Genomic DNA, 227,506 nt, shown 5'->3' on the forward strand with positions numbered 1-227,506 from the left:
ACCAAAGATTAGTATCTATTACAGGACAAGGTCGGACTCCTTTGCCTGCAGTGAAGACATAGTGCAGCCACATGATCCAGACTCTAGTGTCCCGGGATTCTGCTGTCTAAACTATGCAGGAACATACTTCTCATTTTTGTGAAGAGTAGTAGTTTCAGACAACATCTGACAAGAACTGCAAAGACAGGAGGGGGAAGAAGCTTTCCAAGAAGGAAAAGAAAGAGACAGCTAGAAGTTTAGCCACTGCTGCCCATGGTTGGGTAGATTTGATAACTGTCTGTGCACCCTGAGAAGATATAATGAGCCTTTAGCCTCGTTACCAATAGGCAAAAGACCTTTAAACAACTTGCAGTTATTTGTTCCACCTCTCCAATATTACTAAATCACTTTACGGTACTGCTCAACTGAAACACTGTAGAAACTAAGCAACAGCTAGAACTGGCAGAGTAGCCCATCATTTAACATAACAAGAAAGCTGATCTCTCTATGTGCTAGCTAACAGCAGTTCTCAAAAAGCCACTCCAGCAGTCAGTCAGCAGGACAGATGGACCCCTGCCCAGACCCCGACACTTCTGATCATCAGCAGGGACATGGCAAAGAAGCTCTGTTCTTTTAAGGCCTTACAAAGTATGAAAAATCTTTTATAGGCCAGTTGTTCTGTCTTTATGAAAACCTTGAAACAAGGCAGCCCTGCAGTGATGCCTTAATATAGGCCAGAAACTATATCCAGGATTTCTGTAAGTCATAAACTAAAGTTCCAACACAAATTTTAAAATGTGCAGGTTGTTTTATGGCCAACAATATTGGTGACTGCAAAGGTTATACTAACAGTAAACAAATCTCCAGCTTTAGGTCTTTGAGTTCTCATTCCTTGCGTAAAGTAATTCAGCCTCCACCAAGGCTAGGCACAAAACCAGGATGATGAAACAAGAAAGGACAAAAGTACCATCCTTGTCTGAGAACACACTATTTGTCTCTGTAAAAATTTGTACTAAGCTCTGGGAAAAAGGTATCTGCCGGACATAGAAAGCATGTTTCACGGATGTTAAAATTTGCTGCAGAGAGAAAACAGAGCCCTGTGATTCCATGAAAAAAACATCACCAATTCATAATTACACTCAGCATGCAGGGAAAGGAGATTGTCTCCAGGCTTAGTCAAGGGATTCATTAAACCCACTATAAAAATGTAATCTTAAGAAGTATTCTGGTGGTCTGTCAGCTTTTCTTGGGATTTCCCTGGAAAACATCTTTGTAATATTTATTATATAGATTTTCATTTACACTAGAAACATAGGGAAAAGGCTTTCTAATCTGGTGATAAATCAGTGCTCAGCACTGGGTTGCACGCTCCTAGACAGAAAAAAATAGAGATAGTCATAAGAAATTGTTTCTGAACTTCCTTGAAGCTTATAAAAGTGCTATTACAATCTGAAGGAAGCTTGAAAAGATTCATTGCTCATTGTTGTAGACTTGCCATGGTGAATGAGAGAAGGTCCATTAAAGTTCTCCTGCTGCTGCCACCACTTCAGGAAGCTTTGGGAGGATAAATACTGTTTCTACTTAAAGCCAACAGGTGTGGAAAGAATGATTTGTATTTTCAGAAATAATTTACAATCTTATTTAATACTTAACTTAAAGGCACATTGCCTGCTCTTGTAAGGCAAACCCATAACAGAAAATACAATATATTCCTTCACAGTTATTCAAAGCACTGGCTGCTGCTGCTAAGAATGACTGTGCTCTGAATGACAGACAGGACTGGTCAGCTTTAATTTTTCTCTCACAGACCTTGCCAGCTGCATTTAGCCTTTCAAGGCAGAGAAGTTAAAGAATGAGCACCTTCTGAGAGTGTCTTTCCAACATCCCTTGAAAAAAGGCTCTCAAACAGCAGGAGATGGAGCCGCACAGCAGCTCCTCAGAAACCTTCAGCAATGCTTCCCAAAAATGAATTTCAAATGAACTTGTTAGAAAAGCCACTGCAGTGCAGGAACATTGGTTCCTCTTCTTGTTCAGTATAATCCAGTAAGTAATTTTACTGCTTTGACCTGCAATAAGTGGTAGATAATAGAAGAGCACTTCCCTTTTTTCATTATATTAACAGGCAACAATTTATTTAGCTTCTAGATAGCTTTTATTTAGCTTCTAGATAGCTTGCATGTGCATGTACATATCAAGGAGCATGAAGTTAAAATACCAAACGGACAACAAAAGGAAGATAGAAAAACCGTAAATTCCTTTATAGTTCATCTCATGCAATCTCTTAGAAAATATTTACATGCCTGTTAATAAAAAAGCAGCCTACTTGAAAGCTGAACTCAAGGACCTAGAATTGAAATATTAAGAGGCCAAATCAAGGATGATGTAAACTGTGGCGGAAGAAACAAGGGTTAAACATTTGTTCACTTCCCAGGTGGTTTAGCTTCCCTTCTGATGATCATCACTGCTCCCACAGTGGAGTTAACCTGTGAACGTGACTCACCCCCTGTAGGGCAAAATCCAGTGCGTTGGCTAATGCAGATAAATACATTTAAATGTCAGCTTCTTGCATATATATGGCTTTATTCATATTTCAGAATAAAAATTATTTCTATGAAATTAGCTGATCTCCATTTTTAACTAATTAAAACTAAAATAGGATGCTTCTATTCCAAAATGAAAGCCAACATGCAGACAAACAGTCTGGATCAGAATTGGTGTCATCATTTTAGTCTGAGCTTGCACTGGGCTTGCTCTCAATGTAATACTGAAAGATCAGTAAAACAGGACGTCAGCTGCATGATGAGGAAGAAGATGAAATGTTAAAACAAAGAGATATTAGAAGGGTAAAAAATGCAGGAATGACAGTTTTTTGGTTTTTTATTCTTTACATTTTGCTGCTTTTTTGGCAGCATCAAATTACAGCATTACATGCATTCGGAGGGTAAAGCACACTTCTGAGTTTGTCAGTACACTCTAAAGCACAGCAACATACAGGGTTAGGTCTTGATCTTGGCTATACGGGAACAAACATATTTTGACTAATCCCACTGAATTCAGTTGCTCTCTCCCATGAGAAAAAGTATTAATTATTTATATTATAAAACCATCTAGGTACGTCATTCCCAATTTCAGCTCTGCAGTGCTAGGCATTACTCAGAGACAGAAACAGCTCCATCTCACAGGAGCTCATAATCTAAATTGACAAGACAGACAAAATGAGGGAGAAAGGAAATACTACCATCTCTGCTTAATAGATGGTGAATTGAGAGATTAAGCGCTGCCCAAAGTGACAAAAGAAGTCTATGCAAGAGGCAAGAACTGAACTCCCATTTTCTCAGTTCTGGCTTGATACCTGAACAATGAGATTGTCATTTCTTAAATAGAGATTATCTGGTTTTGCCTTAATATCTTCTCTGGTTAGCTCATTTGAGTATGCACCCTGCATTAACATCAGTGCATACACTGCTCTCAAATAACAATTTAAAGTGCTTAAACTATGTAGGAGTCTAATGATTCATCTGTAGGGAAAGTGAATCTAAACAGCAAGCAATGATGGGAGTGAATGATACACTAGTTATTCTGTATTAACTTCCTCTGTGAGCGCTTCCAGTACACACTAATTCTGAAACTGTATACTTCTCTTGAAAAGGCTTTAGCATATAGAGTGTCAATACAAGGAGCTGGTGAGGAACAGCTAGTATACTGCAAAGTCTGCTTACTGCATACTAAAATATTGGTTATGTGGACACGCATTTTGTCTCACTTTCAAGGGGTTCTTAGGAGCCTTAATCCTATTAAATAAATATGCAAATATTTTGTGAAAATTAGACTTAAACTCCTATGTCATTTAGGAGGCTTTGAAAATTTTACTCTCAGTATAGAAAAGTTAATAATTTGAAATACAGCTTCTAACTCAGTGGATGTTCTGGATTTACAGTCATTTGAGAACAGAATGTGAACCCTTGGCTGAACAGAGAAATAGTAGCTGAAGCCAGGTGACCTATCTCTGACACAGACACTTCTAGACATTTCAGAATAAAGTTAAAAAAACCCTTTGTAATAGATAAGCTAGGTACAGGGTAAATTGTCTGGTGAATGCAATCCATTAGCAACTGGATATGTCCCAAAAGATGTGGGTTTGTATATTTTCTGCAGTTTTATTCTTTCAAATATAACTATGGAAGTTTTTGTTATCTATGTAAGGGTATAGTTTTATTTGGAACAATACTGAATATTCAGCCTACTTGTATCTTTTGTGACAATGTGGTCCACTGATTAAAATATGGTATATATCTCATGTGTTTCACATCTTTGCCCTTCCATATTCTCTGAGTGCTCGATTGTTTTTATGTTATGAGAAAAAACAAAAAAGTGCACTCCTCCACTGGTTATTTTATATAGCTTTATAATTCATCTATATATCTCTTCCTGGCTAAATGACTAGTCAGTACTGAAAGAGCAAGAATGTTGAAAGTCAGACCTAAGGAGAAATATTCATCAAAGAAATGGATTTAGTATATTTTGATATGTACTAAAATGCACCCTACAAAACAGTGGATGGGAGGAAGGCTTTCAGAACCAATGTAGTGATGCTGGTCACTAGGCATGAGAGAGAAATCTGTTTTCCACAAAAAAAAAAAATTAAAAAGACAAACAGTAAAGCTGAAGCTCAAGAACAAACAGAAAATTGCTCTTGCCTTAAGGTATTTTTCAGTTTTGTGCTTGTAAAGACAAGACGGGTCAACATCATTGACTGCATATGGCTAGGAAGGGTTTTGGAATGTGACATTTCTCCCTTCTGAGAGGGTAAATGATTCAAAGTGACAAAGTGGACGTAATCTGCTCTGCAACGAATGTGACTACACAAAAAGATTTTTCTCGGCAGCTGGGAAGACACAATCAAGCTTGTATTTTCTCATGTGCTTGCAGAACTGTGGTTACTGATATGTAAGACAATGGCAGCACTGAAGGGGGCTTCAGTAGTGCAGATACCCACACCAGTAAATGACAACAAACCCCTCACGACGCTACCTTTAGACAACAAAGCTCTCTAGAAATTTGCTAAAGAATCTGCTTGCTACATTTTGTATTAGTATTTCATTTTTTTAGTAGTTCATTTGCCTTAATTTCCATTTGTTCAGTAGTTCATTTGTAATAGGCATGTATTTGCTAAATATTGAGAGCCAGGTCTGAAAATGTGTTGAATGCATTTTAGAAAGAAACATGGGTTTTAAATTCTTATTTCAAAATGAGTGAACATATGTATTTCTAAAGCTGCTATTAAATTCACAACTTGTACCTCCGATAACTCTGAACTGTCCATAACTGAAAGAAATAGTAATTATTTGAAATGATTAGAAATAACCACAGTCAAACTTCACATTCCTGATTTGTACTGCAGACTTTTGCTAACTGTGGTAGCCTGATTATCCTCTGTCTTGTAATTTATATTGCTTTTTACACCAAGCAAAATACAGTATTAAAGGAATTGTATTACAGATAGAGTGGAAATTCTAGTTTGGTTGGTACTATATATTCTTGTGGACAAGTGAGAGCTATTCTGTAAGACTCAATCTTGGCTTTATTACTTAGGACAACATTTCCATAAATCTCAGCATAGTTTGTAGGAGCTTTCTTTCCAAACAATGTTTCATTACAAAGACCAGTGGCTGAAAAACTGCTTAACAAGACTTTAACTATTGTAAGAGCTGCACAGTCAGATCTGACCAGATCTAGGAGGTGACCAGTGATACACTTCAGGGGGAAAAAAAGGAGCAATATCTATTCAAGCTTTGGACAAAGTAAGGGGGTTTCACTTTTTTTAACCCCTTCTCTCTATTTCCATAACAGATGAATATATGGGATCCCATTACTATAAAAAAAAAACCATAAGCACTTAGTTTCCCCCAGAGCCTCACTGGGAGTTTGACTACTCACAAACATACAGAATCAGGCCATAGAAGTATATTTTCTCTTGCATGAGAAGTTGACCAGCAATTTAAAGATTTTTTTTTTAAAAAAAAAACCCTGCTTTAACTGTGTAAGCCCTTAAAAATATTCCTAAGAATGAGATTAATTCAACTGCAGCAATCATCTGCAGCAAACAGCTCCAGTCTTAGGTTAATTAACTCAGATACATTGTTAGAATTCTGTTATAGCCTGTTCACAAGCTTTCTCAGGGAAAAAAAGGCTCGCTGTAAAAATTAGAATGCTGTATTGCAGAGCAGAATTTCCCCTCTTTCCCACTCCTACAACTCTATTACTGTACATAATAAAAATAAATCAGAACAATGTTTTTATGAGTAATGAATGATCAAAAAACTCACCAGAGCAGAAATATGGATTGAGATGATTGAAGCAAAGTTCAGTGCTGCACAGATGGGAGTCTTACACTTGTTCCTTCCTAAATAAAAACATCTTGTTTTATTTCGACCTTTCAATCTCCTGTCCTATTTAAAGCAATCCAAGCTTTCTCTAACATCTAACATTTTTGATCAGTTAAACTTATTGCTGCTTTAATTTGCATTGACTTCTTGATGGGAATTGCAGAATGTTAAGGGCAAAATTTCTATGAACTTCAGTGAAGCCAAGATTTTACCCAATAGCTAGGATTTTATCCAACTTTCTGTAGCAGTCTGGCTGAGCACTGAAATATTACACTTACCCCTGAAATGCATGTTCCTCTTCCATTAAGACAATTCAGTTAAGTGGATGTGATGTCAGAGTTAAAAGGCAGGATCTCTACCTCCAAATCTTGAAGGACTTTCCACTGTGGACCTATTTCCCATGTATCTCTAGAGTCATTACCTGAAGTCCATTTGAAACAATGGAAAACCTCCTCTAACTTTAAGGGACTTCGGACCACGCCCTGTAAAAAAAGGGTGAAGGCTTCTCAGATATAAAGAAACTAGAGTAGTTCTTAGGCAGAACTGAAAAAATGTTTCTGTGGACTCTACACTTGCAGACTGTAAGTCTGCATGCTATTTCCATGTTGTTACAAAAATGTCTTTGTGGAGACAGAATGGAGAAAGAAAAAGCAACAGATCTGCTAACACCCATACTATGCATGAGCAATCATTACCCCCACAGCAGTGCTAGATCATATGAACCTCAGTAGTTTCTGTAAGAAGGTGTAGGTTGAAGAACTTTTTCTTCGCTTTCACTGGCTTTGTGCAAAAGGAAGCGTATGGCCCGAGGAAACAGATGGAAAAATATTTATGACAGCCTATGGGCGGTTAATCACTTGTAGTTGAAGCACTTTGCTATCAGCATTGACTTGTATTTGAGACCAAAACAGTCATAGCAGCAATGATTTTATTCAACATCACTGCAACTACTGTGACTATAAATAGGACAGGCAGAACCAAAGGATAACACCTGACCAACAGGGCATCTTTTTCATCACATCCACAAACAGGCAGTTACAGGCTAGCACACTGTGTACCTAACCCTTCGGCAAGCATCTCAGCTCTCATCCACACACATTTTTTCTTCCATCTCCTACCTTTTTCCTTTAAACATATTCAACAATTATGAAAAACAAGTATTATATGTATGGAAAGATTTCACAAGCTAGAAATTGCCATTCTCACTTTACAGATGGTGAAAACAAGGAAAATAAACAATCATTTAATCATGTGCTCACTGCATGCACATTCAAGAGACCAAACGGACATAATGTGCTTTCTTATGCCCTGCATGGGGTTTACCTGCATCAGCAGAGCATGTGAGAGAAGAAAGCTGCTGCTCCTCAGTAGTGACATTTACCTTTCTGTGAAAACAGATAGGAAGTGAGCAGGCAGGGGCAAGGCATACTGACAGGGCCCCTTTAGCCTGCACCAACCAAAAAAGAAAAGTTGGAGGCCAAATGGATAGTATAGGTTATTTCTTTCTTAAAACTGTGACACAGGGAAGAGACCACCTTGTGAATGAAAATCACAGCATTTTTCCTGCTCTTCACCAACGGCAAGGCAGCCCTGTCCTTCCCTTGCTTGTGTCAAAGTACGCTTAGCTAGTGCGTTTAGCCAGCAACATGACCAAGAATTAGGAGAAGAATCAATAGTTTTTATCTCCTCCTTCCTTACTCTATTCATACCGCTTCTCTTAAAATATGGCTAGCAAGTCTAAAAGAGAAAATGACAAATCTAGTCTTGAAAGCATCCACCACACATAGGTGCAGCTGTTCAGAGACCAGGCCACACAGCCACAACACAGAAGAATCCCAGGTAATTTCTCAACCTTTTACAGTAATGATACACCTTCTATTATGCAATAAAGCTACCTGACTTTAAAAAGAAAATACAGGGAGACAAACATATCATTAGAAGAAAATGACTAATTTGAATGCCGGTATGAATACGGTATTCAAATCTACCTGCCACTGTCGCTACTCTGGTGACCTCAGTGTCTCCATGCAACACAGACTTATCCTCAGCGCTGCCAGGAGAGTGGCATTGGAGACAGAGTTAATAACCTAAGTCATGAAGATTTCCTTAGTGCATCCTCCAACTTGTGGGTAACAACACAGAGCAAGGAACATGCTGAAAACAGTATCTCACTGTACTCTGTGTGGACCACAGCATTAGCAGATTCTTGAAATTTAGAGGGTCTTATTATCCATGGGTTCTGGGTTGGAGATATCTGCCTTACATTAAACACATCCTCAAATTAATGCTTTAGCCAGTCTCATAAATACTTTCTGCTCATGGAGGAGCTTCTCTAAATTCAATGAAAGGGAAACTATCCTCACGTTAAATGATTTTTCCATTGACTTAAATTGAAATTTTTCTTGAAGAGAGACAAAGTGCTATGAAGGGCAGTGGGATTACTTTTATGAATAAGGATTATAAGTAAAACTGAGAAATTTAGCTAAAAAAAATTGTCCATTCTTCTTCTTAGTAAGGACTAGTTAGGGTAAGATATTCTTGAAAATACTCTGCTCTGGTCACACGGATGGATGCACAACTCTGGTCATCCACTCCCAAGAAAGATTAATTTGACTGGAAAGGTGTCAGAGAAATCCTTTAAATAAGACATGAAGAATAGAGAGCTTTTCTATGGGAGGATGCAAGAAGAGATGGATCACTTATCCTAACAGAATGGAGGTTGAAAAGGTCTGCTCTCTGTATATGTCACGTTAAACAGTGTAAGACAAGGGGTATTTAGGATAATGTTTACTCAGGAGCAAATGGAATATATTATCCACAAATAAGTATAAACTGGAAATGAGAAAAAAATTCCCACCATCAGAGCAGTGAGATCTTAGAAACGCTAATAGCAATAGTTGGATCAAATAAGATTACTTGCTTTCTGGTGGAGTTTCACAAGTATACTGATGAGGTCACCTGAAATACAGAACTTGTTTTGAGGGACCTAGCAGGTCCATTCAAGCGTTATGTCTTTGAAGTCACCTGAAGCTACATTCAGAAGACCTACGTATGTGAGTGCCTCTTTGTGTGCCAAAGTCAAGAATTAGATGCCAATAGCAGCCACAAGAACCCACACAGCTTCTGCCCAGTCCTGCAGGAAAGCAACTGACCTGTTTGTAGCCTACTTCACATGGAAATCTCAGGAGGATTTATAAATTAGGTGTTCTCCTGCCTAGCCGTTCTGCAAGACCCCATCATACTTCTACACATTGTCTCATAAAAAACTGCCAGGACTTTTGGTGAAACTGACTTTAAATCGCACTTCTGGAATGTAGGAAACCTAAATTCATTTTTTCCCACCTCCTACGCATCCTAACAGATGTGCCTTTAACTGTTGATTAACTTTGAGAAAAATAGCCTCTCTCTCCCTCCAGCTTTCTTAGCACTCTGCTCAGTTTACTGGCTGCTGTGAATCCAACTGAAGTGTTGAGGAAATGTCTCTCCTATATAATGCATGGAAAGATTTAGTTAGTTACTCAATGTTGTTAGTTTTATGAGGTAGCAAGATGCCTGGAAGTTAGCACAGTGATGCTGATTTGCTCCTGTGAATCTAGCTCGTATGCTTCTGTAGAACAAGATACTTCAGTTAGGATGTGAAGAAGGAATTCAGTTACAGATAATTTTCAGCTTTTTATGGGTTATGCATTAATCATTAGCAGAGCTGTGTCAGAATTAGCTCTGTGACGATCCAGCAGTTTCTTAGCTCAAGCACACCCCAAGCAAATACATTTATACTATTTTCAGGGTCAATGTGATTTCAGGAGCAGCCAGCTCACTTTTGTAGTATGTGCAGTCCAAACCAATGAGCCATTTCAGACTCAAATTAGCTTCCCAAGAACCTGATTTGGCAGCTTTGCTGTGTGCTTCCAGAACAGAGAATGCTTGGTTATAAGGAGTTCATCTGGATCCCACAAGACTTACTGGCTATGTCTGTACTTCTGAATTAGAGAGTCTTAGTGCTTAGAATAACTTGACCATCTAACTGTTGTTAGAATGGCCCCAGCATACGTTTTGCCCAGGACAGCTAGCGCTCTTCCAACCAATGCTCAGGCATGGTTTGGGAGTGGGCACAGACCAGCATCAGGCAGTTTGCATGCAGCTACTGTGCTTTGCAGGCTAAGAAAATTTAACTTTGTTAGCATAGCCAGGTCATACCAGAAAGAGCCTTGGCACTGTACTGAGGCAGTAACTTCAGCTCAGTTTTGACCTTGCCAGACATAAGCTGAACTCCATTCAGCCATTACTTCTGCACCATGATCTAAAATAGGGTTCAGCACAGAGACAGTGCTGGACCTGAGACTGGATTCTCTCCTTCTGCAGTCCTGTGCCCAGACTAACAAGTCCTCAGAATTTGGTAGAGCAACGGTCTACTGGCTCTGCAATAGCCAGACCAAATCTGGCAGAGTACTAGTGACCTAGTGCCAACAAGTCAAGCTGTAACCAGGCTGTCTCCTTACAGGTGGGTCTCCCTGCACTTTGCTCCACAGCATTACTGGCAGCAACATGTCTGATTAGCTCATTCACAGTGCAAGACCCAGGTGCGGTCTGTGCATGCCCTGGTGCTACTCTTGATCTTGTAAGTGTGCCTGGTACCCAGAACAGCAGCTCTTGCATTGAAATAGCTTAGTGACTGTGGGAACCAGCCCCAGTTCACTAAGTTCAGTGCTGAAACAGATTTAACAGCAGTGCTGGACACAAGATGGCTTTGATTTGTTAAATCAAATAGATTAACTTAATATATAAATAGACTGTGTTTATGTAGATGTGTGTGTATATACATATATATGAAGATATACAACCCACATATATGAATTTAAATATGAATTAGATGATAAAACTTTTTTTAAATTATAAAAGAGAAGCATCTTTCAACACCCACCTCATATGAGAAAAAACATTTTGTACATTAGTTTCATCTGACAGCAAAAATAAAGCTGTGCATTAGAATTACAGACCAAGATCACCTGGTCCAGTGTTTCATATCCACCATTCCAGTGGATACAACATTTGTGTTACAATCTTCCTTAAGATATGTAGCTTTTCCCACCATTTTTTGTACTTAGAGGAATACTGTCCTGATAAGTACTTTATCTAAATTAAGTTCAATATATTTATACATGCCATTATATCTTACTGGTGCATAACAAATGAAGTACAAAAATACCAGATATTCACCTACAGAAATAGCATATCATTAGAAATTAGAACACTACGGTTGCAAATTTGTTATTGTTGCTATGGGTGGGGAAGAAAACAAACACTGAAACAACTTCACAGGATCCAACATCCCTGTTTGATTAGTGTCATGTGAACATTCCTGGAGAACGGTCATACATCTTATCTGAACTCCAGTCAGTGCTCATTTTCAGAATGTATTATATAGCTGTTCCTTCCTTGTAAGCTGATCTTGCCTTCTGCTTCCTCAGTACAGAACAGTCATTAAGAAAAGCAACTTTGCTCCCTGGGCTACAGATTATGAAGAATTCATTTAACCAAGCAGCATTATCCCTGAAGAAGTGTATAATTCTTTAACTCGGCCCACCTTGTCATAGTTTTTTGTTTTGTTTGGGTTTGAAAGTTACCAACTGCAATACACTGGGAAACAAGAGATAAACAAAATTAACTCAGCAGTTCTCCACATGATATTCTGCTTCTTCAGATAGCCATCCTTCTTGCTGGGTCTCTCCTTCACTTGCTCTATTTACTTCTTGGGTTCAAAGTTTTCAATGTCTTTTTTTTTTAAAAATCATGCATCACTTGGCTGACTTGTCCTTGCACCTCCAGCCTTTGTTGTTTTCAGTCTTTAACGATGATCTTTTCATTAAGAGCTCACCAAAGTGTAGATCATGCTGAATGTAAAAGAAAGACACAATATGAAAGTATCCTTTTGAGGCATGCAGAGCACTTTGATTTTTATAAACCTTTACTGTCTGTTCCTCAGGCCTGACTGTAATGGCCTGTGCTTTCCTTTGCTCTATTGGTTCGTGTTCCTTCCATCTCTCTAAAATATCTTAATTATGGTGGATTCAAGATGGGTATCAGAAAGCACTCAAGAAATAAAAAATTCATTAACGATATCTTACTGCACCTCAAGCTGTGTTTGAGCTTATTAAAGTGTGGTCTGCAATCACTTGAAAAGTGAAGAAACAAAACCACTCTGCTTTAGTGTGTTTGATCTCTAAAACTTCAACCAGCAACTCTCTGCAGGGCAGGCAGGGTTTCCAATGAAACTACACTGTTTTGTTTCCTTTGGAAAAAACTCCATGCAGTGGAAGAAACATAAAATACAAAGACCAGCTGCAATGAATCCATACATATTAAGTGCAACTCTGAAAAGTGAAGAAATCAAAGTACATTGCCACAGCCCCATTTTACTATAATTCTCTTTCTGACAATATCCAGAAAAGTACAGCAAAAGTGAATATAATTCATATTATTTTATTTAGGACCAGACAGTAGATTTTAGCTTATGGCCGCATTTTGAAATGAAGGGAGGGAGGACACAGAGGAGGCTGCACAACAACAGAGCCCCAGCTGAAATGCTAAACCACACTACATAGCTAACTTTGCCAGGGTCTGTTACCCAACACAAAAATGTGCGGTTAAAAATGCTTCTTCCCCAACAGAGCTGGCCTAGCATAACTCCCATGCTTCCCACTTTGGCCTCTTGCCTCTGCCAAGAGGGCTAGTGAGGGAAGGACATTCAGTCCAAATCCACGAAGCTACTGGATGCTACACACCTGCTCAGATTCTTGCACCCCATCCATCTCAGTGTGAGTCAGGCACCTACCACATTTTGTGTGTCTGGGCTCTTCTACTTCCGTTCTCCTCCTACATATGCAAATGCAGGCACATGCACATGCAGCCAGAAAAATTCATGCTAAACCATATTTATATGTAAACCTGAGAAACATCAACCTGCAGCAGGAACTCCTCAAGATAAGGTGCTGACTGACAACAGAATAAATAACAGACTAGTGATCAAGGGAGAAGTGACATTTATCCTCTTCCGCCAGTACACAACCGTATCTTACAAAGCAATTACAGCATGCAAGACTGGTTGGAAGAGGCGGTCTATGCAAATATGTTATGGGAAAAGGAGTAGGAGAAAGGTGTCATAAAACAACACCTTCATTTAAAGTTAAAAGTGTTAGCCTTACTTGTCAGGTAGTTTTATGGTGTAATTATAGAGGCCACTAGAAGCACAGCGATTCTGCTGAGGTCTTACCTTAAATACAATCCCCACATATTCTTGCATCTGACATTTGCAACTGTGCATTAAAAACATCTGACAGCCGAAAGGGCTGCGGGGCAGGGGAAGGAGGGGGTGTTTGCCTGGGGTACAGATCTACAAGAACCAACTTAAGAGTGGAGTTCTGGACCACACACTATAACCATGTCTACCCTGTCACAAAAAGGACACTGTAGGAATGACTACAAGCTTGGTGCACCACCCAGTGTCCCACCTACCCACCACCCTGAGCATCACCACGCAGGCAGTCTGTGGACTGCCCACGAGCGTGTGCCTGGTGAACTCACAAGCCAGGCTCCTGCAGGAGCTCAGCATGCTCTGGAGGGGATGTTCCCAGCTGCACTAGAACACCCTGTATCTCTTGTGATAGAGGAGATCTGGTTTTCAGGTGCTAGATTCAGATTGGCTTATGGAGGACTCTGGGAAATACACTGGCAAATGCCCCATAACATAGCAAATTATATGCTAGCAAGCTATGCCAGTTCACTGATCACTATTTTGATATCTCACTGTCATAACACTTGCTATGTCACCCATCCTAAGAGACTATGCAGAGGATCAAAAAAATGTGTTCCCTTGGTTTGGCCCTGGGGCCTGGCTCAGGCCTTAGATATACACTTGGCAGTATGTCCTGAGGTGTCAGTGGACTTAAGTATATGCTGTTATGAATGGGCATGCTTCCCTAAATGAAATCAGCAGCAGTTTTGTAAAGCTAAGGAAATGGGCCTATTTGTTCCAGACATTTCTAAATACAGTATCACATGTCAAATGAAAACCAGAAGCCATTTCCTTAGTAGAAAGACCAGACTTACCAGTAAAGATAGTAGAAGAAGGAAAGGAGATAGAAAGCTAGCTTACACCAGGCCTCTTTTTGACAGTAACTCAAGGTATCTGCATTCATGACTGCAGGTGGATCATATGCTAGTTCTGAACTATCTGCTGGGCAACGAAAATACCTGAAAAAGCAGGAGAAAACATCTGGAATGACTCTGTAATTAATCTATATTAAATATATGCAGATATACACCCTCCTGCTTCTCATCATCAGCTGAGCTCAGAAGAAAACCTCCTTCCATGTTATATCAGGAGTTTTCCTCTCTCTTTCAAGCCTCTATTTCTGAACATTGTTAAAATCAGGATGCTAGTCTAAGCAGACTGCTCTTATAGGCCCAAGCAATTCATGCACATGGACTTTCTCTGTTCTATTAATTCTTCAGATTGACACATTCCACCTTCCCATACAGTCCTTTCTGGCTTACTCTCTAATCACTTACATATTATGAGTAATAATATGTGGTGGTCTGTGATCACAGCATAGACTTAGGATTCCTAAGCTATAACTGCATCTATACAACGGACATCAAATATGATGAAAGCTAACATTCTCGACCAACTGATAGCTCAGTTTTTCTAACTATAAAAAGGAAATAAGTCGATAAAGTCTGGTTGACTAATGTTTTCTACACAGCACTGCTCTAAAATTTATCATCCAAATAAATTTCATTGGTTTTTGCTCTTACAAAGAAGAAATTTCTAATTATTCTCAGCAACAACTGGATGTTTGAGAAAATCTTGAAAAAAGAATTTTTTTGACAAAGGAGCTTTTATCTCAATTACTTTGCAGTAAAAAGCAAAAACAAAACAAAAAGAGTCCTGATCAGCTTTAATGAAATGCTTTAAGATCTGCATAAATCAAATGAAGTACTGTTATTTCCCTTGCTTGAAAGTAGTAATGTAACTATTAAAGATTTCTGGGATTGCTTAGATAGACAGATAAACAGATAGACAAAACTAAAATCCCCATATTCTTAAATAACCAGCAGTAAACTTTGAAACTAAGTGGTCTTCCTCCCTTTTTCCTTTCTATTATTAGTCACATTCACTTATAATCTCCCAATAACATCGCAAATTCTTTTACAGAGATCACAAGTGAAATCCTTGCTTAATTATCTTCACTGAATAAAAATATTATACAGTATTTTCCTATGACTTTGTGCAGAACTTTACATAAGGAGCCCAAAGTTATCTGTGGTTAAAACAGCAGTAATTATGGAGTAATTAGAGCAGCAGATATGGAGACTCATGAAAACAAAGACAATCCAGAGTTCCCTCCAAAGGTGATACGACTATTTAAAGCCTCACCATTTTCAGCTTGTACATAATACAATATTTATTTCTTATTTTTTATGTATAGATCAGTATTATTGTCACAATTTGTTGCTAACCCTTAGTAAAACAGTGCTAAAAACATTACAATTTTTACTGCATCAAACCAACAGGGAGAAGAACACTGATAGTTTCACTCCATTTAGCTTTCCGAGAACCATACTGTTACTCTAACTTCTAGATAATACACTGTTCCATATCACTCTTCATTACTACTGAGCTTTTGCAGAAAAATGTGTAAAAAAGCTACTACTCTTCAGTAGCTAGGTACTAGCTGAGATTACAGAATTGTATTGCATTCATTCACAGAAATATTTTTCAAGATACTGCACAAAGTAGCTCTCTGCTACCATATGTATCTTTGTAACACAAAGAAACCCTGACAGACAAAAATCATCTGCGCTTTTACAAATGTTGTGAGAATGCAAAACTAGTGAAGGATTCCAGACTGACAAAAACTAACGTCTCTTGGTTATCTTCAGAAGTGACAAAAGGACGATTCTCTACTAAAACACAGTGGAAGCTGCTTGGTCAGCAGCTGCCGCTGCCCATCCAGAGAAAATTAAAACTGCTCAACAGATCTAACTGAACATGATTCCCTCTGAAGGCCTCTCAGTGAATATGAAGAACCAGAGGAGATCTGGAGCTCAAACACCCCCACTTCTTCACTTTGTTGGGGTGAAGACAACAGTTCATCATCTGCAATCTTTACTCCAATAGAGACTTCTCTTGCAGAACAGAAATTCACTACTAGACAGGTATAGCGAGAAACGATCTATTTTATACTGCCAAATACACGTAAAATTACCAGAGAAGATAAGCAAAATTCCCTCAACCTGCCCAGTAAATATGACAACACCAATGGAAAGGCTTCCTTGCAAGGGCTGGACAAACATATCTAAGGTCTTCAGCACACTGTCTTACAACTCTCTGTCTATGAAGTATTTAGTACTTCATTGAGTTCCATTTTCATATTCCAGCCTATTTCATTTCCAGGCTTTCATTCAGTTTGATTATGCTGTAATGATTGCATCCTGAAACTCCTGGGAATATCTAATTATATTAGTAACTGAAAGCCACATTCATATATTGTGTGTTTTCTTTCCCTGCCCTAAACATCCACAAAAATATTTTTTCTCTGGAAACTTGAATCTCCGCTGCTTATAGAAATAGCTTTTAGGCAAAAGATATCCAGCCATCCTCCTACTGCTGCAGTTCATACTTGAAGCAATTTGCATGTGCACCAAGCTGGCAAATAAGGGTAACAACCAGTCAGCATACAAAGCCAGGCTTACCTCCAGAAGTGATAAAAAAGCAGAGGAACATTTAACCCCAGTGTGAGCCACTCTTGAGCGCACAAAAACATTATGCAGAAAAGGCTATGGATAGAGTACTCCGGCAACACCAGCTAAAAAGAAAGGAAGAGAAATAAGAATGTATGTCAGTAAAACACCTCTATGAATTTAGCTGCTAATCTAGTTTTTCAGAAAACAAACCATCTCTGCGAGTCTCCTATGTGTCTAGGTCTGTCCCCAGACATACCTCAATTGACAGGTACTGTGGCTAAGAGTAATGAGCACAAGGTGCAGTGCCAAGTTTGTCCAGGTTCTAATCCTGGCTCTACTCCAATGGCTTGTTGAGAGGCCTGGGACAAATCACTTACTTTCTCAGTTGGTGCTCCAGATTTCTGTCTGCAAAATGTGGATTGTATCACTGCCTCCTGCACAGAAGTGTTGTGAGACTAAAGGAGTGAAGAATGTCTATAAAAGAGTTCTTAAAGAGATAAGCTTCATCACTGATCCATTTGAAGAAGAAAGAATAAACCGAATATTGAAGCTTCACCTTCTATATTGGAGGAGTGTCCTCCAATAAATAAAGGGCTACTTCTACCATTATGGTACTTTATATACATCCTGAGGAGATCAAATTCATTAGCAAGTGTTTTAGGCTAAAACCCACTACGATGAAAAACTTACTTCCTTAGTAAATGCATGGCTCCCATCACTATGTGTTTCAGACCCAAGATGATCCTTTCTATTAAAAGAAAAAGTGAGTGGGCAGCTAGCAGAAACTGAAAATTATATTAATTCTGAGTGGTTACTTCTAAAGGCATTTTACTTTTTTCCCCATTTCTTAGCTGTCTGTCTGCTTTTTTCTGATGCCCTTTCTCAGAAATCTCTGCTATCTTCATTCAAGTCATAATAGAGATTAATTTCTAACAGCTTATATTTCTCATCAGCTAAGCAGTCCCATGCACCGTTCATCTGCATTCCTTGCTGCGTCTTGGAGCCATGTCAACTGAAGTTAAATCAAAAAAAAAAAAACATTTGAGTGGCTTCTTTTAGCTTGCAATCATTTTCATCTGTCAAATGGTTAAAATAAGCCCTATTTTTGAAAACAATGAAAAACCTACTATAATGTCTCCCATACAGCTATGCTATAATGGAGTCCAGCTTCCTGGCTTTTAGGACTCTTTCCATCTCAAATGGAACATATTTTGTCACTTTCATTTAACTTTATTACTTGAAGTAGTTAACACATTTGGATATCTCTTACTCTATATCTATGCCTTCAGCTTTAGCACCCACAAAAGCTTACCTTATATGGATGACAAATCACAGTACAATTACATAGTTTGGATTCCAGATGGCAGTTATTTATCACTGCTCAATTTTTTTTTCATTTTTAGAATGTGATTTATAGCATAACCATAACCTTTCCCAAAATAATGATTTATCTTTGTCACAAATTACAAAAAAGAAAGGTGTCACTAAGGGACGTCTACCCTCTAAACATCCTAGCACTTAAAAGGTAAAACATCCTTTATCACGTATTTAACATCTGATTCCACTTCAGTTCACAAAGTTAACAAGAACACAACCCTGGTGCCTGCTCAACAGGCTGGCTAATAGTAACAAGCAAGGAAACCCATGGTGGAAATTTATGAGGAGCTTAAAAAAAACCCAAACAAACAAAATCCTTGGGACACAGAAAAGGGAACAAAGGAAGCAGTGGATTCACAGGAACATATTCACTTTCTAGTCACAGTTTGTGGTGTAAATTAAGTCTACTTAAGCTTTTGATAGAACAGCAAATGGGCCATTTCTGTCTCTTTGCCCTTTACTTGTAGTGCTTTTTTCCCATGGACATAAACAAATACAGGATCAGTGCTGATCACAGCTTCTGAAGGGAATCTATGGAAAGGAGAAAACAAAGCCCAGCCTCCAGGCCAATTAGAGTTTATATTCAGGTGATTTAATCGCAAGACCAAATCTAAAAGTGAGTGAAAGAATTGAAAGCATAAAGCTTAGAAGGGCCCTCACAGCAAGGCTTGTGAGAAAAAGTAAACTTAACTCCAAATAATGGGAAAAATAACACTGCCTCACTTTTTGGCTGGAAGAATCATCATGCAGTTTGACACAATGTCCTCTGAAACCAATGGAAACTTTCAATCCACTTTACTGAATACTGGATTAGGCTCCTAGAGAGAAGCAAATTGGTTTAGAATCAAGCAACAGTCATTCCTTGTCATTTCTGCTGAGGTAATCATTGCTGTGATGTGGACATCTCTTCAATAGAAATTAAACTAAGATCTTTAATAGAAATTAAACTAAAGATCTTTAATTTAATTCTGGGAGACCATATGAAGCTGTCAGATGGTAAGTATCTTAGGATGTAAACAGTATATTTCTATTTTTCTACTTTGAACCCAGAGCAATTTGCTTCAAGCAAAGACCTCTGGTTTCGGACCCAATCACTAAGATAAAGTCTTGAGATGGTTCCAGAATACAGAGTTGAAGGAGAAATTGGCAAAGGGGCACAATTCTAGGAGTTGCAACTTGGTTACTTTGGGTCCCAAGCTAGCAAATGGCATTACAAATTTATCACCAGAAATTCTGCTTACTGACATTTACCTGTGAAAAACCATGAAGAGGACTGAAAAGGAAGTCACAGTTTCTAGACCAAAATGATGCTAATTAGAAATGCTTTTTGTTATAATGTACAAAAACAAGGGAAAGAAACTACTATACCTTTCTATGCTTTGCTCTGATAAGCCTATTTACTTAAATATATGTATCAGTAACTACTCAAAATCCTTATTCAGAGTCCATCATATCCATTTAAAATGTAAAATCTTGGGTAGATACCATATTTATATCATTACCATCTCACTCTAAATATTCAATATATCCTCATACAAAGTCATACACATATGCGTGTACATGTAGATACATTTCTTTCCCTCGAAATCATAAGAAAATAAGGGAGGCTTTGCTGCATGTAGATGTCTAGGCTTGGCTGAACTACAGCATGAGAAAATGAGTACTGGAGCTAAGCACTTGTCAGCAACTTCTTCATGTTTGTAGGAATACAAAGTCTTCTGTAGATCACATCTGCAGAAGGACATTTCTCAGGTAGCTTGGTCCTACGTCGCATTATTCAGTTTCCTATTTCCTCAATACATGCTGTTGTTCTTATACAAAAGATAACCTCATCTTTTTCTGCCAGTCCTTCTTCACATTCTATTTCTTATATAAGAGTATTTCCTTCCCATATGTGACTTTGCTCTTACAGAACATTATCTCACCTTTAAATGGAATCAGTCTTACAGTTTGGTTCATCAGTGAATATAGCACACAACGTATTTTCCTAGTTTTGGTTTCTGTGATGTATTATAGCAACATGAATAGTAATCTCCTTCCATCAGTGCTAATAAATTCTGCATATTTAGGAAAGCAACTTAATAAATGAATCAGACTGTTTTCCCAATCACTGTTAAGTCACTGAAGTGCCAAGACTTCATGCTTCTTTCAACTCCTTTCTTAGGAGAAATACTCTTGAATAGTACACAGTAATAATAGGAAATCTCAGTTTTTCACAGAACCTTTGTTTCTTTCCAAAAAAGATTGAGTCTACCTCAGTCTCCTTCCCTGCACCCCAGCCTCCATACTGTAACCACAAATTTTACACTTTACCCAGCAATCTCCAGCCATCAGGCACTCTACCCTTCCCAGAATTTCTGAGACAGTCTTTATTTTGCTGTTAAAAGCTAAGAAAACTTCCTTTCTTAATGCCTTCCTTCCTCTCCTGCAAATGATAGGAAAAAAATGAGAAATGGAGGTTGAATCTCCTTCACATAAGAGCTCTGTTGATTACCCAAGTGGAAACAAGTTATTTACCTTGCAAACACACAAGCTCTTATCCATCCACCTAATAGCAACAAGAAACTGAAAACACCATGTATGCATGGAATCACTCCAGGGCCCCAAATTAGGCCTGATGTAAGCGCATGCTGCTGTATCAGAGCAGTTAATGCTGCTGCACCTACTTCCACTACAGGATGTCTGCAGCTTGCCACTATGGTGCTCACTTTGCTGCTTTTTCCATAATATCACTTGCTAAAGCTGACTGGCAGAATTTGTCTTCATCTGCAATAGGAAAGCAGGGGGGAAGCAAATGAACCCAAGGTTTTCAGAACACAGAGTTAATTTAATTACACTTCAGAGTCCATCTTCATAGAGCCTGCCAGAACTAACCTGGGTTTACTGAGGAACATCAACTGCTGAACTAAAGACAGCGTGAGACCAAAAGGAGATGATTATTCAACTCTGAAATTCTGCTAATTGAACAATACAGTTCACAAAAGTAGGAAGAGTGTAGTGCAAGGGAAAATGCAGAATTACACAGAAAAATAGCAGTAGCATGTGCATTGACCCAGAACGGGCATCTATGTGGAAGGCACAAACATTGAAACAAACAAATTATGTCTCTTTGCTCTAGCTGTTACACAAACCAAAGAGGCAGGATCCACTGTGTATAACTTAAAATACACTGACCATACATTTTAGCATTTGCAACAGTTTTAAACATACTGCTTGCACTGGTTAAACACATGAAACACATTAAATTTACTGTTTAAGTACAGGAAGGCTTCCTGCTTATATTTTCCATTGCATCTTTCCAATCCACTTTAAATGATTTGAGTTATATGGCTTCCAAAATTTTCTCTGAAAGGCTGCCCTAGAGCCCAATACAACACCATTAAATGAAACACGCAAAGGTTTTTCAGTGCAAATTTCCAGGTTCAATTTCATTCAAGCCTCCTGTTAAATTCCAGGCTCATTTGCGTCTCTGGAAGCTCTGTTCTCTAGTTGCTTATAGTCACCTCCTGGAAATTCAGTTGCACGGTTAAAATTGTTATGCCACAAACCTATATCCAAGGCATTTTAGGTTATTCACACCTATGCTAACCCAAACATCAAGAAGTAACTAGCAGCTTGCTATATAGATGTGTGTGACAACCTGCAAAGAAAATGGATGGAAAAATGGATCTCTGACCATCAAAAGAACAACTTGCAGCATGAAGTCTTTCTATAGCACAGAACCTACCAAGTTCACATATATAGTTCTACATTTTATCCAGTGGAGAGCAATGCTGCAACGCATGTGAGACAGTCTCTTGGACTGAGGACTGAATGCAGAGCACATATAAAAACAAAGTCTGTATCATCTGCATTTTCATCCCTCCCCCTTTCTGGCCCGCAATGAAGAGCAGCAGCACAAAGCCAACACTTTGTAAAGGGAATTTCATTATTCTAATGCGTTATTGAAATTTGTTTAAGCAGTATCAAGTGCATATGAACATAAGTCATTCCACAGCACAGATATCTGACAGTGAAATGAGTAACACGAAGAACCTAATTATCATTCTCAATAAGTAGTCCCTGTCCATCTGTAACATGGTACCAGATCTAATACTAAAATACAGGATTTCTAGATTCTGTTTCCATCTCAGCTACTAGAAGATATCTGTGTTTAGGCCTATCCTTTTACTTCTTAATCATCTATTTTTATCTTCTGTAAGATGGGGATAATTATATCTAAAATCTATAGATTCCATTACAGCTGTTAGTGGAATAGCAGGGCAGGGATTGTCTTTTAAATCTATCTATATAATGCTTTGCACTGAGCTCGCTTATGACCACAGTATTTAAGCCTTATCATAATACAAATAACAACTATTTGACAAGAGCGACAGAGGAAGATCAGGTCATTATGGAATATTTATCAAGAATATCTACAAAGATTTCTGTTTTGAAGAGCCTATTAGAGGTTACAAAGGGGATTAAGAAAAAGCTTCTCCATTGTAAGGCCTGCAAGGCACTAGCCCAATTCAAAAACTTCCCAGTCCTTGGAAGACATGCTGTTAAGGCAGATGTGCTATGATCTTACAGGTGTACGTCCTTTGCCAGCTGTTCTTTTCTGCAGGGATCAGGAGATACCTTCACAACTCAAACAAAACCAAAAAAAAGTTAATTCAGAACCAGTAACAGAAGCTGGGTTAGTAACCCCAGAGGGCAAACGTCTAACTTCCACAACATTGATACAAAACAGGGTAACAAAAGCTTTCTTGCCCTACCTCACTACTGTGTTTGTGGCACAGCCAGACAGGGCCCCCCACAGCCAGGGTTAGTCCAAGAGCCCAGTCCGTCTTTGTCTGTTCTCCCCAAACTGGCAAGAACGACAATTAGTTTCACAGCTGTTCAATAGGAACTAGAAAACCAGCACCTCATTTCACAGACAGGTCTATGACTGCAGAAATCTCAGTGATCGTTAAAATGAAGTTCAGCCATCTGCACAGTACATGAAGGGCCCTCACGCCTTTTCCCTGGGGTCTGCCTCAGACTGACAGTTTCATAAATACTGAAAACTGTGTGTTCACTACAAGGCTGTTTCCATAGCTGGAGTGTAAAGACTGAGTCTGAGCAAGTGCAAGATGACTGTATAGCATAGACATGGTAAAGATAGTCCCTGCACTGCTATTCTAACAGATCTACTGAAAATATCAGCATTTAAATGCAAGGTAGGAAATTTACTTCCCAGCAGAAACAGTTTCCATCTATATATCAGGTATGATGAAAAATCAGTTCGTTCTATTTTTAACTACGGTACTGTTTATCTGTCTTTTAATAGAGGCTACATAGGGCCGGATGCTGACTCCACTTTAAACGCACAAAGAAAATTACGTTAAACCTAACAGTGGTGTTTGAATTAATCCCAGTATCATTTGTTTTATTAAAATGCAAATATTTATTTTACTGCTTACCAAATTAAAGCAAATACAGCCCATTTTGGCAAAATTTGACTTGCTAATCTTCAGCACAACTCTGAGGAGCAGATGCATAAATTTTGTTACGCAAAGCAGCTGAGAACTCTACTCTCAGGAGTACACCATAGGCAGCAGTTGCATCAATTTTTACTGCAACTTCAGCCCTATTATACTGTTTCTTGTGATATTCTGATATTGGAAGCACATATCTTTACGTATGCTCGAGAACAATAGTGGAGGAAGCAGAATTGTAAGGCAACAGGTTGTCTCTTACAGGGTCATACTTTGTTTGCCACTTTAATTACTGAATAAACACTTAAAAGATGGGATTAACAGTAAAATAGAGTGGTTTAGCCTGAAATAGTTTTATACGTAAATATTTTCATGAGTAATAGTATCATGAATAACCATGTATATCTCCCCTCAAAGGATACTTCAGTTTTCATCACATATTGTACTGGCAAGTCTTACTTCCTCTCTGGAGTAAAGAGGGCAGTAAGAACCAAGCTGGGACTGAATCTAAAATTTGAACTGTTCCTTCTCAGGCTTGCAATAGTTATACAACTTTTTCCCTTACAATTCACTCCTCCTTTGAACGTCCCTGCAGGAACAGCAGGACATAGCTTTTCGTTATCTTTAGTAAAGGACGCAGACATCCTTCAGTAATGATTCCTGAAAATTTCAATTATTTTATGTTCTAACCTTTGAAAAGCGCTGAATTCAGGAACTTCTAAATCTGACTAAAAATAGTGCTGGCACAATGAACACATAAACCAATGTCAGTAGTGAATTAATTGCCTACCAACGAGACTCCTCTAAGAATCCTCTAAGTTCTTAAGTCCTGCATATTCCTTCTTTCCCATATGAGGAACACTTTCTCATCTAGTCCTTTAAAGATCTGGCAATTATTAGGATACTTTAGCCAAGCTTGTGGCTTATCTGCTTAACTACATGACAAAACACAAACATATAAAAGTGACCTATTTATTTCTACAGTGGTGTCAAATACTCATTTCTATTCATGGAACAGAGAAAAACAAAAACAAAATGCAGAGGACAGTTATTTGATCTATTATTTAATAATTTTAGGAACAGGTGAAATTTTTCTAGTGCTTTAAGTTCTCGTAACTCCATATCTCTGATGTTTCCTTTAGAATAACAGTCTTCAACCAGTTCACAAAATCGCTTGGAAGAAAGCCCCACAAACATCCTTTAAGCCAACAGCAGTGTTCATTCAAATAGTGCCAGGCTTTCAAACTAAATGTTTTTAGACCAGCAAAGCAGAGTGCTGAAACTTGAGATGTTTCTGATTTTCAATGACAATAGTATGTTCAGGCATGATTAGAGAAATATATTTATTAAAGGAAACTTGACTTAGAATGTTTTATGTGCAAATACAGAATCCTATTTATTAGCACTCCATTTGAAGATATTTGAAAGGAGAAAGCAGATCCAGATGTACTATTACAAAACTGCCTGGGAAACCTTTTGGTTTTATATGATTATCTGAAAACAACCCTAATACATATCTGTACAAAGCAATTTGCCATATTTTGGGTGCATTTTCTTATTCATCAGGATACTAACAAAATGTTCACATAAACATCTCATTTGATTCAAGGAGAAACCAGAAATTTGCTTCACATAAATCGGGAGCTTAGAAGAATGCTGAGAACACATTAGAAAATGACTGAACAGAATACAAGATAGGATAATTTACTGTTATTTACATTAGACTCTGACTTTTGCAGCCTTTATTTAGACATTTATTGCAGTTTCAGCTGGTCCTGCATTTAAATTCATTTTTATCAGAACTGGGAACTTCCCTTTGATTTACATTGCCAATACTGTTTTAGTGCCCAGGAATGTAGTAAATGCCCTCTTTAGGTCCCTTCAAATCCTATTTTCTATTATTCTGTGATTATATAGTACAAACAAGTAGATGTCAAACAAAACAGCCCAGCAAAACAGAGAAATGAAAGGCCAAATAATAAGAAATATGCTTAATTAACTATGGGGTCTGAGCATGCAGCTCATACTCGCACATCAGGTCTTTAATTTGAAATCATGAAGAAAATCAGATAGCATGAGTACTGGACAGGGAACTATATGCAAGGAAAGGAGGAAAAGGGATTATGTAGAGTACTTTTATTGCAATAGCAGACCATTCTAGTAAACATGAACCTGGCACATTTACAATAAAAAGTCTGAAGAAGAAATGTACATTTATGGAGTTATTCATGCATAAAACAAATACTGCCAGCTCTTCAGTCCCACTTCTACTGTCAGTTCTGCAAAATAGCTACTGTCCATAGTTCCGTTCTTTCTGATGAAATTGTATTTTTTGGGTACTCAAGAGATTGACTAAATAGGACACCTCCCCATTTTATTCCCAATCCACATTTCATAGACAGTAAATATAACAAATAGGCAGAAAAGACTTGAGAGGGAAGGAGAGAAAGTTTTAGATGATCCATAAAGAAATAATTTCCTCTGAGAGTTCAAAAGAGAAAAGGGAGCTCATCAGTGAAGATGCTGAAGCCCTGAGTTTGGTCTACACCTGACTGCAAACTCATTGCAAGATCTGGGGAAAAGTCATTTTGTCCCTCATGTTTCTGGATGCAAACAAAATTCAGCTGTTCCTATAGATACAAAGTGTGCATCCCAAACAGTATGTAAACTCCATCCTCTTTCAGGCAAGCTACAGAAAACAATTAAACCAACACGGAGCTAATAAAAGTGCACAATACTTCAGTTAGAAATATTTTATTTGCTTTTCCTGTTTCCTCACTTCCCCTGCCAAGCTACATCCTTCTTTCCCTTGCTCATGCAATATGAGGGCAGCCCTGCTGTTTACACAAACAGCAAATTTAAAATTTATCACATTTCTCTTCTAACAAGAGGTACTCCACCAAAATTATCTAAAAATAAATCATGCGTAAGCCATGATTTCCATAAAGCAAAAATTGTGTACTAATACAACTTTAGCTAACTTAAAATTTTATTATTGCAGTATAAAAAGTTACTGGGTCTTAATATAAAAACACCTTGTCAGAACCCTTTGGAGTGCCAGAAGAAAGTTAGCATTACCATCTTTAACAGTTCAGCATGAAAGTATCTTTCAAATAATTTATAAAGAAAGTATTCATGCTTTTAACACATACCAGTTTTCTCTCGCACACACATGCACACATACAGACTCTAATGTACTTGAGAGTCCTACGTCACTTCAAACAAAAGAAAAATTAATTTAATTTTATAAAAGACATTGGATTGATAGTCCAAGTCCTAACTGATAGGATCTGTACAGCACGGCAGGCCTATGTCCACAAATTCTACTGCAGATCTAATTAATGCTTTAGAAACAGCAGCATCCTTTATTCCAATGCCTACATGCAATCTCTAGAATTTCTTCTGAGACAGCATAGGAGCTAACTACATGCGTATATGTACGGCAGAGGGGAGTCTGTAGCTCATGCTTACTGTAATCTTAACCAACATCTATCTCATCATATTGTCTATATTAGCATTTTTGTAAAACAGACATCATAAAAGTCTTCAAGCACAGAACACCAAATAATTCCACTCCCAACAGCTCTCAATCAGACTGAAGTAGTTTTCAGTCACTACTGGACTGAATTTGAACAGCTGCTTTAGAGATTAAAGACTATATGTGATTACAGACTCAGTGAACCCTCAAACCCCTCAAAACCAGCAAACACACTTTTTTAGCTTTAATTAAAACTAAGATATTACAACCATGCCTGCTAGCAAGAAAACCACGTAGCTTTCTGAAAACAAGAGTTTGATCATTGGATCAGCCCTGCGAACCTTTCTTTTTCTGCTGTGTACACATCTTGTGAGTATAAAGGTATGCTCTTCAGGGTAGGGAATATTCCTGTCTGTTTTCTTTAGCACTTGGTACATAAGGCTTGAATGTTTTCTTGAGCCTGGAAGCATTGCCATAATGAAAACACTTCTGAAGCTATGATGGAGGAGGAAAGCCAAATCTTGCTGAAAAGAATCTTCAGCTGAAGGCACAATAAGGCCTTTAAGAGATCACAGTACCCAAATAATGAAATAAGAAAAGAAGGCAAAATGCAAACAGTGGCAAAATATAAAACAAAGGAATATTCACCTAATCACAACTAAAGCAGAATTACTCCTGTATTATATTTTCTTCCAGATTTTTCTAGTATGTTGGACATTAGAAGGCTCCTCATTACTCCTTTGTGTAAACAAAGATAATAAACACCTTGACAAATAAGAACACTCTGAAACTTCCTTTTTTAATTAATTGAAGACATTTTTTAAATGTGAGGACTTTTCATATGATAACGTTCATTTGGAATGTCTTTGTAGTCCCAGTAACAGATCATATATTTAAACCTCTAAAGCAATAAGGGCTACTGAAAAACTGTTTCATATTCATATTGTTTATCAGGTCAGTTATTATAAAGTTCAGAACCTGATGCAACTAGCAATGAAACTGGTATCAGATCCAAAGGCACCCAGATTCTTAGGGATATGCACCAGGCACTTTCCTTCTCCCAGTAATGGCCAGACCCAAAGTTCCTGAAGAAAATGATGATTTTTGAAGGAGTAAAGCACAAGTGAAGTGCTACAAAGGCATGGGCTGAATTGTCTAATTAAACTTCTATTCCCCCCCACCCCCATTCTAGTCAGAGTTTGACCTTTGTTGCCTCTCCTTAGCTTCTCTGTGAATTTCTACACAAATTCAGACAAATTCAATCATAACCACCAAGAATGCACTACACTTTTCATCTAAATGGTGTCTAGATTATGAGAGTCAGTCTCACATCCAGATCTAAGCCCAGGCCTATTCCACATGGTATTAGGCCTGAATATCAACATTTAACTCACCTTTGAGCAATAAACAGATTGCTCCAAGCCATCTATATCAGTTACAGACTGGGAACACCCGCATAGCTGCTCTTTTGTTTTTGTCCATTTTAGAGACAAATGATAGGCACAAATGTCACACATGAAGTTGAACCCTTCCTAAATCCAGGGATGTCAAGAAAGCTTTTTGATCTAAAATGAACTCTGTTTTGAACCACTGAATTGCAGTGAAAAGATTAAGAAAGCATTTGAGATCGTAAAAATGACTGAAAGAATGCATAGTATTTATTTAAATCATTTTATACACAGTAATGCCTCCTTGGGTACAAACTTCCATCTTTGCACTGACTCACAGGAGACTATCATTGAATAACTGCACAGGTAACCGTAGTATGTTTTCTACACACATAATTCTATACTCATTCTTGATAATTTATCCACTTGGCCTCTTGATTAGGGCTTATACTCCCCATGACGGAGTAGGAAGAATTTCCTGCCAGTTTTCCTGCTGCCCAGACCATTAATCAAACTCAGCAATGTCATGGTATCAATGAGGTATGAAAAGGGAGACCGTTAGATACAGCAAGAAATACAACATGCATTGAGAAACCACTAACAATGATGAACTCTTTGGACTCTAATGAGAATGGACAAAGTTCATGTGCTCCATCATTGTTACGATCACTGTAAATGGAAAAAATGTCACATAGTCCCATTACTTGTTCTCTCTGTGATCTTTGTTGCAGGCACAATTTATCACAACTCTGGATACATCATCCACTTGTTCTGTGAGGCAGCACACCACTGTTACTTCCACAGTCCGAAACTACCTTTTGACGAGACAACTCTGTTCTCCTCTCAGTTAACACAAGTACCTAAACTTCAACAACAGAATGCTGACTACTGATTAGGAGGTGCTGAACATAATGCATAACACATGTCACAAACCTGACATGTATTTACCCTGGAGAGACAAATCACAGAATGACAGGACAGTTGAGGTTGGAAGCAAGCTCTGGAGACCACCTGGTCCAAAACCCCTGCACAAGCAGGCTCAGCTACAGCAAGCTGCCTAGGACCATGTCTGGTCAGGTTTGAATATGCAGATGTACAATGCAGGCATCTTTTGCTTAAGGAAACTTATCTTTACAGCTTGGCTATGCTGCAAGGTTTGCTTTTTCTGTCGAGTCTAACTAAATGAGGAATTAGAACATCTTTACTGGAGTTAAAAATAATTTATAGTACTACTAAAGGCTGCTATTGCTACTACTACCAATTCTATTTCCAGTTTTGCAGCAAACTAACTGGCCTACTGCTGAAGTCTCTGCCTATAAGATTTGTCACACCCACAAAGAAAGTAAGATCCTTGTCTTACATATGGATGGATTCACACTACTTAAAAAAACTCCAAGTGATGATATGTCCCATGTGTTAAATTTACTTGTATAACCTTAAGTGCTTTGATATATCATGCAATATGATTACAGAAGTACCCTGCTAATGACTATCTGCATGAAGAGTGGCTAGAAGAATGTCACAGATTATGAACCCCTAAATCTGTGATGAAGCAATCACTGACATACCCAGAAACACACTAAAAACCATCACATTATCTCAGGCTTGTAGATGGTCATGAGGCTGAACACTGGAGAAAGTCATCAGTGTAATAATCAGCAGATTTACAAAGAAGCAAAGAATGTGATCGGTCAATTGAAACTAGTGACTGTGACACCTGACCTGCATGATGGTAGGAGCTCTTGGTAGGTGAAGGTCTGGAACCTAACAAGGTACAAATACAAAAAAATTTCACATGGCAATTACTCTAGTGCACATTGGTCAGTCTCCTTCATCCAAAAAAACGCAGAAAAGAAGCTGACAGCAGAATAAGGAGAAACATGGAAAGACATTGCTACCTCTTCAAAAATGCTGACTTTCTATAATATTTTTCAGCATTTAAAGTAGAATAACCTCCACACTGAGAAATTAATGTTTTCATCTGCTATTAAGAAAAAAAGTTAAAAGCAGATGAAAATCTTGTTCCCTATCAACTGGTCCAGCTAGTTCAACAAACTTTCACAGAGTATTTTCTCCCAAGTATGTGTATTCAGTGCTGACAATGGGCGTGACATAGATGCAATATCAAGTATGATCATCTTCCTTTGAATTCTCCATCTGCAATTGAACCTGTACTGTTAACCCACAAACCTTCAAGTTTCTGATTACTTATGCCTCTGAATTACTGTTCTTTTCACACAGTTTTGACATTTTTTTTTTTTACAGAATATTTAAAAATGAAAATATACCAAGTTTTACTCAGACACTCAGGTGTTTGGAATTATAATTATATACTATGTTCACTAAATCTTATTTTTTATTTACCATATCTCAGTCTGAACTGAATGTCTTCCTTAATTGTCATTTAAGTTCAAATAACCAAAACCTGTAAATACAGTGAAACCTAATTATGATGTGTATTAGGGAATGTACTGTAAAATATAAAATAAATTGAAAAAATAGTTTTATTTTTGCAAGGTAGTAAAAAAACAGAACTTTATCTGGTAAACACACAATAAATTTCTACCACTGCTATCCTAGATCCAGCTTCACTGGAAACCACAGTGACAGAACTACTAGAACAGACCAAGCCTTGACAACCCCCAACTTCCTAGCTAGAGTATTAAAACATACTTTGAAAAGGACTAAGTGAAGAGAATTTTTAACACTCTAGCTCCTGATTTACCCTCCCCTGTTGCTGCTGCTAGTACCGGAGTGCTGAACTGGTTGTAACTCTGGGTATACAAAAATTGTTCTTTGGGGTAGGGGTGGTGGGTTGTTTGCTTATTTTTTGTATTTTTTAAGACAGTTCAAGTTCAGCTGGAATATCTTTGAGGTTAATGTCACCTTGCCTGTGGTTAGATTTTTTGCTGAATTTATTTTCTTCTGATCATCCCTTCAGGACTTGCAAAAAAAAAAATCAAATAAAATCAAGATAAAGCGTTGAGCTCTGGTACAGTATTTTCTTACACTTGCAGTTTTATGAATTTTATGCTTAACCTAACTAAAATGTTTCCACTACAGTAGGGAAATGAACAAGAAAAAAAAATCTGTCTTTAATCTATCTCAGTTCCCTTCCAGGCAAGCTCCAGTTCCAGTTTTGCTGTTCATAAATCACTCTTACTTGAGTTTAATGGGGTTTAAAAACAAATATTTGCTGTTATTCTGAGAAAGGTCACTTATGTTGCTCAGCAGTGTTTGGCATGAGCAAACTAAAGTCTGAAATGTTTGCTGAGAATGAAGCAAGTTCAATGAACTTTCCTCCTTAGAGTAAGGATTTGCCAGCTTAATTCAAATATCATGATGCTGTTGCTTATAGTCATAACCTAATCACAATTTAATTTAAATTTCCTTAAAGGTAAAGTAATAATATTACAGTGGTTGATTAATTATATAGACCATATTTTAATGTAGGAAATTCCTAGCTGTTTTTAGTGCTAAAATAAGTATTTCCAATAGGAATCAGCCAGGTAGGTAGATTTCTTGAAATACAACTGCAATTACAATTATAAAATAATATTGCTGTCACCATTACTAAATACATTTTAATACCCCTCTCCCAATATTTATTCATTAAAATTATAGTAGATCTATATGGCACACCTGAGCTATCCTGCTCCTCAGCAGGGCTAAGGAGCCCAGGAAGCCACCAACCAAACATCGCTGTACTGATTCCACTGACTCAAGACAGCTCGTTCGCAACTCACTCGTGTATCTCTGTGCAGCACTGTAGTGTCACACAGCCACATTTTTAGAGAAACAAAGGCAGGAGAGGAGCCTAGCGGACCAAGCAGAGGACAGGAGAACTCAGTCCTATCCCTAGCTCTTCCAGAGATTTGCCACAGAAAGACCAGTGGAGAACAGACAATTCCTCCACCTTGTCGGTGCTGTGGCTTTGTCTACGTTTCTCTTTGTTCCTGTAAATTTCTGTCTGCCGCTAGTCCGGTTACTTTTACTGGAAATAGCAGTAGCATACGCTTTTCTGGATGAGTTGCAGACAATTTAAGCATCAGCTTTTATCCTGTTCTTACGCTAGCCCACACGGCAGAGCTGCACCGCCGATGGGTAGGAAACTGATGAAAAAATTTAGCAAAAGAGACAGTGCAGATACAGATGCACAGCATTCACCAGTACTAGCATGTGTCTTGTGTGAATCACGTAACAGCTGTGTAACACACCAATGGCCACACAGTGCAATATTCATCAATTCAAACCACACATATGTGATCACAAATATATTTTATAAAGCCCCCAAACAAGCCACTGAATGAAGCGACATCTGTGTATCCTGAGGGAACCTGACATAATGCTGATTTCAGAAAATAATTCCTTCCTGTTGTTTACATCAGGATACAAGATGGCCATTCAAAGTTCATAGCTTCTTTATATACTATCGATCATTCTCCAGTGACCAGAAAATTTATCTAATTGATCTAATTCTATTTTATAGCACTATACTTGTATGCATGCCAGCACCATACATACCTGCTTCACACACTCCCTTCATTGTTGCTTTAAAGATATAGAAACATTTTCCCCAAACCAAATATCAGAAAGTGCCTGGCTGCAGAAGATCTTTCTAAAACCTTTCTACATTAGAAAATGTAGCTAAATTATGTAATATCTGGTGACATAACACATACCTAGTCAGTCTGCTAATAATCTCCTCCAACTGAAATCCATCCTTAGGAGACTCTGCCTACTGGGACTAGATTTCTATAGCATGTATGGTATTGTACACATATTAAATAATTCCCAAGAACCTCTTTTAAACCAGGCTACAATGAAACTGTACATATTTTTATAGTCTACCTATAAACCTCTTTAAAATACAGATTTACAGCAGATCTTAAACATTAAATCTTAGTGTCATAAATAGTAAGATGCTACAATTTGCAAAGTCCTTTAAAAGAATTAGCTTACCTCAAGCCATGGGAAAACATATATGTCACTATTTTATTAAAAAAAAAAAAACAAAAAAACAGACCTAAAGCCAAATAAGAAACAATGTTATGTTATAACAGACATATTTAGTGCTTGCTGAAAACATCCTAACTGCTATTTTCCTATATCTATAACAGACACTCAGTATCTTCACCCCTTTTCCAGCATTTTTCCTCAACAGTGCATCCTTTATGCTATGTAGACCATAGCTACTATTAGCAATTATCAGATTTGAAGACTACAAATTGCCGTAGTTATTCCACCTTCCTCTTCTTGTATCTCATCTCTCAATTAAAATAAATATGTCCCCAAAGAACTTTGAAGGAGAAGATGAATTAACAAACTATTTAAGTGAACCAGAAGCAACCCAATCCTTGATGTGCACAGAGTCTGTAATTAGCCAAAATGCTCCATTTTACTGCTCAGTGAGGCTGAAGCTCAATAGAAATTAAACACTGATGCTGGCAAGGCATCCCCATGGGGCTCACATATATTAATTCATTACCACCCACCAGTTGCTTCATGTCAAAGAAACTGGGACATAGCTTGAAATTGGCTGGGTGCCAATTTCACAAAACAGAAAGCTATTAATAATAAGTATTTTCTCTGCTTTTCACATCCCTTGTGTTATAAGCATGTTAAGTAAGTACTTAAATGTGGTTCTTGACAGCCACATGCTCATAACGGTGCCAAACAGATAGGTATCAAATTCTGATTCATCTGAGAATGCCACTTCATAGATGCTGATGTGGCCACAGTTACGTCTTTGGATCAACCTGCGCCAATAAACCCTTGCTCTGGCTTTCCCAAAACCTCTCAGGATAAGGCAATCAGTTACTGAAAAACATATCTGAATTTAGTTTTTAGCTTGATTAGGATGCAGTCAGCAGTCTGTACTTCACTGATGACCTTTTAAGAAAAAAGGCAGAATAACTTAGGTGGCCCCATTACTCTTCTGGTGAAGGCAATTCATAGAAACTTGAATATAGAAAGCAGAATAGTCTGGAATTATGATTATTTTGGCTTCACTGAGACAGAGTCGGGATGACAGAACACTTATGAAAACTCTGTTTCAAGCTATAGAGGAAAGGTGTAGTGTATGAATGCATCCTACAATTTATCAGCTGCTTCAAACCCCACAGAAACTGAGGCATTCAGCATCTCTCTTGGCTCAAGTCTACGTAAATTTTATCTCAACTTTTCTATTTAATCAGTTGAAAAACTCAACATGTCGTTAATAAAATGTTTCATTTATCAAACTGTAAGCCACTGTCCAGAAAACCGTATTTCTAAAGCCTGTATCACAAATGGTATCATCAGATGATAGAGCTATAAGCATCTGACGCTGCAGCTGCAAAACAATTCATCACCTCTGAAAAGCATATTCCAAAATGAAGGGGCAGATGTTTTACGTTTCAGTTCTTATCCAGAAATCCTGGCTTACATTAACCTCTTATAATGTGTCTTATTTTGTCTTTACAAAGTCACCATGATTTCCACTTCTGCAGTACAACTCAGCCTTTCGTCAGTGTGGTGAGAGAACTATGCAAAGAGAGAATGAAGGTAGACCACCACTCAATGGCTTTACTTCTCAAACTTCTCAAAACCTGAGCTAGTTTATGCTCACCTTTCGCAGGAGGAAGCAAATACGCTCAATATTTCTCAACCGCTCTTGCTGTCAAAAAAAAGTGGGAAAAAGAGGTGAGAGATTAGCTGGTGTTATAAATTAAGAACAATATATTAAAATTACAATGGGTCAAAAATTATAATTACTGGGTGCAAGGAAGCAACATGCATTATTAATTTACCCAGTAGTTTTCACTTCTTATCTACTGCTTGCAAGTCAAATAACTTACTCATTTCAATATCCTTGTAAGTTATTTTTTCATTTGCTACTGGGTATAATTATATAAAGTGGGGATTCAAGCCACAGCTAGCCTTGAGTTAGAGGCTGCAACTTCTTTTTAAGTCAGTATTTGTGACTCTGTACACTGGTGCCAACCTACATCAGAAAGACATGGTTTTGCATTTTCAGATACCCAACCTCCAACCTGGAAAACAAGTGCAAAGGTGGTATGGCTCTACCACTGACAGGGTGTCTGAGCTACATGCGACATTAGAGCTTAACCCATTAGTAAAGAATATCTGTAAAGTCCAAGAAATGTCACTTTAAGCAATGAATGCATTCATAAATACTGAAAGTCACTATAATTGAGCAGTTTGACTGCAAATAGGGCAGCAAAACCACTCTGTTTTCCAACAGTGTAACCAACAGTGAATCTTTCATAGTATCTTCAGTAATAGCAAGTGTGCAGAGTAGATCTGATTTTCTTGGTGAATTTCTCACTATAAGCCATTTAAAAGAAAACCTGTCTTTGATTTATCTTATTTCTGTGAATTTTGCTTAGAGCATCCTTAGAGTCAGACTGCTCTATTATAGTGACTTTCAGTATTTATCTACATTTACTGAGGCTTAACACAGAACAGACTGATAGACACAAGACATATCTTGCCTCTCTCTCTGATGTCTGTGATCTTAAAGAGCATCAGAAATCTTAGATTCATGGTTGTAATCATGAGACTGGATGTACGTGGCTGTGCCTGTGCACCTGCAGAAACCTTTCTTGCCTTCAGTGGGAGCTAAGTACAGATGGAAAGATAATCCTCTCAACTACCTTTAGAAGACAGATGCCTAACTGCAGCTGAGGAAAGTCTATCTTTGGGCTGTAAGTAATACAGTGTGAATCAGGAGATTTGAATTCAGTTCTCAGCATTACCATTGTTTTTGTCTTTGATTTCTCCCCAACTAAGCCTCCTCTTGCTAAAATGCTTTACCCTACCTCTGAAAAACACGGTGGAAAATACATGAGTGAATGTCAGATTTTCTCACAGCGCAATGAGGCTGTGAGAAACTACCCCACCAAATAGATGGAATGTGGGCACCAATGAGTATGCACATGGAAGAGGAAAAGACAACTGACATTTGAAAAGACACCAGAAGAAATATGTAGTATTAAGAAAAGTTCATACAAAAAAATCTTCCTATCAACATAAAGCACACCAGTATGTGTACTGTGCAGAAGGCGGCAAACTGAGATTACTGCTTGACTTATCACAAGAAATTTTGTAGACATCAGTCAAAATAATGCTACCAATCACAGAGTATTTTGCAGCTCTTTACTAGAAATTCTAGGATTAACTTGTTAATTACATCACTAACATGATTTACATACTTACAAATTTTAACTTTTTTATCCTGGAGACCAATTTGATTGCCAGTTTAATCATTTTACAAGTTTTAGGAAGAGACCAAATGACTGGAATCTGGTGCATATAAAGGCATATTTCCTGCATGCATTTCTCAAGATGGGAACAAAAAACAGATAAAGTGAATTCAAAACCACTGGTAAAAAGAACTAAAAAAATAAATAGATTACTTCCATTAATGTCCTCTATGGGCTTTCTTCTTATAATTTCCTTTTTCTGTTCTCATTTTTGGTTACATGCTAGTAAACAGTAAACAAGTCTTCTTGGAAGACTCATGTAAAAATTATGCATCAGTGGCCTATCTGGTACCATAAATCCTCTGCTGAGTTATGAAACAACATTAAACGGTGAATTGTTGTCTTCTGATTACCATTTGGTTGCAATTCAACATCTTGATACTCTGTAGAGATCAAATTTAGCACCTGTCATAAGCATTGTAATTCCAAGTGACATGATGGGGCCAAGTTCTGCTCTCAGTTATGGCAGTGAAAATGTGATGCAAGTTTAACTGTAGTTAACCAAATCACTCTAAACTACAGCTTTCATTTAAAGTAGTATTTTCATAAGCTTAAACCTGGGTTGTATTTTGGTTCATTAGGTAAAACCAGCTTTACAGTTGCAGGGTGATATTTAACCTTTGTCACAGCAGATACAACATAATGTGTTATTCACTCTTAGAAGAGCAGGAGAACTTAGAGCCCTGCCATGAGACAGGGAGGTCTAGGAATGCACCTCTTATTGAATCCCTTCAAGCCTTTGATGGGTCAATATGGATGGCATTGGCAACGGTGGTCATCTCCTGCTTAAATGGGGAGAAAGTGAATGATTTCAAAAAGGAAAAATTGGTGCCATAAAATGAAAAGATAAAAAGAAAATTTTAGCATCACATTAAAAGTCCTTCAAATTTCTGAACTTCCAAAGTGCTCTCCTGTCTCCTCCAGCAGGAAAGAGAGCTATTAGCATAAACAGTTGCCACCTAGCTGCCTCAGACAGGCCTGATAAATCAAATCTACAAACTACAATCATATCACGACAGACTCTACATTCATTTCCATGCTCACACTTTCACTGATAACTCAGTGAATCTCTCTCTCTTTAGTAGTTATTGCTTAGCAAGCTGCTGGTTGTACTCACTGCGTGGACTGGGTTGCACTGATCTATGGGGCTTTTGAAGTCTGTCCGTAACTCATCAAAGGCGATTATCTGCAAAACAATTTTTTCAAACATTGTAATTAATGCTTATTTAAACACTGGTTTTTTTTGTTTAGTTAGATTCTAGCCAGATACATTCCCTCCCTCCCTTTCCATCATTGCAGAGACCCAGAATCTAACTGTGCTTTGGGTTCTACTGCCTCTTGCAAGGTGCATCCTCTAATGCACCTTAGATATTAGAAGACACAAAATCCAGAGACTGAGCTCCCAACTTTTTCTATATCAGACTGGGGAAGCAGAGAACGAATCAGATTCTTCTAACAGAATACAGGGAACTAACTTCCCTGAACATACAGGTGCAACAACCATTCTATGAAATGTTACAGCATACCTCTTTGCCTAGGTGTTCAAAAAATAACAAACTGCATATCAATACAGACATTCTGTATATAGTTAAAATCGCATCCATTCTACAGATATGGAATGGAAGAACAGAAAGCCTGAAAATGACCTGTCCATGACTCATATAACAACCTACTGGGAGACTTGATAATAAAACCTGGAGCTACAATCCACAGATCTAACCATTACTCTGTATCCCACTCTAACACTGTAGTCATCATGCTGAAGCACATTTAAAATCAGAGAAGTGTGGCATTTCATAATAGCACACTGCAGAATTCAACTTATTCAACTATGACAAGCCACAGTGCCAGAATAAACTGCAAAGGGACTATAAAGCGTGATTATAAATTAAATATTTCTTTCTGGGGATGCTGTATCTCTACAAGTTAGGAGTTAGATCTGCAAAAGATGCTCAAACTAAGGTGAAAGACTGAATAACAGAGACTGTGACAGGGCAATAGTAAGATTGTGAAGAACTAGGTTCATATGACAACTCTTTAACACTACTTGAAAAGTTCCTCATATTCCTAAGCTGAGCCAGCTGTTAACAGGGTAAAAATCATGCAAAAAAGTCAGGCACACATGCTTTTGTTTGCAATCAGCTATCACTATCAGCACTGACAGGATCAATAGAAAGAGGGAAGGATGGCCTTGTAACACAGGTAAGAGAGCTGCCCCTGTTCACAGCTCTCACTGATTTACCTTGGGATCTTGGGCATCTCCCTTCAATTCTCTTTGCCTCATAGCATTGATACTTACAGATGTAGCTTTAAGATAGAAAATTGGTTAGGAGCTTTGAGTGACAACTCTTTTTAAAGATGTATAATGGAAACAACTTTTTTTTTCTATTGTAAACGCAGAGATGAGCTGAAATTTCTTTGAAATAACAAATCAGAGTGAATTTGCCGTGCAAATTCCTTTTGGTAGTCAGTAACAGCAACAAGCAGTTTGACATGACGATGATATGAAATGACAGCCAATATAAGAATAAGCTCACGCTGCAAAGCAAGACTGGCTTGAGACAACAACGCCGGGAAACAGTATACTGGAACCGTGAGATGGAACCTTTTCCACAAGAAGTCCAGGAAAGCCTTTAAAGATTCATTGAATGCAGAGGCAGCATGATAACCCTGAAGCATGTTCGGAAGAAGAGGAACCTAGTCACTCTGAAAGACAGAGCCATTAAAGCAGGGCTCTATCGAGCTGGTCTTAACTAATGCCGCTAAGAGAAGCCTTGGAGAAATCCTAAGTGGCAATTTGGAACAGAAATTAGTTTCAGATATACTAGATTTTGACATTTTTTGCATTTTTTTTTAACCAGCATTCCCAATTCTGTAGTCAAAAACTGCATTCTTTATTTGTTAGCATACAATTCATTTTGTTATGCTTACATAATATCTAAATTGATTGAAATTAATCTGACACTTTTAAGCACGTTGCTCTAATGGAATCAATGAATCTAAATACAATGATCTCACAGATGCACCTTTTGGGACGCCTACAAATGAAGACAGTTTTAAGGTACCAGTAAAAACACTGAGGTCTGGTATCAAGCCGACAGGACTGGAGGAAAGTTTCTTCAGCAACAGACTCAGTGTTTCTCTGGGAGGAGGCAGACAGAAATAAACCCTTCCCAATTCTTAATATTTTAAGTTATATAATAGATTTTCTTAAATTCCCAGGAATGGAAATCCAGTGATCACATGAAGATATCTGCTCTTATTTATGATAAAGCATATTTCTATTTCTCAGTACAATGAAAAGCTTAACATGTAACAACAGGCAGGCTCACAACTAGAAGGAATACAAGGAAACTCCAAAAGGTGTTTTTCTCTCTCTCTCTTTTTTTTTTTTTAATCTCGCTATTTTGGGTATACTGATTCTAAAATTTTGGATGAAAAACGATGGAAACAAAGCTCTAGCTCCCTAAGATTGGAGGTTGCTCACAATACAATATAACTGCACACTTACATAGTGTATTACTGAAAACAAGACTGCATTGTGCTGCAGAATGGTTTATATAATTCATTAGGAAATGTCTTCAATTATCATTAACGTTGTATAGCAGCTTAATGCTTTGGGGCATTGCATGGCTGGAGTTGCCATTTTCTCCCATAAAAGCCAAGTAACTGACTACTTGTCACCACTAAAGATTGCACCGTGCTTTCACAGGAGGTGCGGCGCTCTGGCCATACTCCAAAGAAACCATCTTTTGCCTGTTTACATTTCAGCTGGATGCCGTACAGCCGTCCACTTCCCATACACGGGCTGATCAGAGTTTCTGAATGCTTTGATTTGGGCATGTTCAAGGTACTTTCCACCTCACAAATGGTCACACTTAGGATCTTCATAGAGTAGTTCCTTTGGAGACAGACAGTGCAATAGACACCAGTCAGAGCACTTCAGCATATAAAATGCTATCATTTAGCCTTTGTGTACAGCATGTTTTGTAAACCATTCAATACTTTTCATCTACCTAACCTAATTCGATCTAGCGTGGCAATTAAGACTACATATATGTAGACATCAGTGACCCTATCTCATCCAAGGCCATGCAATAAAAAGACCATTCAAAAGAAAAATGACTAGCCTCTAGTCACAAAGCTAAATAGACAGCTAAAGGCACAGCATTTTGGCAATGTATGCCACTGGTCTTACATGGAGGAGAAATCTATTTGTATTAGCGAATATTAATGTCCTACACAGCTTGCTAGAAAAAGAATAAAGACCATTTGATGCTTTTTTCAGAAACCTTGATAAAATAAACAAGTTACCTATTTAGAAATCTAAATCAAATAAGAAGAGCATTGTGTTTCGCAACAAAGTTTATTGTTATTGCAAAAAAGGGGCCAGGGATTGAATGGGCAACAGAGAACCACCTATCTTTTGACTTGGAGAATATTCCCTATGATTCAATGTTGCAGAACGTTGCAGGGAGCTTGTTCTACCACTGCCCAAGCTACATCTTTTCTGTTACAGAAATAAAGTGTAATTGTGGGTGCTAGCCATCTAATAAACCTAAAGGTTTATAAAAATACTGGTTGCATGCTTTGGTGATTCATACCATCTGCAAATCTCATAACTCCACATGTAAGTCAGAAAAGAGTTTGCCCCTATTTAAACACTTATACTGAACAGATGAGACTGTGATGACATCATGTGTTTCAGGAAAGCAACAATTGCAAGGATATTTATAAAATGTGTTTTCATCACCCCCACTCTCTATGCACATCTCTCCAGACAATAACAGCTTTGAATAATGAAGCATTCATGTATGATTGAACCTGAATTTCGTTTTCTTTCTATGCTTATAGACACATCTAACTGAAAATTTCACCTCTCAATTGCAGGAATGAATCACGATCTCTCAATTTTAGAGAAGATGTATGTTTTTTTTTAATCACTGAGCCTTTACAGAAGCTCTTACAGAGTTCTTAAAGAAATATATTCTATTTGAGAATGTGAAGTTTTGGAGTAGTGGTGTGAATCCAGTGACAGTGAAGAAACTGGCTATTACTACTTATTGGTATCTCAGGAAAGTTAAGCTAAAACAGAACTTGATTACAACCACACTAAGCACAGAACAGAATAGCGACATTTAATATATGCTTCCTTAGCATGACCATGCCAATGTACTACAACCCTATCTTGAAGAAATTATCTTTATGGCTCATTTAAACAGACTTTGTCTACCCCTCATCTTGGGTGTCATCCTGAAGCTGCCTACCAAAATAAATAAATAGACAGACAGACAAACTCATTTGCCATACAGGTAACAAAGTGCAGCTCCAAGCTGGGGCACACAGGACAACATATGTCTGCTCCTACACACAGCTTCATGCACTTTCCCACCCACACAGGCAGTGCATAGGCTGTCTGCAAGTCAGCACACAGACAGAAGGTGGACAGGTAGGTGATTACTGCACTTACACTGATGTCATGCCTGCCCATCAACTGCAGTATAGACATATTTATACTGTTTTCCCTGAACTGCCAAACTGCCTGGCAAACAGTGTTGAATGTTTATCATGCATGAACTAGTTTGACACAAGCTGAGTGAGTTACTCTGTTGGATTTTGTTGACCAGAGGTGGCAACAGACAAAAGGTGTGGAAGGTGGTCAATCCAGTAGGACTGCAAAGGGACTTGAAGTAGGCAATAAGTAGCTGAGTTCACAGGACAAAGGATGGGGAGCCCATAGAGAAATGCAGAGAGGGGTGACATGGACAAAATGACAGACTAAGAGAACAATTTTTGCCACCTGATTCTCATGATGATGTGAAATTAAGCTGGACAAGAACTTTAGCTATGTGGCTAGTGAACTTTTGTTCAAGATGGTTGTTCCTCTCCCTTCTTTCTCCCGTTTTAGCTGATTTGGTTCAGCAAGGAGAGCCCTTCCCCCTCTGTAAGAGCTCCTCTGAGTCTATAGCTCAACTGTGATCTCCTAAGAGGACACTCATTCCAGCTTAAGTGGCTGTTGCTTGTAATACTCATATACTCTTGTAATACTCTATCAGTCATAAGAGGTGTTAACTGTACAATAATTTTATAAGTTCTGATGTAGCTCAGCTTTTCAGAGACTATACATGACACACCAAGTAATGCAGGTGCAAGATTTAAACTGCTTTTTAAGAACTGTCATCCCCACTAGGAACACTTTTTCTTAACTTTAGCACTCATAGTATCATGCATGGCTGACACTAGGTTTAAACCCACTTGACAATCTTCTTTTAAAGAAAACAAAGTACTGACATTAGTCTAGGAGAAAAATGTGAACAAAATCACCAGGAAAAAAGTCTGCCTGTGATACTCTGGAGGGCAATTTGGCTTACTTTGGTTCATAAGTGTAGAGAAAGGATGGAACAGTGGCTGTGCTACAACAGAAAATAAATTTTTACTTGCCAGTGCTCGAGTGTATGGTTCATTATTTGTTTTTAGTAGATGCTACTAAACATCTGATGGGCTGGGGCTTTTAAGGCCCAAAAATCAAGAGCTGGCTGCTCAGAGGAAACAATGTTCAGCTCCCATTTCATACTGTATTCTAATAATTCAGTGTCTTACTACAACTTCTTGATTGCCACTGGGCTGCACAGCACAGTTTTCACAGCCTCTGAAGGCAGAAGGGACAGAACTCAACTCCTGATGCAAAAAACAGTCTGCTGTTGTGCTATCACTTACCTGAAGCCACTCAAGAAAGGGCATCAAATAAAAATATGAAGATGCAGTGATGGGGAAATATCCAGAAGGGTGTGTATATAGATAAAAAGGGTGCACATGCACCTTTATAAACATCCTATAACATCCTATATTACTTAAATAGAAAATTAACTTCAGGGAAAGGATGAAGGCTCACAGTTAAGAATACACACAAATCTTTTAGACTTTCCTATCAGCTCCCTAGAGATGCATCTGATTCACGGACTACGTGCAACACTTTGTAATGGAGTGGTTATTAGCTAACTCACTGTATAAAACACTTGAAGCTGTGTAGACATCCAGCAAAATAGTAGTTCCCAGACTCCATTCTCAATTCACCTTCTGTCTCCAGGAGATGGGACAAAGTAGGCTGTTACTGCTCAGGTTACTTCAGGAAAAATGAAATACGCTAACAACAGAGGCTGACACTGCACCACGTCATCTCATGTGCTGACAAGAGGCTGAAAAATAACATTTGTTCCGAGTCTTGGCTTTAATTTTCGTACCCTTCAAACAAATCACCAGATCAGTACAGCTCTCTGCTTTTCACTTCTTAAAGAAGGAGTTTTTCTACTCTGACTTCATACCTGCTTAGTAAGATGAGCATTTATAGTGGCATTTACAGTAGCATTTATAGTACATACATTCATGTTCTTATCACTAACTGTCTGTACCCAGGATTGAATCCAAACTTGACAAAGTTTAGAAAGGTTTTCAGCCGTGCCTCAGAATTGCTTCCTGCTCAGGTTCACAAGTCCACTGAAAGAACACAAAACTATTCATAAAAGTTACAATCATAATTATAGTAAATTCAGTATTTCAGCAAGTTGGATACTGAGAAGTATTGGCTTTAAAATACTGGAGTTGTGCAGTACTCCAGGTTTACAAAGCTGTTCGTGCATACCCCCACTCCCAATGTCTATCTTCTTTGGGTGTAAAAAGATCTAGAACAAAGTAATGGTTCTTCACAAAACAAACTGTTTCAACTTACTGGGGACTCAAAATGGGTCATAGCACAGCTTTACTAATATGTACTCTCCCAGGGGTGGTAGTGGGGAATACTGCTACTGTATAACCCTAACTATCAATACTTTGTAAACAGTTTAGAGAAAGAAATGAAGATCGACAACCCCAAGTGCAGGACTGGAGGATTTAGGTCACCAGAAAGTAGAACTATTAAGCTGCAGTTTGACCAAGACATGGAAGTCAAAGGACATAAAACCTTTCAAGGAAAATTTTAGGTCTATTTTAGTGTGCTATTTCATACAGAAAGAATATCTACTAATGATCCTGCACACTAGCGTTTCCTTAACTAACACAAGCAATCAGATCCTCATTTTTAGTAAGGAAAACATTAGGTATATTTGCTTGAGATGTCAAAATAATATATTTTCTCTAAATCAGAAGAGCAAATATTTCTAATGTTATCTACAAACTGGAAATTCTGAAAGCATTTCCAGATTTAAGACAAAAAGCAAAATCTCTCCAACAGTATATTTTTGCTTTGGAATTTATTTTGGATTTAGAAGACAAAATAAAAATGTGTTATCAGATTATATTATATTCAATATTCTATTTATTTTAAAGAAAACCCACACTGCTTGGTAGAGATTGAAGCATGCATCTTACTTTCTAGATCGAAGTACCTCGTTTGTGCTATACTGAAAAAGTGACAGTAAATGCCATCTATTTATTGTCACTTAATTGTCATAACAAAACCCAGGAAAAAGGACTGGAGGGGACATCCTGGGCTGTCAAGTTCAGTCCCCTACTTCTGTAGATGCTGTATCACACAATCCCTGGGGTAAATATACCAGGCTCATTTCAAAAACAGGAAGGCAGCATACAGTTTGCCCTTTCACTGTTCCCTTCGGAAAGCCATTTTTGAATCTGCTGTGAAGACTGGGGACCTTCTCCTAACTTTTGAGTTTATTCAGAGATAATAAAAGCTACATATATCAATGCCAAGACTGCTTCATTACAAAAGCTACTCATTAAATGGAAAAAAAGTTTTATTTTGTGGGAATGTGCATCAAAACTGGCATGCATCCAAAACAATTTGTTTTCAATTCAGCATAATACTCCTTCCCAGCTCATGCTAATTGACACTCATACAAACCCACACATACACACAAATCTTGTGCATTAAAGCCTGCGTACAAGGATAAGAATTAATAACAAAGCCAGAAGATGCTGGCACTAAATCGCTACTTCACTTTTTTTCTTAAATGGATGGATTAACTCTTGGGTTTCTGGGGCTTTTTATCCTGACACCTGCCAATAAAAATGAAATATAATGATCCTTTTTTGAAAAAGTCAAAACCTTTTTCTCATCAAGTTTCTGTAAGAGCCTTGACACTAAATTACATACATCAAATTATCCCAACAATATTAACCCCTCACTTGATAAGAGTACGGATAAGAGGGAAGGTCCTAACTAACAAGGAAAAGGGGCGATAACTAATGTGGCAGCACAATAATGAGTGCTCCAGAAGTAAATAAGGTTGAAATAAGGTTCATATGTTGGGCTTCATATGGATATCCAGCAGTCTCAGCTCTCTGTGGGTGAGGGGACACCCCATGCTCTCGTGGCCAGCTTTAGCAGTGCCCCACTCCAAAAAGGACTTGCCTGTCTGCTGCTGAACCCTGAGAAAAGAAGTGGCTCTGGCAGGGAAACCCAGCAGGAATTTCCTCTGAAGACTGCTCAGAAGGCAGGGGAATCAACCATGTGAGTCAAGCTGTGGCCAAAGAGATAAGAAAAGCTGCTTGCACACTACCAACATGACTGCATCTTAACGCTTCAGTTTGATTAGGAACTGCTTGAGCTGAGAGGCCTGACACAGTTCTTCTCTCTATCCTTGCATCAAAGCCACTTTGCAGGAATTTACATATGGCAGGTGTAAGAATTATCTTAATAGTAAGTATAACTTTAAAATTAGTAACAGAATTAAATACATCATCTAGAAATCACAAACAACTTTGTATTTACAGATAACACCATTGTTATTTATGGGCTTCAATATCCTTTATTTGAAAGAATACACTAAAACCTGACTCTTTAGAGAGCAGTTCAGATTCAGGAGAACAGCGTCAGGAAGCATTTATTTACAGTATTTGTGCAGGTTTGTACATCAGATAAGGAACCTACTAATGGAGGTTAATAAATATTGCCTGTCTGGTTCACATCACAGAAACCTTTCAGAGTACAGCCGTCATTCCCAATGACATATACAATTGATGCGTTACCTGTGTCTTTTTGTAGCATGTGGACTACTACAAAAATATGCAAGTTCAAACATACATACCTTGAAAAAGTCCTAGATAAAAGTCAGAAAGCCAAAACAATCATTCAGTTTAAACATTACTAACGTTCTAGTTTTACACAGATATATTATGCTAATATTTGAAATATGCAACCCCAACTTGCATTTTAGTATCACAGCATCAAAGAACAAACCTTTAATCCTTGCCTATCCTTGACAACACTCCTTCCCTCACCGCTTTATCTGACTGTTTGTAAGTGCTTATCTCTAAAACCCAGCAAGTGCTCTGATATCTGTAACAGCACTTCCCCATTAGCCAGATGGGTATACCAGTCAGTGTCTCAATATTATCTCATATGACTTCGTTCCCTGCCTTTCTCCCTATGATCTCATCTACAAACCTGCCTGATATTTCAAGTTGCCATATCAAGGCACATTTGCATCTTAATTATATTCAAAGCGAGTTTTAAATCCCTCTGGAAATTGCAGTTACATGATCAATGAAGCAAGGACAGGACATAAAGCAAAATAATCTGGAGCGATCTTTGCATCATCAGGTATAATTTTAGTGGAAATCACCCCTCCTTCTGTTATTAAGAACAGCTTTTCTCTCCTCTATTAAAGAGTGACAAACAGCAGTTTCTTAGAACAATTATTCAAAATTGTATGAATTGATGGGGAGCCTGCTTCAAAAGCCAGAGAATTTCACCCATTAATTTTTACACTTATTTCTTCTTGCCAATATCCTTTTGTTAAATATCTCGTATTTTAAAAAAAGAAAGCTTCAGACTTAGTTTTCATCATATTTGCCTATGTAACTCAGTACCTTCCCAAAGCCGTGTATTCAGAATACTGGATTTGATATCTTAACGCCACAGCCAAGCAGAGTTTGGCGAGGGAAGTGAGATCAAAGATATTCCTTTCTTCACTTCCCTCTCTCCAGTGTATTTACTTTTCTGAATATTATAGTTAAATAAATGAATTCACTACACATTAATAAAATGAAACAACAATAACTAATAATGTCTTGCAGTTATAAATCTTCCTTCAAGGCCGTGAAACCCTTCACAAACACAAGGAAAGTATCATTTCCATCTTATATACAAGAGGAATAACGAAGCTCATAAGTTAAATGATTTACAGAATCAATGGCAGGAGGAAAAAAGAGTCTCCAGATTTCTGCACCATACAAAATGCTAGGGGAAACAAAGAATACTGACAGTGGACTAATAGCATATGAGAAGTGAAATTATGCATTTCTAGATGACTGTGGTACTGTTGTTTGTCTCTGTAGAGCAGAGCATTGCTTTAAGCAGTGCCTTTTTGGATTAAGACTGCAAACGGTTTTAAATCACTCAAGGGTAGAAAATTGTTCTATTTGTCAGATTTCACATTAATAATTGTATGGCATTTCCTTGCTCCACTTAACTTGAATTTCATATGCTGCCACTATTAAACGGCTCTCCACACAGAAATCCAAACATATTGCTAATGCAAACAGACAAAGCTGTTGTTGGCTCCATCCACAGATGCACAGATGTAAACCTGAGCACGTAGTTTTCATCTTTTTACTGAAATTCTGTTGTTTTTAACAGGGTATTGCATTTAGGTGAACATGATTTAAACTTTCTAGGCTCTGATTAGAAGCTTAAACTATGCTGACAGTCATGAAAATCTTGCTGTAATTTCTCAACTGTCTGTGAATAGACAGAAACTTACCTTGAAGAACACAACCACACTGTACAGAGCTTTCAGTACTTTGAACGGAAAGTTACAATCTCAGTGTGTTACTGGTTATTATTACTGCAACACTGCAGACAATTTGAAAAAGCAATCAGATTTCTAAAAGCAAAGAATTTGCTTGTTGTTACTAGTTTTGACAAAACCACTGAGACCTACAGCACTGCAAAATTCTCTTGAGAGCACAATGTTCCCATTAGGATGGTCTGACAAGCATCTATTGACAGATTTCTACAACTGTTATGAAAGGGGCTTTTTAAAATCATTTCATCCAACTGCAAAGGAAAAACAGTTTTAATGGATGACAACAGGATTCTGGACAGAGATTCCACCTTCTTACCACAGTCAGTGAAATATGTTCCTGCTATCCTGAAACTGAAAGATGTCAATCCTCTCCTGCACAAGGGAGGGGGGGAAAAAAGCCACATATTCCCCAAATACAGAGTTCAGAGATTACCTGTGCTTGTACCACAGCTTTTTATCCACTCACTGTCTTTCAGTCTAGACCGGCTGAAATCCAGCCAGGAAAAATCAGCTGTGCACAGATAAACTGCAGTTCATTAAGAGCAGGAAAACAAGCAAGCAAGCTGAAGAGAAGCGATGATGCTAATATAGCTGTACAGAGCCTGTTTCTAAATAGGCTAATAGGTTTACTTCCTGCAGCTAGAACACATTTCAAAACAGACTTCAAGTGGAGGAGGAATTTTTAAGGTAAGTCCAGACTGTCAGACACTTTTTTTCCCCCTGAAGGATTTCATCATTTTGTTGTGATAATTCTTTTTTTTTTTAAAAAAAAAACCTTTGCATTACTGCAATCAGTACAGGGAAACAGTTCAGAAAGAAGCAGTACTCTGTGAATCAAACATACCCCTGCAGAAACTCAACTTTTTTGAAGGGACACAAACAGCTATTAACTATATTATGAGAAAAAGAAAAAAAGTCTTCAATTAGCAAGTAACAAACAAAATTGATGAATACACCAAGCTTTTCTGAACAGAAAAAAGCATTGGATCTCCATGTACATTCAACTACACTCAGTGTGGCAGAATCACCTCTTCTGCCTCAGCTGACTTAAAATCATGTCTTCCATCTCTCAAGACAACCTGAATCATCAGGCTACTTGGCTTTTTTGGAACAGAGATAACACTGTACATTCCACTGCTCATATGGTGCTACACTGTATCAATAGCCATTTCATCGAAGGGATTAGGGAGGCAAGAGACCTACTCTTACTTTTCTATTTAAGAATTGTATACAATGTGAGACCACTCCACCTAGCAGGACACCTGTCCCAGGATACTCTACAGACTAGTTGTAAAGCCAAGGTCAGGGTCTGAATCAAATACAGCAGCTCTGAACTTGGCACTCCCAAGTGGTTGCACACATGCTCTTGTCCTTCTGTCAGTAAAAACTTACACAGCAGGGAATCCTATCTCAGATCCTATTAGGACTTCAGAATGTTTCCCCCTCAGTATCCCCCAATAGCCCAGAAGTCAGGGCACCTTTGTAGGCTACAAGAAATACAGACTGAATCTCTGCAGTGAAGGGAACTGAATATAGATTTCCCACACTCTAAAGTGACTCCTCAGGCTTTGGACGCAAGCATGCCACCAATATCCTGCCTTACATACGTTCTCCTCCTATGTGCAATGGAATATTTCATGGGGATTCTTCCCAAAACAAAAAGGGTTTTCCATTTAGGTAACAAAATCAAAAACTTTTAAACATTTTAGTGTCTAACCTCTTCCTTCAAGGCAGTCCTGACTATCTGTGGCAGTATGGATTCCCAGTCATGGCCACACATTTAGGAGTCTAGCAAAGGGCATCCTGTTTCATTTCATACCGACTCTTCCAGCCAGCTTTTCTCCTCCTGTCCTGGAAAGGCTACAAACGAGACCAGATCTGCAGATAAATTTAACATGCAGATGTACAAAGTTAGGCCTGGACTTCATCTCTAGTTATGATCTCCCTAATGGGCCAAAAGGAAACTATGGAAGTTTGGATTCAAGCTTTGCAGCCAAGATGTTGACAGGGTGATGATAATTTATGGCCCTAATCCATACAATGGCTAGTGCAGACCAAATCAGTCTGCAGACCTCTCAGTACACAAGCAAGGTCAGAAGAATACAAAATTCTTTTGTATACAAACCAAGAAGAGACTGGAGAACTCTGCTTTTAACAACAGAAAGAGCCTTACTTCACTCGTTTCTGTCTTTATTAAAATCCATACCAAACCAAAAGAATGCAATGAGGAATGAAACAACTAGGACGTATTGCTCGTTATCTCCATACCACAGATTTACTACCAGAGATTTTCACATCTTTTACTTGTACAGGCCAAATTTTGCACTACCCAGCTTTTTCCATACCAAACTGGGGACTGGCTAGACTTGAGCTGGTGAAAGGCCTAATACAGAAGACTGGCCAGATAGGGAAGGTAAGAGGAAGGGTGGTAGCCTGGTCACATTGGGCTGATAGCAGGTTAATTCTGGCTGGAGACCATATAATTGGTCAACTGTAGATATGAAAGGAAGCATTCTTCTGCATTCCCTGTTTTTCTCAAAATTACAAATCATTTGTAATTTATCCCTTCCTACATGCAATGTGATCCTGTTCAGTGTCCCCACTTCCCTTCTTCTTTTCATCAAACCTTCAGTACAGGAGATATGGGAGAAAAAAAAATACACAGAAACACTAAAGCCACAAAGCTCCATCTTCGTAAATTATTCTCAAAAGGAATGGAAGCACTTTTTCTATCAGTTAACAGTACAAAGGTTATAATATCAAAGCTCGAAATAAACAGGATGCTCTGCAGAATAATTTCAGGGAGAGGATAGTAAACTTATAGGAAATTCCACCAGAATAGATAAACTGGAAAAAAAATATTTGCTGAAAAGATAGAGGAGGTAAGAGAGTGAGATAAAAAGATTCTTTCAGTATCAGTAAGATAAGAGTCATCGATGAGAGACTGACCAATCAGCTAGTGCTGTCTCTAAGCAAATTTCCAATGTGACCACCATACCACAACTTTATTCCTTAGCTTTCAAAGTTTTCCACACATTGTTACAAATGAGTTATTCTGGCAGTTTGAATTTCTGTTGCATGCACTCTTTTTCCATACAATTACGTCCTCAAAAGTATCAATATACGCTGGAAAAACTGAAGCATGGGAAAAGTAGCACCGTTACCCACCCCATTCCTTATGTTGAGCTTCCTTCTTGCAGTTCCTCACAGGTTTCACATTGCTGCTCTCTCTCTTTTCCCCTCTCTCGTGTTCACCATTCCTACCAGCAGTGATTTACACATCTTCACCAAAATCCAGGAAATACATAAGTGCATCTAGGTTCTGTCATTCATAAATCTGTCCAAGCATGCCCCATGCTACCCTATACCCATACACAGAAGACTCCTTACACAGGCTCCTCCAAAGGTGTCCACTATCTGAATTCAACCATACCTTCTGGATTCAGGCAGCCTTCTCTTCCCAAGTAACTATACCCAGGACAAGAATTCTCTCTTCTCAGTCTTCCCTCATTTTAGTCCCTTACTCATACCTATACTTTCTCCCTCACATTCGCTTTCTTTCTTTCAAACCTTTCCCCCCAGAATCCTTCTTTCTTTAGTCTCCACTGCCCCTGGGCCCACACCGTTTCACCTCCCCTTGCCCACTCAACAGTGAGGTCCCTCCAGTGCTGTAACAGGGTGCCAGGAAGAAGACAGAAACACTGCTAGACCCATGCCTCCTGCCAACAGCACAGCAGGAGGCCAAGGTACCAGCAAGGGGCAGGCAAGAAAACAGGAATTGTTCTAATGCAGATGGCATCAGGCAGGGATGAGCACATACAAGATCCTCCCATGTCTTCTTCCCAAAAAAGAGGCCAGGCAGAACTTGGAGGGAATGACCAAGGGCAGGGTGAATGATGATACCAGCAACACAGCTGTATTTGCAGAGATAAGACAAGGTGAAGGAATACAGCAGCCAGGAAAAATGATAAATGTTGAGAGTGAGATGACTAAACACTGACCCAAAAGGCATCCCCTCATCTTATATGTTCACCTCTGTTCTCATGAAACTTAGTTAAATTAACTACAGGAGCATGATCAAGGGTAAGGACAAATTTCAACATAGCTCCAAAAAGACCTGCCCCTTAAGTGATCATCAAATGCATTCTATAAAGGATCTGCTGCTAGTGCTTATGTAATACAGACGGTAAGCCAGCTTTGAAGCACATGCAGTCAAACTCGTCTGAGTGGAGCCTTCATTATTCTTACTTAGGAGTACCCATTCTGTGAATGTACAAGGCAGTTTATACTTAAGTGTTGTACAATATTATTGAAAGGGAAGGAGTATTACATATTGCGATATTAACTGAACCATCTAGCCAGAACTCTTAATGGGATAAAATAATAATGCAACAGAAGACTGACTGAACAATCAAACACTTAAAACAGTGAATCACAACATGAAGATGGTTGGCATTTAAATGCATTCAAAAAAAAATAATCAAATGTCATTCTATGCAAAAAATGGTGCTGATATCAACAATGCTTGGTACTTGCATAGCATCTGTTATCAGAGAATTGCAAAGGACTCTAACCTACTAATTCTCACCATTTTACTGTAAATCTCTCAATACATTCAGTTTTTTAAGCTCCATCTCCACCAGTGAGGTGTTTAGCTTAGACTTTCAGCCATATTTAAAAAAAAGAAGGTTCTAACTCTGACAGCTAGAATATGACATAATCTCCAAAAGCATACAAATACAAAAGGACATAAAACCAACCCAAATGTATTTCTGTTTTAATTTCATCATCTATTGCACTGATGAGGAGCTCTGAGCAGTGTTTTATGAGACTACTCAAAGAATGAGCTATTTCTTTGTCTCCATTATGTTCTATTTATTCACATTATCACGGAGGTAGCTGCAAGTTCAGCACTCCTGCTGTGTCTAGCAGACCAAAGCTACTTCCATTGTAGCAATTTTTGTGATTTTTCAGTGCCTTCTAATATAGCTTTTCACAAAAATATTCCTAAAATATATCTTTGCTTTGTACAGGAATTTTTTTTCAATGGGAAGTGAAGAAAAATATACAGACATTTGTGCTGCTTCCACAAGGTGCATTGATGGTCCTTTGGGTTTTCCTGGGCACAGTGAAACACTGAGCAAGAGGGAGATACAGTGTCTCAGGAAAAAATTTCAGTAGCTAAACTGGATAGACACAGGCAGGATGCTACGAGGTATGTGAAAAAACTGGCTGTACCACCAAGGCTCAAAGGATAGCGGTTAATGGTTTTTAAGTCTGACTTCTGCCCAGTTAGGAGTGGAGTTCCTCAGGGATCAACACTGGAGCAAGCCTTGTCTGATATCTTCCTTGGTGATTTGGGAGGTGTGGCAGAATGCACCTTCAGCAAGTTTGCAAATAACCCCAAATTGAGGAGACCAGCTGATATGCTGGAGAACATGGATGCCATTCAGACTGGCCCTGACAAGCTGAAGAAATGGGTCAGTGGGAAGCCCGTGATGATCAACAGAGACAAATGCGACGTCCTGCACCTGGAACAGAATATCTTCACACCGCACCACAGGCTGGGAGCCAAGTGCTTTGGGAGCAGCCTAGCAGAAAAGGACCTGGCTGTCCTAGTGGACAGTAGTTCAACGCATGAGTTTTGCTGCAACCTTGTGGCAAAAAAAAAGTAACCACATATGGGGCTGCATTACCAATACACCCAACAGGTATGTGGCCTCTGTGCAGCACCAGTGAGGTCACCTCTGGAATCCAGTGTCCAGCTGTGGGTCCTCCAGTACAAGAGAGATACCAGCAACCTAACTCAAGTCCAGGGCAAGCTGCTAAAATGGTTGGGGGCTGGAGGACATGGCGTACAAGGAGAGGCTGAAGTAGGTTTGGCTACAAAGAGGTCTAATTGCTGCCTTCAATTTCTTGGAGGGGATTACAGAGAAGGCAGAGCAAGGCTTCTCTGAGAGGTGCACAGCAAGAGGACAACAGTCACAGGTTGTACCAGGGGAAATTCCAACCGCATATAAGAAAACAAATGTTCAGAGAGAACCCTGCTTTGAAGAAGAAATGGGACTAGACAATTTCCTAGGTCCCTGCCAACCTAAATCATTCTATGAACTTTGTATTAACTTTCTTTTAACAGGAACTGGACATTTTTGAAGGAGTAATTATTACACCCAAGGAATACAGGAGCCATCCTGTTGGTAAAACTGCATCTTGCTCTCTGCATAGCATCATGGTCAGGAAATTAAGTTTTTTTATGGGAATTTCAAACTGTAAAACATCAGAACAAGTTAATCTAGTAAATCAGACAGTACTTGAAATTCTGCCTTTACCTCATCAACTGACTCTGTCCTGTGACTTTTAGCCAATATCATTTTGCAGAGCAGAAATAATAATAATGCTTACCTGTTTCACATGGAAAAGATACTTTGTTTCCACAAGAAGTGGAAATGTTTTCAAAACCACCAACCTCAAAGAGTTAAATCCCCTCATTATCCCCCAGATTATGACTTAAGTGAGACCTAGTTTGATTGCCTGGCAAAAAGTCAACTCTAGCTGTCAGCAGCAACACTGATTACAAATGAGCTGCATGCAAGAGCCACTGAGGAAGAGAACCAGGTCAAAAAGATGTCCTAGTATCTGTAAGGAAAAGATTTTAATTCTACTGAGCTTCCTACTCTTCCTCTTTCTGAAAACTATTTTGATAAAAGGGTATTTTTGTCTTTAGGGAAAAAATAATAATAATCAAAACCAGAGGTCTGAGGGTTGAATTAAATGTTTTAAGGGTGATTTAACATTGTCTTTTGAGTGGCTGAAGAAACAAACATATAACAAGTGCTATAAACTCATGCCTGAAACTCCATCTGAGAGTTGTGCTAACAGTCCAATAAAACATGAAAGCTGTATCGCCTTGCTTATTAACAACCATCGCAGTTAAAAAAGCCTAGAAATACATGATTTACCAATTTAGAGATAAAATCTCTGTAGCAATCAGATTTTTCAGCTAATCTAAAGATAAAGGAAAATATGGTATATGTGACATTCAAATGATGTTGAAACAGTTCTCCACACATTTTTGTAGGAGACACGAGGCTGCACAGATGTACATATGCAGTGGAGTCACTGTGATTCATGAAGCATCTGGAGTTACAACCAGTGACAACTCCTCACAATTTAAAACCTTTCTCCAAATAAATCTCACCGTGACAGTTCAAGAATATACACAGACCCAATTAAATGTTTTCAGTTTTTAAGTCTGTAGTAGAGCCCAAATACTTTCAGGATTTTTTTAATTATTGTTTAAGCATGACATGGTAAATAAACTGAAATACATTTATTTACCAGTATACAAAATATATTTTGTCCCTTAGTCTATGCTGCCTGGCCTGATACGTTGTCTGTCAGCATTAATGTGGCAAACTTCTGAAAGAAGAGTTATAAAGGAACTGTCGAGCTATGTTATAGTCAGACCAATCTGGTTGTGCTCTGTCTTTAAAAAAAGTGGAAATATCAGACTCATTCTTTAAGCTGTCATGACTGTGAAACCTTCAGGGACAATGTGCTCAGCCACTGAGACAGAGAGAAAAATATCTTCAAGAAATAGGTATAACACATTCAGTAACAGTCTTTGTGCTCCTGCTCGTCAAACCTTAATCTGATCTTATCTTTAATCATATAATTACCCAATAGTCTCAGAAAACTGAATTAATAGTTCACTAAAGGACAGAATTGAACTTAAATAACTGAAAGAAAATTCAAGCTCAATCGCAAGTCTATAAGGAAATTACTTTCATTTCAAAGCAGGCTCTAATGCATTGTAAAGAGGTTAAATTGAGATGACTGGCAGCCTTTACTCAAGGGAGGCACAGGCTCAAGTAAGCTCTCAAATCTCTTCACTCAGTTTTAGATAGGACAGCCAGTTATCCTCTAAGCCAAAGCCACAGAAACAGTGAGACATTTATATACAGAGAACCCTGATACACTAGTAGATCATACATGAATTTGCTATCAAACCAAGCTGTAAATGATTCCCTCCTGTACTTTCCATTTATGTTTAAAATTAAGCCTAACTTATCAAAAATTAGGCTAGGAATTTTAGAAGGAAGCTTAAGTGCATCAGATGCTGAACGCTCACCAAATTCCATGTATATAAGTTTCAGATAACTTTTGAATTTTTTACCTAAATTACTACAAATTGAGTACTAATAAGATACATTCCACATCAGCTGGACAATACAGCGACAAATAACAAAAGTGGCATATGTCTTATATGTACACAGCACCTTCTGTTGGAAGGTAAAGGCATTTTAGAGATACATGTTAAATAAAATGACATGCAGCACTTGGAGTTCAATTCTACTATCCACTCTTAATAAATGAAAAAGCAATGCATAGAAAATTGAAGGGGCCTGCTAAACATAATACACAAAGCCAATAGCAAAAATAGCATAGAATATAGATTCCCAAGGCTTCAGCCCCTGGTGTTCTCAAAGAAAGGACACTCCTTACTTAAACTTAAAACTAAGAGGCCAATTTTAGTCTACATTACTGTATTCAATCATTGCCTCCCACTATATTTAACTTGCGAACTTGTAACTGTAAAGTCTGAGCAAAGTCATATGGAGGGAGTTAATCAGGTTTGATACTATCCTCACATTCAAAGAAAACCCAGCATAGAACATACAAAATTTTCACGCTCTGATGTTTTATTCTTCTTATGCTGCATTCCAGTACTTGTCACTGATCTGAGTGGCTGCTACTCTTGCCATGCAAGACAGCTGTTCCACATTCATTTGAATTCACAATTACAACAAAATACCCCAAATGCTTACCTGATTTGGTACAAATTCTTGTGCAAGCACTATTAAATTTTCCACTGGTATGATACTTCTAATATTTTCTGGCAATACTTTAGTACTACTGGTTATTAAGCATTAACATACATTAACAGCTGTGATGGTATAAGTTCAAAAAGAGACAATCTACTGCATAAAGTTAATTCATTTTTTAAAACAGTAGTATTCTTACTATTTATGAATTGTTGTTACTGTGGTATTATAAAACTGAACATTTGGAAAGCTCTTAAAGATTTCCTTAAAATAACAAGTCTCAAAGCAGATAAATCCATCTCAAAATTTTCAAAAAGGCATGGCCTCTCTTACATATATATCTATATTGCCCCAAACCAATGTATTTCAAGAGAATAATAAGTTTGCAGGACTTCACACAGGCAAGTCACATTTTAAGTGATTAAAAATACACCACAATTTGGTCATCTTCGGTCAACTTCAATCCAGGCATAGCTTAACTGAAATCAACTACACCAGAAACAATGTGGTATATCAAATCTTGTTGGGAGTCCAAAAAGATTTGACATTGTTTAGTTAAATGCTAACAGAAAGCTAAATCTTAGTTCAAGATAGTCTAGGGATGGAGTAAAACTGATTTCTGCCTTTAATGAGTTGTTTATAAGGAACAAGAACAGCTGAGCAACGTGAGATGAAGTCTCTGCGACATCCAGTAAAGAAGACTGCATGCTCTGTTCTTGAGTTTATGACACAATCAGATCAGGATATAAAATTGTGAAGTTAATGAACCAAATTCTGCTATTAGTGATATCATACAACCCCACCAAAATATGGTAAGCTGTGTTAGTTCAGCTGAGAGGATGCCTTTTGACAAAATACATTTAAATGATACTTCAGCTACTAAAGCAAATAGAGAACTATCATAACTACATTTCTGCAACCGCATCTTGCAATCACACTCAATACAACTGTACTAAGATATCTCTATATAATGTATGGATTTTTCACACAATATTCACTCACTGAAGTTAGCTTAACATTTTGCTGTTGGCTAACTTCATTTGAAGACAGACTCATTTAGTTGACATATACTCAGCTAACGTGGCTTCAAATGTAGTCAAATTTACCAAACTACATACTAATGAGAATACATAAACTCAGGGAAATATTTTAGTTCTCAGATGAAAAAGTGTTACTGAATTTTGAAAGCACTAATTCATGGTGATCTGTAGAGTTTACTCTGAACACCATGAGAGTTTTTTTGAAACAGCTTATGTGATTCTATAATGGGAATGTAAGGTTTTACTAAATTCCACAGCCTGGTTAGAAGAAACCAAGTAGAAAGGTCAAGGTCACCACTCTCTACTAAATTCTCCAGTACTTCTGCACAACAGTGGCACAAAAGTATCCACTAATACATAACGCTTTCAGAATTGTGTCATTCCAAATAGAAGTAACATGGTCGTTGAACAATCTAAATGCTCAAGAGATTCCTATACCTCAGAGACCAGTATTGATATTATATAAGACACTGAGAATTAGATTTTCTAGCACTTTTCTTTCACTGAATATGTATGAGTGAAATTCCAGCAATAACACATTAAGATAAATCTTGTGCATAGCTTAAATGCTTCTGTTAGTATCATCTAATTTGTTCATTTCTTCTCATGCCAGCCAACACTAGAAACCTAAATGGGCACTTCACTCAGAGGTAGGAAAAAGTGTGTTACATGTCCCAGATATTTGAAGGTGTTTCCATATTTTCTTTACGATTCCTTTAAAAATTCTATCTAGCTTCATTCTGTCTGCCCCAATAGGGTACCAAGCATAAAGATGTTTAGAGAGCCTTCAAAGACCTAGAGGAAAGGCATCAGAAGAGTACAGTTTCCCAAAACAGAAATCCTCATTTTACACTTTTTTTGTTTTGGCTTCACATTTTTATTGTGCCTATTACATCAATATTAATGAAAATCATTATTCTTATATAAGCCATCTGACATCCTGGCAGGAATAAAATGAGATTTTACTTGAGCCATTCTTAAATCACTCCAGATAACTGCCCAAATCTCAGCCAGCTTTCGTTTGTAACAACATGATGTCCAAATGCTAGGATTTATTCTTGTCCTTTAAAACAATTTACAACATTCAGGTTCAATCTCTGAACCTCATGAGTCTTTCAAAGTGATGGGATCAGATTAATCAATCAGATTCTTAGTAACCAAAATTCTTAAAAAAAATAAATAAATAAAAATAAAAGGCACTTTAACAGGAAAACATAATTTTTGAAATCCTCTACTGCCCTTCTGAAAACCTATTTAAAATACATCTACTGCCCCTTAAAAATACACTACAGTGGAAAAAAATCAGGTCACAGGGAAGGAGTAGGAGTTGTTTCCTGGGAAAATTTTTACATGAGGTGTTTTAAATAAAAGAAACTTCTATGACTAAATACATTAGCTACATGTTAGAGTACATTTTAGAACAAATAAGAAAACCAGACTATAATAGTTCTTCCAGAGGGGATAATAAAAGTTCTTGCACTTTGTATGTATAGGGTATGCTTAAAAGTTTGTTTTGGCAGGGTGTTAAATCTGTTATTCTATGATCTTCACAAACCATGTATTTTAATAGAATTATCATCTATTTATAAGAAAAGACTGTACCAATTCTTCCTCTGTTGCAGTAGAATGGTGTTTTCAGCCACTTTTGATTTCAATACCTCAACAATTTTTCAACAGATATGAGAACCATGCACTACAAACCTATGCCTACTGACAAAAGGTTTCCTTTCTCAGGTGCCTCTTATGGACCTTTAGAAATAATAGATTGCTCTCCACGGGTTTGCAGACTGAAAGTTGAGAAATGCTTCACTAAGAATAAATTTGCAGTAACTACACTGATTTACAGAAGAATAATTTGCCACATTTGCTAGAAGTAATGTATGTCTTTAGACAATAGCATCTTTAGTCCAGGAAGAATATTACTGGTGAGACATGATAACAGACTTCAAATATGTCAAAAATCATTAAAATGATGATCGTAACTAAGGAAGTAACAGTTTAATATGTAGCAAGAGATTCAGAATAGAAAACACTTCTTCACTCTAAGCCCTTTGAGGAAGTTGTAGAAACCTCACTTTTTGGAGTCCTTAAGGTTTGGGGGGCAGGAGGGAAGAGATCATGAGTTTTTCATCTTTTTTCAGAGCAAACGAGTACATTAGTTGACTGCTAGCAACCCTTTTCAGCCTTGCAGTACTATGATATTACTATAATACTTTTGTGGTTTCATTAGTAAGAAAAGTCTTGTAATTGCATCATTAACAGTTCAAAACAACTAGATTTCTCACAACACACAAATTGTGATTTAGTTCACATTCCTATTAGGCTTACGTAAAACTAAGTGAGCAGCTTTACTACTGTCTTGCTTCAATAAAAATAAATTCTGTATCTCCCTTGCTTGTTCGTCACAGGAGTGATTTTATTTTACTCCATCAGATATTTGTCCTGTTAAAGTACTCATGATACTTCCTCTCTTTTTCAAGTTATCCTGTTCCATCCTAGATGTTTACAGTATGGAGGTATTTGTGTAGAGTACATACAGCATAAGTTATTCCAAAATACGTAACCATTTAAAAGAATTTCCAATTATGCATAAGGATAACATCACCACTGCTGAAATAAACACCTTTTAAGTTACATGCTTACACCCAGTATACAGTAGGAAGGGAACAATTTCACTTTCAAGTGAAATTCATGGATACCCGACACCCGATTCATGCATTGCTAGGACGATGAAGTTTCACATTAAGCTCCGACTTTTAAAAAGTTATTAACATAGTAATTATTGAAGGGAAAAACTACACAACTGCTTTACCACATATGTGGAGGCTTTTCCATCAAGAGGCTCTGTTTTTAGGCAACAAAAATTGTTACTCTTACCTTCAAGTTCTCACAGACCAGCACTATTAATACCACAGCCGTTAAGTACCTCTATCTCAGGGAAAGCCAAGGGCGCAGAAACTTCTCCGCGTTTACAAGCCTAGAAGAGCACTCGGGGAGCAAGCACTTCCCAGAAGCATGCAAGGGCAAGAGATACATATGTATTTTTTTAAACTGTCACAGAAGTATTTTTATCGCTCTTTGTGTTTGTAAAACCTTGTTCAGAAAAAGCGATAATACAGGATAACACAGGATCACACAGGATAAAAATCTGCCCACCTCAGGCAGAGCGTGCCAAGGGCTCAACGCACGGCACGACCCCCCCCCCCTCCAGCCGCCGCCAGCAGTCGCCTCGTGGCTCCAACGGTTTCCAACGGCCGGGGCGGGGGCGGGCGGACCCGCGGCTACTCACATGCCAGATGGCGAAGAAGATGAGGGCGGCGCAGAGCACCAGCGACAGCATGTAGCAGAAGGCGGCGAAGGTAAAGGCCATGGCGAGCAGAGCCCCCCGCCCGGCGCCCCCTCCTCCGACGCCAGCAGGACGGAGGCGACCGGGCGCCCTCACAGCGCAGGGGGAAGCGGCTCCTCCGCAGCCGGGACGGAGCAGGGCGGGCGGCGCCGCACCCCTCTCGGCCGGCTCCCCCGAGCCCAGCCCGTCCCGTGCCCGCCAGCTGCGGTGCGGCGCGGCGCGGCGCGGCGAGGGGCTCGGCACGCTGCCGGCGGCGCGGCGAAGCACTGCTTCCACCTGCTGCGCGCGGAGGAGGAGCCGGAGCAGGCGGCAGCGGCGGGAGCCGGGGTCTCCCCGCCCCGCAGCGCGCTCCAGGAGCAGAGCCGGCCTCCCGCCCCGCCCCGCGCCTCGCCCGGGCGGCCCCGGCGCCCCCGAGGGGCTGGCGGCGGGGGAGGTGGCGGGAAGGTGCGTGTGGGGGTTTGCTGCTTCGCCGGTATTTTCCGTCACGACGGCGTATTTCTGACTGACATAATATCACCGCGGTGCGAATGGAGTGAGAGGAGGCTGACGCTGAGATCGATTCGGGCCAAATCCCGGAATAAAAATGATATGCCTAAATTTTAAGTGTTTTTTTTTGGTTTTTTCGTTTTTTCGTTTTTTTAGGATCAGGTCTAAATCTAGCACGAGGGGAGCAGGAGCCCTGTGGAGAGGAGTGGTAAGAAGTGCCCCGCCACAGGGTGCAGTGGGCCTCGCTGCGGAGGGGGCACCGCTGGAGGAAGGCCAGGGTGCCGCGAGGGTGTCGCTGGGCCTGCTGTGGAGCAGGCAGCCGAGGCCCGAGGGAGAAGTCGTACGCTTACCGTTAGGCCGGGTGAGGGAAACTCAGTCTAGGAGCTAATTAAGGGTCACTGAGGAGCTCAGCAATGTGGGATCATTCTATCCTTTCCTACTAGAGGAAAAGGATATCTGCTGTTAGATAAGGACAAAAACTTCCTGAGTGCCCCAATTTGGCAAAGTTCTCTTGATGACATTCAGGTATATGGTCTATCCATATATTCGACGTACATATTTAAAATAAGGAAGGAAAGGCTTCCCCCATCTCTAACAGCATCTATTGTCTCTCCAGTGGCAACTTAGCCATTTAAGCTGCAGGGGCTGTATATCAGATATGCAATCAAAAGTTCTTCAAGAGCTTGTCTGTCTCTTGGGAGTACTTCAGCTGGCACAAAATGGCAGGTCTGTAAACCAAATCTTTGAGGAGAAAATGCCGCAGAACCACCAGAAGTCTCATTTAAAAACTGAAAACCATGGATGGAAGCTATGCTTTTGAAATACCTTTTCAGAACTTAAAAGAATTACAGTTCATAGCATTTCTTCTATCCTTTTATGGCTAGAAGGGGGATTCAGTAACAAAACTATTTAGAAATTTGCCCATGGTCACCAGCAAGGAATCAGACTTCTTTATAGTATTAGCATAATTCCATCAAAGCCAAGTTTAGCACAAGCTTTCTTTTTAAATATTTACAATATATCTTTATTTAAAATCAAGGTATAATCAAGGTATATTACTTTTAAAATAATAAGCACTTTTATCTTGAGGAAAGAGTGCTGACTTGAATCAAGTGTGAGGGCCAGTAATTAATAAACTAATCAGGAATAAATTGATGGAAGTAACCTTTTATAATTGAGATGCTCCAGAATGTACCTGTGCTCTGATGATTTAATTAAGAAGGACGGGACATTGCAAATAATAATGAGCTTTGCTCTCATACAGGGATGCAGTAAATTCTTTGACCTTTTAATTCTTTTGTATCTGAAATCCATCCTGCAGAGCACACATTTGAGAAAGTAAATGGTTTATTCATAGCCACACATTTTGAAAAGAGCTGTAAATGAACTATGGACTAAGTCTTTGCATTTTTTTGGTTTTGTCACAGTTACTCTAATACCTGGATATGTATTACCTACCTTAACACTGATGGCAGAACAGCCAATGCCTCAAGGAAAACTGAAATAAAACATTTTCTTCTGGAGCATTTGTATATTTATGTGCACACACACACACATATGTATATCTATAAAAAATCTAAATATGCTGTAGGTGTCATAAAAGACAGAAGTGGAAACGACCATTAAATCTCAGTTTAGGACTGTATTCCAAGGTAAATAGTCTCCTGTTTTTCACTGTCTCTCATCTTCATTTACATTCCAGCCATGTATCTGGGGCTCTTCAATGAACACACATGCAAAACAATTGGCTTTCTCATTTTCCAAGGAGGCAGTTCCACAGCCAAACACTTCCAAGATCACACAGTCTTTCTTGATACTGATCTCAAATATATATTGCCAATCAGCTGTATTTCTAGTCATTAATCATGGTTAGTGACTGACTAATAACAAGAGTTTCTGATACACAGCAAGAGAAAAATCGATCAAGATGTGTTCAGGGCATTTTGTCCTACCACCACCTCCTTCTTGTGTTATACCATGAGGATGTCTTAAGTATCCTGAGATATTTAAGTGGTGGCAAGTGGTGCAAAGATTTAGCCTTCTGCTCAGCACATTACTGGGATTTGTCTAGACTACACAATAATCACTGAAAATGTCTTCCTTATCTCCATCTCATTACAAACTCATTACGGCTTTCTGTGGCATGGGGACCTCGCAGCAGGGAGCCTTTCCTTTGTCATTTCTGAGCCAGATTGCTGCAAATCACAGCAGCTGAGGCAAAAGGTGAAGACAATATAGATGTGCCTGACCCTTTTCTTGCTGGTTTAAGCCTCTGTGAACACAGCAGAAACATCAGTCTGTCTGTTAGCTCCCCATCCACTTCTAAGGTCTTGGTCCTAACCTTCAAATCAGCTGATGGATCTGATGCTAGCTGCATGAGAAATTACAGTCCAGCACCCAGCTGTGATCCTTCCAAATAATGCATCTCGCAGAGCCCAGAATGACCCGTCTGAGAGCTGGGGATGCAGCATTGTCAACCGAAGGGAGGTGGCATAGGCACACTGGACAAATGCAGAATATAACCACTGTTAGAAAATGCTCCAAAATTATTATTTTTACACTTTTTTTTCCAAAATAAGCAAAGTGACATCCACACATCAAAGCACATATGTGTATTTTTTTCTTTTATTGGAAATAAAAGGCCCAGAGATTCTGCAGCACTCCAGTAGGAAATGCATTCCTATCCAACTACTTTACATGAAAGATGTTCGGATACTAAACTGACAATACCATATTCAGAGAAAGGTAAAGGATACAGACCTCTTATTTCCCATATGCATTCCCATTATTTTTGTTAGTGACTCTTTGCCTTCTTCAATTTCTCTCCAGTTTCACCAATTTGAACTCTTAAGTTACTAATCCTGGGTACTGATGTTTAGCAGCTTATTTTAGTGGACACCATCTCTGATTTGGCACCTCATCTTTCATTCTGTTGTCTTCAAAATTTCACAAATGCTTGTGCTTCCTCGAGGAACTGGATATTCCCAACCCATCCCCAGAACAGATTGCTGTTCTCACCCTCCTGCACACATCAGCATCATGGGAAGACAGCAGGAAAAATTATGGAGATGAATTTCAGACAAGGCAAAAGTCTGCTAAGAAAAGGAAAGTAAATTCGTGTTCAAAGTGATCAAAATGAAAAACAAATGGTTCGTATTCTCTCCCTCTCTCATCTTTAACAAGCTGCTGTTTCTCTGAAATGCATTTGCTGGTGGGTCACACGATGTACTTCAAGCTTAACAATACTTCCTAGCACAAGCTTTTACATGAGCTGTTTTTGTGGGCTCTACCCCACAATACACACAAACAGATCATGACTTTGTAAAACCATTGGAGAAGGTTTTTTTTTTACAGAAGTCTGTAAGGGCCTTTGCTTTACTTGAGGAGAACAAATTTAGGAATGCTAGTTATCACTGAAGCATATTTTGTGCTGTGGGTTTATTGTGTGTAAGCATGCATTACCACGCATGTTTGTTGGAAAATATTATTTCAGATTCCTGAAGGAGTTAGAGAATCAGACAGACAGTTTTTTACGATGCAGACTGACAGCAATTTTATACACAGTCACCACAAGAGGATAGATCAGATGGTGGTGCTGCTTTTGTATAACCAGCACTGAGATGCTGATTTTTGAAGCTATCACTCTGTAAACATTTTCATAGGTCAGAGCACAAGCAGGGAGGATTTGGGGGGATTACTTTGGCTTTTTACCCTGTGAGGACTTCTGTGAAGGGACCAAAAAAAAATTAAACCAATAAAAATTCAGTCACTAGATAAATAATAATAAGGAATTACATCTGGCTAGCAACAGACAACTCTCAAAACCAGATGACATACAGTGTTCCTATAGACATGTTATGAAAATAGATTCAGTAGCTTTATGAGTTCAGGATGTCCTTACTTTAGCAGGTCATGTGCACTTCATTTTATATGAAATTACCTTTTTGTGCTAGGTAGTGAAAGAGTTTGAAGGTACTGAAAGAACTTTTTAATGACTGCTTTACAGAAGAGCATCAGAGGTGGGGAGGGGTTGCTAACCAGTCCTTTCAACTACCGAACAAGCACAACAACCGCAACTGTATAAACTTAAAGAGCAAGTCTGTAAGATCAGTAGTCCCTGAAGTGAAAGGTTAAAATCGCCATAAATCCACCAACGAGGTTGTATACCCCCAGCCAAGTTGGTTCACAGTTTTAAGATTAATTTATTATGGCTGTAAAATACAGTTTTAAGATTAATATATTCCTGAACACTTATTAGAGTAAAAGCCATTATATTCATTAGACTAGAAAACTGTCACATTAGATTGACTACACTTTGGTAATACAACTGACTCTCTCTTTTGTGAACTTTAAGTAATATTAAATAACTAACAATGTTTATATACAAATTGCCATCATTGGTCTTTATTGCTAATATTCCATAGAGATGTCTGGAAGCATTTGGTATCATTACGCATTATTATTTCAGATTATCTGCAAATTACAGATGAAATGACTGCATTAGTCTATGATCAGTTCATTTTGAAAAGGTTACTTTTGCAGCCATAAAGGCAAGAGACATTTTGTTAATGAAATCTTATTTTCAGACACCAGGAACACGGTAGTTCACAAACCCACTGAAAATAATCTCATCTCACTGCCAGTTGAATAAATACTCTGTTTCACCAACTGTTAGCAAAAATACTGTTCCTACCTTCTTTTGTTTGGAACCAGCTGAATAAATTCTAATTTTATTACCATAGGAGATCATCGTAGGCTCATAGGAGACTTCAGTTTGGAAAGGACCTCAGGAGGTCTCTAGCCCGACCTTCTGCAGGGCCAGCAGTGGGGTCAGACCAGATTGCCTGGGGCTTTATCCAGGCAGATCTTGAAACCTCTGGGGACAGAGACTGCACCACCTCTCCGGGCAACTCGTTCCGCTGCCTGCCTGTCGCAGGTCCGTTTCAGCGGACCAGGCGGTCCCCAGGCTATGCTGTTGCCTGGGGTTATTCCCTCTCTAGTGCAGGATTTTGCATTTGCCCTTGTTCAATTTCCTAAGGTTCCTGTCAGGCCATGATCTGCATGTGTAATTGTTGAAATGTGCTTACAAAAAGCGTACATTAATATGCAATGCAGAAATCTTCCTCTATAGCAATATGCAGCTGTTCAGAGCATGGCCCTAAGCTGCTTTTCTCCCACTATTCACTTGCCAGCCAGTACCAGAATTACACAGAATCACGCTCAAGTCCATAACGGCTACTAGCAAAATTGGGGCTTCAGATTTGCAACTTAGATCACTGTCACCTGAATTTATCGATCTCAGTAACCGCTGTGTCCCATGCTCTGGCGTTCTGACTGTTGGTGTCAGATGTAATTTGCTAGCAAACAGAAGAGTAATTGAGAGCAGGGAATTGGGGACTTTTTCCAGTCTCTGCAGGGTTAGTGGAGCGATTCTGTGAGCACAGACCTCTCTGCGCCTCTTCATTCCTAACCAATGCATTTCTGCCCTGTTTCTCCAGCCTCATCTTCCCTCTATTTTGCAGTTCCAGTATTCTTGTCCACAAGTCTGCCTCCCCTTATCTCCTCACTAGCTCGGAGTCTCAACCTAATCCATCCCCTGCCTCCCACTCCCCCACTCTCACGCCAAATTCAGCTTTTGTCTCCTGGGAGGTCACGTAGACTGCCTCTGCACCGGTGCTGAAGTATCCGATAGGATGCTGAGCGCCCTAGAAAGGCAGGGTCTCTGTTCTTGGTCCCAGGACAAAGTACCAGAGGAAACCCTAGCAAGTGAAAGTAGCAACTGCAGGGGCAGTCCTGCTCTAAAGCTTTACTGGTGAGATGGGATGGGCAAAGAATTTGTCTGCTTAATTCTAACAGATCTCTAATAAGTATGTGGGAAATTTTCAAAAGGATTAAAATTAGCCAAAGACCATAGTTATTCGTGGCAACCTCAGAAGTCATATTCATCACACAAAAGTTCCTCCTTCCAGATGTAAAGTCCTTCCAAGACTTGGAGAAGGCACAAGCCTCCTATAAAATAGTAATAAGAATTTCCAGCACTGGCAAAATAACATGTCTAATTTTTTTTCTATGAATAATTTTCTGAACAGTTCAAAAAGTTTAGTCTGGAGACGAAGCCCATCGTGAAAATGGGAGCCCACACAGGGTGACAAATGCAAGGAACAGAAAGTAGGATCTTAACATGGAATAACTGAAACAGTCCTAATTGTCTTTGCATTGCCTATTTTGCCTTTAATCAACACATGGAAATTTTACAGGTGTAATTGCTGTTAACGTTTGTTAATACTGCAAACATTAAATTGAATTTGGATTTGTGTTGGGGGAGGGAAAGTTCTAACTTTAACACTTATGAATAACTGAATGCCATCAAAGAGCGGAGAAGAGAATGACAGATTTCCTCAGTAGGTAACCTATGAGAAATCCTTCACCAGTCACCGAAGATCCTGCAATGCTAGCTATGATAACATGACATTTTGCAAGAGACAATGCATTTGTCTAAACACTGAAATAACATTCTGGGCCAAGTTCCTCTGATCGGAATAGTGTTTAACTCTCTCCCCCCACAATCTGATCTGCAAACCCTGCAGGTTGCTCCCACCCGTTGCAGATCACACCTCGTGGCTCCATCTTTCTAAAACAGAGCAGCCAGAGGGAAGCCAAATGTGATGCCCTTCAATGGTTCTCCTCCTCAGAGGCAGATTAAATTCTCTCATTTTAAAGGAAATGCTCTTCTCGTTTGTCTCTGGATACCGAGACTGGTATTGCTACAGCATGCTCATCCCTGCTGTCCAGAGAGCGACAATCTGGCGCAGTAAACCAAGGCTTCCTGTCTTTGCTGTGGTTTAAAGCAATATCAGCATACCACCAAAATGACATGTGTTTTCTAACGAAATTAATGGTCTTAGTCATTCTTAACATGCAAGCATAAATGAGTCGTTTCAATATGGCCCACATATATCACAGTGTTGACTAATGGATGCATAAACATTAAATTATGGCTGTATTTATTCAGAAGAAGTGTTTTTGCTTTTGGCACAGTTCTGTGAGGGGTGGTATGTGGAGGGATGTCTGTGATGTGGAGGGAAGGAGCAGCTGTGCCCGCGTAGAGGAGCAGGTACTGCGGTGGCAGTGCGAAGGGACCGGCTGCCATCACCTCACAGCCCTTATAACCCTGCCTCGTTGTCCTCCACCTCTGCGAATTTAGTATCCAGTTTTACTGAGCTCTGTTCAAAGAAGAAAAAATCAGGTGCCCCCAAAACAAAAGTTGTATTACTGGCATATTAATAACAACTCTCCATCAAATGCTGAATGTAATTAAAAATTGCCCAAATTGATCCCCCAAATTTTTGTAACTATGAAACATACTCTTCATGATACAGCAAAATAAATAAATAAAATTCCCATTAATAGGGATTTTTGTAATGGCAGGGGTCAGACTAAGGATCTAACACTCTGCACTACTCAGAATTTCAAGCCAGTTCAACCAAAATGCCTTATAAAAATTATACTATTATAGTACTTGACAACAAGAACTGAAGAATTGCTATTGTAAATTGGACAAATACCAGAAAAAGAGGTTGGAGGTGGAAGTGAAGTAGTGGGAACATGTTTAATAAAAAAATCTCATGAGAATGGCAGCCCTGAAAGAGCACTCCTGCTCTAAATACAGATCTTTAATACATGAATCATCTCATTTTTAAACATCACGTAAAATATTTCTAGTCTGAGGCAGAACCAGCAAGACAAGATGATTCTTTGAGGTTTACTGATCCTTTACGGAAAAGTGAGCACAAAAGGCACCAGGTTTCAGCTCTAGTCATCTATTCTGTCCAATTGGGGTTATCCTGTGTTTTTTCCTGGAGACTTTCTGCTTGTCACTCCAAACACTGAAGCAGTTGTTGACTGGAAGATCAATGAAATACAAGCCTAAGAGATTACCAGAGAAACAGAGGAGCTGAGTGTGATGTTAACTAATCATTACCTGGGATGAGAGCAATGACTCATGCCAACTTCAGAAAGTTGAGCAGTCGGTAAGAAACTGTCGTGACTCACAAGAATTGCACAAAAATATTTTCTCAATTCAGTGCATTTAGTCCTTCTGCAGGGAAATGAAGTTCTCTTCTCTTTGAAGCTGTAGCAGCTTTACACTAATATAATTGCCCTGACATCAGCTGAGTGAATTGGTTCAGGCTGATAGATGTTATCTGTATGTTTGTAGCTGGCTTGGTTACATAAACTGTTGAGCTATAAACTAACATGAAACAACACCTAAAAGGGATGAACTCTTTCTTTCCTAATAAATATTGTCAGAGTTTGGTCTGGATTGCGATTTAAGCAACTCTCCAAACCAAACTGACTCCATGCAGTTTTTCTTTGTGAACTTTTGCAGAGCTGTCTGGCTTTATAGGATGTATACACCAGAAATTATTTTTCAGTGAGAATTTGGGTGTATTCTGTTTTGGTTTTGGAAGTATTCATGTTAGTGACAATACATGATACTTTGTTACTGATGAATCTTTGGCAGTGGGAACTGACCACAAAATTTCTAATAATAATTTGCAGGACAGTGTAATTCAACCATATTATCCAGAGCTGGGGCAGATTTCTGAAGCTTTGGGTGAGAGGCACCACTGTAACCCAATGGAAGTTCGTAGTCAGTATTCCTTTCTCGTGTTCACATTTTGCAGATATTTGTTGTACTAGTTTACTGACAGAAACATTTCATAAAACAGCCAAGAGGAAACAAATATGCCAGGATATTTGAAGAAAGCAAGTCTCCAAGTCATGAGAACACGAGTGCTCGAGCAGAAACATGGTTCAATTAATTTGAGAAATATAGTGCCGGCCCTACTAATGCTTACGTGAATTTACCCACTTGACATGGCTCTGACTAGGGGAACTTGTGTTTTTGTGATGCCTCCAAGACCTGCAGCTGCTTCTTGAGGAGAGCCTCTAAGTACTACGTTAGGACTAATAATACAGAGTAGTAATATATGCACACATCAAAATTAGCCCTGGTGACATATAGTCATCTGTGCAGTTCTTTTACAGATAAATCTGAGCCATGTTGCTGAGCTATCCGTGGAGCATACTTTCTTAAACTAAGTTCTGCTAGCTCAGACATTTTGATGCAATAGCACAGGCCCATATGTGACTTGCACTGTATTGGCAGTATAATTATATTTGCTACGTTTTACTTTTTTTCTGCTCTGTTTTTAGAGTCTCTGTGTCAGTTCTCAACTGAAGGGCTTGATTCTGTAGCCGTTGAAACAATGACACCAGCAAAACTATTCGGGTCAGCAAAGCTAATGGAGTTGGCTGGCTTGGGCTTGCAATGGAAGCAAGGGTGGTATTTCAGCAACATTGGGGTTTACATAGAGGGGTCATGATCTAGCAATTGCTAAGTCACTAACATACATATATATATATATGTATATGTATGCAGCCTTCTAAGAGGTATTTTGAACATCGAAATAACTAAAAATCAGAATGCATTTGTGCTGATTTGAGCTGTGGACGAATTTGCCACTGTGACAATCTGAAAAAGAGCAGACGAAACACAGCTATCGCGTGGGGATGGTGCTGCAGGAAAAGGTAACACGCTAGAGAGTCCCCTAAGTGCTCTTCATATATTTGTTCTGGCCCAGATGGAAAAGTTAAGTTGTGATAATTAAGGTGTGAATTTCCAAGCATTGCAGCTTAGCTGCACTAATTCCCTCCGTGGCCACTTTTAGTCTTGCTAAGAGAAAGTAATCTTGCTTTGAGAGTACAGCAGGCTATTTTGCCTTTAGCGCTGAAGCGTCTCCAGCCAGAATGGGGTGTGGATTAGTGAGCTGTGAATTCTCCCATTCCAGAGTGGATTCACATTAACTTTCTTTTGTTAAAATACCCATAAATACGGGAGGTGGCTTGGGACCAGCAGAAGAATAGATGTCCAGAGAGAAAAGAAGTCTATCATAAAAGTGACAAAAGGCACTGGGAAACTGAATTACAATAAACGATGTCCGCAACCAACATTAATGAATCCATTTTTACCTCGAAGAGGAGGGACTTTATCTAGCACATCCCAAGGAAGAGGACAGAGTTATTGAAAATGAACTTAAGTAGCTGAGTAAACAACTTGAGATGCTTAAAACTACTGATCTGAGCAGCTAGAAGAGCTGAGTGGGTTGGCAAGGTGTCCGCGCCGCGTTCGGCCTGGCACGGCGGCTGGGAGAAGGTGTCCTCTGACGGCCGCTCACTGCCCCAGCTGAAATAAGGAAACTCAATTCCTATCTGAAATGTGTCGGCCTTGCAAAACTCAAAAAGGTACCGAGGCACAAAGAAATCCCCTCGCTGACCATCTCAGTGCGAGCGAGGAGGAGCAAGGGCTTCATCACTCCTTTGCTCCCACAAACGGTGCCTCCACGTCGGCGTCCAGGGGCCGCGGAGGGAAGCAGCTGCTGTTGCTGCCCATCCCGCAACTCTTCCGCAGGTTATTCCCTGTGCAGCGCTGCTCGGTCAGAGCTACAGCCGGACACGTTATGTCGTTTCCCATTTGTTGACTGTATTTACCAAATTGTCTTTGTTAGCGGGTGTGGGACTTCATTTAAACTTAATAAAAAAGTGCTCGTAAAGCCCTGACCATGTGCTTGGGGGTAGCAATGCGTTTCCGACAGATGCAAGTCGACAGCGCTCTGTAAAAGACACAGAAGGCAGAGAGCTGCTTCAAGTGCAGTGTATTTACTCGTGTGTTGAGCAACATATTCTCACTTTCAACTTCAAATGAACAAAATCAACTTGCTGACTTGTAAGCAGGAAAAGCAAAAAAAAAAAAAGTCGCCTCCGTTAGTTATAAAACTGCAGGAAACCTGGACAACCTCTTCAATTTTTTCCACTAGAGTGCCAGCGTCTTCTTTAAGAAGACAACTTTCTGCTTGAAAACTTAAGTCATAGACACATTAGCTGAACCATGCTGCAAAATAAAGATATATTCAGCTCGTTTGAATTCCTAGGCAAGGTCTGAAACCAAACCGTAGCGAGTCTCCAGATAAATTAAGAAAAATTGCCTAACGGCATTTCAGTCAAAACCACACCAACTGTTGTCATAAGAATTTTTTTTAAACACAACGGCTCTTTTGTTTGCTTATTTAGTGTCTTCTGTTCCTGAATACCAGACGCCACAGTTCTGGGGCCCCAAATCTAAGGCATTGGAATTTGCTGCCTTATTCTCTTGTGAAAGTAGTTCACAACAGGATTTCGTATCTGAACGCCTGTCAGATCCACAGGAAGTAACAGCAGATATTCATCCTTCTGTCTACACAGCTCCTTAAACGACACCTCAGCTTCAAGATTCATGTTTTCTACAGGTATTGTGAAAATGTGCTTTATCCAGGTAGCTAGTATTTTACTGTCATTCTTTGATAGCAACAAGAATGTTTATTGGATTCTACAGCACGCTGTAAGACAGTCAGTCTGAGGTACCCGGGAAATGTCTCTACAAGAGAGCCAGTCTACCTAAGGAGCCTGGGCATACATTTCCCTGTGCTTTGTTTTTAAGAAAATGCTATAATCTTAGAGCAACTACTTGTTTGAGAAATCCTGAAAGATAGATGAGGTTCCAGAAGAAGGTAAAAGTAATCATTGTCTTCAGAAAAGGGGAAAAGAATCAGCCAGGGAATGATAAACATTTGGTATGTTTAATTATTTATTCTTTAAGTTTTCTGTTCATTTAAATTAATTTCTAAGCAGGTACCTAGAAGAGAGCAAGCAACTAAATGGCAAGGATCAATAATTAATCAAGGGCAAATTATATAAAACAAAACAAATTATATTTTTCTATAAGAAAGTGACAGGCCTTGGGAGGAGGAAAGAAACCTTTAAAGCCATATATCCTAATTCTTGGCTTTTGACACTTTCACATGATACTTTCAAATGTAGGTTAAGGAAGCAGAGTCTGGATGACATTTCTACACGATTGGTACACTGTTTTGGGAAAATGCAGGGCTATAAATGATTCACTGTCCAAGTGGAAGGATTTTGTAAATGGGGTTCTGCAGGATTTGACCTCAGGTCTAGCACTATTCAAATCTTCCATTAATATTTTGGATAACACAACAGAGACTATTATTAAATAACACTCAGCAATCAGTTGCAAAGGGCTTCAACCTGACAAAAGGTAGGATGCAAATTTAGAAACATCATGGCAGGTTAAAGAATCACTCTGAAAAGTATATGCAACGCAACAAAGAAAAATGAGAGGTCGTCCATTCAGTTAGGAATAATAAAATATACAAAATTAAGAGTGGGCACAATCAGACATCAGTCTGCAGAAAAGTAGCTGCATGTTTTATCACAAACGGAACATGAGTCAATAATATCAATCTGTCATGAAAACAGAAATCATCATACTGGGATGTATAAACCTAAATGTAGTACTGAAGACATGAAGCAATGACATTTTGAGGCAATACACTTGTAAAAAATATGTGAATCAGTTGGAGAAAACCTAAAGGACATTAGAGATGTAAAATGCCTGACCCCCGAGATAAGACTGAAAGAATTGGGCTCGTTTAACGCGAAGAAAACTCTGAAGACATGTGAAAACAGTCTTCAAATATGTAAACAGGTACCGAATGTGGCAATAGAATAAACTGTCTTTTGTACACTACAGACAGAAAAAAATGCAGCAGGCTCAAATTACAAAGAGTGATTTAAATGAGAAAAAAGGAAGAATTTTCTATTGGTAAAGACAGTGAAGTAATGGAACAGATTTCCCCACAGAGGCCCTGGATTTGGAATGATTTAAGAGCAGTTTACACAAACCTATGTCAAGAAATATATGGGAATATTTGATCTTGCTTTTTGAGAGGTAATTAGCTCAGTAGCATTTGGGTGTACCTTGCAACCCTATTATCTATGATTTTAAAATATTTTAAGTCAGGGAAAGAATGTTCTAATTTGCTTCGATTCAGTTAAATGAGTAAGGGAAAAACCTGCTGGCTTATTTCACACAAACTTCACCATAACAATCTCCGGTAAAAGGAACAACAGTACCATTAATCAATGAACTAAGCAACAACCGTGTTACAGTAGGAATCGTTATTGGTTCAACAGCAGGCCAGGAGACTGCTGTGAAGCAATTTTTGAAAACCCATTAGCCTCATTATGAATGGTTATAAATATTTTTCTGTTCTCTGTGAATATAGATTTCTAATATTCAGCTAGAAAAACATTAAATACTTTTTTCCAAATGAAAGAAATAGCATTTATAATAGATAGGCATATGGACATAATATTGGAATAGATTCACATGACTGTGTAGGTTTCAAACCAGAATGTGCTTGGAAAAAAATCAAAACTCTCTCTGTCTGCAAAGGACGGCCGGGAGGAGAACATGTCAGAGCACTTCATGGGCTGTTTAAGAACTCTTCAACCTACAAAATTACATTCAGTGCTTTCTCTTTAATGCCCATATGTGACAACAGGTGTAGCAAGCAAAGACATTCAGCATCTATGTGTGACAAAGTCTGTTTAACCCCGAAAACTCCAAGTAAAGCAATTATTTTGTCCTACCCCATTTACTTTTGATTTGAGAAATAAAAGGTTACATAGAAGATGTGTTCCCACTGGCTCTGATGCACACTGCATCCAGGTCTAAGGATGGATGGTTACCTAGACCTTGGTTATAAACTAGGAACCAGAGACTCATTCCCTTACCAAACACAGCTGAAATGATCTCTTCCTTTTATTCAAGCCTCTTCAAAAGGTTTCTTGAAATTTAAGGACGTGGACCATCTTAAATCCATAAAATACTTTCTACCTACTCCCTCAACAAAGAGAAAACCTGGATATTTTTAAGCCCCAATGTTCAGACTGCTGCTTCCTACATTATATGTGGTGGGCGGGGTAGCCAAATTTTAGAGAGAAGATTAAACCTTGCTACCAGACAGAACCGTCTGGGCGAGTATGTGTGCAGCATCCTATTTAATCGGCCCCGGCAGAAGGAGAAATGTTTACTTCTCGTGCAGCTGGTGAGTGGCACGCAGGAGCAGGGGAAAGCAGTGGGCAGAGGAGAAGGGGAATAAGCAAACAGCAGGGGAAAGTACAGCCTCAACAGGCAACTTTAGAGCAGGCAGCTACACTGCATGGGAACATTTAGAAATTCTTGGGCTGCTGATCTGCTGGATCTGGCACTTTGAAGCTCACAAATTATGCTGGTTCCTTACTTAGTGAGAATATTAGCTTAATTGACTGACCTCTTTTATTTTTCTTTAGGTTTAATTATAAGTATGGGAGATTTTCGTGGCAAAGAATAACTGAGAATGGCTATAACTGTTAGTCTTTGGGACTTGCTCAATACACATGGCATGTTTTGGTAAGTCTGAAACAAAAGCCTAGATATGGCCACCCTGCTCAGTAGTGTCTGCCTCCAACTCGGCATTGCTTATTTTTCCATTTTCTGACTGCTTGATATTATGTTATAAATGGACTATAGAGAGAGAGGTGGGAGAGGTGTGGGAAACTACGGAGGATGAAATATTACTAGGATGGGTAACAACTAGGATGGGAGAGGATGAGGACAAGGACTACATTTTTAGCACTATAGGCAGCGCAAGCTACTGGCCTGCTTGGTGATAAGTGCCTAAGGAAATCCTCAGGTTTCTTAGCCCTGCCTACTTGAGGTTTTGACACATCTTCATTCATCAGTCACCTATTGTTTTAACTGGGGCAAATGCCAGCAAAGAATGACCTCGTTGTGAAAATTAGGTTTGTTATGGCCTTGTAGGACAAGGAAGTGGCTTGACCCCCAGCAGACAGACTGCAATGGATGTGTCGGGAAAAAAGAAGTATCTCAAATTATTAAAAACAGAAAGGTCCAGTTATCCACTGCCACTTAGCAAGGGGGGCAGTCAGTTGGTTTTGCAGATTTCCTGACTTTATTTGTGTGTCATGGTGCAGAAATCGGTTAAGTAGATCACAGGTGAAAAGGCCCCAGTTTCGTGAACTTCGAGCTGACAGGGTTGAAGCTCCAGGGCTGAGAGCTATGGAGGCAAAGGAAACCCTTGACACCCTCCATATCACCAAGGAACAGCCCAGGTCTGCTCTGAGGAGCCTCACGCAGTCCTCCTTGGCCAAGTGATTGTAGTTTTAGCCTGCTGATGTTTTAGCCTGCTATTGTGAGTAGGATAAATGAAGTTAAAGTTCAAGGCTGGAAACTTTCTCCAGTGAAATCAATGGGAACGCAGAGTATATTTGCACTAGGTATTTATGCAATCCTGATTATCAGTACCAGCACTCTTCCCAGTATTTAGTGTACTTCTCTTCACAGTAATGCTGTGAGGCCAGTGCTGCTACTCCACTTTACAAACTGGGAACAAAGGCGCAGAAACCCAAATTCATGTGAAGACTTGCAGGCACTTGGCTGCCAGAGTTTCTTTCACAGCGTCGTCTAGCCAGGGCAACGAGGAAATACAGGGGCTAGGACTGGGATTTAGGGCAGCTCCTACGCTGGACAGGGAAGTACCTGCACTAATCAATAAGAATTGGGTCTTTTACCAGACATAGAGACCCACCTGTCCCTTACTTAGAGGTAGTAAAGTTGCTTTGAGACTCAGGCATGTGAAAAAACATGGGATGAAAGAAGAGGGACATTTTACAGACAACCACGTGGTTTGTACACGTCTGGGGAGCAGAAGGACACAAGTTCATCTCTCTCTATGACCTGCAGAAATTCATCCCGCTCTTTTATATCCCAGGGCTGTGTCCTAACCATTATGCCATAAGCAAGGACAGGGTAAGAATACTTACCGCTTCCCTTACCAAAGCTGTGGAACTGCACGGCCAACACCACAAGTTTATTGAACCCCAAGAGAAAAAGCTGTAGTAAGACTCAGCAAACCGATCAGGCAAGTAATCCAGTGATGAGATATGCTCTTGGAGGAGAGCAGACACGATTTCTAGGTCCTGCTTTTAACATTTTAGACCTGCCAATATCATTGAATCCAAATATATTGGACTCACTGTACATGCACATGTGCCGTAGGTTCAACAGAGAATGCGACAGACTTGTTTGGCAGTTGTCAAGCTGCTGATATGCACATGTGAAGCTATTTTTGTCCAAAGTTTTGGTAATCAGACCATGAGAAATTATTCTGCTGCCCTCTGAAATAATAGTGATTACCGGTGAGAACAGCCCATTCTGGAAGGGTTGGCAGGTACATCGCTTACCATTGCATTTTAGGCAATGAGTGATTACATTTAAAGTAAATAAACAGGCCTCGAAGCAAAAACTACTTGCTTAGGCATGTACCTAAATCCAGCTGAACTCACACTTCAAATAACTAGATAATTTTATTAATCTGACCCAAAAACTACTTACCAAAAGCCACACAATAAGCAGTCACCTTAGTTATAGGCGCTCATCTTAGTCACATGACCATCTTTCCTGCCTCATTTTCTCTCTATATCAATAGCCTGATTTTCAAAGAAAGTAGCTGTAAATTCAGAAGAATGTAAATCCAAGACTGGGCTGCAGGCCAGAAAAAAAATCATGTAGTGAACAGCTCAGCAGGGTTCAAATGTGGATTTTCATCTTCCCGGTCCTTGGCTATAAGAGAAATGCTCTACTTGTAGTTCCCAACTAATAGTTTTCTCAAAGTGTCTGCCAAACTGCAATGCTTCTTGTGTTTGTATGCTGTCAAAAGAGGATCCGATCCTGACGCACTTCCGTACACAAGTAATAGGTTTTTCTTTCCGAGTATGCCCACAGAAGTCCTATGAGTGCGAACCACTCCCACGACAACAGTTTCTGATCAGATCCATGCCTTACCGAGTCTGCATTTAAACCAAATACTGAAACAACCATGATGGAATATATTTTGCCTTTCATTGTTATTGTTATTATTAATCATTGTTATTATCATTATCATTGTTATTGTTTTTATTTAAAAAATAAGTGATACCTCAGTTTTCGCTTCTGAGAAAGAACAGAGGCAGAGTTGAACTACATCACCTTTGCTAGCTGTGGAACCATTTTGCATGCCCAGAAGAGGTAAAGGTCTGCAGAAAGCCCAGTGCTGATTTTGGCATGAAATCTTTTCCTGGTGCCAGTACCAGCACACTTCACAACTGAAAGACAAAGCCTTCAGTTAATCCAATTCTGCCAATACAAATGCTTCCCCAGATTTAGCATTAGAGAGAGCATCTTCCTGAGCTGAGTTCTGGGGCTACAGCTCCAAACTAGGGAAGGGAGAAGGGGGACAATTAGCAGGAAAGGTCTGCTACCGGCCCAGATTTCTACATTTGTGGAAATTTGACCCTTGCTTATGCCACTGTAGCACCTGAGAAGCAAAGAGATATCTTTAAAAAAATCAGCGTTGGAAAGAAATTCCAGACGTTAAACTCACAGTATGCGTAATAACTTTAATTTTATGAGCACGGGCCCGAATGCTGACATTTTAACAGAATTATGCAGATTTGGTGCCCCCTGCTGTCTCTTCCTTTGCTATCAGAATGACTGATGACAAATATTTGTAAATGCTAAACCCACCAAACTGCACAAAACACCCCCAAAAGGCAAATTAGGGACCCTGCTCAGAAAGACTCACTTAAACTGGAGCGTGAGTCCATAAGCTGTTTTGGTGAAGTATCCAGGAGCTGAGAATAGGCGAGCTGTAGATTGGTAGAACAATGATCGCGAAGAGGGGAAAAGCATGACGGGTATCACCACCAAAGGAAACTGCACAGAGGCCTGAACATCAGCCAAGGAACATGGAAGTGGCCCATGGCTCTGCAGGACCCACCAAAGCGAGGTGATAAAAACTTGGGAGCTCTGCATGGTCTCTTTTTCCTCACTCAGCATGAGATCTGCTATGTTCCTGCCGCTCACCCCCAACTCGAGAATTTAAATAGAGCCCGAATACTTTAACTTTTCACTGCAGTAGCCCCCAGAGGCCCCAAGCAATATTGACTGGGGACATCTACGTTAGCTTTTCCTTTCATATGAAACTAAATTGGAGGATGTGCTCCAAGAGCCCACCTAATACACCCCACCTGCTACATGGGACAAGCCTAGAGCAGAGCCAGAGTGCAACCCCTAAAATGTGTGTAGCGTGGCTCTGGGGACCTCAGCACAGCCCGTTTCTCTCCGCAGAGCCAGTCCTGCTGGGCTTGCTCGCGCAGACATACTCGCTTACAGGGAGGTTCATGCGCTGAATCGCACCGCTGCCAAGTGCACTCATCCACCCTGACTCTCCCTATAGCCGCTCACTCCCTATAGCTGCTGACTCCGTATAGACGCTCACTCCCATGCCATCTGCTTCGTTAGCACCAGCAACCATCTGGCTGCAGAGAGGGCTTGCTTCACTTCCAGGCTCAATTAAAACCAAATCTTTGTTTTTTTCAGGGGTGGTTTTCAGCTGGATCAATTTATTGTGTGGCCACGTGACTGCTGGCTGGGAGGTACGAGCGGGGAGGACTGGCCCTCTCGGCAGCGGCGCCTGCATTGGCTGAGGCTAATCGCAAAACTTCTGCCCTAAATCAAATAAGGGCGTGAGGTGCTGACGGCTGCCCTGGCTTGTCCAAGCTGATGGAGCAAATTTCTAGCACAGCTGGGTTGAAATCCCAGAATAATCAATGGCTTGGACTTTATATCCCTAACTTCTTTATGTTCTCCACCTCTTTCTCTTCCCCGTCCCTGTGCTTCCCTGGCTGTACTACATAAGGCAAGTGAGGATGAAGCAATGCTACGTAGCAAAGCTAGGTGCTCATTTGGGCCTCTGCAGAACTACAGACAAGATTTTTTGAGGAAGAATGTCCACTTATATGGTTTTCTAGTGTCAATCAACAGAATAATTCTGGGCGTTTATTCTCAAAGATATTTCTTCCACAGGCCTTTGCTCAGCAATCACAGCAATGAATTGATCAGTTATTTACTTCTTCCCTTTGGTATCTGTGACTGAAGACGAGAAAAAACCATAAAACTTCCATTGACCAGGAGCAGTCCTACCTTGCTGACGCAATGGCATTTTGATTATTGAGACCAGTGGCTGCCTACGTTGGTAATTTCCATGCTGGAGCTATTTACAGTCCACAAGATCTTTTCTTGGTTAGTAAGGAGTTCATCATTCCAAGACTCTGTCCAAACCATGTTCTGCTTTTTCTTAGCTGAGTGTCCTGAGCTCACAAATTACAACCCTCGTGGCGAGTAATACGGTTCTTCTCAGAACTTCCTGCACCAGTGTTGTCCTGGTGCAGCCCAGTTGGCTTCCAGCTTTCAATTAACAGCCACTCTTTCTCGTGGCGTAGTGACCAAGACTCGTTCTGAACACGTGAGTTTCTTTTTGCCAATATAATTACGTTGAAAACGTTGGTGCTAAGAAGGCAGTGTACTGTACGTTGAAAGGACATGCAGCAGAGGATACCTCATAATTTCGTAGTCTACTCATGTCTGAAGACTTTTAGGGCTGACGTTGGAACTACATGTTGCTGGATGCTCTGGAAAGGCTTTCTGGTGAACGCGATGAAATTTCTGTCATTGGTAGGCTCTGAGAAGGTTTTTCAACCTCAAGAAAATGAATTTATCCAGCTCCTCTGACACTTGTTTATATACACAAGTCCCAAACAGCCATTTTCAACTTTTGAACTCCTGTGACTTAGTGAGATGGTATGATCTGTATTATATCCGCTGTAGCAGTATTTAAACAAATATTTTTTTAAAGATCTAGCTCTCATCTAGAAATTCTATTTTGTATTTCGCATGTTTTATTTTTATACCTCAACATTCAAAACACCAGAAGGCAGGAGTTTGGCCTGGCAATTATTAAATGTTGCATCCTGATACAAAATCAGCTTGCTTGCTATATCCTTTAGCCTTGTTATTTTACTTGATACACAGGCTGCAGGGGCTGGAGTCTGAAAATACTCTTCCTATCTCCCCTGACAGTTGTGTAAGTCAGTAGTCTGTCCTCCTTTCACCTCTTTGCACAGTGAGACACGTCCACGTACAGCCATGCCACGGGTTGTGCAAGGCGGCGATTACGAGGGTGGATCCGCTTGTTTTGACCTCCCGACAGTGCACTGTGGTTCACCCCGCATCCAGGCTCCGGAGCTGCTGCTGCTCTTCCAGCTTCCTCCTCCCTTGCTTGCTTTCAGTCCTAGCCTCTCTTCTTTTACCTTTTTTTTTATTTTTCCTGAGCGAATTAATAAATGAGTGTGTGCACCTAGCAGCCATCAATTACACAGAGCAGGCCTTGATGCTCTCAAGAGTGAGGAGCTAATTTCCAACCAAATTAACACGAGCTCTGGAAGACCTGGTTTATCACAAAACAGTGGCGTGAAAAGAGGGATGAGCATGGAGGTTCAAGTTAGGACTTAGTATCACTAGACCTCAGGGCACCAGCTAATCAGTGGGGATGCAGCTTTATTGGAAAAATTGTATTATATGATATTTATGTCTGTGTCTGAAACATTTGGTCATCGAGGAGACTTCATGAGCCACTGGTCTGTTACAGCATAGCAATTAATAAGAATTACCAGGAGATTCCCGTCCAGCGCATGCCAGGCCCCACGACACGTGGAAGGATAAAATACACACACTATTCGTGCTCTCCCAAGCATGTATCCCTTCCTCTTCCCAACACATAACCTAAGGTAAATATCAACATGCATCTCAGATTTCTTTCTTCTCTCGGCATATTCTTTTTCCCGGAATTCAAGTATTTCAACACATTTCTGGTTTCTAATATGATTTGTCCAGTCTGCGAGGACTGAAGTCAAACCTTTGAAAGCTAAAAAAGCAGCAAAAAAACAAGCGAGAGTCTAGGCTGAACTGAGCTGCCTGTAATATAAAAGAAACAAGGGCAGACAGCTATGAGCTGGAGGTAGAATTCAAGTCCTTTGAATAAAGGATAAACATACTAAGCAAAAACTAAAATTTCTATAGCAAACTTCCATATTTCAGTGTTAGTTTAAAGACACACAGACAAAAAGCAAAAGACGTCTTTGCCATCTACTTCTGGATGCAGAGACTAAACTAAAACAGTGCATACATCTACTAGTATTTCAGTAAGCACCTGCAAGTATTCTTATTAGAACAATATCTTATCAAATACCTTTATTCTTACCAGAAGCTGAAGGACAAAAACGCTCTGCCTTTTCTACGTGCTGCAGTTAAGAACACCAGGTGACAATCTGCTAGTCTACATAGTAAATAACACATTTTTTTGGAAGTATTATTTAATTTTCTTATGGTGCTCTTTTCTGCCTTTCCCCCCCTGTTGTTGCTTGTGTCATCTTTAGACTGCAAGCTTTTGGAAGCAGGGTCTGACTTTCTCTTTGAGTCCTTGTAAAGAGCAGCACAGTAGGGTCTGAAATCAGAACTACTAAATGTTGCAAGAATCCAAGTAATTACATATAAAAATTCCGTATTTTTCATGACAACAAAGTTAGCTCCAACACTTGTGGTGGTTTTCAGGCATTTTTATTGTGAGGTCAGTATTTAAGTGTCTTCATTACAATGATTAATCATTTCCTTTTATGTGATCCTGTTAAATGTGAAATATCCATGGTCACCAGTGACAAAAATTTTTGTGTGAAAAATTTAAAATTGATGTGCTGGGAAAATAATACTGTATGCACAGCTTCTGGGTTTTTTTGGTTTTTTTTTGTGCCCCACATGCTTGCTTCTCTCCTCGCCCAGATAAGGGAGCACTTACTAGGATGTCTCATTGCTCCCTTTCAGCCTGCAGTTTCCCTGCATGGAAATGGGGCAGAGACAAATAAATGGCAGGAACTGAGATGTCGTCCCAGCTGTGGATGCAGCCAGGACACGCACACTCCAGGAGCTGTGAAGCTCCGCTGAGGCACATGGCATAGAGGTAGCTGGTGCAGCCGAGAAGAGGGCCCTGGGCAATAACTGGTTTGGCAGCTCTGTCTGATCCGCAGGTTTCTCAGCGGATGCCTTCTGGTGTTGCTCCTTTTGCTGTGTAACTCTTCCTACTTGTAAGGAGAAGGCTCTTTAGCTCCATGGGCCTTTCCCTAACAATATATATCACAATATATATAACAGGCATGCGCTGCTTGGTCCACTGCAATTAGATATTATGAATTTTGACAATATTCCTTTATTTAAAACCTGCCATCTGCAGTAAATATCATAAGTCCAGTGATCTATAAACAATAGATACGAATTTCTCATTTCCTGGGTATATGGGACTCTATCGCTAAACCCGTATCCAGCACTCTGTAATAAAACACACCACATAAAGTAATAATATGTTTGTGAATACAAATGTGACGTGAATGTACACAGTACACAATTTAATCGTGCTTGACTGCAGCATAAATGGTTGGAGGAGAATGCATCCAAGGCTCTTACTAATTACGCCTCGTGCCTTCAGGATCGGGCTGACCGACGGACTTATCAACCGTCCGCACAAGGAATTTGCCCCAAGTCGTGCAGTGAGTCAGCGGCAGACGGCGGCGGCGAAACAAGGTCCCCTTCTCTCCCGGCCTCCTTTGCCAGCTCCTGGCCAGTGAGGAAAAGCTTTGTACGGGTAAATAAAAACGTGTACATATATATTTTTAAATATGGTAGAGCATAAAGTAAATGGATGAAAATCTTAAGTCTCCACAAAATAGTTTGTTTTCACTGTATGCATGCATTACTGCGGTAAAGAGGACTATTACTACTAAAAGCATACTTTAATTGTGCTAACCTGGGTATTCTGTGCAGGCTTTAGGTTCACTGCAGTCGTCCTGCGCGATGCTTTTCTGGTTCTGCAAATGGCCACTGGGTGTCACAGTTACCTGCAGCAAACTCTGCACTTGCAGGGCTTTTCAGCGGGTTAGTTCGGCTGCTTGCAAAAACGACTCGCACCCCCAGGGATAACACCAATTCCCATACCCTCCACCCGTCCTAGGACGAGGAAATGGTTTCCTCAATAAAAATAAGTATCAGTTAGACTTAAAATATTACACAAACTGGATTGCTCTAGAAACTATAGCAAAATGGAAATTTGGCTTTCAAATTTAGTCTAAAAGTAGGATTCAATCATACTGTGTATTTATGATGTATTTTCTCTGCTGGAATGGAATAAGACAATTTTGGACTCTGTGGACTTCAAGAATAATTTCCATATTTCCCTATTTCTCTCCAAAAATTCTGTGACAGGAGAATCAATTTTTGAAGAAAACAATTCCCTGAAAAAAGAACCTGACCATTTTGCCGGTATACCTAACGCGGCAGTGTTACATTTCAGGTCCCCGCTCTCAGAGTCGTGCAAACAGCAAACGAATGTGAGCTTTCATATTTTTTTAATTTAGAAGTAAGTTTGTGATCTTCATCACAGAAAAGAAGACGTGACCTCTGTATAATCAGCACCTGTTCGAGTTTGCAGACAGCAGCTTTAAACCATGTAAACTGCCTCACGTCTTTGCTTGTTTGCCCCAAAGGGACATGCCAGTATTGTCCCCTCCAACAAGGACCGTCTCCTGTGGCCTCTTTCATCCCCCCAAGCGTATGCGGTACACCAGGAGCGCTGGAGGGCTGCTCCATGCATCCAAAGCGTGGACAGCTGCATGAGTAACATTCAAAGCAAATTACGTGCAATTACGCAGAATGACTTATTACGTCATTTAAACACAACCCTAAAGCTTTGGCTGGGAAGCTATGCACTTGCCAGGCAGGTGACGGCGATGGACACTTGGGAGCTGACAGCGTGGACGGGCGAAGTGTGTGAGGATGAGCAGGCCAGCGCTTCTCCGTGCCTGTGGCTGCTGAGATGCTCCCGTGGCGCTCAGGAGCTGCCTGCAGCGCGTGTGCTACAGGTTACCGATCTGGAATAGCTGCTGAGATCAGAGCTGCGGATTCATATCTGGCATCATCTGGGATAACAGATGATTTTGGGGATCTTTGCTGGGACGTATAAGAAGGATGAAGGAGGAGGAAGGTATTTCCTGGCATGTACGGGAGTTGAGTTGAGCTTCAGAAAGAGAGAGAGGAAAACAGGGAAGAAAAGAGCTAATCTAATCTCTGCAAATCGTGCTTAACAGAAGCACCTACAGGTCCTGGCCACAGTTCAGGTGACTGGTTAGAGATACAGGCTGAGACATGGGCAGGTGAGAGAGAAATGCCAAACAGGCACTGTCATAAGAGATGTGTAACACACGGCAGGCATCAGCCTCCCTCTTATGCAGCGTGTTTGGGGCCCCAGATTGCCTTGAGCAAATCTTCCTGCCCTGCCCAGCATTTTCCAACACGTAGTTACTTACTTCTCCATCCCAGAGACTTGCTACCTGTTTGGCTAAAATGACTGTCTCAGCTGGAAATGTAAACTTTTCATATTTTTTCCTGTAACCTATTTTCATCTAACTCCTTATATACATAAAAGACATATATTTTATCCACTTAAAACAATGTAAACATTATCTAATACATAAGAGATGGGTGCAGAGAGGAAGCAAATTAAACTGTCCTTCATGCCCAGCATGGCACGATAAGAAGTAATGGGTGTAAACTGCGGGTGGGAGGTTTAGATTAGACATTAGAAATGGCTTTTTAACAGTAGGCAGCGCTAAGGACTTGAATAGATTGATTGAGGAGGTTGTGAAGGATTTCAAAAACAGGTTAGACAAACATTTATCAGGAATCATATTGGTTTAGTTGTTCTTGGACTGGAGCAAGGAATGGATTAGGTGACTGTTCAAAGTCCCTTCCAGCCGTGTTTTCCTGTGGTTTTATGATTCAAGGAAGCCTGATGGCTGATTTTCTGCCAGAGATCAGGTTAGACTGATTATAAAGGTCAGTCTTAAACAAATCTCCCAATCTTACAGCAATGCCAGCAAAAAATAGGGAGCTTTTTTTTTAATTAACATAATCCCGATTCCCTCTCTGCTTACTCAGAAAGCCCTCCTACTCCTTAACACATTCAACTGCAAAGTTGAAAAGAGCTGGTAAAATACTGAAAGCTTTGTGCTAGCAGCACTGATAACGCTGTGGCAAGAGTACAGCGAGTGATCTGAAATCTATATTCCTTTTGACCAAGTTCTGGTCCCTTATGCCCTTCTCTCCTCCTTCCCACCCCAACACAATGCCCAATTTTCTAAATTACTGGAGCTATTACATGCACTTTCATTACCATAGCAGGTGCAGTTATTTGGAGCATTAATGTCCTAGCAGTAGTGTAAGTTGGGAGTGACCCCACTGCAGATTAACAGTCCAGACACAGAAGTGAATGGTGCTTTAAAATACAGCTGGAAATTTTCCACTGTACCCAAACAGGACTCAATCCAGGCTCCTTGTCTGAAAGCTGCTGCCTTAACACAAGTCACTTGAGCTGGAAGAGAAAAGCATTGCAGATTAGCTCAGTTTCCTGGAGCAAAGACACTCTTTTCTTCCAGCTGAACTTAAAAGCTGCCATAAAGCATCAGCAACTTATCTGGAAATTTTGAACTGACTCCTTATGTGATTTGATCATGGACATTTTCTCCCCTTGTTATTGTATTATTCCTATGAAGTCAGTTACCAAAGTTTCTCTGATTCAAACTTGTTCTTTCTGCCCTTTTTCTTCACACTGCTCTGCCACTATTCATCTTTCCTTTTCCCCTTCCCATTCCTTCTCCATCGTAGCAACTTCCATATTTCCAACAGTTTGAAAGACTGAGGTGTCGATGCTAAGAAAAACCCCACTGAGGAATCCCCCCCATCGAAGCCATTCTGTTCCTGTTAGCTTTCCGTCCTGTCTTTTGTTTCTAAGCTGTAGGCTTCCCGGGGCATGGACAGACATTCATGTTATGTTTGTATTAAACGTCTCCAAAACGAGGATTCATCTCGCCTGGGCCTAAAGGCATTACTGACACATGGATATTAAAAGTATCATGCTTATACACTGTAAGTAACGCCATGTAAGCAATGTAATGTAATGTTGAATCGCAGTTACCACCACATACCTTAGTAAAGGAACAGAGAAAAATAACCTCCAGTAATTCTTCCTGAAAAATTTTGAAAAATAGAGGAAGCAAAAAGGATAGTATGATAAACCATGCTGACAACACTCCTGGGCTGCTTACAACCACACATTGACAATTACTGAGTACAGTACCGGCCCTGGAGTGGGGTCCCACAGTGCTCATTCTGGTGTTTGTGTCACTTGGTGGTACATATTTGGAATAGCTTTGGTTTAGCTACCTGCTTTATTACTCATATAAAGCTGTAGTTAAATGTAGGATATGACTGCAGAGCTCAGCGTTGCACTCCTGCCAGGCTAACTCCAAAACAAGATGCTGCACGGATGCGTCATCAGGGTGCTCCACCCAGGCTAAGGCGTGCTGCCCCGCAGCCGGGCAGCCGGGCCACGGGGAGCAGGCGCCGTGCCGAAGGAGATGGTCTGCTCCCAGCACCCACGTCAGCCGTCGAGTGTCTCTGCAGCACCTGGAGTTAGGAGCAGGCAAGATGTTAGATCCATCTCACTTCAAAGACTGTGAAAGAGCCTACTGACGTCCATGCAAAATGTTGGGACGCAGAGATACAATCTGCTTCCCTTTTAACCGAGGGACCTCTTGAAGTGAGATTCCAGTCCAGCTAGACGCAGTGGTCCTTCTTGTTCATAAATTGCTATGCTTCGGTAGAGTGACATGGATGGCAATGTGATCACAAATTGTGACATGTTGGGTCTAATTATCACATTGTCGCTTAATGGCATCACTCAAGTAAAGGCTAATTTATTCCAATGGACCCAATTGTGAGCTCACACCAATAGCAATTACAAAAAAAGTGCACCGAAGCAGGAGAATTGCACAGCTGTAGGCCCATCCTACATGGGAATTCAGAGTTAAACCAGTGTAAAACTCGTATTATTTGAGCTAATAGCTTTGGGTCGTACCCAGTGAACATCACTTTGTTGGCACTTGGTCTTCCTCAGATAAAACTTCTGCAGAGTAAAGAAAGCAGGATTAAGCCAGATGATTCCATGAAATCATTAGCTTCCCACCACAGACACAAATCAGACACGTGTAGGAATAAAAAGCCAGTTTGGCAAGATACCATAATGCCAAGTTGGGTCAGTCAGGTTATAATAATTTCCAGTTGATGCTTCCAAGTTTCAGTATTGTTTATTTGCATGTCAGTGTCATTCAGAACAGTAAGATATTATTTTCTGCCTATGAAAACCTCTAAGAAAACTGAAAGAAAAAATCGCACCCTGATCTGTGTAAACAGAAATCCAGTGTACTGATATATAAAAGTGAGGGCTGAGCTTGACAAACCTTGATGAACACAGCTTGAGAAATGAGAAGGTTGATATATTTGTGCCCACTGATGAAGAAAAGCACAGATCAGCACAGACTGAATACCACTGAAGTCATAACTTCTAGGCCTTATTTTGATCATGTTTATGCCCGCAGCAGAACTCGCACCAACTTCAGTGGCTGGATATTGCCTTGCCCCTGAAAATGCTCCCTTTTGAACATGGAGTAGCCCTGTTCCCTAGGGATTACAAAGGCCCAATGTAAAATTCAGCAGGTTGAGCCTTCTAGCAGGCTTCGTTAAAAACTGAAGTCTTCAAAATAAGTTTGGGAACTGACTGATATTGCAATAGCTATATATGCAATATTGCTATATTATTGAGGGGGACTTGTTTCAGAACCAAAGTCCTGAAAGGAGTTCTACTGACCAACTGAATCTACCACATCTTACTGTTATTCAAAATGTTTGTAATTCAAAAAAATCGGGCCAAATATCCATAGGGTTTGTTATATACATTAAAGTATTTATGTTTTAAATTAATGTTTCTAAGTATATAGGTTATACAGGCAAAATGATAAAAACATTTAAGAACTTGAGAGGCATATCTAAAATTGTCATTTCTATGACAAACTTTAGAACATATGTAAAATAGCATGATCAATTTTTAACACAATAGTGGGCATATATGTTTTGTTAACAGTATTAATCAATATTTGTTTAACAATATTGATTTAAAATGTTATTATTTAATCAATGATAAAAGTGAGTGAGTACTACATAATATATTAGTTCTATGCAGAAGAGATATGAAAGATGTTTCAGCGTCTAACATTCTTTTATGACTGTAATGAAGCTATAGTGTGTTGACACCAAACACTTCAGGTAGCTGTATGGTCAAGCTTTTATAACAACGAAATAGGTGATCCTAAGCTTCTTCTCAATGTTGAAACAATGCTACTATGATTTTGCCTAAGAAGGTATAACAGGAATTTATTATGGGATAAGCCACCTTACAAAACTTCATGGAAAAGGAACGGTTTTAGGAAACAAAAAAGCGTATTTTTGAGTTTCATTGAGAGAGCTTTATTTCCAAGGTGAGATATCTGACACCTGTCATTTTTCTTGTTTATACCAAGGAAAAGAGATTGTGGGAATGATGAGAAAGTGCTAGTGGATTTGTATGTTTAGGATGCTTGCTGTATTCAATCAGTAAAGGTTATTAAGCTCACATCTTGTTTCTTGCAGGTATCATAACATCTCTATAATAAGTTTAGTAATTTGCATATTTTTGTAAAGCAACAGAAGTAATCAAGCAGCAGCAACCATCTTTTATGTGCATATGTGAGAATCTTCCTAGGCCCAAGAGCCACAAGACAACTACTTTGAAGAACCAAGAGGCTGGAGAGCTCTGGGAACAGCTTCCGGGTAGGAGACAGAAGATCTAGATCCTCAGAGATCCCTAGAGGTCATCCTAGGATCTTCCCTGAGGTTCTCCTCAGAGATCTCCTGCTTCCTCAGGTGAGCTGGCACCACTGGCCTCAGCAGCCCTGCCTGGCTGGTTTTCTCCCACAGCTGACTATTAGGAACACAGTGACAGTGACAAGATGTCTCCAACATAGGAGTCAGATTTGAATGGGCTGTGAGCTGGGTGTAGTTCACAAGCGCCAGGCTGGCCTCCTGACAATATGGGAGTAGGTGTTCAACTGGCATACCTCCATGTGACTGTCAACAGCATACTGTCGCCTTTCACCCACAGTGATACTGCTTGCATTTTCAAATCTATCATTTAAACTGTAAATACAACCATTATTGCAAGTCTCTATTTTCCTTTCCTTTCAGGCCAGAATTTACCTCTTCTAACTTTAGTCACCTAAAAGTTAGTGGCTTAGTCTGATGTAGGTGGCCTAGGCACTCCCTAATGTCAATGGAGGAAGACATCAGAAGTGGTTCATCCCCTTCTAAGGTAAGTATCTATGATGGATCGCCTTTGTCGGTGCCTGAATCTCTCCAGAGGAAGCCTAGAAAAATAGTTTAGGTTAGGTGCTTAATTTATAGATGTATAAAATCAGCTGAGGTGAATGCCATGCCCTCAGTTTTTAACACAAAGTTCTACCAAGGTTTTAATAAACCTGCTAGTAATGTCATTGCAAAGATAACAGCAAAACAGATTAAATGCATCAAACTACCTACTTTGCATCTGTGTCAGTGCTTCTGGTAAAATGGAGTCCATCCTGTTCAGCTGTGTCTTTGGCACTACGTGTCTTCGGCAGCACACTTCTAACAACACATGGGGATTCCTTTTGCTCCAGGGAAAGGAGCCTTTGTTTCTCAGAGAGAAAGCTTGAGATCATTTCAGAACGTACTGTGAGGCTTTGAGTGGCCACGGTGTGCAACAGAGCACTAGTTAAGTACTTCTAGGTGACAGATTTAATTCATAATACTAGGTTCCAGTTGCGAAAATGTGGCAAATAGGAACCGCCTACAGAAGCAAGTCTACATGTGCAGTGAAATATTTACAAGACCGAGCCTTTATCCTAATTTTTAAAATCTTCCCTTTCCTCCCTCCAGTTTGAACTACCTCCCGCTGTGCCTTCCAGCTCTGCGTGCTGTCTAGCAGGACACAGTGCTCTCCTGGATGCGGCTTTCTGAACGAGCGTTATTAAACAGGAGAGGCTTAAATAGAAGATGTTAGTATTTATAGAAAACTACCAATGAATTAGAAAATTCTAGAGACGTAATTGAGTATATTGTATCATCATGTGCTGGTAGATAAAAATAGGAATGGCAATATACAGGCTGTCTTTTCTATTAGTCAAACTGGTAATGAGTAATGTAGCCAAATGCATGTCAGAAAAACCGCCATACCACACTATGCTTCATAAACCCTCCTGGCATTCTTCTTTAAGAGAGAAGCCACAAGAGTGTAAAGCTTTAATTCCCACGTATTTGAAATGACTACATTATTTGTGAGGCAAAGATTCAAAGAAGTTATATTACTTACCCCAAACAAACGTCAGTAAAAGACTAGTTCCACCTATATTCCACAGGTTGTGCCCTCTTCAAAATAAAGTATTTTAGAAAATTTGGGGAGCATTAGGTTTTCTATTTGAGAAATCAGGTTGTTCTAGTACCAAGAGCCCAAGTATATTAGTCAAAGACAAAAACATTAAGCTATAAGAGATTAGGAGCCTTTGGAAAAGGATCTGAATAAACTCTTCTGGAAACTATAAAGTAAAGTTTTAAGGTCATAAGGTTAAGATCATACGGGTTTAATATCTTACAGCTCACTGTTAGCCATAGAAAAAACTTCTGTCTTGGCTGGTATCTTTCTGAGAGCTTGACTGATCAGACTTCAATGCTGTTTTGCAATGACTCTATTTCCCCATCTTGGATCTCTGGCCAATATAGCTTTGGCATGATATTGTTTCACGTATGGAGAGGAAGCATTTTTGTGCTGGGCTATTGGTAGTGCCTTGTGGTTTCTATTGAAGTAGCTATTTGAAACTTTATGACATCTTGAAATATGAGTAGCATCAGAGTTGATGCACTGGAAGATAGTTACAAATGAGGTGAAGTGGTGAAGATTTTTTACCATGTAAATGTATGGAGGCATATGAGGGAAACTTTGCTCTAATTTTGTGGCTCTTTGTTTCTGATGTATGTAATATTCAACAAGAAGGATGGAAAAGTTTGTGTGGAAAGGTATATTTTAAGCGAAGATACAGTTTCTGCAAAAATTAGTGATTTCCCTTAAAATAGGGGAAACTTAAATAGTAGTGCAATGACATCCTTATGGGACTAACCTTTAATCTCTTGTCCAAAACAAGCACGGATGTTCTGGCAGTTCACCCTTCTACATGCAGACTTGGGAAAACCATATATTCCCTGACTAAGAGGGGAAAAAAAATTACTGAGTAATCCCTGGGCTCCAAGAAGCTATTCACATGCTTAATGTTTAGATATAATCTGCTCATGATTACGTAATAATTTCCCCTCTCTGCCCGTTCCAGAGTGGATATGAGATACTGCAGTCTACACGCTCAGTCTTGCACTTCCCGCTCCAGGTGTAAGAGCTCACTGCCATAAACCCTAGAGAAAGCACAACAAGAGAGAACGGACTAGTCTATATGTCATCCTGGGAGAGACAGGACCTCATTCGATGGCGAGGCAAGAGAAAATAGTGTTACCCCACACGGGGTTAGGCTCTGTGGGAGTTGGCAGACATGATTAACAATCCTGAAATAACAACTGCCTCGAGAGCCAGCACTCAGTAAAGAGCAGGGGAGCGGCCCGTGAGTAGGAAAAGTGAAAGAACTGCAACAATAGAAGGATAAATCTAATCTTGCACAGAAACACTGATAACCCATCTGAGCTCTGGACATGAAACCTACACGTTAAGGAGCAAGGACTATAGGGGACACGCTAAACAACAGGCCTGGAAAGCCCTACAGAACAAAACCACTGTTGGGCTTTTCTGTGCAATACACACAACAGCTGGCTTTCAGCTCCTGCTACACAGAGTGGTCAAAATGGGGTTTGGTAAGTGTTAGAGTAAACATGTATACAGATCAACATGCAGAAGAAAAAAAGCAGTCCGAACACGCTGCTATTTTGTCCATTTGAAGTGTGGAAATCTCTCTTTAAAGTGCTGACACGATGGCACACCATCTTTCCAAATCCTGGCTGAACATACCAGTCTAATACATTGCAAAATGTCTGATATACCACAGTGTACATAGCCAGACTTTGCAGGCTGGTATCTAGAGTAATCCCAGGGAGATAAATCATGCATGCAGAGCAAGTCTGACATGTCAGGTTCGCAGCATATACTATATTGTCTTGCTGTACATGCTGCATCAGAGAACTTGCACAGTAAGTACAAGTCTAGCATCAGATTTCTTGCACATGCATAATTTATCTGCCCATACAGATAAATACAGCTTCTCCCAGTATGTGGTGGCCTGGGTTGCCAGGCATCCAGAAAGACACCTATGACAAGAGAAATATAGGAAAAGCCATGTTCTGTGTGCTCTTCATAGAAGAAATTGTATTGACCACGTAAGATGACACATTCTATATTAAACAGGACATTCCACACTACATGGGATCTTCAGTACTTTCTGACATTAATTTTTGATAGCATGCCATGTGGTAATTGCCCAGGAGAGCGCAGGGGTCAATGTCAGCCAGTATGTACATGACTTTGGTGGACAGACAACAGAACGTGACTACCTACTACTTAACCGTGTTACAACAATAGTGCTAATGCCCATATCCCTGCCACGCAAGAGCTCATCTAAAAGGCAACATAAAAGTGTCCCCACTGAAGCTTTGGGGCATAGTATCAGTAACCTCAGACAGAGACATGACAATTGAGTCACCAATATTGCTCCCCGCATACTGCAGGGATTCTTCTATGAAGTGTATTTAGAATCATAGAAAAACCAAACTTGGAAGGAATATCAACTGGTCTGATATCAGCTGGTGTCCCCGATTTGGTGTCATTTGCAAACTTGCTGAAGGTGCATTCTGCCACACCTCCCAAGTCATCGAGAAGATGCCGAACAGAGCTTGCTCCAGGTTTGATCCCTGAGGAACTCCACTCCTAACTGGGCACGAGTCAGACTTCAAACCATTGACCAGCCACTATCCTTTGAGCCTGATGGTATAGCCACTTCTTCACACATCTTGTAGTCTGCCCATCCTATCCCTATTTCCCCAGTCATAAGGTTACTGAGGAAGACTATCGAAAGTCCTAATAAAGTCAAGCTTAAATGGCATCCTCTGCGGCCAAGCTTTGGCTTTCCAGATTCTTTAACTTAAATATTGACCATCCTCTGCATGAACTGACAGAATCACAGCCCAGTGTAGTTTGTTTACAAATCCTCTTTCTATTGAATGCTTTCTAGAAATGCTATTTAAGGAAGGTGGTTGTTTTTCATCCATATTTCATGTTTTGAAGGTTGAAAACGTGCAGGTGCATGTTCAAGCCTTTATTTAGTTCGTACTGTGGGAAAAGCCATTGTTCTAAATTCTTCTTTCTTCCTTTGTTTTTTGTTGTTAGTTGGTTTGTTTCCAGGAACCTCAAATTTGGTGCAGAAGAAAAGCAAAAGGAAAGTCTACACCCATACACCTGACAGGAGGGAATCAAACGATTCACTACCTTCATCACGCAGCTTTGACTACTAATCCATCTCTCCAGGACCTTCTCTAATATTTTCTAATATTTCAACTCTGCCTAAGCAGCTTTAAATGATTATCATTAAAAAAAAATCCAGCCTCTTAATGAAAGAGTTCCTTCCTATTATTCAGATCTGGACTTCCTGCTCGATTCTACTCTAAAGCAAAATTGGGGGGAAAAAAAAGAGAGAGAAATTAGTCAGAGTTTTATTAGCTGTAGTCAACACAGAAATGACAATTCAAGGGTGATTTTTTTTAAACTTACCAGACCTAAAAATGGGAGGATTTTTGCTATGAAGAAAGGAAATTTCCAGACTTCCCAGAAGACATTTATATTTAGTTAAGAATATCCCAAGACAGCTTTCTTACATGTAAAGATGTCATTTATTCAACAAATGCTGTATTTGGTCATTTTATTGTTTTTTCTGTACATAATCATTTGTCTCTTCAGTCTTCTAAACTTTCACAGTAACTAAGAAGTGTTTCTGAAACAATTTTCTATTAAATACGTGGCTTTATACAATAGGAAGTTGTTTGAATTGCCATACAGTGAGCACTGTACATGCTCTGTGTGGTTATGTATTACCTCTGTTCTTCATGGTTAGTGATATCATGACAGCTGTGGTTACAGTTGCCAAAATTTGTCTTTAAAATTCCTCTTCTGAGTGTCTATAACGTAGTCAATCTTCATTGCTGAACTGTTGCTTTTATTCTCTACTTCAGGGAAACTTTGAAGATACCTAAATATAATGAACACATACTTCTGCTATTACAATCAGGTCCTCGCTGTGTCACAAGTGGGATGTGTTTTGTATTTAACAGTTGATTCTTCTAATTACTCAAAAAGCTGCATGCCTATTTGGCCTGTCATTACATTTGCTGCGTCTCATAAGGATGAGGAATAGAATTAGGATCCAAACCAGGGCTCAGCTGACCACACAGTTGCAAAGGCCAGTGCGACTGCCCCTTTCATGATCCTCCTTTTCCTTGCTGCAGGATAGGGAGAAGGGTCTGCTAGCCACAGACCTGTCCCTCAGGACCTCCTTCCTGGTGCCTAGTAAAGCCACAGGAGACAGAGAAGAGGTGGACCTGCTCCAGAACTCTCCACATACGAGCTAGGGTCTGGCCAAGTAATATTTGTCTTACTGGGAGTCTGACTCCTTCTCCTTCTCCATCTTTATGTCAGCTGGGATCCTGAGAAACTTTGAGATGTCGTGTCCCAGCTCTAGACCCCTTTCCTCATAGGGGCCAGGGCCTGCGCCATTCCAACAACACTGAGCTTCTCCCTCCAGCTCTTTGTGTTTCTGGCAGGATATTTCCTCTCCCAGGGAAGGAAATGAGGCAAGGAGGAGGTGTAAGGACTTTCACGGTGATTAACAGAGCAACATGTACCTCTGAAAGGTCATGCTTTAGGTTCTCATCAGCTCCAAACACTACTCACTCAACTGAGAATGCTTCCTTGGGATGAACGGCGCACGCTCCTACGCTGTGAGACGCCTTTCTACCACAGCTGGGTATACAGAGCCACTTCCCCATATGATGTTGTCCAGATACAGTAAAGGGATTTCGTATTTATTTCATCATAAATGTGCTCTTCACAGACTCATCAACTTCCTTCCTCCTTTCAGCCGCTCCAATCTGACTGAAGCAGTGAAGGAGTCAGTGTGTGGGAGCAGCAGGCTCCAGGCAGGTAATCAAAGCGATGCCTCTGATGCAGGAACACCAGCACCTCCGGGCAGTGCAAGCTCAACACGGCAGTGTAAACAGCTCCGGACAGTGCAACAAACTGGTATGGTGGGAAGGGATGTGGGGGGTTTTACCCCCCTCCGCCCTCCAGACACTGATGCACAGGGCAGTGAGGAACGACGAGCAACTTTATCTCCTTGAAAACCCCAGTCACAAATTCTTGCTCTTCTGAGTTTGCTTTTGTAAGAGGTCTCTACAGACTGCACGCTGCTCTGTGTACTGTTCCTTCAATCTTTACCCAAATCTTCGAATTACAGGCTCAGTGGTGACACCTGGGGAGGGGAAGGACTGAGGAAGAAGAACCAAACTGCGATGAAAAGGCAGGGTGATGGAGGTCAGAGGAATTCAGCAGTGGTGAAGCGGTTAAAAGACAAGCAAAGCATTTTCTGATAATAGCTGGTGAACTGAAAAACACAAAAATCAAAACACTCCTCTGTCTGGAAGACTGATGCTGGATTTAATCCTACAGCTGCACCAGGGCAGAATTCAGTCACAAATCTCCTTCCAACCTTTCGCTCAGGTTTACGAGCACTTCAGCTCTCACAGGTCAAACAGCTTTTGAGGCCTCTCAACAGGGCCAAGGAACAGCACCTAGCTCAATTGCTCAGGCCTCCAGCAGTCTCATCTTCTCTGGTTTCATTCCCCCCAAGGATTTTTTCGTCTTTACAGACTTTTCCACCGGTCTTGGGCCAATGCAGACTTCTTCCGCAGTCAGTCGTCTTCAAAGCTGCACTCTGAAGAAAGCAGCATTGTCAAAACTTACCATGTTATCATGAGCTGGTAATAGTCAGTGTTTTTAAAACCTCTGCTCCCAAGGGCAGATGATTAGATGTTAATCTCAACTTTCATTAAGGAAAAATAGCTTTGTTATTTCCCTCTGGGTTTTGGAGAAAAGCTTGAAAATAGCAAAGACAAAAATTCCAGGCTCGGAAGCCAAATAAAAGCGTTCAGCGTATTATTTCTAAATGCATCAAGATTTTAACTCATGCCATGACTTCTGAATGGAGAGCTGGTTGACAATTTCGGTTCCCACTCCGCTGCGCGGAGGGACCTCCGAGCACACACGGGGCCCCCCGAAAGGCCCAGCACCCGGCATCCCAACACCTCCGTCTCAACGGTGATGGGCCTCGCTGCTCGCCTCAGCTGGGAAAGACCGGACCAACAGCGGACGTAAAACCTACCCATGCCCAGTGCAGGCAACACCAGCATGCTTCTCTGCTGAATATTTCTGCTTAAAAAAAAAAAAATCCAAACCCCCCAAAATCAAAAAACCACAAAAAATAAAAAACCCACAAAAAATACAAAAAATTACAAAACATCAAAAAAAATACAAAACCCCCCAGATTGCTGCAGGAAATCACAGTAACCCTGCTCCGTCGCCGCTCACCGCACCGGAGACACGACTCGTCCCTGCAAAGCGCCCCAAGGGCCCGGGCTCCCGGCGCCTCTGCAGGGGCCAAGTGCGCTTCCTCCCCCGCACCCCCATATCGGGGGCACCTATAGGCCGTGCCCGCACCTATAGGCCGTGCCCGCACCCCCGGGAGGTGCCCGCTGCCCCCGGTCCCCCCCCGGGCGGGCCGCCCGCCCGCAGCCGTAGCGCGGCGCGGGGACCCCCGCGGCGGGGGGCGGCGGGGGACGGCGGGACCCGGGGGGCGGCGGCGTTGGGCTCCCCCGCTCCCGCCCCGCCCCCCCGGCCGCGGGCGGCGGAAGTGAGCGTAGGGGGCAGTATAGGAATTTCCTGTGACGTCCCGGCCCGGACTCCATTAGGCTGCAGCTGGGCTGAGAGGAGACAACCCCGGCGGGCAGCGAGCGGAGCGGGCCGGGCGCCTGGGGCTGCCGGGCGGGGGCTCAGGGCAGCGGCGGCCGCCATCGCCAGCGGGAGCCCGGCGCGGGCGGCGGCGCTGCTGCCTCCGGCACCGCCGGGGGGGCACAGGGCCCCGCTCCTCCGCCCCTCGCCCCGCCGCCCCCCCCCGCCGCCCCCCCTCGCCCCCCCGGCTTCCCACCACGGCCGCTCTCGGCGAGGAAACTCTGGCCTCCGCTTCCTCCTCCTCCGACTCGGACACCGGCGGAGCCTCCCCGCCCCCGCGGAAGAAAGCCCGGGCCTCGCCGGCGGCGGCGGTGGAGGGAGCAGGAGAGCCCGGGGCTTCCGCGGGCAGAGCAGGCCTCACCTCGTCCCAGTCCCCCTCGCTCCCCGCCGCCGCCCCGCTCCGCGGCAGCAGCAGCAGCAGCGGCGGCAGCGCCATGCAGGCCAACGGGGCGGGAGGCGGCCAGCAGCAGCCGCCGCCGCCGGCGGAGCTGGACTGCCTGGGCGCCCAGAACGGCGAGGCCTCGGCGGGCTCGGCCGTCGGCGACCAGCTGGCCCACGCCAACGGGCTGCTGCCCGCCGCCACCCCCGGCCCCGGCGGCGGCCCCGGCCCCGGCGGCCTCAGCGTCAACAACGGTGTGCCGCCTGCCGGCGGGCCCGGCCCGGCCAGCGCCGAGCTGGGCGGCGGCGGCAGCGCCCTCAAGAAGAAGAAGCGGCTCTCGCAGTCCGACGAGGACGTGATCCGGCTCATCGGGCAGCACCTCCACGGCCTCGGCCTCAAGTAAGTGGCGGCGGTGGGCGGCCGCCCCCCTACCCCCGCCCCCGACGGCGGGGCTGGGTCCGGCTCCCGGGATGGGGATAGGGGGGGCCCGGCCCCGGGAGCGGCGGGACAGAGCCCTGTGGAGGCCTCGGCGCGGAAGCGGCGTTGGCCGGGCCGGGGGCCGGCGCCGGCCGCCGACGTGGGGCCGCGCAGCGCGCCGTGTGCACGGCCGAGAGGGCGGCCGGTAAACATCATGGAGCCCGCGGCGGCCCGGGGGGGCTGCTTTGCGGATGGGCTCCGAGATTTCGCGTGTCAGCTCGGAAGAACCCAACAAAAAACCAAAATAGGCCTTTTTCTAAAAAAAGCAACAACAAAAAAACCAAAACCCTGCCTTCCTGTACATGGCGAAGGTCTCTCTACACTCCTTCTGGACGTATGTTTTCAATAATAATCCTGTTTCTAGGCTAGATACAAGTATGTTGGCCCTTTCTCAAAATCAGACGGGGGAAAATAATCTCCCAATGGAGAAGGGGAAGTGTAAGAAAGACCTTACTGAAAAATTTACTTGATGAGCAAAGCTAGTGCATCACGGTTTTGGAAGGAGTCAGTAGACGTTCTGCAAAGTGTTCGTGTGGCTTCCACAAAGGAAGTCCTCACAACAACCTGGAGTGGGTCGATTATAAAGAAGTTGAGACATAAAATAAATCGCCCCTGACACAAGAGGCAAGTTTACAGCAGCAGACAACTCGTGACTGTTCATGGACAACACCACAGTAAATAGGCTATTTTTAGTGTAAAAGGGGGAGGGCTACAGGTTCGTGAGTTTGTTTATTGTGTTTTAAGGAGCCAGTCCTTTAATACACAACGAAGAAGAAAGTTAGGCCTGTTACTACTTGTACATGAAATACATCTGCCATAGCCCTTTAGGTTGTTTTACTTTGGGTAGGGAGGTGTGGGGGATCGTTTCCAGTAGTTAATAGGTTTATAGTCTGTCTGCCTTCATGAAGCCTGTCTTCTATCCAGGGATGCCTATTTGTGGGTGCTGGTAAGTCACGTACTTTAGCAAAGCTTTCAAACTCATTGACAACTTGCTTTAGACATAGGCAGTTGTTTACCTGTTTCAGACAATTGAGATAATCTTTCCAACAAGTTCCTGAATCTGGTCATAGTATTCTTACTTTGTTAAAGTTACTTTTAAGTATGGTAAACTGTTTTCATAGGAGGCGGTGTATTTGTGAGGGTGAAACTGGTCGGGTTTTTTTACACTGTATCTCTCCTGCAGCCAGACTGTTGATCTTCTCATGCAAGAGTCAGGATGTCGTTTAGAACATCCTTCTGCTACCAAATTCCGCAATCATGTCATGGAAGGAGAATGGGATAAGGTAACGTAGGGCTTATAGGACTGTATTAGCCGCTGTTTAAATTTATAGTATCTGTGAGAGAATTCACAATCCACCCTCCTTATATACTTTTTTTTTTTCTCCCTTATGCCAATTTCTGCAGGCTGAGAACGACCTGAATGAACTTAAGGCCTTAGTGCATTCTCCGCATGCAATTGTGGTAAGAGGCACACTTTGACTATTTCAGAGCTCTATAGTTGGACTAATTGTAGCAATGTAATCTTGCGCTTTGGAGTTAGTCATCCATAGTTCTTGTTTTCTTTTTTGTTTGCTTTAAGCAGTTTGCATGCTATTTCAAAAGCCATACTAATTTTACTTTTTTATTCTTTTTTTAGAATGTGAGGTAGGAAGCTCAAAAGTACTAAGACTAATATTCGGTGCACTGAATGATAAATTGCTTGAAACATTCTTAACTGACAAAATGCAAATCCCGTAACAGTCCTAAAATAGGTCAGTTTCCGTAGAAACTGCCTATTTTGAACGCTAATTTCAAATTTAAAATACTTCTACAAGATTTCTGTGTTTATTGGGGTGAGACTCTCTTGAGGGAACAAAAGTTGGAAATAAAATGCAATAATGTGGAGTTGGCAGTGTAACAGTATGTTATAAGAATATAGTGGCTGCTGTAGAATATGAACAATACTGTTGCTCTTCTAGATGGCTTGTGGAGAGCAAATGTATTGGTATTGCTGTTTGGGTTTTTATTTAGGTATTTTTCTCTCTGGTTGTTTTTTTCCAAATGGGAATCTAGAAGTAGAGGTTTGTAGATCCTGTGACTTGACAATTATGTGTTTTGTTATGAATTCAGTTATTTTGGGAAAGCGTGCTGACATACAGCACAAAGTGTTTCTTGGTTTGCTTTTTTGATCTCGAGATCAAAATAATTACTTAGCTCTCCTCTTCAAACGGGTTGTTTTATTGTATTTAAATGTTTATTCTAATGAAATGAAGTTAGAACAACTATGGCCACTTAGGAAAAGAAAAGTAGCAATGCTTTTTGAAGTGTCTGTGACTGTAAACAATGAAGAATCAGCTGATGGCTGCTTAGCTCTACTTCTAGCTGATTCATTTGTTGTCAAGACAATTTCCTGTCTGGTGGGGGAGGGAGAGAAAGAGAGAGAACAGGAAGTGAAGTAGGAAAAACAGATGTTTAACAAAACATCAGAATACTTGAGAGAAGTTTACATTCTGTTCTGTTAATCTGGTCAAAACTCAATACTTCTTAATTAGACTAGTATTTCAGTTTCTCCTTTCTCAAAGATTTGATAAGTGTAAGATTTGCTGCTCAAATGGGTTGGAATATTGCATGCATCTTTCAGTACTTTATGAAGCTCGAAAGTATGAAAGCATTGTGTGTGGGTATGAATGTAGTCATTTGAGGCAAACTTTATCATATTTCCAGCTTTTGAAGTTGCTCAGTTTCTTAGTATTCTTTTTTTTTTTTTTTTTTTTTTTTTGTCCTAGAGTTGAGAGGGTTTATCTAACTACATATCAACAATGTGCTTTTCAGAAGAGCTTCATTTGGGGGGGAAAAAAGAGGACATCTTACTTTTGTAAATCTGGAGGGCTCTGCAAGCATGTTCCTTTCCTTTTAACATTAGTGTTTAACTGCTTGACTAAAACTAGGTGTGAAACAAAAGCTTTTTTTTTTTTTTAAACTGAGATTTACCTCAACTAAATCTTTACTGATTCTTCTTCAGAGTTGTCCTCTTGTATCAAAACTTCATCTCAGTTAAACCAGATAGTCTTATTAAATGTCTTAAATGTATTTCTTAGTAAGGAAATAGAGATTTTTTCAGAGTTAGGTGGAGCTTGCTCGCTCTCATGTGCACATGTTCTCTCCCCCCTGTCCCTGCTTTTTTGAACGTAGTTGAGATTATGGATGGGTATTAGTATAATCAGCAACTGGAAAAGTGGTAAAAGACCATTCCATGCTTTATGCTCTGTAGATATTCCGGAGTGCAGTACAGTCAGACCTCATGAAAAGATGACAAATGTTTTGATTAGGGGAAGTCTAAACAAGACTATGTTCTAGGTAATATTTTAAAAACAGAAAAGGAGATTTTGGATTTCTTGACTCCTAAGCTGTTACTCACACTGTATGACTAGATGTCTGAAAAATGTGTGCGCACAAGAATAGGTACCTAAAAGTTTAGATGACACAGAGTATTTAATGCAGTAGGGTGTGTGTGTGGCTTTATATATATATATAAAATATATATTTTATATATATAATACATATATAAATATAAAACTTAGTTATAATGACCTGCTCAAAATAACCAGGATATACAGCTGCTTTTTGAAACTTCTAGTCAATTAAGGGGATTTGTATGTATTTTGAAAATTCTTCCTCTGTCTTGATTTCCTTATTTCCGCAAAGTGCTGCAGGTTTTACAGATGAAAACAGTAAAGGTGAAATGGCTGATCTCAATCTGTAAACTTCTGATGAATTTTACAAAGCTGCATGTGGATGTGTTGTGGAGGGGAGAAGACAGTCTGCTTTTTCTATTTGTGTCCACACAACTGGGTCCTATTTATTAGCAGTATAGTGTGTGATAAGTCATGTTTACTTATCTAGTTTATAAGCTACAGCTGTCTTGAGACAAGCTGTTAGAAAAGTTTAGAGCTGGGTCAAGCATGATAACTATAATTTTTCCTTGGGTAACACTTGCAAAATGCCAGCTCTGAGCCGGCCCAATATTTTGCTTTGTTTAAGGCTGCCCAAGCATATTATGGCATCTATCTTGGGTAACTAGTTGAAGCTGGGAAGTAATCTGAGGGTTATACCTCTGTAGTCAACCAGAATATACTTTCTAATTGTCCTTTCTTTTTTATTTTCATTTGCTTAAATGGCTTTCCCCAGATACTGGAACTGTACAGCCCACAGCAGGCAACACAATGTGAAAAATGACCTAAGTCTTGTCATATGAGTGAAGTGCTCCACCTGCCTGTGTGGTGCACCCTTTTGCTACCAGCATTAAAGGCAGCATCCATGTTGAAATAGATTGCTTTTTAGGTGGCATGATTAGGTGTGATTGAAGCCTTACTGCTTTCTGTAGGCAGAAAATACTCTGGCCTTTACATATTAAATACATGTTTTGGATTTTTTTTAGAAGTGCTTTTATCATCAGTGGTGTTTTGCAATATTAACAAATGAAATAATGAAAACTGGGGTCTTGGTGATTGAGGCATATGAATGGGTAGATACCTTGTTGAATCTATCTTGAAACATCAGCTGATAAATTCAGTGTGGATTTTTTTTTTCCAGTTACCTTTCTCATTTCAAAGAGAAGCTGCCTCAGCAGTGTTTGCTTATTTATTTTGAATTCTTGACTCTTAGTACAATAAAAAAAAACTTGTGGAGTTTATTTTTGACCTGCATATCTTAACAACAACAAGAAGTCTAATCGTAAAATTAGGTCCTGTGTGCCTTAGTCTTTGTACTACTGAAGACTCGCTGCTGTAAGCAGCGATCAGAATGGCCCATTTTCTTGACTAGGGTACGCGTCCTATCGTTTTCACAGTTGTAAGTATTGAGCCTTTCAGCTTCAACTACTTAGTGCTGGTGAATCATGGTGTGAGCAAAATTTTCTAGAACTTAACGATTCTACAAGGGACTCTTCTGCCAACAATTAGGATGATAAAGGAACAGAGTACTAAACCTCTACTTTAGTAATCTAAGGCTGTAGTTTGCAGACAACATAATACTGGTAGTACATACTTTTAAAGGGGAAAAAAAAATCTCGTAATTACATTAAGTCTGTTTTAGTTTTGCTCCAGGGTCATCAGAGGCGCAGCTTTACACTTGATTAATAGTTTCTGGAAACGAGTAACGCACTTTATCCTCATCTTTTCTATAGCATTGAAAGACAGGATTAGGTATTTTATTTAGGTATTTTATGCTTTTAGTCTATAATTATCAATATTGTAAAGTTTTTTTTCCTTCCATGAAGCTGTCTGGTTAGAAGAGAGGTACTACTATAAACGGTCTTGTCTACCTTGAGAAGATGGTATTGGAGTTAATTAGCAGTACTGTCAGTATGGGCTATAAAAGTAGTTGAGAGAAAATGAAGACAAAATTCAGTTTGTCAGAGAAATCTTTGTCAGATAAGAGGCAATGGTTGCACAAAAATTTTTTCTGAGTGGTGGGAGGAAGTAAATGTCCTCACATCAAAAATGACTTGACATGCAAAGTCAGTGGAGTCTGACTTCTGCCTTAAGGAGTCTGTATTTGTGCTGTCAACTGAGTGTGCTGGCTGTAGGGCAAATTTTGAAGCATTTAGCAAAATAGCTCAGAGGATATTTTCCTATGAACATTTTACTTCGTCCCTGCATTTTTGCTATAGATGAGTTACAATTTCAAACTACTAATCTTTGATTCTCCAAGTGTTTCATGCTATGTTGTTCTGGAGGCTTTTGTCTTCCTACTATGCCAAAGTCATGCATGGTGTTGATTACTTTCTTGGTAAATACGCTTTCTTACTCAAAACTGAAATTATACCCCTTTGGATGACTTGGCAAGGGCATGCTGCATGGTAGGGTGTGTGTTTTTATGCTTCCGTGGGATTGTTGGGGTTGGCAGTACAAAAGCTCTGCTGTGGGGGGATTCAGTTTTCTTTTAGCTTTCTTTCCCCTGAAGAAATAAATTTAACATGCCACACTCTAAAACTAGAGACAGAGGAAGAATAGTTAGATACAGAGGTTATCACATCTGAGGGAAAGCTGACATGAATTTAGTAAATATTACATGCGGTGACTGGGGAGGAAGAGCTGGAGGAAGCATAGTTCTTGTTGAGGACTAGAAATACTGGATTATTTTTTGGATGTTGGTGATCATCAATATCAGGTGACCAGAATGAGTGAAAAATGGTATGTGACTACAGAGTACCTCCAAGCATCCTTCTGAGCATGTGCACAGCTAGGAGAGGAAGCTCTTATCCCTCCTGCTGCTTTGTATATAAGCAAAGTGTGGGGTCTGCCGGCTTAGCGCATGGGTAAACGTAATTAAACATTAGCCTTTGGGATTTTTTTTCTTTTCACTCTCTGTATGTTGGAACACCAAAACGTGATGTCTCACCTTGAAAAATTGTACAGTGGTGTTCTGTTTTCATATATAGTTCTAACAGTTCCAAATACAAATAAATTAATGAGCTGAATAGGGAATGTAGTACAAATTTGCCTATCGTGTACAGGACAACAGAAATGTTTGAATATAAATCACCTTCACTATGTAGTCTTTTATGCTTCAGAAAGCTGTGTGGTAAGTTAATAACTTTGTATATGAAAACTGTATTAAATATAGCTTCTTTTGAAGAGCTGATCATCTCTGGAAGTTAAAAATGCTTTATTTTCTGAGATTTTACGTATAGTAAGCCTTGAAAAACTTTTGCATAAGCTTTACTAGGGCAAGACTGTATTAAATTTCTCAATTATGCCTTCACTTAAGAGGGCTAGCAGTGTGTTCAAAACTAACAAGTAAACATTGACCAAATATGAGCATGAAAATAGCGAGGTGCTTGAGATCTCATGAAGCAAGGGAAGCTGGTGATTGCACTGATGTTGTATGCATTAGAAAAGCAAATCTGATTTGCTACACTTATTTTTTATTTTGTTTCTTACCGACATGTTCAAGAATGCACATTTTCCTTCTTAATGTGGTGAGTCTTGTGGGCCAGGGATATCTTCTCCTTCTGAAAACCACTAGCAGTAATGAAGATGTGCAAACACAGAATAGCTGATTTCATCTAGAAACAAGCAAAGTGTCTTTGTAATAAATTGCTACAATCAGAAATTCCTGGGACTTCAGGATTTTAAATGTAGTAAATTAATGCCTTTTTATCTACAGACATTAGTTATTAGAATAGTGGGCTTGATTTAACCAAAAAAGCTTACAAGATGAAAGGAAAAATATGAAGTGGGAGTGAATATTTCTGAGAAATGAAGAAAAGTGAAGCAAGCATTAAATATAGGAAGTTACAGTATTTCTGTATTCCTGAAAAATGGTAAAACACCTGAGGAAAACAACATAACTTGGAACTACAAAACAAGACCTCAGGCAGTGTCAGTTTGTTATTGCCATATGTTATGCAGCTATGCAAACAACCGATGTCAGCTCCTATATAAGCAGCATGAGAACTTGTTGAGTTGACCTGTAGTGTTCTGTGCTGTCATACAGTGTTAAATGTGTGATTAGTTGCTTTTGGGTTTTTTGCTTAATGAGCATGAGTTTGGGAGTCCAATCTAACTCAGGTTTGAAGAATGGTGGCTGAAAAGGGTGTAGGTATGAAATTGAGAGAAGTCGAGGGGGGGGGGGGGAATCTGAGGAATGAGGTAGGAAGATATTTGGAGCCCCATAAGGCAGGAAAAAAATCATGGATAACTTAATTGCTGCATTGTTGTTGAAAACCCAGCAAAAAAGAAATTAATGAAACATAACATATAGCTATATTTCTGAAGGGCATAGTAGAATGGTTTCTACTGTTCTGTTTAGGCTCAAACGTTTTCTGAAACTTCAGTCAACCTTTTTCCCCTGACTGCTGCTTTCTGTCATGTCAGAGGATGAAGTTTTTGCTGCTGCAGCAGAAGTACCTGGAATACCTGGAGGATGGCAAGGTCCTGGAGGCACTTCAAGTTCTACGCTGTGAACTGACACCACTGAAATACAATACAGAACGCATTCATGTCCTCAGTGGGTAAGTGTTTGGCCTTTGAGAGCTATTTCTATGGAATTTTCTAAGGAATTCTGCAGCTTGGGAGAAATATGACTGGTTGGTATCTTCCGGTCTCTAAAACACTGAAACACAGCCTTTGTGATGACACTATTTTATTTACACTTACTCCCAAAGACAAGGCATTTTCTCCCATCTCTGGGCCTGGCTGTAATCTTGTTGAAATCAATGGAAGAACTCCAGTGAATAGGCATGCTTTCTCTACCTGCTTTTTTTTTTTTTTTTTTTTTTTTTTTAATGGCTTTTTTTTTCCAGCAACTTTACTGACATTTTAAAAAATAACTCAAACTTTATTAAAGCTATTATCCTGTTGATTAATGTGCTGTAGTGAGATATGCTCTCTAAAATAGCGAGTAAAGAAAAACATTGAGTAGACAATGTTCTGTTTTAGATGAATGAAAATAACTTGTTTATGATTTACTCTTGTTTATGATTTATTTTCATAGTACTGGAACCCAAATTAATACATACGTGTATGGTCATCTGTTTTTGAAAAGTATTAGTATGTCATCTTATAACTGCATAAGTATACTTAAGTAGGTAAATATAACTTGTTCTGTTTTTTGGTTTCATCATCCCCAAAATCTGTGTGGTGTGGGTGGTTTGTTGTTGTTGTTGTTTTATTGGCAATTTGTAGACATCTGTTCCAAAAAAGATGCATGGCTGTGTGGAAGAGTTCCCTGCTTTTGTTCCTATGAGTCTCTATGTCCGTTAATTTCAAAATACTTTGAACTGGAAACAAGAACGTTATATTATATATCATGCTTAAAATTGGAAAGAATGATTCTAGAAAGACTTAGACTGTTAGTGTGTGTGCTCTCTCCCCTTTTTCTTTCCTTTTTTTTTTTTCTTTAAACAGGTATCTGATGTGTAGCCATGCAGAAGACTTGCGTGCAAAAGCAGAGTGGGAAGGGAAAGGAACAGCTTCCAGATCTAAGCTTTTGGACAAACTCCAGAGTAAGAAGTTCTAGTGTTTAGAACTTATTCCCATCTTTGTAAATCCAGTACGTCATACATAACTGCATATCCCAGGGAATTGATTTTAATTGTATTTGCCTGTTGATGTTTCTGTAGTTCTTAGTGAGGATGAATGTAGGTGCCTTTAGCACTTTGGTCTTCTGTATCTTAATGTTGTCTCTGATTGTCTGTCTGTAACAGCAGCTCTTGCTTCTTAGCTCTGTTGTATGCAAAAGTAGTATAACCTGGGGATTAAATGTGTAGGGTTTTTTCCTTCCTTTTTATGCCAGCTATGCTGCATATGCCAGCTATGCTGTATATGTCAACTAAGTGTCCTATAACCACCCCGATACTAGTACTAGTTGATACTGGTCTAAGACTGTAGTAGGGTTAATGGTTTCTCCTCTCAGTTCCTTGTGGCTGGTGTAATCATGGATTTTACAGCTCTTACACAGAGTATTCTGTATTTTGGTAGTATTGCTGTTAATTGAGACTCCCTCAAATGAACATGACTGATCTTGTTGTGTTTTATAGATTTTTTTCTTAAATATGATTTTGATTGAGTTCATATAAAATGATGCTTGTTGGCCAGGACAACATACTGTAACTACAAACATTGTGTACAGCTCTGCTTTCCAAAAGGTCATTCTTCTAGTTTCGGATATGTAGCTATAAACTTCACAAGCGATGTGCACTCTTTCCTGTAGCATTTAAGTTTTAATTACTGAAGTCTCTTCCAAAAACATTTGGATTAAAATATGCTCTTAGTTGCAACTTGGTTTTGACCTTTTTTTTCTTTAACTTTTCTAAAGCATACCTACCCCCATCAGTGATGCTTCCTCCAAGGCGTTTACAGAATCTGCTACGTCAGGCTGTGGAGCTACAACGGGATCGGTGCCTATATCATAATACCAAACTAGATAATAATCTAGATTCTGTCTCGCTGCTTATAGACCATGTTTGTAGTAGGTAAGAAACCCTTGCTACTTTTAAGATGGACAGCAATATCTCTTTGTCTTTTTAAAATAATCTAATTGCACTTAGTGTTTCAAGGAACGTGAATACTGTTCTAGTTGGGTTTAGTGGGGGTTGACTGGGAAAAGCCAGTGTTTATTAAACAACTGAAGGAGGGGGAAGGAGTAGAGAATATGTGTATAGAAGACTTTGATAACTGGCTGTGGGGTAACAGGGTCAGACTGAGGCTTTAAAATTTTAATCAGGTGCATATGAATGGCATATATTGCTATGCTAAGCCTTAAACGCTTATTGCTTATAACTTTGGGCAGCTAGTTTGTTTATTTATCAACACCTGATTGCTGTTACATACTAGTGATTCTCCAGTTATTACTTATCCAGACTGTCTTCAAGCTCAGTAGGTTGTAGAAAGCCTGCTAAAGCCTACTCCCTGATGTCATCTTTCATTTTCAGTTCTTAAGTGGTGCATTTTTAGATACAAACTAAACCAGAAATGTCTACTGCATGTTTCTGCTTTGTTCTATCTAATATATAATATGACTCGTATAAAGCACTATTTTCTCAAATTCATAAGGGTGTAAGTGTTAGTTCTTAAGACTATTTAGATTTTTTTTTAACAAGGAAACCAGTGCTGCTGCTTTACCTTAAAAACGCCATACTCCAGTAGAGATCAGGCGGGAAGATTTTTTTGTTACAAATGGCTGACTTGAGTGGTTTTCTTCAGGCAGTGAAAACTCAGTTGAGGACCTAAAACCTCAGTGTACCAAGTGTAGGTTTTGTGGAAAACTGCTGTGTATGACGCAGCTAGGGAACGAAGGCTGTAAGCTATAGGACGCTAAAACACCTAGAAAATCGGCAGATACGATACCCTTATGAGTTTTTTTTGGTGTAGCAAGTTGATATTTACTTGGTCTTGCAGGGGAGCATTTTTCATGTTAGGGCTAGTTCATCTGAGGAAGTTAAGTACTCCAACTCCTCTCTGATAAACTTGCTTTTAGAAACTTTCTGAACTCCAGCTGCTTTCACTTGTGTTCTCAGGTTACTTGGAATCTTTTTTAAAGACAGACTTCCATAGTACTTCATTGTAACCATCTTTAAGTTTTTAAAACTAGCGTCTCTGGCACTTTACATACTTGAGTAAATTCTTAGACTGTTGTCTAGGTTGCAGTTTTGGTACATCTGATTTATGTTATTGCAGCAGTTTTGTGTGTGTGTGTAGACATATGAATAACTTCCCAATTTTAAGAGCTATTGGAGATGACAAGATACAGGAGTTGTGGCTTTCTGACTTCAGAAATGAGTCTTAAAATTAGACTAACTGCAAGTAGTGATTTAATTTTAGTCTTTCTGCAAGTACAAAAATAACATTTGATGTTCTGTAGCTGGTTTGTGATTAATCAAACCCCAAAGAGCAGTCAAACCAACTGTGGAAAAACATCTCTTACTGAAGACAAACTAGATGGTCAGAACTGGATATAAAAGATACTATACACAACAAATCTGGACTTGAATTTCACCCATCTGAATCTACTAGCTGACATAAAAGTTTGGTCAAGGTGTTTTTCACCTAATGTGGTACTCCCTAGGCTAGCACATCTGGTATGTATATGTACATACTCATGGCTATAATCCCCTCCCCAAAAAACAAACAAACAAACAAAAACATTTCAAAACAGAGGCTTCCATTCTGTCCTCAACTCAACCTATTGTACCTACTTATTGCAGGGGTCTGAGATCAGTATGTGGTGCGCTGTACATGCTGCAATGCTTGGGCATAATGAGGTGAGTTAAAGACAGTGGAAGCCAAATTTTGATTAAACCGATAGAAGTAACAGCAGTCTAATAGTTTTGACAATTTTAGTTCTGTGATGTTTAAATGATAGAACACTGACAACTTTCACGTTTTTGGGTTGGGACTAACCTGTATTGAACTTGCGGCAATATTTTGCTCAAGCATGCTTGAATTGCACTAATGGGTAAAATGTTGAACTAAAACTTAATAGCTTGGCAAGGATGGGAGGTAGGAGGGAGCAACTGCTGACGGTGAAGGTGAGGCTTTTTCCACCTTATTTTGTCTGAGATTGTGATAATAGAGAATGAGGGTGATTACTTAATTTTTATTAATTGTTTGCTTTGAGAGCTTTAAGGCTAGTCTCTTTTTGCGGTATTCTGCCCCCTTTCTTTCATGTAAATACACTTTAGTCTGTGTTTAGAAACACACTGAAGCCCAAGAAAGAGGTGAATGCTGCTGCTTTCTAGGTACTGGGCTAATGTAGCATTTTTGGAAAAGAATTAAGTTATAAAAGTTGAGGGATAAATCTTTCATTGTATGTACCAGGATTAGTGAAGTAGCTGTCTGAGATTAAATTTAGAATTTTGAACTTCTGTAAATACAGTAACAGATGACTTTTAGAAACTTTATATCAGTATGTGAACAGCATGATTTAAGTTCATTGTGCTGAACAGAACAGTTTGTAATGCAAAACTTGAACGATGTAAAACCTCTTTGAACCACAGTAATACCTAATTATCTAAAATGGAAACTGTTAAACTACTATATTCAGTTTCTTGTTTTGAGGCTGCTGCTAATTTATTCTGTGGAAGGTTTACTTAATATGAGCTTCATTATCTGTAAAGTCAGACTTACTGGATTATATGCTTCATTAGTTAAGAGAACTTTTTGTGAGAGAGTTCTGATGTAACTGGATTGGGATGTGTCTGCAGCAACTATATCAGCTATGCCCGTTACCTTTTTAGGGCTGTAAAGACCACCTTACTGTGAAAACTGGGTACTGTGGCAATATACTGCTTTTTTAAGTCCTTAAAACTTGGCCTTTCTTTAGCTTTAAAATGCAGGAGTTGCTGCATTTTTTTTCTAATAAAATATGCTGAAAAGGCTTTCCTTGGCACTATGTGCCCCCTGTACTTTTTATGGTTTCGGGATGAAGACTCTTTCACCTTCTAGAAGCAATTGCAGCTCTGAAGAAAAACATTAACTTACCAGAATATGGCTAAATAATAATGAAATGCTCCTCCGGTAGGAGCATAGGTTTGTTTGAAAGTTTGCCTGCCTCACTCTAGACTCCAAGAAAATACGGCCTCTATTGTGGGTGCAACTTTTCAGCTTGGGCTCAGTGTCATTGCGGCGGCAACTAGGCAGCTCTTGGTCAGCTTCAAGCAGGAGCAGAACAGGCTTGTGCTTCTGTATAAAAGAAAGCAGACAAACCCAAGAAAGCCAGGTACAGATGTGGATATGTATGCTTTGTTTATCCTCTATCACGAGACAGGTTGAGGTATGGTGTGGTTGTTTTGCGTTGCCCCAATGCTCTTTAAGCATAGAACTAGTAAGTGTCTTCTAGTTAAAGAAAATGTAGTGAGAGGACGTATCAGCATATGGAGCAGAACTTCTTCTGGTATGAAGTAGTTTTCCTGGTGTCTGTAAACCTGGTACATCCAAACTTTGTTTTAAAATGAAGTTAAATGAAGGTTTCTGTGGCTTTTTTATTTTGCCAATTTATCTCCAGTGTTAAGTACAACTATACACCGATGTAGTGTTTCGTTGTTACGGTAGTACCTTAGTACCTTTGTGTCCCATCACAGGCTTGTTTTGCCCTGCCGTGCTGCGTACCATAAAAACTCAGCATAAGACCAACCTGCTCCAGGATCCCTACTGTTTAGGCAAAAACATGGACAGTTTGGCATCTGAACAATAAACCTGTAGTAACTGTGGTATTGCTTATAAAAGCAGTTGCCTGTTCCACTTGTTTTAGATCAGCTTTCAAATTCTTGTATGATGGACAACCTGTAAATAAAATAAAAATTCTCTCCAGTTTAGGTAAAAACTTATTGTTTTGACTGTTAGCTTTTTCTTGGTGTGCAACTGGAAGATATATTTTTTTCTCCTCGGTGTGTAACCGGAAGATTAAATATTAGCTACAGGGAAATGTTTGACTCTTCTCTTTCAATAGTTTAATGTATCATATAATACTTAGTTTAATAAGCATTTAATGTTTTACAAAATACTATGGATTTTGTGAAGGGAAAGCAGTTCTGGTTGAAAGCTCATAATGGTGTCTTGTTAGTTATGCTTAGATGCTGTATGTGGTGCTCTGCAAAGAAAGTGGGATTTTTGCCTTCATTTTGTGTCCCCCTCCCCCCATCTCATTGCGAGATCACAATCAAGAAAAAGAGATAAGAGTATTCTTTTATTCAACTCTTATGTAAGAATCATTTCTACAGATCTGGCAAAACATAACTAAGTTAGATACTTGCCATAATTGTACATGTAATGCACTGAATATTTCCAGTGGGACTCAGAGGTTGGGACTGCAGTACTTTCTGTACATCACAGAAGTATATAGGAATAAGCTGTTACTGTCCTGAGAAGGTCAGTTTTATTCCAGCCTACATGAAAGGATAATGAATTATGTGAGAATTATGTCAGAGTAGCTCTAAGCTCTTACAATTAGTTACAACCACTTGGCAGCCTGACCTTTTTACCACATTAGAAACTTCATCCTGTACTTATTTGAAGCAGCTGTTAATTCAGCATTTTTCTAAACTGTCTGGTTTCACATCTAAATACCTTTTTTTTTTTTTTTAATCTAGTTATTTATCTAGCAGTAAAAACTAGGTCTTGCTGCTTTCTTAAGCTGTTTAATGCATCCTTTTCTTTTCCTCAGGAAACAGTTCCCGTGCTACACACAGCAGATACTTACGGAGCACTGTAATGAAGTGTGGTTCTGTAAATTCTCCAATGATGGCACTAAACTAGCAACAGGATCTAAGGACACAACTGTTATTATATGGCAGGTTGATCCCGTAAGTGTGCAACATATGTTAAAATGTGCATGACTTGTCTTTCCTTCCCTACTTTCTGTCACTAGGTGGACCTGTTTTTTTTTTTTTGTTTGTTTTGTAGAATGGTCTTATACTTACTGTAGCCCAGTGGTTAGGGTATTTCTCTAGGTTGTGAAAGATGGAAGATCAGTCTAGTGCAAGTTAGCTAAGGAAGACAATTGAAAACCAGATGCCTGAATGTAAGAGGAGTTCTAGTGCCTGAGCTGTTGGCCGCTTTGAGGCGGGAACGTGCCTCTAACCAGCACTGCTGGGTAGAGCCTGCTGGAGCCTTCCAGGGGAGCTTCATGGCTTGAAAGCCTTGAGGAGGAAGCATTGGGTGAGAGTGGAGGGAGGAGTATGGCAGTGAGCAGAAATGGCCTTTTATTCCTTAATGCTTTCTTCAAAATCACTGCTTAGTAAGAATACTTCTGATGTATAAACACGTCTAACCTTTTTCCCATGTTTTTTTAATCCTGTTACTACTAATATACTTGGGTTTAAATGCTTTAGTCCATTTCACCATTTGTCACATTATGAGTAATAAAATGGTGTGTGCTGAACTAAAACTGCATCAGTCTACCACTTTACGCTAGTTGCCATTGTATGATTTGCCTTGGCTTGAGGTGAAGATTTAAGCACCTGTCAGAATCTGACACATCAAAGTATATCCAGTCATTTTCTTACAGACTTGCATTTCTAATTTTTGATACTAACACTGGCACTGTTCTTCTTATAAAATATAAATCTTGTTGTAGCTGTAGGATATCTTTCCTACTTGTATATATTACTGTGTAAATAAAAAGTTTAAGCAGTGAATCTGACTGTTTTAATTGACTCTGCTAGAAATGGGGTGAAAGTATGTCCATGTTCTATAACAATTGAAAACAGCTAATAAACCTAAGCATGTGCACAAAATTTCTGAAGTTGTTGATGCTTATAAAACATTATCAGAAATAAAATTCTTAATTTTCAACCACACATCTGCAAGCTGGTATCATACATGAGAGATGAAAGGTGTTTGCAGTCCCGTAATAACTTTTTTTAAGAATTTGAGAGCTGAAGCTGATCCTTTCCTCCCACTACAGGTTAGGAGGCTACATAATTTGAGTCCCTTTGCTATTAAGAAGAAAGATGGAAGAACTTAAAACCTGCTTCCATGTGCATGGTTGTTATATAGCTCTTGAAAACAAGCAACAAGTGCTATGGATTCTTCAGGCATGGTGCTGTTGTGGTTTGTTTGCTGCTGGAGCTAGTGTGCTCGGGGCTGAGAGATGAACAACATCATTATCTGACTCTTGTAGTTTATTTAGGAAATGATCTGCCTTTTTTAAATAAACTGAGAACTTCTAAGTGAATTAGGATCGCATATTTTTGCTGTGCTTCCTAGATTGGCTTGTCACTTGATAGCAGAGGTGCACCTTCCTTTGTTTTTTAATACCCAGCATCTCAATTAGATGTTGGATAACAATTCACTGTAAGACTTTCTAGTTAATCAAACAAAAACAGATGTTTTGTGAATGTTTCAGATTAGATAATGCTTTTGGCCATGGACTGCTAAGGGAACAAAATTTCATAATAAGTAGTTGGTAGGAAAGCCATGGAGAGTTTTATTTTCTGTTTTTGAATACTTTCAGATAAAACTTAACCGTTTCAAGGAGGTAGCCTTCTAAATGATATTAGGCCCCATAAATTGCTTGTTTTCATACTTGCCAGAACACTTTTTTCTCACTTCCAGTAGCAGTTGTTGACAATATCTTTTTCAAACATAAATTTGATAAAACTTTCAAGGCTTTAGATTTTTAGGATTATTCTAATTTGTGTATATAAGCTATAGAGAAACATCCTTCAAACTCTGCCTCGGCTGGTAATGGACAGGACACAGTTTTAGATGAATGGTGTTCTCTTTCCACACTCAGTAGTACTTTGTGTATGAGAATTCTTCTTTTTTTTCCTTTCTTTCTCTCATCTCTCCCTGTGTGTAATGACATTATTTCCATGTGTTATTTTCTTCCTGATTCTTTATTTTGTGCTATGTCTTTTTTTAAGACCCAACTAGATGTCTGCTGCGTTGTCTCTAACCTATGCTTCTGTTCATTTTCTTTTGCTCACTTCATGGTTCTTCTGCAGATTCAGCAGCATTAAATAATATCTTGACTGAACTAGGTTTGTATGTGGAATGCATTATTTGAGCACTAGTAACCCTAGAGCCAAAAGGGTAGGCACAGTACACTCATCCTCTTGTCTGTCATGCATCCTCTGTGAGAGAGCTCTCCTTTAACTTGTTCCTTCCAGGAACCTTTCCTTCTTGCTGCAGTCTTGAACTATGGACAGGGAGTTTTTTTTGGCTTCTTGGCCAAGGAGGTAAACTACTGCAGATCTAAGTTGATTCTCGAATGGTTGGTCTAGCTTCTTCTACGTGCAGAAAACTGGAAAGCTCTATGTAAGAGATGGAAGTTCTAAGATTTCTTTTGGTGGAGGCTGGGAAGTAAATTGACTGTTTGGGGACTTTTTTCTTCCTGAAATACATTAACTGCTGTTTGTTTTTAGTGAGGGCAAACATGGCATTGCAGTTTTTCAGTATCTGGAGAAAAGTATGAGAGCAGCTTGAGAGAAGACTTTCATGGCTGTTACTACCCTCAGAAGAGTAATATCCTATGTGCCTTGCTCCCCATGAGTCTTTGAGGAGGTGCAGGAGAAATGACAGGTTCCTTCAATTAATCCTGACCTGAAAAGAAATGCAGCAGTCACAGGCAAGCTCCAGGATGTGAGATGATGTCAGATATGATTCCATTTCTGTGCAGAGCAGTTCAGCTAGAGACAGATGGTAGCATCTAATGCAGACCAGGAAGAATACGTAGAATGGAAAGAAGAGCCTTGAAGTGGTCCGTTCACTTGTCTGTTTTATTTTGTGCGTTGAAGATTGTTTGAAGATTCTTCTGAGGAATCTAATTTCTCTGGCCAACAGAACCATCAAGACTGCAGGCTGAGAGTCACCGAATCCTTCACAGCTGATTCCCCTGAAACAGTCCTTCGTGTCACGTTGTTCCTCTATCGACAACATTCTTTCTCTTTAGAATCCCAAGTTAGGAGGAGGAGCTCTGCTGGTTAATGCTAAAACAAACAAACAAACAAAAAAAGACTACTTGAGAAATCGAGCTAGATCTTCAAATCAGACTCTTTTGAAAAGAAGTAGGCGATACAACTCCCCCCTCCCCTGCAAAGAGAAGAAGAAGAAAAAAGAAAATCTACTTGCTCTTTTCCAAGAGGTTTCACAAAAGTAAAGAGTTTAGCAGACTCTGTTTTTTCTATATACATGTGCTGTTGTTGAAAGTGTCTGTGCTAATGCTGAATTGAAGTGTGTTCTGTACTTGGAAAGCTGGTATATGGTTGTGCTGCGAGGGCTAGCTGGCACTACTTATTTTGATGGCAAGCTGCTTGAAAGACAAGTTCCTTAGACAAGGCATTAGTAGAATAGTTGTGGCACAAAGGTGATAATGAGATACTCTGTAAACAAAGTATGCTTGTGTCTCTTCATCTGCTAAACCTAGCAGAAGAGATGGACAGCTTGCTGTAGGCTGCACTTCTGAAATAAGGACACTGCTTAAGCTCTTAATATTTTTCTGTAAAACCTCTTGCTTCACCAGCACACACAAGATACCTTCAGTTTATAAAAACACAGCAGTTGGAGGTTTTTCCTTCTCAGCATTCATGAAGGTTTTGGTTATTAGCTCTGCTACTTAACCGTAGCAGGTTTCTAGCATGTCTGTGCTGTATTTTTAAGGAAGTAACTTCCATCTATAAACGATGGATAATTGTACTTCCTACTCAAGCAAATATAGAGACTTGTTCTAGCATGCAGGATTCCTATAGTATCAAATGTTATGTAACATACAAACTGTGCACAGCAACATTTTGTGAGTTCCACATTCAGAGTTGCAGAAGATTAGAATAGAATACTTTGTTTTTTTGCTTTGCATGCTTTGCTTTCTTTTTATGGCTCTACTTGGTAAACCAGCAACTACTTTTTGAGTAAGAACAAACATGTGACTTCTTTTTTCTTTTAAAAAAAAAAAAAAAAAAAAAAGGTGGCAAGTTGCGCAGTGCAAACTTCCCATGCTGTACTTAGACACTCTGTACATGTGAAATCTTGTCGGAGTTATCTGCATTGTCTTAACAGAATCCCTCTCTTGTTTCAGGATACTCATCAGCTAAAACTGCTTAAGACATTAGAAGGTCATGCGTATGGGGTCTCTTATATTGCTTGGAGTCCAGATGACAACTATCTTGTTGCCTGTGGCCCAGATGATTGTTCTGAACTTTGGCTCTGGAATGTACAAGTAAGTGGTGCCCAAGATTAAAAATAAAACTTCATGGTCAGCCTGCTGATTTTGTTCAAATATTTAAATATGTAATGATAAAGGAAGTCTCTTCAGAAAGCTTGCTGCACAAAGGTGTGAATGTGAAGAAGAAACTGATCTTTCCTTCTCCCTGTTTTGAAAAATACAAGTGAACTATGACAGCCTACAAATTCTGTACTCATGATATTAGGGTATCTGGTTACTGATCGTTTTTGAGAAGAGATGGATTAAATCCGTAGGGCCTTAGAGAGCTACTGAAGAGAATAACAGAGGAAGGTAATCAAGAAGAACAAAGGGCAGAAGTATTGTCTAAAGGGGAGCAGAGTTACTTTCTGGAGAACAGAACGAGTAGCAAAAATAAAAGCTAAGCTATTTTTCACCTTGTATAACCCTCCTAGTGATATTAGAGGAAGGTCTACAGAGGCTTAAATTCACAATTTCAGAGCTTTCTTTCAAACACATGCTACAGAATTTGGCCATTTTGTCTGAGTTTGAAAACCCTATTTTGCTGTTGATTATTATGGGCAGCTGAGTTGATATCAAGGCTTCTGTTGCTGGCTATATAGTCTCTCTTATGCTGTCTTGGACTCTGAACTAATTTAGCTTCCTAAAACAAAATTGTTTTCTTTTTCACCCTTTGAATACTTTTCTGCTGTTCTAATTAATTAAATTGGCTCAGTGAAGAGCACTAGAGCTGGCATAAGGGAGAGGAAATAAGCACTTACTGTTTTGGCGGTGGTAAGCCATTTATTGGCTCTCTGTCTTGTGGAACAGTAGCATTATAATTTAGGGATGAAAGCTAAATTTTGGCATGGAGAGCTTCAGCTCAGGAAGGAAAATGTTCTAAAGACTCTGGTACTCCCCTTTTTACTAAAATCTATTTTTATCATATCTGTAGTTCTTTGGTCTCCTGCCTCCTCATTTTCCATGTTTTTCTCATCTCTTATTGCGTCTCTCTCTTGCATTTTCCTCCAACTTCTTTTAATTCCTCTTTTTTAATCATTTTCTTTGAGTTTTCTGACACATCTGCTATGTACTTCATCTCTCCTGATTTGAGGCACACCAAAAAAAAAAATCCCTAAATCAAATTCGAGGTCACTGGAGGTGACCTTTTTATTGAGCGTTTCAACAGTATTCATAAACTTGTGTTTCTTTTTAGCTCTAATGTGGTGAAAGGTATGTACCTCCAAACACTGTGTGTCGGGTGAACTTACCTGTGCCTTTTGGGAATGGTTTCTGCTGGATAGTATAAGGCTGTGCTGTGTTTATTTATTTTCCAGACTGGGGAGCTGAGGACAAAGATGAGCCAATCTCATGAAGACAGTTTAACAAGTGTGGCCTGGAATCCTGATGGGAAACGCTTTGTAACAGGAGGTCAGCGTGGACAATTCTATCAGTGTGTAAGTACTCTGCATCTGTCCATTGAAAACAAAGCTAGAAATTAAAGTTTCATTACAGTCAAATCTATGATTTGTATTTTTTAGGGCTTTCTCTCTCTTCCACTTTGTGTGTGTGTGCACATGCTAAAAATTAAGTTAGTCTTCAGAAATTGGAGTTTATTTAAAAAAAAAAAAAAAATCTTCTCATCCTTTGTAATTCAAAAGAAGCAGTACATTAACGCTAGTATTCCAGCAGCACTTGTCTTTTTTTGTAGCACTTAGAAGGGCTTAAGGAGCCCTTATAGAGATTCCTGTGCCTAAAGGAGAATTTGTGGGCTGGGAATCTTTTTTCATAGCTGCTCTGGAAAATACATTAATTAAAAAACAGGGCCTTTGCCCACAGAAGTTGTGCATTCCATAGAATTTTGGCTGTGTCATTCTTAGTTTTTTGCATGCTGTCTTTGCTTAGCATAAATGGAAATTCAAAACCTCATTACTTGAGTAGTGTTAGTTTTGAATGGCAGTCCACAGTCTCACCCGTACTCTGCATTACTTGTTATCTGAATCAGTGCCCTGGATAATAACACAATATGCAAAGCTCAGTCCCCACAGAGGTGAGGCTGGAGATCTGTTCCTTGACCTGAAGTAGATTGCACATTATCAGGCATGGAAAATAAGTGGAGAAATGGATTCTCAGTTCTCCAGGACAGGTACCTATAAAAGCCCTCAGTTAACACAAGGCATGCCCTAATCTATCAAGTCATTTCCGTTGCAGGCTAATACCGCTTTCTGTAGTAACTGTGTGAACAGAAGACAAAAAAAAATACTTGTCACAGAACTCGTCAGAAATCCAAGACTAACAGTTCTTTTTCTCTCTCTTCTCTGATCAGGATTTAGATGGTAATCTCCTTGACTCCTGGGAAGGGGTGAGAGTACAATGCCTGTGGTGCTTGAGTGATGGGAAAACTGTTCTAGCGTCGGACACACACCAGCGAATTCGGGGTTATAATTTTGAGGATCTTACAGACAGGAACATGTAACTACCTTTTTCTTCAGTTTTGAATTACTAGTTCTTATCATGAGAAGACAACTGAGGATGGGGTTGTGGGGCAGGATGGGAAGTAAGTTCTTACAATGCCCTCAGTATTAAAAGGAACATAATATGGAACAAGAATTAGTGTGAATTGCAGCAAGGAGGATAAGGTCAGGTATTAGAAATAACTTTCTAAGCACTGGGGTAGGTTTCTTGTGTATGTTTCTACATCTCGATCATTGAGAATCTTCCTTATACCTCACAATTCCTGACACATTTTAGATCTGCCTCAAAGTTGGAAATTGGATTTGAGGTCTAAAGTCCTTTTCAGTCTTGGCATTCATCATAAAGTAAGCAAACTGTTGCAGACTTAGCTTGTATTGAAGTAGACACATACCTAATTTCAAATGCAGTTTCAAATTCAAAACTGTCTTCCTCTGATAATATTGCAGAAACGGGGCATACTTTTTGTTTTTGTTGTTGCATTATTGTTTGGTTAAGTGTACTCTTAACACTGATGCATTTTGTAATTTCAGAGTACAAGAAGATCACCCTATTATGTCATTTACTATTTCAAAAAATGGCCGTTTAGCTTTGTTAAATGTAGCAACTCAGGTGAGTTGGTGATGATAAATGGAAGTGCAAATAAACCTGCTTACAACCAGTAACCTTTTTCCAATGTTCTGATGGAGCTTGGGATGTTTGATATTAACCAGTTGCGTTTCACGTAATATGAAGGGCCCTAATGCTCACAAATACAGTATGACCTTCATTCTCTGACAAGAAGGTGATCTTGTTCCTAATAATGATTTTCAAGCTGGTTTATAGTCAAGAGTTTCATACTGTGAAATACTGTTGAATGTTAACATCTAAGTATAATATTGGGAAGCCAGGTACAGCAAGGCTTGAGGCATGTTGATATCTCACAGCCTTTACCTGTAGGATGAGTTTTGTTTATTTGTTCTGAGAATTAGGGGCTTTTGGTGGTTGTTTTTGAATGTGTTTTTTTAACCTTGAGTAAGAACAGAAGCTTTTGAAATAGAAGGGACTACAGAATGGAAATTTAAGCTAGTAGTTTGGTATCTGTTCAGTTTTACTCTCTTGAGCTAGTAACAGTACTGAAATAGTGTACTTTGATCATTTTTCATTGTTTTAAATATTTCAAAAGAACACTGTGGATAATGTTTAATGATAACATCCTCTATACTTCTTATTCCCAGGGAGTTCACTTATGGGACTTACAAGACAGAGTTTTAGTGAGAAAGTATCAAGGTGTTACACAAGGATTTTACACAATTCACTCGTGTTTTGGAGGTCATAATGAAGACTTTATCGCGAGTGGCAGTGAAGGTAACATCATCCCCCTTTGTGCAGAAAACTGGCACATCATTTACTTCCTATACCTACTTTTATAATGCTCTTGCCAGCAGCTGTCATCTCTAAAAGTAAGCAACTGGTTCATTAAATAGCAGTTTGAGGAGCAGTGAGATTGTTGCATGCTTCAAAAAATAAGTGTGCTAGCAGAAAAAAGTCTTTTGAGAGTATGGTGCTAGTAGAAAGCATTAATGAATCTTTTGGCTTGCTCCTCTAAGACAAAGAACATCTTCATACTTTTAATTATAAGTGGGTGGAGTATTTTAGAGGGTTTTTTTTTTTTTGTGGTATGACACTTAGGTTCATGGTTTGAATCAAAAATAATTTTTCTTGCAAGTTACAACTTCATTTGCCTGTTGAAGATAGGTGTGGCCAAATTATTTTAATTTCAACAGAGTTGTCATCTTAATTATGAAAGGAGTGGTCTCCATTTAAGCAGTTGTTGACATAGTCTTTCTGGTAGGGTTTCATGGTGATCAAAGGCTTTGTGATGTCATCTTATTCAACTCTCTGTAGCAAGAATAGAAATTAGTTAATGCTACGTATCTTGAATTGGCTTGGTTCTGTCGCTGACGTAGTGCCATCACCTCCCAAGGACGTCACTTAAGATTCAAGCCTATGAATTCAAGCTACGAATTGCACTCAATACATAAGTAATCAGTGTTTGTACTAAGTAACTCACAGTTGTAAAGAAATAGGAAATGTCGGCCAGGATAAAGAGACAATATTACTATCCTTTTTTTGGAAAATATCCAGATACATCTAAAATTAAACCAAGTTTCCCCCTCTGACCAGACCCAGTGGAAGATAATGACTGAAGGACAGCATCTCCAATCCAGTGTCAACCTTTTCATCTTTGAGCCAGATTCCTGGTGTGGGGCTTGAGTATCAGGAAGTTCAGGATGTGTGTTGAGCTATCCTGATGATGTGCACGTATGGGTGTGGACACTACAGTGCACCAGTCTTTTTTTCTTTTTTTTTTTTTTTTCCCCTTCCTTCCTGTGTGGGTAGTTCACTTGTGACCTACTATTTTGTATGACATGAATGTGGTAATGAATTTATCCAAGTCATCATCTTAAGAACAGCTTTTCTTTTTTTTGCTGTCTTTTTAAAAACTACCCAGCTGTAGTTGAAGCTGATGGTACCTTATTTAGATTTGGACTACCTGAGGCTGTTGTCTCTGCACTGAGTTGTTGCAAAAGTGGCTGCTGTGAAAGTCTATGTACAAAAAACGTAACAAATTAAACGGTCATAGTTCTTAAATTGAAGAAGGTATGTTGTCAGCTAGGTAGGCTTTTTTCTAACACTTGCATCAATAGGAAGAAAATGGAGATCTGAGAGAGAAATTGACTGCTGCCTTAATCTAGCTAACTTGCTTTTTCCAAAACATAATACACGCATTCTGACAAGCACCAAAATACTGGTTTGTGTTTAGGCTTTGATTCTCCCAGACAGCAGAGGCTTGCGTGTCCAGTGTTTAAGCTGAGAGTGAATTGTCTTGTTTGATGAGTAGCGTGGATATGTAGTCTCTTGAAATCGTAAGTGGAATGTAAACACAACCAGAACATTTGCATCAGTACAAATACTATAGAGGTATTTTACTCAAATGAGCTGATTCAACAGAAGACAAGTGAGTTATCACATGGTTCCATGATGCTATTCTGGCAGGTAGGTCAGAGAGCAAGTTTGTTTTGTAAGGGGCTGGGAGGAGGAATAGAGGAAGATTTTGTCCATTAAGGCTTCAGAATTACTTCTACATTAAACCTGTTCAAATAGGTGAAAGTGCTTTGATTTGCTACAACTAAATACTAGGCTTTTGTATATAACTAGTACTTGTCCAGTTTATATAGCTCCATTTGAAAGACTCCAAAGACAGTCCTAGAGGGGTCAACTCACAGGTTTGTTAAAGGCTGCTGATCTACAGTTAGAAAAAAAATCTTTATTTAGAGTCAGTTATTCTTAAATATAGTTAGTTGTAGAGCAGTAACACTTTTCTAAAAATTGCAGTGGAATGTTTGACTGGTTCACTGTTCTCATGTATTGCTAGAAATAATTGAAAGCTTCCTATCACAAAATAAGACCTGTAGCGCTGTTCATTGCATCTTTAATATGTAGGAATTCATATCTCTAAGTATCACGCAAGTATTAATTGCTTTCCAAGACTGTCAGTAATAGGTCCGAATTCAAGGCTTTAGGCTTAGTTGCCACCTCTCTACTTCTCAGTTTGCACTTTTACTGGAATATTTTTAAGTCTTTGGTACCAAAACAAATTTAATTATCTACAGAGCTGTGACCTTATCTATTACACATCAACAGATGGTTGTTCAAAAATATTCTGCCTTAGTACACATAGCTTTGTAATGCATATAAATATGATGGTTAAAATAATTCTGCAAGCCTTCCTTTTGGATAAGGTTATAATTCCATATCCTTAACTTTAGAGTAGCTCAGTTATTTTTTTTTTTTTAGCCATGCATTGGTTTATTTGCATTGTAGTCAAATGTTTTTTTTCAAATGCCAGACTTGGTAGACTTGCAAGTCTTAAGAGGGTGGAAGAGCTTTGCCCATATTGCTTTGGTCACTTTTAGGGGAAAAAAAAATCTTGTTAGGGCTGATGCACATTCAACGGAAGTGGGGTTTAGAATTTACAACATTAATGATATTTTAGTTGCTGAGAGCTTGTTGTGTGGAAGTGCGAATTGACATGATAGTGGTCTGTTCAGAACAATGTTTCTCATTATGTTTCTTGAAATGTGTATTTTATTTAGATCACAAAGTATATATTTGGCACAAGCGTAGTGAGCTGCCAATTGCGGAGCTGACAGGGCACACGCGTACTGTTAACTGTGTGAGCTGGAACCCGCAGATTCCATCCATGATGGCCAGCGCCTCTGACGATGGCACTGTTAGAATATGGGGACCAGCGCCTTTCGTAGACAACCAGGATATTGAAGGTAAAAAAACAAAACTAACAAAACCCCTCTGTGTGTGTGTGTGTGTGTGTATATATAAATATATGTATTTTCTAATCACTAGAACTGCAGCTGGTTCAGTGGGTTTTCTTTGACGTAAAATAGAAAAATGCTTTTAAGTCTTGGGTAGAATCATTCTTTTACTTAAAAAAAAATATTTTTTTCATATGACTTCTGATTTTTTTTTTTAATCCAAGTTATTTATGTTTATGGAATAAAAAGAAAACAACTAGTGTTTCCAAATTTTGATGCTCAAATTTCTGATGTGGTCTTATAGCAAACTGTGGTGTCACTAAAACCTCAGGATTATATTAATTTATTTATGTAGATTTCTCAAAATGTTGCCGCTAATGCTTTAAGTACATACGATGTTATGTAAATAATATATTCCAACCACACTGGAAATTGAATAATGGTATTATAATGCTTACAAAAGGAATCTCCAGAATCTGGAGACTGAAGTGTTTGCACCGTAAAAGCTGATATGCCGCGGATTGTTTCCTAACCATTAGACCTCATCCATGTCCAGGAGAGAGATGCTTGTTAAATGGGTGCTATTTGTTCTGGTGTCCAAATGCACGCTAATTTTTTCCAACCCTCCCTCCCCACCTCCCGGAATGGTTAACAGGATTATTATTTGGGGTTGTTCTGCTGTTTAATAGGCTCCTGTGACTAACAGGTTCATCTTGTGGTAAAAATTTACAGTAGACCAAAACGAAACATAGTATATCCCATTGCCACAGGATGTTATGGATACTAAGTGTGGACACGAGTTCAAGAGGAACCTGGATGAAGTAATGAAAGAGAAGTCCACTGAGTGCTCCTAGGTGCAAAACCCCTCTGGTTCAGAATGCCCCTTAAGTGAAAATGGCTGGGGCCCGGAAGGAGATCGGGGGAAGAATTATCTCCTTTCCCTGCTCTTACGCGTTCAGAGGCATCTGCTTCTGGCGTTGGACTAAGTGGATCAGGCTGGCCAGGCTCCTGTTTGTAAAACTTGGAACGCAGCCGTAAGGACTCAGGTCCTGCCCTCCAGTTGTTTTTAATTTCTTTTTTTCCCCCAGTTACATGCCTGCTTACTCCTCCCTGGTTCCTCTAGAAAATCAGTTGGAAACTCGATAAAAATCAAACCAGTAGGAACTCTGGATTTCTCAGAGCAATGTATCTACAAACGAGGCTTAGGTGCACGGAGCAAAGTCTAACAATTTAGGAGTCTTGAAAGGATGACGGGCAGCTTTGTAATTAGCGTACTCCACTGGAACGTGAATGCAAATATGGGTTATTTATTGGTCTCTTTTTGGAAGAGAGAACTCTTATGTGCTAGCAGCGAACATGCTGAATTAATCTTTAAATGAATATGAATAATAGTGTCTAAAATAGGCTATTTTTAGCATGTGATTTAGTTACACTGTAAAGATAAGCACCATTAACTAATGCATGCTCAGTAAAACTTCTGTAACTGCACTGTATTAATGACCTTATAATAGAAGTTGTTAACTGTTGGTAAGTTCTTCAAGATGTGATTTCTTTCTTTTGTATTTTTGTTTTTGCTCAGAGGAATGCAGTAGCATGGATAGTTGATGGCGAATTTGGAGCAGACGACTTCAGTTTAACTTAATTAGTCGTATTTTAAATGGCTTGGGATTTGGTGCAAACAAACATGATTGATAGCTGGACAGACATGCTCGTCATGAAAAAGAACCATTTCTGAAGCCCGATTGGGGCCAAACATTTACCACCTTGCTTCATAGTAACCAGTCGAGATGAAGCACGTCGTTAGAACGTTGTTGGACACCGTGTTGAAATTACCCCCCCCATCGGTTGTGAAGAACTGTGCTACATTCAGGCTAACCATTGAACTCAGTATATATATTTTTCCCTCCTGCCTTTTTGTCTGGCAGGCTACTGTTCTTGTTGCTCTTCTGTGTAATGAAGTTTAAATGCTTGTTTGGAACACTTTATTTAACAGTTTAGAAGGCTTGATAGAAAGAGTGCTTTAGTCTGAAGAGTATACATTGGATAGGAAAGTATTTCCTTCTCTTGTTTCTCAAATCTCTCTCCGCCTTACTTAGCTTGAGATCTTTGCAGCTTGGTTCATGGATTCTAGCCTTGCCCGTTGCGCAGTATATATAAATTGAGATGATAAACCAATGAACTATGTCAAAAGCACTCTCAATATCACATTTGACAAAAAGTTTTGTACTTTTCACATAGCTCGTTGCCCTGCAGAGGGGTTAACAGCACAATTTTTTAAAAATAAATTATTTATAGGATTAAAACGACTTCATTTGTATACATTTGGAATTAAAACAATGTGAGAAGTGTTGTGAAATGCAGTATCACTGATGCTCTTTCAGAGTGTCGTAAGACCCATTCAAAAGCAGTGGCTGGAAGGAGCTTTACGTAGGCAGTGAAACTTGTTCTAGAAGGAGAAACTCACTGTTCATCTTAACAAACTGTGTTATTTAGAAGCAAAAGCATTCAGAGCACACCACCAAACTAAGACTTTAAACAGGACAAGGTTTTTTTCTTGTTTGTTTTTAAGACTACATAAATACAAGCAACAATGCTGGTAAAAGGCAGACTACACCTGGAGGGAAGAGTTGACATTTTTTAAAGTAGTCAACATCCAAATCATAATTCAGCACTTGTGTTATGATTGAAAACTTTATTATTTGATAAACAAAGATGTATAGGTTTTCTTTTTCAGAATATCCTTTTAAGTTTACAGCTTTAAATGCCTCTCCTAGACCTTGCTGAAAGTTGGTGCTGTGAACATCTTGACACATTTAGGAACAGTTCCACTAATATCCCATGTTTAAAAGGAGAAAGACACTTATAACTTAAGTATTTATTCTGCTCAGAATAAACAGATGGCCTGGCATCCCTGTGCTGCTGCACTAGGCAAATGCATTATGGAATGGTATTGGACTCCCTCTGCCTGCGTTGAGTAGAAAAGTTGTGTTGGTGCTGCTGTGAAGTAAAGAGGGAGCAGGGAAAGGCACGTCACCGAGAGTGATAGCAAGAAAAGTGTGGACTGCATCCTTAAATGAGACAGTAAACCTAGTGTCCTTGTTAGTGATGTGTGGAAGAAGGGTGGGGGAAGGTTCGCCAGAGATCCTGGGAAGAGAAGCGTAGCCACTTTGAATGGGAATGTGGTGTTTAACATAAACAGTCCCTTTTTGCTTTCCTGGAAAAACAAAGTGAAACTTAGTGGGTTAGATTTTAGATTCCAGCCATCAGGTGGGTTTTTTCTTGCCTTGGGTATAATCTGAAACATGGTTTAAGGTTCCAATATTCTTGTTGAGACCAGCCCTGAATCTGACATATTCCTGTCTGTCTTGGTACTTCCAAAATGAAGCAAGAGCTTCACGTTTTTATCTTTAATCTAGTTCATTTGTCTTAAACATCTTAAGGTGAATTTCTTAGATAGCAACTACCATCCCACAGGACTGGGTATACATGTATAAACTTAGAACGAGGACCTGATGTGTAGCCTATTGGCTGACTTTAGAGGCAATTGTTTGCTTCTCCTGTTAGTTGGCAGCATTTCTGACAGCGTAAGATGAGTCTTGGTCCTGTGGCGTTGGTGTTGCAGGGAAATGGACAGCTTTCCTAATGTCAAATTCTAGTGAGCTAAACCTCTTGGTTTTAAATAAACATTGAATACCTAAATTGTAAAGAGTGTTTTATATATTCAAAATGTGGTACAATTCATAAGAAGTGCTAGTGTGTGAATCTTTGGAAATTACCCCAGTATACTCTTGCTCTGGAACATGGTTTTTAAACAAAACATTATTTACAGAGGGGAACAATCCTATTTTTATTTTTATTTTTTTGGTTGTCCCTTAAATACAGTGGTCTGGCACTACTTGCTCACTCCATACTCATGGGACTTCAGAGGGAACTTCAGGCAGGTAGTGAAGGCTGGGTCAAATCTCAAGCTTCGATTTGAAGTGTAATATGCACTTGAACAGGCATTTTAATGTGGTGGCCATACACAAAACAAAGTGAGTCTTTACCTGGTAAAAGCTGTGTGGGAGGATGTATTAGAGGATACCTACTTTCCACTGCAGTGTATTGTAACCAGAAGTTTAAACTTAATACTTTTGCCAAAATACTGCCCCTCTGTTCTGGGGCTTCTCTTCTGGACTTAGTATGTACCTCTAAAATACACTTCAGGTATTTAGAAGCAGAGTTTGGGAGAAGCACATGTTCTGCTATCTCTGCTTGAGTTTAGTTTTGTGGCACAGCAATGCAATATAAAGGAGAGCTCCTTGAATCAGATAGATGGCACCATTTCCAGAGTGTCTAAATAACAGCATATTGCATAGATATCTGTTTCTTACAGGTGATGAGCAAAGAATGAGAAAGGTGAGACTAGTCTTCATGTTGCCACAGCACTTGGTCCCACAGTAAACTTGCATTATGGATCTGGTGGTAATGAGTACCACCATTTTAACTTCGAGATTAAAGAGAAACTTAAACTGTTTTTAACATGTCAGATATTCACAATGTGTGAACTGAAAAGTACCAATACTTTTTGCGCACAGACTAAAATGAGACTATGGGGGAAAAATTAATACATTTGCTCGTTTGCAACATGTTGCTTTCCATGTGCTTAAAAATGTTCATAGGCTGGAGTCTAAGGTTGAAACAAGTACACATCTGCAATAAATTACTGTATTTCTAGTAAACAGACCTATGATTTTAGAGAGGAGAATATTGTAAGCGTGTACTTCTTTTTTTTAGCCTTTTTGGTAAGCTAGTAGCTACAGGTTATTGGCAAGGTGGATCTTTAACAAGTTATGCTGAAGCATTTTATTTATCTGAATGTTCTTTAGCTGTTCAGGTAAGTAATTTTCAAGGGACAACAGAGCATGAAAGGGAAAAGCAGTGATGATAGATCTGTCCGGGGTGGGGGGACGGAGGGAGGGAGGGCAGGGAGGCACGATGGACGCAGGACACTTGTTTCAGATTCCCTCTGTCTTTTCGAAAGTTCTCCAACTTAAAAGTTAACAACTTCTTAGGATTAGAGCAAAGACACAAGCTAGAAACCTATCCAGGTGTTGCCAGTTACTTCTCAACTTGGTTTCAAGCAGGTAATATTTAATAAAACTCAATTTGCTCTTGGGAGTTTGTGTCTAGTTGTATCTCCTTACGCTGATAAATGATGCTCCCACCCATAATCAATTTTCAAGGCTTCCTTAGTAAGATATTTCTTCATGGAAACCAGGACTCTTATAATTAGCCCTAATTTTAGGGGAGATGTTGTAGACCCAAATGGGGAGGGAGGTAGAGGAAGAGGAATGCATACAAAAAAGCAGGATTTGCTGGCCAACAAACTACTGTAACTTAAGGGGGAGGAGAAAAAATGCACTTTCAATAGCTTGTCCACATCTTTAGCCCTGAAATACATGTGTGTTTTGGGTTTTTTTGCTTTGTTTTTTTTTGACAACTATTAAGGGGAACATCCATCCTATAACTGGGCAAACCTCCTTTTTACCTCCTCCTCCTCTTTTCCACATTGGCTGGAGTCCATTTTCAGCTGCCATACTTAATTTTGAAAACTGCTACTTTTAATGTTTAGAAAAAAATCTCATTCTCTGACACTTTTTTAAACAGGGTGGACTTAACTGAAGTGTGCAGTTTTGAACTACTGCTGCAGTAGCTGCCTCTAGTTGTTAAAATAAACTGTAGGCAAGTTTTTTGTCTATTAATCCAGATTATCTGGATTCAACAAAACGTCTGTGAGTGTTCCTTCCACCTGGTATGAATGTGTGTGTGCATGTGTGTGTGTTACACAAACAGACATAGAACCAAACGTCTAGGTACTTGTCATGTTTTATCGCATACTTTAAGTCGTGTGTATGTGAAGTGTCCTTTGATCTGAAGCTTTTGGTTAATATCAGTATATTTTTATAAATTTGAAATTCATTGTGCCCCATCTTTTTCTTAAATGTTTTTCATTGTTAGGGTAACGTGCTAGATTTGAATCTTAACATTTTTAGGCACAGATGGAAAAAGTCATTGGCTCCTTGAAAACATATGGGACAAAATGGATCCTCAAAGCATGTATGTACTTACAAACCAAGCTGTAGAGATCAAGAAAAGAACTTTACTGTTGATCTCAAGATTTCTAAATTGTCAAGATTTATATGGAGTTGTGGTGGAACTAGTTAACACTTAGAGCTTTTGGTATGTAATGACTATTTGCTATGGACTGATATTAAATGTTTCAAAGGATTGCGTTCTTAAACTTTCTGGATTTTTGTTACTCTCCTCAGATTATATTAAGTAGTTAAAATTTCTTTGCTATATTACATTAAAAACATAAGAACTTTGGGTCTCGTATTTATTTTCACTTGTTTTACTAATTATTTACAGAACACCGTTTTAACTTTTTTATTTTATAAATGTGTAGTATTTTAAACATATCTCTAAAAATTGTTCAATTGGAACTACATTAACTTCTGATTTGTTTTTATTAGGATTTTTAAAAAAATACACTTTTTCCATGTTAGTGCACAGCACTTAACAGAAATGTTTGTATTCCCTTTCTTTCAATTCAATAAACAGAATGAATAACTGTAATGAATAGTTTTTAGTTTCCTAAACTTCACCTATGACAATCACTTGGATGTTCATTTCTTGATAATTATGGATTTCTTCCATATTTGTAGTATTTTATTTCCGTGATGGGAAAAATTGTTTGGCAGTTTAGCTGAAGATGAATTCGCAGAGAACGTTGTGCAGAGACTTTCCAGTTCCTGTTCTTGCTATTTGGCTGTAACCAACCCCATACTTCTGTTTTCATTGGACATTTAAGCCACTTAGCACTGTACTTGCTTGTGCCCCAGTCTATGCTTATTTAAGCTGTTGAATGCCTACTCCTTTGAGGCTCAGTGCAGGCCTTATGCTGGATATTCACTGAGGTGCCATTTAGCTTGCTTAAATACCATCCACGGGTTGCTTTAGGTGAAAGTTGTGTGTTTTATTTTTTTTAACAAAATGCTGCTTTTCCATATTAAGGTACTCTGTTTCTTGCTACTACTGTTGTACTACTGTTTCTTGCTTACACTTCTTTTGCCAGCTGCCAGTAACTGAAGATCAGGGAAGTCCTCTGATCTCCACCTCAGGTTGACCTAAGCAGGTTTTGTGGCTAACAGCTCTTGAAGATCAACTGTTGCTTTTGTTCCCTCCACCTAACCCTGCATTTTTCTGCCTCTCTTCCTCATACCTTAGATGACATTCTGTTTTTCTGTCCTGAATTCTGCATCATGTGTACCTGTATCTTAGGCATTTTTATTCAGCTCTAGCTGATGCTGTATTTAATATAAAACTGCACCCAAATTTGCTCCTCTCCTTGCAGCTTTTCCAAATTCAAACTTTTTTTTTTCAATTTTCAGCTTCTCTATTGACTAGAACAGTTCTTTAGTAGCTCCCTCTTCACCTTGTTCCCTTTCTTGCAGTTTAGGCAGTGTTTATGTAATCATGTCTTCGATCCAGCTGCAAACAGAATGGGCACATGTTATCCCTTTCCAGACATCTGTTTGCACTGCTTCCCTTGAGTACTAGTATCTGTTCAAGGGATGTTAGGCTGCAGACCTAATTCAGCCATAAACTATCCACACAGCAGATGAAGAAAGTTTCTTGGATGGGTTTGTTACTACATTTCATCTGCCATCCTGTGCCTGCCTCTTACTGGAGAGAGTAGGGAAGCGTGAAAGAGAAACAGCTACATGATTTCCTAGAACTGTGAAATTTCAGTATATATAGGATTTAAAAATGAGTTGTGATTTTTTATTTATTTTATTTCTTATTTATTGAAATCACCTTCATGCAATATTGCTCATAAACTCCTTCCAAAGCTGTTTACTTACAACTCAGCTTTTGGAACCATGGTACTTCCAACTATTTGAACCCTTCAGATCATATAGAAGAGGTTACGTAAAGAACCTGACTCTAGGTTAAGTATTTCATAATTAGCTTAAACCCAAGCTTTGCCTGAGGGTAGGGTACTTCTCCAGAGTGACATTTTCTGTTTTACTCTGTCACTTTAAGCCTTTGCTTATGCTTTCTATGCTTCTTTATGCATGCTCTGCTATTTTGTGTGTTGCATGTGTTTAGGGTATACACTCATTACTGAAAGAGAGAAGTCCCAGTTGCCTCCTCCCTTTAAAAGTCTAATGCTCTGAAGGAGTAATTCTGTTGTACTTCCAATCCTCACTGAAGTTTCCCCTGAAGTTTGTATGCCTCTAATGTTTCTGCCAAAAATAAGGTGGTTAATGATCACCTGCATGCTAATCAATACTGCCCTTGTTTTTTTGTTACCATCTCCAATCTCCTCATTACCATAATATCCTTAGAGGCAAAAACAATCTTTTGTTAGCATTTGGGAAAAAAACTAGGGAGCCTCTTGTGAAGCGAAAAATTAGAATAAAGCTGTAGCAATATTGAACTGATAGTGATTTGCTCTTATGAGTTAATCAGGATGTCAGATTGGTTAACCTTCATGTAGAACTGCTGTCAGGGCCACCTGACATACTTTTAATCCCACTAGGTTCCATAATACAGAACTACTTCTAGAATAAAACAACACTTACTGGGATGAGGAGGAGGTAAGTATATTCCTTAATAAAACTGGATAAATAAACAACAGCCCATAACCCTAATGATGAACTGGAGGGAAAATGTGCTTACATATTTAATTACCAAACACCTCTCCCCCTCTTCCAGTTGCAGTACTGTAACAGCTATTGAAAATCTGGCTGAAAACTGCTGAACAACTAATAAGGTAGCAAGTACCTAGGCTGTAGATGACAGCTTTCTAATCTTGCATGAAAGTCAGAATCCCTAGAGGTGAACTTCAGACTTATTTCCATGGATTAAGAGTGTTCTATAAATCATAGCTAATCATTTGAAAGATAAAGGAATGGCCCTGTTATAAAGGCATGCTTGGATACCTTAGCTCAAAAGGAAAATAACGTTCCGGTCCATGAACAGGAGGGAATCTGTGCTTTTGGTCTCTCACCGATTTCCTAGTGATAAAGCTAGGTGAAGTTTTATTGTGATCAGTCTGAAGTTTGTCATTCTCTTGAGTTGCCTATAGCAAGCTTGGATTTAAATTAGCCTGTTCTCCCTTGATGGAGTGCCAGAATTTTTTTTTTTAAACTACTATAAATTTTTTGTGCTCTGTGGTTCTCCCATGAGATGAATATAGGACCCCCCTTTTTTTTCCAGCTAATGTGCTATGTTTTTTAGCAAACACACGTTACTTTTGCATGTTTTTTGTATTGCTGATACAGAATTGTATAAAGATCACCATTAAGACCGTAAATGACCTGTACGCAATAAAGGAGGCTTCAGTTACCTGTGTAATTACTCTGCAGAATTGTGGCCTTTGGAGCCTGCTACTGAGGTGGTTACAAGTACTATAATAAGCTGTTAGAGATGAATGAACAGAGAATATATTCTCAAAAAAACCAAAAAAGTGTGTGTGGGGAAGTATGCATTCATATATAAAAGTATAGTTTGTTTAATATTTGACAGCCACTATTTAGAATACATTTCTGTACTTTTTGTTGACTGAGTGTGGTCAGTAGTACATTCATAACAGAGGAAGTACGGAAGAATCCACAGTAATATCCCTCTAGGTCAAGGAAGTGACTTAAAAAAAAAAAAAAAAAAAAAAAAGAATATCATACTTAAGACTTTTTTTTTCTCCTTATTCTTCCCTGTCTAGCTTTCTTCTCTGTGGAAACACTTGTCTCTGTAGAAGGGAATGGAAGATTTTCCCAATGAGTGATACATCTTACCAAATCCAATATGCAATGCATCGGTCCTGTCTGATCCTAACAGCATAATTCTGAAGAGTTAGTAGCTAGAAATTATTGAAGACAATGAAAATGTTTAAGATACAATATTAACAAGGCTCTCATCTCAAAATCACATCTTTATAGTAAGATATAAAACTTCTAGTCTATTCTAAGCAGTGTAATTGCACATACAGGTTAATGGTCATGTTTTCCATGGTGCAACTTCATTTAATGAAACTTAGCTGCTGTTGGCACTGCAGGCAGGACTTAACTTAAATGGCTTACTAGCATTCTCCTTAACCTCTTTCTTCTAATGGATAAAAACCAATGTATGTGTAGCACCATTTTTTTCACAAGAATATACAACAGGCTGTAAATCAAATAAGTACAACTGTCTTCACACACAAATAAAATAACTAATCCCCTAATATGTAAGCTACTGTGAAAGTTACTGACATTCCTGTTTTTAAATTGTTTGCTCTCTCCTTTTTATAGACCTACATCCTGTCCGGGGTTCAGCTTTACAAGGCACCAATTCCTGTATTTTGGTTTTGTGCACTTTCAAGCAGCTAGTGGCATAGAGCAGTTGTTGTTATTTCATTAGTTATTTTCTATCGAGCATATTTTCAGTATATTTTAATCTTTGCAAGAGCTAAATTTAGAATCTGTCCATCATAAATTTAAGGATAAACTTATCCTAGAACAAATGTCAAACGTGAGACAGCTAGAGAAATAAAGCTTCACTGTTTTTGTGTCCAGCAGTGAAAAGATGTAAAACAATCTGTTGCATGTGAACAACATACTAAAATCTATATAATCTGCTAACTACAGCTGAACAGTTACAAGTTCTTCAGAAGGAAAAGCTCAGAAGTTTAAATACCTAACTACAGATCAGTATTTCTGAAGTGTTTCACCAGACACGTTTGTTTCAAAAAAGAATCTATAGGTTCTTAGGTATACATATGTAAGATTTAAAAACAATTGTTGGACAGTGAGGGCACAGACTCAGGTTTATCATTGATGCAAGAGCAACACCAAAAAGAACTTAGTTTCTTGGTGTCCTTGAAGCAGAAGCGCATCAGAACTGTGGGAATAACTGCATTACAGTCTACCACAGTACCTCCCCTGGTCAGACGCATTCTTGAGTCACCTTGCTGGGTATGGGAACAGCAGGTTCATGGAGAAGTGACTGAATGATCTTTTGCTCCATTACTGTCTCCAAGCCCTAGTGTAATCTGGTATTTCCTTTGTATGGAGGTCTATGATGTGTTTCAATAAAACAGGAGTGGGAGGGAAAAAGCAAGTTTTACTCATGCTTCTTCATTTACCTGTAGCAACGGATAAAACTCTTGCACACAAGTGTTTTACCAAAGGAACTTTTTCCATCCAAACACAAGACTTCATAGAGATTGTCTGGGGTGGATGGGAGAAAAGCACAACTTTTATTCCATTGCTTTTTAACTGAAAAACACTGACATGTAAAGATGCAAGCTGTGCTAGCATTCCACCTTGAAACATATATTCCAAAGATTCCTTCAAACTAGGCTCTAATCAAACAGCTTGACGGCCAGAGGCACATTCTGAGATACTTCAGTAAGAAACAGACACTTAAATTTCTTCCAGAACTACCACTATTACCAACCTAAGCTGTTGAAACAGGTTTTCCTCTCATCATCTCCTTCTATAAGACCAACTCTGTAAGCAAGGATTTCATCTTACAGAAGCAGCAGCAACCGCAGTTCAGGTTGTTGTAAAAGGAACAAAAACAACTGCTACACAAATCCAATGTCTTTTGAAAATATTTTATGTTAAAAATACAGAAAAATATTTCTTGTTCAAAGAGGAAAAATATACTGCATGACGACACTGGTCTAGGTATGTTCAGAAGGTGTCTGTGGCTCCACAACCAGTCACTGGAGTGATGACCCAATTTGGCAGCTAATGGTTCTTTTTCAACTTCTCAATCATTTATCAAAGCCAGAATCATACTGTGACAAAACAGAAAACATGAGACCAGTGTATTACTGAAGCATGTGCAAGAAGGAACAGCTACTGTTTTTCAGGAGAGAACTGCAATTGATTCTCTATTAGAAAGTCAAGGCAACCATGCCATGTACTTTGTTTACGAAGGCACGGATTGCAGAATTAATATTGCAGTATACCGTTCTTCTATCTTGTAGTGACATCACAGGGCTCATCAGGTTCTATCTTAGCCAGATCAACTTCATCTTCTCAAAGAGAACTTGTAAAATACGCTTCATCTTCAAGACTACTCCCATTCTAAACAGAGGCTACTTATTTTAGGTGCTGAAATCATGCAACTCTTTATATAGTGCTTATAGTGTTTCTCAGATTAGGAAGTAATCTTAGTTTCCAAATGATGTTGGATCAGAAAGAATAAGAGCATATAATGAACCTGCAGATGGCTGTCAAAATATATTATTGAGGCTTAGCACGATGCAAGCAGATAAGACACTTAGGAATATCAGCAATTATACTAGCAGAATAGAGGAGATAAAAATAGATGGCAGACAATTCCTTTGTTCCCTGGCAGCAATCTGTGAGACTAACCTGTAAAGGTACATGAAGAAACAGAGCAGATGAAAGCCTAGTTTAATCATGGCTTCCTTCATGTGTGATTTCAGTTGTCCTCGGTTATGGATCTCTGTGGGATCAAATACCCCCATATTTCCACTTGGCACCATAATGAACCTGGAAGTTTAAGAAAAACAGAAGTACAGTCATCAAAACATTAGTGAGTATAAGAGTGAAGGGCAGGGAGTGGGAGGGAGTTTGCACAGAACAGATTGCATGTTTTACAGTTCCATATTAAAAAAGCTGTTTTTCACTTCTTCTAACCCAGTCTCAGGATATTACATGCATCTCTGCCACTACAATCCACAAACAAAAAAAATCCCACAAAACAGAGGACAGGAGATATTAAAAGCATTAGCCCAGCTTCCTATGTATAAACAGAAAATTTTCTGGGTAATAGCAAATTTCAGACCAGTTTAATTGCTGCTTTTGGTCACTCAGTGTTATGGAAGAAACTTCCACTCATGGTGGCAAGATGCACTGGATGAAAGGGACTGGGAAAAATTTAATTTAGCTAAGAATCAGTGATTTCCTTACAAAAAAAAACCCTACAGATAATCACAAACTCTAGTGGTCAAAATGAGACAGGGAAAGGCAGGGCAAAAGATCTGTACTTTATTCCCATCTTTGTCACAACTATCCTACGTCACTTCAGCAAAGACACTGAGCTTTCTTATGGCTGATAAAACAAAAGCGCAGAATTTAAGTAGTTTTCCTCCGCTCTCTGAACCCACAGAAGAACAGAAGTTGAGTGGAAAAAAATGAAATGTAAGCAAAAGGAAGAGAGAGCCCAACAAAACAAATGTTTATATACTCTGAAAATCCAACAAGCAGCATGTTCACCTGACGTGCTCATTTCTCAAAAGAGAAGATGTGAGCACTTTAAGCTCTCCAGCTGAGAGAACAGCTCCTGTTCTCCAGCTGAGCTCAGTCTAGAACAGTATTATTATTCTACTTGAGTATCATACAGGTTCTACCTTCCTGCAATAATGCTCTTTCTACACAAGAATTTAACTCTTGGTCTTCTACTTGGAGCAAAAGCAAGGTCTCTGAACAGAATGCTTTTTGATTTTCTTTACATACTTGAAAAGCGGCACCACTTGTACTCCAAAAGGCACTCACCCAGCTCTTACAACATTCTCTTTACTAATAACAGGAGGGGAAGAAAGGGAACAAGAAATGAGAAGGGTTTCTAGCAGCAGCAGGAGACAAAAAAGAAAGTTAAGCCCACTGTGCTTTTTTTTTTTCTTTCATAGGGACATTAAAAAGTCATGTGCAACAACATTTACTTCAGAAATTAGTTCCTGAAATACAACATATGAAGAAGATTCAAACACATTCATCTGAGGCTGGAACTCTGGAGCCCATGATAACAGGTTCACACTCCATGTGTTCACACTTAATCCTACTTTACTCATTGACACCTTCTCCTCTTTTCAGTGTATTCCAACTAACTACCTTACAGTAGACCTCAGTTTTTATCCATTAAATAGCTGAGGTCAAATCTAAGTTTTATCCCAAAACATCTGATTTCCTTTTTAATGCTAAACAACACACACTTGCTTTTGCAGACCTCCTTCCCTCCAAGCTATTAAAATGTGTGAAATTCCTTGATCCTCATGAGGAAGGCAGGATTAGTAGCCTGGACTTAAAATTTTTACCTCTTGTGGCAGAACAGGCAAAGTATCACGTTATTCATTTATTATATACATTGCACATCTAAAATTGAGAAAACAAACCTAGATTTTGGAATATTTGGGATGTCTGCTCCATAAATGACTAAAATCACATAAAATGAGAGCTGTCAATTCAAAACAGCATTCAGAGTTTACTGGATGAAGCATGGCAATAGGAATCATTGTACTATCCTTTAAACTTCTTTCTGATCAGCTGGAGTAGGGAAAGCAATGCAAAAGCTAATTCTGTGTATTCTATTCTATATCAAGAGATACCAAAGTGAACAGCATCCTTCTGTGCAACAATGAATAATATAATTGTATGGAGAAGGCCATACAAATAAAGTATCTCTGTGTGCGTATTTAAGCAACACTCACCTACGAAGCATACAAATTAATGCTCTCTCATGTTACTCCAGCTGAGAAATATACGAAGGCTTTACTAGCAATTTTGTAGAAAACAAGGATGATGGATGCACAATATTTTCCTAAAAACAACTGCAATATCAATAAAGGGTTTTTCACCTCTTTTTACTGAGACCTAGGAAACCTCTTCTTTCGTTTAACCAACAACTCATCCCATCTCAGCAAACAGTTAGCAGGTTCACGGAAACAAGTACAGTCAACTCTTTATACCTAAATCTTAAATATTTGGTCTTTTGACTTCCTGTAGTATGGTGCTTAGAGGTTATCTGTCCAAGAACCCACATTCAGTTTCATTACTGTGATGTCTGTAGGGTTCAATTCTCTGCACATCAAGTGACATAAAGCACACAGGTTTCTGCCCTAGGACGCTAATATTTCTAATTGATAGAAAATAAAATGAATGTTTTTTGAACTGACAGTCTCCCCATGGCAACCTGCAAACCCCTAGTAAGCAACCTGTTTCAAAGTGGTAGAGAGCCCAGCGTACAAAGACAGTTTACACCAGCAACACCAAAAGTTGTCATAACATTAAAAAGACTGGAAACTTTTCCAAACGCAAAGAGGCAAAATGGGTGACCCAAAACTTCAATTAGACAATGCAAATGAGGGAGGAAAACAGGAGTGTGAACAAACGAATGCACAGGGGCAGAACGCTGCAATCTGACGCTGGTTTTACAACCATCAGCTATGCTGATCTAAGTACTTTTATGTCAGTATCTTTATCAGGCGCCTAGACACAGAGTGAAAAATCTTAGCAACAGTTTTTGCAGTACTACTTCATAATCCCAATTAACATGCTGTTACTTCCTACAGACCTGTGAATGATTCACAAATCAAGGTCCTTTTGCATCAGAGAGAATACAAGGAAATGCCAAAAACTTCAGATCCTAAACTCTGTCGGGTTTCTTGTAATTTTAATTGAAAAGAGAGGAGAATTTTATGTTAGTTACATCCGTGAAGACTGTTAGCAGCTCAAGAACATAACTGAAACATCTCATCAGGATATACTGCTTATGAAAAGAACACAAAATTCTTTGCACTTACCTATATATATTCCATGTTGCTACTGGCAAATTAAGGAGAAAGATGAACCAGTGCAGTGAAATAAGCATTAATACCGTTACAATAGCATGGCCAATCAACTCAGGGACCACCCACTGTAAAAAGAAAAGGAAAAAAAAAGCAGTTACATCGACAAATGTAAATTCCTTTCTGAAAAAAAAATCCATATGGAGTTATTGTCCCATTCTAATCATATCAAAGTAAGACTAGATAGAATATTCATGGTGAAGCGTACACGTGATTTTATCATAATGTGAGGAAATTAATACTTTCAGCCAGATTCCCCGTGAATAAGCCAGAAATCAGGCCCTAAGATATTATAACAGAGGTAGTTTATTGAATTTTAATATACCAATTTCTAGAGAGAAGCACAGCAGCTGCTTAAACACAACTATATTAGGCAAGTATTTAAGAAAGCAAGTAATTTAAGAAAGTAATACAGTGCTCATTTGAAATGACTGCAGAGAACACTGAATTTAGGAATGTGCAAAGTAGATAATAGAAATCTGCACTGATACAAGACATATAAACCCCCCTAGGCTTGCAACAGATATGAAAATTGATCAGTATGGAAACCAGCATAGATAAATTGGGTCAGCCCCTGATAATTATATATTTTTGGCTTAAGAGTCCCTTGTAGTGATTTCTTTTACATTAGGAGAGAAAATACTTCTAAATCAAAGTGAACCACCAGGCACGAACGAGATCAGCTTAATGCAGATTTAGTTAAAAGGGTACTTTTCCCTGTCACAGTAAACCACATGTAGGAGCAAGGAAGCAGAGAACTCCAGGGAGCTCCATGAAGCGTTAGCCTCAGTCTCAGGAGTTCAAACTAGCAGCCTATCTCAGAGCACCAAGCGTCGGAAGAACAGCCTTTTGTGACGACTGGCTGAAAGACAGGGATATGAAAAAGAGACGCAGACATAAAGGATGAACGCTTGGGAAAAATACTGCCAATCTGGACTCTTCAAATACACATTATACTCCTGTTATTTGTGATGCTGAGATGCAGGGCTGTTTTCTGTTACTTGTTTTTTTTTATTTTAAACCACATTAAATGCAAAGGAGAATCATTTACTTTATTGAGTTTTGAGCAGCAAGATCTAGCGTTAATGTAGTCACATTCCAGATCTGATAGTGTAATTATCTGAAGTCCAAGATAAGGAAAATTTGTATGGTAACTTAATTAGAATACTCAAAGTCTTATTTTCATCCAATAAATTGGGAAATCTTCATCAGGAAGAATAAGTTAGAACTTAATCAGAACACTCTGCTCTCAGCGCAGATTTTCTGTTCGGTTCTGCAGGAGATCTGCCAAAGGCACTTATCAATTAATTACAACACATAGTTCTACTTTAGGTAGAAAGTTGGGCCATGTCTTATGATTAGTCCAAGGGATTTTATGATGTTTTTCCAACAGTGATTGTTGCACAAGTGCTAAAGTTCAGTTCAACGCTGAATGTAGACCAGGGAGACAAACTAGTGCTTTTACCATTGGAATCATTACTACAGTATGTGAAACACAACCTGAAAGGAGGAAAAAGATAATGCACTTTTTACACCCCTTACAATAGAGCCAGCTAGAATGGTTTTAATAAGTGGATCTACTCATTTTATACTTGCAGCAACATTGAATTATTTCATGCTCTGCTAGGAAACAAGTGGGTAACACTGCTATCAAGTGAACTTTCAATGAATGAAATACGGATTTAGATAGAAAATTCCTTTCAAAAAAGACTTAACATGCGCACATGCACATCATCAAGCTACATTCTGTAAAGCACACAACCCTTTCTCTAGGAAAATGAAAAAGCCTGAGATTTATTCTATTCTTAAAAAGTATATAAAGTCTTTTAATTTTAACAAATAAAGCTTTAGCTTCCTTCATTCCAGGATGATTTTCTTTCATGTGCTTCAGCACATTTTTTTTTCCTGTTAGAACTGAATAAATTCTGAAGCAAGACCAGGACTTGAAAGAACACGAGAACTCGGATTCTCCAAAGAGACAGAGACAGACAGACAGCCTAATCAGTGCTGTTTATGCTCTAAGGCCAAATAATGGTGACTGCGGAAAAGTTTGTAACAAAGAATACAGAGATACTGTCCACCTGGGAACCCACGGTATCCTAGCTACGAGCACGCATTTAAAGCGCTCTAAGATATATATATTTTTAGGACCTCTACGGTTTTGGAGGACGTAAAACATGCTTCCAGCATCCTCTCCTCCACCCCCCCAAGCCAAGCGGGCTCTCCGCCCAGGGAGCCACGACCCGTTCCCCTCGGCACCAGCCGCACAGGTCAGGGAAACACTGCAGCGCTAAAAGCAGCGATGGTGCTTCTGCTACGGCCTCGCTCTGGGGTGGGGGGGGGCGCGGCCGCTCCCCGCGCAGCAACGGCCTCTCCCGCCGACGCCCTAACGGCCGCCGGGCGTCGGCGGGAGAGGCCGTTGCTGCGCGGGGGAGGGGGTCTCGCTCCCTCAGAACGAGGCCGCGGCCGTTGCCCAGCCCAGGCCCTCGCTCCCCGCCGCAACGGCCCCCGCCCCCCGCCTCGCCGCCCCGCGGGGAGGATACGAAGTAGACGGCGAGGAAGATGAGGGCGCAGCAGTCGATGAGCGAGAAGATGAAGACCACCGACTCCATCCCGCCGCCGCCCGCGCGCCGCGCAGCACGCTGGGAAGCGGAGGCGGACGCGGCCCCGCCGCCGCCGGGGCGGTGCTGCGGCCACATCTACCGGGCGTATGTACGACTGACAGGCCGGGGGCGGGCTGCGACCGCTTCTACAGAGCCCGCTGCGGTAGAGACCGCCGGTGTTTCTGACGTCCGCTAGCGGGAACGGCGCCCGGAGAGGGGCGACGGACGGGCAAGGGCGGCGCTCACAGCGGAGCGGGGTCCCCCAGCTCCGCACGCCAGGCTCAGGACCGAGCACTGCAGTTATTCAGGGAAAAAAATAATCGTGGGGGGAAAAAAGCTACAAACATCAATATCGCGTGAAGGAAAAATAGTGACCCTCATAAGCGACCCCCACAACGGTCTCGGGGGGAGGAAAGCGGCGCCCCAGAGCGCCGCTGCTCGCTGCCAATAAAGTTGTGCGGTTTGAAGGGGCCTGCGGCGGCGTGGCTGAGGTGCCCGCGCGCCGCCTGCGCGCAATTCCCGCCTCGCGGCTGCCCGCTGAGCGCCGCCCCGTGCAGGCAGAGCGCGCGGCCAGCCCCGGGGCCCACGGCGCGGCGTGGCGGCCGGGGAGGGTGGCGAGCGGCGATGCGGAGCCGGCCGGGGCACTTCGTGGACCTACGGCTGAAGCAGCGCGTGAAGCAGGTGCCCGCGCCTCGCGCCCGCCCGGCCGTTGGCGCCGCGTCCCACCCCCTCCTTCCCCCCACAACGGCCGACGAGGCCTCGCGCGCGGGCAGCCGCTCAACGGTCGCCTGCTGCCGGGGGCCGCGTGGGGAGCGGAGCGCGCTCAGAGCGGCGGGGGCGGCGCTGTGCTGGGCGAGCCCCAAAGGAGCGACCCCGGCCGCCGGCAGCACATTCCCCCGCCCCCCTTTGGTTGACATCCGGCCTGCTCAGGTGCCGAAAAGGATCGCAGTCAGCCCTAAAACGCCCGCAGGAATCTGGCCTTGCCCTTCGCGGGCTTGGAGGGGCTGTCTCGTTTCAGGAAAAAAAACTTTGATGTTACTCTTCTGCTCCCCCCTTCAGTGTTTCTGATCCTGAAGGTGGTTTCTGTTTCAGATGTGAAATTAATAGTCCAAAGGAAATAAGCCCTGCGTATATGTAGGCAAACTGGAAGCACTTACATTTAGAAACGTGTATCTCGATTACATTAGATGCCTGAAGAGAAGTAAAAATATGGTTACTTAAATAATCAGTGCCCAAAAAGTGGAAAAAAATGATCACTTCAAATGGCATGGTACAGAGACACATTTTATGAAAACTTATGATGAATTCACAGGTTAAGCATATTTTTTCTGAGTCTCTATATAGCTGTACTCCTATTTCCTTGAAATTTGAGTGGCTATTTGAAGGAACTTGCTAATTTTCATTTATGGCATCACAGTAGTCGTGTCTTAACCACTATGAAATAAAAGAGAGTCCACGGGACTGTGTGGCATCTTGATCTTGTCTGCAGGTCAATAGCTGCCTATGTCTAATGTGTTCCAAGACAGTTTAAAGCCGTTTCTGGTTTTTAATGTTTCCATCTCTTTTTCATTTTAACTTCTGAGAATTTGAATTTGAAACAGGCATACTCGATCTAGGTGTTCTAATGATATGATTGACAGAGATCTTATTTGCTTCTTAAAATTCTTCGTTTCAGTACCTAACAAGTGGTAAATGTGGCCAATATGTTGACATTGGAATTCTAGCATCAGAATTACAGAGAACCTACAGGTGAGCCAAGACTTGTATCCTTATATGCTACATTAAAAATATAGACTTATTATGTATTATTTTGTTATTTTACATTGGTATTTTAATAAGATTTGAATTTTTCTTTATATTATCTTCATAACCAGTTGCTGCGGTTGATTGAGACAGGAAGATCTTTTCCACTCCTATGTTTTCCTTTGCCAACCTATCTAGTAACTTTTTACTATTGCGTTCCTGTTGCAAGGTTTACTTGCTGGCTAATAACTTTTTACTATTGCGTTACTGTTGCAAGGTTTACTTGCTGGCTAAGACTTTTTATTAAACAACTACTGATGCATTACAGCATGTTGATCCTTATCCCTGAAAGCTTAAAATATGAGAGGAAATAACTCTTTGATGCAGGCAAATGGTGGAGACACAGGACACTGTTGCTCAGCAGGATAGTCAGTCTTGCTAATTACTTTTATATAGCTGTATTTTTTAGGCTGTTACATTTTTTTGGGTGGGGAGAAAGGCTGTGTTGCAGTAGACAATTGGGGAAGGTGGATTAAGGAATTTAAAGAAGTATGTTAATTCATGATTGCATGGTCTATTTTCTTGTGCTTTATTAAAGAAAAGGAGCTAAAAATCCTTATCAGGATGTTTGCAGGTGCATTGCTAGTGATGAAAGGGTCTGTTTTTTCTTTCCATATTGTAAAAAATCAAATAAATAAAATGTTCCCTCAGTGAGTGAAAGTAAAAAGTTGATGCTTGCTGTTTGCAGTTAAGGATGACTTAAGTTAATGATTGATAAGATTTTCTCATATTGAGCTGTTGTTACTCTTCACAGTTATACCTGGCTGGACTGATCTTTCTATGTTCTTATGTGAATGAAAATATGAAAACTAGTAGTGTTGTTGTGAAATAAAATCCAATGGGCTCATTTGTATATTGCTTCTTCTCTATACCTAGAGTTAAAGAGAACCTTGAAAATTTGTACTAAATAGGCATTTAGAGACCACTGTAGTTCAGCATTTTTGTTTCATCCCAGAAATTTAGAGTTGTACATTGCTTTTTGAGCTATTCCAGGCTTAAGAAAAAAATAGTCACATTTTCACATAGTTGGTTCTTGAAAAGAACTTGTATAAAAACTTGTGTATCAACTTAGAATGTATTTCTTCACTGAGAATGACCATATATTGGGGGAAAAGCTGTTGGCATAACCTGTTATTTTGTTTTTCAGTGCAGAATATGGACGAAGAAAAAGAAATGCTTTTAGAATACAAGTTGAAAAAGGTAGTTTTGTTAGTATTATGTCTAAGATGCTCAGCACTAACAAATTCTCTGCTTATACTTTGGCCCTTTTCTTATTATATGTTTGAACTTTTTCTTCAGTGTTTGGAATAATCAGTAATGAAAAAGGACGTGAAGATTTAGCAGTTTTAGAAGCTGAACATGTGGCAAAAAGAGCAAGACAAGGAGAAGAGAAAAATGAGTAAGCAAGAGGAGTTTTTACTGGAAGATGACTTTAGTAATGTTGTTAATATTTAGCATTTATTTAAAGCTTTCTGTCTTATATAATTAAATTTTGGTAGTTTCACGATAGATCCTTGATCTTCCATAGACCTGTCTTCATGAGGATTTACCTGTAGTTAATTAAAGCACTTTTTTTGCTGAAGACAGGCAGTTGCAAGAGAATTGATCATAGTTTCTCTCCTGTGGTGAAGACATGGCCGTGAATTAGTGGTGCTTCTGGTATTTTTCCACATAGGCCTCAGTCCTGCAAATGGTTTATTTCCTTTGTTTAGTTTTGTTCTTAATCCTTTGTGGGTCTGATATATATTATCCAAATCTAAGGGATACAACTACAAGACAGGATATTCCTTCACAACCAGGTATGAGATTGGAATTAAGATTTCCTAACTTGTAATGCTGTGCATAGTCTCCTGGACTATTCTTCTTTCTAATCCATGACAGAGATAAGGGTCCCATGGGGAATTTAAGACAATGTTGTGATCAGAAGGGCTATTCCAGTCCAGCAGTGATTTGCTACTGCTTTCCTTTTGTCAGCACTGCCGACTGTGTGGTCTCTCTGAGAGCAGAATCAGACTGCTGGTCTGACATCACTTTTCTTGTGGGCCAGCCAGGCTGCTAAGTTGATCCAACTTTTCACAGCCTTGGAAATAATGCATTTTTTTAACTCTTCATGGTACCAAATTTTGGGCATGCCAGTCAGGAGTTGTTTTTCAGTCTTAGACTATGTATTGTGGTTCTCATTTTGGGGAATTGTATTTGTTCTGTTTGTGGGTGTCCCACTCGTGAGCTGCTCTGATACATTAAAAGCGTAGTTTATGTCTTCCTTCCTTGTAAAGGACTGCGGGAAGTACCACGGATGGCTCAGATGGTGATTATCCAGAAGACCTAGTAAGCTGTTTTTTATTGCGATTGCATATATGTGCATAACATATCATAGTATGTTGTGAAATCCCAATGCCCTTGGAGTGTTTAAAAGTGGACATGAGAAATAGGATGATGTATAGTCAGAGCTGGCAGTTCCAACTGAGAATCTTTAGAGCTAAAAGGAGGCTATTTTCTGAAGGAGAAAAAAAAAAAAGGAAGAAGCTGTGGTGGTAATCACTTTTGAAGAAAGTGTACTGGGGGCCCAGAAGGTATCGAATGAAGTGATTGAAGGAACTGACAGGTCTGGTTCTTACTAAGAATGTTAACTGTCACTGGCAGGGGTTATTTAATGGTAAATTGCAAAGGCTGTTGCCTCTTCAACTATCAGATGTACTTTTGTACGCAGTCATTTGATTTGCGGAGCGGTGGGTTGGAGGATACATCGTTACTTCCTCCAGGGAGGATAATGTTAATTGATGTTTATGAAATAGTTTTCACTGGTACTTTTTGCTCTGTGTTGTTCTGTTGATAAAATAATTCAAGTTATAACCTGTGTATTTTACTGATTTTTTTTTTTTTTTAATATATGTATCTGCAGTCTACAAATCACATGAACAGCTCCCTGCTGACCTTATACAAGAAGGGAAATCCTGATTCAGTTCTGACCACTCCAAAAAATGAACCTTTGGAAACCCCCCCTCCTGTGCAAACAACAGCACCCCGAACAAGCACTCTTTCACCGGGAACTCGAGTTGAAACGAGAATCTCTGAAGGTGGCTGGTTCATCGATAAAACTCCCTGTAGAAAAGACTTCTTTGTTGACCTTTCCGAGGATGGAGAAGGAGATGAGAAGAAATTGATTCCTGAGGTAATGTGTTTTACAAGCCAAATGTGATTTAGGTAGCAGGCATGTATATAATTTCTTACCTAATTTGACAGGCTTTTGAAGGATGATATTAAGACTAACAGGACTGTGTCTTTCTTTCTGGATTTTAAAATATATTATTATTACAAACATTCATGCTCTGTTAAAAATAGTAAGAATATTAAAAGGAAAGATTGGCTTGAGCACAGTAGAATGCTAATTTTAAGTTTAGTTTCTGAAGAAAACAGGACTTATCCCATTGTTGTGCCTTGCCAGATGTAATTTTGCACCTTCTGGCCAATTTCAAGCATGTTTGTCTGAGAGGTAAAAGCCTCAAAATTATGACTTTCCTACTATTTTTGAGAACATGTAGTGCTCAGTATCTGAGGAGACCCAGATTAGTGCCCCCACTGAGAGAAAGATAGGTGGAACTTGGCTGCTGTTTCTTGTTTGTCGGTGACTAGCCCAGCTAGTCAGCAAGCATGTGGCTTGCTGCGTAGCCACAGCATGTAGTCTTCTTTAGGCAGTGGTTATGTCTTAGTGAGCTTGGGGAAAGCTGAAGTTTTTTAGACAAACCAGGGCTGTGGAAGTTGAAAGGCCTGGAAGTAACATTGAGTTATAGAGTAGTTAAAATAGGTGCTACCTTTCACCCAAACATATTGCTCACTTTGTGATTATTTTTTTCTCCCTCCCTGTTTTTAACTATGGAAAACTTTCCATTCATATATGGGAGATGGCCTTCATGTAGTAGTGCTGACTTTTTGGCAGATGCTGTTTTTTATGTGAAGGAAGGACTGTATTTACTGCTACTTTACTGTTACAGAAAATGCTTACTGAATAGGCAGGTTTGACAGTCTCTCTGTCCTAGTAGTACTGCATCCTCTTACACAAGGAAGTGATGAATAGAAGGGAGATACCAAATTGTAAATTGTCTGCAATACTGTATTAAAATAAAAGAGGAGTTACTGACAATCTGTTTTTTTTTCTCCTCCTCTGCCTATATTGGTCCTTTTCTTATGTGCACTTACCTTGTCACTGCTGCATAATACATATTTACCGCACTTATGATTTACTAGTAACTAATATTGCTTCCAGTGGAGTAAATATGTTACAATTTTTTTGAGATACAAAGTGGATTGCTATACAGTATGCAGGTTTTTTTTAGTGCAGTAATAAGTATGTATTTTTAGCAAAAACAAAAGACTGATATAATTAATCCTTAACAGAAAAAAGAAAGAATCTTAAGTAAAAGAATTATTTTCTGCAGAAAGGAAGGGTTAAATATCTGCCTTAAATACCTTTTGTTCTTTTAAGTGTTTGCAGAAATTCAATGACTCTGAAGGTTTTGGGTATGTAATTCTGTTTTTTATGCCCTAGAAATCAACAGATTTTTCTCACTTGGAGAGTGAAAGAAAGAAGACAAAGGGTAAGAGAGCAAAAAGAAAAAAAGAAGAATTTCCAGATGTAGATGCACAAATTGAATCTATCTTACTTAAACAGAAAGGTGAGAAGTTATTTCTGGCGTGCTGTTCCAAACAAAGGGGTGGTAGGTGACTGCGGAATCCATGACCGGAGGAGTGTTACTTTTTCCAAGGTGTGGACAAGTGACCTTGAGTGTTTTAAGAAATTTAACCTTTGTGTTGTACTAGAAAATATTCCAGTCCTGTGTCTGCTATCAGAAAATAATTTTGTTCCATGTACTTGGTTGTTTAGGCTGAATTCTTTCTTGTTTTGCCTTGGCAGCTGCTGTTATGCTATGCCTGAATTTGCATGACTTGTTTTTCTTCCTTAACAGTTAAAAGTAAGGGACCAGAGCTTTACCACCCTTCAGTGAGGTTTGAGGATGTAGGAGGCAATGATGAAACTCTGAAGGTTAGTTTTAATTTTAATTGTGGAACAGAGAAGGTACTGAATAAAATAATGCATGAAAAATAATTTAAAAAAAAAAGGAAATCTAGTAGAACGCATCTGCGTGGAACTGAGAATGGTTGCTTGTACCAGCAGGAACAGATTCCTCCCCCCCCCCCCCCGATTAATCTTTCCAAAGGTAGTCACTGAAATTATATGGAGAAACAGAACTTTGATGCTGATCTTTCTGTAATATTAGTAATCTATAATACTAGTTTCTGCAGTTTAAATGGAAGTCTGTCCTGTCTTTAACAGGAAATATGCAAGATGCTGATTCATGTCCGTCATCCTGAAGTCTATAACCACTTAGGTGTAGTTCCACCTCGCGGTTTTCTTTTACATGGACCACCAGGATGTGGAAAGACACTACTTGCACAGGCAATTGCTGGGGTGAGATAGCCTTGAACTTACACTTCTTCCTTTTTGCTTTTTGAATTAAATTTAGAGAAAAAAATAATTCTCTTTTATGATAGGCTAAAGATAGATCTTTTCCTCTATCTTTATGTCTTTTCTCTCATTCTTATCTTACTCTAAAATACGTTCATTTTCGCTTCCTTTCTTTAAATTCCATCTGAATCTGTACTTGATTGAGCCTCATATGAAGAGGGGGCATTGTGGTTGGGTTTTATGTTTAATTTGATTGTTTTGAAGCATTCCCAGGAGAATAAGATCAGCATTGGTATTGAGAAGGCTATAAATGGAAGATATTTCTGGTTAAAATTACCACAGTCTTGTTTTAAGGCTGGGCTCAACCTTACCGTCTTTTATGAGGTATTACAGGGATTCTATTTGGTGACATCTATTAAACAGTAATTTCTGAATTCAGAAACTGGTGGTTGCCTTGCCTATGTCAAACTGACGATTTCAGAACACGTGACATCATCGGCGTAAATAGCTTAGGGTGTGATGGAGGTGTTTCTGCCCTGCTTTGAGCCTGTCTTGGGTATAAGTTTAGGGCTATTTAGGGCTGTTCACTGGTAATCACGGCCGTATTTTTTCCTCTTGTTTTTAGTACAGCTATTCCTTAAAAGTTACAAACTATAACTTTAAATTTAGACCCTATGTGCACATTATGAAATTATGTAGAGCAGCTTTTATCTTTGAAATAAAATATTTAGGTTTATTCCTTAAAAGTTGGTTGGACCCTTCTGACATTACATTTCAAATGTTTTAATTCAACAATTCAGCCATTTGCTTGGTTGGTATTTTTGTTTTTGTTGTTTCTTTTTTTTTAATACCTTACTGAAAAAAGGTACCTGTTCAATGAATCTGTGATATTTAATACTTCAATGGGTATTTTTACCCTGGAAGGTTGCTAATTTTGAGGGGGGAAAAATAAGATCCCTAAGTGAAAAATTTTCATAAAGGAGATGAATCTAATGATTACTTCTTAAATCGTTTTCTTAGATAAGACGTTGCTATGTTCATTTCCATAACTGTCAGTAATACTAATTAAGGCAGTGTCCTTATTGTATAAAATTTGGTGAGTATCTTCTGCAGGCCCCATGTCGTGCCCCCAGTGGTTCTGGTATGTATAAATTAGGTTTTTTGTATGTATTTCAAAGAGTCTGAAATAGTGTATAACATTCATGTTAAAGCCTATCAAAGTGTTTCTTGTTGTTACAGACATTTTTTAATAGCAGAAAACCTTGAATGTGGGATTTACAAGTATTTGTTTGTACATCACTGCTAGGATACTTCTGGAGCAAGACTAAGGGAACCAAACTTGGTGGGATCACCTCCATACTGCTAATCAGAGTTTTTTCGTAGAGGGAAATAGACAGTTTTCTCAAGAAAGGAGCCCAGGCATGAACTGAAGTGTATGTGTTGTGAAGGGTCTGGTCTCAGACCATGGAGCAAAGCTATTTCACATTTCGGACATTCTCTAACAGAATTAAGGGAAACTGGTTTCTGTGTCCATTTCTGTTCACTTGGTCAAATGACTCAGATTCATTTAAAAATGGAGGATACTAGTAATCTTTCTAAAAGCACTTTAAGGCTTACTCTTGATTACATGATCTTTGAGTGTAAAAGGTTTTGTATAGGAAAATACTTCTCCTTTAGGACAGCTTATGTTTTTATGCTCTGGTTATATCCTACAACGTTCCTTGTCTCTTTCAGGAACTTGAGCTCCCAATGCTGAAAGTAGCAGCAACAGAGATGGTGTCTGGAGTGTCAGGGGAATCTGAGCAGAAACTGAGAGAATTATTTGAACAAGCTGTGGTGAGACACCCATGGGAAATAACGTTGAATTGTTTGCCATTTTCTTTGTAAAGATTCAAATTTTGCTGCTGTGGTCTGAATTCGAGTGAATTATTAGTGAGTGAATCTTTATTCTGCTGCACACAAGTCATAGTGTCTGCCCTTCTGTGAGACCAGAATTCCATTGTACAAAGTGTCATGCAGTCATAGAACAAAATGATTACTATTCTAAAATCTTGACAAAGGATAATTTATTATACCAATGTAAATGGAGCAACATAAAGTATTTACCTATATGGAGTTGCTTAGCTTTATTTATAAAAATAAAAAAAAAGTAGGTGCAGTTTATTGTCCTTTCTTTGTTACAAACTTTTTTTTTTGGTCTGGCTTTAAATATTAGTGAAGATCTTTGGGTTTTTTAGGCATAAAATAAGAAATTTTGTACAAATATTGAAAGGCAGGAATAAAGTTACAGTTAAAGTCTTGCTTTGTCTTAATATCAGCATTGAATGCACAGGAGCACTTCTAAGTTACTGCTTGACAGGCCACGGGATTTGGTAGTGATTACATACTCCTGTAATAAGATTTTGAGGCAGCTTGCAGTCTTGGTAAGAAGCAAAGAGAAGCAGACAAGTTGAGATAATGCTAATTTAAATAAATGCAGATTTTTCTTTTTTTTTAATATGTGGTTAATATTTTACTTCCTGAGAAAATTTTCTATTTCTAATTTTTCGAGAACATTCTGCTTTTCCAACTTCATTCCCTTCTTCTACCCTCCCTCACATCTGAATGTAGGGGTTCAGAGTATGTTCCTGTAGAGAAGAATGCTGAACAGGATAAAATGATTGTGAAGTTGTTTCATTATTATGTTGCAGGCTCATTCTACGTTTTAGGTTTTAGAAAGCTTTATTAAGATGTTTTTTAGTGTAAAATGAAATAAAAATGGAAGCACGGTGTTTTTAGAAATTAAATATCTTTTTTATGTATAGCGATTAAAGGGAAGTTGCTATGGAAGTTATTTTTGAAGAAATGAAATTTATTGCATAGAGCATGTTTAGAAATAAAATCTGTTGCCCTTCTGAGAGTCTTTTGCATTTGCTTAAGTCGCTCTCTAGTCCCTAACTCTTGTGCAGGGGGAAAAAAGACATGGTTCTACTCTACCTTGTGCATGTTCTGTGTAGAATCTTCATAGCTTAGTTGCATTTGTTCTCTATCAGATGGAGGAAAAAGTGAATGACAACTAGATGGCGCAGTTAGCGTCTGATAACACAGGAAGTATGGATTTTAAACTGCTATTTTTTATATGGGAATTTAGACTTTTTTGAAGAAGCTTACAGTGTTTTCCTCAAGTATTTCTTTGCACTATTGGTGCTTCTTGATTGATGATCCTTTGTCATGTAAATATTCTTTTCTATTAATTACACTGATTATTATTCTGTTAGTATTGGCTTTTTTATGAGCATGGAATACATTAAATGTTAAAACCCTCATAGGAATTACTTACTGCCTACTTTTGCTCTTTGAACGCGGGAAGGTTCTTGTAGTAATCTTGAACTGGCAGATCATTTTCCTTTCTTTTTTTGGTTTGTTTTTCTTTTTTTTTTTTTTTTTGGTTTCGTTTCATTATGTGCATGGGTAATGCTGACTCAAAACTCTACAGCTCTAATGACATTAAAAAATCCAAAAAAGAGACCTTTTTTCTGATTTCTTTTTTGGACTAAAGTGAGCAAGCAGTCAGGAGGGAACAGTATTTGTAGCAGACAAAGCAACATAGATGTACATCTGAATTTTAACCTAATGTAGTGACATATTGAATCACATGCCTTAATTATTTCACAGCCTCAGCTCAGCACAATTTCGTAGTCTGGCTGCTCTCCTGACACAGTGACTGAGAAGAATAAAATTGTATTGGAACAGGTTGATCGTTCAGTGCATGCAGCAGACTTAGAGTTTTAAAACAAAGAAAATGGGCAAATTCTTTCCCTCTCCTAATACTCTATCTCAGTGAAATTTTGTAATTACTAATATTTCTTTTTCCTAGTCCAATGCACCGTGCGTCCTTTTCATAGATGAGATTGATGCAATCACCCCAAAAAGAGAAGTTGCATCGAAGGACATGGAGCGGAGAATAGTTGCCCAGCTTTTAACTTGCATGGATGGTCAGTTTCCAGAATATCTGTGCTAAGCTAAACTTTTTAATTAACAGGTTCACCATCTTCTTCCCTTCAGTATTGACTCATGCTTGCTTTTGTAGGAATAGTGGTGTTAATTTTTCGTATTTTGGCACAGTTTTGCTGGGGGAGGAAGCTTCTGATAAATGTGACTTGGTATTATTACATTACTTTCACAGCCATATATACAGCCTGATATAATCCTGTGTTCTATAAACAAATATAATAAGAGCTTGTTTCCAATGTTATGTGATGTGTTTTTCTGCTCAGCTGTGCAAAATACAAACTGTTAGTGGAAATACGGGTAAAACAGGAGTTCGGTGTGACTTTCAGTTAGTTTATCCATACTCTTAAGAGTGTTATTGTGTGCTGCAGAAACAGGATAGCATAAAAAGCAGAATAAAGTTGAGAAGATGAGTGTAAGTACTAACTACCTTCCTTCCTTCAGACTTGAATAATGCAGCTGCCACTGCCCAGGTCCTTGTTATTGGAGCGACTAACAGACCTGACTCATTGGATCCTGCACTGAGGCGAGCTGGGAGATTTGATCGAGAAATTTGTTTAGGGATCCCAGATGAAGCAGCAAGAGAAAAGTATGTGTTACAAAGTTTAAGCTTCTTTTTGATAAAAAATTGTTTTAAGTTGGCATATAAATTAAGGAAAAGTATTATATTGTGTTTAGCCCTATATATGCCTGCACACATCTGTATATCAGCAGACACTGAAAAGTGCAGAAGACACTAAGTGTGCATCTACTCTGTCTTAGTACCTGTGTTAACATTTGGTGTGGTTTCATTTCTTATGTGCAAGTCTGTCCTTAGCATTATTTTAGTGGGTTTTGAAGTACCTTAAGAGTACAGATAATGGATTTTAATGTATCTTTTTTTATAGTTGAAGAATTAGGCATTCTGTCTTCAATACTTCCTACATAACTATTGGATTATGAACACAAGTTAGGTATAGGCCCTTTGTTAGTCCTCTTGAGCACATAACTTAAGCAACAGGCCTGGATTCTTCCCTTTCACTCCTTGAGGAAATATGTCAGTCCAGGTGTTAAGCTGGGCTGAAGTCATCCTGTTTTGTGTAGCTTGCCCTTTTTACTCCAAAGATCCATGATTAGTCAGACTTGATTAAAGAGATGCATTTTACAAGTTTTTTGTTTTTCCTTTTTCTAATTAAAAAGGAACTGCTACTCATTTCCGCAACAGTAGAAAAACATAAAGGAAAGAGTGCAAACAGCTGTGGCTTATCTTCTTGTTAGCAGAAGGAAAGAAAGGTTAGAGGATAAGTTCCTTCTAGCCCCACTAATCTTATTTCTAGCTTGAAAAAGCAAACTGTTCTGCTTGTAGCACTGCTTCCTTTATCTCTGTTTTCCCTCAGCAGCCTGTCAGTTGTCAGTACTGAGAACTACTGGCCACTCTCTCACCCTTTTTTTTTTTTTTTTAAATTTAGTCTTGTGATAATTGTTTTCCTGTCCTTGGTTGTGGGAAAACAGTTAAATGATGAGGGGTGCAGCTGAAGAGTTGCCTCCTGAGAGCTTTGAGTCTGTAATATTTGTTGGGTTTATGTTAAAATTATGATATTCCCAGTGCTGTTTCAAAGAATAGTTGTGAATGAGTAAGCCATGGTTGTCTAGCAGCTATATAAAAATCTTGACTGTTTGTAAATAGTTCAGACTATTTACAAGTTGAAGTGTAGTTGTGTTCTTTCAAATTATTCTTTTGTCTAGTTCCTGGATGTGTAGGCTTACCAGAACTTTTGATTTTGCTGTTTTGTTTTGGGGTGGGGTTTTTTGTGTGTTTTTTGTTTGTTTTGTTCCTTTTTTAAGAAAAAGGGTCATATACAAAGAACAGTCTTGTGTTGATTTACTGTGTAATAAATCGGTCTTGTTAAAGGGATATTTTGAACTAGTTTCTTGTTAGTGCTGTTGGTTAGAACATTTTGGTGGGGTGGAAAGGAGAGATGTATGTAGAAATCTTGTTTTACTCAAAGGATTTTCTTATGCATGTATGAAGCAAGCTTGCATAAGAAAATAATATATGTAGAACATAAATTTAGAATTAGCCACTCAGAATTCTTAATGTTTTTACACCTTGAATCATTTGACTAGCTACAGCTGTTGTCAGACAGGTTGAAAAATCCTTGGGAACTAAGCTGCTATCACTAATAAAAATTCAAATGGCAGACGATGGATCCTGTTAGTAGAGAAGAGGAACATATAAAATATACTATCATTTTAGAGTTTTGAGTTGTTAAATAAATTGTTGTATTCAAAATTTTTCTGTAGTTAATTACTTGATCTGAAAATAACTTATACTAATTTTCTTTGAAACGAAAAAATGTGTTAGTGATCTTTAATTCTTTGGCTTGTGCTGCTTTTTAAATTAAAATATTTTCCTAATGAAGTGATGTTTTGCTATTTGAAACAACTTGAACCCTCTGCTCAAACTTCTTCAGCACTAGTATCAGGATGTTGACACTGGATTTTGTCTTTATCTGACCACTGATTTAATTTTCAGTTGTCCTTGTCTGGGAAATGTTGGTGGACCTTGAAGGAGATTTTTCAAGCTTCAGCCTACATACAGAGTGAAAAACTATCTAGGTTCCAATAAAAATCAGTGTAAGGAAGTATAGCACTTCACTATCAATTATATAGAGCTGTTTTGTGTTAGTAGTGGAGAGGTACTGAAGATTAAAAGACAGAGATCCTTACACAGTCTGATTTCATTTGTTTGTTCCTCACAGAAATGGTTTGTTAAGGAAATTCTTCAATAGATAAATAGAAGTAAGGTGAAACAGATGGAATGCAGAGCAAGATTGCGTGGGAACACAGGGCAGCTAAACATCTAAATGAATGGCCTGCTTGAGTCTCTGTGATAGACTCCCTGAGATACAGTCTACCTGTTTAGAATCATGAACTAAGGTTTAAAGATTGTTATATTTAGATTCAGCAAAACTAGGGTTTTTTTTACCCACTGAGTGAAGTTGCTAGCTGATACTGTTGGTTTTCATTTAAGCACTGAAAGGAGATACATAAAATAGTTTTGTGGGTTTTGATATTAGTTACTTTCTAGTTGAGTGCAAGTTATTCCCATTCAACTACTTCCCTTCATGTGGGCTTGAAAGAGACCTTAAATCTTAAATCAATGCTGTTTGTTTTCATATGAAAATTTAAAAGGCTGCAACTTCATCCTTCTTTGTTTGCTTTGCTGTTGTTTTTCTCTCCACTTTCTCAGAATTCTAAAGACTCTGTGTCGAAAACTTAAGCTCCCTGAGTCCTTTAAATTTCATCATTTAGCACATATGACACCAGGTTATGTAGGAGCTGATCTGATGGCACTTTGTCGTGAGGCAGCTATGTGCACAGTGAACAGAGTCCTGATAAAATCTGAGGAGCAGAAATGGAAATACACACAGGCTGGAAGAAACACAGCTGAAGAAAGCATGGAAATTGGAGCAGAAATCCTGGTGAAAGAGGATACCAAACAGCTAGAGCTTCCCTCTAAGGTATTTGTTCTTTCAAGTATGTGCCTTTAACTACTTAACAATAAACCAGTTTAGGGTTTTGAAGGTCTTTGCTTGTAAATCTTCAAACATCTACATAAAATGCTAAATTTAAATTTAGAAATATCAGCTCATAAGCCAGATGGCCCACTCCTGATGGCCCATATGATGAGTCTGAACAAGATGCTCTCAAAAACAAAGCCTTTTAAAAATCATGGTAATGGTTTACACAGGGAGGTTGTTTGTTTGTTTGTTTGTTTCGGTTTTTTTCTTCCCAAGCAGACCAGGGGCTAAAATAGTGGCTATAACTCTCTTCAAAAATACATCAGTTATTTGGGGTAAATCACAGGCTGTGTCTCGTACCTGTAAAAAGTTTGAGAAAGAGGCATTTTAAAAATTATCCAGAAGAAAAGTTAGATTAGCGATGTGACTTGAGCTGCAGAAAGTATCTGTTAATGTGCAGTACAACTGGAACTCTGTTGCAAAAAATAGTGTTTTTGGTGCTAGGATTGTTCTGTGGCCCAACTGACATGCTGTGGTCAGTGAATCAGAACATCTTTATATAGACTGTTGGCCCTACTCCTCAAAATTTTGAGTACGTATGTGCATATTACTTGCTCTGTGCCTGCATTATGTGTGGACTTCTTAAAGACTTGTCTAGAGAAGTAAAACACCTAGCTTTAAAAGCTTATATTTCAGGCTGTTTTAAAATCTGCAGTGTACTCAGATTCTGGTTTTAGAAGGATTGTCAAAGAAAAGTGCTATTTTAACTAACATAAGCAGTGTAAAAAGCTGCAACCAAACTTTTTGTTAGGGTAACATAATCATACTGCATGCCTCCCAGTGTTTCCTGGGGCCTGATGTAGCCAAAAGTGGGGGGACAGGTAGTTGTAGCCTTTTATCAACATCAGCATGATCAAAGCGGTTATTGAGGATGAGGAAATCTAATCATAACAGAGCCATATTTTGATAGCTGGCAGGAGGTCAACATAGTCTAACACAGGGTTTTGTCATTAAAACAGTAATATTATGTTTATCATGGAAAAATAAACATACAAAACCTTTAAAAATAATCCACACAGTTCAAATAAACAAACCCAGTAGTCTCAGCTATTTCACAGTTTTTTCCTAATGACTGTTGAGAAGAGGGAGGGATCAAGAGGAAATATCAGGCACTATGAACACTTTGTTCCTTTGTGGTCAGCTGTAGTGCTATCTGAGTTGCAACAAATATGAAGTGATATTTTCCCCATTCACTGCTGAAGGAAAAATGTGGAAACTAACAGGATTTTTGCAATTTTTTTTCTCTGTCTTGCAATGAAAATCCTGGTACAGTTTTACTTACGGTGCCATGTCACATTGCTTTAATACTGCCTTTCCATGTTAGAATTGGGATACGTTTATGTTGTGAGAGTATGATTTTCTTTGATCAAGTATCTGGTAAGACAAGCCTTCAGGAATCCTAAGCCCCTGAGACCAGAGTTGAAGTTTGGAGCAATGAAGACTTACTGTTGGTGAGGGAGAATCATGTTAGGGAACGCTTAAACAAGTTGGACATATGCAAGTCCATGGGACCTGATGGAATACACTCACGAGTGCTGAGGGAGCTGTCTGATATCATTGCAAGGCCACTCTTGATTATCTTTGAAAGGTCATGGTGTTTGGGAGGGGTTTGTGTAGTGTTTAAATCAAGATTGTAGTCAGTCAATCAAGTACTTTCACCAGTGTTAAATTTACACAGTGCTTGCCTGGAACATTTTTAACCATTAATATTAATTATTAATGTTTTATTATCTTAACTATTTTGTTATATGTGTTATACACAATTTGCTTTTATTTTAATTAATATTACAGTTGGAGAAAGTATTGCTTGGAAAAAAAAATTTAAATTTTATCCCTTGTATAGCCTGTTCTCTCCTTTTCCTTGTACCCTAAGGATGAATTGCAGAGACTTTTGGATTTGCTGAAGCAGCAAGACCCCTTGCCCGAGGAGCAGCTGCAAAAACTGTACATTGAGATGAATGATTTTATTGTTGCACTGTCATCAGTGCAACCCTCTGCCAAGAGAGAAGGCTTTGTCACAATTCCTGATGTGACGTGGGCAGATATTGGAGCTTTGGAGGATGTTCGGGAGGAGCTGACTATGGCAATATTGGTATGCCTTAACATTACTTTCAAAATTTTTTGCACCTTTTCCTAACAAGGAAATAAAGCTGTTTTATATATATATGTCTATTTATAACATGCTGCTTATGAGTTCTAGCATGTTATGAACCAGAAATTTTTGCAATATCTTCATTTGTTTTAAGTCTTGTGCATGTATTTAACACTTCACTTACTATATCCATGGTTTCAGTTTTCAGTATGTTCGCTATCACTGAATCTTAAGTATTCTAAAAGTTTTGTGCCAATAACCTTGGTTACACTGCTGCCATGTGAAGAATTGGAGACTGCTCAGCTGGAAGATTAGCAGTCTCACTGCCAGTCAGGTCGATACTTAACACTGACGCCTAAAGATGACAACTTAGGTAAATAAAGGCTTTGACTCTGAATGATGATGCTTCTCCCATTTTGGGGTACTTATTAATGCAAAATAATATGATACTAATTGATTGTGTTTATTCCTCTAGCCTTTAGAGATTTAGAAAAAAGAACTTGCTTTTGAATGAATTTTTTTCCAACTGTAACAGAAGTCAAAATGTCATCTTGGTTTTTTGTCACAAATAACTGTGATAGTTTCCTTTATAGGCACCTGTGCGGAACCCAGAGCAGTTTAAAGCTCTGGGCCTGACTACTCCAGCTGGTGTTCTGCTTGCAGGGCCTCCTGGGTGTGGTAAAACTCTATTAGCTAAGGTAATAATTTTTCTAAAAAAACTCAAAAGTACTGGAGAATCTTGCAGAAGTGAACTTTTTTGTAGGAATGACTGGGTCTGGATGATATTGACAGAAGTTGCACTTACCAACAGAAATTTAAATTCAAGCCTTTTTGATGAAGTTTTTTTTTTTTTTTGGTCCTATAGTCACTATTTTGCTTGAATGAGAAAAAAATATTACAAAACCCAAAGGAATGAACTTGATTAAGAAGAAGGGAGTAGCAAAGATGGGATTACTGGCTTATTTATGAAGTATCCACTTTTATGGAATTGTTCTTTAACTATATGATGTAGTTGGAAGTGGTCTGCAGCTTACTGTTTTTATTTATTTATTTATTTTATTTACTTCACTGCAAATAATTTTGTTTGCCTTCTCCCTATTTCACTTCTTATGGCCTCCCCTTGTCAATATGTATACTCTTTGAAGTTTACAGATTGCCTCTCATCTTTGTCTGTTTATGTGTCTGAGTTTCTCTTTATCTCCTGTTAATCGTAGAGAATTCTTTAGTACTTGAAAACAATTTCATGATACTTCTGGACCACAGCCTCATTAAACAGATAGAATACCTTGCTAAATCCTCCACCCCACTCCCCCTTAATTAGCTGCAGTTATACTTTGTACTGCTTACTATACTTTACAAACATTTGACAACTATGCTCCTTCTCTTAAGTTTTTTGTAGCTCTGTGGACAGAATCAAAAAATACACATTCTTTGCCATATTATCAGCCTCTGGAATTTCATCAAAACTCGGGGGAAAAGAGATTCCTTTGAGAATCTAGTGTGTTTAATGCTGAAAAAATGGGTGTTCTCTGTCTATATATATCTGTCTTTTCCTTTGATAGGCTGTGGCAAATGAGTCTGGACTGAACTTCATATCTGTGAAGGGTCCTGAACTGCTAAATATGGTATGTGCTGATCATTGTGCTTTTCTTATTTATGGAATTCTTGCCTGAAGCCTGGAGCAAGCAAAATTCCTGATAATTACACAACTGATACTATTACAGCAGAAATTGCTTCATTTAATCTCTGCTTAAAATTTTTAGCAGCAAAGCTGTTCATGCATAACATAAAAAGCTACCTGGCTAGCTTATGTATATTTTGGTTCAAATTATGTGCTTAATGAGATATTAGGCAGATGGAGCTTGCTTGATTAAAGTATGATTTCTAAGTGACCAAATACTTACATCATTGCGTAAACTGGGAAAAAACAAAAAATTCAAATCAACAGCGAGAGCAGTTGGTGATCATGAACTGCAAATCAGCACCTTTCACTAAACAAACTAACTATTCAACATTCAAGCTTGGAAGTGTGTTTTACCAATTATTTTAGCTTCTTAATGGAAGTTTGAAACCTTGGAAAGCAAGGTCATTTTAGTTTATGAAAGTGACATTTAAGGATTTTAATGTTACCTGATAAAAATGCTGTAGTCTCAAATTTTGAAGCACTGGACTTAGAAATGTTGTGAAAAAATGTTAGTCTCTTTTAGAATTAAGAGAATGTGTTGAACTGAAAAAGGTGGGTACAACCCACATCTTAAGCAAGTAACTGTAACAATCTTTCAAGTTAACAGTAATATGGAAACTAAAACCAAAATGTTGGATTTGAGTATTTTTTCCCAGACTCTTTTTTATGTATACTTCAAGTGCTGATATCAGGTGAAGAACTAACTCTTTAAGTTAATGAGGAGCCCTACTTCCTTGAGGAGGACAAAGAAAATATATGGCTGTGATTGTATCAAAAGATGTTTGGCAAAATGAACTTAGCAACCTCTTCCGCCCTCCGGTATTCAGGCAGTTACTATATGAACTTTTGATGTTCATTGTGTTAAAATTGTTCACTGCATTTGTTATGAAAAGTTAAAGTTCAACAGGGTCCTTAATGAAGAATGTATTTGTTAACTCTCTTAATCAGAATGATGGCAAGTTACACTTATTCCCCAGACAGCAGGAGGTTTGTTTTTTTTTTTTTTTTAAATTGTGAGCCCGAGTACTGGGAACTGTCATAAGTGAGCTAGTGACAACTAGTTCACATGTAAATCTAGTTTGGTATAAAAATAGATATAGCAGACTTAAATGAAGTAAATCGGTTAGCTGGTTGTCCTTCTCCCTTGGAAAGCACCTCAAATTGTGTTTAAAATTGGAATTTTGCAAGCAAAATCTTCATGTCTTACATCGTTTCACTGTGATTTGTCATCTGCTTCAGTATGTTGGTGAAAGTGAACGTGCTGTACGTCAGGTATTCCAGCGTGCCAGGAATTCAGCCCCTTGTGTTATATTTTTTGATGAAGTTGATGCTTTGTGCCCTCGGAGGTCCGACCGTGAAGTGAGTTTGAAAATATCTTCATAAGTAAATATCTCAATTGTAGCTTTTAATGGTAATGTGCTTGCGACAGAAGTAGCTGAAGGGGTATTCTGTGTAGTATCTTCCAAGAGCAATAATCTGATAGCTCATATTTGAGCAAAAATGTGTTGGTAAAATTTTATGAAGTTTAATATTTTTGTTAGTATCTACGTATATATCTAGAAAATGGGGATATCCACCAATTTTGACTATGTAAAGCTGTAGGAAAAGGTGAGGGAGGACAGTTATTATTGTGATTAATTTATGACCATATCCTGATTCCTGTATGCAACAATAATGCTTATTTCAGTATGTACTGGTCTGGACAGTGTGAACTGAGTCATGAAAATATTTGAGGCAGGAACATAAGTGGAACGTATTACACCTCAGCGCTGTTCCACTCTCAGAACTTTCTGTCTTGATTGTGTTTTGGAATAATATCCCAGGTACTGTCTGTAGATTTAACTTCTATTTTTGAGGAGTTTTATTTTACTAGCACAGATCCTTAGTGTATTGAAAGGAATGCTGCTGTTTTAAACACTTGCTCTGTTTAAGTAGAGGAAATGCATCTGTTTTTATGATACCGTACATGTATGCTGATGCCTGAAAGAGCAAATAGATAGGCTGAGTATAGAACGATACCATTTAGACATTGCCATCTGTGATTTGAGCAGAAGGACGGTAGTCCCAGTGTGTGGGAGAGAGGTAGTTCGATCAACTGTTTCCGAGTTGAGCCTTATCTTTCAAATTCACATACTTCGCTTCCTACAAGAGGCAGGCAAACTGAAAGGTTCAGATTTGACTCATTCAATGTCCTGAGGCAGTTGTTCCCACAGAGCTGTGCAAGAAGGGAGCCAGTACTAGGTACTGCTCTAGGCATGGATGAAAGCCAAGTGGGGAACAAGTGTGCTTCTGCCTCATTCTTTTCTACCTCTGTTTCTTTTCTATAGCAGCAGGCAGTAACTTGGTGCCTAGATGGCTGAGCCCTGCTCTTTAGAGCCTCCTTTAGCCAGGTAGAGGTGCCAGTGCTGTCTGGGCAGGTGACTGGTGCCTGTATTTCTCAGGTTATAATACTGATGACAGTCCTTGGGATTCATGGTTGGAATTCTGGGGTGTTTGGTATTTCCATTGGCTTTTTGAAACCTATGTGCATTTTTACCTTATATTCTGATTATCTGTATGCAGACTTGTATTTTTGTATGTTTAAAATAAAATTGTAACACTTAGAAAAACATGCTTCAAAACCATCAAGGAGTTTTACTGTTTAGTTGAACTCTTGTTCTCTCCCTCTCCCTCCCCCTCTGTAACTCTGAAATAAAATTCAGGTTAACCTATTCAGTTAGGTTGTAGGATATCAATACCATGGAGCTCATTATAACTATTAATTGTTCCTTTTCAGATGAGCTCAGCTGCTGAAACTGTTGTTTCGGAGGTTTAAGTATTTGGAGAACTTTTTTCCAAAGCCTCAATATTGAGAAGCTTTGAGGTCCTTTTAAGACAGGTGGAAGCATGATTGGTATAAATATGTATTTTTAAATGAGCCCTCCATTTTTAGTGGAAAGAGAATGTTTGTCACCTGTAAGGTGTGTGGCAGATACATAGACAGCACAAATTTTGGGTGGAAGTAAGCTAAGTATATCATAGTAGAGATCCAAAATGAAGCTAGATTAAAGGGCTAGAAAGAGAGATTTTCTTCTTTCTTTGAGTGGTATGGGGCGGCTTATTTATTTCTTTTAAATATTCACGTTCTCACTGTTTTCTTAATTTTTTTTGGCAAATTTTTCCTTTTAAAGTCAGGAGCCAGTGTCCGAGTAGTTAACCAGTTACTCACAGAGATGGATGGCCTGGAGAATCGTCAGCAAGTTTTCATTATGGCTGCCACCAACAGGCCAGGTAAGGACCCAAACCTCATAAGCAAGGGAATCATAGGAAATCAGTTTAATTAGTTTTCTTCTTATAGAATCTTGTGTTCTTACTTGTTTGAATTATGTAATTAGCTTTGTTCTGTATTTAAAATGACAGCGTCTTTTCAAACCCAAACCTTTTCTCAGCAACTGTATCAGTATATTGGTCTGTTCCACATTCTTGCAAGTGACAATGTGAGAGGAAGCAACATCTTTAAATGTGTTTTAATTAGGAACTGGTGCCATTGATGTAAAATGCTTTTAAAGACCTCTGACTTAATTAGATTTTAGATTATCTCCTTAGAATATAAAAGAAGAAAAGTAAAACTAAAACACAAATTACATACTTTTTCCTGCTTATGTTGGTTTTCTGTCCAGAGAAACTTTACAGTTTTATGCTATTTTTTTCCCTTGAGGCATCTTTGTCATATACTGAAACTTTATTTTTTTTCCCATTTGCCTTTTATCTTCTGCTGTCTAGGCTTCACGTTCCAAACTTGTTCCAAACTTGTTTCCTCAGCCTGAACTTATTCTGCTCTTCCCTCATGTTCTGTCAAGCTTTGATCCTTACTGCTTTCTGTGCTTCTTGCTGGCGCCTCAATATTTGGTAGCTTTTGCAGTTCCTGCAGCATCTTTTGAGTGAATGAACTAAACACTGAGGTCTACTTTAAAAACATAATGTGTTTTACAACCAACTCTCTGCCTCTCTTTTTTCATGCTATGGCAAAGTCTTGTGTATTACACACATCAAGAAGCTTATCTTGTCCTGAATTTACACTCTACCTAGACACTAAGAATTAGAAACAGGGGAATTTGTTATGGCTGTAGAAGGAAACATGCATAAAGAAGTTGCACTTCCTTGGTTATGAATATTTTTCTGAACATTACAACCGAAATTAAATACAGGGTTAATAATAATCTTGATAATGTTTAAAAGCATACTCTTGTAGGTACCTGAATTTTGGAATGAACTTTTGTGCCCAGAGGAAATGTTTGGCAAATTACTGGCAAAGATGAGACACAGTTCATCAAGTTTCATGTACTCGTGTATTATGTAAGGACAAGATGTAGAAATCTAGTGAGAAGTGACTTAACAAGGGAAAATAGCATAACTACTTTGGATATGAATTTGAGGAGGACAAAATTAAAATATTTGCCAGATTGTTTGGGTCCTATAGACTGAGAAAATCTGTTCTGAAATTAGATAGAATAGACAACTGTGAGGGTTTTTCTTTCCAAAGGTTGAAAAAATTCAAGCTTTTATGAGGAAAGTCTTCCTTGTCTTTTGCACCATGACAGACAATCAAGCCTTCTGCATGGTGGTGTATGAGCAGTAGCTGCTTAATATGTATGTGCTTGTAGAAATTCTTTGATTTAAAGCAGTAAGTTTTCATGGCACAAGTGTAATCATTCTGGCCAATCTATCCAATGCTAGATGCAGAAACGGAAATAAGGTGTACGACTATAAAACATGTATATACAGATACAGTTGGGTGTATGAAGAGTGTTAGTAGTAGCATCATCACATTGTCTTAGAAAATAGATCTCCTTCTAAATTTGTTACACTGGTGCAGTATTTCTATTGAGCAGCCTTATTTAATTGTCAGCGTTTCTCAAGGGCTTGTCTTCATTAGAGGTGTGTCTCTAATTGCTGATTACAATAAATTAGTAGTTGTCTCTGAGTGGTGAGTTGGGCTGAGAATTCCAGCACTTCTGAATTTGAAGAAACATCCAATCTGACTTTCTGCAGCGCCAGCTCAGGAGTACCACAGGTGTACATGGAGTGAATACTTTTAGGGCCAGTGTGTGCATGGCACTGTTTTGAGCTAATGACTCCTCTCAACAGTTGAACACCTTTGCCGGGGTGTGGCAGGAGTGAATACTCCTGTCTGGGTATGGGCTGACTCCCTCTGGAGCTAGTTGGCTGTTTCTGCACTGTTTCCCGGACGACTTTTAGCACTCATGTTATCTGACTGTTCCATTATCTGGAATATGCCAGCCTTTTATGACTGAAGACCTTGAACTGACTGATTTTGAAGTAGCTTGATAGCTTTATAAGGGCCACTTCAGAGCGACTGCCACTCAGATGTTAAGACGTGAATATTTGTGGCTGTCAGGTTTATCCTAATTACCAGCTTTAATTGGTTTACATTAGAAGACTTACAGTGATTCAGTATGTGCTTTCGTGTGTTATCATGCATATGTGAGATATACGCGTATGCCATTGTAAATCCATCCTTTTATAAGCCTTATATTGGATGCATTTTTACCAATTCATTAGTTTAAAGTAACCCTGTAATAGATTTTGTTTCCTTGGTTAAAAATTGGTGTTGTCTTGTTCAGCTGTAGCCAGAGGACTTAATGTTTTAACTGCACTGAAATAGTTAAAATAGCAAAACTTTCCTGAATAACGAAGGTTGAAATAATGTCAGAAGAAAACTGGAAGATTTTTGAGGCATGAACTCCATATTACTAGCCCATGATCTTAATGTAAAAACGAATTTGCTGTAAAAATGCCTAGCCTAAATAAAATCTTAGGCATAGTTAATAAAATATAGTGCTAATCTGAGGGGTATAAATGTATCAGCAAATTTTCTTAATGGGAATGAATTTTATGTTTTGTAAAAAGGAATTATTTTGCTAACATAAAATCATTTTTCTGAGCAACAAAGCTTGACACATACAGATTTCACTAGAGAAGGCAAGTATTCATGCAGTTTGGTTAGCACAGATCTCTTGCTTCAGAAGGGCATCAGCAATGTATATGGGTAACACTTTGTGCAGGTTTAGACAACAAACTCTTGCTATGATGTCTGCATTTGTCAGGGTGAAGAAGTATGATTTCCAGCTGATGCAGTTTTCCCAGAACAACTTCTAGTAAAGCTGTGAGAACTGATTAGGGGAACTGATTTTTTTTGCTTGTATAGTTCATTTACCCTTTATGAGTCTAAGCAGAGACCCAAAGTGGAAACATAGTTTATAGTGGCTCATATATTTAAATCATTTCTATGAACAATGAAAGCTGTAGTGCCTGATGAGCTCTTTTGCTTGTATAAACCTGGCATCTAAATGGAAGATTTTTCTGTCATAGCTATGTTGTGTAGAGGTGCTGGGGTTTAGTCATGATTCTAAATAAAATGTGTCCCAGCAGAACTTCCTGAGATCTTCCCCTGGATCAGTATTATGAAGTGAGATCTCATGTTTTTGAATCCATGTTGGTATAATAAAATAGGAGAGAAAATGGCTTTGTGAGATGCTTCCTTTTTAGAATGGTTGCCTGTGTTGAAGCTTCTATGGTTGGTTGCTGCTACTGTTGGTGACTTATTAACGTATGTTGTCAGTATTGTAGTCTCAGAGACCATGGTGCTGAAACGTATGCTGCCAAAAGGAGAGTCTTATCTTGTAGAAACGTAACTATTATATAAAGAATGGCCATCAGTGTGATTTGGTAGCAATGGCTCAACCAGTTTTTGCATCTAGGTATAACACTGGCATAGTTGTTCCAGTGATGGTAGCACCTCTGACAGGGTATCGACATGGAATGGTTGTGTTTTATTTGCCTCACAGCTGAAGACCGATGCCAAATTCATTTTTGTAGAAGTTTTTAAAGACTTGGAATTGTCTAATTCCTGTTTTGCCAAAAGGGCAGGCATCACAGGCTGGCTCCTTTGTTTGTTGTATAAAATCTGCAAGTGATAATTCTTATTCCAGGGGTCCTGAAATAAGCCTTTAATCTGTCCTTAAAAGCAGGGTATTTGAATGTTTCTTGCACTTACTTGGTGACTTTGAGAGTCCTCTGTAGATCATTCTTGACTACTGATAAATTCGCAGGGATGCAGTATTCCCAGCTCAATCTCTTTGCACCTAAATGTAGAGCCAATGTCAAATTTTGTCTAAAGAGGATTGAACATTTAAAGCCCTCAATCTCATTAAAAATAAAGGGAGCAAAAATAAAAGGAGAAGCAGAAATGATGTCTTGTTAGAGCCTTTATGGGTCAGCATAGTTGTGTTCTTTTTCAGTCTACTTCCTTCCCCAAATCCAAAACTAAATACCTACAAAAACATTAAACACTATTGTTAATTAGGGTTTGTAACGTCCCACAATTTTTCGTATACCAATGTGAGTTTCAGTATTGGGTACTGCTGCTTTTTTCCTCTTTTCTTACTTTTCCAGGCCTTGTACATTTATAAACTCTTTAGAGAAATGCTGACCAAGGCATCAGCAGCAATTACCGTGGGATCTACCAAGCCTACGTGTAACCTCAGAAAACAGACTAGAGATCAGTGCAGCACTACAAACTGACAGTGATTTAAGCTAGGCTTAAATTGTGATGTCATCTTTGCTTTTATTCACTTTCTTTTCTCTAGCTTTTTAAATTAATTCTTGTGAAATGTCTCCTTTTAGTATTAGAGCATGATCCTAGTTTCAGCGAATGCTGTTTCCTTTAGCTGTACTGTTAGTCTTCTAGAGCTGTTTGTCTGAACCACAGGTTTTAAAGTATACTAAAAAAAAAAAAAGTCTTTCATTTATTCTCCGACAAGAGTTACTCAAAAAGTCCTCATTCTAAGTGTACAGTTTGGATAGATCAAAAGTAGTCCGTGCAGTAGAGAGCTATTGAACTCTGTTACCACAAAATGTTTAGTAAATCAGAATTATTGAATCTAATGTTTTGTTTCGATTCTGGTAGATAGGTCTGTTCTGTTTTACTTAAGTTCTTATTTAGCACTCTTAGCTAGTAGTATGCAAGCACTTTTCTGAAGTACATTAGGTAAGGTGATGGATATTAGCTGCATGTGTTATCTTTTTCTCCACCAAAAGAAATATGCTCAGTGGAGTTTATTTGCTTGGTAGAGGGTTTTGGTAGATGAGAGGGATAGTTTGGATTTTTTGTTGGTTTATACATGTTGCTAGATTAAAGGCATGATTGAAAAAAATGCACCTAACATGGGGCAGAGAACGGTTTCCTTCATAATGGCCCTTAATTCACACAAATTACATTTTTGTCTTTGATCAACCCTTGAACGCTGTGTACCTTTCATGGGTAACTTCAGTAACATAGAGTTCGGTTGTGCAGGAGAAGAAAAGTTGTCTGAGGAGTTCACCCTGGGGTTTTAGGAAACCTTTCAGGTCTTCCGAGCCTAGGCTCCAGAACATCATGAATGTGAGGACTTAGATCTCATTTACTCCAAATGTAATTTAAACAGCTGTAATGAGTATAAGAGAAGTTTGATGGACTCAACACAATAGCCTTTGTTGCTGGGATGCACTGAATTTTCCTAAATGTTGTTGGCTCTTGCATAATTGAGGTAGGACATGAATAACCAACTGGAAGTGATTGTGAGACTAATGGATTTTATCATAGGACAACATAGTGTCATATTATAGGGATGCTTGCAAAATAGGCACAATGAAGGACTTGGAAAAATCTTGCAGTAGTATAGGGAGAAATTTAGTAAACTGAAGTATTATATGATTCTCTGGAGGATAGTGCCTGTCTTAATTTAAAAACAGCCAGGAACTTAAGCAGCAAGAAATGGATATGTTCATTTAATATTGTCTTATGCTTATAGAAAATTATTTGGAAAATGGTACCGTCATTTTCCAATGGTGTTGTCACCATTGGAAAGCCAAGACAGAAAATGATTACCAGCCTTTTCTCTTAATAGAAATACATTCTTTCCCTGAGGCAACTCCTTGGAAAATAGGTACTGTGTGTCATCAGGTTTCTATGCTTGACTTGGGAGGGAATAGTTTCGCTTTCAGACTTGGGAGGGAATAACAGGCTTTGAAAGAGGTCTATCTCAATTTCATTAAATTTTAAATGTACTTACAATTAATTGACTCTCCTCTGTTTACATAAGTCTCCAGATAATAAATAATTATAGATAGAATGCTTTGAAATCCCTAAAAAGGGAGCATTATTCAGTTGTGTAAACCATATGAAGTGCATTTAAGGATTGACAAATAAGTAAATATTAGTTTCTGTGTTACGTTACTTTAATTTTTCAAAGTTCTAAGAGCTGCTTAAGTCCCAGAGGCCCAGCTCTGAAGCACCAAAGTGGAAATGAATGCACTCATAAAGAGATGAGGGTAGAGCTGTGTTTTAAATTACAGCGTGGTCTTCTCATGGTAAACCACCATTGCTGCAGCCTATTGAGTTACTGAGTGTTAATGAGATGCAGTAACTCTTTGAGTGCAGATCATGTCACTGGCAAATGGATGAATGTATCTTTAGACTGGATCACTGATTTATTTCATATCCTTGGGCAGGTAGAATGGTAAGTTCTCTGCCCGTAAAATGGAAACAGTATTTTCCATATCAAGCTTAATATTCTTATAGAGCTTTTGAAACTTTAGAATGGAAAATTTATCAAGTGCATGGTGTTGTAATGCAATCCCTATTGAGAGCATTTGTTTTGATGAGTGCAACTGACCTGTTCAGCAAGCCTTGTCATCCCTTCTTAATACGTGGCTAAACTTTCACTTTCTTCCTCCCTCAGAGAGGTGGAAATAGGAAGGCATATTTGTGTCAAAAGCACAAGATAAAGTATCATATATAGCACTGTGCATAGAAGTACAAGGAAAATATTCTAGTCTGAGCCTATTATGGCATGGATCCTGTTTAACTCTCTTTTTTCACCTGGTCTGGATTAAATAATACATCAACTTTAGGTTTTTTTTTTTTTCCTTTCTTCTCCACATTTTTTGCTGCATTCACAATAGCTGATTATGCCTACAAAGATGTGTCTCTGGTCATGACTGTTATCTTGAAAAACGATGGCTTTTGCACAAGAAAAAGCTAGTGGAGCAATTTTTTATTTTTTCATCTCATTCTACTTTGCCCCTTTAGGTAATAGGTGAGAGTATAACTTGAACAAAACCAAGTACATCTTTAAAGGGAAAGAAGACTACCTTGTGGTAGGATCAGTTAGCTAGAATCTCGGTGGCGACCCTGCTAAGCAAACTTTCTACTTGCCAAAAAAGGGGCAGCTGTGTTTTCATGTTTCTGTATTCTTTTTTCCTTTTAATCCATATAACAAGGATTAGCAGCTTAGCCTTTCCTAATTCTTCTCTGTTAACAAACTATGTGCATTCACATATATATTTATTAGCTGTTTTTTTTTCAGGAGGATATAAAGATTGTACGGGTGTTAAGAGCTTCCTTTGAAGTTCTTCATTTCAACCTTAAGTGTTAAGTTTAATTTTCACTGTTAACTTTTGGAGAAGGTTCTTGAAATAGCTGTATTACACATCTGTAGAACTTGCAGAGTTCAGAAGTTTGATGTATTAAAAATACTTTTTTTTTTCTGTCTTCTGTTAGTGCTTTTGTGGCTTTACTCTTCACATCAACTTAGTACATAGGATGTTGATTTTCAGAATCCCTTCGTGAAGTAGAGTCTCTGTTTCTGTAGATGGAGAAATGGGGCATCAAGAAGCTAAGTAACTTAGAAACATCATCCAGGCAGTTTGTGTTGAAACACGGACAGCAATTTAGGTCTCTCCTAGGTTATATGCACTGTATGTGTCTCTTGTTACACCAGCAGTCCTTGCTATCTATAGCCCACCTCGCTGCTCGTGGAAGTTCTATATTGAAGCCTGTGGCTAAAAGGCTGCCAGAGATTTCTATTGCATTTAAGTTTTGGATGGTTTTCTAAAAACGGTTGTGATGAGTTTTGGTTTCTTACTTCTTCATGTACATAATAAAATCTGGAGTCTGCACAGCTTCCTGGGAAACAAATCTTTACTTTGCAGCTCTCTTTCATGTTTTCATGGGTATCATATATCACCATCTAGAAAATGTAGTAAAAATGCAGATGACAAGTAAAATTAAGTTTACACATAGGCCATTATGATTGGCCCTACATACTTGTGTTTCTTAATTTATCAATATAGTTTTCAAGCAGATTTGCAACAATTAATACGGCTAGAGCTCTTTCCAGGAGAGCAAACTGAAAGCATTTTTTTTTCTGTCATGGATCGATGTGGAATTCCTTTCTTGACTGTGCTGAGCATGACAGAAAAATGTCCTAATACTGTATTTCCAAAGAGAATTGTCTTCATTTGTAGATAGATGAAACTGGTAATTGTGCGTCATGTTTGACCAAATATGGCTTAATTGTACTGGGTAACAGAGGCTCCTACTTGACACAGGTAAAACTATTTTAAATAGCTATTTTAACGCTCTGAGCTTCACATCATGGCTTCAGTGCTTCTTTGAATGTCTGTACAAGTATGCATGTATTCCTTCTTCCATATACACTTCCCTAAAGTGTACCTTATTTTTGGACTATTTTGTCTTTTTCTCCCCCAAGATATAATTGACCCAGCTATCCTGCGTCCTGGCAGACTTGATAAAACGCTCTACGTGGGTTTGCCGCCACCTGAAGATCGACTTGCTATTTTAAAGACCATCACCAAAGTGAGTATTTGGAAATAAATTCTTACTTTGAAGCTTGTTGGAATGATGTAATACAAGTTAAATGTTACAGAGGAATTGCAGAACCCTGTCTTGTGAAACACTTTCAATTATTACACAAAGTTATATATATATATAAAAAAAAAACGTCAGCCACATCATCTGTTACATTTGCTGTGAGACTGCTTGGTGTTGATAAATCTTGAATAATGAAAACTTGTTGAATAGAGAAATTGCTGCCTTTGTAGTCATAGTCTGAATAGATTTAATTAAAGATTCCTACCAGGGTGTGTAATGGGCGTAGAAGTGTTTTGTATGTTTGAGGAGGAGTTCCCATGTGTTCAACAAAATGATTCACTACTTCCAGTTTTATTTGCTCAACAGTAATCATGACACTTAATTTCCTTTGAGATCAGTGGGAATCTTGTGCATGGTAGAGGTGGTAGGTCAAAGTAAATGTGAAAATTCAAAATACTTGTGTTCATGGATCCTCTTTGGGTTAATGGCACATTCTGCCTTGTATGAAACTTGGATTACAGAATTGTATTCCAGTATTTTTACAAGTACAGTACAGCAGTAATCAAGGCCTTAGAAAAAGAATATACAAAGCACTATAAATCACTCAGATATTCATCCTTTTTATAATAGGTAGTATTGATAGTTGCGAGTGAGTGTTCTATCAGATTTTCATGAGCTGCAAAGGAGACAAAAAGTCTTGAATATAGAGAAAAGGTAGAACTTTATTATAAACAGTATGGAAAAATTATCTTTTTACAAAGATATACAAATATTATCTTTTTGCTAAAGAAACTCCCTCAGACTTGCATAGGAAGAAAGTTATGGTGTAGGCAATCATTAATGCTGTAGGGGAATCTGGAAGGTGAGCACGCATTTAAGCATGTTCTTTCATGCTCTGATAGTTGTTCAAAAGTCAGACTCTCATTACCAGCTCAGGATATTTGACTTGCCTTTTAAACATTTTATGTATGGCATTACTTCATGAAGACAAAAATAATAAGTATGCCATTAGCAGTAGATAAGTTTACTAAGTTTAATAAAAAGCTTTATACTAAAAGATTTTGTTATAAGCCTGTTCTTGAAGATGGCTGCTTTTTAAAAGATCAGAGAGAGAATTCCTGAGTGTTGCTTCCATGAATCATTTTTCAAGTTTACTATAGGGAATTACATTTTTAATTTTGCCAGTTTATTTTTGAAGGTAGCTTATGAAGTATTCTTTGAAAATGGAGCTTATGTGATTTTTTTCTGACTTAATAAAAACAACCTCCTTCTGGAAGAAGTGGGTGGTGATGGTCAGTCACTAGACTGTGTGTAAACAAAGCAGAAGGATTTTTTGTGGTCTGAAGAGTTTACATCTGCTTTGTGTGTTTTGGAGTTTTTTTGTGTGTGGTTTTTTTTTTTAATATACAAGTGTTGAGCCTTGCTCTTGCTAATTTTTGCTGGAAAAATCTCCAGAGATTTGTAACTATTTCAAGTGCTCTTATTGTAGTTAGTGGTGTAGGAAATTAGTGCAGCAAAGCCTTGTGCAAGACTTTATGGGAGGGGAAGGTGGTATTAAACAACTGATTCTACTCACGCTCACTTTCTTATAGATTTCACTTGCTCACACTCACAGCCACATATAATTGCCAAGATACATGCATCCAAGTGGTATAGCCAGGATCACTTATATGCAACACAGATTGCAGGAGATTCTGGCTGTTGAATCCTCACTGCTTATCCTGCCTTCCTCTTGATTGGCAATGACGAGCTAGTTCTTAGAATTGTTTTTTAGACTCCCTTTAAGAATCAAGCAGTTCTGAATCTCACTTCAACTGCTGTAAATTTTGGGCAAGGTTGCTGCAAATTGTCTTTGCTTCCTCACTTTGGATGTCATTAAGGCTACAATCTATCTTCCTGTTGGGATAACGCCAAGATGTGGTGATTATGTGATGTGGCACATGTGATGTGGCATAACCTTGTTGCTGTCCTCCTGTCACCAGAGCATAGGTCTTCTGCTGACAAACCATCTTTGCTATGGCCTAATCAGATCATAGGCCTCCTTGTCTTGGAACAAGCAACACATTCTACAGTGTTCACCAGTGCGATTGCTGTTGAGCCTGTCCTTGGTTATCAGTATGTGCCACTGCTGGAGTGCCAGACACTTCCATTCGTACTTAATTCATACTAGTCTTAATACCTTCATTATAAATCTTTATAGTGAATGAGATCTTAAGTCTTTAGCAGATTTTTTTTTTCCTAGTTGTTACCTGGGAGGTCAGCAAAAATGATATATAAGCGCTCTCTGAATAAGTCTCTTTGCATATTTCCATGTCCATTCCACCATGAGGCTGGTGATACTCTCATTTTACTACTTCTGCAGTTGCTACAATTTTTGCAAAGCTAGGCAAAGATTTGTATTTCTAATGCTCAGAAAAAGAAAGGCTCAGAGTTGCTTGGAAGAAGAATATGGAATATGGGAAGTGGAAAATATGTTTAAATTAACTGAAATATCCCACTTATCAGATTTCATCTCTGAACTCTAGATATCCAAAATTTTCAAGTTTACTTATAGGAACACTTGTTTGAATACAAAAATTGTGCTCAGGACTATGTAAAACATAAATGTTTGGTCCAGATGTGAGTGGCTTTTGGGTGGTGGTATGTGTTTCTAGAAATCCCTAAGGAATACTTGTACAAGATATGGAAACTGAGTCAAGTTGTTGAGGAAAAACATGAATGCTTGCAAAGGCAGCATGAGAAGTAGAAAGGGAAGTTGGGGGAGCAACAGCATGCAAGTAAAATGGAGAGCATTACATGTAGGGTGAAGCTGTGTTGTGAAAGAGTTTTATTTCAGTTTAACTTGTACAAGTCACTTGTTTTCAAACTGTGTATTAATTATGCCAGAGAAGCATGTCTTCACAAGTTTTGTTATCGTTATTGTGTTCCTACAAGCTGTATCAGCTTTTCTGGTGCATGTACTGCTGAGCTTGTCTCCAGAATAGGTAGGTTGTCCCACTCATAAAATGCCTGATATACATTTCTATTTGAGAAGTAATGGATAAAACATTTGCCACTAGCAGGGAAGGTATCTCTCTGGCTTGCAATCTTTTATCGTTTTAAAAATTTCTGAAGTATTATATATGATACTGGCATTTCTTTTGTTTTTAATTTAAAGTCTATCTTTTCTCCTTTCAAGAGGTTCCAAAATTGGGCTGGTTTTTTTTGTATTTCTGTTTTTGCCCTTCCTAGTGGTATTCTACCCAAGGTTCATTCCAGATTGCTCCCTTAGTCTGCCTAGTCACTCCTTGATTATTCTGTTGTCAGTTAAATAAATGTTCAAGGGTTTTGTCTTCCTAGTTGATATACATTTTATTTCTTTCTATTGAAGGTGTTGTAGGGTTTAAAGAATTTTGTTGGCTAGTTTCAGATATAATTTAGAATGTTGTGTTGTTTGTTTGTTTGTTTTGGAAGGGGTATGCAAAGATAATAAAAGAAACCACCTCTAGGATCTGCGTGCAGGAAGCAGTAATAATATGGAAGACTAGTGTCAGAAAGTGTACGGGAATGTCTGCAGTTTATAAACTTTCATGAAATCAAGAATGGAAAAATTCTAGTTTTGAAATATATCCTTGTCTGTAACATAAAAGGCATATACAGGTAATTCAGTTCTTAAATTTAGCCTTGTCTCAACACTCTTAAAAGCTTATAGCTGAGCTATTTGATTTCAACACTTTATCTCAACGGAAGATAAGAAGTCAGCTAAACAATGCTGTTGGTGTAATGAGCTATTTAAACTATGTCCATGTACAGAACATTGTCAGTGTTACTGCCTTGTGACAGGCTAGCTCACATCTTGTTGAAGAAAACCTATTCTGTTGGTGGCAAGTTTAAAATTTAGTGTTACTTATATTTCATCATTAAATGTTTTTAAGGCTGGTCATCACCCTTCTTGGTTTGAGATGAAAACAACTGTAATATTAGTGGATGTTTTGGGAAACTTGTCTAACCCCTGTATGACTCCTGATTGATGAACGGTAGTGACTTTGGGGATGCCATATGTAAAAAGAAATAATTTTGTTTTCCTTTTTCTTTTCATCACCTCAATTCTGATAGGATGGCACTCGCCCGCCATTAGATGCTGATGTAAATCTTGAGGATATTGCTTATAGTCAACACTGTGATTGTTATACGTGAGTAGCTTCTAGTTTTGACTAACATCTGCAATACTGGCAGTCCTCTGATGCACGGTAATGTGTATTATATTATAGGACAAGGACCTCTTCATTCTCAGGGGTTATAAGCGTTTCCCTTATACCATTTTCCTCACTCACTTGTGCTTTTTCAAGGATTTGGTAGGAATATGTTGATGCCAAAGTCTTTCATCTAGAATAGTCATCTTCGTGTTGTAAATATAGATCAGTAGAGACCACTCTTTCATCTTGGCTCTGCTTGGTCTTGTTTTACAATGCTTGCATAATCTGAGGATAAGAGAACCCTCTTTAACCTATTTGCTTTCATCATCATTATGTATGGATCCACAATTTAAACTACCACAAGTAACTCGTTCTCTCACACAGTTCAAAGCAATGTATTTGATGTAGTAATGGGGGCCTATTCCAACCTTTGCTTTTTGAATACCAAGCTGTGTTTTTTAGGTAAGCTTGATAGCCATCTCAAGGCTACCAGGAGTAATTTGCAAACCCAATGTTCTATATAACTTCACAAAGCTTTAAGCTATTAAATGATTTATTAATAGCTAATGATTTTCTGAAATTCACAAAAGATAAAGTCTTTATGATGTGCTGCCTGTCAGAGTATTGCTTTTGCATCTTATAAATGGGGGTTATCACCAATACTTGTTTTTCCTTGTTTCAGACCTGGAAAAGATGAGTATGTGGAAGTCTTGTACACAGTAGTGTTCCTAGAGTCCCTAGATAAAGCAGGTGGAGTTAAGTGTGCAAAAGGGAGGAGTTTTGTTTGTTTTGGGGTTTTTTTTGGTTCAGTGGCTTTCACTAGTTTGAAGGCTTGTGAAAAGTTTAACAGCTGGAAACAAAATGTTTTGAAAGACTGATCTGACTACGTTTTGTGGATGCTGTTATTTTTAAGAGCATGTTAATTTTATTGTGGATTCAGCTTTGGGCAAGGCAACCCCCTGTTGTAGTAATGAGTGATGCCATTTGCATCTTTCATAAGATTGACACCAGAAAAGTGTATCATGTTCCCACCAAGTGGCACAATATTACTCAGTTGTTTGGCATTTTGGAGGACGCTGTGTGGGCTTTTGCCTCTTCCCTTGCTCCCTATGCATTTGGTCTTAATCTGAGGCTAAAAATCTGTCCTTGGAGGATTTTACTCTGTAATAAAGGTTGCAGCATCAGGCAGTCCTCAGACCTCTTCCCCATGTTCTGAAGATGAACCTCTATGACCACACAACCTCCTTTGTCATCTTTTACCCTCTTTCATTTTTCCCTTGGGTACAAACAGTAGGTTTGCTCAGCTCTCTCGCTTCGTTGGGGAGGGAAGAATGCTGCTGTGTATAGGAAGGGAAAAGGAAATGCAGCCCATTGTTGCTGCAGAAGTCCTGTACCTAGCCCTGGAGCTAAGCACTGGGGATGAAGACAGAAATAGAGTGGGATGGGCCATGCAGAAAGGTATGGTAAGACTAGGATCATGAATATCATTATAGTATCTGCACCAACTTTTTCTATCAGCTGGTACTCCATACATTTAGGACTGTGGGTAGTACTTTGGTATGTTATTGCCTTTTCTTGGTCAGCCTGCTTATTATTCTTCTCTTCGTGCCTGTATTAAAGACTTTGTTCAGGATAAAATGGTATATAATACCATCACATATTCTGAATGTGCCATAGCTGTTGTCCGGTTTCTCTGTCATTCTAAATGATTTCTGACTCCTAACTTAATACCTAGAGTACTTTATTTGCTGTTAAAATGGAACTGCTGTAATCATTTGATTTTTTTAAAATGTTTTTTAATCATTTAATATTTTGTTGTGAGGTTTTGAAGTGTTTTTCCCCCAAATTCCCTTGCCTTTTAGTCTTTTATCATCATTTGTGTCATTGATCATAGTCTCTTGCCTTTGTATATGCCATCAGCCAAAGATGGGAGAAATTTATCCTAAAATAACCTATTATTGTTTGTGTCTGTAGGGGGGCAGACCTTTCTGCTCTAGTGCGTGAAGCTTCAATTTGTGCCTTGAGACAGGAAATGGCCCTGCAGAATAGCAAAAGCAAGAAAGGTAAGAAAGCTTTACAAAAACCTTTATGGAACAGTGAGAAGGTAAGTGGAATGTAAAGTGCTTGAGGTAGTTTAAAACAAACATAAAGGCATGTGTGCTGTATATAAATAACTGATGATTTCTGAGCCAAACAAAAATAAAGTCACAGGTTTGTTTCAAGAACACATAAGAATCTTTGAAGGAGATGTAGGTGAGAGTACAAGGGAAAAATGGTTATGGAGATTTAGCATAATTTTTTTCATAAAAGAATTGAATCTTGAACCTTTTAACCTTGTAAAAAAAGAAGTTAATGTTAAAGGGCATTATAAATTGAAAATGTATATACTAGATTGAACACTTCTATGCCTAATTTTCACGTAATTATAACAGACTAATAAGCTCCTTCATAAGAGTAAAGTAACAAAAGAAATTACTGGAAAATGAGCAGTATATATACACTGTATATACATACAGTGCTCATTTTCCAGTAATTTCTTTTGTTACTTAGCTTGCATTTTGACTTAAGAGTAAAGATGGAATTGTGACTTTTCAGATGATGTCCTTGGAAAATATATCAGGCTTCTGTTATGATTCTGATTTCTAACAACCACAAGAGTTTTAATGGCTTTGAAACATTCTGTTTGATCTAGTAGATATCCAGTCTCATCTGTCTTTCACAACAGCAGAATGTTTGTGTTTTTTGTTGAGAGTGAGCTGGTGTGTTCCTTTGGGTGGGGAGGGGAAGAAGCAAACTATAAAACCTTCATTGTTGTATGACTTGGCTACTCATTTTGCTGCAGATAAGAAATGCAGTAAAAGTTCTTGATTTGAGATGGAAATTCCTGAATCAAATCTGATGCATTTTGAATAATTATAAAAGTGACCCTGGCTAGCATGGAAATGTGTAAGGCAGTTTGATGTGAAACCTTTTTCGTTTGTATTTTCAAAGATAGTGTACATACAGACTGGAGAATTTCTTGCTTCTGTGTCACCACAGGACATGTACAACTGACTCCCCTCCCATGTTGTGTACATGATCGTAGATGGGTGGTGCACGTGCCACAGCAGTCAGTTCCTTTGCATCACTTAGCTGGAGATCAGGGCTGTTCATTACTATGCTGTAGAAACTATCACAACCCCCTTGTTGTACCTACTTTTTCCTTCTGGAGTAAATGTAATGTTTTGTTGTTTTTATGGCAGGGTTTTGCTTTAGGTTTATTTGAAGGATTTTTTTTATAGGGAAAATGGAAAGGTATCCTTTTTTGTGATATCTCTTCTAAGAATCCCTAAGTTCTGCTTCCAACTTGAACAGTCTTGAGAGACCTGAACACCTTGTGACTGTACCCTAGGAGGTGCCAGATATTCCACTCAGTTGGGGGGCAGAACCAACCCAACTTTCTAACAAAGACTGGACAGATTTTCAGTTTTGAGGTCCTCTCTGGAGCTCCTCATCATTAGCCTAAACTTGACTGTCAGAAGTGTTCAGTATTATTTGCAAACGTGGAGCTTTCACTGGTGGCTCTATTCTGTGGGACACTGATGAAGATACTGAATAAAACTCGTCCCAGCACCAGTCCCTGAGTGGGACCCCACTTCTGACTCTTCCCTATGCTGAAAAGAGACCATTAAGCCTTACCGTTTAGTTCATATGCTTTAGTCAGCTTTCAACCCATAGAAGGCTCTTTCCTGCGATTCTGTGAAGTTCTCCAAGCTACCAGTCCTCTGGTGGCTGTAACAATAGGTTACAAGATTCGTGCAGCAGCTCTGCAGTTTCATAGCCAGGTTCCAACAGAACCCTTGGGTGAACACCTTCTGGTCCTGGTGACTTGCTAATAACAACCCTTCTGACCTATCTTAGGTTAATACTTCCTGAATATTTACTTCAAAGTAATCTAGCTTCAAAGGATATACAGGGTATGAGAATTCTGTAACATCTTCAGCTGTAAAGACCAATTTAGCTCAGTGAACTTTAACTTTGATTTTGCTACTTTAATGAAAATAGTAATAGTTGTGAGGTATCTACTCTTGCGTTCTGTATCTTCTCTATCTTCAATTTAGTGCTCTTGATGTAGTCTTCTGCTATGTTTAGAGCAGTAGAACTTAACAGTTTTTGTTAATCTAAACTCACAAAAATGAAATATATTAACAAGGAGTCTTGGTTAACAGTTCTTTAATGTCCACATATTCCTTTCACATTACAAACATGTAAGCAAAGGTAGTGGCAATACATACCTGTGGAAGCAAAAAGTGTCTTAATGGAATACATAAAAAATATAGACCAAAATCTCTAAAGAGATACCTCTGTTTATCTCCTCCAGGATAGCTGATACCTGTGCATGATACTGTTATTGCACTGCTTCTGTATATCATAGAATGGTTGAGGTTGGAAGAGACCTCTGGAGATCATCTAGTCCAACTCCCCTGCTCAAGCAGGGTCACCTAGGGCACACTGCACAGGACCCTGTCCAGACAGCTTCTGAATATCTCCAAGGATGGAGACCAGGCGACCTGTTCCAGTGCTGTTACCCTTGCAGTAAAGAAGTTTTCCCTTATGTTTAGAGGGACCTTCCTTTGTTTCAGTTTGTACCCATTACCTCTCATCCTGTCACTGGGCACCACTGAGAAGAGCTTGGCCCCACCCTCTCTACACCCTCCCTTTGGATACTTACATATTGATAAGATTCTCCCCTAAGTCTTTTCTTCTCCAGGCTAAACAGTCCCAGTTCTCTCAGCCTTTCCTGGTATGAGAGATGCTCCAGCCCCTTAATCATCCTAGCAGCCCTTTGCTGGACTTGCTGCAGTAGCTCCATGTCTTTCTCATACTGCAGAGCCCAGCACTGGACACAGTACTCCAGATGTGGCCTCACCAGGGCTGAGTAGACGGGAAATATAGCAGTGGTATTTTGGGATTCTTATGCCTAAGCTAAACAAAGTACTTGCTTGTGAGAACAGAGGAAATGTTTGCTTATTTGAGGTATGCTTACACATTAGCAGACTTCTAAGGAGAAGGGGGAGGGGGAAATCCTCTTCCAAAAGTATGATTAGAAATAATTACTGCGGATGGCTGCATGAGGAAAAAAGAGATATGGATAAACTTAAAGATAGGCAATTGAAAAAGTGAAGACAAAACTTTCATCACATCTGCATAATGCCAAACAGAGGGCTGATATGAAGTGAATTATTTAGGAATTGAACATCCTGTAGTGAAATGGGGATGATACAAAAGATTTTCTAGGTATTTTTGAAAAATACTCTGTAGGGACATTGAGTATTAAACGTGTTCAGAAAATAAAGCCCCAAATGGGAAGCAATGGAACTTGAGAAATTCACTTCCCAAAGGGTAAAGGTACTTGAATTCTAACGGGTTTTGATGTAAGCTGTAGTTAAATGAGTATCTTTAGGAATTTTATTTTCAATCTGCAGGTGAAAATGTTAATACAAACAAACAAAAGTACTTTGGCATAAGGTACAGGTTAAGAACTTGCCTAAGATCATAGATAGGAGCCTACAATAAAAGTAATATAAAACTTCAGGTGTTCATGACACTACTTAGATCTCATCCAAAAGACTGTAGCACATACAGTTAGGTTTCATGAATGGTTACTTGAAATTCATGCAAAAGAAATCACCTGATTGTCAGTTGCCTGCAATTTCATATAGTAATTTATTGTGCTTTGTTCTTTAAGGAGAAATCAAGATTTGCCATAAACACTTTGAAGAAGCTTTTAGGAAAGTGAAATCCTCAGTATCAAAAAAGGTGAGAAAAGCTTCAAGTAAAGACTGGTCCCTTCTGGAAAGGATATTCTTTATATGCTAGTGACTGGTGGGAACAGTTAAGGTTAGAGTATACTTCTATATGTGTGAAATGAATGACACTAGCCCTATTTCTGCTTTTAAAAAAAATAAGTGCTTTTCACAAGTTTAGAAACTAAAGTTTCCATTTTTTAGCTGCAGATGATACATAGCAACATTCTGGGTAGACTGATAACCTTGACAGCATGGTAATCTTTAGGTTTAGCATCTTGGACTTTTCATTGACATTTCCAGATTAGTTATTGACCTGGCTCTAACCTCTTTCACCTGTGGAGTTTTCAGTTAAAAGTAAAGGCTTTTAGACTGCAGCTCACTTTGCCACCACCTTTTCTCCTCCATGATGAGGAGACATCTAATGAGAAGACATTCTGAGATAAGACATAAAAAACACTTTATAATTTTAGTAATTTAATCAGTCTTTCCATGATTTGCATTTGGAAAGGAAGTTTGTGTTTTAACAGTCACTTTATGGCCTGTTTTTTTCACTGCCTGAAAGGTAAGCTCTTCAATCATTTCAATCACTGAGAAGTTAGCAAATGTAGCAGTTATGCTGCAGAGCTTCTCTATGTATAGGTTTGTGTATTGCTGACAGAGTATATTTTAGTCAAAATACATTAATATGTTCGCTTTAAACACTAGCCAGAGAACAGGTAACTATTCCCTTTCAGTATTATTACATAAGTGTTGATGGTAACCTAGAGTTATTTTCCAAAATAACTTAAAGGTGATCTCTGACTCCAAACCTCTTGAAAAGTTCCCTCTCCACCGTCCCCCCCCCCCCCCCCCCTTTGCTAATCACTAAGAAAGTTGTTCAGGAACAACAGATGAGCATTTATACACCTCCTCTAACACAGCAATGACTGGTAAGTATTAGGACATACTCTCTCTGGCTTTTAAGAGTTAACCAGAAATGTAATATTTAAACAGTTTTTGAGATGCAGAATGACATATCTTGGAGCCCTGTATTTCAATTAAATTCAGCTGGAGAATTTTCAGTTAAATATTTTGAAATATCTTTTGGAGTACAAATGGAATACTCCCATTTTGAGTTCCTACTTCTTGTCTGGCAGACAAGTCTGATCTGACAAAGCAAAAAGTCTACATGCATTCTCCTGTGAAGATCAGAAACCACAAAAAGCTGCATCTCACTAATTCAGTGCCCCATTTAAACTTATTCTCCTTTTCCCTCCTGTATGTACCTGATTTCAGTTGGCTTGCTTTTGGCTTAATTGGTTGGTAGATTTGAGAGAAATCAAAATAAGTTTTTCTAAAGCTATGGAGAAATGCCAGCTTTTGTATTCAGTTTTGTCAGTGGAAGTTAATGTCCCAAATTACTCACTTCCTCAAAACCATCATTGTGAGTGACTTGTGAAAAGGATTAAGAACAGTTACAGTTAAAACAGCTAGATTGTATACAAAGTTTAAATAGTAGATCTTTGTAAAGCAGGCTTATTTTTGCAGAAGCAGATTGGAGAGTATCTCCACTGACAAATAAGGCAGTAGCTTTTTAGTAAAACTGTGTTCTAAGGCTAACAGGGTAGTATGAAATATAAGAGCTCTGCCCCAAAGGCTTTTGTTAATTATATATTGCTGGTGACTGTTACCGGAGGACCTCATTTATAGCGGGCGGGTGTTCACCTCTAATTAGCTTTTTGTTCCTAAATATTTCTAAAACAAAACTATAGCTAGTGGCTTGCATAGTTGGTTTACTTCATTTTCTCATTAAATAACATATGTAAAGTCACAATATTGCATTTATTTTTAGTCTGCTGAAGTCTGTCCTCTCTCTTATCTTGGCACTGTTAGGATCAAATACTGTATGAAGAACTGCGTCAGTCACTGCACAGATGATACATTTGGACAATTCCCAAAAGAAACTTACTGTACGGTGGTGGAGAATTCATAATACCTGTGCCTGACTTCAAGAGAAGCTGTACCAGATCTTTGACATTTTAATCTGCAGCTGATAAAAGGTCGTTGTAACCTACTGCTCTAAGTGATCCTTAATTTAACTACTTCCAGAATAAGAGGTAGAAAAAACACACTTTCCCTTTTTACTTATCACTATTTTGGCTAAAAATAAATATTGAATCTTTAGGGTTAAAACCATTTTGATTATATTTGGTGCCCTTAATCAGAGATCCTTCATATACAGAGAGCCTAACCCTTCAAAGTGTTACTCTGCTCAAATACCTGTTCTTAGCCATAAATGAAAATAGCTGTTTTCAGGAACAAGGACTCTTAAGAATTACTGCAAGAACAGAGCTGTGAGACTAGATTAGGAAAGTGCTACACTATGTTATCATACTGTTAATCATGTCTTTCCGAAATATGACGACACATGATGATTGTGCCAGAGCAGGCTCTCAGAGTTTCTTAAAATTTCCTTTTACATTGTCAAAAGAAACCAGCCTCAGATGGCAAGCTGTTTTAATGTAATCTAAGAGAATAGAGCCTGGAAATCTGAAGAATGTTAGTATATGATTTAATGGCATTTAAGAAAATTTAGTTACTTAACAAGGCAGTTCTTAATTCTTAAAATAGACAAAAACTGCAACAACAAAAATCCTATTAGTGATCTGAATTGCTTACAGTGTTTTGACAAACCCTCTAGAGGGAGGAAAATCATACTATTCTAAGAAGCAGATTAAGTCTCAAGCAGAGATTTTTTTCCCCCAAAGCTGTTAATAGTAACGTATTACCTCACAACCAAGAAAAATGATCTTGGTTTGTAAAAGTGAACTTAAAAACCCCACACACCTCACCTCATTCTTTTTATGTTCATTACAATGTATTAACAGATTTTTAGATTTGCTTGGCTCCTGATGTGGTTAAAATGCTGCCAAGAATCAGCCTGATAGCGTTTTTCAGTATGTTCTTCATCAGATGCATTTATTCTTATTTGCTCTTGCAGTAAGGTCATAATACAGAGAGCTGCATTTTTCTGTAATGCAAGGAATTCCACCTTGGAAAGAGGGTCATAACATCATTTCCAGTATGCTGATACTGGATCTCAAGACAAAACACTGTGCTACAGATACTGGGCAAGCAGCTTCTGAAACCCAGAAGCCTTCATGCATTTTTACTGCTGTCATCATTTTAAAGAGTTCTTTACTTAGAAGAGCTGTTTAAAGCACCATTAATCTCAGTTACAATCTTTGATCAGCATTACTCTTCCTAAAAGCAGTACAAGCATCAGAAAAGGAAAGGGATTTTTTTTTTTTTGCTAGCAAGTTACATAGTTTTAAGTTTGCTAGCACTGAATTTCAAGTACTTCTTAAACTAGCACTATTTCCATGTGAAAACAGTAGTTTTTGTAAGCAATAGTTTGCTCTGTAAGCATCCCCCCCTACTTGCTTTAATGCTCAGAGGAAGGAGATTAGTCTCCTACTCAAATCTGATTTTTGTCAGCATAAAATAACTGATTTAATGTAACAGATTGCCATGAATTCAAAGTTTGACTGGTTGCAACTCTGAACAACCTGATCTAACTTCAGGATTGGCTTTGGTTTGAGAGGGAGACCGAGATGAATTCCAGCAGTCCCTTCCAACTTAGATTATTCTATGAATTGTGTGTCAAGACACAGGCTAGAGTATCTGCCTACACAACTGAACTCTAGCTGACTGTTCACACAAGAAGTGCTGTGCCCACACTTGCTTTTTCTTGTGGGAAATTCTGCTTAGACTACACTAGTCATGATAAAAAACTTGGTAAGAGATAGAATGCAAGATAACTTGTGCTTGTACACAGAAAATGAGCATCATTTTAAGAAACAAGACTTCATATAATACAGAGACCACAGCTTTGTTCTGACATGCCTCAGAGGAAGTTTTCCCTCTAGTCATCTTGTTTCCGTTGAGTGAAGACCAAAAAATTGTTCAGCACATCATTCCTCTCTCCCCTTTCCTGAGGCTAGCCACATATCTAAATCACAATAATGATTCTGTACCAGAGCGTAGTAGATGCCAACTTAAGCATAAGGGGCCGAAGTAGTGCAGGGAGCCATCGGCAGAGGGAGAAAAAGAGACGCCCCCAGCATTGTCTTCATCACTGGCTGAATATAAAACATTTTCAACATTTTTGTCCTCACTGAAGTCTTGTGTACCATTGCTGGTTTGATTATGAAATGGAGGGTTTAACAGAGAAGAGAGATAGCAACCTGCCACCCTGCATATGCAACTATATGATGCCTAGCTACATTGTAGACACACACTCATTCATCAAATTGCTTCTACTTGTACAAGGTCCCAGGAAAACAATCTTGGCAGATCCAGAAGAGGCTGTGCTTTGCAATAGGTAAGCTAAAAGAGCAGAACTTGCTCTGCTGCAAGTCTGAGACTTTCAAATTAGGAAGGAGTGCTGTGTTTATCTTGTACCACTTATCAAGCAAGATTGCAACCTGAAAGCAGCTTTTCTCCAGTTGTCCAACTGGATTAGTATGGCAGCTTGAAACTTCATCCATAACATTGACATTTTAATAAGACAACTTGTCAGTGACCAGACAAGTGAGCAGCATCACACTATATTATTGGCTGTTGGAATTTTAAAGCTGTTTTGCTTTTCTTACTGTAGCATGTCACTTGCATCTGATACTAGAATACACAGCAAGGAAGCAGAGGTGCACCACTAAGCTCATTCTCTAACACAGTTTACTGTGACAGATTTCTTAGCATTTATACTTCTAAGTTGTTTAGTTGCTCAGTGGCTGCAGAAGTATTTAGAGACAGATACAGAAGCAGAAGTCATAGCTATTTCTCAATTGACATGTGGTTCTAGATGAAGATACTTGCCTAGATACAAAATTGGAGTTGTACAAGCAAGTAAGATGTACCCATTCAACACATGATAATTGGCCACTGTTCTGGAGCAGACCGGTTCAACAGCAAAACAAGAATGCCAGAGGCAGAACTTCTTTTGAAAGAGGAGTATATCCTTGGCTGTCCGGTGGGAAAACCCATGCCTAGTATGATCAGATTCCAAGATGCATTGCTTATTCCACTTGAGCAATTTCAAATAATTAAGGGGTAAAAGTCACATAAGGCAGTTTATGCTGAAAACTGCAAGTTACTTTGAAAGCCCTGAAGGGGATTCAGAACCCTAAACAATTGAATTACAGCAAAAATACTTGATGATGTACCCAGCACAGTTGACCCAGTCAGTTGTGTTTTGACAGTTAAACTCCAGGCTGATTTCACATAAAGAAAGGGGAGGATGGGTCCCACTGAGAAACTAGAGAGATGCATTAGTTGTACAGAAAGGAATAAACCCTAACAAGCATGTACAAAGGACAGTTAGCTAACTCCATCTGAATCCAGTTTAAAAAAAAAGTGGTAATTAAGTCAATAGTCAGGTCCTTAATGCCCTTAGGTTCAGTTTGTTCATCACCAGTTAAGTTAAAGCTTCCTCCAAATTTCAGGTTAACTAGTAAAAAAAGTTATACTAAGCTGTTTCTGCCAGGTACATTTTAATAGCATTAATGAAAACTATTTAATTCTTTGAAAATGATAACTAGGTTCTGTATGTATGAAGAACTAAGGTTTTTATATGTGTTTTGAGCCATGCCTTTGGACTGAACACCTTTTAAGTGCAATTGCAAAGAGTTATTCATTTAGAATATATCAAACAAGTCAAGCACTACAGCTGCCCTATATTCCTTTTGCCAGTCATTCAGAAGTGTTCCTGACTCCCTTTAAAAATAAAACAATGTTGCAGTATAGGTATCTCTTTCAGATGATCTGCTTCTGGCAGGATCCCTACTCCAGAAGTTAGATGAGGCTTCTAACATAATGCATAGAAAGTAGATGCCTAAGAATGGTACTTACCAGTGCCTGCAAGAATGAGAGCATAGTTTAGCTCCAAAGATAACTTTTACTGGCAAAGGTTAACCTAGTCCAATAGATGCTCTCCAGTAGGTAGCCATTAGCACATGTTCCAGGAAGAATGTGACAAGATAGATATCTCCCTCAGAATTCCCTACTTTACTGCTCTTACAGTGATAACACTGTGCTTGCATTCAGAGAGGGAAGTTCACAGTCAGAATAACCTAAATCAATGTTTTGCTTTTGAACAAGAGAAGTAGCAGCTCCAGGCCTGTTTAGAAGCAGAAATCTGTACTTGCACTGTCCTCTGGGAGTGACAGTAAGGGGCATCAGTGATTCCATGATGTAGGTAACTAAGCCTAAGGACAAAACTTCAACTCAAAGCCCTCAGTTATCCCGGATGAATACCTAAGCTAGCTAAAAGCTAAAACTGAGAAATAACATGGCTCTAAAAGTTACTTTTGGAGGCTTTCCATACTTCATTCAGCTATGGTAAGTCTTCAACATTGAAGAGTGTTACCATTCACTTCTTAAATTGAGGAACAGCCATGGAAAAGGGACTGAGATGTTTAAAAAGTTGCAAATCAGTCTGAGTCTTTCAAACGCTAGTTTTCTTCCAAACAGTAAGTAAAGGCAGTGATTCTTTACAATTCATTCCACAACACTATTCAAGAGGACAGGTCTACTTGCATCTGCTTTCATAATATTAAATTCCTCTAAAACCTTAAGCCCTTCAGCATTAGAGGACCAAACAAAAATCCACCCAATGTTACTTTTTAATCTTTGCTTTTAATTAGATTTTAAAATATTGGATAAAGTATATTTTGACATACATCTCTCCTGAGCAATATATGCTGGCTAGCTATCATGTCACTAGCATGATAAAGTCACTTTAAGTGGCTGGCACACTTTCATAAGGAGACTGTATTTATACCATTTCTATTGCTTAGCTAGAGATAAGGGCCAGGCTTTAAACAAACAAAAACCAAATAAAAATCCCCAGCAACACATTAAGGACCGAATTGCAATCAAGCAAGGGTTAGGATGTCTGGCACTCAGCTTCTTCCAAGCCTTGAAGAAATGCAGAAGTTAAGGCATCTAAAAATTAAAATACTTACAGTAGAAAACAGTTGACAACTTTCACCAGACTCCATCTTTTAGGTAAGTGAAGAGCATATCACAGAATCACCATTTTGTGTTTAAGGGGTTTTGTACTGGTCTGACAGCTTAAAGCCAATGTATTGGCTAACAGAGGACAAAAATACTGGGCTGACATGTAGAGATTCTTCAGTGCTCAGCAAGTCTATCCATTCTCTGTTCCAATGTAAGAACTTCTTTAACAGAAAATTCAGTGGTATCACAACTCTGCTCTCAACACATTTTAATATACAAGACCAGTGTCTATGTAGGGTACTGTAAGTTTAAAAAATTAAAAAAGCAAGATCATTTAGCAACACCATTCTGTGTACACAAATGCCTGACATGCCTAAAAGCTAGTTGCCAACAGTTATAGCTAGCATTGTTTACCAGAACAGTATCTGCTTCAGTTGATTAAGTTTTCCCACACAAGCCAAATTTCCAAACAAGAAATAAGAGTTCATTTAAAGTCATGGTAACAGCAGGACCAACTAGGACAAGCCTATTCTTTTTTCTTTGCAGATCACAAAAAACCCCAAATCTTAGCAACAAGACTTTTTCCAATATACAAAAGCCTAATGAGTTAAGTAAGTTGCCTAGCAGGCTTACACAGTAAGGCTCTAAATACTAGTTGCTGCAGAGTTGCATGCTGACACATGCAGCTGAGGAAGTAGGCAGGGACCCACAAAGTTAAAGATGCCTCTCAATTTCCTACTCTTTTAGAAGAAAGTCACACAAACTACATAGAATGTGTCAGTTTCATTTTAAGTGATGGATTGCTCCTTTAAGGTACTTTCAGTAGCACAAGTGGACCATGTTCAAGTAATGCTTTAAAAGTGACATGTTACATATTTAAAGGCAGTTTGAAATATTTCTTTGCAAATTTTGTTCTCCCACCCTTGAATTAGGAAGCAAGTTCAATCAGAAGATTTAAGTTAACAAATCATGTTAGTTTAGAATTAACAGGTTAAGTACAGCATTTAACACTACAGTTAAACAACAGCATGTTTGTGGACAGTTACTATATTGAGAACTTTTTACTGTTTTAAAGAGTCAAACATATTTTGTACAGATTTAATACCTGCCAAAGTAAATCCTGTAACAAAGTGATTTGGTATTATTCATGTAACACTGATCCTTAGGCAAACATATATACATTAATACAATGATTTGAAAACTGCTAGGAATGTTACAGCTGGTAGTCTACTTTGTCACCAAGTCCTTAAGGATGCATTGCTATGTTGCTGTAGATCTTAATTCAGGTTATAGGTGAACATCTTTAGCAAGAGACTTTGTACCAGCCACTTTAAAGCAAGCAGACATTTCAAAGTTTTTTTGGTTGCCAGAAGTTTAATCTTGTTTCACTTCACCCTTTAATTGCCTTTTCATGCGTGAATATGGGCTGATTGTATCATCCATCACGAAGTCGTAAAGCACTCTTACCCAAGAGTTATATTGTGGCAGGTTGTCATAATATTCAGCTGCTATTTTCTTCACCTAAAGAGAGATATGAGGTTCATTTACTAGTTTAGTTCCTATTATGACAACTTGTACAAGCCTCAACCTGTATTTTAACATGGAGCACTAGAAGTTTCTTTTTAAGACATTATACTTTAAAAGAAAAAATGTCTTCTACTGGTACTACAATGTAAAAATTTCTTGAAGGAAAAACCAACTTCTTGGTTATTCAGTAAAATTCATGCAAGGCTCAGAAGCTGTAAAAACTACCTACAACAACTTGGCTAGAACACTGAAGTCCATACACTGCTGCTTGCAGAATGATGTAGCTCACTGACTCACAGAGCAAGTAATTTGGATTGCTAGTGGAAGCAAGACTTAAATTCAGAGCTGAGTCATATCTATACAAGTATCATTAGAAATGTAAAGTTAAGAGTGGCTTTTAACAGCTATTTTTACATGTAGTTTCAAACCTCAGCACTTGGGGGAAAAAATAATTAATTTCTGAAGACAAGCACTAAAAGAAGAAATGTAAACAGCTTGCAAAGACTTCACTTAGATGTGCAGTCTGACTATACCATCTTTTCTTAAACCAAGAGTGCTGGAATTTTCCTCCGATATCATTATTGGTGATACTTAACACCAAGCATCCAAAGCCTTGGAAAAAAATGAACAGAACAAATCCATATGTTAATCTGTATAAGCAACAGTTTTGCCAAATAATCCAGTTATTATTCATCTAGTCAGTATACTTTCTTTCAACAGTATTTTCATCTGACCAGTATCTCAACTGGAATTAAGTGTTCAGTACTTCAGTGATCTTTAGCATGCAACATAGCAGAGTCCAGTCCAATCAAATTAACTACACTGTTCTAAAAGAAGGCTTTGTTTGCTTATCAAAGCCATAGATTAACAGCTCTGCAGAGCTTTTTTTAATCTCTGCAATTAAATACTTTAAGAAGGGGAGGGGAAAAAAATTCTCTATTGAGAACTTAAGTAGGAACACGTGAAGTGAAAGCCAGGTTTACCAGCACAGATCTAGGTATCAAAGGTAGCTTCAAACAACTTCAGCTGCCCTTGAAAGCTGAAGTCCACGAATAAGAGACATTCCCCCCCTACCACCCCAAAGTCTCTACAAATTAGTTACAGAATTTGACTGCCCTGCCAAGGAAATGCTGGAGTGAGGGAGGGATTTCTTCTACCATTCCACCACTGATTACAGAAGTGTGACAATTTAAGTTTAGAGTACATCAAAAGGGGAAGCTTACCAGGTCTGATCATTACTGAGTGCAGTAACAAAGCTACAAGACCAACAGTCTGACTACTGACAAACTGACAGTTTAGTGTGTGATGAAAAATACTTTCCACTGAAGGTAAGTTTTAGGTGTAGTCTGGAAACCTGTGCTTTCATACTCCAACTGGGAGACACGTATACAAGAACTGACCTCCTGATTAAAAGAAACTGGGGAAAGATAACAGTGGGAAGAAAGTCTGAAAATCCATGTCTGCTACTCATGCAGACATGGCACATCGAAGTCTTATCTTGGAAGCTTTAATTGTGTCAGTGTAGTACAGCTGATACTTGTTTAGAGTTCAAAGAGCCTCAGTAGGGGAAACTAAGCTGCTCCAGAATAGAAAGGTATTAAACATTTGCCAGCAGTACAAATATCAGCAATACCACTAACCTTCTCTTTTCCCCAAGAGAGAATGTAATCTTGAATAAATGACCATGCCATCAATGATAAAAGAAACTGAAGGATAAGCATAATGTTACCATATTTTACTTAACATTTCAAGAACAGAGGGAGCTGACAAATCTCTGCAGACTATCCGCAACTTAACTAGTTTCATATGTATGTCCAAACTGAAAAAATACTGAAGGCTAGCTGTAATTACAGAGAACTAGAAGTTCATGCAAAAAAATAAGAGGGTATAATCACATGTGTTTCCTCCCTTATCCCTTTATGGGAGAGGCTAGAGCAGGAAACACATTAGTAAATCTATTCAGGATACTACTAAAGCAGTAAGTAACTCCCCCTTCACTGTTCAACTTACCACTAAAACACATGAAAATTTCTAACTTCCAACCTGTAACTTTTGAGGATTTGCTAACAATATTTACCAGATTTTTCAACTTAGAGTAGGGCTTAGTTTAAGAAGAGTAAACTTACCAGTGGAAGGCTCTTGCCAGGAATATTGGGAAAATCATGGTGTTCATTGTGATAGCCAACATTAAAAGTGAGCAAGTTAAGTGGCCCATAATAGGAGTAAGTCTCATGTCCCTTTAAAAACATGTAATGTTCAGCTATGAAGTGTCCTGAAATCGGGTGCAACCCAAGTCCAAGTACCGAACCTGCAAGCATGTAACAAACTGATTTGGCTCCCCATAAGTAGTATATCAAGACATCAAAAGAAAGCTGAGCTGACAGGTTGATGATTTCCAGGTGAGTGATTGGTTTGGGGTTGATGCACAGAGGTCTAATCGCATAGAAAAAAGGCTGAAGAACAATCCACACAAACTTCCTAAAACGCGTGCAGAAAAACCAGCCTTCAAAGTTGGTAGGAATGTCCACGTCAATTCCATCCCCTCCTAAATAGCGATGATGATCCATGTGGTATCTCTTGAAGGATATGGAGTACGGGATACCAAGAGGCAGGTTGGCAAATATTCCAAACCACCGATTCCACATCGCTTTGTTGTTGCCAAAGGCACCATTGTGGGAGATCTCATGAATTGCCAAAGTCATGGAGTGGCTAATACAGCTTCCAAAAGCATATGCCCAGAAGATTACCCATTTCCAGTCCAAGTCTTTAACTAGATAAAAGGCAACCAACTGCGCAAGAACCATCAGCAGAACCACCCAGATCAAACTGTTATCTGGCTTCATCAGTGCTTTTATCTCTGGATGCTTAGCTACATGGGAAAGACAATTAAATTAAAAAAAGGAATTAATTACATGCAAGCTCTCCTCACAGCCAAGTATCTTAATTGGATTAAGAAAGTGTATCTAGGCATCTCTTTACCTCCTAAACCTCCCAATCAGGATTTATTTACAAAGCAAATGAGAATACACTGCCTTTCCACCTGTGACAATTTATTGTTCTACAGGATTCATCACAATCAAATCCTTTTAACATTTTTACGTTGTTCAGCAGCTAGACGTTTGTAATGACAAGTACCAATATCCCTTCCAGCCCATCTCGGAACAAAATGAACCGAGGCGCCACGAGGGAATTCGGGAGTTCAAGTGATGTCAAGCCCATTTCAGTCGTCCGATCTGAAAACGCTGCTATTCACCGACACCCAAGTGCCCGGGGACCTCTGCACACCACCCGCGGCCCATTTATAGCCAACGACGGGCGTCCGTCAAGCACCCAGCGCGCCTCGCACCCGGGTAAAACCCGGCAGAAGCGGCCGGGAAGGCGAAGGAAGCGGCGGGGGAACCCCACGGGGCGGGCGCCGGCCGCCGCGGCCCTCCCGCGCCTTCGCCTCTGCCTCCCCTCCCCCGCGAGCGCCGCCAAGGCGGCAGCAGTCGGCGGCTCCCGCGGCCGCGCCGCGCCCGGCAGTGCCTTCGTCCTCGGGGCCGCAGAGCGGCGCGGATCGCACCGGCCGCCCTCTCCCCACCAGCGGCCGCCTCCGCCGCCGGCCCTAGCGGGTGGCGGCCCGCAACGGCCCCGGCGCCTTCCCCGCCGCGCCGGCTCCCGGCAGCCATTTTGCGGGGATCCCCCCCCTCCTCTCCCCCGCCACGCAGCCGCCTCGGGGCGCCGCCGCCTCACCCAGGATCTCCTTGCGGCGGTCGGCGTGCGGCTGGTCCGTGTAGACCCACTCGAAGTCCTCCCGAGCCACGGTGTTGCCCATGCCGGCGGCGGCGCGGTACCACGCGTCGCTCAGCCCCACCCGACCGGACCCGCCGCCAGCAGCCCCCCACAACGCCCCCGAGCCGCCGCTTATAGCGACCGGGGGGCGGGGCGCGCCGCCCCGCTCCCGATTGGCTGCGCGGGCCGTCACGGCGGCGGCTCGCCCCGCCCCGCCCCCTCCCCCACCGCGCCGTGGCTGGCTGTGGTACTTCTCCGGGCGTTGGCTGTTCCGGCCGTTTGCGGTGGTTGGGCGCTGTGGCTCCGCGGGCGCCGTTAAGCTGCTGGCGGAGGGCCGGGGCAGCGGGAGCTCGAGGCCCTGCGCTCGGCCCCGCTTCCGCCGCAGGGAGGGAGGGAAGGAGTGGAGCCGGCCCGGCGCGGAGGAGGGCGGCCCGCGCCCCCCCCCCGCGGCGCAGGGGGCATCGAAGGCGCAGCCAGGCGTGGGGCATGCGGTGGAGGAGGCGGCGGGCGCGCGGCGGCGGGCGCGTCAGGCACGGGCGGCGGCGGGATCCCAAAGGCGTTCGAGGGAACCTGCAAGAACGTCGCTGCGGGGCTGAGCCGCCAGCGAAGGGGGAGCTGGGTGGCGGAAAGGCTCAGCCTGCGGCAGCTTCCCGGGCTTGGGGAGGGGGGAGGAGAAGGTCGGCCCGGAGGAAGAGCTCATCTCCTCGGCTTTGAAGGCCTGTTTTGTCCTTTGACTTTGGACCGAAGCACAGGGAAGGGAATTACCACTTCAAACTGGTAACGTGGTTGTCTGCATTATTAACTTTCAATAATGCCACATGTGTAATTTATTTTTAAGAAATTTGAGAAAATTCCTCGCTTGTAATCCTAGCTAATTTACCTTGGGGAGTCCTCCAGCACCGTAACATTAAGGAAAGCCTCCTTCTCTCCCAATCCAGTAATGTGAAATGATAGAAGGGAGAGCGCACTGTCCTGCAGGAAACTGGGCTAACGAAGCCTTACAAATTTAAATTTCACCTAAGCTACTTCCTCAGCCATATTTCCTGTCCTCCCCCACCCAGCACTGACGACTTTCCGACTGGGAAGAGCTGCGTGCCCGACGGATCGTGTCCAGGGCAGACCGGCAGCTTTCACGCTTGAGTCCTGCCTGCTTTTCCCTCAGTGAAAGTACTTACCAGATCCCACCCTTCCACCCAGTTGCTAACTTTAATGAAGTTTGCAGGCATTTAACTATCTGTGAGATTTCTACCCCTTATCCATTGCATGCACAATGTGCTCAAAAGTCATTAGAGATACATGGGCAGACAGTGTGGCCTCACATGACTCATTTTCTTAGGAGGGCAGACAAAAAGTACAAACAGCACGCTACAGCAACTGAATATAGTGGCTCTTTTAAAAATACTTTTTTCCCCCAAAAAATAAATGATGTGGCTGTAAGGATTGCCTATCATTCAGCCAAAATACTAATTTCTATAGACTGCCTAAAGATATTTAATTACTATTTAAAATGTCTACACCAAGGTCTGTTTTCTTCACTTCTTGTGATGATGTAAGATATTTTAAGAACTTGACAATCTCTTCTATAAGTACTAAGCTCAATCTTTTCCTGCACCTATTTTCATATAATATTTCTTGCGGGCATTTCAGTTACGAAGATTATTTTATGTAGAAGTTGAATGCTTGGGATGTTGTTTGTCCATAAAGCCACTCAAATGAAAATATATCAATAACAGTGTTAAAAGCAATAGAAAAAGTTTCACAAAGTTACACCTTATCTATTAAATTCATGTAATACAGATATCTCAAGGGTCATGATGAATCACTTTAAATTTATTAATAATAACCACCAATAATAAAAGGCTTATATGTACTAGTTGCCAAAAGCCCCATGTGCAATTGTGCAAACACAAAGGAAATACAGTCCCCACCTTGAGAATGTTACAATCTGAAGTAATGGACAAAGCACAAGAACCGTAAAAGATAACAGTTCGGTAATATTTTTGTTTACATGCATTGAAGGGATTAGTAGTAAAAAAGGACCAAATAGAGAATACATGGAAAATAAGACTATTCACAGCTTTTCCCTGCTTAGTCACACAATCTGAATTTTGTACTTTTTGAGGACAGGTGCAGCATAGGATTTCAAATCTTACCTCACACCGAGGTAAAATAAACGTTTAGATTTCATCAAGGCGTTTTCTCCTTGCAAGGGATCTTCAGTTTTACTTGTTGCTCAGTGACTGTTTCACAATAAACCAGGAAGTGTGTGTGTGGGGGGGGGTTTGGTAGCAGTGCAGAAGCTGTCTGAAAAATTGCCAGGATCACAAGTGTTTCACTCAACTGCACTCTAAACACTGTACATTATGTTTCTGAAAATGTTCCCGTCTTGTTGTAGTTCAAATATTAGCACTGCTGTCCATCACTGCACCAAAGATCTTCTCATCCATTGGTGTGATCCTGCCAAAAGAGTGGGTGCATCTACTGCTAAGGAAGGTTGCAGTTGGTCACTAGGAGCACGGAGGAGAGGTGTAAGACCAGAGTTCAGTAGACAAGAGGCAGATTTCCTGCACTGCTGATGTGCATGTTGGTAAACAATTACAAGTTTCAGTACGGTAACTCAACAAAAGATCCCAGATTTATAAACTAGACATGCCAAGGCTTAAACAACTGAGAAGAATATTAAATGGGAAGGTTTGGGGAAATGTAATTGCCCAAGGGTAAGAGAATTCCTTGAGGTGCAGAAAAGTTTGTTGTTCCTGTTTAATCACTGAGTCTTCATGGTTTAAGCAGTTCATGTAACAAATCCAGATTTATCAGGTCTTCAGTAAGCTAACAGTTTTTGTATCTGACATTTTCCCTTCAGAAGACAAATAGATCCAGGACCTCAGTATGACTTCAGCCAGCACAAGGCTAGAACACGAATGCTAGAGTGTTCAGTCACACGTAAACTGGATCTGGCAGTACGTCACTGTTTAACCAGGAAAGCGAAGCCCAGCTCTGGAAGAGCAGAGAGCAGACTGACAAACGAGCCGGTCCAGGTACAGTGCAAAGTAGTACAGAACGGAATTGCAGAGTACCAGAACAGTGCACAGCTCACAGACACATTATCATAAAATAGTCCAAACAATTTACTCCTGAATCTAAGAATAATCTATCACTGTGAATTGCCAATTACTTTCTTAAAATCAGCAGGAGCACCAAGATATTATGTAATTCTCTCCCTGTCTGAAGACAGGTATGACTACATCCTAAGCCATCCTATTTTCAAGAGGCCCTTGGTGCTGAAAATACCTTAAGCAATCTTAGTGCTTATCTATAATTAACTGTTAGAAGATCTCAGTAAGGGCAACTAAGGTTCTGTCCAATACAGTCTTACCTTTTATTTTAAGAAATTACGTCAAGACATCCTCATAACATTAATGAACTTTTATTATGAAGTTAATGTGCTATGCTGCGAGTATCAGATATTTAAGAATCTACCATTAGTTTCTATCTGTTCTTCAATCTGAGAAATTTCTCTTGTTAAGCAGGTAGTCTTTCTCACTTCAGGGCTTCCACCTATTGCATTCTGTTAGCCCCAGTTCAGAAGGTGCTTGCATACTGCATTTACATATACTCATACAAAAATCACAAGTTGTTGAATTTGGGGAGAGGTGATTGTAAACAGCTTGCCCTCAAAAAAGTACCACTGTGCAGCATTTAGAGTATCTTGATACTATTTTCACCATACTCATCAGATACACTATAGACTTCTGATTTTTACAGACTTCTGGGGGAAAAAAAGCGCCTACTATGAAGCAAAAAGCAGTTTGTGAAGAAAGCTGCTGTTTTTAGAAAAAGTAAAAGAAGCTACAAAAGAAGGAACGTTAGTCTCAGTATTAGAAACAGTTTTAAGCTATGTAAGATAGTAACTACAGAAGGTAGTTAGTGTCTATCTGTACTATCACTTTTTCTTTCAACTCTGAGCTGTTTAGTTTTAGCCCTTGATACATGTACAAAAACTGAACAACACCAAGTGATAGCTGTTTGCAAATACAATGGTTTTTGGTATAACTTTGTAAGCTACATCTTAGTCTCACTAGTTTGAGGTTCTCCCGTAAACAGCCTAATCTAACACTGTACTTTTCAGTGTTGGTATACTAAGCAATGTAAACTTGCATAGAAATTTATAAATTTAGAAGTGGTTTAGCTTTACTTCAGTCTGTTTGTCAACTTGTTTATATATAGCAAAATGCACCCTTTTTAGGGACAACATGATGTCAAAAGTTAACATTGCAGCTATTTTCTCAAAACTATTAGTTCGTTCTGTTTTCTACATTCTATACCACTGACGCATACTCTTGTCTGAAAGTCCTTCCAGGGACAGCTGATCAATACTGATCCCTCCCTCCCTCCCCAGGAAGTGGTGTAGCTCTGTTGTATACTTGGCTTTTCTCGAAGCTTGTAACCCTCCCTCCTCCCCATTAAGTCTGGTGGGCCTGGTTCAATTTTACTGTACTTGGCAGCATGCAGAGGGTCAGGATGCACCTGCTAACTTGCAGCACATAGTACTTCCTTGAGCTGAAGGTTCCAACTTGGCACTGTTCACAGAGAACATTTCATATCACAATAGGCTATTCTTCTCTCCATCTCAGTGTACACATAGCTAGAGATTCACCAACATAAATAAATGCTACTCCTAATTAACCTGAAAACTATTTGTATACTGGGGAGGGGGAAATTTGTTTGCATCTTCTAGAAATTCATAAAGAAACTAAAGTGAAAGATTCTAGAGATGTCTGAATAAACCTTTTCAACAAATGCACTTCACAGGTTTTTACTTGTTTAGAAGTATTTAACCACAAATATCTGGTAAAGTAATAAGCCCATTAAATTAATTTGTACTGTGTATCATTTGGTACAAGTGAATTACAGCTATCATGCTGACCCTTAGAATCATTCAAAATTATTTTTTAAAAGATGAAGGCACATGCAAGTATTTTTAACTGAACAGCTGATATCTATATTCAAGAGGTCTGTAACAGTAAAAAATTTATGAGCTATGGAAGACCAATAACAGCATATGGTCCATTACCAGTTTAACCTTTCCCCCAGATAACCTTTAATCATTTGCTTGATGCTTTGCTTAAAAAGAAACATACCTTTTTAAAAGCCTCAAACTAACAAACAAGTTTATTTCAAAATTAAATGTCTGCCAAAAATTAGACATTTGCAATGATGTTTTGCAGTGTTGTTTCTGATATGAGCTAATATGTTTTAGAAGCAAAACTTGAAGCTTAAGTTTCAGGAAAAATGTCAGTTCTCCTAAAATTCTAGAACATTTGACCAGATAATTCCTGATTTGTTTGGTGACAAATACAACCACTATGTTATGCTGACAGCTATACAAAACATGAGAAATTTGCGCTTTAACCCACTATAATATTATCAATATTTTAAACAGCTACAACTGCAGCATTTGCGTGTTTAGTGCCACACCAAGTTGAATTCAGTACCGCCTAAACCCAAAGCAGCAGCTGATTAAAAAAAGAAAACATAAGTCAAATGATAAAGCTACATAGTTTAGTACATTAAAACAAAAACAAGGACAATGGTATTTGTATAAGGTTCCAAAAATATACAGACGGGGGAAAAAAATCACTGTACACAACTCTGAGGTTGTTAAAGTGACCAGAGAGACTGAACAGTGCAAGACATGCTTTTCCAGTTACAAGCTCAAAACAGAAGTGCAAAAGAAATTAAAGCTTTGTCTGATGTGATTTACCTTTTAGGATAAGGAAAGAGAATATTGTCATCAGTATTACAGAGAAATCTCCACACATCCCCCCCAACACATACACACAAAATAGTTTAAGTTTTTCCATAATACAGCATTTCATTCAAATGGTGTCCCACTGAGCTCGGTTACTGTAGGGACAGTTTGTCTAATACTTACTGATGTTGGCCTATGAATCAAAGTGACGCATAGGCAGCTTCTCAATTCTCAAGCTTTGGCTAACAGTACCTGCAATTTACAGGCAGTGAAAGTGGCAGATAGCCTGGCTTCAAACTCTCTTGCAACTAGCCTCATAAGACCACCTCATTGTAAGAAAGCAGTTGTGCTGAAAGCAGATGCTAAGTTATGGCTGAGGAACAAAGATTTGCTTTATAGGTCTCTACTCTCTTCCAGAGTTAAGAACAACTTCAGGCAAGTGCTTTTAGCAGGCTAAGCAGTACATGCACCTATCCATGCAAATGTAGAATATGGCTCCCAAGACCTAGAACTAGGGTGTGTGCATGTAAAGACCGGACAGAAGGCCCTTCCTTGTAAGTTTACAAAAATATATAGCCAATACCATAGCTTAAGAAGTCAGTTTTACTCATTACATAGATCCCAAAAAAGTATTAACTACTTTTCAGACATTCCAGACAAGGTCACTTGTAACAAAAAAGGTCAAGTTCTCTAAAACAAGATTTAAAAAGTGGGTCTTTTCTTCAAGTGAACAGGACATCTGTTTGTAAGCTTAACTTTCTAGTCAGTTAAGACTGGATTTATTTAAGATTTTATGTGAATATATGCATAAACACAAATAAGTTTACTTTAAACACATCTGCACAGAAAAAAAGATTAACCCTTCAAAACATGATAGAGCAGGTCAGGTTAGTATGTATCTATTGCAAATCTTAAAGATCCTGTGAATTAGGCCCACCCAGACAGAAAGCAGGGGAAAAGTCTCAATGAAAGAAAATTACTGTTCAAGTCTAAGTGGTATTTTGAAGAGCCAGCAGCCTAAGTGACACCATGAAACTAGTCACAGTATCCAAACAAGCAGGGATCTGCTTGGGCTACTAAAGCAGTGTATCCTCCTGAAGGCGTCATTTTCTCCCAAGTTATTTTCTGTTTCGAAGGCGTTTAGATTTCCTAGGACAGTCTACGGATTCAGTTGCCTTCCTCCGTTTTCTAGGAGATTCTTCATTTGAGCCAGAACCTGAGGAATTTCCTACTGCACTCTCCATCACCTCTCGCAGTTTGCGTTCGAGCTCAGCCAATCGGGCATTCTGTTCACCTATGATTTGGGTTTGCTCTAGCAGTTTCTGATCTTGGTCTTGGAGTTGTTTCTGTTGTTCTTGCACTTTGGTGCGAAGCTCTGAGATTTCCCGCCTTAGCATTGTCACACCCGCACCATTTGTTTTCACTTGCTGCTGGAGTTTGGTGACTTCCTGTCTTGAGGGGTTTTGCTTGGAGAATAGCTGCATTGTTGTTAGTGCTGCAGAAGGCCCTGGAACTTCAGAGAAAACAGTGATTTATTCTCTGTATCTTTAAGACAAAAGTAGCAATTATGTCCCAGTTTTCATATCTTGCTTACCCTACTCCCCAAACATGAATCTGAATACTGGCTGCAAGTTATGTGAACATGTAAAACAGAGTTATAGTTATTTAAGTGTATAACAAGAGCATATGGTATTTCAGGGCACAACAGGTTTAACTGAAAATACTTAGATTTTCAGTAGGCTGGAAAACAGCTCATCATTCATTTTCTGCATATAGGCCCCCTTTTGCTGTATCAAAAGTTACATGGAGAGATTATGTTGTCAGCCAGACCTAATGTTACAGATGTTAAATCAAAAAACTCCATCATGGCTATAAATAAGACATATTACAGAATATATAAATATAATATAATACATTTCAATATACATTTCAATGTAACAGTACAGTTCTGCATAGTTACATAGTTGTAACCCAGGTAAAACTCTGAAATTTTGTGTTTTGGGGCTTGACAAGATATTTGAGTTTAACTTGTTGTTTAGAAAAAAGAGATTGGTTTTCCCTGATCTTTCACACAGTCTGTTCTTCTTCTTTTTGGGTCCTAAAACCATATTGGAGTTTGAGCTTAGGAATGTTGTTTTCAATAAAGCTCCTGCAAATCAATGAGACTAACAGCTACTGTATAATTTCACTCACTTTTTCTATCATAAGTTTCACTCTTCCAGTAACGTAGTACAAGCAAGATGCAACTTTTAAGCACTATGAAGAAAGAACAGTCTAGAACAGTCTCGAACAATCACCCTTCTCCCCCTTTTTCCTTTAAGATGCCAGCATAGTTACAGCTATCTGACACTAAAGAGTCGCTGTTAGATAGGTATGTTCTTCGCTCAACACAAGATAGGTATTTTAATGCCATATAAAGCCTTGGGCTTCACAAGTTGATTGACATCAACTATGGTTTTGGGCGACACTTCTTCACCTGAGAGACTCAATGGAACTGAGATATAATTAAGAAGTGATACATACACTTGCAGCTAAAAGGATGGACAGGGCTTATTAGAAACATCAAGCAGCTCCTACTGTTAGACCTATCATTTTTGCTTAAGTTGTAACTTTTGGGGTTTTTTGTGAAGTTATCCTTGCGGAGAGCTTATTTTGCAATCTAAGGTTCTCCAACAGCATGTAGAAAGAAGTTTTGTAGAGAGAAAACACTACAGTTCTAACCTTTTGCTTTGGCCATTATATATGAGGCAACCACCCCAGACTTCGGTTGACATAAGTTATAGAAACTGACAGGTTACACAAAGAACTAATTTAATTGTTTACTTGTAGACTGTTACTTTAACTGCCTTTTCCATATTACTCACAAGTATTTTGCTTGTTAGTGCATACATTAGGGCCCCAAGCAAGTGAAAAAGCACATCCAAGTATGTTCTAGCTCGCTGTGCACTACAACAGCTTAGGCCAATTCATTTGCTGACTGTACTAAAAATAAAAGTCATCTTGAGTTGTCATCTCATGTGCCAAATTTCAACCAAGTGCAATGATAAAGTCTCATTCATTGGTGGCACAAAAGCGTTTGTTTAATGAATACACACTATGCATAGTTATAACATACATTCAAGTGACCATTCTTTGGGTAGGACAAAGCCTCCTTAAATTTCAAGGCAAACAAATTTCATTTAACATTCTTAAGAAACAAGTATCATCAATATGTATGTAATGAAGCTCATATTTAAAGGAGGGAGCTTTAAAAAGATGTGCTATGAGTTTTTAAAGAAAATAAATAAATAAAACTTAACTATATGTTGGAATTAATACCTGGGGCAGCTCCTATGAGACGTCCTGATACATCTGACCCAGGCAGCTTTCTTTTCAGTATTGGAACAATCTTCTCATCAAAATATTCCATAGCCATGGAAGAAATGTCCCTTAGTTCTTGAAGAACTTCATGGGCTCTTTGAGGAGCTCTTGTAGAGTTTACATACCTTAGTACACGATAAATTTCATCGATTACCTAAAATATTTAATAAACATTAGGATTTTCTGATAAAGGGAAGACAAGATTATTTCAGATCATTCCAGAATCCATAGTATTGGTGTACTTTGGGGCTTTTACTACATAAGTATTACTCTTGCATATCACTCTGTACTTTAGTTTTATATCAGCTATTTGAAACAAAATGCTGTATTTTGTAGAGGCAGAAATAAATTTTTTCATATATTAGAGAAAACATTCACTTGATATATCACAGCAATTCTCTTCAAACTCATGAACTACTGTTCAATGTGTGACATATTAATTAGGAACATTTGTTTTACTACATCCATACTTGAATTGTGTATTATATAATCTATATGCAGTAGAGCATACACATTTCTTTATAGAGAACCTAAAGCAAGATACTGGAAGCCACACTAACCACATCTGCAGAGCAGTCATTCCCCAGCCAATCATGAGGCACATGTAACACATGAACGGGATAGCAAGAATTATCGTGCCAGTCTGAAGAGCTGCAAATATATTACTTAAGTTCACTTGCATACACCTAAAATACTGCAAATCCAGATTAGGTTCAAAATATATTAATTATATTAATTAATTAAATATTAATCCACAATTGGCAGAGAATATAAACACCATCTTAACCGGCTTGAAAAACAAGCCCTTTGCTCAGGAGAGATACAGAGCCTTGCTAATTATGAATTATAGTCAACAGGTCAAAATAGGAGTGCTGGTCTCTTAATATAGAAACTACTGACATGATTAGGTTTTTTGTATGGGATTAAGAATGGCTGAAGAGTCTACTGAAAAATAAAGACCTCAAGAACTAAGAATCATAGGTAAATCAACACAACTACATCTTGTGTTTTAATAAAGGAAGCTTAGATAAAAAGTTGCAAGAGCTAGACTGATGACCAAAGTGTCTCATCACCCAGCCAGCATACTAAAGCCTTCTCTAATCTTTTCCATGTTATAGCCTCTTAAAAATAATATCCTCAAAGCATTTTCCTGCTATCATCAACATAAAATCTTGCAGCAGCATTCTGTTATTGACCAGGAACCCTTACACAGTATGCTGAAACTCAAATCAGGATTCATATATTCTAACATGAATTCAGGTCCTGAAATTTCTGTAGCAGCTTCATTCAAATGAAGGTTTACTGAGGGGCGCAGGGCAGGTGGGGGAAACCATACATTGTAAGTAAACGCAGTGTCTGGAACTTGCTTGACCAAAAGGTTGTGAATTGATGACTGTGCAGAGAGCAGCAGTGCTACCAAACTAGTATACTAAATGAAGAGGAAAATAAAATCTTTTTAGCTGTCACATCTGAATACAAACAAGCTTCTTATGACCCAGTTCCCACAAGGAAAGTGGCTGGCAAGCTCACTTGCCCAATGCCTGCACACCCAAGGTCTACCCTGACTACTGCCTTCCCTCCACTCCTGAAAAAAGCGATTAAGGGAACATTTCTTTTAAGCGCTCCATCAGCATGCTTGTATCAAGAACTTCTGGTGTAAATATCAAGTCAAAAGAGAATACAGAAATTAAGTTACTCTTAATCTTATATTTCATGCTGACAGTCTATCCCTACTATACTGAAGGGAGAAATGTCTGCCATTCATCTGAATGCAACAGCTACCTTCTCAGTTCATCTCTGTGGCAATTCAGTTATATGCCCATGAAAAATTAATATCCACATATCCAAACCTCATATGAAAAGAGATCAGTGCATAGACCATTAGGCTAATGTTCACAGACTTGATTCAAACCTGAGCTGTATCAGTCTTCCTCAGATCACGACTGTGTCAATTCCCCTGTACACCTCTGTTTTTACATCTTATAAAACACTGATAGCTCTGATGTACATCTCACTTAGATAATTTACATTTTATGTTGGCGTAGTATTCTGAAATACCTCAAGTTGTTCAGTAGTAATAGTATTAGCAAAGTTTATTTGTGTTTAAAACTAATTTCACGTAGTGTACAAAAATACACCATTCATTTTAATACTAAACAGTGTTTCCACAAACTAAATATCTTAATTCAATTAATCTAACTCAGACCCCTATGAAAGGTGCTTAAAGTCATCCCGATGGACTGAATCCTTAGTGTTGTGCATAGTCTGAACTATTACATCTTCCGATGACCTGGCCTCCAGCTGTTTTGTACAATTACAATTCAGACTTGCAACCTACATATCCTCTATGCTTCTTGTAAAAGGATTTATACTCTGCAAGTCAAACATCAAAATTAAGAGATACTAAGGGGAAACACAAATCAAGGTAAGGAATTGATATTTAGATACAGTCTGGTTCATTCATTTCATACTGCCTTTTATAGCAGAGTTTTGGTTTGCGTGTTTGTAAGTATCCAAAACACAGTTCCAGATTATATATACATTTTTTAGCCAGGACAAATTTACTTGAAATTACACTTTTTTTCTTCTTTTTTCTTTAACACAGAGATATATATTTGCATAATACAGTTTATATTTTACCTTTCCAGGTATGAAGCAACAGAGATTGGAATCCACATACTTCATGAAAGTCATATTTAACAGAGAGAGTCTTGTTTCTACAGCAGCAAGGATGTCTGCATGACGAGCTAATGAATGATTTCTTCTTTCTGACTCCCGTCTAGGAGACAGACCATTAAGTGACACTGATTTAACAATGAGTCAACAAAATAAAACTGCAACAATCACTCAATTTCATTCTTAAAAGCCTTCTGAGGTTTGAAAATGTAACCACTTAAATTAGCTCTGTGTTTATGGAAAAGCTGATAAAGATAAGAACCAGCCAGTAACAATGTAGTATACTTTCTTAGACAAAATTTGTTCCCTAAATAATTACTACAAGTTTTGTGTGATCCATATACTCTGTATGTAATTTAGGACACTAATTCATAAACAAGCTTTCAGTACTAACTAGCAGTAGACACTGAGTCAGTATAAATACTTTATGGTCCCATATTCCTACAGTTAGTACTTCAACACAATTGACACAAATTAAATTTATTACTGCTTGCTACTAACTTTAAGTTAAGTTATAAACATTTTTAACAAAAGATCTCAACATTAGTAGCATTCAGTTTCTTCACCCTAAGAAATCTGATGGGACAGCAGGAGATGCATTTATTCACTGAAAGGCGGAGAAAAGACATTGCTTTAGAATGAACCTTCAGCTCCTAGTAATGCTCACATGTCAAACCGCTTCCTCTTGCCCAGTTTAATTGTTGGCACTGAAGCATCTTGCTATTTTAAGCAGAGTTATAGGTAAGTCATCAGTGAAGGCAGTCTGTCTTGAAAAGGAATGGCATTTATCCATTCCAGAAGAGTCAAGTAATACAGGACCTTTCTTTTCTCTGTTTAAAATACCAGAGACACTTTCCAAAATTCCAGCTCCTGGTGTACTAAAATTACATTCATCTACACCATTATTTTGTAACTAGATCTTAGGTTTAGGTGCTTTTGGAAAACAAAACAAATTAAAACCAATATGATTCAAATTTTCAGGATATATAAGCTGAGTTAGCTAGCAAGAGATTCCTTTTTAGTATTATGCTTAAAATAATCTAACTTAACTACAGTTTTAATTGGTACATACCTTGGAAGCTGAGCTTTAACTTGCTTTTGACACAAGTTGTGGTATCTTTCCACTTTCAGAAATCCCTGATTTAACATTCGCTGGCAAACCAAGTCCATTCGCTTACAAACCTGTATTTAAGTAAAAAGAATAAATTCTCAAAATAAGGCTAAAAGTCACTTTTACTGTTATCTTAACCATACTTGCTGAGTAGTACAAGATTCTCTTAACTATCAGTTTTTCCTCCTTTTCAAGAAGCAGAAACTGCAGTTCACCTTAGCACATCACCATCTCTAACAATGATCAGGAAATTCCAAAAAGAAACAGCTATGTTCCATGAAGTTCATAAACTAATCTCCTGACACTGCCTAAGACAGTAGGCTGAATTCCACCCATATGTAAGCAGATATAATTCCTCTCTGATTTTAATGGAAGCTGCAACCACCTGTGCCTGGGTTTTAGTGTAGCCTCCAGAGTGATTCTGGTAAAGTTAGTATTTTGTAGTCTCAAAAATAAATCCTACAAACACAAAATCACAGTGATTTTAGTTCAACATTTAGGGTTTATGTTTTTGAAGACAACAAGAATTAAAATTAAAAACTTACACAGTAAAGTGCAGGGGAAATAAGGTAACTTTTCTTACAAAAAGTCTTTTCTCTCTTTATTTGCTATGCTGGATCCCAATAACCTCAATTTTTGCATAGCTTTAGGGAGAAAGGCTGTTAATAGCTGCAGAAGCTGATAAATTTAGACCTTCACAAAGTAACCAGTGACAAGACAAAGTCAATGTGTAAGAAAGGTTACAGCACTTGCAATTAGCAAGAACTTAGTGAACCAACTCTGTCCTTTTTAATTATTGTTATTTTTTGTACTAGAGTATAGACTACTCCCAATGCGATCCCACTTTCCAATGGATTCTTTATTTTTTTTTAAACAGACATTTCTTCCCCTCCATACTCTACTCATTTCATAACTTTGAAGTCTACATAGTTCTATAGCTTGAGGAAGAAGATGCTGACCTTTCCTTGAAAAGTCTGCAATTATTTTCTCTTTATACGGAAGTCACTGCTGGAAGATGATCTACTTTCTGTGAGCCTTTCTGTAGTCATAGCATAACTTGTATGAGCAAGCAATAACCCTTTTCAAACAGATCTGTCTTAACAGACCATTAAGTAATTGCTGTCAATCTGTCTGTTCCTTTGTAGTAGATCCTCATTAACAAAAATGATCAAACATAAACGACCAGACAGGCTAGCTACAGAATCTCAGTACGCTTCCTCACCCCCCATTCACTAGAATCAGTTAAATTATTTCTAGTGTAGAAAAAATAATGCTGGCCCCTGAGTTACAGGAAGGAGGAAATTGTCACATTTCTTCCAAGATATTAACTGCATTAGCAATGCCTAGATCTGATATGGCTTTTGAGTATAAAACTTTACAGCTTATTTCAGTTCTAATGATGACGAGCCTCTAAAATAGGAACTGGTACCTGCACAAAGGCTATGGTTAACTATGCAGTTATTCAGCACAAGAGAAAAACAGTCCTAGATACGTTATTAGGGGCAAACTCAGTAAAAATACAAAGAGCAATTATAATTATGTTTATACTGACATCTGGTGGCAGAAAGTACCTTCCAGTGTGTTGAAGCCCTCCCACATCCAAAGCAATAGGACTCAATGGGCAAAATGAACTGCACTAGGTTTTTAAATACTAGATTTTTTAATCTCACTCATTTGGTTAAGCTTCTCAGCAACTGTTTGAGAGAAGTTAAGGATTATTTACTCCAGTTTCTGGACACTACCCATATTTGTGCCAATAATCAATCTAGAACCCAGTGCTAAACAGACCACAGGTACCACCAGAAAACAAAAGTGCTTGTCTACAACGTATTTTACCCATCACCCCTTAATTCTCATCTGGTTTCTGATGACATCATTTAAAACCATATGGCACCTCAAGAACAATATACTTGTATTAGATTTCATAGTCAGCACTCATACACAAAGTAGCATTACCACACTTCAAAGTGTTTGTTATTAGTCCAAGACAGCTTCTGATTCTCGCTACTTCAGTGGACCATAAGCAAGCCAAAAGTTTAAATTTATTCATGTTTATATTTGCCAATTTTTGTGAATCTTTTCCTATTGTAGCCATAAAGCCAAGACAGCCCAAGTTTCCTCAAATGTCAAGTCCAGCCAGAACACTGTGTTCAAATTCCTATGTCAGAAAGTTATTCCAAGACCATGTGAAGAGTAGAACTAAAGTTGGTTATGATAGTGACTATACAGTATAACAGTTCCTAAAAAAAGAACAAATTTTCCATTTCATGTGCAGACTAAACTGACACAATCTCCTACAGGATTGCCAGCTTCCCTTTCCTCAAGCATGTGTTATTTCTCCCAAGCTTCACTTACAGATGACCAGTAATCAAGACAGAAGGTAAAATATATTGAAGTATTTTGATTCAACACATATTATTTTGCTTTGGTAGTTAGAGGCCACACAGAGACCACATTTCATAATGCCTTTCTGGGGCGAGGTATAAGTAAGTGACAAAATGTTGATGACTTCAGCAAGAAGCCTTAAAATAGAAGTGCCTGTAAATCCAGATTTACAGAAACTGTGGGAAGATTAAAACTGTGCTGTCCAAAGGATATCAGCCTTTTTTTATGGTCTGGAGAAAAAAAGTGCAAGTTTGCTGTAGAATTTAAGACACTTGTTATGTGTGTCCAAATCCAAGACAAACTTCTCTTCAGAGAGTACATGGAGGCAGTTAAGGATTATTTGCGTCTAATCGCCCTTGCTGTGGTAAGAGCCTGAATGGAACTGCATTTCCAGGCTCACGTATGTGAGTGAAGAGAAACTGGAATATAAGGATTTCATTACTATCCCACTCTCAAAGCATCCAGCTCCCATCCTCTTGGCTAACGGTATCTTTAAAGATAATTTTAAAACAGCACAAGTTTGTTCTACTATTTCGAGACAACTGGCAAAAGTTTACAGCTGCATCACCACTACTGCAATCCATTAGATGGTATCCAAGCTCCAAACTGATGTTTAAAACAGAACCCTTCACTGGAATCAGCATTACTCAGCATTTTCAAATGTTGTGTCTCAGAATTAAGAATGCCTCTTCCAAACACAGATGTCAGCATATTTAATAGAAAAAAGTTACATACTACTATTTATCAGTGGAAGTTAAAGTGCTTTACAGAAGGCGGTTTCAACTCCACTTTATAGCCAGGGAGTCAGAGGCATAATTAAATGAATATGATATAATATGAATAAGGCATAATTGAGATGACTTGTTCCAGGACAATGGCAAAGCACAAATGAAAACATAACGCCATTCTCTTATCCACAATATAATGTTTCCTATAGAAGAGACTGAAAGATAGTGTTTTCCCCTCAAATTTATAGTATTTTAAATAATCTTTTGTTACATGCTTTTCTCAATTTACTTGTCCTTCTGCCTTCCAATAAATTAGTTAACTCGGAACTGCTGTACGGTCACTAAAACATAGTAAAAAATTCAGTGCCACTGTACAATCATTAGAAAAAGCATAGTAAAAGAAGCCTTCAAAAGCTGGAAGGTATGCTAGCTTCTTTATCAGCAAGCATGCTAGTCTGTAGCTTAGCCAGAATGTTACAGATTCAGACATAATAACAAAATCTTTGGGGTTTTCAGGTTTTGCTGTGTTTCTCTTAGGATAACATTTGGGAAGAAGTGGATGAAGCAAATATTTGAAAGGGCAGAGAGTCAAAAGCTGCTGCTTTCCTCTCATTCACTTTATCCGAACAAAAGTTTGAGAACTCAAGATTTGCATTAAGGCATAGTTTCAGACATGATTGCATTCTGAATACCTACTTGTTTAGTCTCCATTAGTTTAGATCTACTTCTCTGCTTAACCAGTCAGCTGCTTCATTTATGCTTTTAAATGCAGTAACATCAGGAATAGCAGAAGGCATTATGCTCAGTGAAGTATAGCGAGTGCTTCTTTGTGCAGGGAAGGGACCATGGTCTTGCCTTGCCTGGCGGCAATCATCATAAGCAGGAAACGTTCTTTACTTCGTCCTTTAGTGACAGAAAAAGACTCATGGATCTTAAGCCTTAGATTATGCTCCTCATTATGCTCTGCGTAAACAATATAGGTTCCTATCTCTATTTTAATCTGAAAACTCGCTAGTGTTTTGTGTCCTCCCACCTAGACAATTCCTCTGTCTGTCTTCTTGCAGGCAGTCTAGCTTCAATACTAGTTCAACACACAGATTTTGTACAGATCAGTCAACTAGGGAGACCCAAAGATTAGGACATCCATTTCCTGCAACGTTGGGATTCAGAGAGTGCACCGAAAGTGATCAGTTTAGGTAAGCCAAATTTTGTGCCAATACATAACTAAGCTTTGCTTAGGTTGATTGATGTCCTGGATCATCTCTTCCTTCCCCAAGACACTTTAACCCCTGAGAATGTGGCATTCCATGTGATGATGAGGATGCTTTTGAGCACGTTTTAAATAAGTGCCTGAGACAAACTCCTGTCATTCAGTTAATTCACTCCTGCAGCGCATCTTTAGCAGAATACTACTCAGTATCAGATATATTCATTCACCTTAAGTAGCTCAAGTCAGTTTTCAAAGAGAAGCAGCGTCTACTGACTGTTTGTGCAAGACAGATCTTAGTACAGAAGTATATGAGTGTCTCCTAAGTCTAATGGTAGCCCTTAATAATCTGAAAATGATGAACTTATACCTAAGCATTATTATTTTTAAATGTTATCTTAACTCCAGACACTGTTGACAGAATTAAATAAAACATCTAGCCTGTCAATTCCTGTTTACAGCCTTCAGTGAAATGACGAAAGGACATTTTTAGTTTTGAACGGCCACCTGAAAGACTTAGCTGATCAAGCGCAAGCAGCTGTGGTTCTTTACATCAGCACTGGTTAACAAAGGTGTACTTTCTTCTCAGAAGAAGTTTCATAATGCCTTCTGATATGTAAGGTAAGTAAGGAATTTAATGGAGATTAAGCTTCTTGGTTGTCACTGAATAAAATATTAGAAATGTGAGAAGACCAATTGTACAGTTTTCTTCATTTTGCATCCAGTATTGTTGCATGTGTGTCTAAGTCTATATTTATCCAGCCTGGTTTTGCTTGTTTCTGAAACTTCTGAAAGTATCAGTCTTTTTCCAGAAAGTTAACTCAGATGTGCTACAAAAAACAGTTTTTCTTTTTTTAAGGTGTATGCAGAGTTAAACAGCTCTTTTAGTCATTAAAAGACCATCTTTCCCATTCTGAATTTCACTGCTGTCAAAGCATTGCTTACAATGAGCATTACACAGACTTAGCTTTACCAAAAAAAAAAAAAAAAATCCAAGAAACCCAATGACTGACTAGCAATAGTTTCCACAGGTATTATCATTTATGAAATGCAACAGGGAAGCTGCAGCAAAGAAGGGTAGCATCTAGTGTTGTAATATAGACCATACAACACTAAGCATATCTGAACAGTACATGTACTTTTCTTTCCCCTCATTTAGACTGTAAATCCTTAAAGTGGAGGCTGCAGTCCAAAAAGGACTTTTCCCCCTCAGCAAATCTGCTACCTACTCTCACAGAGGAAGCAAACCCCCCACCCCCCATCCCAGTCTTTTGAGATCAGTTGATTGGCAGCATGCTAGAATGGGAGTATCAGTGTGCTTGGTGCAGTATGAATAACAACAGCATTTCTGAATGGAGAGCTTTCAATTTAAGAAGTTAGAGTCAGGATGCTACACTTCAGGTTGCTGATCCAGGACACAGATAGCATGCAGAAATATGCTTGTAATATTAGCCAGTTTAGACTAATCTATGTTCTCAAAATAGAAACAGCACAGTACATGCAAATTTACTGGGGGTTACATAAGCTTTGTGTTAATTCCCTCACTACTATTCCATTTATGACCTCATAAGAAATTCAGCAAGAGAACAGTTTATCACACTATGTCACAGTTTACATGAGGCTCCTTATGCAGGCAGGCAAAGATTGATATAGACTGATCTCCTTAGCGACATCTCTGACATCTGCGCTTTTTTTGGCATTATAAAGTTTGTAGGTAGAGGTATTATCTTTTATTAGATCTACTAGCATGACTGGAAGAAGTAGGCAGCCTTTCAGGCAGACAAGGGCTTTCTCAAGTCTTCTTTTTTGCCCCACATTTATTTCTAGATAGAGTATGGTCCTTGGAGCAGCAGGCTCATCTCCTACACTTGTAGGCTTAAGCTCTATAAGTAAAAATAAATACACACATGAGACACAATACACCAGTCCCCCAGGATACGCAGCCACTGGGAGAAACCAGCCTTCAGCAGCCCTGTAATTTTTATAAGGCGTGAAGGGAACGAAAAAAAAGGAGAGGTGGCAGAAACACCTGCCAGGATCCCACCCGGAGGCAGAGCCGCACACCCCCCCGCCTCCGGTGCCGGAGGGCGGGTTGGGGGGAGGCAGAAAGGCCCCCTCGGCCCCTTCCCCAGCCAGGGCGGCAGCTCGGCGGGGGCGGCCGACCCCTCCCCGCGCCGCCGGGGGCCGCTCCCGCCCCGAGGCCGGCGGGCTCCCCCCGGCGGCGCCCCGCGCCCGCCTCGCCTCCCCTCCCCGGCCCCTACCAGGCGGAGCTGGCTCGTCTCGTCGTAGGACAGGAAGCCGAGGATGCTCTCGATCGCCACGATGGGCAGCCCCACGAGCGTGTTGCTCTGAGGCGGCTGCTCCAAGGGCGCCGGGGCCCCCTGGGGCTGCGGGACCGGGGGCGGGGAGAGCCGCGCCGAGCCCATGGCGCCGCCTTCCCCCTCCGACAGGAGCCGCTCCTCCGCCGCCGCCATCTTGGGGTCTGTCCTTCCTCCGCTCGGGGAGGGGAGCGAGACTTCCTGTGACAGCACTTCCGCCCCTTGTCAGCCGCGCGGGGCGGGGCGGGGCGGGGCGCAAGGCCACGCCCCGCAGCGGCGCTGGGGGGCGGCAGAGCGCGGGGGTGGCGCCGCGTCGAGGCCGTTGGCCGTTGGGCTTGGGAGTGGGGGTCGCTCGGGGCGTCCCTGCCCCAAAAAGGGGGTTCGCGGGGGTAAAACACGGGGAGGTGTGGAGGGGGCTTGACAGTTGTCCCGAGCAGTGGGGAACACACGCTAAATAGCAGAATTAAAACTATGAAAAGTGGGGGACTCCTCACCAAATGAGGTGGCAGGTAAACGCAAAAGTAGGTTTAAGAAGGACGGACGGCCTGATAACCGTGTGGGTTGCGCCAACAGCACCAGGAGGTCCCTACAGGGGTTGCCAGGCAGGAGGATGCCTCAAGGGAAATACCACTGTGTGTCCCTTACGCCCCTGCCATAAGCACACGCCACAGGCTGCGCTTGAGGACGGGATGCTGAGCTCAATAAACCTATAGCCTGGCCCCACCTCACTGTTTTTATTGTGTGCTAGTCATGCACTGGCCGTCGTAAAGCTACGCGTTTGGGGTTTCTGACTCTCTGCAGGGAGAGAAGAGCAGGGCCGTCAGGATCAGCCTGGGATCAGCCGCCGGGGGTCAGAGCTCGCTGGCAAAAACCAGGTCCTGCCGCCCTGCTAATCGGGACATTACTGAGGAAGCAAAAGACCCAGAATGAAGTAAATTCTGCTCTTTTGTTTGCCTTTAATCCTGTAAATTAAGTTTCTTGGATGTCATACTGTATCTGGAGTAGCAAAGGGATGGGGTGGGGAACCTCAGGCTGTTTCTAGAACATTCCCTGTTGCTTCTGCATGCGGTCATGGACTTTGACATCGTCGTTTCATTTTAATGCCATTTTAATCTGGCAGAATTTGGTACAGCTGTTGAAAAGTATGGTGCCAGTCTCCTTTTGTCCTCCGCCGCATAGTCTTGCATCTGTGTTTGCATCAGCTTGATGAGGGAACTGACCTTGCTGAAAAAAATGAATTCCCAAAGAAAATTGCTACCTGAACGCTAGAAGTGGCAGGAGCAAACGGGTGGGGAAAAGCAGTAACATGGCTGGGGAGGAGAAGGGGACCGCTTGCTGCCCCACTGGCACCGGGGTGGTCTGGCTTTACCTTCTCGTAGGACTAAAGCATTTGCTGCCCGGAGATTCCCTGGAGATTTTTCCAGCTAGGCTCCTACTTTTGGAAAGCTTATCTCAACATGGTGTAACTCCCCCCTTTCCCCGAAAGCCTACCTGGAACCTCTCTCTCAACATGTTTGCAACCGGGAAAGAATTTACTTGGGAGTAGGGAAAGAGCAAGGGTAAGCCTTTGTGTGTGTCATGCTAATGGCACTCCAAAAATGTGGACTGAAATTAATATTTCCTTTTTGGGAGCAGAACACTGTGTGCCTTGTATGGATTTGGAAGTGTTTTGCTTCCCTCCCCACCTCATTAATGCTGCTGTCTTAGAACAAGGTTTTTTTTCCTGTTTGATTTGAGGGTCAGATCGCCTTTCACATGCATGCTCAGCAGTTTAAAACACACTTATGAGAATTCTTCATAAATTTATGGCTTGGCACACAAAGTTTGGGCTGACAGTCTATTAATGCTTTAAAAGCAAGTTTCTTTTTCCCCTTCTTAAGCATGTATAATTTAAAATAGCTCGGAGAATGCTTTCTTGTTCTAGCATATAATTCAAATCATTTGAGTCGTTAAGATACAGCTTCATAGTTAACATAAAAACTCTATGTTATTAATACTTAACAAGTATATTAATATTAATAAGATGCATATTATGTATTTTCTATTAGTAATTGTAACATGTATAGCTTTTTAGTTAATAAACCTGTTTTAGTAAGTAAGCTAATTCTATGAACTTCCAGGTTCTGATTCACATTGTTGTACAGTTTATCTTACGTTATTTTTTGAGCATTTATATTAATCCAATTTGTATTAATTCACAAAAACACACATCATGCTTACGTGCACAGAATCCCCATGACAGATTTGCTTGTGGCTTTTCAGTTGCTATTAGGGATAGTGAGATGCCAGATAACTTAATAGCTCCTGAAAGGGTTGATACAAAGTTATTTAGATTATATTGTGTGTCAAGTAATATACAAACTCTATAGTCAATAATTACAGCTAATGCAAGATACATAACTTTGTTTGCCTTATTTAGGCTACTACTCTTTTAAGATTTTAAAAAAATAATGAAATAGTCTTAGTTCTAATTATACCATGTCATAATGATAAGTATGTTTGGACTGAATATTTGGGGAACATTTCAGTGACTTCCAAGAAAGATGTTAGGGGAAATGCATTATTTTGCCACTTTAAAAGAGAAGTTCTCATAATCTGATTTATTTTGGGGGGAGCAGGGGAGAAATTCTGATGACTCTGTACTTTGGACTAGGAACATGAGCTTTAGAAGGAAGGTCCCATGGGCCAAGGATGTGTGTTTTGCTTTCTTTGTAATGTGCAAAATTCTGTGGGGTCATACACCCTTGTAAAATCTCAGTAGTTGTCTTAAAATTTGTCAGTGAAATTCTTAAATGTATCTGTCCTGAACAGATTGAGCCTCTCACAGCTGCTACATGCTTATAAGATCATCTGTATGTCATGCTCCCAAACTGATTGAGTATGGTCCATTCAGGACAGCAGGGGCTGTGTGAAACTTTACTGAAAGTAGAACATTTCCTGTGTACTTTTTGTTGTAGCAAGCAATGCCAGGGAGGCATGATGAAGAGGAAGGAGTTTAGCTTACATACAAAGAAAGCTGTAAACACCAAATGTAAGGAAGGAGAAGAAATTGAGTGAAGAGGAGAAAGAAGCAGGAGCTAAGAAGTGGAAGTCTGGGAAGAGAGGAATGAAGGGAGATCTAGCGGCAGAAGTTGGAGGTGAAGGAAGGTGTGTGGCTAGGTCAAGAACTGTGATGTTAATGAGGAATAGAGGAGCAAAGAGGAGTAATGTGCTCAAAAACTGAGGATAAGAGCAGAAGTTGGGTGGGAGGAGAAACAGATTTGTTTTATTAAGTTAGTTTAAGCAACAGTAAAACAGAAAAGAACCCACAAGACAGGTTTTCTTATCTGGGGTGGTGACAGTTTGCTCACTTCATGAATCTGAAGGTTTTTTTAACAGGTGCTATATTTGAAAGAGAACTTATATATTGGAAGAGCCATATTTTTATTCAAGCTGGTGGACACTGAGGCCAAGTAAAGTCTAAGGCAAAAATCTAATGCAGAAGTTTGGTGCCAGGCCAGATCCAGACAAAGCACAGGGCCTGATTTTGTTTATAATGGAGAGCAGTGACATCTGGGGATACCCAGGGACAGTGACTTTTGAGTCTGAAGAGAAGGAAGAGACCTATAAGCAAGCTGTGGAAGATCAAACAGACAAGAGTTTGGATTCTGGCCTGTTTGAATCTCCCACAGCTTGCGTATAGGTCTTATAGGTCTTGCTTATATAGGCATAACAAGAGAACTGACAAAAATAGCTGTATTAAAATTTCCTTTCAAAATGTTCTTAACAAACAGAAGCAGGAGTGTAAATTTGGAGATTCATGTCTTGCAACTAAGACTGATGGTGCTTTTGATCCTATAGCAAGTGCCTTAAAACAGTATTTATTGCCATGTGGAGTCATAGCGTCAGATATGAATGTAAGCCCAGTTTAATTAAATCAATATAAATATTTAAATGGATCCTTTGTAGTTAAACCAGTTCTGGGCCCAGTAGGGCTGTGTGTTGTATTAAAAAGCTGATTGAGATACCACCTCTAAAATACACATCTACATTTAAATTTATTTGTAATACAGTACCATATGGTATTTGATAGTAATAATAAGATTGAAATCTTATTACCAAGATAGATCTTGCTATCAAGATATTAAAAATAAGGTGGAATAATAAGATCAAGAGGGACAAGAGTATGAGGCTAACTTGCAAATGAGAGGTAATGGCAAAAGGAGGACAGGTAGAAGACGGTGAAAGAAAATACATTCTCCATAACTTTTCTCAGCTAAAAGTGTGGGGACCAGAATGATCTTGACTGGTTGCTGTAGACTAGGCATGTTGCACAGTCAGGCATTTGTTCAATATGGTTTTCTGTTACAAGTTTCAAAAAAGATTTAATTAAAAGTGTATTCAACCCCAAAAGAAAGTCAGGGTTTGTAGAGCTGTAATATATTTATTAGGTAAACTGATGTATTTAAGGGAGAAAGAAAACAAGGTTTCAGACAAATAACCTGTCTGTTTTCTTGGGGTCAAAATACCTTCCTTGAAAAAGAGGTGCAGGATCAAGTACTGGATAGCATGCTGTCTTTGTCGGGTTACATATCCTCACACAACTGTACTCGGAAAGGAAGCTCAGTAAAAAAGCCTGTATAAACAGACAGGAGGTTTTAATTAATTACATGACTTTGGCAACTTTTCTTCATTTTTTTTCTTGTAGGATGCTGGCAAGCTCTGGGATAGAGAATCAGTCTCCAGCATTAGGGGCTCAGCTTTGCTGCCGGTTACCTTGATGTAAGTTCCAAGGAATTCCTTTGGCTTTAGTATATCACATTACATTTACACTCTGATAAAAAGAATTCGGTGAAGACATTAGGAATGTCTCTTCTGCTCATCAGTTCAGCTCAGTGAAGCATGAGCTAACTCAATGGGCATGACAGCCTGCACGAATAATATTGATGTTTAAGAAAAAAAAGGCTCCCAAAATGTGTGTTGCCCCTTAAAGGCCATGCTCCTGTGTCTGTTAGGGTTAGCTAAAGCAGAGGCACAGGACTAGACTACAGATCTGTGTGAGAATGTGCAAAGAGAATGTGTAAATTGATCGTGCGAATATGTTGACAAAGAGCTCAGTTCTGCAGTCCCTTTACAGAAAAGAAGAAAGTGCGTGGTGGAAATATTGAAATATTTGTGTAGTTTATGAAATCCCTCTGATCTCATTCTCTCTTGACTCCAGAGCGACTGCTAGTATGAGCTAAGCCTGGCTTCGTGACAGCTGAGGAATAGGGAAGAGGCAACAGTAAAATGGCAGTGTTAAATTATTCTCCACATTCTCTAAACATCCAGCTGAGATGAAGTTTCGATGCCAGTGTATGGCCAGATAGTATCTTAAGGTTTCTGCTAAGGAGGGGACTTTGATCACAGAATTCCTGTTGGCAAGTCTGAATATGTATGTGTTTAATTAGCATATTTTTTGGTTCCTTCCCTGTTCTTCCTCACTGACCAATTCCCTTATGGGGCCGGGCGAGTGGCTGCAGGCAGACAAGGCTTTTTTGCATTGCTGTAATTGCCTTAAACAGACATTTTGTTGCAGAGGGTCTTCTGTCAGGATCTGTGCTGAAATAAATTGACAGAGATCCAGAGTGAGTCTAGTGAATATAATTTAATTATTGAGAAGAATGGCAACTGTGTATGATGCATACAAAACACTAATTTGTGCCAGCCTACATTTTTTTTCAGAGAGGCTGGGTACTAATGGAAGTTTATTTCTCCTGTCTTTAAGACACAGCACAGACTTGCTTTAGCTGGCTGCTTGTCTTTCTGTTGAATTACCTGTGGAAAAAATCCTGAATTTAAATTACATGGGGAATAACTTAGAGTGAGGAGAAGAGAATTTTATTCTAGCAAGTAACTTGAGAAATTGAAGAAACTTTAGTTCACTGAAGTTAAATTATTCCTGGTTGATCTGGAAGAAATGGAAGACTAGTATTTACTGTGAGTGATGCTTCCATACAGTGGTATTAATGTTACTTTCTACTTTTACAGAATCGCTATTTAAAACTGGTGTTGAATTATCAGCTTAAGAGCTGAATAGGGTACAGCAAAATTGATGCAAATTTCTAAAGTAGTTTCTGGGTGCTGCTGGTTTCTGGGTGCTGCTGGCTCCTTGTAATTATTTATTAGCTTACTAATTAACATGATTGCATATGTACTTAGCATCGTGGGTGCATGTGTGGCTCTCACAATTTTAGATCAGGGAATTAGTTTACAGAGAGGATGCAAATTAAGGAAGAAATACTTTTTAATTAACTTTTTTTTTTTAAAGTTACAGAGTCTGGGCCTGAATCTCCATTGTCTTATGTTTCACATAGCTGCTTACATGTATTACCAGTTCACATATACAATGACTAATTCAGTTGATACTCACTTGGTGCAGAAGTAAATGCTTTCACAAGGCAGCAGGCTGCCCCTCATGCTTTTAAGTGAAGTAAATGTGACTCAGCTATTACCTGGGGAAAATAGCTTGTGTTTGAGCTGTGGCACTGGAATCTCACGGAACTGAGGTTTTTGTTTAGATTTTAATTCAGTATCATCTGTGTGTAAGCATATATATAGCACAACTAGAAAGGAGTTAATCTGACAACAAAACGTACCCTTCAACAAAAAATCAAACCATTCAGGCAGGGGCGTGGTGACAGTAATGTTCCTCAGGAAGCATGCACTGATGTGATAAACTCCTTGAAATTAATTACAGCTGAGGAGAGTGATTTCAGTTGTGAAACTCCAACATTTTAGAGAGAAGTACAATCTTTCTCTTTACCAGGAGGAATGTATACCTTTTATATCATTCCTTAATCCTTTATACATAAAGAGTTGGACTTGACAGAAGTCATGACAAGCCATGATGTCTTAATTTAAAACTTTTACACCTGCCAAATGCTGCTTGATGTAGGGTTTTCGATGTGGTGTAGAGCAAAGGCTTTTGCTCCTGAAGAAACCAAAGGGGTAGCATGGGGTGTCAGAGTTGGTGTGGTTGGCAGATTCTTTAAGGATTTAATGGATCTCCGCTGCAGACCTTTTGCAAGTAAGTTTCTTTCTTCCATCTGGGAGGTAGACTGTCACTGCAGTACATTTTCCCCCAAACTGTTTCCACTGCCAGGTCTATGGCCTGATATTATTTAAACAAATCAAATATTAAAAATTCAACATGGAATACTGAAATTTGATTCAAGAACCACCAGAGGACAGTTGGTGGTTTAGTGAAACTGGATGAAGGTGTTGAAGGTATAAAACTAGCAGGTTTTTTTCCTATAGCTAGTCTTTTTTACTTTGTGAAGAAATGCAACAGTGTTGTCTAGTAGGAAACCTTTGCTTTGAATCACTGCCTGGAAGAGCCTCATCTTGGTCTGTTCCTTGTAGAAGTATATCTGGGAGACTAGTTATCTAAATTAAGTGCTTAAAGTTGGCCTATGAATACTGCCCCAAAGAACACAAACTTGTGTAAATCCTCTCAAGCCTGACACACTATGCCCCAGCACGTTGAGTTTAGGTTAGCAGTTCTCTTGACACGTTCCCTTTGTTTTCTTTCCCCCAGCGCTCTCAATTGAAAAATCTTCTCTTCTGTCCTTCTGAGCCTTATCCCTCAGAAACTGGAGTTCAGACGTTTGATTTGGTGCAGTTTTAACAGTAGGTGGCAGTGGACAGCAAATCTGAAACGATTGGCCTCCTGCTCCTGCCGTTTTGTTGGCATCGTGTTCATTTCTGACAAACTATCTCTGAAGTTACTGTCTTGGAAACAGCCTAAGAATCAGGCTTAACATCTTGGTGCTGAAGAATTAAAGAGGTTGTTGCAGTATAAACAACTGGCTGGTACTGGATTTAAAAACAAAACAAAACAAAAAATACAGGTATTGCAAAAGAGATGAGCTGTCTGTTGCCTGATCATTCACTTAGTTGTGGCACAGACTGTAAAAGAGGACTGGATGGTCTGGAGGCAGTTTTAGGCAGGTTTAGAGAATACAATGAGGAGTTACTGTTAGAATTGCTTAGATACAGCGTTGAAGGAATTAACTGAAGTTTTGGAGCTGCAGGTAGTGTGGTGAAGGCATGAAATATAGTAGTATCTTCTCAGTCCCCCCAGACCCAATTGTGTGACAAGACTAAGAGCAAGAAAAGATGATGCTATTGATTTCTACTCACCATCGTTACCACTGTTGTCTGTAGCATATTTCTGCTATTGCAAATTACTGTGGCTGAGATCAAGCAGATCTCTCGCGGAAAGAAAAGGAATGATTATGCTACATTTTTGCCTTTTCCTTTTCCCTTCCCTTGGATGCTATTTATGAGTAATAACTTCCCCTGCACCATGCTGTGAGTACTTCGGAGGAGCTGCGTATGGGCTTAGTCAACTGCAACCTGCTCCAGACGGGCCGCCGAGAGTGGTGGGGACCAGAGGGGAGGCAGAGCGCTTCAGCTGTCTGTGCAGTTGGCTCCAGATCTCATCGATCTCATCTTCTTTTCCTTTCATGAAAGCACTGTCTCTGCAGGATGGAGAACTGTTGTCCCCTGCCAATTCGTCTGTGCATGACACAGTTACCTCCAACTGTTGACCCTCAGGGCGTTGAACCTCGCAGCCAGGAACCCTTGCATGTTTCTCCCACGGTTTCTTCCCACTGTAGGGGAGGAATGATCTCATAAAACTTACAGTCTACTCATAAAATTACAGTCTTTCCTTGAATTAATAACCTCTTGTAGGAATTTCATGTCATGCTTGTCCAATGTTATAACAAGGTAGAAGTGCAGCATGCCTTAGGGACAGATTAGGAAATGCTGTCAAGATCTGCACAGGTGCGAGTGTCTTTGACCCCGCTTTACCTGCAAACCTGGCTAGCGTTTTGTCCTCTGCTGGAGAGGAAGCTGTGATCTAAAGTACGCTGCCAGATGGCAGTGAGAGGCCTACAGCGTATGAATCACAGAACCTGGACAAAAACTGGAAAAAAATATGGACACCCCTTGAAGATTCATTTCCTTAGCAGGGGTAGGGTTGTAGTTCTGTGCGGAAGATACAAAAATCAGAAGCTGTGCCAACAGAGACCTCCGTGTATTGGCCTGCAAGAGTCCTGTGCTAGCAAAACAGAACCACCATGTACATATGCACATCTGAAACCGCTTTTCCAGTTGATTTTTATTTAACTGTTCCTGATTTAATTTTATGGGGTTAGAAATAATTTGCACCTGTGTTGGGGGAATACGTTAAAAAATGGTACCCCTTATTTTATCCCTTACGAGGTAGATACTCCTGGAAAGTCAACAGAGAATTATGAACCTTGGCTCCCCATTGCTTCGTGCTTTAGCCTGTAATTATTTTTACAGTGTAGAATAGAGCCAGAGTTTGGGTAAAATACTAGCAAGTGAACACTGGAATTGTAGACCTGCTTTGGATAGCTGACTGATCTGTTGAGACGGTAGAGAGCTGAGCCACCCGTGGACAAGGGCCGTACGTGTGAATCTGTGTTTATAGCGCATTCTCCATCAGTGATATATGCAGTGCCTATCCACAGTCTCAGTGCTAAAAATTTGTTGGAAGTCATGATTGTTTCCTAATTTTTGAAGTACTATCGTGCCATAGCAAGCGGCAGAGACAACATCCCTGAATGCGTCTTACATTTTGTGGAAAGAGACGTACTGCGCTCCGCTCACAAGACGCTGCCCGCGGCGGCTCCGCGCACCCGGCCGCCCCGCCGCGCGCGGCCCCATGGCGTGCGGGGGGGGCGCCTGCCGGGCCCCGTGACGCCGCGCCGTTGCCAGGAGACGGGGCCGTGTTTTCGGGCCGCGGCGAATCGCGGCGCGGGGAGGTGATGTCATGGCCGCGGGCGGCGCCCCATTGGCGGGCCGCGGCGCGGGGGGCGGGGCGGTGCCGTGCCGCGAGCGGGCGGGCGGGCGGGCTGGCCTCGGGGACCGTTGCTGCGGGCCGGGCAGGTCTCGCGCGCTCCTAACGGCCGCGCGGCGTGTGCCGAGGCGCTGAGGCAGCGGTGTGGGGGTGTCCGCGCCTTCTGGAAGCTGTGTCGCGGGGACTGGCCTCTCACAGCTTCTTCTCGGGATTCAGCACGTTTTAAAGAAAAACACCGCGAGAGGGCGGGGAGTTGAAGCTCGCCGTGGTGGTGGGCGAGTGGCTACGGGGCATGGCCGGCTCGCAGGCGGCCTGGCGCCTCTGCGCGCTGCAGGAGCTGCGGCTGACTGCCCACAGCAGGAGCCTCTCCACCTTTGAGCTTCTCCCATGGCTGAAATCCCCTCCCGGACCGTAGCTGGTCGGCGGAGCACGGGGAGGCCTTTGCACAGCAGTCTCACAACAGACACAAGACACTTCTGGGACACGTTTCAGATACTGCTGCATTTCAAAGTGCTGTGGCAAAACTTGTCTTTTGTTTTTCTTTAATTAGGCAACTACAGAAATAGCTTTTTGATCCCTTTTTAGTTCTGCTTTTTTCGCAGCTGGAATAGTGATTCCTGTATTAAACAATACTTAATGATTGCTGAGAAAGTTTACCTGGATTTTTACTAGTGCTGTTACAGTTTGTTTACTGCTTTAGAAAATAGGAAAGTCTGTATAGAAATTAGGTCTTCATTTTATTCTCCCTTCACCTGGGAACTTATAAACCTCTTCCTTTTTACCCTGTTTAATTACTGGGAAGATTTTAATAAGAGTAGGAAAAACAGATGGAGCTGGTTTTCCTGCAAAATCCAGTAACGGTGCTGACTTAACATATTTTCATTCCTAGCCTTTGTTGAGCTTTTAAAGTGCTGCTACCAGAATACTGAGGTTTAGAAATACACGTCCTGCAAACTGCTCCAGGGAAGTGAAATCTTTTATCCCTCTAAGCTGGTCTAAAAGATACGGGGAGGTTTCTAAGGGAGGGAGGTGCATGGACGCAGCCTAACTCTAGCATGGAGTTGTAAGA

The 227,506-nt window shown here is 39.3% G+C and overlaps 6 protein-coding genes and 1 long non-coding RNA gene across 15 annotated transcripts; 2 read left to right on the plus strand and 5 right to left on the minus strand.

The window, feature by feature from the left end:
* Nucleotides 1–5,382: 5,382 nt before the first annotated feature.
* On the minus strand, nt 5,383–62,367 carry CNIH3 (cornichon family AMPA receptor auxiliary protein 3). 5 transcript variants are annotated; one of them, XR_010388636.1, is made up of 9 exons: nt 61,997–62,367; nt 38,198–38,266; nt 37,034–37,156; nt 35,424–35,471; nt 17,121–17,233; nt 14,472–14,615; nt 9,884–12,256; nt 6,787–6,847; nt 5,383–6,382 (listed from the first exon to the last, which is right to left on the minus strand). XR_010388636.1 is itself a non-coding variant. In XM_064509960.1 (7 exons), exons 1-7 carry the CDS (start codon nt 62,075–62,077, stop codon nt 12,229–12,231), a joined length of 606 nt encoding a protein of 201 aa, XP_064366030.1. In that variant the 5' UTR covers nt 62,078–62,367; the 3' UTR covers nt 5,383–12,228. The 5 variants fall into 5 exon arrangements, 2 of the variants coding, with proteins under 2 accessions (XP_064366030.1, XP_025950475.2); XR_010388634.1 differs by having other exon boundaries at nt 5,383–6,847; XR_010388635.1 differs by having other exon boundaries at nt 6,644–12,256.
* A 33,766-nt stretch (nt 62,368–96,133) lies between these two features.
* LOC112980089 (uncharacterized) lies at nt 96,134–99,198 on the minus strand. The gene is made up of 2 exons (XR_003258344.2): nt 98,870–99,198; nt 96,134–98,422 (listed from the first exon to the last, which is right to left on the minus strand). It is a non-coding gene; the product is annotated as an uncharacterized LOC112980089 (long non-coding RNA).
* Nucleotides 99,199–99,459: 261 nt separating this feature from the next.
* Nucleotides 99,460–132,621, plus strand: WDR26 (WD repeat domain 26). Of its 2 annotated transcripts, XM_026094591.2 has the most exons (15): nt 99,460–100,273; nt 101,535–101,634; nt 101,756–101,812; nt 108,211–108,347; nt 109,243–109,340; nt 110,153–110,309; nt 112,041–112,097; nt 114,998–115,136; nt 119,351–119,491; nt 120,793–120,912; nt 121,782–121,927; nt 122,461–122,539; nt 123,145–123,274; nt 126,067–126,252; nt 127,823–132,621. In XM_026094591.2, the coding sequence occupies exons 1-15, from the start codon at nt 99,930–99,932 to the stop codon at nt 127,846–127,848; spliced, it is 1,917 nt and encodes a 638-aa protein (XP_025950376.1). In that variant the 5' UTR covers nt 99,460–99,929; the 3' UTR covers nt 127,849–132,621. The 2 variants fall into 2 exon arrangements, with proteins under 2 accessions (XP_025950376.1, XP_025950378.1); XM_026094593.2 differs by lacking the exon at nt 112,041–112,097 and having other exon boundaries at nt 99,786–100,273.
* A 5,250-nt stretch (nt 132,622–137,871) lies between these two features.
* CNIH4 (cornichon family member 4) lies at nt 137,872–144,775 on the minus strand. Its single transcript, XM_026094596.2, has 5 exons — nt 144,415–144,775; nt 142,923–142,991; nt 141,827–141,939; nt 138,657–138,797; nt 137,872–138,073 (listed from the first exon to the last, which is right to left on the minus strand). Exons 1-5 carry the CDS (start codon nt 144,568–144,570, stop codon nt 138,046–138,048), a joined length of 507 nt encoding a protein of 168 aa, XP_025950381.2. The 5' UTR covers nt 144,571–144,775; the 3' UTR covers nt 137,872–138,045.
* Nucleotides 144,776–145,006: 231 nt separating this feature from the next.
* NVL (nuclear VCP like) lies at nt 145,007–186,803 on the plus strand. 3 transcript variants are annotated; one of them, XM_026094594.2, is made up of 23 exons: nt 145,007–145,155; nt 146,150–146,223; nt 147,425–147,477; nt 147,577–147,676; nt 148,554–148,605; nt 149,180–149,449; nt 150,824–150,950; nt 151,242–151,318; nt 151,610–151,744; nt 153,476–153,577; nt 155,598–155,715; nt 156,176–156,320; nt 158,964–159,234; nt 161,168–161,386; nt 161,980–162,084; nt 162,949–163,011; nt 164,310–164,429; nt 166,241–166,340; nt 174,665–174,771; nt 178,882–178,958; nt 180,936–181,024; nt 184,690–184,760; nt 186,623–186,803. In XM_026094594.2, the coding sequence occupies exons 1-23, from the start codon at nt 145,099–145,101 to the stop codon at nt 186,665–186,667; spliced, it is 2,577 nt and encodes an 858-aa protein (XP_025950379.2). In that variant the 5' UTR covers nt 145,007–145,098; the 3' UTR covers nt 186,668–186,803. The 3 variants fall into 3 exon arrangements, with proteins under 3 accessions (XP_025950379.2, XP_064366031.1, XP_064366032.1); XM_064509961.1 differs by having other exon boundaries at nt 184,690–186,803; XM_064509962.1 differs by having other exon boundaries at nt 150,824–150,872; nt 184,690–186,803.
* DEGS1 (delta 4-desaturase, sphingolipid 1) lies at nt 183,157–197,229 on the minus strand. The gene is made up of 3 exons (XM_026094595.2): nt 197,009–197,229; nt 195,403–196,145; nt 183,157–193,270 (listed from the first exon to the last, which is right to left on the minus strand). Exons 1-3 carry the CDS (start codon nt 197,088–197,090, stop codon nt 193,124–193,126), a joined length of 972 nt encoding a protein of 323 aa, XP_025950380.1. The 5' UTR covers nt 197,091–197,229; the 3' UTR covers nt 183,157–193,123.
* A 1,627-nt stretch (nt 197,230–198,856) lies between these two features.
* FBXO28 (F-box protein 28) lies at nt 198,857–216,803 on the minus strand. Of its 2 annotated transcripts, XM_026094667.2 has the most exons (6): nt 216,528–216,667; nt 213,756–213,962; nt 209,908–210,017; nt 208,800–208,938; nt 206,118–206,313; nt 198,857–204,312 (listed from the first exon to the last, which is right to left on the minus strand). In XM_026094667.2, the coding sequence occupies exons 2-6, from the start codon at nt 213,768–213,770 to the stop codon at nt 203,918–203,920; spliced, it is 855 nt and encodes a 284-aa protein (XP_025950452.1). In that variant the 5' UTR covers nt 213,771–213,962; nt 216,528–216,667; the 3' UTR covers nt 198,857–203,917. The 2 variants fall into 2 exon arrangements, with proteins under 2 accessions (XP_025950452.1, XP_025950451.1); XM_026094666.2 differs by lacking the exon at nt 213,756–213,962 and having other exon boundaries at nt 216,528–216,803.
* Between the last annotated feature and the right edge of the window lie 10,703 nt (nt 216,804–227,506).

This window comes from Dromaius novaehollandiae, chromosome 3 (genome assembly GCF_036370855.1).
Source record: "Dromaius novaehollandiae isolate bDroNov1 chromosome 3, bDroNov1.hap1, whole genome shotgun sequence".
Taxonomy (NCBI): domain Eukaryota; kingdom Metazoa; phylum Chordata; class Aves; order Casuariiformes; family Dromaiidae; genus Dromaius; species Dromaius novaehollandiae.

Coding starts and splice junctions, on each gene's coding strand:
- CNIH3 (XM_064509960.1), bottom strand. CDS start 62,077: ATGGCCTTTACCTTCGCCGCCTTCTGCTACATGCTGTCGCTGGTGCTC. Junction 35,472..37,033: donor GGATAAAAAAGTTAAAATTT/GTAAGTATGTAA, acceptor TTTTTTTGACAG/CAAGAGCGGTTGAGAAATAT. Junction 12,257..14,471: donor TTCTTCTACTATCTTTACTG/GTAAGTCTGGTC, acceptor TTTTACATTCAG/CATGATCTACACTTTGGTGA.
- WDR26 (XM_026094591.2), top strand. CDS start 99,930: ATGCAGGCCAACGGGGCGGGAGGCGGCCAGCAGCAGCCGCCGCCGCCG. Junction 115,137..119,350: donor TTATATGGCAGGTTGATCCC/GTAAGTGTGCAA, acceptor CTCTTGTTTCAG/GATACTCATCAGCTAAAACT. Junction 123,275..126,066: donor TATCGCGAGTGGCAGTGAAG/GTAACATCATCC, acceptor TATTTTATTTAG/ATCACAAAGTATATATTTGG.
- CNIH4 (XM_026094596.2), bottom strand. CDS start 144,570: ATGTGGCCGCAGCACCGCCCCGGCGGCGGCGGGGCCGCGTCCGCCTCC. Junction 142,992..144,414: donor TCTTCCTCGCCGTCTACTTC/GTATCCTCCCCG, acceptor CTTGGACTTCAG/ATAATTACACTATCAGATCT. Junction 141,940..142,922: donor GCTGCTCAAAACTCAATAAA/GTAAATGATTCT, acceptor TTCTTTTTACAG/TGGGTGGTCCCTGAGTTGAT.
- NVL (XM_064509961.1), top strand. CDS start 145,099: ATGCGGAGCCGGCCGGGGCACTTCGTGGACCTACGGCTGAAGCAGCGC. Junction 153,578..155,597: donor AATTATTTGAACAAGCTGTG/GTGAGACACCCA, acceptor TCTTTTTCCTAG/TCCAATGCACCGTGCGTCCT. Junction 161,387..161,979: donor AGCTGACTATGGCAATATTG/GTATGCCTTAAC, acceptor TTTCCTTTATAG/GCACCTGTGCGGAACCCAGA.
- DEGS1 (XM_026094595.2), bottom strand. CDS start 197,090: ATGGGCAACACCGTGGCTCGGGAGGACTTCGAGTGGGTCTACACGGAC. Junction 196,146..197,008: donor CCGCCGCAAGGAGATCCTGG/GTGAGGCGGCGG, acceptor TTTCCCATGTAG/CTAAGCATCCAGAGATAAAA. Junction 193,271..195,402: donor CTGGCAAGAGCCTTCCACTG/GTAAGTTTACTC, acceptor ATCTCTCTTTAG/GTGAAGAAAATAGCAGCTGA.
- FBXO28 (XM_026094666.2), bottom strand. CDS start 216,740: ATGGCGGCGGCGGAGGAGCGGCTCCTGTCGGAGGGGGAAGGCGGCGCC. Junction 208,939..209,907: donor GTTAAAGCTCAGCTTCCAAG/GTATGTACCAAT, acceptor TCTGTCTCCTAG/ACGGGAGTCAGAAAGAAGAA. Junction 204,313..206,117: donor TCTCATAGGAGCTGCCCCAG/GTATTAATTCCA, acceptor TTTTCTCTGAAG/TTCCAGGGCCTTCTGCAGCA.